This window comes from Lathamus discolor, chromosome 20 (genome assembly GCF_037157495.1).
Source record: "Lathamus discolor isolate bLatDis1 chromosome 20, bLatDis1.hap1, whole genome shotgun sequence".
Lineage (NCBI taxonomy): Eukaryota > Metazoa > Chordata > Aves > Psittaciformes > Psittacidae > Lathamus > Lathamus discolor.
This window is the reverse complement of record NC_088903.1, coordinates 2,946,714-3,152,324: the sequence shown is the minus strand read 5'-3', so window position 1 is coordinate 3,152,324 and position 205,611 is coordinate 2,946,714. Positions and strand designations below refer to the sequence as shown.

Genomic DNA, 205,611 nt, shown 5'->3' with positions numbered 1-205,611 from the left:
AGGGCTGGAGCCGGGCTTAAACTTTCCAAAGTTGATGCTCGCAAAGTCCTGGCCCAGAGCTGCTGCGAGAGGAAGAGGAGGCTGGGGTCAGGCCGCAGGGCTTTGCCCGCACCGGGGAGAGGGGGCTCCACGGGGCGCTCCTCACCCAGGGGCTCCCGGGGGGGCTGCGGTGGGAAGCGCGGCAGAGCCGCCTGCCTGTACCGGGTGCTCTGCACCGAGTCCCCGCTGCACAGCGAGCTGCTCTCCGACTCCGAGGAGCTGCCTTCCTCGCTGCTGCACGAGCTGTCCCCTTCCTCCTCCTCCTCCTCGTCTTCCTCCTCCTCCTCTTCCGACGAGTCGCTGGAGGTGGCGGGGCTGGACCCGCCGAAGTCCAGGCTGGAGTCTGAGTCGCTGGAGTAACCGGCGGAGGTTCCCTGCCGCTTGGAACCGGGGAAAGCGGCGGAGCGGCCTTTCCCGGGGGCTGCGGGACCCCCACCAGCCGGGAAGAGCCGCTCTGCGCAGCAGGGCCCCCGCTTGCGCGGGGCGGGGGGCGCAGGGGGGGGCGCAGAGGTGGGGGGCAGCCGCGCCAGGGCTCGGGGGCAGCTGGGCAGGACCCCGGCAAAGATCCCCCCGGCCCGGCCCGCCAGCCCGCAGCTCCGCCGGCCCCGGGGGGGCTCCTCGCCGGCGGGGAGGGTCCGGTGGAAGGGCTGCGGCAGCAGCGGGGCCGGGGCCGACGGAGCGCAGCAGCCCCCGGCTCTGCAGGGCGGCAGCAGCGGGGGCCGGGGGCAGGGGAAGAGCCCCCCCGGGGCCGGCAGCAGCAGCTGCTCCCTCCTCTTGCTCTTCCTTTTCCTCTTCCTCCTCCGCGGGCCGAGGCTCTTGCAGGAGGTGCAGAGAGCCTCCAGGTCCGCCTTGGAGATGAGCGAGCATTTCACGGCGCGGGTGGGCACGGAGTTGATGGCTTTGAGGGTCCGGAGCTCCTTGAGATCGCAGCGTCGGCTCTTGATCTTTAAGGTTTCCATCTTCTTGCTGATGGTGGTCCTGGGGATATCCTTAAACAGGTCGCTGAGGACCTGGGCCAAAGCAAACATCTGGGTGCCATTGATCTGTAAGTATCCCAAGTTTATCCCTTCGATTTCTTGATAGCCGGCATGAAAATCCCCCGGCCTGGCTTCCCCATTGTAATCCATGGTGGCTGGAACAATTCCGAAGGTCCCTTCGCAGGTCAGGAACATTTTGCAAGGAGCATTTACTTTGTCTCTTTCAAAGGGGGCATTGAAAATAAGGACATATTTGTTTCCACTCCCTGATCACACACATCCCTACCCCTCGCAGAGGTGGGGGCGAGGGGGGTGGTGGAATTAAAAGCCAAAGCAGTCGATCTCCCTTTCAAACGCTCCAGTCAATGGGTTGCAACATCTTCCGAACACCCAGTTCCTCCGCCTGCACCGGGGCTCGACTCCTCGTCTTCCCCCTCCCCAGCCAAAAACAAAAAGGAAGAAAAAGAAAGAAAGAAGTCAAACATTTTGTGTGTGCCCCCCCCCCTCCCCGTCCCGGCTGCCACCCGCGGCCGCGCACCCCACCTTCCGCTGCAGAAATAATTTGGGAAGGGGGGGGGGGGGAAAGAATCAACAAGCGCAGCCCCCCCCTGCGCTGTGCAACCCCCTGAGGTGCTTTAAGCAAACAAAGCTCCCAATGGGGGGGGGGGGGGGGGATATCGAGGTGGGGGGAGCCCCGGGGCTCCGCACGGTTCCCACCTTCCCCGCTCTCCGCACTCGCGGCCCCGCCGCCGGTACCGTATATTCTAAGGGAACACCCCGCCGGGCCGGCCCCGCCACCCGCCACCCGATTGGGCGTTCCGGGCCCGTGATGTCATAAACCCCAACATTTCACACGCACACCCCCCGCGCAAAACCGGCGCAAACCCCGCGCAGCCCCGCTCCCGGCCGTGCCCGCCGATCCCGACCCCGCGCACACAATGGAAGCCGCCTCCTTGGCTTCTTTTTTTTTTTTTTCCCCCCTTTAAAAATATACATATATATATTAAAATTTACTCTTTCCGCCGTATTTCGAGGTGACGCGGGCGCCTCCGCTTTGTTTCCGCGGTTTAGCTGGGGTTTTTTTTTTTCCACGTAGGGTTTTACGAGCCGTTGCTGCGCCTTCCCAAATCTGCCCCGATTCCTCTGGGATGGGTGTGTGTACGTATAGATTTAATAAAGCGTAAAAGATCCGGCTCTAAGCGAGTTGTTCACAACGATTGACTCCGCAACAATTCATCCTTCAACCTTCAATGCTTATTAATTGCCCATTACTGTATTTATTAGCTGGCATGAGCGGGGTATCCACAATAACATCGGTAGCATGTGCGAATAAAAGCAAGGCGAAGATATTTATATTCCTTTTTACTCACACACGTTCTTTATTCACTCCTTATCTTTTTTCTTCCAAACTATTTCCTTAAAAAAATAATAAAAAAAAAAAAAGAAAATTAAGGAAAAATATTATTATTAATAACAATAAAAATTCTTTTGCATAGATGTGCGCTGCTTAACTTTATTTCAAACTTTAAGTCCCAAGATGTCGATTCCTTCGCTGGTTGCTGACTCCCTCCCGCCCTTCAAAACCAGCCGCTGTTTTCCCAAAAGCAGAGCTGCGGATTTCCTTCTCCAAAGTGGGGGGGGGGGAAAAAAGGGGGAAAAGCCACCCCCCCACCCCCCCCCCTCCCCTCCTTTCGCCCTCACCCGGCCCGGAGCTCCATTGTCCCGGCCCCTCGATTCCTTTCTAAACCTGGAGCTCCTTGAGCGCAGGGAGCGGAGCCGCGGAGGCCGGGCCGAGGGGTTTCAGTCGCTGCTCAGGGGGCTAATTTTGGGGAAGCAGTTACCTCGGAAACCTTTCGGGGGGGAGGGAAGGGAAGGGGAAGCTCCGCCGTGCACGCTGCGCCCTTCCTCGCAAAGCCTCCTCTGCCTCCCACATGAGAAGTCGCTTTCAGCCCTCCTCCGCCTTCTCTTTCTTGCGGTTCGGATGGCAAAATCGGAGTAATTTGATAATAATAATTTGTTAAACTCGATGTACAAATCAACCGCAAATGATCCCGATTTAGAAACAATCCCGGAGGAGGAGGAGGAAGCGCATTCCTGAGTATGCCTGTAAAAAAAATTCAAACTCACTCCACCATCGCCTTTAATTCAGAGCCGAGATCACCTGATTCGCTTTTACCTTGGATGGGAGGAGAACCCCCGATGCCAACATGGGTGCTGCTTGGGGGGGGGGGGGGGGGTGGGCGGGGGGAAATCACTGCCAGGGCTCCCTCCTCCCCAACACCCATGGGTGCACCTCCGCTCAAATGCTTGGCCCTGCTGCTGAAAGAGAACCCCCCTTTTTATTTCCCTGCGTTAAACCCACCACATTTCACCCCCGTTTTCCACAGGCGAGAGTTTCCTGTGAGTAAAGGTCTCCCGGCCAACACAAACACCAAATTCCTCTTTGTTTGGGCAGAGGGGAGGGGGAAAACTTCGCTCTGGATGGAAAGTGGCCGGTTAGGGGATACTGCAGCTCCTGCGAGGGACCACAGAAAGTCCTGCCTGCAGCCAGCCTGGAGCTTCCCTTCGCAAATATAGGGAAGATCCTGGGTATTTTTCTTTCCACATAAAGCCAGAGCCATTTTACCTATAGGCTGAGCTTTGCTCCGTGCCAGACTGGAGGAGGGGAGCGAGGGGCCGGACCTGGCCTGGAATATCCCCAGCCGATGGGGCTGATGCAGTTCAGGGATTGGGAAAGGGGGAGCTGGTGGAGAAAATGCAAACCCCAGCAGCACAAGAAGCTCTTCTGATCACTTGTAGGGCTTTGGGGGGGGGGGGGGGGGCTGCAGCCCCCCAAGTGCCGGCTGGGAAACAGGGCTTGGAGGCCACATGCAGGCGAGTGTACGGATACGTCATTTCCCAGGAAAGCGCCAGTAATAGGAGCATAAATCGGCAATATTTTGGCTATGGATGAAGTTCAGCGGAGGGGGTGTGTGCCTTGATGTCTCTATGTGGCCCCAGACAGCCTGACGTGGGCCTAGAGATACTTTACAAACCTGTGTACATATATAAATACACATATACATATATATATATGCACCCATATGTATACATGGGGAGGGTACTTGCAGCTAGGGTGGTGGTTCAGAAGCAAATGCATGTTGGCCACACCAGCAGCCCCCTGTGTTTCTGCTGTCCCTGCTATGTCCCTTGTTGCCCACACCACAGGACCCCCCTTTGCATGGAGCTGGGAACAATATCCCTTTTCCAGCCACTCCATGTGTGTATGGACAAATGAGCTGCTCCGTCTGCAGTGCAAAGGGGCTTTTACACCCCTCATGTCTGTCATTAGGGTGGCTGCAGGCCTGGCTTGGTAATGGCCATGGAACAGGCTACTCCATGGGTCCCACATGTGGGCTGGGGGCTGTGCTGGGGGAGAATAGGGCTGCTCTGGGCCATGGTGGTGCTGCTCTGGGAAATGGGCACCGCCAGGAGAGCTGGCAGCATCCGGATCTGCGTATCTGTTCATCATCTTTACATCTGTGTATCTATACATCTGTGTATCTGTACATCTGTAGATCTGTGTAGCTGTGATTTGAGTACCTGTACACTTGTACATCCATGTATCTGTTTATCCATTTGTGTATCTGCGTATCTATATATATATGTGTCTGTGTACCTATATATCTGCATGTTTGTGTATTTTTATAACTGTATATCTGTGTATTTTAGTATTTATGTATCTATGTATTTGTGTATCTGTGCATTTGTCTATTTGTGTATTTTTATATCTGTGAATCTCTATATGTATCTGTGCATCTGTACGTTTGTATATCTGAGTATCTATCTGTATGTCTGCATATCTGTATATCTGTATATCTATGTATCTGTGTATATGTACATCTGTGTATCTGTGGATCGATCTATCTGTCTATCTATCTACCTATCTATCTACCTATCTATCTATCTATCTATCTATCTATCTATCTATCTATGTATCTATTTGCCCCTCAGCCCAGCTACTCCTCCCAAGGGCACAGAGGGGGTTCCAACCCCTCCAGGTGAGAGGCCAAGAACCATGGGGGGAATCCCCATGGGAGTCTTCACCCATGAGGCACCCCCAGGAGATTGCTCCCTCATACCTGCCCGGGCTGGTTGTTTCTGCAGGAAGCAGTAGAAGTCAGCAGGGTGGAGCTTCCCATGGGATTTCCACCTTGGTTTCTGGGTGCCTTGTTTTGTTTGATGTGGTGCAAGGACCTCAGTGCTTGGGGAGGGGAAAACCACCCCCAGAACACCCCATAGGTTTGGGCTGAGCTATTTGGAGGCAGCTTTTGGGGCCAGGGTCCCCTGTGTGGGCTGTGTTGGGTGTACATGGAGGGGGGTTGCTCTGACAGCCCAAACCCCACAGGCAGCTCTCCACGTCCAACATCCCTGGCAGGGAGCAAGTGAGGGGGGATCCTGCTGGAAAAGCAGGTTCCAGCAGGAAAAGAGGGGAGATGCTGCTGATGGGAGCTTGCGTGAGGGCAGAGAGAGGGCAGGGAATGGGCAGGCAGGGATTCGCAGCAGCACTTTGGAGGATACATCAGATTTCTCATGGAACAAAAGTGATCAGAAATGATTATTGCCCCAAATCCCCCCAAAAATGAGGTGGCGAAAATGATGCCAAGACTCTTCCATGCATCGATCCCTAAAGCAAGGAGCAGAGTAGACCCCACTCAGGAAATGCTCCCACACACCAGTTCCCACCTAGAAACCTTCATGGAGAGGCTGCGATTTCCCACTTTCCTCCTGTTACAGAGCCAGGATGGGTCCAGTGCTCCCACTGGGATGGAAAAGCCAGAGCTGAGGGGTGTTTTCAAGGGAAAATATAGAAATCCTGATTTTTTTCCCTTTAGTTTCAGCAGTTGATAACAGACCTGCAGGGAGCCCAGCACCAGGCACCAGTTACAACCCCGAATATTTGGCTCCGAGGCCGTTCCTCCTGACAGGCACTTAAACTGTCCAGCATGAAAATATTCCTACAAATCACTCAGTGCACTGGATTTTTACACATCCCAGGGACATTTTCCAGGCTGCAGGAGGGAGCTGGAGAAGCAGATCCAAACCCCACCACCCCATCCTGCGGGATGGACAGGCCAGGGGGGAAAATGACCCCTTCTTCATCTTGGGCTGGTGGGTGCCTTTGTGATGCTCGCCCTGCTTCGGGACCCACCTTCCTGCTGCCAGCAGCCCAGGACTGCTAAAATGCTCTCAGAGGCACTCAAAGGCAGAGAAAGTACCTTTCATTTACACAGGATGGGTTATATTCAGGTTTTCTTCCTTGTTTTTCAAGGTATCTTTCTTATTTGTCAAGATTTTGCTCTTATTCTTCAATATTCCTCTCCTATTTTCCTATATTTCCCTCTAATTCTTCAAGACATCTTTATTTTTCAAGATTTCTCTCATTTTCCAAGATTTCTTCCTTATTTTTAAAGATTTTTGTAATTTCCTAAGATTTCCTTCTTATTTTTCATGATTTCCCTCTTATCTTTCAGTATTCATCTCATTTTCTAAGATTTCTTCCTTATTTCTTGCTATTTCTCTCTTATTTTTTCAAGCTCTCTCTCATTTTGGGGGGTTTTATTTCTTATTCTTCAAGTTTTCACTCTTATTTTTCAATATCTCTTTTTTATTTTTCACAATGTCTCTTATATTTTTCAGGGTTTCCTATTTTTAAAGATCTTTCTTATTTCCCAGCATTTCTCTCTTGTATTTCAAGATTTCTTTCTTCTTTTCCAGAGTTTTTTATTCTTCAACATATCTCTCCTATTTTTCTAAATTCCTTTCCTGTTTTCCCAATATTTCTTATTTCCCAGTATTTCTTTCTTATTTTCCAAGATCTCTCTCTTATTTTCCAAGATTTCTCTCTTATTTTTCAAGATTCCGCTATTATTTTCCATGGTTTCCTCTTTTCTTCTCCATCCCCACTTTGTGCGTAAGGCTCAATACAACCCCTGAAAAACCCCCTCTCTGCTCTCAATCTAAACTCCAAGCACACTGAATCACCAATAAACAGGATTTTAATAAATCCCACTGCTCCTAAATGAATATTTGGATCTATGGACTCATTAATTCTCCTATTGAGAGGAGGAAAACCAGGGGCTGAGGACACAGCAGCGAGCGGAGCTGTGCAGGGCCGGGTTGGGATCGTTTGCAGTGGGATGCACTGATATTAGTAGATATTTGATCCTTTTCAGATTCCTTTTTCTTTAGGTGCTCCCCCCCCCCCCCCCCCGTGCAAACAAAAGCAGCATTTACTGACAATTTATAAAGAGGCAAATCCCCCTCCTCTCCCTTTTGTTTCAAAATACAAAGACAGAAAAGTGGGGTTAGTTTGAAAATAGGCTCAGGCAGGGGCCAGCCCTGCTGCCGATCCCTTCTCCCACCGAAACAACACAGGTTTGGGAGGAAAATAACACAAAAACCGGGAATAAACTCCATTGAAACGTGTGCGATCTGATGTAAAATGTGGGGTTAAAATCCCAGAGAGGCCTCAGAAGCTTGCACCTGACCAAATGGCATTGCTTAGACCATATATAAAACACTTCGAGCCTTGCTTGGGATAAAGCGGAGAGGTTTGGGATAAAACTGGGAGATTTGGGATAAACCTGAGTGATTTAAGGCAAAGCCAAAGCAGGTTCTAGGAGGAGATCCTGAAAGGATGGAGAAATGAGCAGCTGTTTGCTTCGGAGCTTCTTTCCCTGTTGTGGGAGGAGGTTCCCAGCTTAGGGAATTTCCTTCCACCGCCTTCAGCATCCCAAGGTCTCTCCGTTCAACTTTCCTCTTTATTTCTATCTTTCTTCCTAAAGAGCCTTTCACCATCCTCTGACAAAGAAACCACATTCTTCCCGGGAGCAGCTGAAGGAAATTATCCAGTAATAAACACTGCCGATGGGGAGGAAAAATAAAGGTTTGTTTGTTTTCCTAAGCAAACGCAGCGAAATCCTTCCAAGAGGGATTCTCCTCCTGGAGAAATCCTTGCGGAAAGGCTTGGGGGAGGCTCCTGCTAACGCCAGGGACTTGGAGGGATGCGATGGGAGGCTGGAAAGGGAGAACCTCCATTTCCCGACGCCTTCAACGAGCCTGGTTTATCCCTGCTTATTTCAAGGCTGATTTTTCCGGCCACTGAGAGAAGGGTTTGTCTTTAAAACAACCCCCAGGAAAAACACAAGGCACTTGGAAGAAGGAGGAAAAATGAGGTTGGAGATGGGAGATTTCATGCCTCAACCTTAAAGCCAGCTGAGAATTTGCATTATTCTTCTGTCGCCTTTTGATGTTTCCCGTATTACATCGGGATTTGGTTGTTTTCCCTCTTCTTGCTTCAGCCAGGCTCGTCCTCCCTTTAAACCACGACTGACGAAACACTGTGCAGATTCGTTAGTGATAAACCCGAAACATCTTCTCTTTCACAAGTCTGATCTGAAGAAATCTTCATTGGGGGTTGGTTTCTTTTCCCCTTTTAGCCCAGCTGAACAGTCTCTGCTTAGGTCCAAGCCATTGATGCGCTAAAGCAGGATTCTGCTCGCTAGTTCAGCTTAGAACTAAAAGAATGCTGGAAAACATTTCTGTGGCTAAGATAAGCTCAAATCAAAACCCTTCCTTGCCATTCACAAAGTGCTGGTATCAGAAATGAAAGGCAACGCAAGAAAGCCACAATCTTTCAGTCTTTGTAAGACAGAGAATGGGCTTGATATCTCCTTTTCCCTCGAGGAGGAGTTTACGTTCTTTGGGCAACATTTATCAATTCTCATTTAAATCGCACTCGTACCTACAAACTCTTATTCCTTCACTTGAAAGTGTTCGATTTAAAGCAGTCCGGGTTTAAAATTCCTCTGCAACAGATAAAACACCCTCAGAGTGTTTTTTAAACTGGCTAAAGTTTCATGTTGGCAAACTTTAAAAGGCAAAAAAAAAAAAAAAAAAACCCTCCCCTTTTTGGGGGTGTTTTTTGTTATTTTTTAATTAATTTTTTTTTTTTACCTTTTACAAAGTATTTCTCCTGCCTGTTATTGATTGACAAGTTTATTATTATTATGAATGGATTCTCCCATTTCCCAGTCCTCTTCAAGGCCTGATGTGGATTGAGAGCCTGACCAGTTGCTTATTGACCCATGATGGCGATACAATGACCCCGCTGCCCCCAGCCTGACCCTGGGACCCCCAAGGACCCAGCCCAGCAGCCCAGGGCTCAGATATGCAAAGTTGGAGCTTTATGAGCTTTGGGGAGGGGAAGGGGGGAGGTTGCAAAGTGGGCGAGGGTTTCATTAACAGAAATGTGTTTATTGTAAATAAAAAAGGCAAAGGGGCTGTTTCCAGGAGCACGTCCTAAAGGGATGCAGCTCCCTCTGGATGGAGAGCGCTGGAAGCCTTTTTATCCCAGCACACGCCTAATTGGTGGCAATAAAAGCCGAGTTTCCTCGCTGCCTGGGTGATATTCCCTAAGTATTGCTCCGTTTGGAAAAGTTGCTGGATTTGTTCCAGTTCGAAGCAGCAACCTCCTTGAAGGGAGGAAAACAGGGATCACCACCTTGGAGCATCCCCCTGTGTGGCATAGGAAGCATCCCCCCTTCTTGTGCTTCTCCTACAACGAGAAGAAGTGAGGCCTTGGTGAATATAACCGGCAGGGATGAGTGAAACGGGGAAGGTTAGAGTGGATATCGATGTCAGTATTCACCCATTGCCTTTCTACCCACCGAGTGGGCAAATGAAGGGGAAAAACATCTCCTCCCAGCCCCAAAACGTGGTTTCTCCACCCTGTTACTCTACAGGGCTTGCAAATAATCCTTTGTGAGGGGTGAGAGGTGGTATGTGGCCCCAAAAGTGTGTGTTCTGTGAAACAGCCCTTCATTGCAGAGAGTAAGGGGATCCGTTCCCCACCCTCCCTCCCTCATTTAATGGAGATACAGTTGTTTAAATGATTTCCCTCTTCCCAAAACAAATGCAGGAGAAAGAGAGCTCATTTTTTATCCTAATTGATGGATCGTTGAAGACAACCCTTTGAAGACAAGGGCTGTCAGCAGTGGGAGATACCCAGAGCATCTGGGTTAGATAGGTAGAAAGCAAAGAGCAACCTGCATTCTTTGCGAGGCTGGATGCTCTCAGATTAGGAATCAGGGCGCTTGCTTTTGATTTCACCATGAAAACCAACAGCAGCAGCAGCAGCTTGTTCTGACACTCTCCAAACATCTGGATTGTAAAGTTTGCTGCTTTTTTGGCAACAGCAACAGTGATAATAAAACCTCTCCCCTTATGGGCAGATCCCCAGGGCTTCGCCAGGGTTTCAGCTCGACCCGGCCAAGGTGGTTGTTCTGCTGCACACCAGAAAATGTGCATTTGTCTGCACATCCCAAACACCTCCCCGTGGTTGGTGGAGGGGAGAACGCGCCAGAGCTCAGCAGATCCAAAGGGAAAAGGCTCCTGCAACTTCGTCTGTGCACCTCAAGGCAAGAAACAGCAGATCTGGGGGGTCCATGCTGTGTGTGCGCTTCAATAGCCTCAGTTTTGAGTGGAATCTTGGGTTGGGAGAGAGATTGGCACCAGACCTGGTGTGGAAGATGCAGCCGTGTCAAATGCTCCAGGGCACAAGGAGTCCAGGAATGGAGTGGCTGCATCCTTGCGTGGCCTGGAGGACCGAGGAATGGTCTTTGCAAACACGGACGCACGGACACATGGACACACAGACCATGGACATGGATGCACAGATACACAGACACACAGGCACAGAGATACACAGACACATGGACACATGGACCACAGACACATGGACATACACACCATGTACATATGGACCCATAGGCACACAGACACATGGACACTGAGATTCACAGACACATGGCCTCATGGACACACAGACACATGGACGCATGGACAGAAGTGTGGGCTCTCCCTACCCAGCACAACCAGGCAGAAGCTGCTGAACCAGCTCCTGAGCTGGGTTAAAAACCCTGGGATTTGTGATGGAGAAGTTCTGGAAGGGCTGAGAGCTGTTCCCAGTTCCTCCTGCGGTCACCCCGGGTGCAGGGCAGGAGGTGGCATCTGTTTGTCTCTATTTGATTTATTGCTTTTGAACACTGTGGTATCTCCAGCGTCTCCATTTCAGGGGTGTTGGGAACTTAAGGGACACGGTAAAATATGAGATACCGGTGTTTAGCTCCAAAATGGACATTTCAGCTCCACTTTGGAGTAAGCTCCTGCAGAAACATCCTGCTCAGTCACCTTTGCGGTGTGTGAGGGAGTTTAATCCGCATGGGGAGATAAGACAACGGGATGCCTTTGGGGACGGCACTGGGTGAGGGCAACACAGGCACCGGGCAAGGGGATGCTGCTTTAAACACAGCGTCGGAAGGGTGTGGGTCCTGTCCCGCCCTCTGCTTGCTGCCGGGATGGAGAGAGGGAAACCGGGATGGAGCAGGGAGAAGCGGGAGCTGGATCCGACAGAGAGGGGACGCGAGCAGAGGACAGATGAGACGGATGGATGGAGGGATGGATGGATGGATGGAGGGATGGAGGGATGGATGGATGGAGGGATGGATGGATGGATGGATGGATGGAGGGAGGGATGGATGGAGGGATGGATGGAGGGATGGCGGGATGGATGGGATGGATGGATGGATGGATGGATGGATGGAGGGATGGATGGGATGGATGGATGGGTGGGTGGATGGATGGAGGGATGGAGGGATGGATGGAGGCGTGGATGGGTGGGAGGAAGTCAAAGAAAGTTCAGTCTCTTGCGGTCATTCCCGTTTCTGAACCGTTTCACCCCCTCTAAATGCCGGCGCTTTCCCCCGCCGTGACCCCCCCCGCCACTTCCTCGCCCCCTCGGTTCCGAGCTCGCCCGGGGCCAGCCCCTGTCCCTGCCCGTTGCCCGGCGGGGAAAGCCGCGGTGCTGGCGCCCTCCGGAGGTCTCCCCCCGCCCTCCCGGCCGCGGGGCACGCGTTTGGGGATAAAAAGGGCATTTTTAGGCTTTGCCCAGCAGAGGTCCCCGGCTGCCTTCCCACGAGCAGCCGGGCGGCTTCCCCCCCCCCCCCCCCCCCAACCCCGGCCGGTGCCGCAAAGCCGTGACCCCCCCACGGGAACTGCTCGGTGCCCAGAGACCCTGGGGACTCGGTGGGGCTGGTACATACCCCCCCCCCCCCCGCCAGCGGTCCTTCCCCTCCATCGGCTTCAGCGGAACGAACGGGAACTCCTGGCATGGGAGGGAGTGAAAGCGCGGGGGGGGAAATCCCATTTTCTGGGCACATTCCAGGCAGAGATGGGCTCCTGCCTCCTGCGTGCCAGGGCACACGGCACAGAGCAACAGGGAACTGACTGAAGAGGGCAGCGAAATCCAGGGACCTAGAAATAACACCCACCGTGTTGGGAAGATGCGGTGAAAGCCATGCAGGAGAAAACGCGCACATCCCAACACCACAGTTCCCTGCAGAAAGTGGCCTGTAGGGAAAAGCACCGCTGAAACCTGCCGCATCGCAGCTCGAACTCAGAGAACCCCATCAGCCTGACTCGTCCTTCATCACGGACTGCAGCGATAGGACAAGGGGTGATGGGTTCAGAGTAAAACAGGGAAAGTTCAGCTTAGATATAAGGAAGTTCTTCCCTGTGAGGGTGCTGAGGCGCTGGCACAGGGTGCCCAGAGAAGCTGTGGCTGCCCCATCCCCGGCAGTGCTCAAGGCCAGGTTGGACACAGGGGCTTGGAGCAAGCTGCTCTATGGAAGGGGTCCCTGCCCGTGGCAGGGGTTGGAGCTGGGTGACCTTAAGCTCCTTTCCAACCCAAACCACTCTATGAGGCCGTGATTCTGCCTCCCCAAGTGGCGCAGTTCTGCAAAGTGAGTCTCATTTTCAATTTCGGGTCTTCTCACTATTTTTGTAACCCCGCTGTCAGCGAGCCAAGGCAGAGCGACAGAAAGAGAACAGAGTGGGTTTGCCTATATTAGGAAATTACCCTAAATATACCACCGCGTTTGTGCAGGCCTCTCATGCAGCCCCACTGCTGCTTCACGCTGTGTTTACGACAGGTTATTTTCATGTAGCAAGTAACCAGATTGAAAAATTGATGCAAGTCTTAATCAGAGCTGGATTTAGCGCGCTTGGGTTTGGCATCTGTGAAATTGGTCAGCGTTGTCCGCTCAGCACCACGCCTTCCATCCATGACTTGCTCCAAGCACCCTCAGAGCATCTGATGCACTGATTTTTGGTGATTTTAGAGATTATTCCCATTCCTGGGACTCTCATGTCAAGGGGAAAATCTTTGAGCATCAAGAGAGACTGACAGGAGTATGGCTGAAGTGATTTAGTCTAAATATTATAGAATCCCAGACTGGTTTGGGTTGGAAGGGACCTTAAAGCTGATCCAGCTCCAACCCTGCCACGGACAGGGACCCCTTCCACTGGAGCAGCTTGCTCCAAGCCCCTGTGTCCAACCTGGCCTTGAGCACTGCCAGGGATGGGGCAGCCACAGCTTCTCTGGGCACCCTGTGCCAGCGCCTCAGCACCCTCATAGGGAAGAGCTTCTGCCTAAGAGCTCAGCTCAGTCTCCCCTCTGTGGATGTAAGCTTTGAGGATGTCAGAATCTGCCCATCTTTCATTTTCCAAAGGACAAGCTGTGACTCACCAGTGACTAAGTAACAGGTTAAGCCTCAGTTTCTGATGAGTAATGGGGTGAGCAAGATCTAACCCATTCTGTAAGTCACTAAAGGAGGCACATGATTACAAAGATCCCAAAGCAGATTGGCAGAGTCCATGGCAAAGCACCAAAATTAGCAGCAAAGGAAACAAGTTGCTTCCTCTGACAAATAATCAGGACATTTATAGTAAAGAGGCATCTCAGACTGGTCCATGCGACTCTCCCAGAGCAGTGACAAAGGGCTAAAGGTTTGATTATGGGTTTTCTCTGTCCTTGCAGCTTGTACTGGTTGGTAACTGTGTAAAAGTGCTGCCTCAGCCCCCACAGCAGGCACCCCTGTCCCCAGGTCCTCTGGCCCTCGGGGCTTCAGGGGGCTCAAAGGGGCTTGAGTATGGAGAGGTGATAGAATCATAGAATGGTTTGTGTTGGAAGGGGTATTTAAAAGCCATCTGGTCCAAGAGGCATCACTCCACTGCAGTGAGCAGGGATATCTCTACTACATCAGGTGAATAAAGGGATGGAGGGCTTCAGAGGGGAGTTCAGGGATGGAGGGATGCAGGAAGGGATGCAGCGATGGATGCAGGAATGGACGCAGGGCCAGATGTAGGGATGGATGCAGGGACAGAGGCAGGGAGAGATACAGAGCTAGATGAAGGGAGGGATGCAGGAAGAGATGCAGGGACAAATGCAGAAAGGGATGCAGGGATGGATGCAGGGATAGAGGCAGGGAGGGATGCAGGGACAGAGGCAGGGAGGGATACAGGGACAGATGCAGGGAGGGATGCAGGAAGAGATGCAGGGAGGGATGTAGGAAGAGATGCAGGGACGGATGCAGGGCCAGACGTGCTCCAGGGCACTGCACGGCCTCCTCCACCTGCAGGGGTGGGGGCACCGGGCCGCCTGCGCTCCGGCCCACCCGGTCCCGGTCCGGGGCCGCTCTCGCCTGCTGCAGCCCCCGCTTTCCTGCCCGGCCCCGGCGCTGCGCGGGGCCAGGATGTCGGTGCCTGAACCTCAGAGCGCTGCAGCTCGCAACCAAAAAAGCCACCGATCGTTTCCTGTCAATATTGACGGGGCTCTCTCAGCCCCACAGCCCCGCTACGGTCGGGGCTGTCTCACCAGCACCGGGGGTCCCGGCAGCCCCATGGCACCCGGGGCTGGGGGTAAAGATGGTTTTGCAGAGATCTTGGGGAACGGGGTGGGGGGTTTGGGTCCCCTTCCGCAGCTCTGGGTGCTGTGCAGGGGAAGGGGCAACAGCAGCAGAGCTTGTGCAGCTCCGTTCCTGCGGAGCTGTGCGATGGATTCTCTTGCACACTGGAAACCAGCTTGAGAAGTCATTATGTATGTATATACAAAAGTATCAGTGATTTGGGAGGAAGGGAGGAGAAAGCCTGGCTTTGAGTTGGTTTAAGCCCCAGCTGCTGCTGGTGGAGAGGGTTCTTGGCCTATCGTCACCTTGCTGTGCTGTGGGGCCCCACGCAGGACACTTCCAGCCCTGGAGAACAGCTTCAGCCTGGAACCGTGACTTGGTTCGGTGCAGTCACTGCATGGCTGTTACCTTCAGGCTTTTACCTCAGGTTTCCTGTCTTAAAGGCAGTTTCCGATAGCGTAGCCAAGAACAGAACATACAACTGCAAGTTAAGCTGATGCAATGCCCTAAGCTGATACAAGGACGTCAGAACCAAGTGTTTAATTAAACTGGGTTGCAAACCAGTTAAATGAGAGCAACCGATGGGTAGAGGCAAAGCTTCAGTTACTGCCAAGTATTTTTTAAAGGTGCTAAAAAAGGCAGGAATGTGAGGGAAAAGTCCCAGGGCACAAAAGGCCACAGGCACCAAACTCCCATTGAACAAAACCTGCTTGTGATTGTCAAGCTCCCCTTCTGCATTGGGACCTCGGACCTGAATCCACGATGTACCGGATGCTCTGCTATGTCAGAGCCCCCCAGGAGAGCTTCAATGCTCCCACAAGCCTTGGTCCTGCTCCGTGCCCATCAGCTGAGGTTTGGGCTCACCAAGAGATGGGAGCAGCTGCAAAGCTTGTTTGGGTTTAAAGCCAGGGTGTCTGCTTAGGTTCCTAAGAATGAACTTGAAATCCTAAGGACAGGCTCCTTCAATATACTCTTGGTTTGTGGACATAGACCACATCATTTACTACTCTGGTAACTGTTGTGCACTTTCACCACCTAATGTAAATAATAACAATACAAAAAATAACATGGCATTAATAAGTCCTCTTTGCTTCCTCCCCATAGGGAATTAGCCTAATTGGTCTCTTGAAGTTCCTTCCAAAGCGATGTTTCTGTGGTTTTATGACTATCCCATTACATTTGTTAAACCGGACTTGTTTTAGGGATGTTCCTCAGCTCCATGGTCTGCAGCACACTCACTCTTTCACAGGAAGAAGGGGATAAACAGCTAAACCACTTCAAATACATGACCCACAGGAATCCCCGTTACCCCAGCAGGAGAGGACAGCGAGGTAAGCAGGTTGGAAAGCCATCATCGAGATGGGAAAGTCACAAAAGCCAGGGAGTCTCAGCTTATAGAGGGAAAAGAGAGCAGTTCCAGCAACCCCTTCAAAGTATTTCCATTCATAAAAAATGAATTTAGTACCAAGAACAAATTTGTCATCTTCCTGTACAATGACCTAGCCCAGAAAGCCACCCAGGGCTGCATCCCCAGAGCGTGAGCAGCAGGTCAAGGGATGGACTTCTCCCCCTCTGCTGTGCTCTGGGGAGCCACCTCTGCAGTCCTGATCCAGCCCTGGGGCAGCAGCACCAGAGGGACGTGGAGCTGTTGGATGAGTCTAGAGGAGGCCACGGGGATGCTGCGAGGGCTGGAGCAGCTCTGCTCTGGAGCCAGGCTGAGAGAGCTGGGCTGGGGCAGCCTGGAGAAGAGAAGGCTCCTGAAGGGGAGACCTGAGAGCAGCTCCAGTGCCTAAAGGGGCTGCAGGGAACCTGGAGAGGGGCTTGGGACAAGGGCCTGTAGGGACAGGCCAAGGGGAATGGCTTGAACCTGCCCGAGGGGAGACTGAGCTGAGCTCTTAGGCAGAAGCTCTTCCCTGTGAGGGTGCTGAGGCGCTGGCACAGGGTGCCCAGAGAAGCTGTGGCTGCCCCATCCCTGGCAGTGCTCAAGGCCAGGTTGGACACAGGGGCTTGGAGCAAGCTGCTCCAGTAGAAGGGGTCCCTGTCCGTGGCAGCGGTTGGAGCTGGATGAGCTTTAAGCTCCCTTCCAACCCAAACAGCTCTGGGATTCTATAAGTAATCAGTTGTACTGTTTTGGATGCTGCAAACCCATGAAGACAAATACAATCCACTGTCCCATTTGATTTAAGCTGCTAGAGCTAAAATATAAAGACAGGCGTAGGAAGATATTTCAATCTCTACTTTTTTTCTTTTAGAAGTCATTAATGGCACTATTTCCTTCCAAAGTTGTTACTGACATCATTGTTTCCTTTCAAAGTCCTTAATGTCATTGTTTAATGAAGAATAACTTGCACTTGTACAGCGCTTTTGCAGACAAACAACCCCAAAGTGCTCGGCAGTAGGGAATTGGTCAGGCAAAGAGGGGAAAATGAGGCACAAAGGGAGGAAGTGACTTGTCCAAGGCCAGAAGGTTCCTGACGAAGCAAAGCAGGGAGCGCGGGTGGCTCTTGGCTTGCTTTACTCTCAGAATCCTTCTGTGGGTGTTTGTACATTAGAAAAGCAGCATTTAACCCATAACGGAGCAAGCACAAAGCAACCCATTTGATAAACCCTATTGGAGTCAGAGCTCAGCAGAGTTGTTCCTTAAGAACGGATGCCTCGATGTAATGCCTTTTGTGAGGATATGAGCAGGGCAGAAGGGGGAGGAAGAGCGTGGGGGGGGTGGAAGGTGTGGTTAATGAAGAGCAGGGGCAAAGGTCTCACTTTCTCTCCCTCGGGAGCAAGGCGCTGCAGCTCCTGTTTAAACAGAGACTTTGCCTCGGCAGGTCCCAGCTCCCGGTCCTGCAGGGTACCAGAAGTCTTTGTAGACCTCAGTGGGATTTTTCCTTATCCTGTGATGGGAAAAGAGAGTTCAGGGGCCTTGATAGACCGGAGGAAAATGTGCACCACGGGGCTGGCTGATGGCGCTGGGAGGCATCTCCCTCATCTGTGGTGTAAATATCCCAGTTCTATGCCTTATCCCTACCAGCCTTTGAATACAGACCTGTTGTTGTTGCTGGGTGATATAAGTGTTGCTGAGTGTGAAGAAAAAAGGACAAAGCCTTTATAAACCCACTGCAAAGGCAGTAAAAGTCCAGAACTATCCCATTATTTGTTGGAGAGGAAAAGAATAAATTGGGTAATGCTTGGTGCATATCACATGTGATCATTCCTTGCTCTGTTACCATCATTCTCATGTTTCTTCCTATTACAGTCACCGTGAATTATGATGCTGGAACAAGCCCATGGCAGGGGGTTGGAACTAGATGCTTTCTAAGGTCCCTTCCAACCCAAACCATTCTGTGATCCTACGGTGCCGAGAGTCTGAGTGCCATCCAGACCCTACTGACCCTGGTGTGGGAAGATGGTATTCCCTTCTCCAAGGTCTAATAAGGCAAATAGAAAAGAAGGAAGAAGCGAAATAACTTACCTGAATCTTGCAGCAGGTCCATGGCATCTCCCCAGCTTTGCAGAAGAATCCTCTGCTATAGATTCTTTACTTCTTCAAGGAGGGATGCTCGTTGGCCTTGAAATTTGACAATTAGCGTATTTCTAATGTTATGGGATCCAAACAAAGGATACAGAGGAAAAGCATCACCAGCGAAGCTTTAAAGAAAGCTGAACTAAATGGTTTTGTCTAAGTAGGGTGTATAAATAATGTGTGTAGCCTTCTCACCGTGCTACTAAGTGTTCGAAGAGAGACGGAGTAGCTCAGGGTGTACACATCAGTGAGAAGGATGGAAAGCTTGGTCTAAAGTGAGAAAACAGCTTTCTAAAAGAGATAGGGTTTGGAGAGTTCTCCCATTCCATGGTGTTCTCCCCGGTGGCTGCTGCTAGCAGAGGATAAGACTTTCCTGCTGCTATCTGTGGAACTGATCCCACAGTTCCAACTGAGAGATTTAGACTTTAAAGTAGCGGTTCTTGCTGGTGACTGGGAGGAATTTGGCTGCCGAGTGAGGATTACTGCTCTTATCTGCACAATTCCCTCTTCCTCCAGCCTGCCCGAGAGGAACAGGATAAAATCTGATGGAACAAACAGGTTCGTGAAGCAGGGGCTCAGATTTGCCTGTCCACAAATAGGCAAGTTTTAGCCCTGCTCAGAGCCAGATAAATTACAGTCCTTACTCATGATAATGTGAAGCCACAGTTTCCCCCTAAATGAAGGAAGAAAGAATCTTCAGTCCCAGGAGAAGCTTGGAAAAGGCTGGGATACTGCACAGAGAGGCAATCTATCACTGCAAGCCATTAAGTGTGCACATCCCAGTGTTTTCCTTGCATCGACCCTTTGTGTAAGCCAGGCCATAAGCACTTCTCTAATGTAGATCAGTCATTACATTTCCTAAGAGCATGCGGAGTTATCATAAGCAAGATAAATGTTCATGTTTGGGGTTTATTTGTTATTCGTTTCTTTAACATAGGATGTATGCATTCTATAGGTAAAATAGGTGACATATGAGTAATCTGGAAGATGCCATGCACCCTGGTAAGAGTGTTTTATTTAACGTATCTCAAGAATTTCCATGTCAGGCACTTAGATGGTAACTAAGTTTGTGCTATTTCTAAACACTAAGCAAGGAAATGCAAAGGATCCCCCTGACAATGGAAGCTCATCTGTAACAAAGACTCTGAGGACAGAGAGAGCAGTTCCGTTCACAACGTACGAGCCTTGGAGAAGCCAGTTCCTTTATCCATAGTTTTATAGATATAGTCATAAATTACTAAGTTTAGTAGCAACTTCTGAAGTTACGGCTGAGATCCTGAGGACAGTGGGTCCCGTAAGTTAGCACGCATCGTTTGACCTTTGCCTGCTCCCTATATATAGCCCCAGTTTAAAACCTGGTGGATAAAATCACAACTGAGCATTGTAAATGAAATCTCTCCACGTCTCCTTTTTCACTAAGTTGTAACTTTCCCCCCCTCAGTTTCTCCCAAGAAACCGCCGTGCCCTTTCCTCCCTGGCCTAGCCTTTCCTCACCATAGGAATTACTTATGTAAATTGGAACTTAATCCCCTGAAGGCAAATTTGCAGTTCAAGTCCAAGTGTCTGCTGGCATGGCCAACTGGAACCAAGATGGTCAGGGGATGGCGGATGTTTAGCATTTTGTCCCGTAGCCGAAGACAATCTCAACCCACAAGGATCTCCTTCAGGTTACAAAGGCACCCAGCCAGATTTTCCCTCTTTTCTTTTAAACACGTTCATAACACAATAGATAAAAGGAAGAAGAAAGCAAAAGAAAAAGAGGGGGAGAGGAGGGGAAACCCTCCCAGAAAAGTGAGCTAAGGCTGAGTGAATTTCCAGCAATGTGGTGACCGTATTGTCTGCCCCTGTGACTCTCAAAGGAATGGAATAAAAGGAAGACAGCAACCCAGCAGGCAGCTTCTCAGGGAGCCGTCTGCCTTCCAGCCCCTTGATGTAATGCTTGAACAGGTGCAGTATAAAGGATGCTAAACTGGTGATTACTGGGGCTGCTGGAATGGGTTTCCTCTCCACTCTCTGCGGAGGTTTTGCTTAAAGAAATGAGATGATGGGCTACATCGATCTCCCAAAGGCTACCTGTCACAAGGGGAATGCTTTGAGCAAGAAGAGGGTCACATATGAGACATGGACCTTGTTTCTGCTCTTATTTACGTTGCTATAACCAGGAGCAGCTCCTGGGGAGCCACTGCAGCGATGCTCTTGCAGCATGAGAGCAGAACTGAGATTGTGTTCCAGGGACCACCCTTCTGCAGAAACATGGATGGTGGTGGAAACTCCTGAATAAGGACATGGCCTTCTGGCTACTCCCATACATGCCAGCATCTGAAAACAGTTTTAAGCCCTACAGGCAGCCCTACTACACAGCAACTGGAGAGGACCCATTTTTCTTTATCGATGCAGGCAATAGGATGTTCACTGTGAGGTTTTTTACCGTTCCTCAGCACACTCTGGCACCAGGCACTGCCTCTTTTCCATGGCGTCAGCATGGTGCCTGGGTAAGGACCCACACAAGACCAGGAGACCTGGCTCTGCTCCCTTGGAGCTGCTCTGGGTCCTCCAGCAGATGATTCCAGGCAGAGCTGGAGCCACAGGAACACGTTACGTGAGTCCTTTGGCTTCCTCCTAGGCCTCTTTTCTAGGAACTAATTTTGTGCTCAGTGTTAGGGTTCTCCTCGCTTTTCCTTGTCTATTCTGGATGGTACCTCCAAGGCAAGAGCTGCTCCTCACAATATACCAGGGTTCTCATGATACTCTGCGGACACCAACACAGGGTGCCCAGATAAAGCTGTGGCTCCCATCCCTGGCAGTGTTCAAGGCCGGGTTGGATGCGGCTTGGAGCAAGCTGCTCTAGTAGAAGGTGTCCTTGCCTGTGGCAGGGCTTAGAGCTGGATGAGCTTTAAGGTCCCTCCCAACACAAACCATTCCATGGTTCTATGATCCCCTGGTTCTGTTTCTAGGATTTATGGGCCCTGCAGGTGCAATCCCGTACAGCACAACTCACTGTACTTCAGCATTATTTCTCTTTACGGGTTTCCAGCGGATTCCTGACGCTTGTCCTGCTGGGCACAAACCTCCAAAGCGGCCCCTTTCCCTCCTTCCACTCAAAGATAACAGAAACAGGTGCCAAAGGGGTTAAAGCCTCCTCCAGAAGGAGCCGCCGGGAGCAGGACAGCCGGTGGCGCTCTCGGAGCCCGGATCTGTCAGGGATTGCGGAGATAATGGGATTTGCGGAGCGGTCCCGGCTCATCCCTCCGGCGCGATCCATGTTGGCTGGCTCGGGCACGCATCCAGCGGTTTGCACACCCGGCTGCACACTCGGATTCCTGCTCGGGAGGGAGGGGAGAACAAAAACATGGAGATGCGGCGTAAAGCGGCCGGAGGGGGGGGGGGGGTGTAAAAATAATCCTAATACCAATAATACAATTAAATCATCGCTCACACACACAGAGGCACGCGGAGAAACGCACCCGCCCCAGCCTGCGTGCAGCACATGAACCTCGGCTTTTACCGGAGCCATGATTGTACGGGGGACGGGGGAAAGGGGGGGGGTTGTGTCTGTCCATAGGCTGGCCCCGGCCCCCCCCCAGCGCTGCCCGGGGGGGGGATCGAACACCCCGCAACCCCCGAGAAGGGCGTCGGGGCTGCGAGCGGGGCGGGGGGAGCGCGGAGGAGGAGGAGGAGGAGAGAGAAGGAGGAGGAGGAGGAGTGTGTGCGTAGAGGGGGGGGGGGGGAAGGAAACCCTCATGGAAGTATGAAGGAGATGGTGGGAGGCTGCTGTGTCTGTTCTGATGAGCGGGGCTGGGCGGAGAACCCGCTGGTGTACTGCGACGGGCACGGCTGCAATGTGGCGGTGCACCAAGGTAAGGCACCGGATCCCGGCCCGGCCCGACCCGACCGGCACCGGGCACCGCGGGGCCGCCGCCGCCGCCGCCTTCCCCCCGCCGGGCGCCCCGGGGAGGCCAAGGGGAAGGCGAGGGGGGGGACACACACAACACACACGGGGGAGGCGAAGGGAGACGGGGGGGGGGGGGGCTTTGTTTTATCCCTATTGTTCCAAATAACGGTGTCGCCGCCGGCCTGGCTCGGCGGAGGAGCCGCGGGGGGAGCGGGGCGGGCATCAGCTGCGCCCCGGTTGCCGGGGATGGCGGGGGGGGGGGACGACACACGACACACACGCACCTCCCGGGGTGCTCGTTACCGGGAGCCATGGGGGGGGTGTGTGTGTATGGTGGTGGTGCCTCCTGGGGCGACGGAGCCGGGTTTCCCCCCCCCCCTCCCCCCGTTCCACTGGGTAGGGCAGGCTGCTGAGCCCCGGGGAACTGGAAGGGGGGGGGGTCCGCTACCGTCCGGTACCCTCCGGTAACCCCCGGGGCGGGCGGTAGGAGGGCAGCCCCCCTGCTCGCAGGGCTGCGGGTGATTTGCATTTTAAATGACTTGGAGCACGCCCCTAACACACGGCACCGGAGTGGAAAGTTTGTCCTCGGGTCTCCCACCCAAACAACAACAAGAAGATTAAAAGGAGATGTATTTGCTTTCGCTCCACGCCAGCAGAAAAGCACCGTGATTACCCCGGCTGCGTTGTTTTGAATAGCACGAAGGTTTCTGGGCTCATCTGGCATGTCTGTTTTTCCATCTATTATTATCCCATCCATCCACCAGCACATCTCCAGCCTCTTCCTGTACAAGCTCTCCCTCGGTGCCTTGATGCACGCTCCTGGTTCCAGCTCCACTGGTGCCTGGGTCCGGAGCTTTCACTTGCTTTTGCTTCCCCTGCGTTTGGTGTGTCCCTGCTCACGGGTTATTGAGAAGTCGCTTACAACCAGGTGACTAGAGGGGAGTTACAATGAGGAAGTGAAGCTTGCAGGGGTTTCTCTTCAGTCCGAGGTGATGCTCGGGTGTCTCCTGGCATCAAGCAGCCCTGAGGACCTGGCAGGACTTCCCTATGGAAAGATGCTTCTTTCTGGTTTAATTTCACTGTTAGAAGTCTAACAATTCTCCTTATTTATCAAACCCCATGCTAGAGAATAGGTTTCTTCATTGCTCTCTTTTGGAGGGAGATGAAGGGCGTTGGCATCCTTCTGCCCAGTCCCAAGATGAACAGAAACACTTTTGCTTACCGGCAAAGGACAGCTTCACATGTGGAAGAAGAGTTTCAAATGCACCATGCTTTTATTCTTTTAGGGTGCCTGTTCCTAGGCCCGCACAGGTCTGGTGGTTGGATGGTTTCGCTCTGCTGTTGCTTTGGTGGAGTTGGAACATGTTAGAAAAGCTTCAGGAAGGGCATCGCTTGCATGCCTGGAAACCCCAACTGTCTGCTTAGATCCTGGATATCCTTCAGGATATAGTAATGCATTTGTTGCTCGGGGAAGCTGTGGCTGCCCCATCCCTGGCAGTGCTCAAGGCCAGGTTGGACACAGAGGCTTGGAGCAAGCTGCTCTATGGAAGGTGTCCTTGCTCTTTGCAGTGGTTGGAACTGGATGAGCTTTAAGGTCCCTCCCAACTCAAACCGTGCTGTGATCCTATGCTATGCAGTGTAGCAGTGTGTAGCGGATGTTTTTCAACCCTCTTTAAAGCCTGCTCATAACCCTCTAGGTACTGTGGTGGTTTGGTTGGCTTTTATTTCTGAAGTAGAAACAAACCACTGGAGGGGATCATCTCTCTCATTCGGTGCAGTCACACCCAGGGTTTGGTGTCTGTGCTGCTTGGATATCCGCAAAACCAAAGTTACCTTTTGATATGATTGTACAGCTAAGTAGCCCTGGACTTAAAAACCCCCTTATGTTACAGCTACACTTTAGGGCTGACTCTTAAAACTACCAGTCCCAGTTCTGTGATGGTGCTTAGAAATCTGCCTACCCAGGAAACAATTCTGAACATTAACAAAACCATCTGATTGAAATGAAGCTCTAATAAGATAGTTAAGAACGCTTATGAATCATATTGTCAGCTCTGCCTTACTCATGGTCTGCTTTCCTCCTTCCTTGTTTCCTTCCTTTTCGAAGCAGCGGGCACAGAAGCTCACACTGGCTCCAGCTGAGTGCTTGCCTTTGGCCCTAAGCCCGCTGCTAAAGATGGACCCAGACTCCTCTGTCATTGCTTTCGTGTCGTTTCTATTTTCTTGTGCGTATGCCTTGGCTCATCTCACAGTCAGCTCTTTCAGTTTAACTCTACAATTGCATTCGTTTTCCTGCCTCATGTGGGAGAAGAGACATTAGAGAGATGGAGAGAACCTATTGCGGGTCGTGTCTGGTCCATCCCCTGGGGAGCATCACAGGATTGCTTCCAGCAGGATATTTTCAGATGCTTTGTCCAACCTAGTTTCAAATGTCTCAAGTGACTGGGATTCCATTCCAACTGCTGGCTCGCATTTGAAGGTGGAATAAGGAAGATATAATTTGTTCTTTCCTAGGAGACTCCCATACCCTTGTCTGAGATGCATAGTCTTCTTACCACTATCTTCACCAGCCTCTTTTGCTTTAAACCCACTTGCGTGATGGCGACGAGCCCTTTCAGGGTCAGAAACGCTTCCTTTGGGACTCACAAAGACCGTCCTTGGAGAGTTAGAGGGAGGAGATCGCGGGAGAAGGTGACCAATCTCCAAGCAGTGTTACCCCATCAGAGAAGGGCTAATTGTAAAGAAGTCGGAGCTGCAGCTTGCAGAGGGGGACCCTGAGAGCATCAGTAGTGATGTAGACAGCAGGAGGGATGTGAGGTATAGCTGGATAAAACCAGACCTGTTGGGTTAGCAGCTGGAGACTTGTATTGACACAGAACCTGCTCATAGGAGCAGTCCTAAACAGGCTGAGCCCACTGGTTTTGGAAGCCTGCTGGGAAAGGCTGGACTCGGGGCGGTTCCGCTTGGTGTCTGTCTGAATTCGCATCGAGATTATTTCCTTCATTATGCTGAGATTTAATCTTAGTCCTATTTATGGTTAAGGGGCTTCATAGCCATCCTTTTCGCAACACTTAGAATGATAGTGACACTTCAGAGGTACGAAATGACTCTGTTTGTGTTCCCTAGGCCAGAGGTAGCCACAGTTTATGAAGCACTCCATTCCTGCTTAGGCCAGGTTTCCATAGGAATTTCTCATCCTGGGCATGAGCTGATTGGAAAGCTTGTGTAAATGGACCTCTTGCAAAATGCCCCCTGTTGCTGGGTATGGAAACTCGAAAGAGGAATAAAACGTGGTGTAGATGTCATTTTTGGATATATCTGAGTGATAACAACTCTGGCAACCTTTTGTATACCCCTGACGTATGAAGTAGGTGATTTAAAGATGATCTAATGAGCGCTCTTTGCTTTTCTTCCAGCTTGCTATGGAATTGTCCAGGTTCCTACCGGACCCTGGTTCTGTCGGAAATGTGAATCTCAAGAGAGAGCCGCCCGGGTGGTGAGTACCGAGCACGCTTGTACTTACACTGAGGAGCAGGTTCATTCAGTGCCCTTCATGGCACTACTGGGAGCCCCTGGCAGAAGCTATAGAGCCTGGAATTCCAGCACTGCTGTGACTGCAGCCCCAGCTCTGCCTGTAACCCGCTGTATCTTGTTTATACCGCAGGAATAGTTGTGTTAAACAACCTGATACAATGCTGTTAGCCATTTTGATGACAATTCTGCAGAATTCTGCTTTTAAGCAAGTTATCAGTGTCAACAGTTTTGAGTCTTGGAGACCTCAGTCTCATTTAGAAAAGAAAATAAATCATGGCATTCTTCTAAAAGGCGCTTTCCCTGCTCTGCAGGAAGCTTTAGAGTGGAGGAAAGTTGGCATCCAGAGATGCTGCTATGCTGTCAAAGTTACTGTGCTGACTGCCAGGCTGGATTGGCACTCAGATCTCCCTTGCAGCAACAGTCTCCTGCATAAAGGCTTCTGAGTGTGTGAAGCAGCGAAGTGACAGCGAGGTGGATCAGGGCTCAGTTTCTGGCTAAAGCAGTGATTCAGCAGCCTAGAACATTTACAAATGTTCTCAATTAATTCTGGCATTTCCCGGTGAGGCAGGGAAGTGGAAACAATCAGGCCCAGGGCTGCCTCTGAGCTCTATGTGGCAAAGTTATTTGGGCAGTAAACCAGGCTGTGAGTTTATGGCATGCCAGCTACTCTGCAGTTACTTCCCACGTGAGCCCTTATCTGATACGGCTGCACCATAGAGCATCTCGAGTTGGAAGGGACCCATAGGGATCATGGAGTTCAACTCCCTGCTCCTCCCATCCAACTGCTGGGGCATTGGGATGTGGTTCTTTAACGTGTTAGCGATGCTGTGGGTGCTGCTTTTGCCATGCAGTAAATCTTCCCCATTTCCTGCCTTTTGAACTGGTTTAGCTGAATCTTTTCTAAAGCACATGCTTAGTAAAGTTGACGTAGGTGAGCTCTGTGGATCTGTGCGGATAGCGTGCTTCATCTCAGCTGGGCTCTGCTCGCCGCGCTACAGAAGCTTAATCTGTTTCACAGATGGGCAAAGAACTTGGCAAAGATGAGTGAATGGGGGAATTAGGTATCTGTACCATGCTTTTGACATTGCATTAACTCATTCCTCATTGGAAGTGGGAGTGTAAACAAGGCCAGACTTTCAGACCTGAGCTCCTTTCCCATTGTAAGATGCTGCTTTTATGTGCGCTGCAGTAAAGAAGATCAAATGTGTCTCTGAGTGGTTTTACATCCTGCAGATAGTTTCATAGCAAAGAAAGGAATTTGGGTTTCCTGGGCCTCCTTCCGCCCGCTCTCCCAAATGTGCAGGTAGAGTGAAGCCATTCAGCATCAGGTACAATGCAGTGTGAGCTGTAGTAACATGTATACACACAACCCTCCTTACCTGTGCTCGTTGCAAGGACTGACTTTTCACGTGCACATTACACACTTCAAGCTGCCTTCAAGGTATCAAGACAACAATAACCCTGCAGGTGGCTCCTTATTTAACTTGCTCTGGGTGAAAGCCCTTAGACAATGCCTGGTGGGCTTCAGTCGTGCCATTCAGTCCCGTGGCATTCAGTCCTGCTACTATAATAACTGAACAGTGATAATCTTCCTTCCTAAGCAGAGCTGGGGGTGATTTCCTATCTAAATCCCTCACCTTTTCAGTTAAACAGCAGCAGTCATAGCAACAGACATGTAGATGGGTAAATCTAGTTCTTTGATGTAGGGAGCAGCATGATCAGAGTATGGGAAATGAGTCAGGTCTTATGAGATCTGTGCATGGCTCTGCTACTAAACCACTTCAGATTTGGGCTCTGTGGTCCAGCGAGGCTGGAGGGGTGACTCTTCCACTGCCCTGGGGTTCCACTGCTTTCTCCAGCTGTAAAGAGGGCATTACCAGCCTGCAGACATTGCCTTGAGGTGCTCACAGGAGAGGTGCTGAGATTTGAGCACGAAATAGCCTGGCGGCAGCAGCAACAAGATGAACTGCTATTCGTGATTCTTTCATAATGAGTGTGTGGCAAGCTCCTTTGAAAAACAACGTTTTTCTTCCCACGTCTGCCTTCACAGAAGCAACTCCGAGCCGTTTACAAGCTTTGTCCATAACAAACAGATTTCTTGGCTAAATATTGATACTTCTGCTTTGAAAATGAGGTACGGAGGCACGGAGAACGTTGCACTCCTTAGCGAGTGCTTTGAAAACATAGCTCTCCTGATTCCTGTATCCGTCCTTTGGAGAGATGGACTCCATCCCCAATTCGGCTTTGGAAAGAGGGTTCAAGAGCTCTAAGTTTCAGGTGTAGTCTGGGGGTAAATCCCGGAGTTAGGAGCCCCAGGGGCTCAGCAGCTCTCATTTTACCCATCACAACCTGGTTTAAATTGACCAAGCTCAGCTCTTTTTCCCAGAGTTGAAATAAAACCCCCCAGAGACCTCCTTGGCCTGTGCAGGTTGAATAAGAGGAAGAGGTACTGCTAATCCCTGCTCATAACCCCTCCTCAGATGCTCAGGTCCCTAAAGGATGCTGTGGATGCTATTGTGCTTACAGTAAGCAACTGAAAGCCCATCCACTTTGTAATCAAATTGCCTAGGAAGCCCGGTGAGCTGAATGGCCAGAGGGCACTCATGTGAGGGATCATGTGAAGGCTTTAGCTGTCATTTGGAGGCAGGGCTATTAAAAGTCTTGTGTGGGGCCGATGGAGCTGTTAACCCCTCTTGTTACAATCAGAGCTTTGCTAATCGCATGGTGGGAGAGCGGCTTTGATCTGAGGGGTGGAGGGGAGAGCGGAGGGGCCTTTTCAAGTGCAAATTTCTTATTACAGTGTCTCAGTTAACCCATTTCTTCTGTCTTGGCTCTGCCGGGCTTTCCATAGTGATTGTGAGAGCAGTTCTGGCAGCCCAGACCTGACCAGGAGCACTGAGAAACCCCTCCTGTATCACCCATCCCTATTTCAAGCCAAGTTGCAGGGCAAATGAAACAGGGTCCAGACAGCAGTGCTGGTCTTTGTCCCCTCATCTCTTCTACGTTATCACAGGGGTTTGGGGCTTGCGAGAGGTGCCTGTTTGACAACCCTCCATGCTTCACTCCCGTGAAAGCACTTGAGGATTGGGTTTAGCCTCCCTTGCTGCCCATTGCGTTACAGTCGTATTTATTGTGCCAGTCTGTCCAAGCAAGCAGAGGAAAGCTTGCTTGAGGAAAACCTTTGTGGAAGCTCCTCGGGGACTACTTGGTAGCAGAGGCTTTTCCTTGTAGCCGGTTATTGCTCACTACGGTGGTGTTCTTTGAGGCATGGAGCATCTGCGCTCTTGTGCTCACCAGAGCTGAGCGATCACAGTGCAGCGCAGGCAGGCGAGAGCACAGGGTCCCACGCACTCATGGTGGCAGAGGTTTCTGTCTCCCTTTGACATCAGGCACCTCATTTAGAAACTTTCTGACAAAACCATTTAGAAACTTTCTGACAAAACCATTTAGAAACTTTCTGACAAAGCACATTTTTCACAGAAAACAAGGGGCTTTGTTTTGGGGTTTTGACAAAGCTGACGTTTTAACTGGGGGAGGAAATGGAGAGGGGCTTTTTTACAAGGGCCTGTAGGGACAGCACAAGGGGAATGGCTTGAACCTGCCAGAGGGGAGACTGAGCTGAGCTCTTAGGCAGAAGCTCTTCCCTGTGAGGGTGCTGAGGCGCTGGCACAAGGTGCCCAGAGAAGTTGTGGCTGCCCCATCCCTGGCAGTGCTCAAGACCAGGTTGGACACAGGGGCTTGGAGCAAGCTGCTCTATGGAAGGGGTCCCTGCCTGTGGCAGGGGTTGGAACTGGGTGAGCTTTAAGCTCCCTTCCAACCCAAACCATTCTATGATTCTGTGAAAAGGTTTGCACCTTTTCATGCCTTTTTTAAAGTCAAAGGAAGCAAAAAGCACAGTGAAATCTCCCCCGACCCATGCCATCAGAAGCCAGTGGCTGTTTTCAGGCATGGTTTTGGGCTGTTTTGGTGTGACAACGCACCCCAAAACCACCCCGCCTTCCACCAAGCCTTCATAAAGGCGTTATGGCAGGGGCCAGAGCCCTCATGGAGTAACAGGCCAATGCGGAGGTTGAAATGAGTGAGGCGCTCATGTCTGGTGCCCCTGTGCCCGCTGGACCCCGATGGAGGAGACAACATGTTCTTCATGGTTCTCCCCCAGAATATCTCAAGAGAAAAGGAAGGAAGGAAAGAGGCAAAGACAGATCGTAGATAATGGTTTCTTTCTGTTTGCCTCCTCTCCGAGTCATGGCTTTCAGTTTTACCCCCAACCACAAAGCCTAAACCCATTTTTGCTTCAAAAAGCCCCATGAAAGTCAAGGTTCACTTGTTGCCCCGCACCTCTTGGGCTGAGGCGTTAAATACATCCCCGTCAGACAGGGCGACATCGAGCTGTGTCAGAGCATCATTGTGCACCCAAACCACCCTCAGCCCTTCTTCCACTTCCTCTCTTTGAAAGCAGCCCCATCTTTCATACCCGTGTTGTAAATGAATCATCTTTTCTGGCCCCGCGTCGCTGGGAGCTCGACTAAACTTGTTGTTTCTGCTTTAATTTCAAGAGATGCGAACTGTGTCCCCACAAAGACGGAGCCCTGAAACGGACCGACAACGGAGGTGAGTACGTCCGTGCGGAGCTGGGTATGTCCACAGAGCACTGGGGCTGGTCCAAAGCACGCAGGAACTCATTTCCAAGCCTGTGTCCCCGGCAAGGGAAAGCTGGAGGCTCCATAGGAATGGAAGCACTGCCTTTTCCTTACAAAACTTCACTTTCTGAGGCCTCTGTGCTGAGAAGACCTTTCCCTGTGCAGAAGCCTCCCAGACCTGTGGCTGGCATTGGAACATGCAGCTTCTTGAGCGTAACCAGTGCATGATCTGGCTTTAAGAGGAATGGGGATGTTGCAGTTATTTGCTTCATGCTTGCACAGCAGCAATGTGATCCTCGACTTACCAGAGCTTCAGCCTGGAGAGCAGGGACCAGGACACAGTAAAGATGTTTTTCTCTGCAGAACTCATCGCCTCTGGTGCTGGGCAGTACCATGGAGTCTGATTTCAGTTGTCAGAGCTTGTAGCTATTGATGCTACTGGCTGTATAGATCACATTTAATTCCTCTCAAACCCCTGTTTTTCAGAAAGGCTTCTGTACCTACCTGCCACTTACCTTAATACTCAAAGAGTTAAATTAGACAAAGAGGTCTTTCTTCTGAGCCCTTCTTTAGAGAAGAAACACCAAGTCCAGGATATTTTGTAGAAGCATCTTCTAGAGATGGTTGTAATGCTAAGAGACTTGGTGCAACAGCACAAGTATTGTGCTGGGGGATTGTTTTATAGTAACATAGCATCTTTTTCCAAACATATTATTACATGGTTTGGTCAGGTCAGGGTAGCACAAGAAGTGCTAGAATCATGTCCCTTTACAGAATTATATAGCTCAAGTGCTTATGCTGCTGTAGGATTCTGTAATCGTGGAGTTTGGTTCTGCCTGCCCAGGTGAATCCATCCTTATTCTAACTAAATCCTTCCAGTGCAGTAGCCATACCAGTATGGATTAGCCCCCTAAGGCTTCTGACCTTCGAACTTGCTCTGTTCTGACGTGACCAGATGGAATTTCACCTTACACATCTGATTTGTGAAGTGGCTTGGTGGATTTAGATTTTAACTTGATTTGACTTGCTGAAAAAGAGCCTTCCTCAGCCGTTGATAACAGCCAATAAAGGGAGCTTTGTTTCCAGTGGTTTGGGGCTACACATCAAACCTGTCCCATCGACATGGACTGCATCTCTTGGATGCTTTTTCTGGGTTTGCTTAGGTCTTAGCTTTGAGTCTCAAGTGCTGGGGGGATGCTTTTCAGAAGAGTGGGTGCTGTACATTTCTGTTCCCAAAGAAACCTCTGTGTTCTGATTGAATGTGGAGGTGGTATCCGTCTATCTTTCACCCACAAAGAATTTGATTCCTAACCAAGTTACAACAAGCAGTATTTCAAATCTAACATCTAACTTCAGTTGGCTCCCTTCCTATACTCCCTTCCCTCCCTCCCATGCTTGTCTGCAGCCCTGTCTGGATTTATGCCTCTCCTGGGTTGCTCCGTGTGAATCTCCTCTCTCTGTCTCATTTGCTTCCCCAGGGTGGGCCCACGTTGTCTGTGCTTTGTACATCCCAGAGGTGCAGTTTGCCAACGTGCTCACCATGGAGCCAATTGTCCTGCAGTATGTGCCCCATGACCGCTTCAACAAGGTAAGGCCACCTCCCTCTCCTGCTGCCCCAAGCGTGTTTGCCCTCCCTGAGCTTTTTGGGGTCATCTTATTCTACCACATCTGTCCAATTCCTTCTGATTTCCAGGCACTCCGATCCCTTTCAGAATAACAAAGTCAATGCCCATTGTTGAAAAGAACTCTTGGGTCCTCCATTTCTCTCTTCCCCTACTCCCTACAACTTGAGCAGTCTCCACTTTGGAGTTGCACTGCACCTTTTGATCTGACACCGTTGTTACTGGGGGAGGAAAAGAGGTGCGAGTTTTGAGCCTGCCACTGGGAAATAACCCAGAGCTGCTGTCCTAGGAGGGAGATGGGTGGACACAGAGTTAGGAGTTCTTGAAGGCTTTGGCGAAGAGCAAGAGCGAAGCACGGATTTTATCTGCCTAAATGAGGCCTTTCCCTTTCCTCTGCAGACCTGCTACATCTGCGAAGAGCAGGGCAGGGAGAGCAAAGCAGCCTCTGGTGCGTGCATGGCCTGTAACCGGCACGGCTGCCGGCAAGCTTTCCACGTCACCTGGTGAGTTCCGCACCGCGGCCGCGCCGCGCATGGGTGGTGCGGGGAGCTGGGCTGATGCTGCGGGGTGTATTTGGGGTGAGGGTATCTCATCCGTGCTGAGCTTGGGAGGGGAAGGCAGAGGGCTCAGCAGTGAGAACGAAGGCTGGGGATTTCCCTCAGCCCATGTGGGATCCAAGAAGAGAAGAGATGAGTCACGAGGCAGGAATGTGCCTTCTGCGGCACAGCACATGCACAAGTATCATTCAGATGATGTGATTGCAAGGGCTGATATTTTCGTGTGCCCTTGCAGCCTGAAAACAACGCTGCCTCTGAGCAGAGCAGGGGGATTCCTTTACATGGATTCCTTGCTCATGAGACGTCTTTTGTTGGAATGGTGACTGGTTTCCCAGGCCTTCCTTAAGCAAAGCAAAAACTGCAAGATAAATCTGGTAGAAAAGTAGTGACACGTTTGAAGATGTTAATATGACTTAAAACTAGTCTGAACTTTTCCCCCCTTCCTCCTTGCATGCCATTCGCCAAGCAGAACAGGAATCTTCAGGACCCTGTCTTGAGTATCCTGAACTGTTCTTTGCCCTTTTCATGGGATCTGTGGTCTGCTTGTACAATTTGCTCTATTCTCCCCCTGCTCTCGTGTATTTCAGTGCCCAGATGGCTGGCCTCTTATGCGAAGAGGAGGTCCTAGAAGTCGACAATGTCAAATATTGTGGCTACTGCAAGTACCACTTCAATAAAATGGTGAGTGTCTTCATGCCTGCCATGGAGATTTTGTCACATGAAAGGCGTTCTCTTCATCCTAGGTAGTATCTCTACTCGGAGCAGTAAGAAATGCCAAGAACACATAAGCAAGGTCTGCAGCCTATTTCCCTTTTCAGCCATTCAGTCAGAGTCACTTGGGAATAAAGATTAGGTTATATTTCACGTTTCTATAGCAGCTTTAAGCCCATTTTCAAAAGTAGGTGTTGAACTCTTCCCATCTGTTTTGGCCTCCCCGACCCGCTCTGTATGGCTGAAAGATAAGGCCCAAGAAAGGAGAGCAGCCACAAGGTTTGATGCTCCAGGGGAGCTTGGGTATAGCTCAGGCACCCTGGGCAGGAGGGTGACACAGAACTTCTGCCTGAGGACACAGCCCAGAAGAGACGTGGAGTCATTCACTACTGGAGGGTTATTTGGGGCAGAGGACTTCCCCCTATTAATTACAGTGCAGGCGGAAAGAGAGGAACCCTTTTCCTCTTCTGCATAATTAGTAGACACCTGCTCTCCCTGCTCCAGCAGAAAGGAAACTCGATGCTCTCACTACAGCTTTATGTCTCAGTGCCGCCTTTGTTGCTGGACTTTCCCACTTCTCCTTCCTGCTTATCAGTGCTGTCACATACAGTGACTGATGTCTTGAGCTTCCCCTGCAAGTCAAGCTGGAGGACACCATTCCTGCCCTTCAGGTCCCCTCAGGATCTGACACAAGTGTAGCTCTGTATCAAGTTTACTGATGCCGAGATAGATAGCAGGACTTCTGCTAGAGAAGGGCATCCTTCCGCACCCCATCATGGCTGAGAGCTGGATGCTGCTGTTCAGGAGGGCTGGCTTGTCTAAGCAGCATTGCTGCTTCCATTGAGTTTGAAGAATGGGTTCTTATCAGCTGCGCCCTTCTTGTACAAGTGTCAGTGTACGTGGGCCACCAAGAAACAGAGATCGGGGGAGTTAGATCTATGTGCTGTTTGTAGCCCACTAGTACAGTGTTTGTTGGGGTTCCCATGTTGGCAACCAGGCTGGGCACTCGGTACGGAAAGAACTTGGTCCTGCATGTCGTAGATAAGCCATTCACTGTAACAGTGAAAGCTGGACTGTGTAACACCGTTTCCTCTCTCTCTTTCTCTGTTTTCCCCCCTTTTCCCATCTCCAACTCCGCTCCCCTTCCCCACTTACCTCAGAAGACCTCGCGTCACTCTGGCGGTAGCTCCTTCATTGCTGGAAGGAGGAGTCGATCCGCATCCCCTGCTCAAGAGAAGCATGTATCCCACCACGAAAGGCCAAAGAAGGTAAGAGCCGCACAGAGTTTGTCATGTGGGATGGAGGGGAGAAGGGGAAGAGCGTGCAGAGAGCACCGATGGCCTCTCAGGTGAGCCTCGACTCTTCACAATGAGTTTCAGTGTCAACGATCTGAGCTGTAGCTGTGATTTCAATGTGTATGCACAGAGAGCAGCACAGCCGTGGGGAACGTGAGGCCAAGTTTCCATGTTCAGATTACGCCAGAGGGGTCCTGGCAGAACGTGCCTGTGGAACGTGCAGCTTTCCCCTCTCTGTCCTCATGGCAAGTCCACTGTGAGACTTGAGTGGTTTCCAGCCACTGAACCCATCTGTGTGGAAGCAGCCCGGGCTGCGATTTCAAATGCAGCAGCTTGAGGACAGAAACTGGAGGTCGTTGGCCTCAGAGCTTGGATTCCAAGTTTTAAAGGGCAAAAAGACAGTGATTAGTAATGTGCGTTGTGGCCAGGAGGTTAATTGTCGGCAAGAGCAGTTAGCGTGAGCTAGGTAGGACTTTGTTAGCCGGGTTAACCAGCCACACGCATGCCAGCTGCTTCAAGCCTCCCTGTGAAAATAGTTTATCTTCATTACACAACTATTTAGGAGGACTTTGTATGCCAGGTCTGATGGGTACAGTAGTTACTGATCCAACTCTGCTGCTTAAGACCTGCTCATCCAAAGTGCTGCAGTGTTCCGGGACGTGTTAACAGCACACCAAGGTTCATCATTAACCAAGCCACTCACGTGACAAATGCTCCTGTTTCAAGGGAAAGCAGCAGGGAACGTGGAAGGCAGAATCCCAGGAGACTCCTGGGCTCTGACAGGGCTGCAGGTTCCAGTATGGAAGGGGATAATTAATATAATATAATATAATGTAATATAATATAATATAATAAATAATATAATATAATATAATATAATATAATATAATATAACATAATATAACATAACATAACATAATATTATATATTATATATATTATTATATATAATATAATATATTAATATAATAAATATATAATATTATATTACATACTATATATTATTTTCTATAATAAGATATTATTATATTAATTAATTATATATTCATTATTATATTATATTCTTATATAATATTATATTATATAATAGAATAGTATCATATAGTATAGTATAATATAATGATGAATAGCCCTAGAGGGCAGGGCATATGGTTTTTGGAGGATTCAGGCTCTAAAGCAAGAGGCAGCAGGATAAGAAGTCCTCCCTACCCCTGGATGGATACACAGCTTTTGCAATATCAAGAATCCACACCACAGTATTGCCACCCTCCTTTGCCACCCCATCTATCCAAAGGGTTGGGGTAGGATCTGATGCAGAAATAGTTAGTACAGGGATACTGTCAGTACAGACGGGTAGGTTTTAATACCTTATGGGCCACATCCTGGCTTTTTTTTAGCTGGAATCCAGAATTCCTTTACCAAGCAACCCCTGGATATATTCCACTATAGTCAAAAGCCAAATTTACCTTGTTGTATAAACGTAGTTGATGTCCCTGTAAACGGCAGCATGATGCTTTTAAGCCCTGCCATATGTGTCTGGCTGTTTACTTCTTTACTTGGTTTTGCCTTGTGGCAGTAGGGGCATCCTCAGAATGTGGAAGTGGTTTGGAATGGTTCATGATAGTGACCCACATCCAGAAACAGCCCAGTGACACTCCGGTGGCTTAAATTACCTAAGTCGGATGGACCTCAGCCCAGTCTCCAGAGGTCAAGGGCATCCAAGCTTTCAAAAGCAGTGTGGCCATCAGTTAATACTGACTGACCCCCCCCCCGGCATGCCCAGCTGAGAGGCCATAAATCCTGTGGGCAGGAAAGACATCTCCTTCTTTATTTACAGAGGTTATCCCGCAATATCCAGCTTGAAACGCTGCCCACCCTGTCCGTGACGTGTTCGGGAAGCTTGCCCAAACCATACCTGATACATGGGCAAACAAGGCAGAAACCTCACTCACAAAGTGCTGCCTCCCCTTGCTGCCCACACCGAGCCAGTAAATTTCCTGCTGCCGACAAGGCTGAAGCCTACGGGGAGTATTTACTCCTCTTGTGTGCTCAGCTGCTGCGAGCAGAGGAGGAGGAGGAGGAGGGAGGGAGGGAGAAAGAGCATCTGTGCCACGGCCAGGGAGCGGGCGCTTGGCACAAGGTGATGGGCTGTACTGGAACGTGCTATTTTTAGGCAAGAAGCAGGCAGAGAGGGTGGGGGAAAGGGCAGGATCGGGGTGATTGATGGCAGCTTTGGAGAGCTCGGCTGTAATCGTAACTGACAGACTGTGCAAGTCGAGGCTGGGGACCGTGTGAGGGGTCCTGTACTTGCGGGGCTGGGAGCACAGTCAGGTAGGAGCAGGGGTGTGAATACCCTGCTTCCCAGCTTCGGTTGGAAAAGCAGGTCAGCGCCAGGGGGAGAGCGAAAACAGAGGAATATGGATTTATTTATAGGCTTCTCAGTGGCGCTTGCCACTATTGTTAGCCTGTGGGATCCTCAGGAACATGCAGAGACTCTGTCTCGCTGCTGCTGCCTCGTCAGCTCTCCTCTTCCTGATGGCTCGTTGGGTTTGTGAGCAGCAGATCCGATGGAGGCCCCTTCCAGGGCTGGGATTGCTTGGCTTTTCCAACGCCTTCCACTTAGAGAGGGGGAGTCAGCAGGGAATGGGGGCCGAGGCGTGCGCAGCAGCTGCGATGGGCAGGGTGAGGAAGGCTCTGCTGGCTCCTGAGGGTGTTGGGTTGTGAAGTGCAGGGAGGAAGGGCTGGGTGTGAGGCAGTGTGGGCACGGAGACCTTCCGAAGGGGTCCCCGCCGAGGGGGCTGAGCCGTTCCTCCCCACATGCAGTACGTGACTCGCGGCGCATGACCTAACCGCACGTGTTGCGAGGGAACTGGGCGTGCTGCTGCGCTGACCCCGAGGGGAACGGCTTCTTCTTGAGCCTGTCCAGCTGTGCAGCAGCTGGTCCCTTCCTGCCGGGGCCGGAGGCTCAGCACGCACCACAGGACCCTGTGCTGCAGGTGCTCCTGGCTCTCGGCTCCAGAAGGAGCTCAGTGCCTGACAGCTCCCTTCCAGAGCAGGGCTGGGGCTGTTGGCTCAGCCTTTATGGAGCAAAACTGGCTGAGGGAGTGGTGAAGTTGAAGGGCACAGGATTTAACCCAATGGCTCCAGTAAGACAGCAAAGACTTGGGATTTAGACTCCTAAGCCCTGCTGTAAAACAGTTCAGCATCTGTGAAGAGTCTTGTTCTCTGAGGAACAAGGGCCAATTGTGATGTGGGGCTGGAAGCCAGCGGCAGCAGCACGAGTGATACCAGCCCAAGCGTTTCCTTCTGGGCAGTCCCGAAAATGGGAAAGCTCCAGGCTCTGGGTTTTCTTCTGCACATACCAGGCCTTAGCAAAACCAGCTCCATTTATGTCTCTGGGGTTGGTATTGCGATGTGTGTGCTCTACCCTGTAGGAGCCTTGTTTGCTTAGAAAAGAAGAAAGAGAGAAGGGAAACAATAGCTAAATACCAAGAAAAGGCCGGATGACGCACAGGAGTTGAATGAAGTACAGATGTTCTGTCACCTATATTGTCTGCTTGAAATGCATAGGGGAAAATCACCACGCTCCGTGGAATGAAACCGGTCACACGAGGAGCGGATGGGAGCATGTGTACCGCAGTGGTTTCAGGTGGATACCCCATGGAGGGAGACACTCGTCCAGTGTTAATTCTTCATGAACACTTGGGACCTATAAGCAAAATCGGGAGGGGGGGGGCTTTAGTTTGGGTTTGGAGGAGAAGAGGAACAGTGTGGGCCCAGTGACACAGGAAAGAGAGGCAGGCACTTGGAGCAAATAAGCCAAACCTGCAGTTGTTCCTCAGGTCTGAGTACAGAGCCAGTTCTCCACAGTCATAACGCACCTTTAGCTCCTGAATGCCTTCCCTAGCCGTGGAAGGGACGGCTTTATTGGGCTACAGGGACTGTGTCTGTCCTGTTCCCTCTCACCCCTTCAGAACCATCTAGGGCAGCGCAGGAGCCCCCATCCCATGGTGGCTGAGCAGATGCAGGGCACCCACCATGTCCTATCTGTCTAGATAGACCTGATGCCAATGGAGGAAGCAAGCCAAGGATCCAGCCTGGCAGCTTTAACTCACTGGGGAGGTTGTACTGGGCTGGAGTCTAAACCCACCGGGTCTGTGAGGGGCTTTGTGTTTACATTTGGGTTGGAGATGGAGGTCTGCTTCTTGGGGTTTCGCATCCACGCAGGCACCAAAGGGCAAAGGGGGCATTTTTATCCAGTGGGATGCAGGTGGCTGCTTGCATAGAGTTTTCAGGGAGTGCTGAACTGAAACCTGTGCCCATCCAGCTGGAGCAGCCTTGTTTCATAGCATCCTTAACCACCTTTCTGTGCCCTCTCGTTATGTGGGTCTCCAACCACCCCCAGCAAATCTTTCCATTAGCAGGGCAGCAGTAATCTGTGAGCACCCAAAGCCCAGCGAGGGCTGTCTGTCTGTGTCTGTCTGTCTGCCCCTCTCTTGCACTCAGAGGGTGTCTCAAGGCAAAACCACAGACTCCAGCTCCACCAGGACGCAGTGGGGTCGCAGGAAAGCGTTTAGTGCCCCTGTGCCCGGTGCTGCTTCCTCCTCGCTGCCGCTGCCATGGCTGCAGCCCAGAGCCGGCCTCCTCCTCCTCCTCCTCCTCCGGGTGAGGGAGTTCAGAGAGCCTGGGAAAGAGGGAGGGAGCAGCAGAGCCCACTTGGCTCTTTGCAGCTCCCGGCTCTTCCCTCCCTCCTTCCCCTCCATCTCCTTGTCATGATCCAATTGCGGGTGTCCGGCAGATCAGAGGCAGGGGCTCGGGGAAGGGGAGCGGGAGGAGCGCTGCACATCCCCTTTTGGCAGCCGCAGCGCCCGTTTGGTCCCTCCTGCGCCGGGGAGCTCCGGGGGAGGCCGTGTCTGCGGCACGCCCCCCCCCATGCCGCCGAGCTCCCCCCGCCGCAGGCCTGCCCTGCTCCGTGCCCGCATGCCAAGCCCCGGCTGCATGGGGAGAGGTTGTGCTGCTGCTCCGTGCCGCTGGGCGCTGGGGGCAGGTTCACGTTCCCTGCAGAGCGCAGCGAGCACCGAGCGAGGTAGGGCTTGGCTTTGGCTTGCGAGGACGGGGTGGGGGGGGTGTTGGAAGGTTTTCTCCTCTCAGTGCATCCCCTTCTCCTTCTTCCCTGGTCCTGCCTCATGGGCACAGCCACGCAGGTCCCTGCTGTTGGCAGTGGCTGTGTTGTCGGTGAAGTTGCCTGGAGGGAGGGTTCGCAGAGCGGCGGTGTGCCGGGAGACGGAAGGGCTGGATGGGGAAGAGCCAGGTAGGGAGGGGACGGGACGGTTCAGAGGCAGCGGCTCGAGTGCTGCTTTGTGCCCTTGTGGCTGTTGCAGGAAGCATTTGGAGCCTTCCGGTTCCTGGAGAGAACCCACACGTTTAAAAACCTCTGGTGCGAGCTGGGGGATGCCCCGGGTTGTCTGAGGACCTGTCGGCACAGGCAGGAGAGCCAGGAGGGACTGAGCATCCGGTGGTCCCTGCAGTGGAGCCTTCCCACCAGTGCCATGGTCTGGGGGCAGCCCAGCCCGTCTGCAAAGTGTGTGTGGGGTACCAGCACTGATCGTCCTGCCTGTTTAACACAGGGCACTGCGTTTGACCGCTGGTGTGGAACAAGATGTCAGGTCCTGACACCTTTCTGAGTACCCAAAAGCATTAGAGGGTCACTGGAGGGTGGGAGGTGCATGCTGCTGGGTGGGCGAAGGCAGAGGATGCTCAGGCTGTGCAGAGCTTAAGGACTGCAGCGCAGAATGATCCAGAGTGGCTGGTGCAGGGGGTTTCTGCTCTGACCAAGCAGAGAGCCTGGAGAAGATGTGGTGGTGTGGGAGAGAAGTGCTTGGTAAGCAGAACAGAGGAGGAAGGTGTGCCTGTGGGCATGGCCCGGGGCTGCGTGCAGGGGCATGGAGCAGAAGTACATTGAGTCTGCGGTGGTTCTGGTTTCAATGCAGCCCTTTGAGCAGAGCACGAAGCCTGGTCTCTGTGGGCCAGATTTTCTAAATAGCTTGAGTGCAGTTGCTCAGCACATGGAGTCAGGGCCAGATCTTCAAAAGAACTCAATAGCCAGCAGTTGGCTTTTTGGAAAACCTGACCATTTATTCAGGCATCTAAATGGGAGCTGAGGCATTCCAGAAATCTGGTCCCTGTTGTGCAGGCTGGGCTCTTGCTGAATGTGGACATATGTACACGCTCCGACGTGGAAGCAGAGGGCTGCTCGGTTTGATGTAGCCTCTGCGCTGCCGACAGCAAAGGGAGATGGTTCAGGACACAGGCAGGATTGTGAAGCCGAAGGATGCGAGTTTGGTGGTTGCCATCGCAGTGAAGCTGTGGGAGGTTTTATGGTTTGCTGTGGTAGCAAGCAGGACATTGCAACCTTTCCCCATGCGTGTGCGCATGCGTCTCTGCGTGTAGGTTCGTTGCGGTTAGCCAAAACAACTTGGCTCTGCCTTGTGTCATCTTGACCATGATATGTGAATTTAAACCATCACAGTGCTGTCCTGCTGCCGTTTGCCTCTTCATGACTGAAATGCATTTGGGATTCGGGGCCTGGAAAGGAGAGAATAAGCTCTGTGGTACTCAAAAAGCTTAAGGACTGGGGTTCGTGCAGTTGTTTGGCAAAATGTATTGCGATGGGGCTCCTGTTTCCCATCTCTGGCTTCCATGAGCGGCACTGGCAGCATCTCCAAGTAGGTGAGCCTGTATCCAGGTGGGATGGGGATCCCTGGTGTTTATGTCTGAGCGTATGGATGACTTTCTGGGAAGTATCAGCGAGTTCCTTCATCCCTGGTTTCCCCATTTGTAAAATGAGATGTAGACGTTAAAATCCTCTCTTCAGCTCCTTGAAACTCTCTCTGCTGAGTGCTATTAAGTGAGTGCAAATTGCTACTACTGCTGGAATAATGAACACTGATCTGCACATGGTCTGTGCTTAACTTAGCTGCTTAACTAACTGGGCTAGTTTCCCCATCCTTCTGTCCTAGAAGGCCCACGAGACACAGAGTTTATAGCACGAGAAGCCCCAAAGTATTTAAACCATGATGAGATTTAGTAAGGATTTAATTTCCATTTGTCTTTCGGCACTTAGGCTGCAGGAATCGCGTTTTCAGGCTTTCCATGTTCACTGCCAAAGCTGGAAATGTGCATTAAAGAAAGGGGGTGGAAGAAAACAGGGATTCTTGTAAAATGCTGTAGCTCTAACAGAGGCTTTCACAGATCCGCTGAATGCCAGGAGTCTGGTGGTAAAATGATGGATACTGGCAGCGTTGGCTGGGCACTCAGCAAATGCACTGAAGCTCGAGGCTGTGTTGGCCTCCTCATCCCAGGGAAAGCTTCCGTGGTGCTTCCCTTGGCTGGGGGCTGCAGCATGGGCTTCCTTTCAAGGGGAATGAAACCTCAGCCAAATTCACACTGGAAGGTGCTGATTTCTGGAGCTCTTTTGCCTCACTTCATGCCTGCGTCCTCCAGCCTTTTCCTCCTGCCCTGTCCTTCCTCCTGTCCCCTTTTTCCCCCCTGTAGTGTACTGTTTCCTAAGCTGATCATTCCACTCTCTTCTCTCCTCCCCAAAACCACGCATTGCAGCTCACGTATTTGCTGCGGTTGCATCTTCCCCTGACAGCATCCCAACTCTGGCATGTGCTGGCAGCTGTAGCCTCAGGGCTTTGCCTGCATGAGGAAGCAATCAGCATCTTTCTGAGAGCCAGTGAATTGTGATACGACTGCTCTGTTCTGAACACACCTTCGGTCCAGACTGAGCACTTCAGCTCCTAGAAGAAAAGGCCCATGCAAGGGAGTTGTACCGGAACAGGCACAGAAAGGTCTCAGACAGGAGGATGGATCTCTCCGAGCCCTGCATCTCCTGCAGGTGTTTATCTGACAGCAGCTCTCTTGGTCCACACACCAGTGACCGCACTGGGAAGTTTGGAACTGAGCACAGAAGGTTCTGTACCTTTAGCAAAGCAAGCCACATCTTCAGCAGTAGCATGAAAAGCTCCTGTAATCAACTCAGTGTGCTCCCATGGGAGCATACAGCTAGGGAAGCAGGGAGGAAGCAGGAGTATGGGGCATGCTGTTCTAGCCATCCATCCTCAAGCCCCACTGACTTGAGGTGACACAGCCGTACCTCTTCAGTCCTTTCACTGAGAGCATCCAGCTAACACTAAGAGTAACCTCCTTGGTTGCAGTATGTTCCCCAGGAGAATATAACATCAGGGCAGGCAGGACCTGGTGTTTCCCAGGCCATGGTTTTCCCTTGGTTTTCCGTTTGAAGAATCCCACGGCTCGGAGATTTTAGTGAGATTAAAAACCAGAATGAAGAAATCAAACTAAATAGACTGGTTCCTGTGAGCAGAGATGGACCCAGACCAGCCGCCTCTGTTGGGAGGGGAGACCTGAGGGATCTCTCTCTAGGTTAAGCCTCCATTGTGAGATCCCCACTGCCTGATCTCTTTACCTGTGCACACCCAATATGGGCTGAAATCCAGCTTCTCCCGTTGGCTACACAGGGTGGATCTGAGAAAGCCTTGAAGAAGGTAGAGAGTGAGGGTAAGGGGCACAGAGCCCCGCTGGGGAGATAGCAAGAGGAAAGCTCAGGTTTCTTGGAATCAGCCAGAGCTTGTTCAGTCCTTCCCTATCATCTTACCATAAACTGATTTGGGGGCTTCTGCTGATGCTGTGCGCTCCAGATGTTGGCTGCAGCTGGGGTAGAGGTAGTGGGATGCTCCCAGCCAGAAGAAGCTGGGATGTGGCAGGGGGATACTGGGCTCATGTGGATGGGTGGAGAAGGAAAGAGGGATGTGAATGTATGGTTGTAAATCCACACCTACAAACCCTCCTTTCTTTTCCCTCACAAGTGCTGTTCTCAGCAGAGGAAAGGTTTGTACTTCCAGCGCTCTCTGGTTTCTTTTGCAGAGTCGGAAGGACAAAGAAAGACCTAAACAGAAGCACAAAAAACGTCCGGAGTCTCCCACCAGCCTTACCCCATCCTTGGTGCCCGTTGCTGCAGAGAAGGTACCAAACCTGCAGGATGTGAGTGTGGGGACGGAGGGCAGGGGGAAACCACTGGCGCTAAGTGGGGAGGGCAGGGCAGGAGAGCAGAGAAAGGGGCTTGTCCCTATGGTTTGATTCCTGATTCCTCACATTCTCCCTCCCTGCCTCGCTCCCCACCTTGGGAATTTAACATGGCAGCTGGCTTGATTCCTGTCAGCGCTGACGATGCCGTCATGGAGCTCAGCTCCCAAGTGATGGAGCTGTAAGTGCCAGCCTGTTCTGCAGCAGATGTTCAGATTGGAAGCTCTCATGGAAAGAGCTAAATATCCATGCTTTGGCCTCTGCTGCTGCCACATCGTCAGCTCGGGCAGGTGGATAAGCAACGCAAGGCTTATGGGAGGAGGTGTTATCCTCCATTAGACAAACTGATGGAGCTGAAGGGAAAAAAACCAGCCCATCTTAGAAGCACAGGAGATCTTCACAGGGCATCACAGAGGTGGCTTTTCTGTGCAAGACAATGGCGGGGGGGGGGGTTGGTTTCTGTTTAGTTCCCTCATTTCAGGAACATTCAGGCAGAGGGGCACAGGGCAGTAGCCTGGGTTGCTCCTGAGGTGCGGAGGCAGGGAAGATGCTGCATGTGTGGGTTTGTCTCCTCGGTGCCCGGGGCTGATGGGACGCAGTCAGGATGTCAGCGTGTTTCTCTGTTCACATCATGCTGCTGGACATGGACTTTTGCACCTGGCTGTAAAACAGGAAAACCCATGAGCCCCGAACTCCCAGTAATGCAGAACAGACACAGCTGAGTATGCAGCAAGGTGAAGGCCAAGTCTGTGGTTGTTCAGGGTCAGGGAACAAGTGAGGTTACTCCAGCACCTGGACCTTTGGAGTTGGCCTCTCCTGTTTGTAGTGGGAATGTAAATTAATGCAGCTCCTTAGCAGGGCTGTTCTGGTATAAGCGAGAGTAGGACCAGGGCCAAGCTCCTGCTACAGCAAATAAACAGCGTGTCCCAGGAATGTCCTTTCGTGCACAAAAATGCTCCTTGGAAAGGCTTGGGTGTCCTTTACGTGGCAGGAATGCCTTGTGGAGATGAAGATTCACAGGCTAGCGGTGTCTGCGTATGTGAGAAGCACTGCAGGGGCAGCCTGGAAGGGAGAAAGCTCCTGCCAGTCAGCACAGGGTCGCTTTGGGTTAGGGCTGAAGCGGATTTGCTGTGTTCTGGGGGGGGCCAAGGGAGCAGATGTAGGTCAGAGCTGAAATGGCAAAGCTGCTCTCGTGGTTCTCAGGCTGGGAGAGGCAGGAAGTTAGAGCAGGACAGAGCAGAGGGAGAGCCTCGGAGCTGCCATCACTCGTGGTGTACCTGGGCTTTTGTTCAGCTCCGCTCTGGCTTTCGGGAGCCGCAGATTCACCCCGTTACCAGAGCTGCCGGGAGCTGATGGCCTAAGGAGATTACTTTCAAGCTGAACTGAAACCCAAGCCCTGACTCCTGGCCAGCTCGAGCGGCTGTGAGACAATTGCCCACTGTCTCCCCCAGAGCCCTGCCAGGCCTTTGTCAACGAGGAGGAAAGGTGCAATTCAGTTTTACAGGCAGCTTTCAACTCTTTGTAAGCTGAAATTCAGGAGATCCTAATTACTGTAGCCCTGCTTGAGCGACAGGGTTTTAGTGTTTCCCTAGGGAGTTACTATTAATCCTCATAACAGTGAGTGTATTTCCCTTGCCTTTTGTGGTGCAGAGATCCCAAAATCCTTTTCCAGCTCTGTTACCAAAGGTACTCCAGATGGAATTTAAGAGCTGCTCAGCAGCCTGCTACAGCCCTGCACAAACACCTCCGAGGGTGGTTATAGGAGGCTTTCTGCATAGTTGCACTGGTGTAACATTGCCTAATGGAAAACCTTGAGCCACATCAACGTAGCACATCCAAATAGGTTACCTCTTGGAAGCCAAAACTCTCTTGGACCTTTCTGGGTCATAGATTAATGCAACTCATCGCAGTAGAGTGTACTACAAACCAAAAGCTGATGCGCATGGGAGAGCACTGCTAGTCCCTGCTGTGCCATGGTTAGAGTCTGGAAAGAGCTGGGGTCTCTTCCTCTCCTTACCACTTGCATGATCTTGGGTAAGTCTTTTATCACCTCCATGGTCTTCTCCATGTTCCCAGTGAACCAGAGCACAAGCTCCCCATGGATAACCCCTGTAGGTGATGCAGCACCCCGTCTTTCATGGGGAGCGGCTGGATGAGAGCACATCTTAACATCATGCAGCAGCAAGGGCAGATGCTCATGTCCAGGCTCCTGGGAGCAGGACACTGGCCCAGCGAGCAGAGCCACAGGAGGCTGGTGCAGCCTTTGATGTCCACACCAGACCCATGCTGACGGCACTTTGTGATGCTCACACTGTAGCCAGAGGAGCACCACACTTGGTGAGGCTCCTGTCCTGGTGCGCAGGAGCAGGGGTCGAACTGATGGCACTGAGCATCACTGGTGTTCTGGAGCCAGCAATGAGGAGAGGAGCCAGACAATCAGCAGATTCAGGCCTTGGCACTGTTTGCTCCTTGGACATCAGGACTGCGGGCAGACTGTAGTGTGGCACCAGCCATGGAGAGGTGTGACTGGGACCTGAAGCCATGCTCCAGTCTACTCCCAGTTCACTTAGCCTAGAAGGAGCCTGGAGCAACGGGCATCTGAGCCCCAGCATCTGATGTCGCTGCCAAAGCCCTCTGAAACTGTCAGCAACCCTTTAATAACCTATTTTCAGAGCTAGACTCCTGCGTAGCAGGACTCTTCAGGCTCCTCCAGCAGGCGAGGCTGGCAGCAGCAGCACTATGGCATTGCTATGGAGGAACCGTGGCATATTCCTGTTGCCTCTGGCAGCCTGGCCTCTGCCTTCACATTTTGCTTTAGTTTTGCAGTCCAGATTTCTCTTTCAGGTCCAATTTTCACCTAATCCATCGCCCCCCCCCGTGCTCCCCTCTTGAACCATTTAGTTACGAAGATCCTTTGATGTGGTTTCAGTCTTCCTCTCGCAATCAATAGCAGCAGACCTCTGGCTCTGCCAGGGTTTTGAGCATCTCCCCAAGTGCTTCCCGGTGTCTTCGAGGAACCTAAATACCATCAATACCTGACACTGGGACTCTCCCAGGCCTCCGTGTCCTGTCTGTGCGGGGACAAGCTCTCAGTGCCTCGCTCAGGTTTTGGCAGATAAACACCCTGAGCACACGGCCTGGCCTCAGCTCTCATCTGCACCGGAAAGTGAAACCAGGGTGTGAATTCACAGCATGCAAATGCCTCTTCCTAACAGCTCGTTTCGGCTCTCCTCCTGCCTCTGCAAAGTGGCTCTGGGTGATGAGATGTCCCGGAGGGGCAGGAGACCTTGCTGGTGGGGCACAGGAGCGTCCCTTTTGGAGAGCACACAGAGCTGTGAGCTGCAAACCCCCCAGGGGTGGTTTTGGGGGGATTTGGGGGGATTTGGAGAGTGGGTTTGTGCTGGGGAGAGGCTCTCTTTCACTGGCACGTTGGCTGCTTGGAGCTCACACAGGCTGGGGAGTGGGAGGGAAGCAGAGAACATCCCCTCTGGGTAAGAGTTTCTGCTTGTTCCACGTGGTCCATCCAGAAGTGATGCCAAAAAGGATGCTTCTGAGCAGCCTGTTGGAAAGATGGCATCTGTGGGGGGGGGTCTGGGGCAGAGGAGGGTTTCTCACCGCGGCAGGAGCAATGAGCCTCACCCGTAAGCGTTGGCAGCCAGCGCTGCTCTAGCTCGATAGTCACTGCCAAAGCCAAGAGGCAGTTTCTGTGCTCAGGATCTCTCCATGGAGCTGGTGCCTGGTGCTGGGATGGGGTTAGTGAGCAGCAGCACAGCAAACCTGCGCCTTCCCTCCTGCTGCGAGCGCCCCTGGGGAGCCATCCTGCTGCTCCCTGCTGCAGTAAATCTGCAGGATTGCGACCCCCCCCATCTGCCTCCTCCTGCCAGCTGCAGACATCAGGAGCACTTGTTGACACACTCACACATGCTCCGTTTTGGGCTGCAACATCTGGCTCGCTCTGGGTTTTGTAAGCGAAGCTGGGGATGCCAAGGCCTCTCTCCGCATCCATCCTTCTCCAGTCGGGTGCTGGAGGATGAACAGCTCCTGATTGCAGACACCATGGAAAGCAGGGAGGCTTTCCAGGTTTTCCACTGTTAACTGGAGCTCTCGGTGTCTTCCCAGAGCGGGCCTGGAGCTGACAGATCCTGGGAATCTCTGCACTGCGCCTGGCTCAGGCAAATGCACAGTGATGGGGTAGGAGGTTGTGGGGGGAGGCTGGTGATTATTCCTGCTAATCACAGCATGTCCCAGCATGGATATTTACCATAAGAATTCCTTTAGCATCCCTTGTCCTGACATGAGTGGGAATGTGCCAGTGACATCAGGGTCTTAAAAATAAGGTCTTCATACAATCCCAGCCTGGTTTGGGTTGGAAGGGACCTTAAAGTTCATCCAGTCCCACGGGCAGGGACCCCTTCCACTGGAGCAGCTTGCTCCAAGCCCCTGTGTCCAACCTGGCCTTGAGCACTGCCAGGGATGGGGCAGCCACAGCTTCTCTGGGCACCCTGTGCCAGCGCCTCAGCACCCTCACAGGGAAGAGCTTATGCCTAAGGGCTCATCTCAGTCTCCCCTCGGGCAGGTTAAAGCCATTCCCCTTGGCCTATCACCACATTCCCTTGTCAGAAGTCCCTCAGCCCATCTGTATCTCCTATTTCCCCCTACAAACAGCAGCACAGTGCTGCCTGATCTCGAGATGGAGGGAAGGGACATGGTAAATACTGCGAGTGGCTCAGACACAGAGGAGCTGCAAGATGCTGATGGAGACTCGTCTGATCTAGTGATCCAGCGTGGAAAGGCAGCTGATGCTTACCCTGCCTGGGTGGCTGCTTCTGCACATCACCCTGCAGTGCATGGCTGGAGGAGCCCTTGCTCTCATCGCATTGTTCCTCCTTGGCATCCTCCCTGCTTCCCCTGCCAGTAGTTTAATCCAGGGCAAAGCCGCTCTGCGCGGCTGACGCGCGGCACCAGCCTCCCCCTTTTCCTTCTGGATCCTCTCAGTGGTTCCCTCTAGGAGCTCGCCTCGCCAATCAGGAGGCAAAGAGATGCTCTTCTGATTGCCCATCAATAAATTCATGAATGAAGAGCTTGGGTGCTGCACAGTGTCCCAGGGAGGCCGGGAACGAGGTACAGCCCCTCGGGGGACAGGAGGTACGTGCATCCCGGCGCGACTTCATCTCACTGCGGGCTCCTGGGTTGAGGCAGGAGTTTCCCCCATCAGGCTGGCACCTCCAGCTGGTTTATGCTGGTGACATTTTCCACTTGGTTGCTTTAAATAAACCTTCAAAACGTAGCTCCTGGCTCGTTTTGAAAGAGAGCTCTCACTTCCTCAGCGCTTCCCTGCTTTATTCCCCCCATCTGCAGCATGTCATCCCCCCCCCAACCTGTTTGCAGCACATGAAACAGTGGTGTTTCTGCACACACACGGATTTCCATGCTGGAGAATAGCTGATGATCCAGGGATTGAGACCTGTGGTTGTGCCCGAGGCGAGCAGCAGGCAGGCATGCAGCTTGCTCCAGCCCTGCATCAGGAAGGCGATGGGACTGCAGCCCTCGTCACTGTTATTACTATTGGCATGATGATAGCAGACCCCCCCCCCCCTTCAGATCAAGGCCGTGTTGTGCTTGGCAGCCCACGTGTGTCTCCTGGAAGGCTCCACTGCCACACAGAGCCTGCAGGTCCCGAAGTGGGAAAGAAATAGAGGCGCAGAGAGGGGACGTGATTCAGCGCGGCTTCGGTTTCCCTCTCTTTGCTCCTCAGCTGCATTGCTTGGGCCCTTGCCCCACATTCGGGCTCTCTGAGAGAAGGGCCCTTGGTGGGGAGGAGGGTGGCAGTTTCCACGTGGATTTGTCTGCCATGACCTGCGTGGCAAACACTACCTAGGACAGCATTGGGCAGGAGGTAGGAAAATCCTGCCCCTGGAATCCTTGGCAGTCTCTCAGGGATGCTGTGAGGTGGGATCAGCCCTCCAGGTGAGTGTCCCTTCACCACCACCTGCGGCTGAGCCAGCTCAGCCTCCTTTCCCCTCTTTTAATTCCATTTTCCCTTTAGTTTTGCAATTCAGATCTAATCCCCAGCTCCGATTTCCCCCTCCCATCATCACCTGCCCTGCACTCCCTTCCCGACACTGGGGATCAAGAACCTGTCTTCTCATGTGCTTTCCCCCCTGCCCTTCTGTGGCCTCGTGCACCTCGCGCGGGGAGCTCCAGGGAGGTGAATTTACAGGAGGAAAACCCAGGGCTTTGCGTTGGGCTCAGACGTGAGCCATCTCCTTCCTGCCGCTCCGGACTTCCCATAGCCGCCCAGCCGCTGCTGCCCTTTCCCTCCCCAGGCAGATGTGGAAAGTCAGGAAGATTTTCATGGTCCCTGGGAGCTCGTAAATCAAGGAGGTTTAATCTCCTGCATCCAGGAGCCTGTGAGGAGAAAATACAAGACATCCCCCCCCCTTAATTTCCACCACTCCCTTCCTCCTGTCTTTCATATTGCCGGCACATCTGGTGCGTGTTAGGCTGCCAGCTGTTGCATTGTGCGGAGTGATTAAACCATGGGGGGGGAATGGGGAAAGATTCTTATCTGGCCACTCAGGAGTCTGCATTACAAGCCCTTTTCTTCCTTGAGCTCTCCCCAAGAAGAGGTCATCTGGAGTCAGGGATAATGGGATGTGGGAAAGGGATCGGGCTTCTTCCTTCTATCTGCTCAGTAAGAAAGGAAAGGAGTTTGCGCTGATGTACAGGTGTTACGGTCTGGGCTTGGAGCCATCCCGTTAGGGCTCTGTCTATGCTATTGATCGGTTGCAGTAATACCTTGCAAGAAGTCATCTTTGAACGCTGCTGGTTTGGCTTTGAAGTGCCTTGAAGGTGGAGGTTTCACATCCCAGGGTGGGTGCCCCGGGGGATCTGGTTTTTGGTTCATTCCGCTCTCCCCCTGCTGAACTCCCACACTCCTTCCCACTCTCATCCCAAGCTCCTGGATTTCCTAGCATCTGGCCAGCCTCTTCATCCCCCCCTTGCTTCCCTGTCTCCTGCAGGCTTAGATGGGGTTTGGAGAGCATCTGTTGCTGCGTGGTCAGATGCTGCTCTAACAGTGTCACTATGAAATACCGCAGTAGATCTTGGAAAGCCCTGGCTGGCCCCAGTGGATGCTTTAGGGAATCCAGGGAAACTCCTGTCACAGCACAAAGACAAGTGAATTCCCCCAGTTGGAATGACCTTGATGAGAACAGCACACCTGAGGGATGCAGCTGAGATACATGCTTGAATCCCAGCCAAATTCAGGTTGGATGCGGGCTGGATAACCCTCTGAGGTACTCCCCTCTGCTGACAGTGCAGGGAATCTCTGATGTCTGTGCCCGGATCGTCAGTTCCCTGTTTAATTTCCTGCAGTTCGATGGGATGGGAAGCAGCAAGAGAGGGAAATGGGGCTTTTTTCTGCTGAGCAACATGACCTGAGCATCACTTTGTGGGCAGAGGGGGCAATTACTTCTGTAAAGGGGAAATTGGTCAAAAGAGCCCCTGCTGTGGCCACATCTGGCCTGGGTGAGTGACCTTTGTGTTTGCTGCTGCCAGGGCTCTACCAGCCACCATGAGGGGAGCAAAGAGACCTCGGAGGTCAGCCGGTCGGAGGTGAAAGGCAGGAAGTCCTCAAGCCATGGAAGCAGCCACAAGGGGAAAAAGACTGGAAGTGGGAAAAGCTCGGTTGGCTTCAGCTCAGCTTCATCCAGCGGGACCTTCCAGCCTGCAGGTAAGGGCTGAAGGAGAGGCAAGAGAGGAGGGGAGAGGGGATGTTTTGCTTTGCCCCTCTTTGAGATGTAGCTGTAGATACACCAGCGAGTGCTCATGGCTGTTCCTTTAAACCCTGCAAGAGAAAGGGGAAAGCCTTGCTGCTGCTAAGTCCGTGCACAGAGGGAAGAATGGAGTCCGATGGGTGTTACAGCTCCCCTCCTGCACTGCAAGGGAAAACAGCCCCAGACGTGTGAGCGGACGGAGGAGGGAAGGGATGCAGGCAATATGGGCAGCACCTGCCTTCTCCTGCCTAGGTGGTACTGTCTGCAGCAGTGTTTTAAGGAGTATTAGCGGAGAGATCTGAGCCAAACTCTGGTATCCAGGCTCCCCTGAGCTCTGAGTCAAAGGCTCCCGTTGCTCTTACCCTGCTCTTTCCTGAGCTGTTGCCATAATGGCCAATGTCTTTCGTCTCCTGGTACCCTAATGGGGCTGGAGGGACGGACGGGGGTGATGCAGGGCCTGGGGGAGCAGACATGGGCATGTTTGGGTGGGGTGAAGATGCTGGTGTGCACCTCTTGTGTTTGCCAGAGAGCATCAAAGGCACGGGCTTGGAGGAGACAGGGATGGCTTTTGATAACCAGCCTGTGTTAGAGGAGCTAGGCCAGGATGGATGGGGCTTGGAGCAACCTGGGGTAGTGCAGGGTGTCCCTGCCCTTGGCAGGGGGTTGGAATTCAGCTTTAAGGTTGCTTCCAACCCCAAACATTCCATGGTGCTGTGATTCTATGACCTGTGTCGTGACCGTGCTCCTCTTGCCAGCCTCCTGTTACGGACTGGGGTACTGCCATCGTGAGCCTTCCTATCCCTGCTTCCTTCCCCCAGGTACCTCCTGCAGCAGCTTGCAGTGCTCCCAGGACTTTGTGACATTCCCCAAGCTCGAGCAGGACGACGAGAAGTACCGGAAGCCTGTCTCTTCCTCCTCTTCCTCCCACTGCTCCCCTCTGTATGAAGGCCAGAAGGGGGACATCTTTGAGCAGAAGGTCATCTTCTCCGGCTTCGGGTCCATCATGCGCTTCTCCACCTCTGCCGTGAGCCAGCAGAGAGGCCGGGATGCTTCCCCCGTGGACTATAAAGCCTCCAACACCATCAGTGGCCCTTCGGTGGGGAGCAGTGGGACCAGCAGCAGCAGCAGCAGCCACAAGCGCATGCCGTCCCTCAGCATGGAGGAAGGAGAGGTGCTGAAGGAGAAGAAGCACAAAGGGAGCAAGAAGAACAAGCATGGGCCTGGCAGGCCAAAAGGGGGCAAAAGCAAAGAGATTTTGGGTGCCCAGCTGGCTGGGTCCACGTCGACGTCCTCGTCGCCCTTCTCCGGGGGCTCTCTTGTCAGCTCCAGCATCGGCAGCTCCTCCCGGCCCTTCAGCCACACGGGGAACCTGCCCAGCCTCAGCATGGAGTCCCCGCTGCTGGGCTCAGGTATGTTCCCCCTTAGGGCTCCAGGTGTGCACGGCTCCTCCCTCCCTTCCCATCCCATGGGGCTGGTGTCTGGACCTGTCTGCACCGGGTCCAGTGCCTTTCGTTCAGTCCCTGGAGCTGTAAAAACCCACATCTGGTTCTCCCATTTCCATGTTGGCTTTCGTGCTAGGATCAGGCTTAGGTCAGCATCCCTGTCGTTAGAGCTGTGGAGCATTTCAAACCCTTTTTTGCTGGAGAACCTCAGCAAGAGCTGAATTTCCAAAGGGATAGGGTGGGATATCCACAGCCCAAACCAGAACAACCACAGCCTGACCCCAAGTGAGGCTCTCTTGTAAGTGGTTCCAGTTTAACCCCTCTTTCTAAAAGCAAAACCTCCCATCCTGGTCTTAGCACATCCACACAGGGTTGGGAGACCGGCTCACCATTAACTCTGCTGAGAGGCTTCCAGCCATTCCCAGCCTGAGCTCACTGCCCCGGCAGGGATGGGGCAGGCAGGACAGGCGGCAGGAAGGGGTTAAGGCAGCAGGCAGAGGAGGAGCCTGCTGCTCAGGGCTGAGGTTTGACACTGCTCTGGCAGCAGAACTTGTCATGGGTCTATTGTGGGTTGTTTGCAGATGTTCCAATTTAGGTCAGATTGCACGGGGCGGAGGGGGGGGAGTGGGTATGGGTTTGTTGTGTGTGCCTGGGAGCCCTGCCCTGTTTGTCTGAGAGAGGAGAGGAGCTGCAGGAACTGATGCAACTCCCATAATCATAACCTGGGGCCAATGGTTTTCTGCCTTCTCCCTGGAACAACAAAGGGATGTTTCAGAGAGGAGGTTGCTGCCAGGCCCTGCGCTCCTGCCTGCTTGTTCTCCCATTCTTCTGCTGCAGAGATGTTGGCAGGGCTCAGAAGTACCTGGCTTTGGGCCCCTGCTGCGAGCATGAGCCAAGGGGAAGTCAAACGGGTCCCATTCCTCAGCAGCAGCTCCTTCCTCTCCCTTTCTTCCTCATTTATCTGTCCTGCCCCATTGTGGTCCCTGGGCATCACGCAGGGGGACAGGTCAGCTCAGCAAGAGTGTGGTCCCTTGGCTAGCACAGGCAGCAGAGAGTGGGACTCTGAGTCCACGACCCCCTCCTGCCACTGACTTGTGCCTTTGGTGGGTCACTGTGGTGTGATTTCTGTGTATCAGGGGGCTGGAAAACACCTTGGATATCATTATGGGATATTGAATATACCTTTGGATACCCAAAGGCTGTGATACGTTGGGATAGAAGGACTGCAAGCTGTGACCACCCTCACCGCACGCCAGGCCATGGGATGCTCAAGCATCTCGTGCATTGACGCTGCCCTCCCTTTCTGACATGGAGCCCTGCAGGCACCCAGCTGCTTGCAGGCTGTGGAGGGGAGCGTGGCTCTCTAACCATGCCCTCCCCTTGCAGGGATCTACACCAGTAACAAGGACCCCATCTCCCACGGCGGGGGAGTGCTCCGCGCTGTGTGCAGCACCCCGCTCTCCTCCAGCCTCCTGGCACACCAGGGCACGGCGTCCCTCCCGCAGCTCAACCGCTCTCCCTTTGCCAGCACCATTCCAGCTTCCTCCTCCTCGGTGTCCACCACGCAGGTAAGAACATGGGGAGCAGGATGGGGGCTGTAGCTTGGGAAAGAGCTGGGCACAGAGGAGCTGCTTTTTGCACTTGGGAACAGCTCCTCTTCCTTCACTGTGCCGACTGCAGCATCCCATAGAGTGGGTGGGAGGATGCAGGAGGTTTGGCATCACAGCCCGTTTGAGGCTGGGAGGAATTGCAACCTAAAAGGACGCATTGCTGACCACTGTTAGAGGAAGCACTGGCAGTGCCCAGGTCGCAGAGGCTTGGCTGTCCATGTGCTGTGTCCCCTGCTTCCCAGTGGATCCTGCCACTGGCGCTCACCCTGCAGCACAGATAACTTGGTGGGAGGGCTGGCACATCCCCGCTGGGTGGGATCTGTGTGTGCCAGGAGACAGAGCCTGGTCCTTTGTCGGGAGCTCGCCGTGGGAGGTGTTTTACTGCGAGGAGAGAGTTGGGTTTACAGCTTCAGTGTTAACACGGCTCATTCAGACCTCTTGGCTCCGAGAAGGGCTTGGGAAGATTTCAAGTGTCTAGCGAGACTTCCAAGGAGGTATTTTTAACGTTGTCTCATGAGCAAGCCGGGATCAAGAGTCAGGAGGAGATGGAATAATGAAGCTATTTTCCTCCTGCCCCTTTGAGAAGTCATTCCTCTGTCTCTCCCTCCTTGTTTCGCCATGTAGGTGTTCTCCCTGGCAGGTTCCACCTTCAGCCTCCCTTCCTCGCATATCTTTGGGAGCCCCCTCACATCTGGGCTATCGATCAACCCGCTTTTAAACCAGTCGGAAAGCAGCCGGGCAGGTACGTGAATCAGAAGGTATGTGAGCTTGGACTTCCCAAGGGCTCTCCCTGGAAGAGCTGGGACAACCGCATCCATAGCTCTCCAGCTGCCCTCCCTGCTTGCTCCCGTCCTGTGCCTGTGCGAGCCAGGGGCTAGGAGAGGGGGACAGTGGCTTTTTCCCCAAGGCGGGGGGTGCTTGTGTTTGCCTTACTGCAGTGCTGGCTTGCAGCCCTGTAGAAGCACATCTGCCGGTGTGCCCCTCGGCTAATGTGTGGCCCTGCACTTGTGCTAGAAAGGCACAAGAATGCGAAGTCCTTCCCTGCGGAAATTCATTGTCTTTTCACCCAATGAAGCTGTCCAAAATGAAGGAAACCTATGGCGAGCTTCTCCTTGCTAGGAAGAAGTTAACGGTTGTCTGTTGGGGCTTTGGTTTCTGGGTTTCTTGTGGGATGAGGGGTGTCTCACACTCCTCATTCCCATCTTCCATTCCTGAGTTACTTCCAGCCCTTCCCCTTTGGCTTTGTTGTGAGCGCAGCAAACCCCACTGGTTGAGGCTTCCAAACACGAGCGTGCCAACACTGCATTACTTACAACTGCTCAGACTTTCCCACCGAGGCAGATTCATTTTTCTTGGAAAAGTGCCTATTTAATAAGCAGGAAACTTGAAGCATCATGAGATTTTTATTTTATTATTGGGTTTTTTCCCCCCAAAACAGAGTGGGCCTCGTCTTTGGCTGGCACCAGTAGTTAAACAAAAGCACCCTCCTCCTTTTCAGATGGCTGCAGTTTGTGCTGCAACTGTCTCGCGTTCCCCTAGCCCGGCGATGCTGGCGGCTCAGCATGCTGGGTGCTGAACTCCGGGGGGGGCAAAACCCTGCCCAGTGTGTCCCATCGGGTGACGAGCACTCAAAAGCACACATTAGAGGTGATTCTGGGTTCTCTGGCTCATCAAAGAAGTGCTCCCTTATTTGCCTTCACAAGTGTGCATGCCTGCATGTAAAGCATGAATGAACACGTGTGCTTGCTCCTGGCCTTTGCAAGCCCTGGGAGGTGCCTGCCTGTCCCTGTGTCCGTCACTGGCAGCATTTTGTCTGTGTGTCCCCACCAGAAGCTTGGGTTGAAGTTGAAGGGGAAGACACAGCAGAGCTGACCTTAGTGGGAGCCAGGGCCACGGCATGCGAGCTCTGAGTCAGGAGTGATTCACTCACCTGGAATTAAGGGAAGAATGGGATGATTCAAGGGGTTACTCTGCCCTCCCAGCACTCAACAAGAGGGAGATGACCCGCTGCTGCTTCCCCTTGGCTGGGATTTTGGCAAGGTGCTGACAGCAGAAGGAAGCGAGTCAACTGTCAGGAATAGCCCTGTGGCTCCGGCACAACACGGCCTCAGCAGTCTGGGTTCTGTTCCAGCCCTGCAGCTACTGCTGAATGAGTCATGGAGGCAAAACCCTACACACAAAGTGCTCAAACAGACACCCTCCCCACCACCCCCCCATCCCCTCCTGGTCCTTAGTTTCCATTTCCAAACCTGCTCCTTTGGTTTGGGATTTTCTAAGCTTCGGGACATGTTTTTTCCAGTTCAGGCAGCATTTAGACCAGCTCCTGGCTTTTGTCACATTTAAGGTTTGCCCATCCCTATCTCCTGCTGCTGGAGCTGGTGGCCCAGAAGGTGTTAAGTCCAATTCCCTTTTGTTTTATTCCAAGGGGATTCATTAACATGCATTAAACCTCCTGGGTGGGGCCATTTTCACTTACAACCGTGGTGACCGCTTTAATCCCAGCTTGTTAACAGGGGGGTTGTGAAGTTTCAAGTAATCCTCCCTTGTCTTTAGTTCTGATCACCTTCCCTGAGCATATCTGTGCAGCCAGATGCCATGGAGACATCGCTTTCATGGCAGCAATATTTGAGCTTTCCATCGTTTGAATGTGATGGAGGGGAAATGGTGTCACCCTGTCTTACAGATGGGGGAACTGAAACTGTTCTCACTGATGGAGGTTGATACCAGGGTGCCTTTGGCAGTACAAAAAGTCTGATTCTTATCTTCCCACTCCCTTAGCTACTGTCTAGTCCTTCCTCCCACGGCTTGTCCTGGATCCTTCCTCATTATGATGATGGGCTGAATGTATTTATCTTCTCTAGTTGTCTTCAAACCTCTCTTTCATACTTGGTGCCTTGGAAAGGGCTGTCTCGGTGTGATAACTCAGTCATCTCCCCTTTCGGTAGACAACAGGCTGGTGTTGGCCAGGAGATAATTGAACGTGGAGCCTGGTACTGTGTCAGAAACCCAGCATCGTGTATGTATGTGCGCACCCTTTTTGCTGCCAGCGAACGTGACAGTAACAAGCAGGCATCAAAGCTTAGCTGCATTGAATTGTTGGGTTGCCAGTTGCAGTGAAGCTGCGCACAGTGGGCTCTGAGCATCTTCCAAAGGGTTTAAGTGGTCCTTGGATGCAAACAGCCCTGCGAAGCCCTGCTGTGGGCTGAGTGTTCCCAGCCTTCTGGTGGTTGATCCTGGCTGGAGAACTTAGGAAGTTTTCATGCCTTGTGGTGGCCCTGAAATCAAGACTTGTCTCCAAGTGGTGCCTTATACTGGGAAACTATTGCTGACTGGCAGCTGCTGGTCACCCTTAGGAAGCAGTGGCTTCTCCCCAGAAGGGCGGCCCAGCTATAACTGATGGTCAGAAGGGCATTCCCATAGGGATGAAGGAGTGAGGAGCCCACTTGTACCTGTCTGTAAGAGCTGCTGAGCAACAGCTGCGTTTGCTTGTTCTCAGCAGTCGAAAATACCCCGCTCGGGGCATTACACTGTAAATCACAGTGTTCCCTGCAGGAGACTTCCTGGATTCTTGTACATAAGAAACGTCTCTTATTGTGTGAAGAGGAGGAGCAAGCCAGCCAGCTGGTGCAGGCTGTAGTCACAACATCTGACACGTCCCAGAGCGAGGGGAACGGGTGTTTACAGGCTGGCAGGCTCCGGGGATGGAAAGCAAATGGCAGATAAATATACTTCACTTCTTGAGTGCTCTTTGGCTGGGAGATACCTTGCCTGCAAGCACATGCACAGCAGCTCTGTCCCTAGCACTGCAGCTCCCTGGGACAGATGGCTGTGAGGGTCACTTCTGGACACTCAAGCACTTATTTAAGCTCTTTAGAAAGGAGCTGGGGATCTGAAAACCTTGGAGGGCTTCCAGATGGGTTTTGGGAAAGGATCCTGGGTGCACAGGGCTGCTAAAATCATAGAATCCCAGCCTGGTTTGGGTTGGAAGGAAGCTTAAAGCTCATCCAGCTCCACGGGCAGGGACCCCTTCCACTGGAGCAGCTTGCTCCAAGCCCCTGTGTCCAACCTGGCCTTGAGCACTGCCAGGGATGGGGCAGCCACAGCTTCTCTGGGCACCCTGTGCCAGCGCCTCAGCACCCTCACAGGGAAGAGCTTCTGCCTAAGAGCTCAGCTCAGTCTCCCCTCGGGCAGGTTCAAGCCATTCCCCTTGGCCTGTCCCTACAGGCCCTTGTCCCAAGCCCCTCTCCAGGTTCCCTGCAGCCCCTTTAGGCCCTGGAGCTGCTCTCAGGTCTCTCCAGGCTGCTCCATCACAGTGAAGGAAATAGCAAAACTCATGGAAGTTGAGCCCCAAAAAGCCGCTTTTTGCTCTGTTTCCGCGGCGCGGGAGGGAGCCGGGGTTGGGGCAGGGGCCGGTTCCTCCGCGGTTCCCCAAGGAAAAGGGGGGGTCGGGGGTGACCTTCCCGGGGTGACCCCCCCGTCCCGGCCGGGCGGCGGTGACAGCCGCCCCGCCCCGGGGCGGAGCCGTGCCGCAGTGCCGCTGCCTGCGCTGCTCGGTGCTCCCATCTAGCGGGGCCCGGCGCCCCCGGGTGCCGGAGCGGGCCCTTGCTCGGGGCCGGGCGCCTATGAACCCCGTCCCTCTGTGTCCCTCTCCCCACGCAGAGCCCGACCTGGAGGACTGCAGTTTCGGCTGCCGAGGGACATCGCCCCAGGAGAGTCTCTCGTCCATGTGAGTGTCCTTGAGGAGAGGGCAGGCACCGGGGGGGGCATCTGCATCCCAACCTGCATCCGCATCCCAACCTGCATCCGCATCCCAACCCGCATCCTCATCCCAACCTGCATCCGCATCCCAACCTGCATCCGCATCTGCACGGTGGTACCCCGGGAAGCGGGGGATGACACAGCAAGGAAGGGGAGAGAGGCTGTGGGAAGTAGAGGCAGCTCCTTCCCTGCTCGTTGAGGCTGGGGATGGGATGGGATGGGATAGGATGGGAAGAGGCAGGTTTGCTTTACTCATACGAGCCGGGGCTGGCAGGAATGGGGGGTTCTCCACTTCAGGCTGGCAGGAATGGAGGGTTCTCCATTCTCTGCTTCACTTCAGGCTGGCAGGAATGGGGGGTTCTCCATTCTCTGCTTCACTTCAGGCTGGAAGGAATGGAGGGTTCTCCTCCACTCCACTTGAGGCTGGGGGGATGCAGCCGCTCCTCGCGTGAGGCAGAAGAGATGTGGGGAGAAGGTGCAGATGAGGGAAGCATCTCTGACATCTCGCCACCCCTTCCGCAGGTCCCCCATCAGCAGCCTGCCCACCCTCTTCGACCAGACAGTGTCCTGTAGCAGCAGTGGGCAGCTGGAGAATGTTCCCCAGGCCACCCCAAACATCGAGCAGCTCCTGGAGAAGCAGGGCAACGGGGAAGCCGGTGTGAACAGTGAGTCACTTGTGGCATGGGCTGTGGGAGGAGAGGGCCCGGTGCACGGTGTTGTGTGGGAGCCAGCTGGGATTTTGCCTACAGGCAAAGGAGCCTTGTGGGGGACAAAGCACCAGGCTGTGCCATGGGGGAGTAGCTGGGATCTGGTGCCGGTCTCCTCCCCCAGTGTGGACTAACTGCGGTACCTCCTGTGGATCCTCTTCCCTCTTTCCTCCCCTGACCCTGTCCCTCTTCCCCCCTCCCATCCCTGCAGTTGTAGAGATGCTCAAAGCCCTGCACTCGCTGCAGAAGGAGAACCAGCGGCTCCAGGAGCAGATCATGACGCTGACAGCCAAGAAGGAGCGTTTGCAGCTCCTCAATGTCCAGCTCTCCGTCCCTTTCCCCGTGGTGACCACCAGCAATGGCCCAGGCAGCCAGGCCCAGTACATCCTGCCTCCCAACGGTGAGGGGACCAGTGGGGTGCATCAGCCTGTGCCCTTCCATCACAGTGCCCTGGGCTGGGCAGGAGGGGTGGCGGTGGGGTGGTTGTGACCCATTTCTTTCTCTGTAGCCACTGTCCCTTGGTATTGCTGTGGCAACCTCAGGCTCCTCCCCTGACTCAGCATCCTCACTTCTTTCCTCCTTACAGTGTGCAACAACGACTCCCTGAGCATCAGCAAGAGCCCCCCCTGCAAGAACAGCTTTGGGATTGAGAACTCGCTCTCCACTTCCTCTGAGGTACACTGGCCACCGCATCCCCCAGGCAGCTGGGGAAGGGGCCTGGGGAGGGAGCAGAGCAGTGCAGTGCCAGTGCTCTCATTTGATAGCCAGCAAATAAAGCCTCATAGTCCAGGCCCAGCAGTCAGGTTTCTTCCTCTGGAGTGCCCGTCCTTCAGTTCATCTCAGTGCTGAGGGTCTGTGTTGAGTAGCTGAGACTGGGAGCGCGAGGTGAGGATGCTTCTGGGTTATTCTGGCTGCACTTCTAGAGCTCCAGCAAAGCATATCTGAGTTCTGGGACGCCTCCGAGCATACACCTGCGCTTGCACTCACAGCCCCCCCCCCTTTGCCACCTCCAGCTCCTGCCCTTTGGAGCTGAGCTGACCTTTCACAAGCTGCCCCAGTCCGATGCTCTTGTGTCCGTTTCTCCCCCAGGACCCTCATTCAGGTTGCCCCAGCAGGAGCAGCTCTTCCCTGTCCTTCCACAGCACTCCTCCACCCCTGCCCATGCTGCAGCAGAGTCCTGCCTCGCTACCCCTGCCCGGGGTGCAGCAGGTGAATGGCCTGGCCAGGGTGGCAGGCAGCGGGCTGGGGGGTGGCCCCACTGCCAGCCACAGCCTCTCCACGGTGCCCATGGTGGACGGCCTGATGGGGACCCTGGCAGGAGGTCAGCAGATGCCCATCAACGGGATCCTGGGGAACCTGAACGGAGCTCAGGCTGCCCAGCCTCCGAGCGCGCTGCCGCAGGCCAGCGGGCCGCCGACCCTGCAGCTCTCCACCAGCCTGAGCAGGTGAGGATGGAGCCCGCGGGGACAGCCCTGCCCTCTCCAGCACACGCTTAGCACCGGGAGGGAGGGAATCCCTATGGATGCAGGACCAAGACGGGCGGCACTGACCTTCCCTGCCCTGCTCCCCTTGCAGCATGAGTCCCCTGACCGAGCAGCAGCGGCACGTCCTGCACCAACACGAGCAGCAGCTCCAGCAGCTTCAGCAGCTCCTGACTTCCCAGCCGCTTAATCCGGTAAGTGTGCCTTGCCGGCACCTTCCGTCTGATGAGCTGGTTAATGGGAAAGCCTCGGAGCAGAGAGCATGAACCCCCTGCCCACGGGGCTGCAGCATCGGGTGTGCCTTTCCCAACCCCAGCTCCGGGCTGTGGGAGAAGGGAGGAGAGAAGCTTTAGGCAGGAAGGTGCGGCACCTCCTGGAGGAGGGGGATGAGCGTTCGAACTGGCTTTGTACCGAGGAAAAGCTCCAATCTGGGTTTCCCAGGTCCCAAGGCGGTGAGCACACGGTAACCCCAAGCCACCATAAAACCAAGAGCGCTGTTGGCTCCTCCAGCACCTTTGAATGCAAATCGTGCCTGTCCCTGTGCCGCCAGCACGCAGGTCTCTGGGCTTGCAGATGTGCTGGGGCCCACAGGAGAAGAAGAGCTCGCTTGAGGACACTCCTTGAGGTTCAAACGAGATAAGCACCAAATTGCTCAGTCCTGAGGCAGGTGAGCTCTGTCTGGGCACATTGACGTGGGGAGCTGGAGATGCCAAGGGGAATGTGTAGGTGGCTGAACACTGGGGTCACAACAAGGATCAAGGCGGCTGTTCTGAGGATCTCGGCTCTCTGCCTGCATCCTCTTGGGTGGAACAGCAGCCCCATCCCTGGCTGTTGAGGGAATGGCTGTGTGGATCGGTGGTAAACAAGGCCCTGAGTGTGTAAACCCCACATTCACTTGGCCTGCAGAAGCCTCTGTGTTGTCCTTGCCCTGTGGTGGAGCTGCCTGGGAGTGCTGACAGCTCCTGTCAGTGAAGCAGTGCTCATTCAGATGTCCCATCAACTTGGCCCGTTGCTTTGGATAGGTTTCTGGGTCAGGCTATTTATAACCCAGGCAAAGCGGATTTGAAAGGGCTTCTCTTTAGAGCAGCTGATGTCACCGTGTCATCAGCTGCATCCCTGTGGGTACAGGAACAATGTCAGCTCTCAGCCCGCAGCATCGGTCGATGGTTGCTATGGTGATCACACAGTTGGGTTGGATTCGAGGGCATCCCTCTGGGTGCAGGTGAGCCGCGGCCCTTGTCCCCCCCGCCCCGAGCCCAGCTCAACTACACTGACCCTGTGTGTCAGGGCTGAGCCATGCAGCAGGACAGGCTGGGGAAGGAGACTGAGGACAGTGAATGCCACAATCCGTGGGCTGATTGACTGGAAGGAGGGAGCAGATCTGTGTGCCTGCAGGTGTCCCAGTGAGGGTCAGCTAATCCTACGCTTCAGGAAGTAACGGGGTTGGAAGGGTCATGAGCACAGGCTGTTAATGAACACAAGACACTGTTCCTCTCTCTACCTAGAAAGATGTGATCAAGGGGACTTCCTCCCTGTCCTCAGTAGCATCACCTAGGATGGAGCGTGCCCTATGTGGCTCCTGGCTCCTTTGTGTTAGGCGTCACCTCTCTCCCTGAGCCCTTTGTCGCTCCCATTGACTTCTCTTCCTCACCCTTCCCCGCAGGAGCAGCAGGCCCTGGTGTTCCAGATGATGCAGCAAATCCAGCAGAAGAGGGAGCTGCAGCGGCTGCAGATGAGCAGCTCATCCCAGCTGTCCATGACCAGCCTCCTGGCAGCCACCTCTGCCCCCCTGCACTCCAGCACCAGCGCCCTGATGACCTCGGCCCCACAGCCACCCCACAGCAGCTCCCTCATGGCCTCCCTCTCCCCACAGCAGCTCAACCCTAGCAATGCCCTCCTGGCTCCCCAGGCCACCCCACCGCTCAGCACTCCTGGGAGCAGCCTCCTGGCTTCGGGAACGGGCATCCCACCGGTCCTTACAGCACAGACTAACCCGTTTCTCAACCTGCAGGCTGACGGCAACACCCCGAAAGGAACGGTGCGTATGCTGCTAGCACTACCCTAACCCCACTGAGCTCATGGTGCTGGGCGCTGTACAGGCCCGGGGAGAGCCAGTCTGCACTTGGGGGAGCAAGGGCATCACGTAGGCACAGAGCCAGGATGCTCCACTGGCTTTGCTGCAGCCCTGCCTAGCCGGTGTCACGTCCTGATCCTACCTCCGAGGACTTTTGTAGGGCCCAGGCAGGGTCATGGGTAGGCACAGAGGCTCCCGAGGTGCCTTTCCATGTGTGTGTGTGCAGACGCACACCAGACGTGCCGCGGGGATGGGACAGATGTGCCATCTGACACAGGGATGGGACAGATGTGCCGTAAGACCTGGATGGGACAATGTGCCCCTGGCAGTGCTGGCCCTATCGGCGCCTCGTGATGAAAGACGAAGGTGACTGCATGTTGAAAGCCAGGGCTTAGGAGGAATCTTGCAACCCAAGAGGAGAGGTGGTGAAGAGGTTTACAGCCTCTCTGTAAAGCAGCCTTGTACTGGAACACCAGTGCCTAGGGACTGATGGCGTGATGCTGTCATCTCCATCCCTCCCCTGGCCCCTGCCTGTACCCAGAAGGTCCAGCCCTGGTTGGAGACATTTAGGAGCCAAAGGCCAGGGTTAAGGGGCCGGTTCGGTCTGAACTGGGCAGAGGGGGAACCCACGTCTCCATTGGTGTCAGAGGAGCCCGAGAGGTCGCGGTGAGCAGGGCCAGGGCCAGGGTTGCTGCCCCTCCGGTACTGATACCTGTCTCCTCTGCGTCTCTTTTCTGTTTGTTTTTAAAGAGCATGAATGAAAAGGGAGCTCCTCTTACCCAGGACAAGGGCTAAGCTCCCCCCTCACCCCGAACAAACCAGCAGCCAACTCCTCTCAGCCAGGGGAATGTGGCTTTCCACAGTCAACCTTGATACTGTTAGAGCAATGAGCACAAGGCTTCCAAGAAGCGTTTCCTGCCGCTGGGCAATGCCAAGAGGTGCTTTGGAAGACAGAACATCTCTGACCGAGCCCTGGCGTCACGAGGAGGGAAGGTCCCTGGGGCCGTGCCGCACGTGCTCAAGGTGAAGCTGTGTTCCCGTGCAGAGTGGAGGAGGGAGTTAACACCAGATCCCTGCCGAGCACGAGCGTGTGTTCACGTGTGTACCCCCCCCCTCCATGGAGCATCCTTGGCCAAAGCCCATGGTGGAAGGAGGCTCCTTTCTGCAATGCCCTCGGAAGCAGCACTGGAGGTGACACCGCTGGGGACGTGGTGGCAGTGCCCACGTGCTCTGCTTCACCCCAATGGGGATGTTAAGGAATCCTCTAGCTGAGATTTCCCACTTGCTTTTCATCTGCTGGGCTCTGAAGATGCTCTTCTCTCTGTAGCCATCATGTGAAGCCCCAACACCTCAGCTGGATCCAAACGCAGCCTGCAAAGACACGAGTGGTGGAGCGATGGGGAAGGACCAGTGCTTGGGGAGGTGAAAGCCGCCTACTTCCTTAAAGGATGCTGCCACATCTGCTCTGCCAGCTGCTCTGGGTTCCGTGCTGTTCCGTAGCATGTGAAAAGCACACTCCTGCTCCTCGTGCTGGCTCTCGCTCTTCCAACATGTCCAAAGGCAAAAATCCCAGCTGGCAGAGGGGCTCGTAGCCAGTGTTAGGCCTCTCATAGCCAACTTCAGGAGGTGCATTTGAACCCGGTGGTTGTTTCCTAGCCTGAAGCTAGGAGGTAGAAATGTGTGCGGAGAAGAGAGAGTCCCCAGTCCGGTACCTGCTCTTTCTTGCCCACCACAAACCATTCCAGGCTGGCAAACCCACGTTCTTCCACTGGTCCTGGGCACTTGAAGAGGGATCTCCAAGGAACAGGACAGGTCCCAGTCTCCTGAGCTGGGCCAGCAGAGCCTTCGTTGTTCTCCACCTTTTGACCTTAATTCCATCTTGCAGCCTGGAACCTCAGCAAAGAAATGGGCTCCCTCTGAGCTTGGATGCGATGGATTCATGGAAGGACGAGTGGGGCGGCTCTGGAGGAAGGGGACCATCGGCGTCAAACGTACAAGCGCCCCTTCTCCTCCTCCTCATCCCCTGGTTCCATCCAGAGCTCCTGGGGGCAGGCAGGAAGATTCCAGCTCATCGGAACTCCCGAGGGTCTTAACAGCAAGTTGTCAGTCCTTAATGGGTATTTCTCAGCACATTCCCACTGCCTCTTCACTTAGTTTGCACTATTCACACTTGTCAGCAGTGGGGCTGTGCTGATAGGACAGGAAAAGCTTGTTATAGGCAAAAAAAACCCCCCATCTGTTGAATAGCTTTCTTTTACTCCTTCTTTTGTGTTTCCTTGGAAGATTGTCACCGCCATGGTTGGATAAGGCTTAGAGGAGAGCAAATCCCTTTCTGATCTCAGCCTCCAGTTCTGTGAACTGGGCAGAACGCTGCTGTCTGCTCAGAAATATATATATATTATATATATATATCTCCTTTTTTTTATATCTATAAAGAAAAGCTAATGTTTTAACAAGGTTAAGAAGCTATTGGAAAGATGGAGATGGCAGCTAAAAGTGGAAATGCCCAGCACTGAGAAACCACCATCTTTCAGCTGCAAATGGTTCAACTCTTTGGCTCCTTGTCCCTGTAATTGCTCAGGCACAACTGTGTCCTTGCACTTATATTCTCTCTTTATCTCCCCTCACTGTGTTGTTCCCCATCCCCTCTGCAAGCAGAGGTGCCCCCAAACCCCCCCAACACAAGGACCCTGTGCTCCATGTGGGATCTCTCCCATCTTGGGGCTCTTTCCATGCTGCCCTCTCCATGTGGGGAGTCTTGGGCTTGAAAGCAACACCCAGAGCATCCCTGGTTGTGTGCGGGATGGCTGCATCCATGTGAAGGCTGCACCAGGCAACCTTTGGCAAGCAACAGGTCCTTGGGATTTGGGAACAGACATTCCTTAATGCTGATTGGGGTCAGCAAGGTGATGGATTCCTCACCCTGGAATCGGTACCAGGAACAGAGGGGATGGGAAGGCGAGAAGGCTGAGGAGCATCCATCCCTTGTGGAGCGTGTCATGGTACAACGTATGTTGCCTCCCAGGATGAGCAAAACCCATGTTGGGATCAGTGCTTTGGTGCCCAAATCCCTGGGGGACAAGAGAAAACTCAATGGCAGGTCCTTAGCAGTGAGTTTGGGGTCAGGAAACCTGCTGCACAGGGAAAATAATGGAGGAGGTTGGGAATCAAGGGCTGAATTCCAGGAATTTCCCTGTAGGCAGGAGCGCTGTTAAAGGCAGGGAGGGCTGAGCTGCCTCGTGTCCCACATCCCTGCTTTGAGCTCCCTGTGCCAGGGATGTGCTGGTGGTGGCAGGAGTTTGAGGACGAAGCCACTCGTGGAGCAGGGAGGGATGAGGATGGAGAGGAAGAGGCATCCAGACATAGAGCACTTATTCCCTGACAGCTTCCAAAGGCGCCCGATCCCTTTGGCACTTCCTCCTCATCTCAGCCCCTCAACCTGCGCCAATCCCTTTGGCAGACGGAGGGAGGAGGAGGTCAACATCAACCATTATCTCTGTGAAAAAGAGGGCGAGCAGGGGAAAGAGAAACTAAAAGCTAAAGATTATCTGTGTTTCAGTTGCACTGGGGTATGTTTCTTTACCCGTTTTGATGCTAATGTCTCATTTAGTATGTTGCATGTGTCCTTTTTGTTTTGATTTGGGTTTTTTTATTGAATAAAAGAGAAAAAATGTGTATATTTTTGGCAATTTAAGGTAATGTAGCTAAGATATATTTTTTTCACGCTGCTTGACTGTTCTTTATTATAATAAATAATATTAATATTAACGCCAAAGACTCTTTGAATACAGCTGAGGTTTCAAAACGGAAATGCGATGGGGTCTGTGTGGTTTGAGGTCCTGTGGCAGGGCTGAGGTCCTGCTGCCTGCAGTGATGGGATGCTCAGGGAGGCTGCCTGGCTCCTGCATGGATTTGCCCGTGGGGAGGGGAATGGAGACACGAACAAGGTGGTTGTTCACTAGCAAAAAGTACCCCCCCCCCCCCCCAATACCAGCTTCTTGTGCTCATCAACTGAGATGCCCCAAACACTGGCCCAGAGAAGCTGTGGCTGCCCCATCCCTGGCAGTGCTCAGGGCTGGGTTGGACACAGGGGCTTGGAGCAAGCTGCTCCAGTGGAAGGGGTCCCTGCAGCTGGATTGGAGCTGGATGAGCTTTAAGGTCCCTTCAACCCAAACCAGGCTGGGATTCTGTGATGATCTGGAAGGGTTTCTGGGGCAAGTGGTGCTGGCTGTGGCTGTGCTCTACTCCAGAGGGGGTCTGGGGACAGGCAGGACACTGGGGCCCAAGGGATGGACTCGCACTGACCGGAGCAGCCCCCAGGCACATCCCCTTCCCCAGCTCTCCACAGCAGCAGGAAAGCTCCTGTGTCCCAGTGCAAATCCACTGGTCATGGCCAACAACTGCTGCCTGTTCCGAGCTCCCAAGGGACCGTGGCTGCATCCAGCTGTGTCCATCACCTCTCCCCCTGCCAACCAGCCTGGACACTGCACCCCAAGGAGAATGACACCATCTGCTCAGTATCTATATCGGTATCTATATGATATATATGATATCTATATTGGTATCTATATATGTGTCTACAGATTAATGTATCTATAGATATATATGATGTCTATATATTGGCATCTATATCTATATGCTATATGATATGTCTATATATTGGTATCTATATATGATGTCTATATATTGGTATCTATATATGTGTCTATAGATAAATGTATCTATAGATATATATGATGTCTATATCTATATTGGTATCTATATTTATATGATATATGATATATGATGTCTATATCTATATTGGTATCTATATCTATTGATATCTGTATCTATATCAGTATCTATATCTGCTCGGTAACTATTCTATGATTCTATGTCTCCCCTGGAGTCTGCTCCTGAGCACAGGAGACCTTGTTTATGTCCACATTGTCTTTGGTGCAGAGCCAAGGGGCTCAAGCCATCTCCATCCACGGTGCCAGAGCCTGAACCAGCCCCATCCCACTGGGGCCACTACCCCATGGCCAGAGCGTGTGGGGAAGCAGAGAACTGGATGCAGACAGAGTCCATCCAGGCCTGAGGGAGCCCCCACTCATACAGGGGACACCGGTGACCGGCTGGGGGAGACCTGGAGTGGGACATGCAGGATCTGAGGCCTGGGAAGGGCTCTGCGCAGGACTGCTCCAACAGCCACGTTTCCTGTACCTGCTATGGGTGTTTCTGCCATTATCCTGGTCCAAGGGGATGCTCCTCAGACACAACACCAGCACCTTCCTCTCATGTCTCTCCAATCTCCATCCATGCAAAGCAGGAACAGAAACGCCTCCAGGAGCCAAGCAGTGGGAAGAGGAGAATCGTGCCAGGAACAAGCCACGGTACCTGGGGAAACGGGAATCTTCTTGTCTGTATTGCAGAGCTCCAAGGAGCAGCTCCGAGGTGCTGACAGGTTGAGTGAAGGGAGTGATGCTGCACAGAGGATTTACAACCTCCTCGGTTAAAGCAGGGCTTTGGATGTCCCTGAGGGATGCTGCCAGCATTCCCATTGCACCGGAACGGTGCGAGCTGGCACTGTGAGACCCCCACACGGGTGGGACCCTGCCATGGGGCCGGCTGCCCCTGGGGTGCTCCCCCCCAACTCATTCCCACTGTCAAATACACTGCATCTCCCAATACTTCGATGTCTAAAACAGGGGTGGGGGGACCCCAAACCTTCGGGGCTGGAAAGATGAACTTCTAGGGGAGCAGCGGGACCCCCCCACCGCCTGCAGCTCCACCGGGCCGGGGGCCGGGGAGACACCCCCCCCACCACCACCCGTGGAAGGGGATAGGGGGGAAATGGGGGGGACACCAACGGGCCGGGAACTTGTGCCCCGAGGGGGGACCCGGATGTGACAAGCACATAAATGCATTGGCTTTGGCAAGTGGTAGCTGTGGTTGTGTGGATGTAAGTGCAGGGGTTTACAGTAATAGAAACAAAGCTCGCTAAAGACACAAGATTAGAGAACAAGTTAAAAAGGGTCAGAACTGAGCAAAACGGGGTCACAGAGCAAAAGGATTTGTAAAGGTAAAAGAAAGAAGAGGGGGGCTTGATATAAGAAAAGCTAGTGCCTGCGAAACATAAAGTTCTTTTTAGCTTGACTTAGGTCGTAGATAGAGAATAACGTTTATGCTGTAAGTCTGTGGAATATAGCAGCCCCACTAAACATGAGTCAATTGTTTCACCCCAGTCTTCTAAAGTAGCTTTAGCTTTAAAGAACAGTGCTCGTGTTGTAAGTCTGTGGTGAGATAACGGGATTTAGTGGCCCCACTAAACAGGAATGAGTTACTTCACACCATCCCTCTACTTAGCAGGTAGTTTAGAGACAGAGCCTCCCAAACATCCGCTAGCTTGGGGTACTCCTTGTCTGCCCACTGTCCTGGGCTTAAACCACGACACCATCCTGCAATAAATTTGGCAGGAAGGTCACACTGGTTTAAATCTTCGCTAGGTACCAAAAGAATGATAGATACGGCTGGTTTCAGCTAGTTGCGTGGTTACTGCGCCAAAGGTGAAAAGCACACTGTGAGGAAGACTGCTTACTTCATCTTGAAGACCCCTACTCACAAGAGGAAGACTGCTTCCTTCCTCCTCAAGATCCCTGCCCACAAACACCGCAGAGCAGCGCGCAGACGCCGAGAGGAGGAGACTTATGATGACAAGTTCTTGGAGCTAGTTATAATATTCCCTGCCTATACACGGGAATTATGAATATGGGACTACTGCAACAGCGAGAGTATATAAACCTGTAGCAAACGCTAACCACTCGCACCTCTGCCATGCGCCCAGCGCTGTTGCTTTTGCTCTATCGACTTTGTCCCTCCATCAGACCTTGCTCTCTCGTTTAGAGGAGCGAGCTCGCATCTCGCACGGGGCTGCGGCATCCACCGGGACCCGGGGGACCCTTCCGCCGAGCGCACCCCGGCTCTTCCGGCGGCGCCGGGAGGAGGAGCCGCTGCCGGTGGAGGTGACCGGGCCCATGCGGCTGGAGACGCTGGTGAGAGCGGCGGTGGAGGCCGGGGTCCGCCGGTACCGGGACCCCCGGGCCGGGTCTCGCATCCCCGCGGTGCGGCGGAGCTCGGGCTCGCCGCAGGCGGTGATCGCCGCTAAGGAGCCGTTCGCGGTGGAGCTGAAGGCGGGCAGGACGTACGCGTGGTGCTCCTGCGGGCACAGCAAGCGCCAGGTCCGGGATGGGGACACGGGGAGGCGGTTTTGGAGGGGGGGGGTCCTTTGGGTAAAGCCCCCTCCTCTGACGCCCCCCCCCCGCTTCGCTTTGCAGCCTTTCTGCGACGGCGCCCACAAGACGGCGGCGCCGGGGCTGTCCCCGCTGCGCTTCAGCCCGGAGGAGGACGCGCGGGTCTGGCTCTGCGGCTGCAAACGCACCCGGACCCCCCCGTACTGCGACGGCACCCACAAGGGGGAAGCGGTGCAGGGGGCCCCGCTGCCCCCCCGGCCCTGACCCCCTGCGCCGGGCTCGGCTCGGGGCCGCCGGGATGCTCAGTGTGGATGAGGAGATGCTGAGCTCCCACCGCAACCAACGGCGGAGAGGGGGCAGCAGCTCTGCCTTCAGCCCCACTGAGGATAACGGGACTTCCCGGAGTGGTTTGCATTGAATCAGCCAGGTTGGAAAAGACCTTTAAAACCATCACATCCAGCCCAACACTGAGCCTTATTGGACCTCGTACAGTCAGCCCCATTGATCCAGATCCCTGCACAGAGCCGTCCTCCCCTCCAGCACGTCAGCGCTCCCACCCAACTGAGTGTGCACTTGATCCCCTCACGCAGCTCATCATTCAACGAGCCTGGCCCCAGCACCAAGCGCTGGGGTTGCAGGATGCAGGACAGAGGAAGCGGGTGGCTGCAGTCGTGCAGGCAGATGGAGGGAACGACAGTTCTGCAGCATTTATTACATTTACAAAGCTGTTTAGTTATACAAATGTTTAACCAATAACAATATATGAATATCCGAATATATTACAGGACATTAAAACGTCGTACAGGACGCAGACATACAGAGCAGTTTGGTTTGTACCATATAGGAAAGAACGGAAAACAAAACACCCCCCGCCCCGAGCCCCCCACAGACCCCGACCGAGGCACCTCAGCTGCCTCCCTCGGCCCATTCTGACCTATTTACAAGGAGAAAAGGGGTGTCAAAGTCGAGACAAACAGAGCCCCCCAACACGCTTCGAGCCCCTCATCCAGCCCCAGCTTGGGGATGGGGGAGAGGAACAGAAGAGGCCCCACCGGGGACCCTTCCCAAGCGCATTCCCAGTGCCCGGAGCCCGGGGCTGGGCTGCAGCAATGGTGCTGCTGTCCCACCCGTGCTGGGGGTTCAGTGCTTCCAACAAATGAATTAAAGGGTAACAATAAGTAAGAAACACGCTGACGACATCCCACGTTTCCTGACCTTTGGAATCGGGCTGTTCAGACAATTCCCGTGCCGCTTTGCCTTTGGTCCTCACTGTGCCGCTGTGGGGGTGCTGGCTGGGTGCTGCAGGCACTTGCTTGGTTTATGTCCCCCTCCCCAGCAAGGGCAGGAATAACCCCCCCCACCCACCCCGGCCTGGCTCTGTGCTCCTGGGGCTCATGTGCTTTATATGGTCCATATAGAACGTTGGTCCATCCCCTGGTGCCGCTCGGCTGCCATCCAATGCACGGCAGCACCTTCCCACCATCGCCCCTCACCGAAGCCTCCTGGCTAAAGGCACTGTACTCTATAGTTTCTCTATTTAAAAACCCAATGCTGGGGGGGGGGCAGGAGGAGAGGGTGGGAAGGACGGGGGGAGAACACAAAAGAAAAGCTTTGAAATGCAGCGTTGAAGCGATGGGGAGCCAGTTGTGGGGGTGCTTTGAAGCCCCTGGGTCCCCAAAACTGCCCCCAATGGTTTAGACCAGAATCAGTGCTGGCACCAAGCGCTGTCCCAAGGAGGAGACACCAGGACCTAGTGGGCCTTGTGCTCCTGCCCTTCATGGTTGGCCCTTCACCACCCACCCTACTTACTGTGCATGAAGGGGAGCGTCTGCACGAGGCTTCACGAGGGCAGAGCCTGAACCTCCATCCAGGGACCACATGGGAAGAGCAGATAAAGGCACAGGGAGGCGCTGGCCAAGGCAAAGCCGGGGGGGTGGCAACGCCGGCAAGCGATGCTCGATGCCAACCAATGGACCCAGGGCACCCCGTTATCAAACCTGGGGCTAAAAACAGAAATCAACACAAACGCAGCAATAAACCACAGGGCACGGGGGGGGGGCTGGAGGGGCAGTTTTTGGCTTCTGTGCTTGGCCTTTACCTGTGCTTCACCCTTACCTGTGCAGCTGCGAGTCCCCCTCCTGCCCCATTGAGGGGAGAGGGATGGGGAGGAGAGGGAAAGGTGGTAGAGAAACTGAGCAAGGAAGGCAGCAGCGGCTCCCAGCTCTGGCATGCAGCTACATCAGTTAAACCCAAAGGAAAACGAAAGGGAAAAAGGGGGGGGGGGAAATCATTTAAAAATATTCAACCACCTTTATGGGTCTTCTTTGCACTTTAAATTAATCTGGTCGATCGATAGAAAATAAGTATGTATAATTTGTCTTGTTTTGCTTTCGTTCTTTGTTCTCCCTATGTACACATATATACGTATATATATAATATATAGAGGTCTAGAAAAGCCAGCCAGGAGTCCCCGGTCCGCCCCGCTGCTTTAGGTCAAGGCTGAGGCCGTGCTGCCGTTGACAGTCGCTTTGCGGCACCGGGCGGCGGGCAGCGGGTGGCAGTTCGAGGAGCCATTGAGCGCGGTGCCGGTGCCGGTGGAGCTGGGTGAGCCGTGGGACGGGGTGCCCGGGCTGGGCAGGGAGGACGAGGTGGCCGGCAGCGTGGCCGGGCTGTGCGCTTTGTCGCTGACCGACTCGCACTCGGAGGCACCGCTGGTGTTGGTACCCTCGGGGGTGATGGGTTGGGACAGCTTGAGCCGCTTGCAGGCCGGTTGGACGCGGTACTTCAGGGGCAAGGGCCCGTTCTGCAGGGGGGGAAAGGAGGAGAGATGTGGTACCCGGCAGCCTGCGGCACTGCGGATGGGCACCGGCCCTCCAGCCTGCGCTGGGGATACAGGGAGAGAAGCACGAGCAGCCCCCATCCCAGCCTCCTAAAAAGCCCATCAGGAGCAAGCACCTTTGCAAGGCAAAGCTCGTGGGGTTTATCCATGGAAGTGCCCCAACTTTTAAGCTCTGATTCTTAAGCTTTTCAATTCCGAAGTTCTTCAATTTTAAAGCTCTTTAATGTTGAAGTTCTTCAATTTTAAAGCTCTTTAATGTTGAAGTTCTTCAATTTTAAAGCTCTTTAATGTTGAAATTCTTCAATTTTTTAAGCTCTTCAATTTTAAAAGTCTTCAATTTTAAAATTCTTCAATTTTGAAGCTTTTCCATTTTGAAGTCCTTCAGTTTCCAACTTCTTCCATTTTGACGCTTCCCAATGCCCTCAGCCTTCCCTCAAGGACTGCTTTTCCAAGCTTCCCTCCAAGACAAGCCCCCCAGTGCCCATACCCATAGCAGGGAAAGAGGCAACTGCGCTTACCCTCCTCCAGGGATAGATGTAGGCGATGTCCATCAGGGTGTAATACTCCTTCAGGGGCTCATCTTCATAGAGGACTTCAACCTGGTGCAGGGGACAGGGTCAATCCTTCAGCATGGGGACAGAGGCACCACCAGCTCCCCCCTACCAGAGCAGCTCATTGGGATTTGCCAGCCCCAAGGATGCTGCTGGAGCTCCAGCACTGCTTTTGCTGGAGCAACATCCCCATTGAGATGGATGGATCCATCTGGGATGCAGGGATGCAAAGCCCGGGCTGCGCAAAGCAGAGCACGCGAAGGGCGGTGAATGTGCAGCAGAGGATGCAGCCAAATGGCATCCCCATCCTCCGAGCCCACCGGAGCGCATCCCAAGCCCAAGCTCACCTTGTACTTGCTGGGAACATCCATCTTGTTGCGGAGGAACTTGGCCAAGTGCATGACAGTCATGGCAGCCGGGCAGCGCAGGAACCGCAGCCCGTTCTTCTGGGGAGCGAGAGGCATTGCTGAGTCCACGTGCAAGTAAATGGGCAGCTCCCACCTCCTGCACTGGATTTGGGCCCCCTCACCCTGTTCAATCCCCACCCCAAAAGCCCCGGAGGCAGCCGGACACAGAGCTCTCCGTGCCGTGGTCCCCACCACGCTCACCTTCTCCTTCTCCAGGTCCCCGTTCTCAACGCTCCCTTTCTTCTCTTCTCTGGGTGGGGGGGGGAGAGGAAAGAAAACTCGGGATGAAGTTTATGGAGGAATTAAAAGGCAGGGAGAAACAACAACCCATCAGAAGGGCTGTCCATGGAGGGGGAACATCCAGTGACCTTCAGCCAAGCTCTGGCTTCCCCCATGCAGTTGCTGCAGTTCCATCCCTGTGCGCTGCAACCGCTGCCCGGGCACCCCCATTCCCTGAATCCCTCCGAACCACTGCCCTTGGATGCTGCTGACATCCTTGGTGGCCACTGCCGGAACTGGGATGTGGCAGCCCTTGGGCTCTGCTGCCTGGGGATGCAGGGATGCCGCTGCCACAGAAAGCAGCCACAGAGGATGCAGGATGAGGGACCAGGGCAGATGGGGTTTGGGTGCTCCTCTGGCCACTCAAGCATCCTGGGGTACTCGGCCCCAAGCAGGGCCGTGTCAGCCACCACCAGGTCACCTCTCAGAGGTGCCCAGAGAAGCTGTGGCTGCCCCATCCCAAGTTCAAGGCCAGGTTGGACACAGGGACTTGGAGCACCCAAACCATTCTGTGATTCTATGATCCCAGCTCCATCTCCGGAGCAGGAAGAAAAGGTGCGAGCTCATTGACAACCCCAAACCCAAGGCAGCATCTTGGGAGTAACAAGAAAACGGTACCTTGACCCTTCATAGAACTCTATGGACAGGCTGACGATCTCATCATCTGTCAGGTTCCCTTTGTCCTGCTCGGAGACTTCCCCGCGGTCCTCATTGGACCCATTGGGAACTGCAGGAGGCAGAGGGAGGGAGAGGCTGAGCTATGGCGGGGTGGGGGGCACAGCCAGGGTGCTGGGGGTCCCTGGGGCTGACACTCACCCTCTGCCACGGGGTAGGCTGCATAGAAGTCGCGCCTCCTCTTCATCTCATCTGCGGGAGAAGGGAGGAGGAAGGCGATGGGGAAACCATCACACCAAGGGGCGATGGGTGCTGAGTGCCTGCTCCCGACCAGCAGCCCCAGCACAAGCTGCCCATAGGACCCTATAGGAGGGCAGTGGCACACAGCATGGCTTCGTGTGGCCCCCCCCAGCAGCGGGTGGGCGCTATCCGCATGGAGCCATCCCGGTCTGCTCACACCAAGCATTATCCTCCTGTCCCAGCCCCAAGGATAGGGGGGGTGCGTGGGGAGCAGCCTCACCGGTGGGTGGGAGCGAGTCCCAACCAACCCCAAACCCACACAGTGATAACCGTGCGTGGCGGTACCTTTGAAAAGCCCCGGGACCAGTTTGTACACGATGTCCTGAAGGGTTTTGTCCGACCTGAGGTGGGCAAAGAAACAGGAAAAGAGGGGGAAATCAGCTGGAACAGGGAGCAGTTTGCTTCCAGGGCCAGCCCGGATGCCATTTCCCCCCATCTCCCAGCACAAAGCCCCAGCTCCCCAGCCCATGGTGATCCCAGAGCAAACCCATCCAGCCTCATGCTCACTGCAAAGGGTTAAATCTGGGAACAGAGACAAAACCAGCTCCAAACTCCTTGCAATTGCTGGGAATTAGGAGTGTGGGATTCGGGGGCCGGGATCCGTTTCAGCAGTCAAAACAATCACACCACCGCACGGAGAACTTAACGGGAATTACATCCCTGAGATCACCAAATGCTCCTGCACGTCCGAATTTGCATCCCATTGTACTTCTAGAGGCGGCTGCGGTTCAGGCTCAGGCTTTGATTTCCCTCTGTTGTAAGGATGATGCAGGGCAGCACCCAAAGGCAGGGAGAGCAAAGCGGGCTCTAAAACGCAACCGTCTCAAGGCAGGAGCTTGCAAAGCACTCGAGGAACAGTGGAACTCAAGGCATGAAGATGGGATTGGGGCTTTACTCAAGGCTTGAGCTCAGGCTGCTGCAGGAAGAGGATGCGGCACAATTGAACCCCAGCAGCTCAGCCAAAGCAGAAAGGAAATCACCTTCTGCCCCGAGCAGGAGCAGTGGGGATGGTGGAAGGTAAATGACATCTGCAATTACTCCCATTGGAATAGGGAGGCCTTTAAAGGAAACCAAATGACCAGACCCCGTAGTGTTTTTAGCCCAGCCACGTCTTTCATCCCTCATTGCTGGGTGATGCCAATGCGGTGCACGAGGCCCCTGCTGTGATTTGAGTTCCAGCACACACCCAGGGCATTCACTTTATGATTTACAGCCAGCTGATGGAAGAGCAGCCTCGGATGCTTGACTGGCAGCAAAATCACCAGCAAGAGCCTGCCCGCGGGGGAGTCAAACCCATTCAGCATCAATGTGGGGCTGGAGGACACGGGGGAAATGGGGGACAGCATCCACAGCACCGGTTTGGGAAGGAAAGGGGAAAGCAAGGCCCTGATGGGCACAGAGACTTCTCTCTGGCATCGCATCTGGATCAGGCCCACATGTGCCCCACATTGCCCCCCACCAGGACACGGCGCGGCGCCACGGTGGGGTCCATCTCTGCATGCAGACAGGGATGTTTCCATGAGGGAGCAGTGGGAGCCAGAGTGTAAATATTTCATAGTGAAGCAGGAAAAAATAGAAAGGAAAAGGCAGAAAAAGTGTTACTACAGGAACGGATTTACATGGAAAAGGCTCAGAAAAACAGAGGCTAAAAAAACCACCCCCGTGATGCACTGCAGCCTTTCGTGGTTTCTATGCCAACCACCTGCAGAGCCAATTCCACAACTGAGGCAGGATGTGTCCGGCTTTTCCCAGCCAGGGCCAATTGGTGTGAAGGCACCTGCACTGCTGCACTGCCAGCCTGGTACCCCCCCGAGGGACACAGCACCCACAGGGGACAGAGCAGGGAGTTAGAAAGCACAGGCAGGTCCCAGGTTAAACTATGCATGGTTAAACTATTCCATCCAGCTGGCCCTGGACATTGCTGAACGAGGTTTGTGGTTGGGTTTAAACCACGACAGACTGTGGGATGGCTGGAGGATGATGGATGGAGGGATGGAGGAAGGGAGGGATGGATGGATGGAGAGATGGAGGGAGGGATGGATGGATGGATGGATGGATGGATGGATGGATGGATGGATGGATGGATGGATGGAGAGATGGAGGGATGGATGGATGGATGGATGGATGAAGGGAGCGATGGATGGATGGATGGATGGAGAGATGGAGGGATGGATGGATGGATGGATGGATGGATGGATGGATGGATGGATGGATGGATGGATGGATGAAGGGAGGGATGGATGGATGGATGGATGGAGAGATGGAGGGATGGATGGATGGAGGGATGGATGGATGGATGTGGTCCAGGATGTGCAGGCATGGGCACAGGGCAACCACCTGGCTCCTGCCCCAGCCACCTCCTGCTGCCACAGAGCTGTCCCTGAGTCCTATCCCCTCCATGGTGCCACTTCCCACCATCCCCATTCCCCTTCCACCTGGAAAGCACCCGGAATCCCCACCGCTGCCGGGCACACAGCCAGGAGCAGAGAGCTTTCACACCATGAGAGATGCAACTGGTCCCTGCTCGGCTGCACCACCGTGCCCCCGGGTTGGCTGCTGAGCCCGCAGAGCTCACCGGATGCTGAGGAGGGGTCTGGTTTTGTGCACTTGGACATCACACATGGGGCAGTACTTGTTGGTCTCCAGGTAGCGAACGATGCAGGTTTTACAGACTGCAGGGAGAGACTCGGTGTGAGCGGATGGACAAACAGACAGAGCCCCCGTGCACCACCCCCCCCCCAGCCCCGCTCCGGCCCTATCCATGACCCCACAGCTCCATGCAGCATCAGGATGGGTTTGGGCACTGTCTCGCACCCTTCCTGGGGCTTGGGGCACCCCTGGGTGCAGCGTGGCCCCCGGGGCACTCACAGGAGTGCAGACACTCCACGATGGTGGTGGCGTCTATGAAGTAGCCGCCGCACAAGGCGCACATCAGGTGTGGGTTGAGCTCGGTGATCTTTATCCTGGTGGTCCTGTGCATTTTGGAGCAGCTCCGTGACGGATCCTCCCTGCAGGGAAAGAGCCGGGGACCCCCGTAATGGTCAGGATGGGATGAGTGGGACCCACCCTGTGCAGCCCAGCTCCCTCTGCCCCAAGCCTCCGCCTCCCTGCGGGTCCCCAGGTGGGTCCCCCTCTTGCTAAGACACCTCCGAGTGGGGACAAGTCACCTGTTAGCCAGCGCCTTGCCTGTGCGCACACACACACGTGCGCACACACACGTGCACATACACACGTGCACACACACACACACATGCACACACACGTGTACATACACACACATGTGTGCACACACACATGCACACACACACGTGCACATACACACACACATGCACACACACACATGTGCACACACACACATGCACACACACGTGTACATACACACACACGTGTGCACACACACATGCACACACACACGTGCACATACACACACACATGCACACACACACATGTGCACACACACACATGCACACACACGTGTACATACACACACACGTGTGCACACACACACATGCACACACACACGTGCACATACACACACACATGCACACGCACACATGTGCACACACACATGTGCACACACACACATGTGCACACACATGTGTGCACACACACACGTGCACATACACACACACACATGCACACACACACATGTACATACACACACACGTGTGCACACACACACATGCACGCACACACGTGCACATACACACACACATGCACACACACGTGTACATACACACACACGTGTGCACACACACACATGCACACACACATGTGCACATACACACACACATGCACACGCACACATGTGCACACACACATGTGCACACACACACATGTGCACACACATGTGTGCACACACACACGTGCACACACACACGTGCACACACACGTGCACACACACACATGTGCATGCACACACACACGTGCACACACACACATGTGCACACACACACGCGCACACACACATGCACACACACATGTGCACGCACACACACACGTGCACACACACACACATGTGCACACACACACGTGCACGCACACACACACACACACACACATGCACACACACACACAGTGTAGTCCCGTTTTGCTGCCTGTGCTCGCCGGCACTTCCATGTTTACAACGGGAGACAGCGGAGCCGGAGCCTCAAATCACTGCAGTTTTATTGTTTCCATGGCAACCCTGACACTCGGCGAGGGGCCAGGGTACCATTGCAACCACGCGAGGCGAGGGGGAGAGGGGAAAAGAGCCCCCAGGTTTGTGTATGGGTGCGATGGCAGAGCCGGGGTGCGCTGACAGCAACACCCCACGCACCCACAGCGTGTGGCGTGTGTACACACGTGTTGTATGTGCCCACACACACACACACACACACGCAGAGGTGTACATGTACACCCGCACACAGGCGCTCGCGCGGGGTCTGCTGTGGAGCAGGGTCACCGGCCGCTTGACACGTGTGTGTGTGTGTGTGTGTAAGGGTGTGCAGGGGTGTGCGAGGCTGTGGGTTCGGGGGTTGTGCTCAGGGCTGTGCATGGAGTGGTGTGCACAGGTCCATGCCGGGCTGAGGAAGCTGCCCTGTGCTCCTGGTGCTTCTCCAGGGCTTCGGTCTGGGTCTCTCATCTCATTTGGCCACCATGAAGTGCCCAGAGGCAGCTGGGCAGGGATGGGGACCCCAGCGACCAGGATGGAGATTCCACAGGGACCAGGATGGAGATGATGCAGGGATGGGGAAGATGCAGGGATGGGATGCCATGGGGACCGGGATGGAGATGCTGCAGGGACGGGATGCCATGGGGATCAGGATGGAGAGGCTGCAGGGATGGGATGCCATGGGGATCAGGATGGAGAGGCTGCAGGGATGGGATGCCATGGGGATCAGGATGGAGAGGCTGCAGGGATAGGATGCCATGGGGATCAGGATGGAGAGGCTGTAGGGACGGGATGCCATGGGGATCAGGATGGAGAGGCTGCAGGGACGGGATGCCATGGGGATCAGGATGGAGAGGCTGCAGGGACGGGATGCCATGGGGATCAGGATGAAGAGACTGCAGGGATGGGATGCCATGGGGATCAGGATGGAGAGGCTGCAGGGATGGGATGCCATGGGGATCAGGATGGAGAGGCTGTAGGGACGGGATGCCATGGGGATCAGGATGGAGAGGCTGCAGGGATGGGATGCCATGGGGATCAGGATGGAGAGGCTGCAGGGATGGGATGCCATGGGGATCAGGATGGAGAGGCTGCAGGGACGGGATGCAATGGGGACCGGGATGGAGAATCCACAGGGTCCCCTGTGCTGAGGGACAGGGAACAAGCCAAGCCCCATGGTCCCCTTGCAGAGAGGGGCCCATGACCCGCAGGGTGTCTGGGAAGCTCCAGCCCCCCCCCGGCTCAGCTCCCTTCAGGCAGCCCAATGCTGGGGGGGGGGGGCGGCGGTGCCCGGCTTCACACCGACCCCAACAGGGGACCGGGCACCGGCTGCGTTTTGGGTGGATTGTGCCGCTCTCGGTACCCGCAATGGCCGCCCGGGTCTCGGCGGTGCGGGGTGTGTGTGGGGGGGAGCCCGAGCCACCGGCGCAAACCGGTTCTAATGAACCGGGCGATGACAACCGCGATTTCCTGCCGCGGGGGTGAACAAAGCCCCGGTTCCCCCCCCCTCCACAACTCCAGGCACCGGGACCGGCCGCAGCACCGGAGCCCTCGGGGCTGCCCCGTCCCGGCACCGGAGCGGGTCCCCCTCGGTCCCGGCTTTCGGGGTCTTTTGTCTCCGTGGGCGGTGGCACGGGTGGGGAAGGACGTTCCAAAGTCACCGGTAACTTGGACCCCACCGGCCGCCCCCTCCCCGCGGGACCCACCGGCGGCGGCGAGCACGGGAAATGAACCGGGGCCGTCCCACCCGGCACTGCCCGCACCGGGAACGCGATGCAAAGGCTCCGGAGCGTGAACCGGAGCCCCCCGACGGCGCCCGCGCCCCACCGGGACCTCCCCCCCCCCAAACCCCAACCCCGGGGCACCGAGGAGCGGGATGAGGGGGGAGCCCCGCAAGGACTCCCCCCCCCCCCCCCGCCCCAAACCCGGGCCCGACGGCGGGACCCGCTCCGTGCGTGACACCCGCCGGGCACGGACACGCGTGGCCACGGAGGTCCCCGCTTGCAGCCCGGTCCTCCCCGGTACCGCGGCTCCGCTTTACCGGGGGGGGGGGGAACGGGGACAGGGGGGGACACAGGCGCAGACACCGCGGTTTGGGACCGGGGATGGGGCGTTCCCGGTGCCCCGCAGCCCTTTGTACCCCGGGGCCGCCTGACAGCCCGCCCCGGGACACGGCCCGGCCCCTCCGCCCGCCCCGGGGGGGGTCCCGCCGCTGCCACCCGCCCCCCCCACCCCCCCCCTCCGACCGGACCGCACCGGGCCCGGCGTTGGGGGGGTGGGTGTGGGGGGGGGGGCAGCGGCGGGCGCCGGGGCTGTCAGGTCCCCGCAGCCCCTCACCGGTGCCCGCCGCGGGGTGGGGGGGTCCCGGTGCCCCCCCCATGGGTAGCGGCGGGGCCGCGGCACAAAGCGGGGGGCGGCGGCGGCCATCGGCCATCTTGAACGCGGAGAGAAAAGGACACGGGGGGGGGGGGGGGGGGGGGGAACCCGGCGGCGGTGGGGGGGGGACCGGGGCCGTGTCCCTACCTGGTGGCGGCGGCAGCGGCGGCCCCGCGGCCGCCCCCCCGCTCCCGGCTCGGTTCGGCTCCGCGCTGCGGACGGGGCCTTTTTTTTTTTTGGTTTTTTTTTTCTCGCTCGTTTTCTTTTTTTTTTTTTCTTTTTTTTTTCCCTTTTTTTTTTTCCCTCCTTCCTCCTCCTTTTTTTTTTTTTAATTTTTTTTTTCCTCTTTTTTTATTTTTTTTATTTTATTTTTTCCCTCCTCCAGCCGCCGCCAGGCCCCGCCCCGCCCCACGTGACCTCATTCCTTCGGGGTGTTGCGGAGGAAGCGAGTGAGGGGCCGAGATTGGGGCTCCCCCCCCCCCCCCCACCGCTCCGCCTCCCCCCCATCCCTTCACCGCCCCCCCCCCCCAAGCCCTTGCGCTCTAAAAGCCGCTGGAACGGGCCCAAGGCCGAGCTGGGGCGGGGGGGGGGGGGGGGGGGGCGCGGCGGCAGCTCCGGTCCCCGGTCCCCGCGTTCGCTGTCACCCCAGCACCCAACACCCCCTCCCCGGGGCGGTTTTGTCCCACGGGAGCGGGCCGGTGCTCGGTAGGGCCCGGGGCAGGCGGGGAAGCAAAGGGAAAGGGGAAAAGGGATGGAAGGAAAAAATAGAGGGAAATGAGAGAAAAAAAAGGGGAAAAAATAAGGGTAAAAGTGGGAAGGGGCGGGGGGAATAAGAGGGGGTAAAAAAGGAAGGAAAACAAAAAGGAAAGGATGGAGGAGCGGGAAGCGCCACAGTGTCCGCCGCTCCCGTGGGGCCGTGCCCGCTCTCGGTGCGACCGAGGGGGTTCCGTGCACCCGCTGTCCCGGCTGCTCTGCGGGGCCCAGCGCCCACGGGTGTCTCCCCCGGTCGGGATCAATTCCCCCTGCCCTGGTGCCGCTACCGGTAGCCAGTTCCCGATGCCGGTGGCCGCAGCCCGGCGCCGGTGGGGCTGACTGCAGCGGTAGCGGTATAGGTGCATAGCGCGGTCTCTGTGGCGCAATCGGTTAGCGCGTTCGGCTGTTAACCGAAAGGTTGGTGGTTCGAGCCCACCCAGGGACGAGGCCACCTCTTTTCTCCCACTCCCTTTTTACCGGGCCGGTCCAAGAACGGACACGGAGTAGCGGAGGTGCCCGGTGGCGGACACCGGCAGGATGTGGCCCTGGTGCTCCTGGTGGGCTCCTGGCTTCCTTCAAGGTGCGAGGAAACCAGCACTTATGTGTGAGCAAAGCCACTGATGCTCAGCCTGAGGTCACCTCTGTACCAGAGCATCGCCCATCAGCAAAAGGAGATGTTGGGGCATCAAAACTGGAGCGGATTTGGAAACCCGTTTCAACCCAGCCTCTGGTTTTGCCTTAAAAATAAGCTGAAAGGGGTCCAGAAGCTGCAGTGCTGAGCTCCCCCTCTCTTCCAAAGTCTTGTAACATTTATTTATGTTCCCTGCTTGCCCTGATTTTATTTTCATACCAGAAATCATGAAGTTAGTGGTTTAATCCAGGGAATAAAGCCATGCCAGCAAGATCCCTGTTGTTCCAAATTGCTCCTGTAGCAGCACTGAGCCTCTAAGGGCCAGGGATTGCTGCTGCCTTCCTGATCCAAGAGCATGAGCCTACTGGGGAAGGGAAGAGAGAAGATGGGATCACCTCCCCACTGTCAGGGCTGCAGAGGGACCAGGCACTGGGTCCCCATCAGGATCAGCTCCTTCTCCCCACAGCACAAACGTGGTCTCTGGCTTCATCCCTGCTGGAAACCTTTGACAATGGAAAACTCTTTAAGGATACAAGTGCCGTGGGACTGGTTGTGCCTCCGGGCTCGGTCCGGCGTGGATAAACAGCCCCTGCACAGACTGGGATGTTCATTGGAACCAGGCAGCCTCCTCTGTTGTGCATTTGGGAGCGTTTCCAAACACATGGATCTCTTTCTCTTTGGCACAACATCACTCCCATAAATTAAACGTTTAATCCGGTCTTCCTCCCGGAGAGGGGGGAGCTGCCGAGTGGGGACGGGGAAGGAAATCCAATCCTCCACAGGGCGCAAATCCCCCTTTCAATTGATCTTGGAGTAAAAAATACCCCGCAGCCACTTGCCAGGCTCCTTCCCCTCCCCGGGATGTGGCCAGGACTCCCTGCTTCACAGAGCCAGCACTTTCCAAAGAGGGTTTTGCTCCCTCAGAGGAGCCCCACTGCCCCTGGCTGCTGTGCAGGGGTGTGCCAGAGGTGCAGAAGTGGGTGCTGGGTGTGCAGGGCTGGACACGCAGCAGGGCTCAGTGCGGTGGCGCGGTGCAGGATGGGCTTCCTCAAGTTCCTGCCTCAATTCAGCTGGGTTTGGCCAACTTTTCCCCGTGCCCAGCAGAAGGTGCCAGGGCTGTGTAGGGCTGAGCTGGTGGGAGATGCCACCAAGACACCCTGCAGCGATCCCAGCTTTGCCACAGGCATATGGGGAACGGGCATGGGGGTGCTCTAGCCTCGGGAACCCCCCAGCACCACCCTGTAATGCGCTGGTCACAACCACAGGCCACCTTTACAGTGCGCATCCAGCTGTGCCATGCCCCCATGGGCACATCCAGCCGTGTCACAACCTGGAATGCACATCCAACTGCTGCATGTCCCTGTGTGCACATGCAGCTGTTGTCCTTGGGTGTACATCCAGCTGTTGCATGACCCCTGAGCTCCCATCCAGCTGTACCACACCACTGCATGCCCGTCCAGCTGTGCCCTGCACCTTTATGCGCATCCAGCTGTGCCATGCCCCTGTATGCACATCCAGCACCTGCACGACCCTTGTGTGCATACCCAGCTGTTGTCCCTATATGCACACCCAGCTGTTGTCCCTATATGCACACCCAGCTGTTACCCCTGTATGCACATCCAGCTGTTGCCCCTATATGCGCACCCAGCTGTTGTTCCTATATGCACACCCAGCTGTTGCCCCTCTATGCATACCCAGCTGTTGCCCCTATATGCACACCCAGCTGTTGTCCCTATATGCACATCCAGCTGTTGCCCCTGTATGCAGACCCAGCTGTTGCCCCTGTATGCACATCCAGCTGTTGCCCCTATATGCACACCCAGCTGTTGCCCCTATATGCACATCCAGCTGTTGCCCCTATATGCACATCCAGCTGTTATCCCTATACGCACACCCAGCTGTTGCCCCTATATGCACACCCAGCTGTTGTCCCTATATGCACATCCAGCTGTTGTCCCTATATTCACACCCAGCTGTTGCCCCTATATGCACATCCAGCTGTTGTCCCTGTATGCACACCCAGCTGTTGCCCCTATATGCACACCCAGCTGTAGCCCCTATATGCACATCCAGCTGTTGCCCCTCTATGCACACCCAGCTGTTGCCCCTATATGCACATCCAGCTGTTGTCCCTATATGCACACCCAGCTGTTGTCACTATATGCACATCCAGCTGTTGCCCCTATATGCACATCCAGCTGTTGCCCCTATATGCACATCCAGCTGTTGTCACTATATGCACATCCAGCTGTTGCCCCTATATGCACACCCAGCTGTAGCCCCTATATGCACATCCAGCTGTTGCCCCTCTATGCACACCCAGCTGTTGTCCCTATATGCACACCCAGCTGTTGTCACTATATGCACATCCAGCTGTTGCCCCTGTATGCACATCCAGCTGTTGCCCCTCTATGCACACCCAGCTGTTGTCACTATATGCACATCCAGCTGTTGCCCCTCTATGCACACCCAGCTGTTGCCCCTATATGCACACCCAGCTGTTGCCCCTATATGCACATCCAGCTGCGGCTTCAGCTGTGCGCCCCGCCTCCAGCGCCCCCCCCCCCGCCCCGCCCAGTCCTCCACCGTCCCGGCATGCCCCGCTCACAATGACTCCTCATTTTTCTCCCCCTCCCTCACCGCAGCCGCACCCAACCAATCAGCTGCGCCTCAGGGCAGGACGAATTACCAATAGCGAGGGGCGCTTCGCCAGGAAGCCGCGGCGGCAGCCAATGGGAAGGAGCGGGAGGCGGGAGCAGCGGCGCGGTGAGCGGAGCGGGGCCTGGCGGTGTCTCTGGAGCCGGCACCATGGTGAGCACCGGGACCGGGGGCCGAGGTGCAGGGGCCCCGGGGCGAGGCGGGTGGGATGGGGCCGTCCCCGCCGTGGGCAATCCCCGTGGGCTTCCCTCAGGCCGGGCAGCAGCGGCCCGGTGCGGGCTTAAAGAGAGCGGTGCCCCCCCGGGGGCGAGGGCCGGGCCGGGTGGCCCCGAGGCCTCCGCAGGGCCCCGGCCGTACCTGCCCGTGCTGCTCTCTTCCAGTCTATTATGTCCTATAACGGCGGGGCCGTGATGGCCATGAAGGGGAAGAACTGCGTGGCCATCGCCGCGGACCGGCGGTTCGGGATTCAGGCGCAGATGGTGACCACAGACTTCCAGAAGATTTTCCCTATGGGAGAAAGACTGTACATTGGATTGGCAGGGCTGGCCACGGACGTGCAGACGGTGTAAGTGAGGCTGCCGCACGTCCCCGTCCCCAGCCCCCAAGAGGCATGCGGACAAGAAGTCCTAAGTGGCTTGAGCAGAAATGGCTTTGGTTATTCGTGGGGGAGGTACCGTAGGTGGGGTCAGTTCTGCACTGCCTGGTCTCCCTTCAGTGGGGGTTACTGTACGTGATTTAAGATCCCATCCCTATGAGAACATAACCAGTAAAGGGGCTGCAGGAAACCTGGAGAGGGGCTTTGGGCAAGGGCCTGCAGGGACAGGCCAAGGGGAATGGCTTGAACCTGCCCGAGGGGAGACTGAGCTGAGCTCTTAGGCAGAAGCTCTTCCCTGTGAGGGTGCCCAGAGAAGCTGTGGCTGCCCCATCCCTGGCAGTGCTCAAGGCCAGGTTGGACACCAGGGGCTTGGAGCAAGCTGCTCCAGTGGAAGGGGTCCCTTCCTGTGGAGCTGGATGAGCTTTAAGGTCCCTTCCAACCCAAACCACTATGAAATACGTACTGGTCTCAGGCAGGTGTCAGGAGCTGGCATCCATCAGTGTGCAGCAGAACAGTTCATGCCTGGGTGAAGGCAGAAGAAAAGGAATCTGCTTCTGCTGTAATGCTGATTCTCATCTCTCGCAGTGCCCAGAGACTGAAGTTCAGGCTGAATCTCTACGAGCTGAAGGAGGGCAGGCAGATCAAACCTCAGACTTTTATGAGCATGGTTTCCAATCTGCTCTACGAGAGACGGTAAGTGTCAAACAACAGCCGCTGTTTACGTGTCAGTGAAGGCCTTGGTGGCTGTAGCTGATGTGATTCTAGAGAGGGAGGAGGCTGAGGAGCGCCCCTGCAATGACTGCTCGTGGTACAGCAAAAGGAGACTTCAATCTAGTGACAATGTCATCTTCAATTTCCTTCCAAGATAACACCCTATAGCAGTACCAGTTTGTTCTCCTTGCTGTGCTGAAGCCATGGTACAGTGCTTCAAGGTTCCCCTCACCAGAAGCACCTGTGGGATGTTTTCCTTGCCTGGATATTCACACGGGATGCGGAGCTGGAGCTGTATCAAGGTGGTTTCACTGCTCTGTTTGTCCTTCCCAGGTTTGGGCCGTACTACACAGAACCGGTCATTGCGGGGCTGGACCCTATAACACATGAACCCTTTATCTGCTCCCTGGACCTCATCGGCTGCCCCATGATCACCGATGACTTCGTGGTTAGCGGGACCTGCTCGGAGCAGATGTATGGCATGTGCGAGTCCCTCTGGGAGCCCGACATGGTGAGTGGGGCTCCTCTTCTTGGATTCAGGCTCCTGCTGTTCACTGGAGAACTGGGGATCCATGCACTGGATGAAAAGCTCTGTCCATTGGTGCTTCCCAAGGAGCATGGGAGAACAAAGAGGCTGGAGCTTGTAACTGCAGGAACAATCTTACAGCATCCTGGATGATACTTTGGGGTTTGAACAAAATCCAGTGCACCAGAACTGTTGGACGGGGCTTGGAGCAACCTGCTCTAGTGGGAGATGTCCCTGCCCATGGCAGGGGGTTGGAACTGGATGAGCTTTAAGGTCTCTTCCAACCCACATCATTCTGTGATTCCATTTTTACACTGACTAAAAGAGCTTCTGTTCCTCAGGAGCCCGACCACCTCTTCGAAACAATCTCACAGGCCATGCTGAATGCAGTGGACAGAGATGCCATTTCTGGAATGGGAGTGGTGGTGCACATCATGTAAGTGCTGCTCTCCTTCCCCTGCAGAACAGAGGTAGAATTCAATAAGCTGTGTGTTAAAGGAATTTGGTGCCAGGGTATTCCTATCCTGCTCCTTCCAGCAGTATCATTAACAACATTCTGTCCATTCTACGTGGTTTATTTCACTGCTGCAGCTTGTGGCTGTGGCTCCAACTGCAGGAGCTACACTGGAAATCAGTCCTGGACACAGGGATTCCCTGGCTCCATTCCTGGTGGTGTTTAGGAGTGCAGCTCCTCAGGCAAGTAGCCCTGCCCAGAGGGATGCTCTTTGCCACAGCCTGCAGTGTTACCTCCCCAAGTCTGCAGTCAGGCTTCTGAAGCAGTTCATTTTGCTGATGGGGCTCATTCCCTGGAGCATCCCTGGCACTGCTCTTGCTGGAGCTCCCTTGGGGCAAAGCAGGACGAGGATGAGCTTCACTTGGCTGGAACAGGCACCTTCAAGCCCAGATGATCCTGCCCGTGCCAGCAAACCCAACTACCTGTGTACACCGCAGAGGGGACAATCTGTATGTAGGTATTAAATGTGGGTTTACTAATAAGTGCTTTCTCTTTTCCCCTCTAGTGAAAAGGACAAGATCACCACCAGGACCCTGAAGGCTCGCATGGACTAACCCAGCACCAATCCTGTGCTTCACAGCCCACTCTGCTTGGAACTTTTTTAAATAAAACCCTCTGTTGTAGTGAGCTTTCCTTTTCTTGAGTCTCAACGCTAGGATTAAGTTCTCTAAAGCTGTCAGGAGGAGCTGGGTTTTACAGAGCAGCAGCACTTACCTTTGAGCCACCCATCATCCCCCTACATGTGGTGCTCCTAGGAGTTAACCCCATCTCCTTGAGACAGCACAGCACCATTGGCTTTCCCTACCAAACTCATTTGTTCTCCTATCCAGGACTTGGTTAAACCAGTTCTTACTTAGACCCCTCATTGTACAGACACATATCAAATGACTTTTCCAGTTCATGGAGGACTAAAACCAACCACATACCTCGTGGAGGCACGGTGAGGACACTTGAAAGAGGAGGGCAGGAAGGAGCAGACATACACAAAGTTTTACTTTTATTTTTCTCTGGTTGGAGACTCATCTTGTAACATGCATGCATTTCAAAACAGTAACAGTGTCTCAAACTGCTCCTAGCAAACAGACAAGCACAGAGGACTTCAACTTCCTAGTTAAAAAACAGCAGTGAAAAAACCCTAGAATGCTTTTGTTGTTGTTGTTTTCTTGACTTTTAGATTTAACTTCCATTTATTCACATTGTTTTCAGTGGCACTGATCAGCCCTGCCCACCCTTACAACCTGCGTGTAACACACTGGGGTGCAGCTGAACAAAGACCAGTACAGTGTCCCGAGTAGGGAAAAAACCCAAACCACTAAACCCGATGGATGCCCAGCGGCTGGTTCTGAGCTTTGCCAGCACTGTTACACGTGATACTCACACCAAAGAGCAAGGAAAATCAGTAGTGGCTAATCTGGATACTGGAGAATGGCTCTGCAGGAGTAGGGAAGCCAACAGGCATTAGGACACATGGGGAGAAGAGAGGTGTTTCGTTTTGGAGCTATTGGAACCCTGATCTGTCTCAGATCGGTTCCTCAGTATCACAAACCAAGTTGAGGACACACACACACTGACTTCAGAAAGGTCTGGACCACCTCAAGGTTCAACACTTTGCAGCTGGGAGGGAGGTGGCTGTAAAGACTCTGTAGGGCAGCACACAACCCCTACACCAAGCACAGCCCGTAACTACAACACAACCCCGCTCCATGCCTTTCCTGGGCTAAGAGGCTACTGAAGGTGACTGTGGTGGTGCTCCCAAGGGGAGAACAGGATAATAAGACTCCAATGTGTTCTTCCTGGTTACGATAATCGGATTTAAAATTAGGATTCTTGGAGCTGAAGAGTACAGCCTCATTCCCGCAGGAATCTGGAGTTCTGAAGTTCTCCCTGTGATGAACTGCATGGCTCTTAGAATTAAAAGCAGGTCAATCAGAGGCATGTACCAGACCAGAGGAAGGAACCCTTGCTGTGAGAACTCCTACTGACATTCCCTTTCCATACAGCAAACCCAGGCCCTCTTCCTGGTACTGAAGCTGCCCCACAGGGTGGGTGCTGCCTGGGACCTCCAGAACATGGTGCTCTATCACAGGGTGACCCAACACGTCCTCGAGTGGGTTTTATTGCACTATTGGAGCAGAACAGCACCCACAGTCACAACCTGTGACTCTGCACTCAGCCTTCCCTCTCCTGCTATCTCAGACAGGGAAGATGTCAAGTTCTAGGTTAAAAACACCTTTTAGGTCTTCAAATTTGACAGATCCCTGTTCAGAACGAGACCCTCAGCACAGGCAGGACTGTGGACCTGGCAGCTTCCCACACAAGCTCCCCCTGCCTTCAGGCATGGCGACACACACTAACCCTTTCTGAACCTCCAGCTGCCCAAAGAATTGCACCGTAATTCCTGGCAGCATCCTTCCCTCTGAGCAGGCTCGGAGGGATGTGCTACCTACTGCGACTCTTTCAGCCAGGGGTGGTTTGCAGTCAAATGCACTTCAGTGTAAAGTGTTCCGCAGGGTACATGCTACAGACAGAAATATCTACATTCAGCAACCTAGAACTAAATTCACACCAGAAACAGACAACAAACTAGCACAAGCAGTTGGTAAAACCAAGAATTGAAAGGGCTGGGTTTTTGCTTTTAAATACTTCGAGTTAAAAAAGTGACCTAAAACAAGATTAAAAAAAAAAAAAAAAACCCAAAAAAAAACAACCAACCCAAAACAACCAAAAAAAAAAAAAACCAAGAAAAAAAAAAGTCCCTTTTAAAAAGAAATCAAATATTTGCAGCTTCACTTCTTATTCTGGTAAGAAAAATACTGTCTAGAACCAAAACTGAGCATTTTTTCAACGCAATGCTACCTCTCAAAATGTAAACAATATACAAAATGCTTCTGTTAAACAAAGTTCCATACCTGGGTAATACATCAGGAAGTGAGGAAATCGCATGTCTTTACTTTAATACACAAATATGGCAACTTGACAGAAGTGGCAGAATTGGGGAAGTGCTGAAGTGAATGGAGTTCATGGGGCTTTTGGTGTCACTTGAGCCAGCGACAGCCAATTTGATCCTCAAAGGTTGGTTGGAGTGGAATAAGAAAATACAATTAACTGCTCTTAAACCCTTTAGCATCAGCCTTCCAGAAAGATTGCTGCAGGAACTAACTGCCATTTTCATGTCAGCCCTGGTGATGAATGAGACTCTTGCTCCGAGCTATGCAAGCTTCACCTGCTGACTTTCTTTGGGTTGTTTGCTTTGTAGGATGTCTGCAGTTCACTCGTTCCCTTCTCTCTTCCTCCCCCCATTTCTCTCTTCTGTTTTTCCTTTATAAATGCATGATTTCAAGCCTTTCAGAGGTCCCACCTAGTTTCCCCAAAGGAGAATACAAACTTACCAGGCCAAAGTTGCAGATTCAATGCAGAGTTTTATAACTGTCAAGAATAAAAAGTGATTGGTATTTAATTTCCGATAGTAAACTTAAGTGCTTATTGTTTTAAGAGAAAAGCAACCAATATAATGCCCACAAAACCAAGCTGCTGATACCCTCCAAGTCCTCCCTTTTTCAGAGTATTCTCATAGCTGCATTTGTTTTGTGGCTTTTCCAGCTACACACCTTAAGACATGAGACTCTCAGGCCTCCCAGACAATGGTGTGTTAACCCCACATCACACGGAACAAGGACCGGACTCCAGTGGAGAAGAGATTTGTCCCGTGTCAAAGGGAATGACCCATGAATGAAGGAAAAGATTCATATCCCGTTATGACCCCTAATGTTAATTCTTGTTTTCTTAAAGACTATTTACAGTGCACTCTCGTGGGCTGAGACTTCAGCCCCTTTTTGTCCCCTTCAAAGTTGAGACCTGTGGGATTCACATCACAAACGTGGGTGCGAACATCTACGAGAACCCCAAGCCCACATTCAGAATCCAGACCAGAGCTAGGTTAGTCTAGGGAAATTACCAGGATGTGATGAGCACCAGTTATCTCTCAAAAGGACCAAATTCCACACAGCAAACTGTAGCACGTGTTACAGCACAGGACAGACATTCGAAACAGCTTATTCCCGAAACAAAGGCATATGTGAAAACAGTTTCAAGGCAGAGAAGCAACATGTTTCAACTGCAAGAGGTTTGTTCAAAACACTAAATCCTGCTTCAAAAAGAGAAAGACAATTAAAAAAGGAACCAAGAGATCTGTAAGTGGTGTGCCGCAGAGCTAACGAAACCCAAAGCAAGTCTGACAAGCTTGGCTGTGAGAAATAGTACAAGCATTCTGGAGACAAAACAGGACGTTATTCAGTCACTCCAATCAGTTCCGATTCCTTAAAGGGGAGGTGGGGGGGAGTAATCTGGTGCAAGTGTTCGAACATTTCCACTCCTTGACTGTTGCTCTAGAGGGGGGTATGGAGCAGAGAAGAGTAAAACCAACCATAGCTCAAGTCCTGAGTCCTTTGGAGCTGGGAGACTCGCTCCACAGTCCCAGCTCCCAGCACTCCCCACCGGTAGCGAAGTCCAATTCCTTCGTGTGCAAGTCACATTGCCATGTGAAAAATGAACCACCTAAGCAAAGAACCTCTGTCAGGAAACAAATTCAAGTACCTGTTGCAGATCGGGCTAGTAAGGAAGACTGAACATTAGCTAGATTAACACTGGCGGAAGTGCGATGTTAAGCTGTCACCTAAGAGACGGGGTAATTCCTGACAGAGGTGCGACAGGGAAACACTCCGGATACTCAAATATATCCCATATCTACAGGTACAAAATGCTTTTTTTCTTTTTCCTTTTATGAAATCATCATAGCTGGCCAATTTAAAGCACAATGGGTCCGAGCACATTATTATCTGAGGTCATTCAATGCCTCTACTACTTCTCATACCTGTTTCTTTACGTTCTAGGAGTTAACACCTCTTTAAGTGATCATCTTTGGTAGATGTTCATTTCCCTCATCTTTCTTGGAAACCAAGTGCAGTTACAAAAGTTTGTCTTACTTAAATTAACCCAAAAGCATAAAGTGTCCCAGTCTGAATTTACCTAAAGTTCAGCGACTCCTCCTTATCAGAGTAGTATTTTCTGTCCTTGAAATGGAGAGCTAGTTTCCTTCCAATTCCTACCAAGAGGGAAATAAAAGGGTTTGTATGCCTTTCTGGTAAAGACAGTCCAATAATAAAAAACCCCCAAAATAGTAGTTTGTGGAACCAGGCACTGCTTCACTCCCACTGAACGTGATCTAGAGCGATCCCTTCTAGACAGTGCCACGTATCATATCCCTATGGGCTTCTCTTGATCGGAGAGGAGAAAATGTCATTAGAAAGAGCAGTGCTGAAACAATGCACTTTGCTTGTTTTAAAAAGCCCTCAAATCTGTGTCTGGGCACTTCTGTAACATAAAACCCCACTTTTCCACCTGGGTCAAGTGGACTGTTGGAGGGTGCACCTAGAATTAGTTTTCTCTTAAGTCACACAGTGCCACACACTCGCTCTTGCACACTCACACGCGCACACACACGCACACCCCACATGCTGCTACAGTGTCTGTTTTAGTGTCACAGGCTGCGTTCTCTGTTTGGAAGTAGCCCCCTCTTCCTCTTCATGTCTCGCTGAAGGCTGAAGACGACTATGTCAGGATATTGGAGATAAATTCGTTGAAGCGCTTAGAGTACTGCTCTGGATTCACGGTGGAGATCTCTGCCCCAGCCTGCAAGGCAGAGAGGAGACAGGAGTCACAACACCCTCCTCCAAGGGCAGCAGTGCCAAGGGGAGAGGAGGGAGGACAGAAGGGAGGGATCATGTCAGCACAGCCTGGGACAGACCCATAAGAAACTGCAAGTTCTAGTGGGGAAAAAAAACCCATCAAGAGCTCGAGAGACATCCCCAAGGAACTGATTTTAGGTCCAGTTGGATCTTCTGCAGAACACAGAGTCAAAGCACTGGATTTGTTCTCATATGCTTTACAAGGGATTTGGAAGGAGCATGAAAAACTCCACGTCCTCCTAAACCAGGCTCTTTTCAAGCCCTTTTGGGAAGCTTGGGATTGCTACTGGGGAGCAGGACTGGCCCCAGGAGGGGGATAGGGTATCACGCCTCCCTGTAAGCCAGTCTGCTCTGCTCTGTGGGGCAATTTGGTGCCACACCAGGGAAATTAAGCACCTCCCAAACTGGGAAAACCTTTGCAAGACAGTCCGAGAAGATGCTAAATGAGGGAAGAGCTGTTCTTGGCCATGGAATCACTGAAGAACTTCCACACTGATAGAAAAATCAGAGTCAGGAGGCATCACCCATGCGCACGCAGGCAAAGCAGAAGCCCCAAAGCCCATCGTCCCTGCAGTGGGTGGCTGCTTACCCCATGTTTCACTGTTTTGGCAGCATGTGCAGCTTTCTTCTTTGCATCATATGGTGTAAGAATGTCTATAATGGCCATGAAGTACACTTCCTTCTTGGGGGCACCTAGCAAGGCAAGAGAGTCGCTAGCACACCCTGAGCTGTGAGCAAAGCCCCCCCTCCTCTAGAAATACATGGCTGGTTTGCTGCATACAGCAGAGAAAGCAAGGAGCTGGAGGCTGTGAAGGGGTAGAGAAGAAGGACTGGAAACAGCACACTAGAGGCCCACATGCTCTCTGACCATGCCACTACTCTCCAAGCATCATTTCTACCCATTCCAACTCTCACCATCCGCAACCAGGCACTGCACAGCAAAGGAGAGACACTTGGCAGAATCCCTCTCTCTGTGTGCACGGTCCTCCCCTTCCATTCAGCCCACCCAGACCACAGGACACCCCCTCTGCCCTCCAGAGCTTCCCAGCATCCCAGAATACTCACTTTCGTGGCTTTTCATGGCGTATACGTCGACAGAGGGATCGAACTCCCCAGGCCCAAAGAAACGTGGGTAGTTGAGGAGGTTGCCAGGGCTGTCGGGGGGGGTGCCATAGGAGGAGATGGGGTTGCCTCCCAGCCCATCGTTCTCACACTCCTCATCCTCTGCCCGATCCTCCACTTCCATCTCTTCCTGCTCTGCTCGGTCAACATCGTGGATCCCAACCAGCAAGCTGTAGTCCATAATCTTCAGCTGAGCTAAAAACTGGGAGAAAGAGATGAGTGAGAACAGCAGCATCCATTGGGATCAGAGATTATCAGTCCTACCCTGCCAGTATCCCCCTAAGGATGGGCTGTAGCAAGAGCTAAACCCTTATTAGACTCCAGAGAATTTAATCAGATTCCCTGGCATCAGCATATCCTTGATTGTATTTGCTTGACTGATCCAGGAATGGCATCCTTTGCAGCTACTACTGAGGCCACAGAGAGGACCCAGTTATGGGAGACAGTTACAAGCCACCTTCCCCCCCCTAGTAAACTCTACCTCCACATCCCTCTTCAGCTTCTCCAGGAAGTTCTTTTTACTCTCTTCTCCAACGTGCAGCTTCTGGCCCTCATTCAAGAAGTCGTTGTCCTTGAATGTCGGTAGATCCTTGGCCTGCAACAAGAAGCCTGTATCAGACTCTCCAAAGCCCTGCTTCCTGGGGGAGGGCTGGTACATGGAGTGCACAGGGACTCTGATCAAGTGTGGCCTTGCACCAGGGTGTTTTGGCTGTTTATAAGGTGAAGTGGCTCATCCTGTCCACTAAGTATGAAAAAGGCATTAGGCAGAGCACACTATTTGTCAGTGAATCCATGTGCTGAGCTGGACCCAAGGGGAAACTGAAGGGAGACACAGAGAACGACCCAACTTCAAAGACTGCTGCCGGCTGAAAGCTCCAAAGCTGGGCTCCAGCCAGAGGTGGCCCAACCAGCTCCCAGAATAGAAAAGAAATCCGTTCTGTTGGCTTCTGGCTGGGGGAAGGCTTGGGAAAAACATACTTCTCTTCCAGAAGACTTGAGGAAAGGATTAAACCCACTGCTCTGGTGAGGAACACGCTTGCAGCAAGCCCTGAGCACTTCACAGGGCTACGGAAGAACATGAAACCCCTTTGTACAACGGGGAATTCAATGATTTTGTTCTTAGAATGACATATAAGCGTCTGGTGGCTTTATACAGATCTAGTATGAATGGTCTGAGACAAAGTGCAGCAGCAGCAAAGGCTGGGGGGTAAACAGCCAGCAAGCTGGGTCGCTTGTGCACGATGGAGCTGGGCTTTGACATCAGAGCATTCAGTGTAAATGGGAGCTCCTTGTCTCACACCAGAGATCTATTTTTAGGCCAGGCTGGAGTAGACTCACTCTGTGGTCCCAAACCTGAAAATCCCATGTGCAAAACATGTAGTACTGTGAGTTACTACTGTGATTTCAACAGGACTTTTCCCAGGAGCATCATAGCCAAAGTTTTGCAGAGGCAGATTCTTAGTCACAAGTTCCCCTAATGGCACCAGAAACCAAACTGAAAAACACACTGAGATACGGCAAGAATCTGAGAGAGCTGCTCTGGTTTATAAAGCATCTGCTGCGAAAGCTAACTGCTGACCTGACTCAGTTTGGTACTCAGGGAGTGCTATGAAGAAACCCTTCCCTAAAGACACCATTGCACTAATGCGGGCTTTGGTACATGGGGGATTGTCCCCCAGTAAGTTCCCCCCACTCCTGATAATGTCAATACAACAGAGTAGGGCAGGGCAGCATCAGATCTGCACCATCTCTTCCTGAGCAGTTACTGGGCACAGCCTGAAAGGTGGGACAGAAACAGGTTATCACTCAGGGCCCATTTAATACCCCGTGCTCAATACCCCTTTGGAAAAGGGAAGTCAGTTGGATCCATCTGCTTCCAGCCACCTGGAGGAAGGAAAGGCTGGCCAGGGATGGTCCATACCTTCTCTTTGTCGCTTGCTTCCCTGGATACTGTTGAGCCCTGATAAAAGAATAAAGAAAAGAGCATTGCTGCACTATGTGTCATATTCCCAAAGAATTCCTCAACACCATTTAATTCTTCCATGCAGAAAAATAACAGCAGTAGCGTTAACATCAGTTCTCAGCCCCTTTTTCATGCCCAGGGTACACTTATGGGTCTCCCTGCTGTAGCAAAGGCCACTTGTATTGTGGGAATGGAACAACATTTGAGCTCCAGGAGAAGCTCCATCCACAGCCCGCAAAACCTGATTCCAGTGAACAAAACCCAAAGCCCAGGACCTGGTCAAATGGGTGTCACAAAGGCCAACTCCCACCCCTCTGGAAAAGGAGCTCAGCTCCATGACTTGCCCTCCAAACCCTCACCTTCAGGTCGTATTTCCTGTGCACAGTCAGCCTGTGACTAAACACGTTTCTGGTCACCACCATGTAGGTTTCCACTCCATCCACGGTGAGCCGGTACATGCCAAGGAACTGAGGCAGGAGGGTGTTCCCATGACACTCCACTATGAACTGGAGGAGGGTGGGGAAGGGAAGGGCAGAGGAAGACAGCACTGTCACACAAACCCATCTCTGACAGCTCAGCAAGACGCTGACAGTGAAGCCTCCAGTTCCAGCCATCTGATACCAATGGGAAAGGAAAGAGGCTTGCAAATGGCTCCAACGGTCACAAGAAGAGCAAGTTAGGGCATTGTAAGAACCTTCCAGCCCTGAGCTGAGACAGAGCATCCCACTGTGAGTGCTTGTCTGCTGCGGCAGGCTAGGTGTGCATGACCCACAGCAGAGCGAGTGTGTTGTTGGCACTGGCTAAACTTCCCTTCTTGTGGTTGTGGGAGTGAAGAGAAAGCGAAGAGAAGGTCCACTGGCAGATAATGTGGACAAGGGTAGAACATTTCCAGCTGCCCCAGTTTGCCCTTCCTTCCCTGCTGCATGCAACTGTCTCCTCCCTGGCTCCTCTAGAAAGTCTAATTCAAAGGATGGAATTAGGAGCACGTTTACAGATCTCGGGTACCAGTGATCCATCATTCATTGATACAAGGAACAGAGTGAGCTGGGAAGGGGCTCAGCACTGAGAAGAAACAGGCAGCTGTGCCGTAACTGGCTCTCCAATGCTAAGGGACACCATTTTCTCCTGCAAAAGCTCGTTGCAAGCTCTGCCAGGTTGCACACTGCAGATCCAAGCTCCAACTCCCCATCACCAGATGCTCCCCAAGGTGTTTGCCACCTCCCCACCAGGCTTCCAGACTCACCGTACCTGATGGTACTTCTTTAAGATGTTGTGCATCTCTGCTACATCCTCGCTCGACACCGCCTTGATGACGAACCTCCTGTCGTAGGTGGTGAGGAAGCGGGCCCCGCACCGGCCCTGGCTGTCACTGTTCACCGGCGCGCTGCGTGTCACCGAGTTCTGAGGGAACCAGAACAGAGCAAAGTGGGGAGGAGAAGCCGAAGCTGCCACCTCCCTGGAGAAGAAACAAAAGCAGATGAGACCTGGGTGATCCGGGCCAGCTCCACAACCTGGCTCTGGAACAACAGACATCCCAGGGACCTTGTGGTCCACTGGAAGCATGACGGTGGCCAAGCTTCAGAGAACATTTCGCTCATGGCCATTGGAAGCATCCTTGAGTGCTCAGGTTAATGCAGCTATTGATTTACCTGGTTCACTCCACCACCTGGCATGTATTTTTGATGAGGTTTTTTACTAGGAGCTTTTTATGCACAGGCCAAGACTCCTTTTCCTCCTGGAAGCTTAAGAACAGCCAGGATCTTTCTAAAGTCTTAAAGAAAACCAGAACACAATGAAGGAAATGGCCTTCTTTTCCCTCAAGCAGCCTAAACTGGTGAAAACCTCATTGTTTGGGAATTCTTTACAGGTCCCCCTGAAAGCAAAAGCCACCCTCAGCTTCTGCTCTTCCTACAATGGGATGAAAAAGATTGGGAGTATAAATAGCTTGGTTGTTCTTCCGACAACCAGCAGCATCTGTCTTTATATCCCTGTCTCCACCCTTAGCAACGAACCATTGCAGCTTCTTTTCCTACTTGCAGCATGACTGGAAAATCCCAGGCAGACTGCAGAGTATCCACAACATTCCCTGAGCCCCAACGTGTTCTGAAGCCTCCCCCCAGGTAAGGAGCCTCATCCCACTGCTGGAGCCGCTGCTCTTCACACCTTCCAGACCAAGTCAAACAGATCCCCGGTCTCCTGCTTGTTTCCTGTATCACTCCTCAGCACCTGCCTTCCAGCTCCATGAGCCCAGTCACCAGTGCTGGTTTAGAAGCCATTCTGTCAGCCAACAGTGGTGGCTCTCACTGCTATTTCCTTGCCACTGGTGCAGGCAGACGGGGAGAGTTGAGTTGTGCTCTGAAACAGTGATACTTGGTAGTGGTCTTCAGTGTCTTTCAGGATCTCAGGGCTGGACAATGCATTTCATGCTGTGTATTTTAGCTGCTGGTTACTGTTCTCTCCTCCTCTCAGCTGTCTGAGGAGCAGGCAGCAGAGGGAGCCTGCTCTTCTGCAGACAGACACAGGCGAGCAGAGCCTGCTGTGAAAGAGGGATTTACCATGTCACGCTGCAAGTGAGCTCAGAGGTTTCCTTTCAGAATGAAGCATTTAAAGCTTTTAAAACTTTAATGAAGCAGGGGAAAAACTCGGCTCCTGCCAATGGCTTTAGAAACCATCAGGAAAAGAAAGGCAAACAAAAAAAAAAAGCCCCTTTGCTTCTTACTGACATTTGCAAATGAGTCCGTGCTCCACAATTTAATCACCCCTCACCTCAAAACCACAGAGCTTTTCTTGTAGAAGAGCTGGGAAGCAGAAATCATGACCACATATGGACATGACCAAATTTACAGCCCTTCGGTTTACTTCGTTCCCTTCCTGTCACTCCCACCTCTTCCCCACTTGAGGTGTTATATTTAGCATTCTGGCTCCATTCCCACTGAAGCCATCACATTTTACCCACCTGCACTTAGCTCACTAAATGTTTTCTGCTTTCTGTTCTAGCTGCTGGCTTCTAAAGAGCCAAAGATGGGAGAAGTAATCCTTCAGACCAACAGCTAAAGTGGCAATGAGAAACCAGGCAGTGAGAACCAACAACCACCCCAGGGGCAGGGTGCTGCTGGCAAAGCAGCCCCCTCAAGAGCCACACACAGCCACTGTCAACAGCCCAGAAGGTGCTGGTGCTGCTTCTCTCTGGCACCATCGGTGCCCTGAGAACAAGCCTGAGGGGAGGAGGGAATAAATGAAACCAATAATCTCAGAGGCATGTGCTCAAGAAAAGCATGGGCTGAGCAGCCGTGTCCTGAAAATAGAAGAGCTCTTCCATCACAAGCAGGAGAGATCTGTGTGCACAGCTTGCAGGTAAGGACAGGCACAAAGAACCTGGGCGCAGCTCTGTCTCTGTCAGCACACGGGCACTCATGCAGCCCAGAGCTGCAGCAGGCAATGTTTACCATTCCTCCTGGGGATGGCTGGCCCCTTGCAGAAGGAAAGCAAAGCTGACTGTCAGTTCCGCTTGAAAAACATGTCTCTGAGCAAACAGGCTCCGAGTGCCCAGCACGCCTGAGAACAGGCAGCAGAGTGGGAAGAGCCCTGGCAGGCAGGAGAGAGGCAGCTGAGACAGTGAAACTAAGCAGCTAAAAGCCCCAGCATCGAGCCTGGTACCCTCAGAGGTCACTCCTCCTCATAGAGACTGGTGTGCGCCCCTCTTGGTCTGGATCAGGAGGCAGAGGATGGGATGCAGGTGCTACACAGCTGCTCTTTGCCCCATACATGAGACTGCATCGAGTAGGTGAAGCATCTTCCCAATGCAGCAAGCCATGGGCTAAGAAAACAGATCTCTTCATGATATTAACCTTGAAACCTTCATGATATTAACCGTGAGATCAGGCATAATCTAGATAGAATCTGGGAGAATTCTGACATGCTTGGGGAGGGTATATGGAGATGTATGTGAACATGGGGGTGGACACACACACACACTCCCAGAAGGAAGCACTGTGGTGGGGTCAGCAGGAACAGCCCTGCTCCTATCTCCTCTCCTCACAACACAGGCAGCAGTGAAGCAAAGAAGGGAGAGAGCAAGCAGCTTGTGCCACTCACCCACTGCTCCAGTGCTGTGGTGCCTCTCTGGGCTGGTGGATTCCAGGGAGGATTTTAGTTGAAGCCCTCAAGCAGCGAGTGCTGGGACTCTGCCAGCCCTTATCAACTGCAGCCATGCCAAAGACACCGGGTTTAATTACCTAACCCCAGCCTGCTAAAGGCCATGCAGCTATCAAAGCCACCCTCTTCTTCTGCACTGGCTTTTCCCCCAGTTAAGAGGTCTCCAAGCAGCCTGCTACTACGCAGCTCCTGCTGTGTGCGGAAGGAAGCCCTGCTGCAAGCAGCAAGAGTTGTGCCATCTCTTTCACTGGATTTAAGCTCAGTGGTATTAATACAAGAAAAATCTCCCCTTCAAGGCAAGTCTGAGCCTTTGGCCTTGGGGGTCAAAGCAGCAGCCACCTTGATAAACCCAATTCAACAGCACCAATCCTTGGCCCACACTTAGTTAAAGCAGCACCCAAACCTGTGAAGCCACGACAGACTCATTTTCCTTGCAGATGTTCTGCACTAGATCATTGCTATCCTCCAGCTCCTGCCTGTCTGCAGCCATCTGCTGCCTCTTCTTTTCTGCCTAGGCTGCATGCTCTCTGCAGCAGGGACCATCTTTTCATCCTGCAATTGCCCAGTGCTTGGCACAGCAAGATCTACTCCACTGCTGTGAGCCCTTAGGGTTACGGGAAACCCATTCCAACTGTAATAATAAACCCCTAAAAACTGGCCCCACAAGAATGTTGTATCACAGTTTCTCTGCCAGTTTGGTTCTTGTATCCCAGGCAAAGGTGTTTGGGTGGCAGGGAGAGAAGAGACTGTACCTGGTAGTCTTGATCATCAATCCCAAATCTCTCCCGGAGGTTTCGGAACACCAGTGGACAATATTCCTTAAATTTAAAGCGACTTGGCAGGTTTTCCCTAGGGCAAAGCAGAAAAGAGATTCTTGTGCAATGATCACTCAATTCTTCTGCCACCTCACTGCTAACCCCCCGGGATATCAAAGCCCCCTCCTACCTACGAGGGCCCTATTCTGCACATATTTACCCTCATGAGGGTAGCTTGTTTCTTTGGATGCCTACAAGAGTCATCTCCTCGCAGAAACATTTGCAGGCCTAAAAGGCTTTTGCATGAGGATGTCTGTCTGAACAGAACAATCTCCCCTGTCACAAGCACAGATTTGACAGAACCATTTCTCTCTTTCCCCTTCCTTTGTTGCTTTGTTCCCTTCAGTAACACAGCTGCCCCCTGCAACACACTGCTACTGTTCAAGAGGAAAAGCTGCAGGAAAGGAAGGGGGGAGCTCTGATTTCAGATCAGATCACATCACTGGTGCATCAAAAGAAAGGTCAACATGCGACAAACCGTCTGACCCAGAACCCAAAGGAGAGGACAGGGATCAGCTCCAGCCAGGCGCGTTCCAGACCCCAGCATTCCAGAGCCAGCTCTGCTGCCAGGCCTCCCCAGAGCGGAGTGGACACCACACAGCATTCCCCATGGCTGAGGGATGCTGCATCTCCTCCCTAGCAGAGCTCTTCTTCTGCCCAGTGGGGAGAAGCAGAGAGGATGGTCCTGCTTGGACACAGTGGGAGATGCTGTCAGCTCATTCTCAATGAGAATCCTTTGCATTAATATGTGGGAAACTAAACTCTCTGTAGGAGAGATACTGCAAATTGTAAGTGCCAGGGAAGACAAACTTTTGAATCACACTCCCACTCCTAAACGCTGATCCCTGTAAAATTGAGTGAAACTGAAGCATTAATCAGGGAGCACCACACACACACAGAGCCAGGGTGGAGAACACGGCGCCCAGCACTAGTCACAACCATGGCTTCCCCAGGGATTCCAAACCTTCATCTTTAGGAAAAGGAATAGGGGGTAACTCCATACAAAACCCCTGGGCCAGAGGTAAAACACAGCCCCACAGCTCTCTCCTGTGAACAGTCACAAACAGACAGGGAACTTGGGAGGCTACAGAGAGAAAACTCCTGCCCTCTGCTCCGTGGTCCATGGGATTTGGGGAATACCCAGATAGGACACTGCCAGAGTCACTGTCCTCCATCGGTTTTGTGCATAATCAAGATGCCAAGTCCCTAGGGCTGGAGTCTGCCGCACAAGTTACACCTTCTGAACTCTGAACCGCCCAGTCCAGTTATCCACATGTAACTTGCTTTGTAGTGGTGCCACTTCTAAGCCCGGCCTTAACAGACTTCTTATCCCTCAAAGGCTATAAACCAAACCATGAGACAGCATCTCAGTGACAGACTGACCCTCACCATGTCCTCTTGAGGGGTCTGGGCAGGGGCACGTGTGCAGCCATGCCACATCCTCTTGCCATTGCAACAGGGAACAGACCAAAAGGCCTTCACTGTGCCACAGCAAAGAACTTTTAAGTCCAGAGACACACAAGTTGGGAAGCACCTACTTACTTGTTGAATAGATGATTGTCCACCTTAATCTTACTGTAGGCTTTAAAGTCATCTGGCATTAACATGACGGGGACAGGAACATTGCTGAGCTCGTTGATCTAAAAGAGAAAGGAAACAGAGACTCAAACCCCAAGTTCCACTGCTCTGCAGTTACTGTCAATGGACTTTAGGGATGCCAAACATCCCAGAAGCTGGTTTGGAAGCAATAAAACCCATTAGACTTTTAGAGCAACTTGCTGTGCTGAAGCAACCTGGAGAACACTGTGGTTACAAGTGGTAGAAGCATCTCATTCAGTCATGTGCTGAGTACTCTTGAGCCAGCCTCGGCTCTTCCATCTCTTCACCTTCCACTGATCATCCAAGACACAGCTTAGAACTGAGACAAACCGACAGAAATAGCAGATCTCCTGTTTTAACTAAATCCCCTCTGCTTTTATTTAGGGAATGTTGCATCAGCCAATCTCTTAACCAGTTCTCACCGCCACAAATCATGGATGACCAAAGCCTTCAACGTGGCCAGAGCAGACTGGGGGTGGCAACACAGCACAGGTCCCCGGTGGCTGCTATTTCTATGCTTTTGCTGTCTCTTGTTGCTCTTATCCCACCTTCTCGAAAGGGATGAGTCACTCCACTAGATTGTTTTTGCTCCTTAGTCATGTGTATGGCAAGCACAGGAATAGAGGGAAGCAAAAGAATGAACCTGCAGCTACTATTGTACAGCCAGGCTCATGCTACAGCACCCGGCAGTGAAACAGCACTAGTAAAAACCTAATGCAAAAGAACAGAATCTACCTCTGGGCTGGATGTTGCCACCCTGCTCCAGCCAAGCCCAGGCACTGACAAGGCTGTGCCAGATTCAAGAGCAGGTCAAGAGGCAGCACTGTCTGAGGACAGCCCCAGTGTCATCCATTCACATGGACTTCACAGGAATCACACAGGTCCCACCTCTCTGAACTGATATTAACCCACTGGATTGAGGAAGTCATTCCATCCCAGCTCCAGTCCCATAATTCTCGTGCCAAGCAGGTAATGCTGGAGAGGAGCAGCCAACACTGGCAACAGCGGGGTTTGGACAGGCGTCAGGCCTGGAGTCTGTTCCCAACACCAGCACCTTGGGCAGGTCAAGTGACTTCCAATAGGCTTGGAAACCACCAGCACTTCCCTGCTGCCTGGGAACAGGGTCCAAGATATCAGCCTAAGGACATGGACTCCAGCTCCGGAATTCCCTGCTCCCTGCATGCACAATACTGTCCAAAGAGCTGCTGCCACAGCACCTGTGGAGGGAAACAAAAGGAGGTGCAAGGGAGCTGGTCTGCAGCAACACAGAATCACAGTTTGGGTTGAAGGGACCTTAAAGCCCATCCGGTTCCAACCCCTATCACAGGCAGGGACCCCTTCCACTGGAGCAGCTTGCTCCAAGCCCCTGTGTCCAACCTGGCCTTGAGCACTGCCAGGGATGGGGCAGCCACAGCTTCTCTGGGCACCCTGTGCCAGCGCCTCAGCACCCTCACAGCAAAGAGCCTCTTTAATGTCTAATCTGAACCTAAGGAGGCCAAAGGAGGCCCCAGCTCCGGAGATGTGCAATGAGCTGTCTGATGCTATGAGCAAGCCTTTGACAGGGTATGGATTTGTCCCATCCTCTCTCCATCATTCCCAATGATAAAACCAGAGCAGATTTAACAAATGTCAGACTGGAGAGAACGACACACACACGCTGCAATGAGAAAAGATGACTATTTTCAGAGCCTGCCATCCCACACAACAGATAAGCGGGAAGTAAACCGGGAACGGCTCCGTGAAGAGCAGAGATGGTGCTCATTAAAGCTCTGCCTTGGATTTACTTTACAGCAGCACCAAGGAGCATTAAGCACTCCCATAAAGTGCTTTGGGATGTACGGAGAATGCTGCACAAATGAATGAATAATGCCACAGGCTTCCCATCATTTGTAATCACAATGGAGCAGGGAGGAAAATACCCCCTGATTTAAGCTAAAGGCTCAATCCTGCCCAGGGCTGCTCCTTGAGCCGCAGGTAGGAGAAAGGGAAGGCAAAAGGGATGTCCTAGATGCTGATGCCCAGCTCCCAGCTCCTGCCGGGAGCTGCATCAGGCAGCCCCATGCACTGATTTTCCCCTCAGGGAACCAGCTCATTCTGTAGCAAGAAAGAGGTGCTGCCTCCAGCCACTATTTCTTGCTGTCTAACAGGAGGGGAAGCTCCTTCCACACTGCCTGTTCTCAGCCTCTTCCCAGCTATTAGCAGCTTGTTCCCGAGCGGAGGAAGGGAGCTGAGAGGGAACAGCCATTTGGAGATTGTCTCCTCCCTGCCAGGAACTGAGACACAAACGTTAGCAAAGTGAGATGTCAAGACGTCTCTGGATGTCCTCATTTCTGCCAAAGCACAAACCTCAAAGCAAATGTTGTACCTGTTGCAACCCTCCTGACTGGCAGAAATGGTGCGCCAGGATTCCTCGGCTCATTTAGAAGATGCCCCCACTCTTCCCAAGAGAAAACAGCCTGACAACAGTGCAAAAATCCCCCCCTGAGGAAGCCTCTCCCCCCTTTCAGCTGCATTCAGCAGAGCTTTCTGGACGCTTTGGGATTCCTGGAGGAGACAGGGAGGAGGAAGAAGGGGTCTGTGCCAGGATCAGCATCACTGACTGGTCACTGACGGTCTGTTCTCCACCACACAAGGCAGCTCCTGGTCACTGCACCTTTGCTCCTGACACCAGTCTGAAAGCAAACATGAATGGTTGGGGGTGGTTTTGTCCCAGCCAAAGGACACGCACTGTGCGCTCCCACAGTATCTCCCCTGCTTGATGCTTTCCTCAGGATGTCAAAGGGATTGGAATGAGAAGCCCCCACACTGCCATGGAAAAGGGATATCCCAACCCCTCCCTCCTCACAGTACAAGGCTCAGCACCCAGATCCCCTTCCTAAGGCTTATCAGGCCAGGCCCTGCAGCACGGTGCCAAGTGAAACCCTAGGAGAGCAGCAGCAGACAGGACAGGGATCCTCTCCTGTGGCTCATCATCACATCATGCTGGAATGTGAGCAGCCTCCGAGCGCAACGTGACTAACGCCTGGCACATGTTTGCTCTCTCGCCTTCTCCCCAGGGAGAGGCGTGGAGCAGGGATTATATATAGCAGAGTCTGTGTCTCGGAGTATTTCTGCTACAGAAGGCAAGGTCACAGCAAGGTGCATAGTGATGAGGTGCCCAGCAAGCCCCTGCCTCCTGGGGAGCCCTGCCCCACAGGTCTGACCCACCTGGTGCCCACAAAGAGATGACACCGTCGCCAAGCTGCAGGAGGTCTGCCCCTGCCAGGACCTGGGGAGAGCTCTGGGTACAAACTGCCCAGGGAGGTCTTGGACCTGGGTCTTCGGAAGAGGCAGCAGCCGACAGCAGAGATGCAGCAGACACGGACAGGCAGCAGAGCCAGACAGACAGCAGAGGTGCAGCAGACACAGACAGCACCACATCACACACCTCCGTCCCTCACCACATGGGTTGCTGTAGGAAGCACAGTGGCTGCAAGGAGCAGGTCCTGCTGCACCACAGCCTGGGGCGGGGGGGTTTCCACACCTCCCCATCAAATGCTTTAGAGGTCCCCAGGGGACCAGAATTAAGACCAGCTGATGTAGAGCAGGAGCTCTTCAGCCCTGAGCCCTGTCTCCAGCCTCTGCAGGTTTCCTGTAACATATCCAGCTTTTCAGACCTCATCATCTACCTTTGAATCCTCTGGAAAATAAGCCCCTGGTTTTGCACAGTCCTCTTACAGCAGTTTTCTATTCCCCTGGGTAGGAAACACACACACAACCTGACAGGGACCAATCCAGGCTGAAAGCACCACGAAGAAGAGCATGTTGCCACTGCTGCCCTTCCTCAGGAGGGACAGTGTGAATGGCACATGCTCCTCACAAAAGGCTCAGACACGCCAGGCTCCGAGGCTCTCAGTGGAGCTCAGAGGCTTTAAAACCAAGACACATTTTAGCCAAACCAACTGACATCTTCCCAAGGCACCAGCAGGGGAGGGAAGAAAGAGATGCTTCACATTTCTCTGCTGGTTTCCCCCTATTGGGAGAACAAAGGAGCCACTTCCCAAGCAAGGCAAGGAGTCCGCTGCATCCCGAGGTCAGCCCGGCCAGGAGAGAGGTGAGGCAGCCCATTGCCTGCTGTGTCCAACAGCCACTGGAGAGGGAAAGGCAGCCAGAGGCCAGACCAGGGCCTGGGACAACAGTGGGCTGGAAAATGCCCCCTCCCCTCTGTCTGATCAGCTTTTACTCCCTGGTCGCTGGAACTGCAGAGCAAGAGCAGTCAGCAGGATGCTGGGTTTATCTATAGCTGATAATTTGTCTTCCCCACCAAAGCCAAGTCCTTTTTCACTCCGAGACACATCAATAGCGTGTGTCATTCAGGGACAAATGGGCCAGGCAGGATTTGGTTTCAAAACCTGACTGTAGCCTCAGAGTAGCAATTACCATTAGTAAATTGATGGGAAAATGCGAGCTGTTTACTAACAAGAGCCAGATGATGGAGTGTGTGAGTCTCCTCTCCAGGATTCTTTACACCAGGAATTTGCTCAGGGAAGGAAAAATACTTTGCTCCTCTCAAAGTCTTACAAGCAGACATTCCAAGTGCTTTGTGAGGATTAGTTAAACTTCAGAATACTCCGGGGAAGTAGGTAAAAGACACATAGAAAAATGACTTTAGCATGGAGACAAACTCACATCTGCAGCAAAACTTTGCCTCTGCTGGGCTCTCTGTGCAGGAGCTTGAGGAAAAAGTAGTTTTCCATGAATTAAAGCATGATTAAGCAGTATCCAAGTTAACAACCCCCCCCATGCAGTGCTATGGAAGCATGAATCTTGATTTCTCTCAGTGCTCTGGGGACACTTTAGGCTTTAAGAGGGAAAAGAAGCATCGCCCAGTGACAGCAAACCCACCTCTGCCCCAACAAAGTACTTTGAAGCCTGCTGCAAAGGATTCCTGCATCCTGATGGAGCTGCAGCACAGGCTGAATTGGTCAGTGCTGCCCTGCTGATGTGGGGCAGGCTGTGCCCCAGCACCTCAGCAGGGCCTCAGGACCACTGGAGAGCATCCATCCTCCCCATCCATGCACAGGCAGACAGCTAGTGCTTCCCTTGCTTCAATCACCCTCAGCCACACGAGTCAGGGGCAGAGCAGGAAACTGAGCCCCATTTTCCTTATTGAACTACCCAGGAAAACCTTTTCTCTCCATGGCCCAAGAAGGAAAAAGGCTCCTGGAATCTCTATTTTAACAGGAGGTCCCTGGATAAGAAGGTTCAGAGCAAGGGCCTTGATCATCCATCACCATATGCTGCACTCTCCAGAGGTCAATCAGAGCCACAGCAGACAGCAAGTGCTGGAAAGCACAAATCCACACTCTTTACCCTGTGCCAGCACCAACTGATGGGACTTAAACACTTGCTATATGGCAGATGCTGCTCTGGCAACACCAAACCCAGTGCTGCAGAGAAGGGAGAAGCGTGCTGCAAATCCCAGTTCTTCCACTGGAATACTCGATAGCTGCGTTCTGCACCAGCACCACTCCGAAGGGTCCCAGATGTGCTGGTGCCTCAGCCAGTGATCCAGGGAGAGCAGGAGCCTGCCCCGGGCAAGATCCATAGAGCAACAGGAAGAGATCTACCCATTTCCACAAACGTGGGGTCTGTTTATACCCACCTTTCCCTACCAACACCCACAGAGCTCCGGGGGCTGTCACCAAACAGATCCAAGAGTCACCTCTCCAACAAGTCCCTGGGATCCCAGTGCCTGGTAGAATCAGCACCTTACAACCGTTTCTATGGTTTCCAGAGCATCACACAACGCTGCTGTGTTCATCTCGCTCTTCTTGCGAGATGGCTTCTCCCTTCCAGAACCATCCCAACGTTCCCCCCGCGCACATCCAGCCAGGGCATGGATGGAGAATACAGGCGGAAGCCATCCCCAGGAGCTGCGTCTCCTCTTGCAATGCCATGACAACAGCAGAGCTTCCCCAGGAACCGTCGCCACGGCTGCTGGATTCCACAGCGCCTGACAGCAAACTCGGACATCAAGAGTGAGCCTCTGGGACTCCACTTTTCCCTCCTATCTGCACAAGTTCTCCTCTCTCTCGTTTTCTAGCCCCAAACTGAGCTCTTGGACTAATCCCACCCACATTTGGCATTGCTTAAACCAGCCCCAGTCCCACCCCAATCCCAATCCAGGCAGTTCAAACACCGGCTGGGGACCACCAGGACAGCCAAGACCCAGAAAGGCTCCAAATTGGTGCTCCAGAAACCAGTTCCTGCTCTTGGTGTGCCAGCATCCCTGCTCCTGATCCTCTCCAGAGCCAGCACTGTCTGCATGCACACCAGCTGCTCACAGGCTTGTTTAAACACAAGGCAGGGCCGAGCTGTTGCCAGACTCGGTTAATGGACCCAAGGGAACGTCTTCAGTCAACAGAAATGGTGGATTGGAGAAAATGGGTGTTCTGTTTGCTTTGTCCATGAAAAGGCTCATCCCAAATGAACACGATCTCCCTGGCACAGCCTCGTGGTTGTGCCAATAGCCATGCATCTCCTCCTGCTATATAAGACCCCAAGGGAGGGCTCCACAGGCACAGCCAAGAGATTCACCTCTCCTTGTAAAGCTGTGGCCCAGGAGGCAAACACTAAAGAAGCCCCCAAGAAAAGAGGTTTCGAATGAAGTTCAATGGTATCCCTGAGAACAGGTCCTGCCCAGACCCATCTGCTGGTAGCACAGCAGCAATTCCACTCCCCATAAAGCACCCACATCATCTCCCAGCCGCACACTGGGATGAGCAGCAGCTCAAGTGCAGCCAAAGCCACCTCAACAGCTCTCGGGCACTCACAGGACTTACCCAAACCCAGACCGAGACCGGCAGCAGAGAGATGGAGGAAAACCAACAGGAATTTGTTGGGGAATCCTGGATTTCCAGGAGGTCACAGCTGAAACGTTCTCACCCCCTTCCCAGCCCCTCGGGTCCTCCTTTCTGGCAGCAGCTTCTTCAGAACACACACTGGAGACAGCCTCACTGCTAACTCTGTGCTCACCACCACTGCAGCTTCCTCCCCTTTCCCTAAGCATCGCATAGCCAAGTGCTCCAGAAATCCCATTGCCCTGATCCAGTGCCTAAAAAAGTTGCCAGATCCCTCCTGCTACAAGAACATCACCCCAGAAAGGGTAATTGCCACCAAGCAACAACTGTCCCTAAGGGGCCACAGATGAAACTCCAAAGAATCCCACCAATTTCCATTGCTTCAGGGCTCCACTGATCAAAGCCTCATTAAACTCATTACCCTGCTTCCTGCGAAGGCTCTGAGCAAGCAAGCGCTGGAACATCCTTTGACTCAGAAAGGCAGCTGCGTTGAACTACATTTGGAAGCTTCACTCCAGCATCAGGCAGGCTGGAAATGCAATTCTCATCATTGTGTGTGTGTGCTACTGGTATCTGCAAAAATTAAAGCCTAAATCCCTTTCACTCTCTAGGAAACAGCCACCAATCCGCTAAAGGAATAGGTGTCTTTGAGCCCTAGGAGCATATTAACTTAGGAAGGGATGAGGTTTCTGGGTTCTTTGACCACCTGAATGCACAGCATCCATTACCCGCATCCCGGAGAGAGCAGGGGTAAATCAATCCTCCTTCCCAGCACGAGATCTGTGCCTGGCATCAGAGACGAGGGAGAAGTTTCCAGAGACAAAACATGAAAGCTGGCTTTGGGAACCTCCAAAGGAGACGGATGAAAGCACTGAGCCATCGCAGGCATTCCCAAGGGACCCCCCCCCTCTCCCAGCTCCCTCCTGAGTTAGACCTGGACCAAGCATCACCCAGAGAAACCAAGAGTCCAGCAGTGAAAGCCTGAAGTCAAAGGGACACGATGCTGGGCAGAATGGAGCCCAAAAGACCCTTTTGCCTTTTGGGATGGAGATGAGAGACATCACTGCGAGGAACCGGACTGTCACTGCGCACGTGGGACCTCGACCCCGCACTGTGACAGGGCCGTAGGGACGGGACGGGGGACAGCGGGTGTCAAAGGGATGCACTCAGGGCCCCCAGCGCAGAGCAGGGCACCAGCACCGCGCACAAAGGGGCATTAACCAAAAGGGCATCGCTTCCCCCCCCACACACACACCCCTTCCCCAATCCCGGGATAAAGACACAGGAGCGGTGGGGAAGAGGGGATGGAAAAGGTGTTGGGAAGAGGCCGCAGGCAGACGGGTGGGAGTGCGGGGGCTGCGTGCTCCGGCACAGAGACGTGTCTGGCAGCAGCGCCGTGAGGAACACAGGGACACCCCGATCCATAGGGAGAGGGAACACACCCTGATCCCGGGGGGGGGGGGGGGGGGGGGGTACCCCCCCACCTTTATCCATAGGGATTCCCAAACCGCCTGCACACTGAGGAAGGAGCACAAGAAAGGCACCACAGGGACACAGGGAAGCAGCGGAGCCCTCACAGGGCTCCGTGGGGCGGGCACCCAGCAGGCCGGGGAAGGGGGGAGCGGTCCTGAGCCGGGAGCAGGGATCCAGGGAGGGATCAGGATGAGGGATCGGCGGCCGGGGGGTGGGAAGGCTGCGATAAAGGGGGGGGGGGGGGGGTTGGGGGGGGGAAAAGGCCCTGCCTGAGGGAGGGGGCGAGGGATGAGGGGGATGAAGGCTCCGTCCCTTGGGTCTGGGGGTCCCGGGATGAGGGGCCCCGCGCTCACCGTGTGGTTGGCCCCCCACATGAGGACGCTGAGCAGCGGCTCCGAGGCCCGGAACAGCTTCACCTTCTGGCACACGAAGTGCTTCTTCTTGGTCTTGGTTTTACTGGCGCTGAGCACGGCTCCCAGCGCCGCCGCCCCGCCGCCGCCGCCGCCGCCGCCCCCCGCCGCCGAGCCCCCCGCGCAGTTCGAGGCCATGGCAGCGGCACCGGGAACCGGACCGAGCCCCCTCCCCCGGGCTCCCCCCTACCAGCGCCTCCGCATGGTTCCGCCCGGGCCGGCACACGCCCCCCGCCCCTACCCCGGTGGTACCGCCCGCTCCTGTCAGCCCCTGCCCGTTGGTCCGAGCCGACCCGTTAGCTTGCCCCCCCCCCGGGCGTCCCCGCAGTGGTTCCGTCCCCGCCTCCCCCTGTCTCCCCCCCCCCCCCCCCGCCCCCGCGGTGGTTCGCTCCACCGCTGAGGCCGGCCGAGCCCGCTCCGGCCCCGCGCTGAGGAGGCGCCAAGATGGCGGCGGGCTGAGGAGGTGGGGAGCGGGAGGCACCATGTCCTCCCCGAGGAGGGGGAGTCCGGGATGCTCAGGGACGGGAGCGCTGCGCTGGCCGCTGGCGCGCTCCGCCTCGAGCTGCGGCAGAAACGGGGAGAACCGCTGCGCGGCTTGGGCTGGGACAGAGAGCAACGGAAAAGGTTGGACATTGGGAGAGGGAAAGGGGAAAGAAAACGCCCTTCCCTCCTCCTCTTCCCGGCCATGGTCTCGCCCAGTTGGCGTGACGACCCCGCCCAGGCCACGCCCCGCTATGCACGGACCAATAAGCAGCGAGGCGCCTGGAATTATGAATGGACTGCTGCACACGTCACACGCCGCCGTTCCCAGCGTGAGGACGGGATCGGCGCTGCGCGGGGTCCCCCCCGAGGGTCGTCTGCGCCCAGGTCCCGCAGCACCGGGGCCGGGAGCTCAGATAAAGCCGAGAAGGGGCCACCCCTGCCGGTTAGAGCCCTCACAAAGGCTTCCCCGTCCCTTCTGCCCCCAAACACCACAAAGAGCATTTAAATACGAGAGGGAAGTTTCTTATGTTTCCAAAAAGGGAAGGGCAGATGTACAGCGCTGTACATATACACACTACTTACAAAACCCCAGAGAACCGTCCGTGTGCCAGCTCTGCTCCTTGCCTTGCCCTCCGGAGCAATGACTCCTTTTGGGTCAAACATCATTCAAATCTGCGAGCAACCAAATAACGGCTACAGGGCTTTTGGAGATGTTACATTCCAAACCCACACCCCACACAGCCGCAGGACTGAATGGGGTTTTGTCCGTTACTCACATAGCTTCATCAGATTCCATCAAATTAACTCACATGTGAATGGGTACCAGTTTGGGGTTTAAGGACTAACAAAACCAGGGCTTTTGCTCTGTCAGGTGGAGAGCCTGGACCATCTGCCCCAAGCAGTCACCACCCAGCAGGATTTGGTAATAACAATATACAAAAGTGATCCCGGCCAAGGTGGGGAGAGAAGGAAAAGACGTGGCCATAGGTTAAAAACGGGATACAAAAGCTCACGAGTTCTCCGGCAGAGGTTTTCCTGCAAGGTCACATCATTACAAACATGTTCACAATGTCCTGAGCACGCAGCAATCCAGCACCTCTTGGGGAGATGGGAAGTGGTCCTGTAGAGAGCAGGGATCAGTGCTGGAGGCCTCTCACCTTTGGGAGCAAGTGTCCGTTTCAATTCTGCACAGTGGCAGAGGGAGAAGTTGTTTCATCTCTGCATAAAGTTCCTTTCCAAGGCGGCAGGAGTCCTCTGGAGGGAGTGGATATTGCGCTTCACGCGATCTTCCAGGCTGGAAGTGGATGCACTCTCCAGTTTTAAGCGACTGCAGGGAATTGAGCCAAAAGACAGAACTCAGGATTGAGCCAAGAGAGAGAAATCTCTTTTAAACACGACACGATTTCCAGCAGGACTCCTCATCCCGAGTCATCTACCTCACTAACAGAGAAACCAGTGAATGAGTTCCTATTAAAGTCTGCACTAAACTGAATACCTTTTAGTCTGGCTTGTAACAGCTCCAAGGCCTAATTTAAGGACAGGAATACATCTGCAGCAGCTCTCCAGCCTCCTCCATTTAATTACAAGCATATCCAGCACTGGGGACTCGGTTGCTTTCTGTGAAGCAAGTGAGGGAAAAGCAACGTGTTCCTGAAGGGAGGGCAGTGTTCCTCAGGGACCAGAGCTCGTGTTGTACATGACTATGTCAGTAACAGGAGAGAGGAGGGTTCCTTGTGACCACTCGACTTTCCTACTTCGGATCCCAGTGCTGTGCTTTGATGAAAGATCCCTTCCTGCCCATCTCTCTTAATGTGCAATAAACACCAAGTTTGTCAGCTCATCCCCTTGCTGCTGCACAAGGAACCACACAAAACTCATACAATCCCAGCCTGGTTTGGGTTGAAGGGACCTTAAAGTTCATCCAGCTCCAACCCTGCCACGGACAGGGACCCCTTCCACTGGAGCAGCTTGCTCCAAGCCCCTGTGTCCAACCTGGCCTTGAGCACTGCCAGGGATGGGGCAGCCACAGCTTCTCTGGGCACCCTGTGCCAGCGCCTCAGCACCCTCACAGGGAAGAGCTTCTGCCTAAGAGCTCATCTCAGTCTCCCCTTGGGCAGGTTCAAGCCATTCCCCTTGGCCTGTCCCTACAGGCCGTGGTAAAAAGTTCCTCTCCATGACAGCTGTGATTAAGCCACCCTTATGTGATCCAGCTCTGGGCAGCTTTGGAAATCAGAGTTCTCCTCTGATTAATTTATAGAGCCTGAAAAACACTACTCCAACATATCTAACACTGCCCTGGGACCTTTGTTACACACCACTGCCTGTTCTGGAAGGCAATTTCCTTCGCTTACCAGGTGCACAAAGGACTGTAAGTTATCACCCGTGTTTAGAAATGGCCTTATTTCTCGTGGGTCTGAAAGCTGTACTCAACAAGCTCTCGGCACACAGTGGGTTTGCAGGCCGGAAACTGCTGAAAGCTCCTAAAAGCAGAGAACTTTCTAATATCTATGTATTAAATATGTAAAGCACTACTAGATATTTCCAGAGGTTGGCAAAAAAAATACCTGATCGCTGGTTTCCATGCCTGACTGCCAAAGCTATCACAGAAATGACTATCTTTTGGGTTCAGAAGAGAGTTTGGCAACAGCAGATGTTAAGTTCTACTGCAAAACACAGTAGAGATGGATCTTACACCATTATCTGAAGCACCTCAAACGCTGAGGCCATCACTCTCTCCTCAGACGCTATGGCTTGTATTTCCCTTGAGTGCAAAAGCAGATCCTAAAAGACACTCACTTGAAGAACTTCCCATCTCTGGAGTCGAGCTTCTCCAGCTCCCGCTCCTGCTCCTCCTCCTTTTGGTGCTTCCTGAGGTTGGTTGCCCTCTCCTCTTCCCGCCACTTGGCATTTTCCATCATTTCTTGGCGTTTACGCTCTAGTTCCTCCGGCGAGATCTTTCTGTTGCGTTGAAGACATCGCTGCTGTGAATCAACAGCACGCTGGGCACCACCCCCCTTTGCTTTCCATTCTTCATCATTTACAACCCCCAAACCCAAGGTGTTTAACATGGTTTTTCCTTTGGTAGCCTGTCTGTCAGTACAGCTCTAAGTGTTCTGCTTTACCACACCCCTAAACCAACAAGAGTCTGGTTTCTCCCTCTTTTCAGCATTCTTGGTTTTAAGATGATGCTGTCAAGGTCGTATTTTCCTGTTGGCAGTGAAACAGAACCTTTCTAATTAACAATCCATGGCACTTAAGACTGACTTCGTGTCACTGCCTTGCATAGTGATATGAGACACATGGAGAACCAACAACCACATGCATTGGTTCAGGAAGCTGGCTGAGATGGCAACCAACAGTCAAGCTCCAGAGCACAAAACAGGGCACTTTAGGACTCCCTATCTGACTTTCTGGACATTCAATCCAATCTATTTTAGTTAACAGAGGAAAACTTGGTTCACAGATTACACCTGCAATCACCAGAACAACTTCCATCCAAAAGCACAAGGACAAGACCTCACCTTGTGTAACCCTGAGTCTGCTGTCGTCGGTAGCTCTTTTTAGGGGAAGGGCTTCTGGCTCTCCCTTTCTCCTCCCGATTGCTGTGCCTGTAACCCAGAACTACCCTTAGCAGGACAGACAAACACACACAATCACACCTCTAAGCTTGCCCTGGATTGTTTCTATACATTTGGAAACCGAGATCTCTCTCACAACCGCAGGACTGTTACCTGTCCACTTTCAAACTCAATTCTAGTGAGTATACTGTGAATTCCCATCTATTTTACTCAGTTTTAATTACTTTAGCAAACTATAAATACCATTTAGCATTTAGTCAAGATAATTCAACAATTCTAAATACCTTTGAAAAGGTACCAGTAGCTCAAATGCAGCACAGCCACAGGCAATACCTAAAGCGTGTTCCTAGACAGAGGCTGTCCCAAATGAAGAGTGCAAAGAGAGTATGTCCTCACTGGAGACTGCCCTGTGTGCTTCTGCTCCCTTCAACAGCAGCACAGCTCTGGCCTTTACACCCTGAACCCAGCAATAACATGGACAGAAGTGGTAGGAGACTTGAGTAAGAGGGATTTTGACTCTGGAGAACTCTCCCCCCACAAGCAGCCTGTGGTTTACAGCACCCAGCTCAGCCACACTCACTGTTTGTGTCTAAGAGGAGATCTTGAGCTCTTGCACCCAGACTGCTCTGAATTCTTCTTGCTTGAGCGGGACCGGCTCCTGGACCTGGAGCGATCCCGGTGCCTGTGGGACCCCCTCTCCTGGCTGGCAACTGGAGAGCTCCGAGACCTGTGGCTCTGCTCAGAGTCTCTACCCTGGAATTGAAAAGTGTTTTCAGGTCAAGATGTCCTGTAAGAGCACAACAACAATAGAAGGCCACAGAGGAGACCTCTGCCAAGACAGCAGAGCAGAGGATTTGAACAGATAGGTAGTGATGTGAAGAGAAACTAAATCAAGCTTAACTCGAATTCGGAGCAGACACAAGTCCTACCAGGATCTGAACAACTTAAGCTTCAAGGTCTAAATGGCTCCAAAATGAATCTAAACTTTATTATACCATGTCCCCCTCGTAATCCTCTTGCAGTTGGTGAAGGAGCCTCACAACAAACTGCCAAAACTCCTTTTCTTCCCTAACTCAGGGCTGCTGCTACTGAAAGAGCTGTGCAAAACACATGGACTTACTTGTAAGCCATATCCTGGGACTCTGGGAGGAGCAGGTTTCCAGGAGGAACTGTTCACCCTCTTCTGAGACCTAAACAGAAAACAGAACAGGGCTTCTGAAGCAGAGGAAATTCAAGAATACCATCGGGTTTTTTTCCACATTAAAATGTCATAAGAATAATGTAATGATGCAAACCCAGTGAAGTAACAACACAGAAACACTGAGGCAAACAAAGATCATTCATTAGAAGGATAAGACTCAAAGAGAAGATGCATGAAAAACAAGCAACCAGCAAACAAGGTACTTTTAGTATCAAGCCTCCAAACATACTTGGTTTTGCTTCGCTCCTCCTCACTGCTGTCACTTCCACTGCTGGAGCTGCGATGTCGATGTTTCTTGTGCTTCTTCTTCTTCTCTTTCTTCTTCTTTTTCTCCTTTTTATCTAAACTGCTTTGCAGCTACAAAGCAAGAGACCGGTTCCTTAGTCAGAACTACTGGAACCACACTTAGCATCACAAGGTAAGGAACAGAGCTCTCTGTGGAAAGGCGCCTGAAACGAAACCTAAAGCATTAAACAAGGTCCTCTCTCAGAACTAAGGAGCTTAAGGGAGTCTTCCCTAGTGACAGTCTGGTATCAGTGCTTGTCACACCCTGTGCCTGCAATCACCCTGTAGTACTAAAGCATTAATCACCAGCTAACAAAACACAATGCACATCAGAAGAGTAAAATAAAACTGAACTTGAAAGGAGGAGAAACTGATTCCCGCAGACACAAGATTGAGACTCTTGTCCTATGCTACGATGATTACAGGAGGCTGAATTTATTCTGGGGTTTTTATCCTAAAAGGAGACTGATTTTGACCTATGATCGTCTCCTTGGTTCAGTGCCTTCTGTGCTTTGAGTCTGTAAGAGGGCACCGAGATACACCTACCAGGGCCTTGATTTTCTTCATTTTCACAGGATTATTTAACACTTCTCTCTTCTTTTCCTCCTCCTTCTTCCTAAAAAAGAACAAAAATAACCAGGATTTCCAAACAATTGAAAGTATCAGCTTTTCATAAAGGATACCAATCAAGCGCAAGCTCTACAAACATATAAAGCAGGAAAGTTGTGTTCATCCAAAGCAGATCTGGCTAAGGAGGTGTCTGCCCTTTCCTCTTCCAGTTAAGAGGGCAACCAGTCGGGAAAACAAAAAGCTCTTCTGTTACCATCAATGTGCTCACAACACTAAGAAAAGCCTAATAATCACAGCAGAGCACATACATTCATACACATACAAGGGTGAGCTAAGCTGGGAGAGGGGAATCAACGTGGAGTAATAATCTTTGCATTTCTCTGCATGTACCAACTTACAGCTCGACGATCATCGGCTCATTCAGGTCACAAAGCCTTAGATTTGAAACCGAGCCAGCAAAGTTACCCCAAAGCAGCAAATTGCCTCAAATACGTGATTTTCTGTCGCATTGCTGTGTCTGGAACACACAACAACCAAAACCCTACAAGGCATGAAGAGGGGCTGTGACCTCTTCCCAGCCAGGACTGCCACCTCCAGCCTAGAGCTCACGAACAGGCAGCTGTAGCTTTGAGAAACACGCACCACAGCAGCCTTTACAAGGGCAAATAAGACATTTCTTCGGGGGTTGCTACTCCTGGTGCTTTGCCTGAGCTATGGCTTCTTTCGAGGCTTCATTTAGTACCTTATCATGAAAAGCGGATCCTCCCGGATCTTGTTTGCCATATCCAGGACAGAATTGGCACCTGACTTGGCAAAAATGGAGCCTGGGAGAAGTCCTGTCTCACTGGAACAGCCTGCCTCCTTGTCTTCTATCTTCTCAAAGATGTATTTGTCCACAGGGCGCCCCATAAGGTACTCCTCTCTGTTCACCATGCCGCCAGGACCCTGGTACATCCACTCCAGCTTCTCTTCTTTTTTCCTGTTGCAAACAAGACCACCTCATTTCCCTTCTCAAGCTTCTGAAGTTACATGTTAAGGCAGCGGCTTATGGAGGAGAGTGGAAACATCTTTTCAACCTAAAGAACCCTCTCATCACAGAATGGTTGGGGCTGGAAAGGGCCATAAGATCCGGTTCGAACCCCCAAACATCATCAGAGGCACTGAACCCATCGCCAGGGGCACAAGGCAGCAGCTCATCAGGCAGCCCCGGCTCCAGGGCGCAAGCAGGGCTGCTTCCCCGCGGCCCCTCACCTCACGGTGCCCATGTCCTCCGCGTATCGCTGCATCTCCTCCCGCGCCCGCTCCTCCTGCAGCTCCCGCTGCAGCTCCTCGATCTTCTTCCTCTCGGCCTCATGCTTCTGCTCGGCTTTCCACACCTTCTCCACATTGCGCAGGGTCTGCGGGTGCCAGCTCTTCTTCAGGTTCTGCGGGAGGGGAGACACCGCACTGCCACGTTAACGACGAGCCGCCTGCCCTCACGGGTGACAAGGGCCCGCTCCGAGCCCTCCAGCCGCGGACAACGGTAACCGCGTCCTCCCATCACCCCGCTGCCAAGGCCGGGGAAGGCCCCAGGCCCACGCCGGTGCCTTCCCCCCCCACCACCTCCGGTGCCCGGAGCCCCCTCCGGTGCCTTCCCCCCCCCCCCCCCGGTGCCCGGTGCCTCCTCCGGTGCCCCCCCCCCCCCTCACCAGGTCGCCTCCCCCCATGGCAGCGGCCGCTCGGGCGGTCTCGTCTCCGCGGATACCGGGCCGGGATGTGCGTCACCAGCACTCGCCGCCGGCGCGGCTGCTGTGCGCGGCTCAGGCTCGAAGTCGTCACTTCCGGCCGCGGCTCTGAGGGGAGGCGGGGACATGGCGGTGAAGCGGAGCTCGGTCGGCTCCCGGTAGGGAACAAACACCCTAAACCCCAGCGAAACAACCCGCGATAGAAACACCGAGCAGCGGAGAAAGCCCTCGTTGAGCTCCCCAGGTACAGGAGCTCAAACCCGGCTGCCCCCGAGCCGGAGCTCCTCACGTTGCCACGTACAAAGACGGTTTCGGGGTCACTTGCGGCAGCGGCCCTGGGGGGGTTAGAACCGGCGACCTCCGGCTTGCCGGCCCGGCGCGTTCCCCCCTGCGCCACCTCACCCCGGCAGAGCCCCCCCCGCCCCGCGAGCCCTGCGGCGGGGGCGCGGCGCAGGGGCAGGGCGTCGGGCTGCGGGGCGGAAGGAGCCGAGTTCGAGCCCCGCGAGGGGCGCAGGCAGGGATTCCTGGTCAGTTCAGCACCCAGGAACCCGCTGAGCCGCACAGCACTGCCCCGGTGCCCCTTGAGCAGAGATCCTGCTTCTAGAAAAGGGTTAAACACGGTGGTGAGTGGTTGAATTAATGGCAATTACTCGAACAGGAAAAACTGGAGCTGTAGCACCTCTGTTAGCCAGCGTGTATACATGTACCTGCAGAACTCAGGAGAGGTTGAAACGTGGCAAACTGATTTCACGCTCAGCAAAAAAAGATCAAGTGATTTCCAAAAGCGCACAAGGGTAAGAAAGTCTCTGTACTGTCTGTGAGCAGACTCTGGAAGAGAAGAGGGACTAAAAGCAGCTAAAGAGGGGGCACCTGGAGTTGAACCAGGGACCTCTTGATCTGCAGTCAAATGCTCTACCACTGAGCTATACCCCCATGGCAATACACCTTCAAACAGAGACATTTGAAACATTCATATAGAGACAAGTTTTTCTGCCTGCTTTGGGGATTCCTTTACTTGACAACCCCCCTTTGCCTCTTCATGCACCTGACAGAACCTCTACAGGCAGTTAAATGTGATGCATTATCATAAACATCATTACTGCAGAGAATTAAGACAGGAGTACCCACGCAGACAGGGAGCAGTTACACAGTGCACTCTGGTTTCCTAAGTCAGGGCCTCAGCTCCTTGAGCACTGGAGCTCAGAAACCAACGTTCAGTGCACAGCACATCCTCGCAAGGCCCACGGAAAGCTCTCAGTCTCCTTTCTGGATCATGTTTTGGCAAAAGGCAGGCTGAAGGAGGAGGAAAAGAGGGGGCACCTGGAGTTGAACCAGGGACCTCTTGATCTGCAGTCAAATGCTCTACCACTGAGCTATACCCCCTGACAACACACATAAACAGGGTTTCACAGACAGCCAAGCTTTTCTGTCCATGGTTAGACTCTGACCCAACACCCCATGCCTCCTGATGTGCCCACCAAGGGCCATACAGAGAATACTACTGAGAATCAAAACCAGGGAGAAGTCTATAGACAGGGAGCAGTTACTCACACAGTGCACCGAAGAGTGGACTTTAGAGTCAGAGCCTCAGATCCTTGAACAATGGAGCACAGAAAGCAGTGAAGAGCACGAGTCACAAAATCCAAGGGGAGCTCTCCATTGTCTTTGGGATCAATTTTGGCAAGAAGGCTGAAGGAAGAGAAAAAGAGGGGGCACCTGGAGTTGAACCAGGGACCTCTTGATCTGCAGTCAAATGCTCTACCACTGAGCTATACCCCCTTGGTGATGGTTCCTACAAGGAACAGTACAAAACTTCATCTAGAGTTCTATGTCCACTGGTTAGGTCATGCTATAGAACTACAGAATGGTTTGGCCTGGAAAGAACCTTAAAAACATCCACTTCCAACCCCCTGCCATTGGCAGGGACACGTTCCACTAGGACAGCACCCTTGTCTGCATGCTAATGTACAGGCAAAATTGTCTCTGTAACATTCTCTGCACAATCTGGAGCCAAACACACACAGGGCCTAATTACACACACAAACTGCATCCCCAGCAGGTTCCTCTTCTGGCAAAACAACCTTTATGTCTTTGCTTCGTCACTGACACCATTCCCATAGGAAGTGTTCAGCTAAGTGCTCAGCTGAGTATCTTCAATCCTGGCCTTTGCAGATGCCTTCCTGGGCAGGACAAGGACAGCAGAGCTGAAAGGGAGGAATGCTCAGTTCTTCCTGAAGAAAAAGGACAACCCAAAGGGGGCACCTGGAGTTGAACCAGGGACCTCTTGATCTGCAGTCAAATGCTCTACCACTGAGCTATACCCCCTTGGCAATGCACCTTCAAGAAGAGACATCTGAAGCATTCATATAGAGACAAGTTTTTCTGTCTGCTTAAGGGATTCCTTTACTTGACAACCCCGTCTGCCTCTTCATGTGCCTCACAGAGGCTCTACAGGCAGTTAAATATGATGCATTATCATAAATGTCATTACTGCAGAGAATTAAGGACAAAAATACACGCAGAGACAGGGAGTAGTTACTCAGTGCACAACCCCTGCAGTTTCCCTATTCGGGGCTTCAGCTCCTTGAACAACAGAGCTCAGAAACCACTGTTCAGCACAAAGCACATCCTCGTAGGGTCCAAGGAAAGCTCTCGGGTCTTCTTTCTGTGACCACTTTTGGCAAAAAGGTGGCTAAAGGAGAAGAAAAAGAGGGGGCACCTGGAGTTGAACCAGGGACCTCTTGATCTGCAGTCACATGCTCTACCACTGAGCTATACCCCCATAGCAACACACCTTCACAGAGAGGTTCTAAAAGCATTTCTATAGGGAGCCAACCTTTTCTCTTCACTGGTTACTCTTTTACCTGACAGCCCCCTCTGCCTCTTAATGTTCCTCCCAAAAGGCTGTACAGAGAATTGCAACAGAGGATCAAGAACAGAGAGACGTACATAAGACAGGGAATAATTACACAGCGCACAATCCCTCCAGCTTCCTTAGAGTCAGAGCGTCAGCTCCTTAAGCACTGGAGCTCAGAAACCAACGTTCAGTGCACAGCACATCCTCGCAAGGCCCACGGAAAGCTCTCAGTCTCCTTTCTGGATCATATTTTGGCAAAAGGAAGGCTGAAGGAAGAAAAAAAGAGGGGGCACCTGGAGTTGAACCAGGGACCTCTTGATCTGCAGTCAAATGCTCTACCACTGAGCTATACCCCCACTGTACACACTGTCCACCAACGATACAGCATGTCAAGGATGTTCTTTGCCTAGTCTCTGACCTCTCTGTTCCAGAGGAATCAAATCCTGATGCAGAAATTGCAAGGCTGAAGCACAACAGCAGCACAAGATATCGAGTCACCACATTCCAGCACAGGAGACTGACACTCCATTCCTCAAACAGCCTTGGCCCAGTTCCTCCCAGCTCAGTCTGCTCTCTTTGAGTAGACGCTACCATGACATGGCCTTAAGAGTCTTGGACAGGACTGGGCACAGTCTCCCCGCACTGCTGAGCTCCAGCTCTAATTTGCAAAAGAATGCACAGGAGAGGAAGCCGAGCTGATGGTATCAGGCTTCCAGTGAACAAACACCCCAAAATCCTAAGGAAAAAGTGACTCCTGAGGGGGCACCTGGAGTTGAACCAGGGACCTCTTGATCTGCAGTCAAATGCTCTACCACTGAGCTATACCCCCTGAGCATCACACCTTCAAAAAGAGACATGTGAAACATTCATACAGTGACAGGGTTTTGTCTGCTTAGGGGATTCCTTTAATTGACAACCCCCCCCTCTGCCTCTTCAGGTGCCTCACAGAACCTCTACAGGCAGTTAAATGTGATGCATTATCATAAATGTCATTACTGCAGAGAATTAAGAACAGAGAAGAGTACACACACGGACAGGGAGCAGTTACACAGTGCACTCTGGTTTCCTAAGTCAGGGCCTCAGCTCCTTGAGCACTGGAGCTCAGAAACCAACATCCAGTGCATAGCACATCCTCACAAGGCCCACGGAAAGCTCTCAGTCTCCTTTCTGGATCATATTTTGGCAAAAGGAAGGCTGAAGGAGGAGAAAAAGAGGGGGCACCTGGAGTTGAACCAGGGACCTCTTGATCTGCAGTCAAATGCTCTACCACTGAGCTATACCCCCCTGCACAACTGCTCCCCACAAATCTCCCCATAAATAACCAGCCCAATAAAGTCCCTACAAATTAATCCCAGGCCAAAAACCAGCTTCTCAAGAAATGCTCATCTCTCCCCTCACAAACATCCCACTGCTACTCTTTGGGAATCAACTTCACTTCTGGCCAGCACCCTGTCAAGCCCAGGATGGAGCCTGCAAACAGTTATGGGGAAACACATTGCCATGACGAGCCCCAACCCAACTTTTTCTGGATAAAAAGCAGGAAAAGGGGAGGGGGCACCCGGATTTGAACCGGGGACCTCTTGATCTGCAGTCAAATGCTCTACCCCTGAGCTATACCCCCACTGTGCAGTAAGGGCAGGAACAGTTCCTTGTGTGCAGGGATGAGGCAGCTCTGCAGCATTCCACTGCCTCACTCCCTGCACCTGCGGCACTGCCTCTTCTACACTGCAGCCCTCTCATTACCCTTCATTTTATCCTAAACCCCACCTCTCAGCATGCTTCCAACCAGGCTCCTGGCACACAACCTAACGAATTCCCTATTAACTTTCTCTAGAAACCTCATCAGAGAGAAAAAACCCAAAGAACACTTCCAAACACCAGCTCCAAACTATGGCTGAAGCCATTCAACTGCCCCTCTGCTTGGTCTTGGGGTGGGTCATTCCTCAGCCGCAGAGAGGAATGACCTGCCACAACACCCCCCATGCTGCCCACAGCCTCTGTCCTCCCCAGACTGCTGCCCAGGAGCAGGGACAATCACCCACCCAAAGCATTTCATCCAGGGCCAGTCACCCAAAGCATTTCAGCCTTGTGCCCTGCCTCACAAAGTCTTCAGAGATCAGAAATGCAGCACAAGCTATTAAAATCCATCAAGGGAGAACACGTTTATTTTAGTGATGGTTCCTTACTCAGCAGCAGGTCTCTGTGTCTCTCCCCAGGGCTGAGAAACAGCTCCTCCATCACCAGCACAGCGGAAGGATGGCACCGCTCAAAGAGACTGACTTGAGCCACAGGTTAGTGCAGTGCAGTGACAGCCAGAGCACCCCTTGTGCCCTCCTGGCACTCCAGCTCTCCTGGGAATGACCTGCAGAAAAGAGAGCAGCCCTCAGTCTGGGTAAGTCCTTTCCCAAGTTTCCCTCCCCAGATCCCAGTTGTCCAATGGGAATATCTGAGTAAGACTTTCTAGGCCACATTATTTTGTGCATTCTTGGTCTTTTGGTCAAACAGCTGTGTCAAAACAAGGGCTTACAAAGCACTGCTTCTGTTCATCACTTATCTTTTTTGCTACATAACCTCTGAGGTTTTGGTGCCTGTAACCACTTCATCCACTGCAACGTCTCTGCACTGAAAGCATCAGGAATGTCAGGAATCTCTCACAAAGCAAAGCACGCAGTGGGCTGTCCAAGGAAGGGTTGCAGCTCCTGTGGGTCACAACGTGAGGTGTACTGAGGCCAAGCCAGGCATTACAGGGCCACAGCATCCAGGGCAGTATCACCCCTATTTTACCTTGCTCAGGAGAGCCAAAAAACCAGCTGACCTCTGGTTCACATCCAAACATCCCCTTCTCTGCTTCCACCTGAGAGGAACATCAGGAAAACCACTTCACACAAGCGTTTGTGTAGACGTACCTCCAGCTCTGCTCCTGAAGCCTTTCAGCTCAGACCTTCCACTCACAACTGCCCATCGCTGACCTCGGGGCTGGAGGGCTTCACACACGACCTCCACCAGCAGTCATGAAGCTCTGTGTCCGTACACGTCTTCAGCAAGGACCAAGAAACGTTCCTCAGAGCATGATGCTCATAGTACAGCTCACGTCCAGGTGCTGCTTCCCACCCTCCTGCACCATCAGCCCAGTGTTCCTAAGCACTTCAACTGCCTGTTCTAGGAGAAAATTCCAGACCTACAATCCCTCCAGCCCCTGGGTGCAGGCATCTCGCAGCAGAGCTTCCACAAACCCACCCCACTTCTATTCATGCGGACATCCAGTGGTCAAGTCAATCCTGCTAAAGCCATTCCAGCGCAAGCCCCTTCCAGGAGTTTTCCAGAGGTAGAATCTGCCTACAAAAAGAGACTTATCACTGGGTATTAAACCTCCAAACCCCTCATCCCTGCTCCATGCAGACAAGGAGCTCCATAAATTGGCTTCCCAGAACTACCTCCCTTGTGAGGATATGGTCCTGCTCCGCAGAGAAAGGCACTTTGGCAAGAAAGACACCACTTGTTTGGTACAAGGACTTTTATTGTGTGTATGGAATGCCGCGGCTACGCGATGCTTCCCGCGTTGGAGGCTATCCTGGGCCACAGATCCGCACACTCCTTCGCCACAGGGCCTGTGATGGCAGAGCCTGGGAAAAGGAGAGGAGGACAACAGTGCCTTAGAGCCCAGCATGGCTACGGAGAGGGGTCAAGGCAGCACTTTGCTCCCCTACAAGGAGCATCAGGGTCCTTCCACCCTCTAAGCAGCAACACCAATCTCTGTGCTCCCCCTTCACCCGGGGTTCCCATCCATACCTTTCATTTCTCCTTTATTATTTACTATCACTCCTGCGTTATCTTCAAAATAGAGGAATACTCCGTCTTTTCTCCTGTAGGACTTCCGCTGCCGAATTACCACTGCCGGGTGGACTGCAGAGAGACAGGAGCAGTTCAGTGTCACAGCCAGCATCTCATCTGCAGGGCTTTGCTATGTGAAATTGCAGTTTATAGGCAACAGGCTACTTAAACTGATGGTGTGATGCTCACAGCTACGTCTCCCCTTGGAGAACTTGATGCTTTCCCATCCTTATCTCTAAATCCACCCTCAATCCACAGGTTCCTCCTCACCCTGAGCAGCACCAAACCATGGTACCACAGCACCGTGTCCCACCACTGATTGAAACGAACAGCACAAGCTGCCACTTCACCCAAAAGCAGTGCCTTTGCTCTGCCCTTCCACGACAACTCACCGGGCCACTGCCACAGACCCAGCAAGTGCTTTTCGAAGGGTGGAGGCGATGCTCCAGAGATCCAGTGCCCAACTTCAGCACCAGTTTGGGGGCAGAACTATTCCCAACTTCTACACTCAAAGAGGGGACCCCCCCCCTCCCCAGCACAGCCATTCCACACTCACCCTTCTTCCGCAGCTCTGGCTTGCCCTTCTTGACTGTGGCCATCACCATGTCACCCACACCGGCCGCTGGCAGCCTGTTCAGGCGGCCCTTGATGCCCTTCACGGAGATGATGTACAGGTTCTTGGCACCTATGGAGAGACTTAAGTCAACGGGGCTGGCCAGGACGCTTCCCATGTCACATCAGAGTGAAGCCAACAGCACAAGCAGCCTCTTCACACAAAGTGCTGCTGTTGCTGTCTCCTTCCATGAGCACAGACCCAGCAACTTAAACAGAGGGGGTTTAGGTTGGATATAAGGAAGTTCTTTCCTGTGAGGGTGCTGAGGCACTGGAATGGGTTGCCCAGGGAGGCTGTGGATGCTCCATCCCTGGCGGTGCTCAAAGCCACGTTGGACAGAGCCTTGGGTGCCATGGGTTAGTGGGAGGTGTCCCTGCCCATGGGGCAGGGGGTTGGAGCTGGATGCTCGGAAGCTCCTTTCCAACCCGAACCATTCCACGGCTCTAGGAACTTCCCAGGAAGAAGACGGGGGTTTTGGAGCCTCACCTGTGTTATCGGCGCAATTGATCACAGCTCCCACCGGGAGACCGAGGGAGATGCGGAACTTGGCACCCGAGGAACCACCGCGTCCTGCAGGGCGAGAAGCGGGTTAGGATCCCGGCCATGGCGCACGGCGAGGAGCCGGCCTAGCGCCTCCCGGAGGGGAGATTCCCGGCACCATCCGCGGGCTCCGCGCTCCCCAGACCCGGCCCTCGCCATTCCCGGCCGGAGCGGCGATGGAGGCACCGCGGGGAGCGCGGATGGAGCCGGATGCCACCGCTCCCCCCGCATCGGGGCCCGTCTCACCTCGCTTCGACATCTTGGCGCCGGAAGAGGGGGACAGGCGCGGGGCACGCCGGGATATGGGTTTGCCCCGCCTCCTTTCCGCTCCGCCGGACGTCACATGGCCAGGCCGGCAAGGCTCACGTGGCGTTAGCGGGGAGGGCCGGAGGTACCGGGAGCTGCCCGGTGGGCCCCGCTCCCCACGTGTGGCTCGCACCGGACCCTGCGGTGCACCCGGTCCGTACCGGGAATGATTCGAGGTAGAAAAACCTTGGAAAGAGGAGGAAAAAAAAGGTGGAAAACGCAAAAGAGGGGGCACCCGGATTTGAACCGGGGACCTCTTGATCTGCAGTCAAATGCTCTACCACTGAGCTATACCCCCGATGCGCCGAATTCCGCTCCGTGCCGCCTTCCACCGCCGCCACCGGGCACCGAGCTCGGGCTGGGCGCTGGTGGCTCCTCCCGGTGCGCGCTTCCAGGACCGGCGGAGCCTGGGGGACCAAGAAGCGAGCACCGGAAGGGAGGCAAAAGCTCAGCAGTTCGGTGCTTCTCAGGCACCGCGAGTGCGGCGGCAGCGCCGTGCTGCTCACCCGACCCCGAGGAGGGGATGTGTCTGTTATCAGAGCCACTCACCCTTGCCTCCATGTGCATTTGTCAGCCCTAATGATGCTGTAAATCGCGGTGTAATTTAACTACGAAGTGAAAGGGTTTTGCCTGTTGGCAATAAATGATTTTGTGGTTCCCCGGGGAAAGCTTAAATCTAATTTCAGGAGGAAAACACAAGTGATGCTACTCCATCAGCCTGGTCCTCTAAGTGCTCCGTGTAGAGCTTGCAAGCAAATAATCATAGAATCCCAGACTGGTTTGTGTTGGAAGGGACCTTAAAGCTCACCCAGTTCCAACCCCTGCCACGGGCAAGGACAACTTCCACTAGAGCAGGTTGCCGCAAGCCCCATCCAACCTGGCCAGCTGGACACGATGCAGGTGGTAAAGGGAATAAAAGAAAAACCACAGCCCTGCGGTCGTTTTGCACCCAAAACATCTGTGTGACGAAGAGCCTCGCACACTCATCAGCGTCTCCTCAGCCAAGAGAGGAAAATCCACCCACAACATCCCAAATTGCTGGATAAACTGTAAAGCTCGCTTTATTTTAAGCTGAGATGGGCCGGGAAAAGGTGGGAGGCTGTTTCAGGCGAGCTGGGAAGTGCTGGGTGAGGTGATCAGCGAGGGAAGGAGTGGGCTGTGTGACAAGATCAGAAAAGCTGCATTTAAACTGAAGGAAACCAATTTAAAGCTGCATCCTGAAATAAAAAAGGAGGAAAAGAGTCGAGCACAGCCTTTTTTAGTGTGGGTGTGCTTCATTAAAGCCCACCTGCAAGCAGTGATTGCAGAGGGTCCTTTTTTTCACATTGGGTTCGTGGAAAGGGGGATTAAGGTGCTGTTATCCGTGACAGAGATTTAGTTAACGTTCTTATAGAGGGTTTGGGAATGAAAGAACCCAAATTGGGTCGCTGCTGCCTATCGCATTGCTTGTGCAGGAAGAACCTACACGGTTCTGCCGGCCTTGCAGATGTCGGGGACCTTCTCCTCACGTACTTTTAAGGAGGAATCATGCGTAGGGGTGAAAATAAAAGAGAAAGAAAGAAGGAAAACACGCAGAAAGAACAACCAAAAGCTCAACCCCCAGGGGGCACCCGGATTTGAACCAGGGACCTCTTGATCTGCAGTCAAATGCTCTACCACTGAGCTATACCCCCAGCTGCCGTTGCGGCCGCGCGAGCGCTGTGTTAGAGCATCCCAACGCGTGTGCGCAGCGCTCCATGTAACGCACACGCGTGTGATCGGGGGAGGAAGAGGAAGGGGGCGGGTGTACGTGTGCGTGCACGCGTGGGTGCGCGCCCGCCCCCCCCATGCTCCTCCCACTCTCCCCCTTACCCCCCCCCATCACTATTTAGGGTCGCGGGAGCGCGGGCGGCGGCCCCAGAAGCGGCGGCGGCAGAGGCAGTGCTTGGAGTTCCGGGTCCGTGTAGCCATGAACCCCAATTGCGCCCGCTGCGGCAAGATCGTGTACCCCACGGAGAAGGTGAACTGCTTGGATAAGGTGAGTGCGGCGTCTGGGGGGGGGGGCCCGGTGGGGTGGAGGGGGGCAGATATGGGGGGTTGTGACATCTTCTCTGGGGCTGGTTCTTTCTTGCCCCCCCCCCATCCCATGTAGGATATTTCACATGTCCCCTTGTAGGGTATTTAAGTCTTTTCCGCTTACTGTGGGGTATCCCCAAACTGCCCACCCCTATATAAACCCTATGGCGGTCCCCACACTGTAGGACCCACACTTCTTTCAGCCCCGGGGTACCCCGGGGCATCTTCTCATACCCCCCCCCCCCCCCACCAGAGGACACGGGCAGTAGCCCTTTGCCTGGGGGTCACCAGCGATGCCTGGAGCTTTTTCCTTATGTATAATCAAACAGCAGGAGAGGCCGGTGGAAAGCAACAGTTAATGCTCCCCCCGAAGCCGGGAGCCTCATCTGGTTTGCATTAGCCAAGCTTCTCTTCCCCCCCCCCCTTCTTTTCCTTCCATCCCAATTGATACTTCTGTGTTCCAGAATTCCATCTTTATAGCCCGTTCTGCCTGCCATAGCATGGGGGGGGAGTGCTTTGAGTGTCTCTTTCTGAGTGCTTTCCCATCAAAACCCATCCTTGCCGGTGCCGAGGTCCGGTGAGGAAGGCGATGGCGGTGTCTCCATCCCCTCCGCCGCACGGCTCCCGTGGGATTCGCTTGGGAGCTCGCCCCTCCTGGAGAGCCGAGCCGCTCTCCTCCTCCCCCTCCTCTTCCAGGCTTCTGGGACGACCAGTTTAAGGACTAAAAAAAGTAACTTGAAGAATGCGCAGCTCTCCAGCGGCATTCCTGAGCTCCGGCAGACCCTGTTGCTCGCATTTTTAACAGATGATGTTTCTTCCTTAAGCTGGGAATGGCTCGAAGCTGAACTATCGGCCCTGTGTTCCCTGCCTGTTGGGAGCAGGGAAGTGGCTCTGTTTTAAGGAGTCTGTGCTGGTCTCGAGTAGCTGCGGGGCATCCGAGTTGTGGATAACTGGAAAGGAAGGCGAGGAATGACCCATCCCTTCCTCCTGCGCAGCCACTGTCTGGGGTTTGGCTCCTCTGAGCTGGCAGTTGTGCACTGCCGTGAGGACATGCCCGGTGTGCATCCCAACACCACGTATTCTGGCTGTTTGGAAGCAGGCAGGAGGCTGCAGTCACCATCTTGTCCTTGTAGGGGTCTTGTTAACCTAAGAATCATTCCATGGTCAGCCTTGCCATACAGTGCAGCCCTAACCAAAGAGCTACACCCCACCAACTCCCCTCGCTTTCATTTGTCCTGGTGTTTCTGGCTGGACAAGCCTTCCCATGAAAGCACAGTGGTATTGGAGAGGCTGCTCCCCTTGTTTTCCTTCTACCTGGAGCAAAGTCGAAAGGGCACCTCTGGTGTTGTTTGCACAAGCGCTGAAGTTGAACCCCGGGCAGCAATAAGGAAGGGCTCCGGGAGGGGAAGTGTACACGTAGCTGCGTTTAAGCTTTCAGCTCTGGTGTGCTGACAAGCAGATGGGCTTGGTTCTCCTGGGAGTGAAGTCAGGAAGGTCCATTTCCCTGCTGAGATTTACAGCCAAGGAGGGAAACGTGCAGCTTTGTGGGGCTCCAGCACGGTGCAGCAGCCGGGCAAGTGAAACCATGGTGCAGTGCTGCCTGCGAGTTCTGCCTCTTGACTCTGCCCATCAGCACCTTGCGAAAGGCAAAAGGGGTTCAGGGAAATGGGTGTCGTTGCCTCCCCGCTGCTCTCCATATAAGGTGCTGTACCCAGCTTCTGTTTGTGGAAGTGACATCTTGTCACAGGGCTTGGTGGTTGCAGCGGCTGAACCCACGTAGAGCTGATGTCAGATGACTTTCCTGAGATGAGTAGAAGTTAGAATCGGCTGTTGCACAGCATCAAATCCGCTCAAGGCTTTGCCTCCAGCCCAAGGAGTCTCCTTTATGTCCTTTAACCCTTGAGTCTCAAGTGAGGCTCGCTCCCAGGTGTGGAGCAGAGCCAGGCTGAGAGAGCTGGGCTGGGGCAGCCTGGACAAGAGCAGGCTCCTGAAGGGGAGACCTGAGAGCAGCTCCAGTGCCTAAAGGGACTGCAGGAAACCGGGAGAGGGGCTTGGGACAAGGGCCTGTAGGGCCAGGCCAAGGGGAATGGCTTGAACCTGCCCCAGGGGAGACTGAGCTGAGCTCTTAGGCAACAGCTCTTCCCTGTGAGGGTGCTGAGGCGCTGGCACAGGGTGCCCAGAGAAGCTGTGGCTGCCCCATCCCTGGCAGTGCTCAAGGGCAGGTTGGACACAGGGGCTTGGAGCAAGCTGCTCCAGTGGAAGGGGTCCCTGCCCAGGGCAGGGGTTGGAACTGGATCAGCTTTAGGCTCCCTTCCAACCCAAACCAGGCTGGGATTCTGTGATTTGCTTCATGGAGGGATGCCGTGTGGCTGTAGCATGAGCTATAAATGGACACAGCCCACCATGTACTGTGGCTGCGAGTCCCCAGGTCTAATCTATTGCCGCGACAAGGTTGGCCAAAGGGCTCTATCTCCCCAGGAGCAGCATGCCTGGACCACAGCCGGTGTGCTTCTCATCGAGTCCAGCCTGCTGGGACATGGGGCTGTGCTGTGCAGCTGTACCTGGGATCACCTCCAGATGTTCAGAGCGCTTCAAACTTGGGATCAGAAAGCACAGGCGCTAATGCTCCTCTGAAAACCTATTTGGAACTTGTCCTCTTTCTCTGCTGGAGGCTCAGCGGCTGCATTACTGGAAGCCTATGTAATTGCTGTTCCCCTGTGTCCGTTTTTGCAGCCCTCGCTTTAGTGCTGGTTTAGATTGCTGGAGCCAGCATTGATACTGGCAGTGGTAGGATAAAGCTTAGTGGCGGTGAGACTTGGAGACAAGGGGTAGTGCCCTTTGTGTAGCTCTCCTCAGGCTGTAGAGAGTCCTCTGTAAGAGGTACAGGACAGAAACACCTCTGTTGAAAGATGCCTGGTGCAAGAAGATGTGTTAATGCTTCTCTGGGGGTAAGGGCTGGCTAAATCACTGCCGCTGTGCTTATTGTGGAGCCTACCTTGGGCAAGGGCAGTGCTGGCCTTGCCTTGGCTCTTGGGAGCTTGGAGGAAGAGGCTCTGAAGTAGCGTTGGCAATCAGTTCATCTCCACAGTATTTACAGTGCCACCTCTGGTACTTATCCGCAGCTATTGCAGCACAGACAGGCCCGGGGAGGTCTGTTAACTACCTCTAATGTGGCAGGAGCTCACCCAAACGGCTTCAATGCCTGAAGAACCCGGGGCTCAGCCCGTCCTTATAGATGCTGAAAGCTGGGATAGAGGGGAAAGCATCCTGTGCAGGCTGGATGTGGATGAGGGTGTTGGTAGGGAGCAGAGAGAAGCCTCCTCTCGCTGTTTGCAGCAGGCTGGCTCCGGAGGAACTTGTATAACTGGAGGAAAAGAACAAATACGTTGCCCTGAGCAACTGAAAGGAGGCAAATTGTCCTCCTGGGCTGAGTCATCGTCTCCCAGTGTTTGTGCACTGGGGTGTGGTACCTGTGGGTAGGTGGCACAAGGGCTTGGCTCTCACCACCTCCTTGCAGGAACGCAGCAGTGGTGGAAATGACTTTTTGAAGGCTTAAGGGTGGAAGGAAATCACAGCGACAACCTCCAGCTGCTCTCCAGGGCTCTGCTTGCCGCACGTTCAGTGCGTGCTGGGTGCCACGCTGCAGGCTTGTTGACTGTAATCTGCTTGGTGCGATGAGCTTTGGGCTGGTTCTTTCCCTGCTTCTGCAGGGTGATGCTGGGTGGCTTGGGTGCTCTGAAGAAGGGAGGACAACCCTGGGGCAGGGCTGACTTGCTCTGGGGGAGCAAAGGCACTGCTCCAGCTCTGCTCCTTTCTCCTGTGCCTGATCTGGGCCATGGGATGTTGCACCAAGACCCTCAAACATTGCCAGAGGAAGCGCCAGGTCTGGTCACTTGGGGACTGGCATTGGCTTTGGTCTGCATAGGCTTGAACAGAATTGCTTGGTAGCTGTTGTCATTGGGCTCCATCCAGCCACTCAGGCCAGTTAAATGCCAAGTGGAAATCATTTCATGAAGAGTAGCCCTAAAAAAACCTTTAAACCACCTCTTTATAGGGTTCATCAGGTGTTACAGCCCTGGTATAAGGTCATGGCTTGAGTTTCAGGGGCTGTGTCTTTAGCCTTGAGTCTGAGTGTGCCTCGCTTAAAGGAGAGCTGTGGTCAGGCAACAGACCTCATCTGGGGTCAACCTGAGGCTGCTGCTGCGAGCTGTGGGTGAGAGGATGCCAGAATGACACCCGGATGTCAGGGCAGCAGCTCCTCTTCCCTGTTGTTGCCTGCCAAGAGCAGTCATCGGTCTGGACAGCCGCACTGTGAGAAGAGGGGGATGAGGAGTGCCTGGAGTGATCCTGCATCCTCTGGGGATGCAGAGCTTGGGATCAGCCACCTAAAAGGCAGGCAGAAGGGTGGCATCTGTGGTGAGGACCTTTGAGCTGCCTGCGTCGCGCTGTCTGCTTCTCATGAGAACCTTTTGGTCTCTGCCTTGGCTCGGTGTCTGTGTGCAGCCTTACCTGACCTGCTCTTCTGGCTATCTCTTGGCTAACATCAGCAAAAAAAAACCCTAAAGCAGCATCTTTGAAGCCTGCAAACCACAGCTGGTAACTGCTGACAGCTCCCTGCTCGCAGGGGTTTGTGTTGTGCTCCTTTCCGAGTAGGAGGCATTGCCTGTCCTGTGAATTCCTGCTCTGGAGATAAGGAAGCAAGATGCTGCTCTAATGCAACTCCAGTGTTGTGCCCTGTGGAGATGTGTTGGGGAGGGTCTGTGGGGGTTTACGTGTGTCCTAAACCAGCCAGAACATTGGGCTGTGGGTTCTGCAGGGGTCATGCTGGCATCGCTGGCCTGGAGGAGCTGCTGAGTTGGAGTTGTGTGAATCTAGTGGGCCGTGGCCCTGTTTTGCAAGCCACTGGTGCTAATGATTCTCTTGTCTCTGTTTGCAGTTCTGGCACAAAGCATGTTTCCACTGCGAGACCTGCAAGATGACCCTAAACATGAAAAACTACAAGGGCTACGAGAAGAAGCCGTATTGCAACGCGTAAGTGTCTGCTGCCTGCTCTCGTGGGCACTGGGAGAGTGATGGGGCTGGGAAATGAGGGGTGCAGGGACCCCGGGCCTGCAGAAACTCTTCCCCTGCTGCTCTGCTTTGGTTCAGGGGAGTGCATGTGTGAAGCCCTGGCTGGAAGGGGTCACCCAGGCCAGTTAATGCTGGTATTAAAACAAGGGTTTCCAGGCTTAAATGCCGTCTATGGCTGCTCTCCAGTTCCAGCTTGGGCAGCCAAAAGGTGAATGAAATCCAAAATACAGGCAGGTGTTTATATGGAGTTGACTTTGAGATGTGTCCCCTTAAAGAAGGGGAAATAAAAGGGTGTTTATTCCACCCCAACTCAATGCAGGTGTTTGGGGAGAGGAAAAAATGCCTTTTAGTGCAGGGGAAAAGGGTGTGTGAAGCAGTGAGGGGCATGGGTGGCACTGCAGCCTGGGCTCTGCTGGTGGCCAAGTGCATTCACCCTCAGCTACTGGCACTTGCCCTTGAGGTTGGGAAGGTAAATGCATCTGAAGGTAAATGGAGCTTAAATGCAGAATCCTTCTCTCCTGAGCAGCATGGGGGAGATGGAGGCAGATGCCAGCATCTCCAGCATCACACCTCAATTCACTTTCCTGCCTCTCTCAGGCTGCTGCTGAGTGATGCATGTTCACTGCCCCCCATGTCTTTTCCTATCAAGAAGGACCCTTACTTGTGCCCAGCTTTCTGGGCTCTTCCAAATGATGAACACGAGTCCCTGCTCAGCCCATAGTGAAGCTCTCGGTACCTGACATGTTTCTTAATATCTATAAAGCAGCTTTGCAGTAAGATTTTTGTAGCTGCTGCTTATACATTAAGTGTTCTTAGAAAGAAAAGTAGATAATGTAATACTGCTTGGCATGTGTATAGCTTGGTCCATTCACAGACTACTTTAAAAGCGTTAATCCTGACAGCATCCTTGTAAGATGGGTATTAATGTGTAAGATAAGCAGAAAGAAGCTGGAAGACTTTCAGCCATATGGTGCCTTAGCACAACCCTCACTCTTATGTAGCCCTTATAGGTTGGTTATTGCTGACTGAAGGTGTTGATGGTGGTTGTGACCTGCCCAAAGTCCAAAACCCCTGTTTAATTGGGATGAGACTTGGAGCACTATTAAAGCTCCAGCTTGTGAGGTGAAACTGGGAACTTCCTGGAGTAGTGGGGTAGCATGAGGGTGAACTGTTGATTTAGAGGGCTGTGCATGTGTCTCAGCCTACCATGGTGGTCCAAGCAGCCTGGGATCTGTGGGGCTGAGACCTCGATCTGTGGAAAGCAGCAGGAGATCAGACCCCTGAGCTCTTTTTAATGTCCTGAACCAAAGCTTCCTTTGCTGGATTGTGGGCATCATCCACATCCCAGCCTTGCCTGGTCCCATGTGCCAGGGCATGCTCATCCTTGGTGCTTCTGCCCCTGGCCTGGCCATAGGGATGGGCCTGAGGTCCTGTTCTTGTGCTTTCTCCCTCCAGGCTGCTGGAAGGGAAGTGGGATAATAATGGGAAATTCCTGAGATTCCAAGGAGTCTGCGCAACCCATCTCAGTTTCTCAACCCCCTCTGCTTGAGAGCTGCCTTTGATGCTGGCTTGCTGTCTTAACCCTTTGCAGCCTCCCTGCAGAAGAGGCAGCTTAGGGGTCTGTCCTGCCTCTAGCCCAGGGATGTTCAAAGCTGTGCACAGAGACCTGCATTAAATGCTTTGCTCTTCCTTCTTTGCCTGATCTTGCTTTAAAGGGAAGTGAGAGCAGGCAAAAACTGCTGGCGCACGAGGCTGTGCCCTTTGCTTGCTGGGGTGGAGGCTGTAGGGTGCCCATCCATGCCGTGATGTGGGGTGAAGGGAACCTCCAGCCAGAGGACATGGGTTTGGTTCCTTGCCAGCCGCTGCCCCCCTGCAGTGTCCTGGGCTAGGAGCAGTGTCCAGGGAAGGTGAGTGACAGCCGAGGAAGAGCCCACCCATTCCAAATGGCTTTTGCTCACGTTGGAGTTGAGGAGCGACATCTTTTCTCCCCCGAGAAGGGGGTGGAAAAGCAACGTTTATCCTGGCAGGGAAGAGGCTGCTTTTTGAACATGCCTTAGCACAGGGTCTCCTCTGTTTGAGCCGTGGCTTTCTGCCAAATTCCTGAGTTTCTTTCTTCAAGAGAGCAGGAGGAAGAGGGCCGGGCTTCCTCCCTATCTGTGACATTACCCCAGCAATAAATCTGTGTGAAGCCTTTCAAGGAGGTGGCTGCTTAACTCTGCCTTCCCCGCGCCCAGCAGCGTAGGGAACTGGCTTGGTGGCAGATGTGATGCTCTCCACCCTCCTCATCACTCCTCTTTTGACTTCAGCTGGGTACCGGGGTGACTGGTTGTTCACTGGAGGCAGCGTTCAAGGCTGGGCTCATCTATTTGCATGAGCACTTTGAACTAAAAGAGGTAACTTTGAACTAAAGGTAGAAGTGGAGGGAGGGCAATATCCAGGTGAGGTCTGAGGCTTCTGCTAATGAAGGGTGGAGGAAAGCCTGGCTGCAAAGGACAGGCAGGATTGTGTGTTCAAGGGCACCAGCTGCTCCCAAATACACGTTATATAGAGGCTTTAATGTCTTCTTGTGCTGTAGGGATAACAGAGCCCTGTGCCTCAGTGGTGGCTCAGAAATGACTCTCACCCAGCTGAAACCAAGGCGCTGTGTGCAGCACAAACCTGGGGCCTTGACAGTCCTATCCAAGAGTCCAAAGCTGTGTATTTGGTCTGGGGAGCTGGATCTTCAGAGATGGAAGCACTGCCCAGTGATGCTCTAAGTGCAGAGAGGAGCTTGCTTATGCCTGGGTGTGGAGTGGGGAGAAGGAGCAGTGTCCCAGGCAAGAAGCTCCTTCTGTGCCTGTCTTGGCTATAAGGAGGCTCTGCTCCTCTCCCTTGAGGAGCAAGGATGAGACCCAAGGCTTCATCTCTGAGCTGTAGGCTTGGCCAAGTTCGTGCTGATGAACAAGCGATTGCCCTGTTGGATGCATCTGGTTGGAAAGCCCTGCTCTGGCTGCATGCACCAGTCCCTGTGCTGGCAACCCCGCTGCTCAGAGGGGCTGTCCCTGCTGCTGCACACCCCACAGGGCTGCAGTTCGACTTCCTTACTGCTGCAGACGAGCTGGCAGGAAGTTAATGGTCTACTTGCTGACAGTCCCTCCTCCCCCAGCACCGAGAGGCAGCCTGGCCCGGCTGCAGCATCCTTTGTTTGAGCCTCCAAGGGAAGATGCTGCTGCCAGCAGAGACCTTTGCTATGGTCCCACCAGCACAGAGACGAGGCAATAGTGGTGCTGCTGCCTTCCACATCCCCCTTGCTAAACCCCTCCAAAAAGGGCTCAAGGCAAAGCAAGGCTGCCAGGAATATCCTGTGTAGGTGTATTGGCAGGGTCGCTCCATCTGCCATGCTGGGGTGACTGCAGTGTTCTATAAGGAGCTGATTGCATCGCATAGAAACCACACTGAGCTATCCCGGGGGATTCGCATCTCAGGGCTGACATTCCTCATTGCTGAGTCAGGGCAAGCAGCTCAGCCCTGTTCTCCTTACCCAAACCTAGCACCGGTGTTAGTTTGGCACAGTGAGTGCGGGCTCTAAGCCCTCCAATTCATTGTGATGACCCAAAGAACCTCCCTGACACATGTCTCCCACTCATGTCCTTGCCTTTCCATGCAGAGCAAGCAGCCCGGTACCTCTGGGCTAACTCTTTCCTTGGAAAAAGTTAGTGAGTGCCTCCAAGCTTCTCAAGGAGCCAGGGATCTGTTCTTGGCATTCCTCTGCGCTCCATCTGGTAGCAGCCTACTCCATCAATAAAGTGATCTTCCAAGTTTGGGGGGAGGCAGGAAGAGAAAGAGGAACAACTGTGTTGCTGGGCTGGAGTCCAGGTGTTTATCCCATGCTTTATTTGTGCCGAGTTTCTGGATGAGAGGAGCTGCTTCCTCTCTCGGTGGGCACACTTTGCATGCCGTGGAGCTCAGAGCAGACTCTGCTGTTGGTGTAAATGAAAGCTGGTCTGCCCGTATGCTGCTGTGGAGTGTGGGGGGGCATACAGGGTCCTGCTGCTTCCCCTCTGCTGTGCTGGGGGAAGGATTCCCTGGCAGCAGCCATGGAGCATCCTCGGAGCCAGGTTTGGGCTGAGCCCGCAGCAAGGGCTGCCCAGCATTGACCTCTGTGCAGGCTGCAGATGGATGTTGACTTTGCTAAACTTATCCATGCCCTGGGACTGGAAAAACCCAGCTCTGTTGGGATGCCCACCCTGTTCCCATAAACAGCCCTGGGGGAGGTTGGGACAGGCACTGCTCTGTTCTGGGGGCTCAGGGATGGGAGAGGGGAGCAGTGGGATGAGCAGAGCCCTTTCCAGAAGTGACTTCTCGCTTCACAGCTTGGCAGCCCCTCTTCTGCATTCACCTGGAATCTTTCCATTATGGACTAGAGCAGGTTTATGGAAACAGGCTGGTTTTTCCTTAGGCTGCTCTGCAACACCCTCAGCAACTGCTGGCAGAGCCTTTGGGGATGGAGGCGAGATGGATGCTGCCTGGCCTCACAGACAGCAAAACCTTGCTCCCTGCTGTCATCCCACACTGGAGCTGGTTGGCGATGGGTTTGGCTTCTCCTGCCTCCTCTGGCCCTCTGCTAGCCTGGTACCATGGCAGGGGCTTTGAGACACCCCCAAAGGCAGAAGCTCTTCCCTGTGAGGGTGCTGAGGCGCTGGCACAGGGTGCCCAGAGGAGCTGTGGCTGCCCCATCCCTGGCAGTGCCCAAGGCCAGGTTGGACACAGGGGCTTGGAGCAAGCTGCTCCAGTGGAAGGGGTCCCTGCCCAGGGCAGGGGTTGGAGCTGGATGAGCTTTAAGCTCCCTTCTAACCCAGACCATTCCATGAAGCTGTGCTCTGGTTTATGTTATACCAAGCCAATCCTGATGCGGGCTGGGAGCAGATGATGGGAGCAGCAGCTGGACACGTGGAGGGCTGGACCAGCCATTTTGGCAGCTTCTCCTTGGAAGCACTGGGAGGAACCGGAGCCTTTCCCTGCAGCCTGCTCTGTTACAGAAGGATGTTTGCAAGCCGGGTGCTGCCTTTAGGACTAGCAAAAGACCAGCTTATTTCTTTAAGCTCGTCCCCAAGAATCAACAGCTCTTTGATAGGCAGGATGTGAACTGGGGAGCCTCCTGGCAGAGCAGCCCTTATTGCTTCCTTTGTTTAACTCTTCTTTCCCAAAACCCTGATACAACAGCCCAAATGACCGTCCCCTCCTGGAGCTGCAGGTCTGTGGGTGGTGGTTTTCCATCCCTTTAGGATGCTGTTGCTGAGCAAGCCTGCCAGAAACACTTGTTTTAAAGCAGCTTGCACTGAATACAAGCAACACTTTGAGCTAGAAGAGGCTCTTCTAAACACTCAGTCATCTCGTACGTGGTGTAAACCAGCATTGCTGGAGGTTTGAGTCATGCAGAGTCTGGGTCCCGTTGCTAACAGAGCTGCTGTGCTGCGCTTCAGTGGGGTTTATACAGCTGTGCCCACCCGTCTCTCATTGGGGAAGCTTAACTCCATTTCCAGCTTGTGAGAAGCTCCAAAGGCAGAAGTTCAAGTGCTGCCCTTCTTGGGAAGGCAGCTCCTGGGAGCAGATGCTGCTTTCAGGGCAGGACTGGGATGTGATGGATTGCAAGTGCTTGGAGACTCCCACTGAGCTGGAAGTGAGATCTTTACACTGTTTCTCTGTGTGAAAATACTGCCTAGATGTCATTGACATATGGGTCACAAGGAAACTGGGACCAAGGTGCTGGAATGGGGCTGTTTCTGCTTGCTGTGTGGGGAGGAAAGGGCTGTGTTTGCTTTCTAATGTCCCTGCTTTAGTTGGGCAGCTACTGCTCGTGGCTCCTCGGATGAAGCAGTGAGCTCTGCCTGCCATCGCTGTGCTCCTCTGCTCCTTAGGTACATGTGGAACCTGGGGTGGCTTTTCCTCGCGTCCCTCTGGATGGGTGTAATGGCTCTGTGGAGCTGCAGATTAAAGGGGGTGTTTTCCAGCCCTTGCTCCATCACGTGTCCCTCTGCCCCACATATTCCTCTGCTGCTTCACTTAATCTGACAGCAGCAGGGGTCGGGCTGGGGGAGGGATCCCACGTGTCCCATTTGTTCCACTCTAAGCAGGCAGAGGATGGATGCGAGGAGAGACCCCCAAGGGCAAGGCCAATCTGGTGTCTCTGGCCCCGAGACCAGCAGCCTCCTCTCCATCAGCTGTTAAAGTAATCCACGTCTGATGGAGCAGCCGGGGGGATGCTGAGGGCTCATCCTGCCTGCGCTCTGCACCCCTCCTCCTTCACAGCCACTGCTGCAGAGCACCAGAAAGTCCCCAGGACCCACTGAAACCTGGCTCCTTTCCTCCTCCACCCTCCTGCATCCCTGTCCCCTGCGGCAGGGAAACCACCGGGATGCTCCTGCCCAAACTGGAGCCAAGTGTTTGGAACCTGTTATGTACCAGCCAGGCGCAGGACCCACAGCACCTCGACGAGCAGCTTGCACGGGTGCGTTTCACCCTGGCTCCTGTTTGTTCTCGAGAGGTTGCTGCTCTTGCCTGAGCAGCTCTTACTTAGCAGCAGACTTTACCCAAGCGCCTCATCCGAGGCTGCGTGGGACTCACTATTTCCTTACGGTTTGTCAGAAGAGGGATGGTTGGAAGCGGCTTCCCCCTCTTTGTCTTCTCGGGCAGCTTGTGCCTGAAGCCTGTGGAGCCTGGGGGGTTTTAACGATGCTCCAGGGCTCCATCATCCCTGTTTGACTCCTGTTCCCTGCATGGTTCTCTACCTGTTGCGCTCACTTAGGAAACAAGCGTTCCTGCAGCAGAGGGCGGGAGTGAAGGGCATCAGGGCAGGTACGCGCGTATGAGGGGAGTATAAATGAGTGATGCTGGCAGAAGACCTCTTCCTGCGCTGCCTTTGGGCTCAGTGCATGGAAGCTGCTGTGGTGGGCACCAAACCCCCCTGCTGGTTCCAGCTGTGGAAGCCTCCATCTCTATAACCCGTGCTGGTGAGCGTGGCTGATAACCACAGAGGGTGGCTTCGGGGTGCATTGCTCCTGCTGCTTCTGACAGAGCGAAGCAGGTTGAGCAATAAACACCCTCCCCCTTCCCTGCTTCCCCAGCCAAGCCCTATTTATGGTGCTGGCTGGGGGAGCCCCCACAGCTCTGCTCCTGCCTTGGTTTTGGCCACAAGAAGAGGGAGAACCGGGTCTGCTCCCCTACGAGACCACCCCACGCGAGGAGGGGTGAGCCCGTTTGCTGCAACTCCCCCGCCTGCTCCCAACCCAAAGCGATTCACTCCCTGCCTGCTCACGGAGGTTTGATTCATTGCTGACTGTTCCTGAGGCTCATTCTCATGCACGGGAGATGGGTTTCCCCTCGCTGCTGCGTGTGGCAGGGATGCAGGTGTCTGTGTTTGCATGGCTGGGCGGTGTGGGGCTCTCACCGCTCCTGCAGCAGGATCCCTTCCATTCCCTAATTTAAGGTTCCTAATTTAAGGAACAGCCTTAAGTTCCCTGGGGACTAAAATGCCTTTTCTTTATCAGGCAGATCTCAGGAGCTGGGGAGAAATGAGATGCCTCCGCTTAGGGGAAGATGCTCAGCTCGTGTGTCTCATCCTACTCCTAATGCAGACGAACAGATTACTCCTGCCTGCTAACAGCAGGCTGGAGGGGCTCAGGGATGTGTAAAAACCCATCTCAAATCCTTGGGAGGTTTCCTCAATACCTATCAGAAGCAGAAACCAATTGTAGCTCAGTCTGTGTGGCCTCTGGCTGTCTCGTCCCGGCCCTCAGCAGGCTGTGGGTGCAGCAGGGCACAGCTCACTGTGGATCCGTAATGCAAGCAGCAGGGATGCTCTTTCAGGTTATCCCTGTTTTCTCCCCCTCCTACCACAGCTTCTCAGTCTCTGAGCCTCGCAGGGGTGAATTTCTCCATTTCCAGCCCTCACAGTGGCTGGGGCTTCCCTCCTCCTTGCATCCGGAGGCTGCTGCTGGGGACTCGGCTTCTCCCAAGCGTTATTAGCATGCCCAGGGCATGGGATGCAGTTGCCATGGCAATGGGATGATTTCTGCTGGCAGCATCAGCAGATAGTACCGGAGCTCCTGGGCCGTGGCTGAGCTGTAAACGCAGCTCTGGCTGGTGGTGCATACAACTTACCCATTGCCTTTGCCCTTCCCGGAGCCCTGCCTGTGGCTTTTCTGTGTGCAGCCCTTGAGCATCAGGGGATGGGGCTGTTAGAATTGGGCATCTCTGTAAGACTCCTGCCTTTGCAAAGACCCCAGCGGCAGGGATGCCTCTTGGCTCTCCCCATAGGACCAGGATGAAGCTCCATCCCTGTTCCCAGGGCAGGTCTGGGGCTGGTCTGCCTGGGCTGTTGACTTCCAGCGCTCATCTGTAAATGGAGGATGAGGGAATGTAGAATTAGAGACTGGAGGGTTTGGGCTTTGTTTTCTTTGACCTTGGTGAGAGTCAGGACGGGGACTTCCAAGAAACTTGGGAAAGGGCTCAAGGATGCAAGGGGTAACTGGGCTGAAACAATAGCCAAGTCCCAGGACTGCCCTCCCCTGCCCCTGTGAGCTGGGTTAGTGCAGTTACTGGGTTAGCACTGCTGTGAAGAAAGCCCCAACTCCCCCAGCAGCTCTTTAATGGCACCTGCGTTTGGAACTAAAACTGATGCTGCTGGTGTTTGCCCAGTGGGTACCAGCATCCCCATAGCCCTAATGGAGGAGTCACCCTGAGTGCAGCTGAGGGGCAGAACCCCTTGAGCAAGGCTGTGCAGCGCAAACTCCTTTGACATGTGCTGCCTTGGTCCCTGCAGCTTCACTCTTAGAGGGGTTTTTGTCATCTCCACAATGACAAAAGGGCACACTTCCCTTTGTGCTGTCTCTTCAAGGTAGGAATGCATTAACCCAGCCCCTACTGTGGCAAACTGTGCTAGCCATAGGCCAGACTGGGCCAACGCCATTTCTCCTTTGCACCCCTCCAAGCTGTTCATCTCTGCTCCAGCAGACAGCAGCTGGGGTGGATTTGGTTCTAAGATGTCTTACGCTGTTTTGCTGCATCTAAAATGTCCCTCCCCATTGCTAAGCCTTTGCTCCCACCCAGCCATCCCCGCTCCAGTGGGTGCCAGTTGCTGGGAGAGCAGGAACTGTGGCCAGGATGTCAAGAGCAGGTAAACAGCAAAGCCTGTGCCCTGTTCCGTGCCCACCCAGTGCCTGTAGCTCCTGCAGGACCCTCGTGGAGAAGCAGGGTTTCTCCCTATTGGGGTGTTAATGCAGGAACCTCTGCGGCGAGCTCTGCCTCGACGTATCCCGGTGTGAAGCTGCGACACAGCCGTGCCTGCAGGCAGCCTGAACGCGGTATTACATCCCCTCTAATCAGGTTAATCTAAACAGGGATTAAACTCTATCCTCCAAGCAGTCGCTGAGCTGTTGTTTGTGTAAAACTGATTCTTGTCCTTTCCATTCTCGCTCCTGCTTGGTTTGGGGCTTCGCTTGGGCTTATTTTATGCCTCACGCAGCAGGGATGGGGCCGATGGGACGTGGCAGCGGGTGATGTCCAGCAGGCCAAGGGCTGGAGCAGGCTGTTGGATGGAGCAGGGTGGGGTGTCCCGGAGGCTGGGCTCCCCTGCTGCTTGCTGAGTTCTTTTCCTCTTTCTGCAAACCACATCAGCCCCATTTGGTTTCTCTCTGTGTGGGGGGGGGGGGGGGGGGGGGGGTTCTCTTTATTCTTTCAGTGGGGCTGGGCAGCTGTTTTTACTGCTGGGTTTCCTGCATTGCTCCTCTTGCAGGTCTGTGGTTGCCTCGTCTGTCTCACAGGGAGCAGCTCTCAACCAAACTCCTCCACATGCAGCTGCGTTTCTGCTTGTTTCCCCTCATTTGACCACACTTTCTTTGGCCTTGGGCAGAGGTGTTAATGCTGCTTGTATATAGAGATAATTGCTCCTGCTTGGAGCACACAAGCTCCCAAAGCAGAGCCCAGCATCTTATTGAGACCCATTTCATGTGGTCTGGGATGGGACAGGGGCTGCGGCATTCCCATAGTGTGCTGCATAGCCCTCAGGTGAGAGCCACCAGCACCAGCTGGGTTGCATGGATGGAGCTGTGGAGGCTGCACAGGCTGAGTTTCAGCCCTGAACCTGGAAGCAAAGCTTTGACATCCTCAGGAGTGAATGGGACCTCTCCGTTATCCTCTGCAAGGAGCTGCTGTTTCCAGTGCATTGCTGAGCCCTGCTCAGCTCTTCCAAACCAGTTGCACTGCCTTGGATAAAAGAGGATTTATCCAAGCTCTTGGGGTAAAGGTTGGATTTGATGATCTGATGTTGGAAAAGTCTTTTCCAACCTGGTTAATTCTATGTATGGGAGGGAACCCGAGCTGCAGCGCGATGCCCTGCCCTGGTACCACGGGTGTGATGCGGGGATGGGGCTGGTGCTGTCTCTGTGCCTCCCACCCCTCTCCTGCACCATTAACCTGCCTAAACCCCTGCGCTCTGTTCCTGCCACCCACTTGGAGTCCTGCTTTAACTCATGAAAGAGAAACCTCTGACCCTGACCCTTTCAAAAGGCAGCTTCCCCCCTCCTTGCATTATAAACCTGAAGCGCTGCCGGGGATGTCTTTGGTTTCTTTGCTGTCCCATGAGAGCAGCCACCATCTGGTCAGTGTCAGATGTCTTATCCTGGGGTGGGCTTTGCATCCATGGCAGCTACAGAGCAAGCTGCTCCAGTGGAAGGTGTCCCTACCCATGGCAGGGGGTTGGAACTGGATGAGCTTTAAGGTCCCTTCCAACCCAAACCACTGCATGATTCTATGATCTGGCCACAGGCAAGAGCATCCCCATAACACGAGGCTCGTGCGGCTGAAGCTTTGAGTGCAACAAGCAAATAAAGCCACCCTGCTCCCCCCCTGCCCCTTCACAGCTGAAGCAGTGGAGCAGGCACAGTCACTGTAAAGCAGAGCGGAGGCAGCGCTTACTCAGGCTAATGTTACCCTGAGGAGTGTTTAAGGAGAGATTGAAGATGTGTTTAAGGTCTCTCCAGAAATCAGCCAGGCACGATGGAATGGCTCCATCCCTTGGGAAGAAAACCGCCCCTTCCCCTTCTGTGATGAACCTGAAGTTAATATATTGAGGGTGGGAGAGAATCAGTGCCTCGGCTGGGGAAGGCGTCAGGCACAGGGAGAAATCCCAACACCCCCAATGGCTCCTGCTCACCCTGCAGCGCGTGGATGTGCTGCTGCTTGCCATGGGGCTGGGACACTGGGATGGGATGGGGGCTGCCGGTGGTGGGGTGGTTGGGATGGGATGGGGAGCGTGGCCATGGGCCCGCTGTGACTGATGACCTCCGTTCTCCCCGCAGACACTACCCGAAGCAGTCCTTCACCATGGTGGCAGACACCCCGGAGAACCTGCGCCTAAAGTACCAGACTGAGCTGCAGAGCCCGGTGAGTGCCCCAGCACCCCACGTTCTCCCTATGCCCTTGCATAGGAAGAGGCAGGTCTGGGCTCTGAGTCATTTCTCCTGCATCTCTGAGTCCTTTCTCTTGCATCTCCGAGTCCTTTCTCTTGCATCTCTGAGTCCTTTCTCCTGCATCTCCGAGTCCTTTCTCCTGCATCTCCGAGTCCTTTCTCTTGCATCTCTGAGTCCTTTCTCCTGCATCTCCGAGTCCTTTCTCCTGCATCTCTGAGTCCTTTCTCTTACATCTCCGAGTCCTTTCTCCTGCATCTCCGAGTCCTTTCTCCTGCATCTCACCCATCTCAGCTGCGTTTGCTGTTCCCTTTATCCAGGGCTGCTTGGAGCTGCTGTAGGTGGGAATGGTCCAGGAGGCAGTTATAGAACAGAGAATGGTTTGGGTGGGAAGGGACCTTAAAGCTCATCCAGTTCCAAACCCCTGCCACAATCAAATGGCTTCATGTGGACAGGCCTTGACTCTCTAGGCAAGTATTTCAGGTCAACCCAAACCCTGTAGGGCTTGAAAGCTCTGGCAAGCAGAAATCAACAGATAAACAGGATAAGGACTGGCACGGGGAAAGGCTTTCTTTCTCCAGAGCCTGTTTGAGAAGGGTGTTGTCCAGACATGTCCTGTTTCATACCCTGAAGGTGTCCCTGCATCAGCAAAAGTCCCCAGCCTTGACGCATGGGCGATAACTCCTGATGGAGCAGTGGGAGCTGGTCCCTTGGGTGGCCCCGGGGCGATCCCTGGTTTCCTTTTCTTACTCCGAGATGCTGGGAGCAGAAAGATGAGGATCAATTTTACAGAGAAAGCCTTGGAAGGGCCGGGTCGGCCCTGGAATGGGCAGCTTTGGGGGGTGCCCCTTCCTCATGGCACTCGGCTCTGCTGAGGGGCTGTGCGGAAGCATCCGAGATGATGCCCTGAGCCCTTGTGTCACCCATCTGCAGACGTGGGCTCGGAGGATGCTGTGCTGGAAGGAACCGCATCCAGCGCCGCTTTTGGCTTGAGTCAGCGTCTGAGCAGAGCACAGGATGTTGCAACCGTTGTGGGAATCTGTTCAATGTCTGTTTTCCTTTGAAAAGGGGCAAAAAGCCTGCCCGGAGGCTTGTCCGGAGGGGACACAGCGCCTCGGCTCAGTGCAGGAGCAGCGGGGCACAGCACGGGGTTTGCTGGGGTGTTTTCATGGTGAACAATCCCTTCTCTGGATCAGTGCGCTCCTCTGCCTGCTGCGCTGTGAAGGGTGCAGTGACCTTCCTCCCTTCTTGCCCATTAGCCTGAGAGCGTCAGGAGCTGAAAGGCTGGGAATGCATCCCAATGGAGGAGGAGGAGGAGGGAGAACCTCAGGACCTCACCTGATAGAAGCCGCTGGTGCTGAGTTTTGAAACCTCTGCTTTTGCAAGGTCCCTTCCTCCCAGCAGGTTGCCCAACAGCTCCCTGGCTTGCACAAGGGCAGCTTGGCTCCAGCTTAGAGCCAGAGCTCAGCCCGGGGCTGGCTTTGTGCTTGATGCGCTGAGGAAGGGGACACGGCTGCTTTTCCATGGTAACGGGCGAGATGCTGCTGCGCCGAGCGCTCCGGAGACTCCAGCGCTGCTTTTCCAGTGAATCCGGGCTCTTTGGTAGTTGTTGGTTTTTAAAGCAAGCCCTGGGGAGGGAGGCAGGGATGTGCTCTGAGCCCTGGGCCTTGCCCCCAGGGGCTGGAGCTGGGGTAGCACAGGGCTCTCGGAGCCTTCTGCAGGCTGGGTTAGGTGTCAGGAGAGGGGCTGGGGTGCAGGCAGCATCCTCCAGCACCCCCCTTTGCAGTGCTGGTTTCGCACCAGCATGGACTCGTTGGAATGGGAGGGAATAGGAGCTGCTGGGGGGTGCTGGTGGTTTGGGTGCTGCACCCAAAGGGGCTGGGGAGGGATGAGGAGCAGTGGGAGGAGGTGGCAAAGCTGAACCTGCCAAGAGCCCTGGGGAAGATGGATCCTGAACGCTCCAGATAAGATCTTGATTCCTCCCTGCCTTTGTTGTGCCTACCAAGGGGAGTCTCCTCCTTTCCAAACGCCTCACGTTTGTATTCCTTGAAGCACCAGCAGCAGCTCTGCTTTATTGCCCATCCCTTCTGTACTGATTGCAGGAGCTGGGCACAGGAACGGGTCCCTTCAACCCTTCCAGAGCAGGCAGTGGGGTTCATTCTTGCAGACGAGCTGGACGTTGAACTGGAGCTGTTGGAAAAGGCTTAAGGAGAAGCTGTGCAGTGATGACAGCCCTGCAGGTTCAAGTGCCACGTCCTGGCCGATGCTTTGCCCATGGGGCTGGGAGTAAGGGCAGGGTTATGTGAGCAGTTACATCCTGCACACGCTTACAGCCAGACTCAGGTCCTTGGTTTCCATGAGGCTCCTCCTAAGGAGAAGGGAGATCACTGGGTCGGTGCCTTCCGCAAGGGTCATTCCCTGGCTGTGAGTGATGCTCCCGTTCCTCTGGGTGTCTGTGGGGCCGGGGAGCCGCTGCCTATGGATGAGCCTGAGGATGCTCATCCTCTGCCTGCCCCCACCACAACCACCCAGCCCGAGCACGTCCCTCCCGATGCCGCTGCTATTTGTGTGTGCTGAGGAGGCGTCTCCTGTTCCGGTCACTGGTAACAACCGTGCCTTGTGCCACGAAAGGAGTCTCCAAAGGGGCAGCTTTGGCACCTGCGGCCTCCTCGCACAGCCCACGTGTGGTGAGAAGATTGCAGGTTCCTGTTCCTTGGGTCCTGTTTTGAGCTGCACACGGGGGGGGTTTGGGTGCAGCCCTTCCTGCCCTGGCTGTGGGAGGCAGGAGCCAGCCCCTGGCCCTCCTCAGGGTCACCTCCGGGACCTGCTGGGGGTGACATCGAGGACGTGGGCACAAGGAGGGTTCGATGCTCTCAAGCTGAGACCTGCGAGGGGTTATAACCCCAACTGTAACGGTGCAGGGGTTGTAACATGTGAGTTATAACAGTGAGCGGGTTATAATGTGAATTATAGCAGTGAGGGGGCTATAACCTGAATTGTAACAGTGAAGGGGCTATAATGTGAATTATAGCAGTGAGGGGGTTATAATATGAATTATAGCAGTGAAGGGGTTATAATGTGAATTATAACAGTGAGGGGGTTATAATGTGAATTATAGCAGTGAAGGGGTTATAATGTGTGAATTATAACAGTGAGGGGGTTATAATATGAATTATAGCAGTGAAGGGGTTATAATGTGAATTATAACAGTGAGGGGGTTATAATATGAATTATAGCAGTGAAGGGGTTATAATCTGAATTATAACAGTGAGGGGGCTATAACATGAATTACAACATGTGAGGGGGTTATAGCGTGAAGAACCATTCTCCAGCTCCCTTTGGCTGAATGTGTTTTATTTTCCTTCTTATGATGGAGGGAAGAACTCCTGGAGAAGGGAATTGTGGCTCCTGTTACCGCTGCTCTGGGGTTAGGTGTGGATACTGCCTGCATCGCTCCGCTCTAACACAGCATGTGGACGGAGGCAGCGATGGGTTGGCAGGAGTGATGGCTCTGCAGCCCCTTGCCCCGTGCCCAGCAGTGCTCACGTGTCCCATGGAAGCACAGCACGCCGTGCCCATGGAGCCTCTTGGATCCCAGTTCCCCAGTGCTGAGCACGGGGACACGGCCCTTGCTTCCTCCCAGCATTGCCCCCATGCTCATGCTGGGAGCCCCAGGCTGGGATGTGGGGTTTGGGTTAGACCTGGCCCAAGGACCAGCATCTTCACCCACGGCTCAGAGCTCAGGTCCGTCCTGCAGCCAGGCGGGTTTCAGGGCTGAGTTCCTGCATCCTGGAAGTCAGAGGGGTAAAAAACCCCAAGGAAGGTGGGATTTGGGAGGGTAAAACTACAGCAGCTCTAAGGGAACCACTCAGCCTCGCGATGAGCAGCAGCTTGGGGACTCCTTCCCTTTCTAGCCTGGGTTTCCTATGGCTTCTCCACTGCTGTGTTTGCAGCAGGATGGGGCTCAGTGAACAGGAGCCTGTGGGTAAAGCCTCTCCTGAGCAGCATCCCACAGCCTGAGGCTCTGCAGGGAACCAGCCTGGGTTGGAAGCGGAGCAGAGCGAGGACAAACGCAGCCCCTCTGCCCTCCTGTCCCTGCGGGGCAGGTCCTGGCGCTGGGGCAGAGGTTCAGTGTCCCAGCTCCGTAACCTTTGGTTCCTCCAGGCTGCTCCCTCCTCACCAGTGCTGCTCATGGGCTTCATCCCAGCTGGAACCACTTCTCCTTTTGCTTGCAGCACCGAGGGGCGCAGAGAGCTCTGCCTTGAAATGGGTCTCGTGTTCCTCTGTGCTTTGCCTTCGTGCTTGTATTGACATCCTCCCAGGGTGGATGCTGCAGCCTGCTTCCTTAACCCTTTGCTTTCTAACATCTACATGTGATACGGCCCAGAGATGACTGCATCTCCCTAAGGGTTTCTGTGATACCGGATGCGGGGGGGGGGGGGCTCCGATGTTCTTCCAAAGCTTGGATTTCCCCTGCCTTGCAGGTTAGGAAGAGGGAACGGGTTCGCAATAGAGCTCCTGCTGGTGCCCATCACACACAAGTGCAGCGCCCAGGGCGAGCTCCAGGGCCACTTTCCCTGCACGCGTGGAGGCTGCCTCTGCACAGAGCCCCTTTAAAGGCTCTTTCCACCCCACATGGGCAGAGGCAGCTCCCGATCCCGGCGCAAGGGCCAGATCCCTGCAGAGAGGATGGAGGAGGTCAGGGGGTCTCTGTGCACATCTGCTTCCCCCTGGCCATGGGGGAAGAGCTGCTCTATGGGGGCAGCCAGGCCCTGGCTCCTTTCCTGCCGGAGCTGTTGAGTTCCAGCCTCTGCTGAGTGACCTGGGTGTGAGCAGAGCTCCTGTGCAGAGCGGGGCCAGGGCCGGGGCTGGGAGCTGCAGTCTTTGAGCTGTGTAGATTGATATTGATGCACAAAGGCACAGAGAACCGGGCCCTTTCAGCTGCTGGGTGTGCTGGGAAGCGATGCTGAGGTCAATGTGTTGCCAAGAGCAATAAGGATGCTTGTGTGTTGCCAGCCTCCACGCTCCGGTTTCCCTATGGTCAGTTGGGTGTATTCCTTCCTGGGGTGCCTAAAGGTCCCCTGATGTGGAAATGCTTTTGTCTGGCTCATAAACCCCCAGGGCTGTGGGGCAGGCAGTTTGCCATGGGTCAGCTGCTCCCTGGGATGTGACTTAACAGAAAGTAAATGGGAGTTATCCCAACCCTTGCAATAGAGAAGGCAGCTCAGCAGATGCAGAGGGAGCTGTTGGTGTGCTCCAACTCTTGGCAATCCCCTATTTGACCCATGCTGGATACACTGAGGCTGGGGGGGGGGGGGGTCTCTTTAGCAAGGCAGAGGCTGGGTTAGAAGCTGCTGCAGTGCTCCCTACCGTTGCCCTGCGTTTAAACCTCTGTCTTCTTGGTTGCATCCAGATCCGCTACAAGGAGGAGTTTGAGAAGAACAAGGGGAAAGGTTTCTGCGTGGTGACTGACACCCCGGAGCTGCAGAGGATCAAAAAGATCCAGGATCAGATCAGCGACGTGAGTAACTCCCCATCCCTGTAGGTGATGCTGCCTGAAGAAGGCAGGGGTGGGGGGGGGGGGTTCTGCTGGCAGAGCCACGCTGATGGATGTGAATGGACACATGAGGAAAGCCAACCTGGATGCGCCTCCGGAGCCATCGGCCGGCACAGAGGGGCCCCTCTGTGCCGGCCGATGGCTCCGGAGGCGCATCGTGGTCCTCATCCCGAGGCACTCAAGGTCCCATTGTTGCGAGCAGCGAGCAAGGGAGGAGCAGGGGGGTATTTGACTGGAACAGAGCAAGGGCAGCACCTGCATGGTCCAGGTCCCCCCCTCTCTGCTCCCTCCCTGTGTGTAGCATCCCCAGCCAAAGGCACCTTCTCCTCCTGTCCCTGGGCAGGCTCCGCTTGCCTGGACCCCTCCTGGCTCCAGCAAAGCCCAGGAGCTGCTGCTGTTGGTTTGTCCCCAGGGTCCCCCCCCAGTCTGCTCTCACCAGCCCCAAGGGGAGGACAGGGATTTTCACCCCTTTTCCTAACAACATCCCACATCTTGCAGTGCTGCTGCACCTGAAGAGCCTTGCAGGGAGCTCCTCAGTGTCCCTCCTACCTCTGCTGGCGTGGAGGTGATCCTGGAGGCTGCTCCCATCTCCATCCTGCCTTGTCCTTTGGGAAGGGGGGCTCTGACCTGTGCCTGCCGGAGACCCAGCTCTTCCGTTTGGGAACATGGGGTTAAACCCATGCCCAGTGGATTGGCAGCTTCACCCTGCGGCCTCTGGCTGTTGGTACCCAGGCGCCGTGCGGGGCTGTCTGCGTGTTGCCGTGGTGATCGGGAGGATGCTCACACATAGAGCTGCGGCGCACGTGGGCTTTATCCATCCGCTGCCCAAAGGGGACCCGGTGCTCCTGCAGCAGAGCACAGGGAGTTAATTAACCTTTGCCTAATGAAACTCCCGGGTGCTCCTCATCCAACAGCGGGAGGTGGTGCAGAGCCCTGGCAGAAGGCTGGGGTCTCCCTGCCCGGTAAACCTGGGGCACAGCTTGGCACAGCAGCCTCTGCTGGGAGCTGCTCTCCCCCATGGAATTCCACCGTGCCCTGAGCTGCTCCCGCTTTTCCATCCCTCAGCATCCCTGTCCGGGGTGGGAGCTGCTCTCTGCTGTGCCCAGGGGTGCAGGGAGAGGGAGGATGGTGCAAGCGCAAGCTTGAGCCCCCCCAGGAGCTCACACGCATACACAAACAAGGGGATGCCCTGGTTTATTCCCTCCTCTTCCGATCCCATTGTGGACTCCGGCAAGTCCTGCTCTCTCCCTGGGGAGCTGCAGGCTGTTACCCGTGCTCCAAGGGCTGGAGAAGGTTTTCCCCTTGGGGAACAGCTCTGGCTGCAAGGTATTCCCTAGGGACAGGTTCCCGGTGGGGGCTGATCCAGCAGGAGACGGGGGCAGCGAGGAGCAGGGCTCCGTGTTCGGTTCCAGAGATGCTGTGGAGGTTTGGGGGCACTGAATCACACAGCAGAGAGCTGACACCACCACCCCCCCGCAACCACGGCAGCAGCTTCCCTGTGGGCATCTGGCTGCCAGCCTGGGCTTGCAGTGACCCACTTAGTGCAGACACAGGCAGGAACCCGCTCCCTGCGCAAAGCCCGGCTCAGCCTGCGGGGTTTCGCTGCCACAGGGGCTGCAAAGGGGCTCAGTGGGGCAGGAGCCTGGCACCGCACAGGGATTTAACCAGCAAATGGGCTCCGGGGGGTCCCCCATTCGTTAATACAAGTGGCTGTTGGCTCTCGCACCCAGGCAGGTGGGTGACCCCTTCCCTCTGTGCTGGCTGCGGGCAGCCTTGTTCTGATGCAGTCGGGGTGGTTGGAGATGCCTGCGCTGAGAGCGGTCCAGAGGAGGCCACGGGGATGCTGCGAGGGCTGGAGCAGCTCTGCTCTGGAGCCAGGCTGAGAGAGCTGGGCTGGGGCAGCCTGGAGAAGAGAAGGCTCCTGAAGGGGAGACCTGAGAGCAGCTCCAGTGCCTAAAGGGGCTGCAGGGAACCTGGAGAGGGGCTTGGGACAAGGGCCTGTAGGGACAGGCCAAGGGGAATGGCTTGAACCTGCCCGAGGGGAGACTGAGATGAGCTCTTAGGCAGAAGCTCTTCCCTGTGAGGGTGCTGAGGCGCTGGCACAGGGTGCCCAGAGAAGCTGTGGCTGCCCCATCCCTGGCAGTGCTCAAGGCCAGGTTGGACACAGGGGCTTGGAGCAAGCTGCTTCAGTGGAAGGGGTCCCTGCCCGTGGCAGGGGTTGAGGCTGGATGAGCTTTAAGCTCCCTTCCAACCCAAACCAGGCTGTGGGTCTATGATCCTCCTTCAACACCCCCTCTCATGGCTCAGTTAAGAGCAATCTGGGGTTCGATGTTGGAGTGGTTCCTCCCCAGTGCTCCTGCAGACTGGGAGCCTCACCTCGCATCTCACCCCCATGGCCCATCCCACCCATGGGACGCTCAAACCTCCTCCTTCCTGTGCCCCAAACGGGCCTGAGCAGACTTCCCCATGGCCTGGGGAGATGTGGGGGAAGAACCCCCTTGGTCCTGCTGGGGACAGCAAGAGAGGAGCTGAAGGATGCTGCTGGTGCTGCAGCGCTGACCCTGCCCTCTCCATCCCGTCCTGTCGCTGTAGATCAAATACCACGAGGAGTTCGAGAAGAGCCGGATGAGGCTGAGCCCCGGCGAGGGCGCGGAGCTGGAGCACCGGAACTCCCAGGAGAGCACCAATTACCAGAGACCCACGGAGCAGCAGCAGCAGCAGCAGCAGCCTCCGGCGCATCACGTCCAGCCCAGCAACTCAGGTACCGGGGGGCTGCCTGGGCACGGCCCTGGCTTTGCTGCAGCAGCAGCCTCCTCCTTGTGCGGGGGGCTTTTCTGCACCCCCACATCAGACCCATCTTCCCCCCCCCACCTCCCAGTCTACCAGCAGCCGATGTCTCAGTCCTATGGCTACAAGGAGCCCGCGGCGCCAGCTTCCAGCCAGCGCAATGCTCCTGCTGGAGGGTGGGTGAGTACAGCCCTGAGCGCACCCCGGCGGGGCAGCCTTTGCTCTGCTTGCTCCCCGTGCAGAGGAGCACTTGTGATGGGGTTGGAGGGTGCTGGTTGTGGGGCTCCTCACCCACCGTGCACCCGGGGGGCTCCGTGCCCACTGACCCCTCTCTCCCCGCAGAAGCGTTTCCGCGCTGTCTATGACTACAACGCAGCCGATGAGGATGAGGTCTCCTTCCAGGACGGTGACACCATCATCAACGTGCAGCAGATCGATGACGGGTGGATGTACGGCACGGTGGAGCGCACGGGGGACACGGGGATGCTCCCCGCCAACTACGTGGAGGCCATTTGAGCCACGGGAGGGGAGGGGGCGAGGGGCTCATCCCCACAGCAGAGCCCCCAGCCCCAGCGGCCTCTCCGGGTGTGTGCGTGCGTCTCTCAGCCCCAGCATCCCTTCTCCATGGGCTCGGGTGTTGCTCACCGGAGCCGCATCCTGACGTCCCGGTTACTCCGTGTTTCTCTCTCGCCGATTCAGCTTTGCTCTGGCTCTGTTGGGACCGAGGGACCATCTGCAAAGGGATGCTGGGGGCTTGAGAGACCAAATGCCGCAGTTTTCCTTCTTCGGGCTCCCTCCTCTCTCGCCATCCCGGTGTTTCCTGGCAGGGGGAAGCAGCTGGGATCTGGCAAAGGGAGGAGGAGACCATCCATTAGGACCAAATTCCCTGGTTGTGGCGGGTTTGGGCAGGGGGGCAGCCGTGTCCGCATGGGTGAGGTGAGGGATGCTCATCCCAAGGGATGGGGTGGCTGCCTCCACCCTGCGCTGCTCTGGCTCACCGCGTTGCTTCTCCCGGCTCCTCTGTGCTGCGTTCCCATTCACTCCTTGCTTCCTGCAGTCCTGAAAACAGGAAGAACATTCCCAGTTAAATCTTAACCACAACCTCGGGATTCAGAGCGGCTGCTCTGGATGCTCTGGAAGCTGCCTCATCCCAACCCCGCATCCCTCCGGGAGCACTGCGACACTGAGACCTCACGTCCCCCCCTGCAGCTCTGGGGTTCTCTCTCTGGGCCGGGGTCTGGGGGTCCCCTGGACCCCCCTGGTGCTGGGGCAGCCTCTTCCTCTCTGCAGTGCTCCCAAATCCACCCCCAGGCTTCCCGCTTGCCTCTTGCTGCTGCCGGGCCCCTGGGCCCCTCCTGAGCCCTCCCTGTGCTGGGTGGGTGATCCGGGGTCCCTGTGCCTCTGTGCGGGAGATCCTCCCCCTCTGCCACCTCGCGCTGGTCCCCAGCTATGGTGGCTTTTGGGGCCACCACTGGCTTGGGGGCACGTCGGGGACCAAAACCTCAAAGCACATCCCCATCCCCGTCCCCTTCCCCTTCTCTTCCGGGCTCCGAAGATGCTGGGACAGGGGCAGGTGTAACTGGAAGCCTGTGCAGGGAGGGCAGGAGCCGGATGCTCTTCTGGGTTACCGGAGTTGGATATCAGGGCCGTGATGATGCCCCATTCCCAGCCCTGGCTTAGCCGGACACTGGGGACCAGGCAGCCGGAGGACACCATCCCCAGGCTGTGCTGCAGGGGCTGGGATGCTTCCAGGGGGAAGCTGCCACCTTTGCTATTCCCAAAGGAAAAGAGGGGACTCTAGGGACCAAAGCAGCTGAGTTGGGACATTCCTTGGCTCTGTTTGGGGCTGGAAGGGAATGGGGCGCAGTTGTCCCCTCGGGATGACAGTGGGACCCCAGAGGAGGCCGGGATGGGCTTCCCGGGATGGGAATCCCGGTTGGTGCTAACCCGAGCGAGCACAAGAGCAGGGGAAAGGGGAGGTCGCATCCTGCTCATCCCCTCCTGAATCACGTTCTTGCCTGGGAGCCGGGCAGTGTCAATGTGAACCCATTTTGTAGTGGACCAAATGCCACAGCAGCCGTTTGGGAATAGGGACCTTTTTAATGCTACCTTGGATCCATTGTCCTACTTGTCCCCTCCTGTCCCCTGCAGTGGGAAATGAACCTCTGACTGCTTGATTTCTGCCTTTTCTCTCAACTTATGCACTTTTTTGCCTTTCTTCATAGCTGGAAAGCACCTAAACCTGTATTTAAAGTAAATAAAGACAGAAAAGAGTAAGGAAAAACCAACCCTGAAAAGCTGAATTGCTCCTTATCCCGTGTAAAATAACCCTCGTCCATCCCAGCTGCCCTGGTTGCGTCTTGGTGCTGAGCTTAGAACGTGTTTTCTTCTGGATCCGTCGCTTGAGCGGGGTTTGTCCGCGTGTTCCCCTTCCCGACAGGGCTAAAATCCATCCTTTGGCCTTTTTAACTGAACCTTGGAATGGAACAAACCCAATGAATCTCTGCCCCGTTTACTCCAATGAACAATAAAAGTCTAATTTTTACCTGATGCTTGTGCTGGGTGTGTTCGGGATCACTTTTCCTGCTCCCTTGGGACACGGGGTGGGGGGGATCTCGGCTCTTGGGAATGCTGCTGTGGATCTCGAGCAACTCCAGTGTTGGGGGGTGGGGGGTATCAACAGGCAAAAGCACGATAACCAAAGGTGTTGCTGCTCGCTTCAAACCGTGTGGCACTGCACTGCGGTGGGTGGGTGACGGTGGCAGCGAAGGATGCTGCTGTATCCTGGGAATACCATATGGAACAGTGGGAGTTTGGCACGGTCCTGCCCTACACATAGGGCTCTGTGATGACCAATTCGTTTTGCTGGGGAGGGGGTCACATCCCCATGAGCACCTCCATAAACCGGGCAGCAGTGGGGGGGGAAAAGTGGGGACAAAGCCCCTCAGGAGCCCCCAACATCGCCCTGCCCGTGCCGGGCTGGAGCCCAGTCTGACCCCATCCTTTATCCCTTTATTTCCTGCCTGCCCGCTGCAAAGCGGCTCCGTCAGCTCCGGCATCATCTCTGCATCCTGAGCGGAGTGAGGAGGGGAGGACGCAGCGGCTGGCGGAGCGGCAGCTCTGCCGAGCATCCCTTATCCCTGCCGAGCATCCCTTATCCCTGCCGAGCATCCCTTGTCCCTGCCGAGCATCCCTTGTCCCTGCCGAGCATCCCTTGTCCCCGTAGCAGCATCCCTTGTCCCCGCAGTGGGGAGCCCCCGCCCCCGGCTCCTCAGCACCATGCTGGATATCTTCATCCTGATGTTTTTTGCCATCATCGGCCTGGTGATTCTCTCCTACATCATTTACATGCTGTAGAGCGGCGCTGGGGAGGATGCGGCTCAGCCATCGGGGTGTTTGCCGGGTGAGTGGTTGCTCCTTGTCCCATCAAGCTTGGATTTCGGGGATGGAACAGGACCTGGGAGGGAGGAGAAGGGGGGTTTGGGGTTAATGCTGTTCAAGGCAGCTGAGCTGTTCCTGCTCAGGGCTGGAAGGAGGGCACCAGGCTTTGTTGCAGAGCTCAGGCCACCTCACCCCAGCTGCCTGCGGCTGCTGCTTCCTCCCCACCGGCTCCAGCAGCCCCTTCCCGGTTGGAAAAGCTGCTTTACCAGCGCTGCAGCACGAGCTGGTGGCTTTTGTTCCTGAGAGGGAGAGAAATGAACCGGCTCCAGGGAGAAGCAAGAAGGGATCCTGGTGCCTCATTCTAAAGGAGGCAAAGGGGGGGTTCCATGGCTCTGCTGGCAACGGGGGGCTGCAGCCGCCGCCATTGCCCCCATCCCTGCAGCTCTTGGGCCTGGCTCTGACCAGCATCTCCTTTCTCTTCCACAGCCACCACCGCTGCCTGCTCCATCTCCCACAGAAGCTTCTGGAACAGCATAACCCCTCTGCGAGGAAACAGAGAGCTGAAGGAGGGGAATGGGGTGGTGGGAGCGAGGGGACATCCTGCTGCTGAGACACGGGATGCTCCCGGTGATGGACGCAGCATCCCAGGGGATGTGGGTCCTGCTCCCCCTCCCTGCGTGGCTTCCCTTGGGATGAGCGCTTCCGAGGGTTTAGTTTTAGAAAACCCCTTCTATTTTAAAACGAGAGATGTAAAATGTAGAAGGAAATGAAATAAAGAGGAATGAGACGAGGGAGAGAACGCGGCCGATGCCAAACGTGTCCCCCTGCATGGACTGGAGCATCCCTGAGCCGGGCACTGCCTGTCCCCCCCTCAGCTCCTCTCTTAGATAATCTCACCATAGCAAAAAGGAACATTTTTAATAGGATGGAAATTCCTGTGGGATGGAAAGAACATTTCAGAGCTGCAGTTCCCCCCGCGAGGAGAGGTCTGGGAAGGTGTTTTGGGGCATCAGGAGGAATTTTCCTGTCGTTTTATGAGCTTTTTCCTGTCCTTTTGCAACCCCCCACATCCATCCCTGCTCCTCCAGGCAGTCCCACGCTATCCTGTTCTCAGACTGGAAGTCTCATCCTCCTCAAAGACAAAATAATCCCTGGTCTCCCCTGGGATTATTTTGTTGTTAAGCCATAAACACCTGAAATGCCCATGATGGGAAAAGCTGCTCCTGGTTAACCATTAGTTAACCACTGCACCAGGGGTGCAAGCAAGTGGGATCCGCATAGAACAGGGACCAAAGCGGTCGATGGGACCTTCAGAAGATGCTGTTTGCAGGAAGCAGGGGGATTTCAGAGCCTGGGAATGCTGGATGTGGTCGGTGCTGCCAGCTGAGTGCTTGACACGGCAATTTCCTGTTAGTGAAGCTCCGGAGAGAAAGCCCAAGTTGGTGACTCTGGTCCCAGGCGTGTCCTTGGGGTGCAGAGAGCCGAGGCCTGGAGATGGGGAAAAGCTTGTCCTCGCTCCGCCACCAAATATAGTTGAAAATGAGAAGCTGGAAGTATTCTGGGAGGAATTTCTTCAAGTATAAGTCATGTTCTCACCAACCTCCCCTCCGTGAGCCTGTGTCTGATGTCAACATCTGCAGTGATTAAGAGAGAGTGAGTAAGGAGGAATGCATGGAATGGAAACTCAGCTGAGTGTGAGACCAGGAACAGTCATCTTCTCTTACTCCAAGTTCTCCTCTGCCCTCCACGGGCCTTCCACACCCAGCAGCAGGGTGCAATAATCCCTTCCTCCCTGTCCCGAACCAGCCAGCTCCTTGCTGGAGGGTGAAGAGCAGGAGGATGGAGACCACCAGGCAGGAGAAGTGGCTCCAGCAGATGGGATCCAGGGCTCCACACTGGCACAGAGGGAATTTTGCTTCTCACCGTGGGAGGGTTTCAGCTCCTCGTGGCAGCAGTTCAGATTTGGCAGCTTTTTCTTCTCCAAGCTCCTCTGGATCCAGGGTTTGTGCTAGCCCAGAGGTGTTCAGTCACCAGAGCAGATCAGAGGGGGATGCTGGTGATACTGGCTTCAAGTCTGGTGCATTCCCAGTTCAAGCACAAGTGGTTTGGGGAGTCCCACTGGAGGGTGGGGGCTGAGCTTTGGTCCTCATCTGGTGACAGTGCTGGTGTACGCATGAACGCTGAGCTGGGGTGTGTGCAAGGAAAAGAGCAGTTAATAATAATTAATAACACCATCAATAACTCACAGTTGGCAGCTTTAGCACAGCTGGGCCTTCAGCCTGGGGCTGCTGCCAGTGAATCAAAGAACTCCTCCTGGGCTGCTGTGCTGGCACAAGGGCATCCTTTGGGCCAGGCTATTGCCACCGTGTCCTTGTCCCAGGAGACGAGCCAGGCGCTGGTGGGGGAGCTCCTCCAGCCTGGGGGTGCTTTGTGTCAGAGCAGTGACACACTGGAAACCCAGTGGAGCAGGAAGGTGCAGGATGCTGTTATTAATCCATTATTCTGGATTCCATCAACTAAGATGATTTATTAATGGCGATCCCTGTATCTAGAGCAGCGGGACAGCGATTGATCCAGGCTGTAGCTTTCCAACGCAGCGGCTCCTTGGCTGTATCTCCCTGTCCTTGTATGTGCCGCATGTGTTTGCTCCTGGTAGTTTGAGTTCCTTTGGGATCAGTTTGGAGGCACTCAGTTCACTGACGAAGTCTTGGACAAAGAGTCTTGCTTTTGGCTTACTTCAGAACCAGCTACACGTAGTTGCAGCGCAGTCGTAGGAATGCAGCATGGTTTTGCTAAGCTTCCAAGAGCAAGGAAAAAGGGATGTTGGAAGCGATTCTGCAGACACTCCTCTCCAAGAATGGTTTCACCTCTGCCATCTACCGGCACGCTGCAAGGATCCTCAGCAAACACATATGCCATCCTCATTCCTTAATGGAATCAGATCCTGTCTGTAATAGTGTATTCAACACGTTGAAGGATCTTTAACGCGCAGGCTGTTGTCACTGATGAAATCAAGTGGGGGCAGCTGCCATCAGTCGGCTGTCGCCTGCAGCTGAAGCACTTCCGAAGCTAAACGTGGGTCCCTGCAGCTAAAATCTGGTCCTGGAGGAACACAGAAACGTTTGGGTGGAGAAGAGGCTCTTTAATCATTGCAAGAAAAACAGCCACGTTGTAAACAACACAGCATAAAGCAAGTGCTCTTTATTATGCATCACATAGGCTTGAAGGCAATATAGGAGAGAACCAAAACCTTTCCTAAGGAGCAAACATTTATGTACCTTAATGAAACAGTGATCTTAGCCTACATGGGTTTAATGTGTATCTTCAACTCAGCTAAGGCCTACAACAACCTTCAACAGCTTGGTTCTCACACAAGGCAGGGAGGGGGATCTGAAGTTTCTTGGTTTATGGTTAGAAGGTGCCTGTGGTCTGAGGGGGAATTGCCTTGCTTCATCAAAGGCTTTCAGGAATCACCTCTTTCTGCTAAAGTGGGATGTGGAATATACAGAGTGCTTCTGTCCCAGGGTTAAGAGTTAGTGCGAGAGACCTCTTCAGTGTAGCTGCACTTCTCTACTTACATCTGCCTCTTTCTCCTCCCATTCCCAAGGGAAAGCAAAATGGAAGGATCCAAATATTTTTGGGTCTGAACTAAGATAACATTCTTCAATTTGTGTGTGCCCCTCAAACGTGGAAACCGTGTCATTTTTATTGTGTGTGCAAACAGCCACAGTGGGAAAAGAATGCAGGGTATGTTCCCAAAGGAGAGGCCCCCACTGCCTTCCTCAGTGCTGCCACAGAGCAGCCAAAGGCCCAGAACTCCACTGCGAGGTCCCAGCAGCTCCATGAGCTCATTCCACAGGGCTGATGTGTCCCTAGCTCCTCCCGCTGCCACTCCAGTTCCTGCTGGAATGGAAGTTTAAGAAATAATTGGACACTGCTTTGAAAAATGCTTAGGAAAAAAAACTGCTTTGGAAAACCCCAGCGGGATTTGAGCAGAGTCCGGCACACCCGGAGCATCAGGCGGTGCTGCTGCTGGGGCTGACCATGCTCAGGTACAGGATTTCCTTATGGAAGTTCGCTTGTGCGTTTACAAGGTGAAACAAGTTCAAGAAGCTGCTGTCCTCTTCATCACGATCCCCTGCCAGAGCAAAGCAAAGCAGTTACGAATGATCAGTGAAACGAAATTACTTCTTGAAGCTAAGTCCTACTCCCTGTGTGTTTTCAGCAGCCTCTGCTTAGATGCATGAGGCGTCAGTTACTGCACCTGAGGGCAGCACAGCTGAGGAAGCACACTGGAGACTCTCCAACATTCCCTCACCAGCTTGTCCAAAGATGGACAAGAGCAATTGTGCATTAAGACACAGGAGCAGGGTGTTCATCTCTCCAGCAGCAGTCTGGAGGCTTTATGGAGGCGGACAAGCTGTGGTACAGGGAGCAACTGCTCAGAGTCTGGGTTTAGGCTCAGCCCAGAAGGATCTTGGGCCTAAGGCTTGGTGGGACCTGTTTTAGAAGAGTGTTGCTTCCACTGTCCATGGCACTGGGAATCTCTTAGGCAAGAGGGACTCGTTAAAATAAATGTCTCTCCCAATTATCGTAGGATCCCAGCCTGGTTTGTGTTGGAAGGGACCTTAAAGCTCATCCAGTTCCAACCCTTCCCATGTGCAGGGACACCTTCCACTAGAGCCCCTGTGTCCAACCTGGCCTTGAGCACTGCCAGGGATGGGGCAGCCACAGCTTCTCTGGGCACCCTGTGCCAGCGCCTCAGCACCCTCACAGGGAAGAGCTTCTGCCTAAGAGCTCAGCTCAGTCTCCCCTCGGGCAGGTTCAAGCCATTCCCCTTGGCCTGTCCCTACAAGCCCTTGTCCCAAGCTCCTCTCCAGGTTTCTTGTCAGCCTTTCTAGGTATTGACACTTACGATTGCTTCTGACATTGATTTTATGATATCAAAGCACTTGAGGCAGCTCCATATTGCTCTGGTGGTGAGGGAAGAAGGAGGCTGGGATGTGGTACCATGCTGACCGTGTTGCTCCCTGCCCTGGTCAGTGCTTACCAGACAGCACTGCCTGAAGCATGTCCATGATGAGGTGAGCAAAGGTGTTCTCCAGACACTGCAGAAAGTAGTTTCTCTCCCCTGGAGTGCTGAAAACTTTGCAGACCTTCTGCATCATTTTTACTGCCCAGTCCATGCAGTACAGGTCCTTCTCACAGACCTGATGGACGTGGGGAACATTAGAAACACACCTTTTATGGTGGGAACAAAACCACAGATGGCAAGGTTAAATCTTAGAATTAAGTGTTGATTCTAATGCATGGCTGTAGCCATGGCCTGGAAAATGAGGGGCTGTTATCAGGACATAGAGGTGGTTGTTGTGGTTGGCATGCTAACGGAGGAACTGCTCCACTTTCTGCTAGTGGTACTTCTCCTCGAGGCCAGGCTTTGCAGTGGCTGCACAGGGACCTGAGGTTGAAAGGGTTCCCAAGCCTCTGCCAGGAGTTACTCCTGGTACATAGGAATAGATGGGGCAACAGTTTTCAAGTGTGGGAAAGCAAATCTGGGGGTAAAGAGACAAAAAGCCTGAGCATGCTCTGTTCAGGGGCACTCACCAAGGCCAGGAACACCGTGAGCCTGGCTACCTCAGCCACTCGCCCGTTCACAGCTTTACTGGCCATGAACGTGAAGCAGATGTTGTTTCCACTCAGAATGAGCAGCCGAGCATTGTTCTCCATGAGCCACTCCCTGGGAAGCACTGCAGGAACCAGAGAGAGTTACAGCCAGCTTTGAACGAAAGAAAGGAGTGCCACAAGAACTGCTCTGGGTGACATGAATCTGTGAATCATTGGCTTTGATAGTTAACCAGGCTGTGGAGGGGATACCCTCTGGAATGCAGTTGCAGCAATGAAGTCACAGAAACAATTCCTACCAGCAGTGCAGTTAGAGCTCTTCACAATAGCTTTCATGACACAACCTCACCCCAAACTAACTTTCAGTGTAGCTGTTAACATTGTTCAGTACATGTTGGCTGGAACAACCATTATGTTTTCAGCTTACACAGCCTGGACAATGTTTCCTCACTAATGGCTAGACAAGACTTGAATTTTAAAAGGTCTGCATGGGTTCTTAAAATACTTCACAATGGGGAAAGACAGCCTGGATTTGTCAGAAGTGCTGGGTTTCTCTCCTCCCCAGCTACTGCCTGGCTTCCACGTGTAATGCCTTTTCCAGTTATGCTGCAGCTACTGTAAGGAATATCACAATCAGCTTCCCAAGGCACCCGTGTGCTGGAAATGCGCTCACTGCCAGATTTTAGGCCATGAGTGTATAATCCTATGGATTAATGATAAAGGCGAAACCACACCTGACAGCTCATCCACAAGACTGATGACATCGTCTGCCGTCCATTCTCTAGCTTCTGCATCATACAGCAGTTTAATGGCCTCTGCTAGACCTTTCAGGCTGGTTTCATCTGTTGGTCCTTGTATCATTTTCTGCCAAACCACGTGTCCTGAGCAATATATGAACCACAACTGCTGGTAAGTGACCAAGTAATTAAACAAACTCTGTAAATGACCCCACCCCCGCCAAGACTACTCGCCATCAAGAGAGGACACTGGCCCAAAGATGATGTACAGCAGGCGAGCTTGGTTAACCATGGGCCATGGCTTCAAAATCCGGGTCAGCCAGAACGCAGAGTCGCTGCGATGAATCCAGTGGTTCAACAAGACGCTGCGACAGTACAACCTGATCCTCAGCTCCAGTTTCTGGGCACTTCCTGGGGCAAAAGAAGGTGGATATTATCAATCCAGTAAGCCTAGTGTGATACAGATGTTGTCTTCCTTAACAGGAAGAAAAAGAAGGATTTTCTTAAAGCTGCCCCAGAGCATCTAGGGGGATTGAAGCAAATTCTGGCTCTTTTAGTTACGTTGCACTAATTCAGGCCATAGAATCTAATGATGCAGCCTGTGGTACCTTTCTGCAGCAACTCATGTATGGTTCAAGGGCTCTCAGCTGGTTTTTGGTTTCTGGGGTTTGGCATCAATCAGTGGAAATAGGAGGAAGGTGCGTACGTGGCTGCGGATAGTGTCCCACAGAAATAGCCAGTCCTCTGCTGCGTAACATGAGAATTCCTTGAGAGGTGTGTGCCACGTCATTGCTGTGTTTTAGAAACATTAAACCTGACTTTTTACTGATTCCCTTTAGTCCTGTATTGGTTCCTTTCCTGCTGATTTCACGGGCACTGGTGTACAGTCAGAAAGGTTCAAGTCCATGTTACTATACGCATAAATACATAACTTATGCATTGGTTTGATAACGGAATGATTCAAAACACCCAAATGCCTCTCAGGACAACTCTCTTCACTTTAGGATAGGTGTGAAAGACAAAAGCATTTATCTTTGATGTTGGTGAGCGAAAAATAGCTCTATTCATCTACGTGAAGTATTTGCCTTCAAATGCCCATTTTCTGCCTAACATTGGAGCCAACAGAACACGCGTGAGAGTCTGGAAAGGATTGGTGCTACAAAGCTTAGGAGAGTTAAAGCAGTCTCAATTCTAGACACGTTTTGTTTGCAGTAATGGAGCTCCATTTTCTGCCTTTTCTTTGATAGTATGTTTCGATCTGGTAGGGCTTTTGTCTGCTTTGATGATTACCTGGTTTGCTGCTCACAACTGTCTGTACTTTACGGGCTAAATTGCTCAGCTCCCAGAGGAAGTTAAAAACCCGGTGACACTCCAGTTCATCCCAGCCTGCTGTTAGGATCTGAAGGTTACAAAAGAGAGGGGGTGAAAATGAAGAGATTGAGCCCTAGATGTCGATCACAATGCCATTTCTCCTATTAGATCAATACAATCTGTCCTGCCGTTTCTCAGAAGAACAGGGAGGGACGGTGCCATACCTGGAGTGTGGTGCCTGCACAGCACCTTCCTTATGAACAAAGGGAAACCATTGTCTGCTATAGAGGAGCTGCGCATTATGGCAGAGGTTGTGCTTAAGCTTAGTGCAGCCCAGAATCAAAAGCTGCCAATGGTGTCCCACATTCAGGGCCAAGATCTTAGTTTGGAACCTTATGTGGAGAAGTACAGAAAGGGATTTGCTACAAAGACAAATGTCCCAGCACAAATAATTATCTGTAGCTCCTAACCACAGAAAGATAAGACAGGTTTTGGTATCATCAAATCCTTTCGTGCTGCATATGTATAGAACACGTGTAACACAAGTTTCTAAGACTTAAATGCTTTTTAAATGAGCTCAGGGTGCCTGTTCTTTTAAGAGAGAACTTCTTTCTGTGTTTTATTTTACAGTTACTCTCCAGTAAAGCCTCCACTATGGCAATTCCAGCACTTCACTATCAAACATCTCAAGCAGTGTTAAAAAGTCCAACCCGGAGTGTTTTACTGCATCTTTGCAATCACAGTAGTCATTACAGTAAATAAGCCTCTTGAGTTGTGAATTTGAAGCTGTGTAATCAAATGCTCCCCTTCTCCCATGTCATCTTAGATAATAAATAGCTAATCAAGATCCAGACTGGTTGGCAGTGAAATCCAAACCAAGGAATTCTCAAGTCAAATCAGCAACTTTAACAACCAGAAAGGAAATTCAGGGAACTGGGTGAATAAATACCTTCCCCCTACATCCCAAGGCTCAAAACCATCTTAAACGTCTAAATAACTTCCAAAACCACAGATTAATTTAGAAAACTGCCTTATTTTTCTTTTCTATTTGGGATACTTGCCTTGTCTCCATAGATACTGTACCTGTAAAAATACCCCATAGCACTGTAATCCCAAACAATGCAGAGGACTTGGACAACCATTAAGTTTGAAACAGGAAACCTGGAAGTGTAAAACGTTTGTGATTTATCTGGCTAGAAGCTAATGCTTGTGACTGAAAATTCTCTGTGCTACCTATGGACATCAATACTGATTCAAAAGACTTACAGGACTCCCTTATTGTATAAGGAAACTAATTATAGTCCCTATGTCAAGGCTGAGCATCAAGTCCAAAACTGTGGTCAAAAGGGTGTGCAAATGGTCTCTAAGATGAGCAACCCTGTCTCCTCCAGGAGAGTAACATGCCTGGAAGAGCTGTGCTCTTCCACTGCAACGTTTCTAGTAGTCCACAAAGTGAAGAGAAGCTGAAACCCACTGCTCTTGGAATATGAAATCTCTGCAGAACAGCCTTGGTCTAGGCTGGCTTAGGCTTTTCTCTTGTTAAAGAGAGGCTGATTTCAAATCAATAAATTCATTACATAGTAGTAATAAACGCCAGCAAAGGGACAGTAAAAGGCATCATTCAACAGTAAGCACTTTATAGAAATGGTGTTGTAAGTGCAAGGGGCAATTAGAAACAGTAGTGAAAGGACCATGAACTTACTCTTGACAGAACCTTGTGTATGTACCTCAGCCTCTCTTTAGTAGGTAGGAGAAGCGTGCATCTTTTAAGCAACAATCCTGTGAGCAGAACAAACACGTACATGTTGTCAGTACAGCCACAGAGCAGAGGTGCTCCTGACTGAGCAAAAGTGCTCCCATCACACGTATCCACACAGCATCCAGAAAAACTGCTGTGAGGCAACAAGAGCAGCACGAAGAGTAATCTGTGCTTTGGAGAAGAGGTGCACACTCTTGCAGCAGTGAGGTCTTTTACTAGAGAAATGTTGTCAGGCTTCCTAGGCCATAACTTGTTTATTGTGTTGTTGTAAAATCCCCGTTAGCCACAGTTGGAGCCCTATAAAAATGACTCTATTGGTTTTAGAATTACAGCAGTTAAAAATACTGGAAAGAAATGTTAGTCGTTGCTCCTCTTCTAACAGTTCCCTGGGGAATGCTGTTTTCCCCTTCTATCACGGAAAGACGAGCTTCCCCAATTGTTTTCAAGATAGCCACATGCTCTAAAAGGAAAAGATCCTAAACTGTGTGAATGTAAAACATAGCTAAGGGGTAGAATTCTTTTTCCTCTACAGGGCTGAAATGGTCCGTTTAGGACGTCCAAGTCTGGAGTTCATTATAGTGTGGAACAACTACCCTACTGATAGAAAAGGGGTTAACAGCTTGCTCTTCAAAACCTTTTGCCAGAATTATATATAAGTATATATATATAGTTAATTAATCAAGAAATTCACAGAAGAGCATGCACTTTGTACTTTTCTGGGGGAGGAAAAAAAGAGGAAGCCTTTTTTGTCTGAATTGTCAGTCTCCCAAATAACACACAGCTTCTCCAATGTCAAAAAGTACCTTCTGCATTCACTGTCGTTGTAAAGTGACTCTTTCTTTCTTTAGCAGGGTGCAAGCATTCCTGTGTCACAGGCATCATTTATTCATCAGCCCATGACAGCGTCCGAAGCTCAACCAAGTCAATTTGCTATGGACTATAATAGGCTTTAGAGAGATGTCCCAGGCAGGCATCAGCAGGGGGAATTCTGGTGGGTGAAGGGGTTGAGCAGAAGGTGCTGCTCCTGGGTTTGCTCAGCAGAATCCCCCCTGTGCAGAAGGACAGGGCCATGATCCTTTAGAACTCAAGTCCATTTTAAACCATGGCTGGGATTCTGACCCCATTATAAGCACTGGAAGATTTTACTGTGCACTTGAGTGGAACCAGACCCCTGTGAGTTTAAGTGACATTTATGTACAGCTCCTGCTCAGGCTCTCTGAATGGCAATGAGTTTTTCCCATTGTATCCAGTCTTTCCTGCTGTAAAGTGAATATTGATTTTGCAACTGACCTCTGAACAAAAACATACTCTTGAGCCTTCCACTGATGACACAGATGTTGCCAATGATCTTTATATTTTGAGCATGGCATTGGTTTACTACTAGGCCTACTACAGCGTTCACACCTACGTTCAAATCACAAGTTGCCATTTTTTGTGTGTGAAACTAATTTTGACATTTATTTTTAGGGGTTTTTTAAAGAATTGTAGGTTTTCAGGCTTCATTTTAAAATAAACCACTAAGATTAATTTAAGATACCTCAAAACCTACAAGGATTGTTTACAATAGGAGGTCTTTGGTCTAAATTACTTTAACAGTGTTCCGTTGCCTTTATGTAATGTCTGAAGTTCAAACTGTACTTATAATTCCACATCTAACCATGGCATCATTTCATTTCTCTGTCAGCTATCAGGGAGGCAACAGTAAATAGCCGTGGATCAAATCTTGTTTTAATTTCGTTTGCTTCCCTGATAGAATGCCTTAGAATGAGTTAGAATAAGTGTGTTTTAAACATTAGCAGAAAAGTTAAAAAGCAAATGGGTCTGGATTTGAGGCTGCACAATGCTCCTCCTTACCACAGAACCCAGTTCATTCTGATCTAGGTTTCTATTAGCCATGCCACAAGAGGTCTGAGCAGCTGGAACAAAGAACATGTGAATCTTTTCACCCAGAAAGAGCTTGATTAGCACACAGGACACCATGACAGCCAAAGCACAGACATTTTCACATTGCCCTTAAGCTAAGAGTGAGAGGAAAATGTGTTCTCCATGCCTTTTTGTCTCTGAACTCTGAGCCAGAGCTGCCAAAGAGAATTGTAATCGCTGACGAGTGAGAGAACATTTTTGTGACGAGCATACTTCTTTCCTAAGAAGCGGAATGTGCTCTGCAATCCATCTCAAGGAGACTGTCAAGCAGTCTTCCCGATGGCAACTGTCCTTGGTCACTTTAGAGTTAGGCTGGGTTTAAGTGCTGCGGCTGCATTTCCCACACTGAGGAATGTGAGCTACTCCAGAGTGCTCCAGGAAGGCAGCCTGAGCAGCCACATTCCTTCCTTCAGGCAGCGTGGGGCCTGGGAGCCTGGGTTCCTGCTGCAGTTTCCAGTGCTGGTGGCCAAACAATCTATATTTGGAAACACCTACTACTGAGAGCTGATCCTCTGCCCAGCCCCTGCTTGCCATTTAATAGGGGGGGAAATAAAACCCGACATAGAGGAGGCAGAATATACATTATTTTTTCCATAACTAAGAGGCTCTGGAATCATTTCAGGTAATTCCTCCCACCTCCCCTGGCCAGCTAATGGAGCAGGCTATTTGGCACTGAGAGGAACTTCACTTTCAGAGGGAGCTGCACAAATGATTTGGGCCGTATCTTCAGCATTTTACTGATCAATGCAGAAAACAGAAGAAACCTTTTAACCGAGCTCAGTTCTCTAATCGTTACCATTTGCATTAAAGGATCACCTAGAGATTTGTAGTGCTCTAAAATATAGGATCCTTCTCCCTTGCCAGGTAGCTCAAGGTTATGGAAGTCTCGCAGTAAGAGCCTTTGGTTTCCTGCTGAGGTTGAGATGTAATTCATAAGGTGGTTGCTGATGGTTTTCGACACCATGCTCAGCATGCTGATATCCTTCACTGAAAAGGCAAAACCCAGTATACTTGTAATTCTTCACAGCAAGCAAAAGGTTAGTCAATAACTTTATCTTCCTCAAAAATAGGCCAAGATATAAGATTTATCTCGCATATACCAAAATTTAATTAGTTTATCTCTTTTGCCAACAAACTGTAGTCATCAGAAATGGAGAGATCTAAGGAATACTTTTCACACATAATAGGCGAAACCCACTTCAAATAATTTTTCAGTATCATTTACATTTTTGGTCATTTGGTTCTGCATACATAAAAGCTGAAAATTCAGAGAATAACTCGCATCAAATGGCTTCACCCAGGTAAAAGCTAAACCACTTTAACGAAGAATGGCTTTTTCTAAATGGGAAACTTTTGTGGTAATCTTCAGACACTGGAAGTGAGACTTTTCTTATCAGATTCTCACCTGAAAGATAATTCAATACCATTTGAAAGATCTCTAGTGGAAGTGTTTGAAAATATCCAAGTGTTGACAGAGATTGGGAGTCTGTGTCCGAAGGGTTGCAGCGCTGTCTGGAGCGACGGGTGCTGCGTCTGTATTTCTGATTAGGAATCGAGGTGTAGCTGGTCCCTGGGGTGGAGGTCATTGTCCTGTCAGTCCCATCAATTGAACCTGGAGAGAAAACACGGAAGTCTGTTAACAGAGGAAGAAAATACCATCCCCAAACCTAGGAGGAAATGGCCGTATTGTAGACACGGCGATGGAGCATGAAAATCTGGTCATATGCATAGGATAAGGATTTGGTTTAGTTTAGTGCAATGACATTTAATTTACTAAACGATGTTCTCATTCCATGCCTCGGAGAACAGAGTATTCAGCTGATTTTAAAGGAGGAAAAGATAAAAGCATGGGGGTCATCATTTGAGTGTGACATCAGGAAGATAGGAAAATAGTTCTAAAAGGAAACTCTTGAAGTACATGTGATGGTACAAGCCGCAGTGGTTAACAAAGTTCTCTTACCTTGGTACACCAACTATTCAACAGAATAAGATGAAGTTCTAGGGGTGTTATTGAAAGGATTGTCATGTTACTTGATTCCTCTAGTGATAGCTGTTTATACACAGTTATACTACTTATACAAAAAAAGGGATTAAAAGTAACAAAGTGATGCTTCAAATCATTTTTCCTGCAGCATTTAAGTTGACACGTGGCTTGATTTCATGTAATCATAAGTTTCATATAATGACATGTATTTCATATAATGACATATGTATTTCATATAATGACATATATTTCATATATGTGTGATATACAAATGTGAACAAAGAAAACCAGTGAGCCAGGCTCTCCCAAAACCCTGAGGGCCTGAAAGGAATGAGCCTTAAAAGATCAATACCTAAGCTCTTTTGCTTTGCTTTCCGGTTTCTGAGTCTCTAGAACAGGCTCACCTCACCTTGTCAGGCACCAGTGAGAGTTAGCGCCTCGCTACCTTGAGTCTTATTCTTTTTAACAGAGATTTTTCACACTGTTTCTTGATCCCAGCAGCTGAGGCTCCAGGGAAATTGCCACGGAGAATGAGTGCTGCAGTGTAATTACAAGAGCTGGCAGCGCTGGTAGCAACAGAACTGGACCCCATCCAAGCTGCAGTGCAACATCCCAGTTACCATCAGTGGGAAACACACTCGGAGAATAGGCCCCATTGTTTGGAAGATTAAAAATTGACAAAAATTACAGCAAACAAGTTCCAAACATCCTTCATATTTCTTACGAAAGCCTGCAGAGCCAGACCTCTCTAATGTGCCACTGAGCAAAATTACCACATCCACAATGGAAGCACTGTTTGCCCTGACAACTGCAAGAATACAGGCCATTTCATTGGAAGTGTTACAAATGGGTTTGGCTGACTTGGGCCTGTGTGCTGGATAGAGTTTGCATTGTGCATTTCAGGAGGTTATACTTCACTGGAAGCATTTTTCATTTTGGTATGGTTTAATTCTAGCTTCTAAGCTCCAAGCTTAAACTTTCACAAGGCTCGTGAGTCAAAATAACTGCTCCGAAAATTAGTGTTTCATTAAGCTTTTGCACTGCCTGAGACAGAAAACTGCTGTAACACCTTTAGGAACAATCAAGAAACCACTTATAGATAAACATAGGTGTATATGGATAAATGTTTACCTTCTAAAAGCAAGGGCTAAAGTCAGTTGGAAATGTCTACGCTCAAGTGTGGACTGAAGATAGCTTGAATTCCTTGTGCACAATGCACAAAGCAGCTCCACTCCTGTTTATAACCACTAAAATGCGTTCAAGACGGGCTAAACCTGATACATATTTCAGATTCATACTTTAGACATAAAGTTGCAGCCCTACGCTACTTTCTTGTCCACCCCAATCCCCTTCCTGTCCTCAGCAGGACTGTACTGGGAGGATTTATGGCATCTTACCTTGGGTCTGCAATTGGGTTATAGGGAAGGATAAAACCACTTTGCCACAAGGGAGGTTTTCAGCAGAATTCAGCCAATTCCGGTCTGTTCCCGTTCAATCTGACTGAAGTTGAATTGACTCCCACTATTGGAATCTAGAGAGGAGCTAGATAAAAACAATGTAAATAAAACCGACTACCACAGTGAGTTTCAAAGCCAAAAGCTTAGAGACTTTTACTGAAAGCTCCCATATGCTTCCTCTTTGACTTAACGTGGGGTTTTCTTTCTTAGGGAGTTCAGCCAGAGCAGGGCTGTGGTCTGCGCATCCCCATCTGCTGCCGGGATATGGCTTGTTTAGAGAACTGCTTAATCCAGGCTGGAAATTGAAAGGTAAACGTTAAATATTTAACAAACTAAGGGCAGAACATTAGCCAGGAAGGGTCATCCTATTTGTTGCTATAAGCTAATTTGTTTCTGGAGCAGAAAGCAGCAACTCCCAATGCAGAAAGCATCAACTCCCAATGTTTCTTGTCCCGAAGCAGTCGCTAAACTCCCGCTAATGGATGCACTGTTGTCCTGGTATTTCCCTATGTTAGGGTTTGGCAAACATTTATTGTTTACTTTGGAGATGGGTTTGGAACATTTCCTCACAAAGAGCACGGAACCATTTGCTTCCAATATTAGCTCCAAAGGGGAATTTTTTCCCCCCTTGTTTCTTTAGTTTTTTCCTTGTCAGCACAAATAAAAAGGCCCAGGTTCAAGCGAGGGAGGACAAACCTCGAGGGCCCTGCTTGTACTTGTGGCCCCCCGGCCCACACACAACGCACAACCCCCATCATTTTACTTACGCTAAAGGTATAATTGCATCTTAAACACTTTACTACGTCCTTAAATTACTCACATCGTGCTGCTAGTGCCGACTAAAAGCACCTCGGTGGGGGATAGCCATGAGCGCAACGCATTGCTTTGGGAGCCCTGCCCCTGCTCATGGCGGCTGGCATGAGGGAGGACCCTTCCCTCCGGGGTCTGCATGGAGGGGGAGCGCTGGCCCCTGCTTGCTTCTCCCCTCCCGCAGGGTTTGCTCTCAGGCTGCGCTCTTGGATGGATGGAGTCGGTTATATTTGTCCTTCGGGTTGGATTTAGCCACGCCATGACACACCTTTAGGCCGAAGGACCAGCTAGGCCGCGCTCCCCTCCACCCCCCCCCCCTCAGCCCCCCAAAAAGGGGCACCTGCACCCCCAAACCCTACCCCGGGCACTAAAGACGGTCTCAAGTTGATGCTTGCTTACAGAGAGCACGACGGGAGCTGTGTTTTACCTCAGCGATGGGCCCTGGCCTCAACAGCCCCCGGCCGGGGCGCCTGCGTCTGAGGGGAGCCACAGGGGTGTGGGGTGAGGAGACCCTGGGGTGGGGGGGGGGAATGGGAAAGACTATTATTATTGTCAGTATTATATTATTATTATTCACAATTAATTATTTAAAGCATGATTTCAGCCACCCATCGCTCCCTCAGGGGCTGAAGGGGGGCTGCGAGCGTTACCGGGGAGCAGAGAACACTGACATAAAGCAACGCGGCTCAGCTTCAGGGCGCTGGGTGTCAATGGAGCTGGAGGGCAGCGGGGACCGCGGGCAGCCGAGGGGTGCTGCTGCGGCGCTGCGCCATTACCGTGCTTTAATAAGCCCTTAATGATTTAATTGCATGCTAATGAGTTCGTAATGATGAGGGTCCCGCCTTTTCGCCCGCTGCCGCTCTCAATGCGGGGTGGGTGGGCAGGGAGAGCCTCGCCTTCCTACTGAATAATTAATGACGTTTCCACCAATCCGCAGCCGGAGAGCGCGGCGTGGCCACGCCCCTCGTGAATAATTAATACCTTTAGGCCGCCATGTCTGCAGCGGCGGGCGGTACTGCTGGGGCTGAGGGTTCGAGGCTGGCCCCTGCTCCTTGTGGGGCGAACGGGCTCCCTGCCGCGGTTCGGTGTCCGCGGGCCTCCCATCGGGATGAGTGGTTGGGGACGGCGTCTGAAGTGCAATGGGGTTTGTGTGTGGGCACGTCCTGCTGTGGGGTACCACGAGGAGCATCTCTGCGAGTTACGGGTGTTAGGACACCTATGGAATCATGCAATGAATCCCAGAGCGGTTTGCATTGAAGGGACCTTAAAGCTCATCCAGTTCCAACCCCTGCCGTGTCAGTCTCCCTTCTGGCAGGTCAAAGCCATTCCCCTTGGCCTGTCCCTACAGGCCCTTGTCCAAAGCCCCTCTCCAGGTTCCCTGCAGCCCCTTTAGGCACTGGAGCTGCTCTAAGGTAGCGTATGTCTTGGAGCAAAGCTGTAGTGTTATAAATCAAACCCATGGCACAACATCAGTTAGCAGAGGCTGTGCTGCGTGCACCAAGTAGTTCGGAATCGCTGTGCAGCGGGGAGATGCTCGTGCTGTGAAGCAGCATTATCCCGTGGTGCTGCGATGCGAACACCGTGGCAAGCCGCCGCGCTTTGTTAGGGCAGCAAACAGTTGGTATTCACTAAAAAGCTCGTTTAAAATAACGATTTCCTTTCACAAACCCTGCCTCCGAAGTAGCTGCCTGTAAATAACTGCTTCTGTCGGGGATAAGTGAGTGAAACCCTCGGGAGAGGTTTTCCTGCTGCTCCAAAGGCAGCTCCCATACGATGGCAGCAGAGGGCTGCAGCTCGATTAAAGGGCTGCTCCCTGTAGGGTTTTCTCTCCCCCCAAAGGCAGTTTGGGTTGGTTGGTTTGCGCTCTGGAACTTCATTGAAGGAAGAGCTTTCCTTAGCGAAACTGGAACAGAAACGAAGGAAAGGTCACCCCAAACCGAACGAGGAATGGTACGGCATCATTTGGTGTTATGATAAATGATAATGCTGCTTAAAGGAGCGGCGTCGAGAGTGGGAATTACGAGGGTGGAACCACGACGGCAGGATTTTTGCTGAGGAGGTGAATTAGACAACGTGCCTCCAAGGCATCATCACAGCCTGAGCAGACAGCGGGGCAGCACCAGCTATGTTCAGCCTTTCAGTATCCCTATACCCTTTGCCATCTGGGAGACAGCCAGCAGTATCCCTGCCGACTATCCCTTCCTGCAGCTGGATTGTGCCTCTGTTAACCCTTCACTCCTCCTCCTCATCCCCATCCCTGTTTCCTGGTCTGTGCCTCTGTTCCATCACGAGAGAGTTACACTCCAGGAATGCCGGGATAAGGGATTTCAGACGTGTTCATTTATGCCCGGACCAATGTTTCGAGTGGTTCCCCCACTGCTTGGGGAAAGAATATGATAAAATGGGGCACGTATGGAATATCCTGCTACAGCTTTCTGGAGCCTGACAGCAGTTTAAGGGTTTCCTGTGTCCAAAACCACATCCGAACATGTTTGATGTGCATTGATGGACCTACATTTAACTCCAGAGTGATGGGCATAATGAAGGACCACAGCAACACCACTGCGTTCTGCAGTTTAATTACATTCCAGGGTAAAAGTATTATCTCCTGTTTGGTTTAAATTGGTTGAATGAGTCACAGTTGATTTCTTCTCCCATTTGAGGCTCTAATCTCGTCGTCGCTGTTTGTAAACTGGTTTGAGCTGACAGGATGAAAGCTAATAAGGGAAATGTACAATTGAGTTGTTCTAAACTCGGGCGATGGTTTTGCTAGAGCGCTAACGGCTTATTCTATGCAGGAGGGGCTTTGCCTTGTGTACCTAATTTATCCTTGCCCTGCCTACACCGAACGTGTGAGCATCATGATGTAACTGGTAAAAATACCAGCTCTGTCTCTGGTGCTCTGCTACTGCCGGGGGCAGAAACAGTGGCAGTGAGCACTGTTGGGCCCCTAAAACCTGTAGGAGGTTCGGAGGTAAATGTGCTGTGTGTGAGCATGTCATTAAACCATAGACCCACAGAGTGCTTTGGGCTGAAGGGACTTCAAGGTCATTCAGTTCTAAGCCTCTGCCACCAGCAGGGACCCCTTCCATAGAGCAGCTTGCTCCAAGCCCCTGTGTCCAACCTGGCCTTGAGCACTGCCAGGGATGGGGCAGCCACAGCTTCTCTGGGCACCCTGTGCCAGCGCCTCAGCACCCTCACAGGGAAGAGCTTCTGCCTAAGATTTTGATGTTGTTTTAGTGTGTGTAAGAGATGGAAACCACCAGCTGCAGAGATGGATGTGCCTGATACTTGCAGTCACCTTAGCAAGTGGTTCCAGCCTCCACTGAGCACCCCTTTCCCCCCAAGCCTCTGCGAGTATCTCACAAATCCCAGCCCATTTACAATTTGTTTGTGAGAAAGGAAGTTATTCCCATCCTTCCTTCCCAAGCGAAGCAACACGAAGACATTTAATGTACAACCAGGCTTGGACTTGAGGAGCCCTCATTCCCTGCTCCCAATCGCAACCAAAGCTTCATTCCCCAGCACTTGTAAAATGCAGCTTCAAAGCTGTGCATCTATTTGAGGTTTGATTCCACCACCCACAGGCCCTTTTGTAGAGCAATCTGCTCCCTGCTTCTTCACTGTGCTCTTCATTCCGGGTCTGCATCCTGTTGGAGCTGAGGTTACTTGGACAGGGCACAAACCCGTGTTCATTTGTGTAATGGATCAGGTATCTCCCCCTTTTCCCTGTTTCTGGAAGAGGGTATGAAACCCATTTAGGATAAAACCTATTTGCTGAGAGCTGGCTATTTATATTTCTGCTTATTTATGTATTATGGGGTATTTGCTTATATATGTGTGTGTATATATAAATGGAATATATATATATATATATATACACACTTCCTAATTATGTATCTTCCACTTCTCTGCTGGAAAAAATAGACCAAGGCATTGGGACACTTGAATTCTGTTCTTAGGTTGGAATTAGCTCTTAGCTGTCCCTATTGTGGTTGTTTCCAGCCTGGAAAAGGCTTCTGGGGAAGAGGGGATGGGCAGGGTGTGAGGGGCTTGGGAAGTTCAGCAGGGAAATGGGAAGAAGCAGATATATTGCCCCTTTTTCCAATACTGCAACACAGCTGTAGCCAGCAGAGACAGAGTTCTGCTTCGAAAAGGAAGGATTTAGCTCCTTGAGCAGAATCAAGGCCAAGCACAGGAGCTATAGATGCTACGAAACAGCCCCAGGCTGGGGAGTGGAAACAGCCCCAGGCGAAACATGGTGTGTTCCTGTTCACACATCACAGCCAAGCAGCTGGGATGCCAGGAGCTGCTTTTATGACAGCTCTGTCCCCTGTGCGCATCATCCTCTCTCAGTGTGTCTCTGATGATCTTTTCTCTTGCAGGGGGTGTGAAGCAGGACCCAGTTGCTCCAGTTTTGGTGCCAGCTTGGCTGTTTCTACGTGACACAGCATTTTGCAGGGGAAGAGCATGGAATATGGGTAAGCCCTTGTTCTGGCTGTGCCCTTAGCAGCTACTCAAGGTGTAACACACACAGGAGCAGTGCTGTCAAAGCTCCCACAGAAATCAATCTATCGATGGCACAAGAGCCTTTCCCTGCAGTTCATCATCTCCTTTGAGTCACTGCATCGTGCCAATTTGTTCACACTCTTCATGTACAGCAGCAAAGGAAGCCCAAATGCAGAGGTGTTCCCCAGAGCTTCCAGGTAATGACCCTGAAAGTGATTCAGGGCTTTAACTACTGCCAAAACCAGGCCAAGCAAATTATAGCCTTGATTCAAACCCCAATTACATTCGTTTTTATCCCAGCTATGTCCTGGGAACACCTCCTGATAATGATGTCTTATTGCTAAGGCAGCAGAGGACATCTTCAAAAATCCTTGTATTCTTACAGCATCCATTAAGAGAATACAAGAGGAAAATCACTCCTGGAAGTTCACATAACAGCAGAAGTCACCTTTTGCATGTTTTATTTTGAAAACAAAGCAGTCCAAAAGGAAGATTGTTCTTGTTTAATATTAAGACTGTATTCCATGCAGCTACTCCATAGTGAATGCCTTGCATTAAAGGGCAGCTAAAGTGCCTTTAGTCCCTCGAAATAGTCCAGCTGTGCTGTAAATTCAAGTATGTGGAAAATAGGCCTTTAGTTATGAAGAGAATACGTTTTGATCGGGGTCCTGCTCCCACTGATGTCAGAAATGGGGGGGGGTTTAGCCTCCATTCCATAGGAGCAGACCCCACCTCGCGCTGGTCTCTGACAACCCCTGTGCTGTGTTTGCCCACTTGCTGAGTGGCCAAGGGGCAGCTTCTTGATGGCATTTTCTGCCTGCTGACCGGCAGCTGCTTTATGCCCAATGACACACTCAGCACTTGCACAGTGCTCGGAGAGGCAAAGGAGGAGCCACAGCACTTGGTTGTGGTTTGCATCTTTAACCAGCTGAGCACCGGGCTGAGCACAGCCAACAGCCCATATTAGAGCTCTAACTTACACGGGTCAATATACACACGGCTGTTACGCAGGCTGAAGCAAGCCCAAACCCAATCCAGAGGGAAACCCCAGGATGTGGCTAGAGAAGCCCCAAGATTCAAAGCAAAATCCAGCTCTTTTCATGTCATAGTCCCCATCATCCTGTTCTTGCCCCAGTACTCCAGACTAACAAGATTAACCTGCATCTTGAAGTCAGAGTCTGACAGACAGGACAGGGATATCAGTCCTGATGCTTTTGATTTGGTGCAGCCAGCATTGTACTTGCACCCAGCCTCTTCTCTTCCACACTAGAGGAGCACTTCTTGATGGCAAAGGCATTTTTCTCTTTCTTCTAGGCACTGGTAACGTTACCATTGGGTTTTCCTGAATTTAATAGACAACCTCTTCTCTTCCACTCTTCCAGATGTGAACTTCAAGTGCCCAGAGCTAGACCTCACATCAAAAGGTAGGACAGAGGATGTTACCCTCCTTGAGACACAGCATGTAAGTGCCTTGCTTCTCCAGGCTGAGCACTGAGAGATGCTGGTTGGCTCCAAACCTTCAGCTCAGAGCATGACTATGGGCACAAACGTCTCCATCTACTCTACCCCAGGATCTTAGAGATGATGAATTGGAGCTGTTAATGTCTACTTGACAATACCCCAGACCATATTCCTCAGTGGAAGAGAGAGCAAACATCTGGTGCATGGCTGCAGAACAGCCTGGTTTGGTTTCTTTCTTTCCTTAAAGGAAAAGGAACCCTTTGAAACAGCCTTTTTCCCTCGAGGCACTCAGAACTTGGCCTCTCCCCTCAATGTAGGTGTTTCCCATATCTCAACCATCGCTGTGCGAGGCACTTGGATGTTGTTCTCCACCTGAACACCTGATCCTCTTCTGAATCCTTCCCAGACCCTGGCTGCAATAATGCCCCCGTGGTTTACACAGCTTTATACATTATTTAAAGTCTGTTTTCTTTTAAATTCACGGCATTTCAGAAGCCTTGGATGTTACCCAGCATTCCTAGGGCTTGTGGATGAGGAAGGGTACCCAAAATCTTCCTGTTCCTGTGTGTGCCTGGTCAGAAAAACAGGCAAACCAAGGCCATTATTTGAAAAGAGTTAAATCCAGAGCAAATTCCTTACCAGCTCATAACTATTTCAGAGGAGATCAGATCCTGGGCATAAACTAGATGAAAGCATCCCTTTGAATTCTTTCTCCTTCAAGGATACATGGGGAAAAGCAACCTTCCAGCTGAAAGCGTTATTTGGGCATAAAGTTTCTCTTCAAACTATGTCTAAAGAGAGACTTTGTCTGGGCTGGAACAACTCGGCACGGGTCTGACTTAGCCAGTTCGAGCATGTTGGTGCCTTTATGCCATAAGACGCATCCATATCTCCCTAGTGGCTATGTAGGAGATAGTAGAATCGAGGTGTAAATGCCACAAAGCAGCCGTATTTGTCCTGAATGGCTATAGGAGTCAGCAGATGAGAAGGAAAACATGAATTAGACAGCCCCTGCCTTTGGCAGCATCCCCCACCAGTGGCAGCTGAACCAGGCAGGGGAGGAAATCTTCACCAAAGCCATGATTGTCGGAATAAATAACTGAGGATCAAGAGAAAATGAATTAAAAAAAGGGGAAAAAAAGGCCCCATACACCCAACACCTTTGTTGGGGGGAGGAAACTTTTACCTTCCACTGGACTTTGGTCTCCTTTGTTTTTAACAGGAGCTTTCCTCAGTTTAGAGCCCAAGCTCTGTCTGTGGAAGCAGGGGGGAGTACGTATAGCCTTAGTATGGAATAGTCTTAGTATAGCCTTAGTGTGGAATTCAATGGCACAGAAGGAGTAGGAAACCCTGAGAGGTCTCATGTCAAAGCCCTTAGCTAGGGTCAGAGGCTGGAATCATTGTTCTATGCACCAGGGACCTATCGCAGGCAAAATAAACCAGTAGAAGCAATCCACTGCCTCCAGAAGGCTCTAAACCCAGGATATTCGATGTTGTGAAGCCACCAGCGGGTGCCTTCACTCCTTATTTATGTGCCGTGCCCACGGAGGAGTTTGGATTCACTGCAGGATTGAGCCTGGGGGAGGACACTGTTTCACTCGTGCGCTGTCCCCATCCTCCTCCACCACATCCCACTCCGTTCCTGCCGGATCGGTGGCCACAGCACCGGGATGTGTTCTGAAGGAATCCAAGCTGTCTGGAATCACACTGTCTGCTTTAGGGCAAGGGTTATCATTAGGGATACAGCAAACTAATGAGATGCCAAGAAGTGCTTCAAAGCCATTGGCTCACAAGCATCCTGAAGGGGAATCCTCTGCAGGGTTATGCCATTAAGATAGAGCTGGTTTCTCTTTCTCCCAGGCAAGGGGTAGAAGCTGTTGCTTTGAAAGGAGGGGAGGGCAGGGAGTTGAAGGCTGCAGGCTTCTCAGCTGCAAAGACAAAGCTAAATGTTGCCTGCCACAAAAGGAGATGGGAGAGAGGAGAAAGGGATGGAGAGGGGAGAGAAGAGGAAGGGATGGAGAGGGGAGAGAAGAGGAAGGGATGGAGAGGGGAGAGAAGAGGAAGGGATGGAGAGGGGAGAGAAGAGGAAGGGATGGAGAGGGGAAAGAGGAAGGGATGGAGAGGGGAAAGAGGAAGGGATGGAGAGGGGAAAGAGGAAGGGATGGAGAGGGGAGAGAAGAGGAAGGGATGGAGGGGGGAGAGAAGAGAAAGGGATGGAGATGGGGGAGAAGAGGAAGGGATGGAGAGGGGAGAGAAGAGGAAGGGATGGAGAGGGGAGAGAAGAGAAAGGAATGGAGATGGGGGAGAAGAGAAAGGGGTGGAGAGGGGAGAGAGGAGAAAAGGATGGAGATGGGAGAGGGGTGGTGAGCCCTGGGAGCCAGCCTTAACCTCTCCTGGGCCACCACCAGCACCTCCCCAGCCTCTCCATGGAGACGAGTGAATCAGCCCAGCTTTCCTGAGTGCAGGCAGCAAAAAGCATCGGGTTTGCTGACTCCAAGAGCTTCCTGCTTGAGGCAACCCCCTGTTTTGCCCATAACAAGATTTCTCCCCCTTTGCTGCCCCTGTAAGGCTCCCGGTGGAGGAGGGAAGAGGTCAGCCAACACAGTGGGGAAAAACCCAACCGCGAACCATAAACCCCACTGGGAGCTGAAGAACTGACTGCACTTCTTTCTACCGCACATCCAGGGCTACAGCCAGTCCAGCATCCACAGCCAACTGCCACCACTGCAGGCTCTGCTATCCCGTGAGGAATCCAGGTAAATCCAGCCCCGCATCACCCCGCCTCGCTCTTCAAATGCTCCACTGGGTCTTTTTTGCCTCTACTCGCTCTTTTCTTTTCCAAGAGGGGAAAGACTTTGCAATAGGATAACAGAAGACTCCAACACTTGAGACATGGGAGGTTTGAGGCGCAGGGGGAGAAGCGCTCAGCACTGTTCTGCTTCCACAAAGCCCTCCTTCTCCTGGCTGGTCGGTTCCACCTCGGAGTACGTTGCGTGGTTGCTGTGATTTCGGAACTTCATGGCAGGCCAGTGATGTGGCCTTCGCTGCGGATAGAAACAAAGAGCCATCAGAAGCTATGGCAGAGCCCTTCACGCCAAGCCTGCAGGGAAGTCAGAGTCTCGGTCCTGAAACAAGAACAGTCTTTGTGGAAGTAATAAATGCTAACAAATACCTTCGTGCTTAACCCAGTTCATTCCAACGCATCCATCTCGCTGAGCTGACCCACTGCTAAGGTTAAAATGGGGGAGGAAATGGAAGCTTGAAGTGAAATCTCACATCAGCCTCAGAACAAGGATGCTCTGTGCCCGGGGTGGCAGCCGAGGATGGCCACCACACACAAGTCAGCTTTGTGTGTCCTCTATCAGCAGAACAGGGACAACCGCATTGCCCTGTCCCAGCCGGGTGCAGGTGAATGCATCCAACACTGCCAAGTGCTGCTAGACTGCTAGAGGCCACGTAGCACAATTCCCTGCTTCCTGCCCTTGCAAACAGGGCAGATGGAGCAAAGCCAAGTGCTCAAGGAAAAAGCCAGGGAGCGATAAGGAAAGGCTGAGGGCTCGGTGTTGCTCACTCCCTCCGCAGCAGCTCCTACGCCAAGATTCAGCCCACTTCTGCCTGCCTTGGGATCCTACAGCAAGCGGTCTGCTGGCTTTGAGCAGCAGATGGAGATGGTTGGACCCCCATCATTCTGTGAATTAAAACCTTCCCTTTAGAGCCTTCACACCACCGCTTACACTGTCGCTGATGGCGTGACACCTAGCAGTAAAACCTGACCATTTTAGTGCTCAGAATCCAGCTGGGTAACTCAAAAGGCAGCGAGCTCAAGTATGCCGTGGCTCCAAGCGAGCCCTCCAGCTCCGTGTTGACGGCTCCTGCAAGCAGGTGGAAGAGCGGAATGTCGCATGGGGGAAAAGGCAATGTGTGAAAGAGAGCATGTGAAAGGGAGCAAAATAACACCGTGTGGGAGGGGAGAGCCTCAGTTTAAAACATCATCAGCTGGAGGCTGGGAGATTGGCTGTGACTGTAGGACCACGAAAAGAAACTCAGTCTGGACTCCATCAACGCTGCTCTTTGCTCTCCTGTAGAAGGTTGGGATTTGGGGTGATAGCAGAAAGGAACCGGGCGAGGGATCGTGTTCTCCACTCACCTCAATGAAGAAGAGGGCAGCGGTGGACGTGGGGTGGCTGTTGATGTAAATGCCAGCGAGGATGATGACTGCGATGAGCAGCACGGCCAGGACGATGCCCACGATCGTGCCGGTGTGGATCGGGGCGCTGGCTTGCTTGGAAGGGAGGCTGCTTCCCAGCCCTGCAAGAAAGGGTTCACTTCAGTCTGGAACTGTGCCGGGACCTCAGGAAAAAGGAAAGGAAAAGCAAGGGAAGAGCTTTCAGAGCTCTGCACGTAAGACTGAGCACCTCAACCGGCTACCGCCTGGCTCAGCGAGAGGGGAGGAGGCACCAAAGGGCTGTCCGGGCTCCAGCATCCCTTCCAGATGATACGAGGAGCTGGTTTGAAGGCAGATTAAACCAGCTCCATGCAGAACCCCATCTCCAATCTGTATTCTTTATAGATTGGCTGCTCACTCTGGTGGAAAGCCATTAGCCATATGCTGAGCTGGGGCCTCCGTGTGCCTCCCTTGCCCTCGGTCCTCAGCTATGGATATACAAAAGAGCTACAGAGGGTGGAGGTGGCACTTCTGAACAGTGACATTACCACCATCTGGGGAGCAGTTTGGCTGGAATTGGGAAGTTGAAGCACTCCAAAGGCCCCGTGCCTGCAAAGGAGCTGATCCCGCGCCCAGTTTAACTTCCCGGAGCTGCTTCCAGGTGAGCGGAATGGGCTCGTGGTTTGCACAGACCACGGTGCTTGCAAACCTGACATCAGGTGAAGAGGGCTCAGATCCTTCCCATACTCTGGAATCAGAGCCTTACGGCAACAGTTTGGCTCCCAGCCCTTGGGGCCGATGAGCAGACTTTGAGTGAGAAAGGATTCATTGGAACAGGGTGAAAAAGGCAGAGGTGGGTTTAAGGACGCTTCATATTTGGATTTCACGCTGCTCTTTGGCACAGCTGAGGAAACTCAAAAGGAAAAAGGACTTTGTCTGTGCAAAAACTGCAGAGAAAGGGAATTACATGGAAAGAGAAAACTCATCAGCTTCGTTTGCACAGCAGGGCTAAGTGGGAGAAGCAGACAAACAGCAGCGGGGTAAAAGAGATTTGGCCTGACTCTCACTTTCCACTCTCTACAATGGTACTAATCAGGGTAAGGACAAGAGGAGCCTTATCTTGATTCCATCCTTTCTGCTCCAGCTGCCCACCCTTTCCACGCTGCAGCTCCCGGTGGATTTGGTTTCACTCGGAATGCCTGTGAGCAGGCAGGGGGAGGATGAAGGGCTTACCTTCACTGCCTGCGTGCTGCGTGAGCTTCGTGTCGTCTGGAAGAACAAAACAAAGGCAAATAAAGTTAGGAGGCCCCGAGGATGTTCTGCAGCTTCCCACCCGCTCCCATTGTGGCGTTAGCAGCAATGAGTTGCTAATCATAGAATAGAATCATAGAATAGTTCGGGTTGGAAAGGAGCTCAAGATCATCCAGTTCCAACCCCGCTGCCACAGGCAGGGACACCTCACACTAAACCATCCCACCCAAGGCTTCATCCAACCTGGCCTTGAACACCGCCAGGGATGGAGCACTCACAACCTCCCTGGGCAACCCATTCCAGTGCCTCAGCACCCTCACAGGAAAGAATTTCCTCCTTAGATCCAATCTAAACTTCCCCTGTTTAAGTTTTAACCCGTTACCCCTTGTCCTGTCACTGCAGTCCCTGATGAAGAGTCCCTCCCCAGCATCCCTATAGGCCCCCTTCAGACACTGGAAGCTGCTCTGAGGTCTCCACGCAGTTTCTCTTCTCCAGGCTGAACAGCCCCAACTTCCTCAGCCTGTCTTCATACGGGAGGTGCTCCAGTCCCTCATCATCCTCGTGGCCTCCTCTGGACTTGTTCCAGCAGTTCCGTGTCCTTTTTATGTTGAGGACACCAGAACTGCACACAATGCTCCAGGCGAGGTCTCACAAGAGCAGAGCAGAGGGGCAGGATCCCCTCCTTCGCCCTGCTGGTCACGCTCCTTTTGATGCAGCCCAGGATATGGTTGGCTTTCTGGGCTGCGAGCGCACACTGAGTACAGAATCTAGTACAGAATCCCAGCCTGGTTTGGGTTGGAAAGGACCTTAAAGCTCATCCAGCTCCAACCCCTGCCCCGGGCAGGGACCCCTTCCACTGGAGCAGCTTGCTCCAAGCCCCTGTGTCCAACCTGGCCTTGAGCACTGCCAGGGATGGGGCAGCCACAGCTTCTCTGGGCACCCTGTGCCAGCGCCTCAGCACCCTCACAGGGAATTTAAGGCTTCTTTATAGCAGGTTCTCAGTCATGGTGCCCATACATCCCGAATAAATCACTGGGATGTTGTCACGCTATAGGCGTCTTCCGTGGGGGCCCAAAATCCAGTCCCATTTTCAGTCTCATTCTGGAAGAGCTGGGATATTCCGCCCAAGGCTTCACATCTTGATGGGCTCCACATCAGCACCCTCACGCGTCCAGCTGGAACCTCACTGCTTGGCTTCCACGCCGACACATGACCCATCCACAAACATCCCCATGAGCGAGATGAGGAGGAGGACGCAGGGGGTGGGTCCGTCCTCTGCTTCTCTTGTTCCTTGGCTGTGCGTCTCCAGATGAAGCCCGCTGCCTGATGCAGCTGGATGAGTGTTTGCTTCCAAGAGCACAAATGAGCCCCATGCCTGGCTCTGTCACAGAAAAGCCTCTTGTTCTTCTTCCAAGAACCGGCGATGAGTTGCAAAATCATCTCAGCGCTGGTGTCGTGCTCCCCCCTTCCCTTTAATTGCTCCTTTCAAAGTCAGCTCTGTCAGCACGGGCTCCGTTCATCCGCCCAGCTCCTTCCCATTGCTGAAGGACAATTAGGAGTGTTCCTTTCTATTTATTCTAATTAGCAGTTTGCTTTAGGGACTATTAAGCAGGCGAATGGAAGCGATACCTGCCGCTAGGATCCGAGGAGCCAGCCCTGTGTTAATAGGATTATCAAGCTTTAGAACATGGGTGTCTCGAGGGAGACTCAGGGCTTTATGTGGAGCTTTCCTGCCCTGGAATCAACACCATTCCCGAGCAGAGGGCAATCACAACCCTGTGCTGTGTTATTGCCACTCTGACTGTCCTGGCAGCCCTGAGCCACCAGCTAAGACCAAGCACATTAAAAGCATGAGCCCTATATACTGTATTAACCCCTGCTATGATGCTGGGGTTCTCCCCACCAGGTACCAGCTGCTTGTGGACCTTCTCAAACACCGAAACCGGCTGTGATGCAACTGTAAATCTCCCCCCACTGATGGGTTTCCTCTCCTCCTTTGCCACGTCACCCCTCTCATCTTCCCCTTCCCATTGCCTCCTGTACTCTCCCCAACCCTTGTGCTTCAAAACCCGCTTGTTCTTGGATTTAACTGGGTAAGAATGGGCTCTGGAGTGAAAGACTTCTGCAGGGATAAGCATCAGGGAGGCGGTACCCACGCGCTGGCCCCTACCTTCTGTAGTGAGGCTGTCAATGAAGAGCGAGGACGTGGAGGTGGTGATGTCCTCATCCAGCGGGGAGGAAGAGCTCTCGGGAGGTGCTGAGTAGTGCTCACCGGCCGCTAAATCCTCACAGGTCTTCTCGTCAGCCTGGCAAGGAAGCAGACAGGACCCACTTTGCCCTTGCTCTCCTCCAGCAGGAGCACCAGTGGGGACCGGACTCTGCTTCCTAGGCTTGGGGCTACCGAGCCCGAAGGCTTCCGACACTGGAGTGGAAGCAGGGGATGTGGTCCACAAGTATGGAGGGGGCTGACCTAGGGGTTAGAGGAGGAAAAGGTTGGGAACCACTTAAGCGGGACAAGATCTGACCTTCTTGCATCACTGGGTGACCTTACATAGGCCCTGTGACCCCCTTTCCCCTCGCTCAACCCTCTCGGTTAAGAGGGAACAAAGCTGAGTTTTCAGAGGGAGGAAAAAGAAAGAAAACCAACCCAAAGCAGAACCAGATGTTTCCTTAGAGCTGATCTTTCCGAGACAAAGAAACTGGTTCATCCAGCGCGGAGATAATTGGAGAGCAAAGAAAGTCACAAGGATTCATTCCTTCATGCTTGAGAGTGAGTAAGAGTCATGCTTCAGAAGGTGAAGAAAAACACATCCCAGAGCACTCCGACTGCACCACTCGGTAACTTAAGGAGGTCTCTGCACCTCTGCTGAATACCCAGCACCAGGGAAACAAGGCAGCAGCAAAGCAAACCCTGCGTGAGATGGCCCGGCTCTTAACCATTCCCATACAGACATCCAAGTGGATCGGTGGCCCCGCTCTAACCGGACAGGGCTACCTAAAGGGATGCTCAGCCTGTTCCAGGTGTGGGTGAAGTGGAGCTGAGAGTGACTTTTAGGGGATGTGGCCATTGGTTTTGCTGCAGATCAGCTTCATCCTTAGCGGAGGACCTAAAAGTGACTCTTGCCCCTGCCTCACCTTCTGCCCGCAGCCATAGGACAGCCACTCCTCACGGTACCGGTCGAAGCCACTGGAACATCTGGGGACAAGAGCAGAATTAACCTGTGCCAGAGGAATTTGAGGGACATGGCAATGCTCAAGCTCCTTTGCCTACTGCGGGGGCACTGGTAGGGATTCCCAAGCCGCCCAAGAGTCCCAAATGCTGCCCCGATGGGTGCTCGGACAAAGAGCCGAGGGCTGGAAAGAGGGGATAGAGGTTGACATGGGGATGCTCTATCTCCTAATACAGCTGGGCTGGAAGGACCCAAACGTTCCTCTTCATGGAGGAGGAAAAGGGTCAACACCGCTTCTCCAAGGGGAACAGAGAAGCAGAGCAATGGGAAAAATATATGGCCTGACTTGGACTTTCCATTCCCTGGACCCTGCCGTGATCTCCACGAGGGTTTTGTGGGCTTTTTCCAGCAACATCTGCACAGGAAAAACACATTAAAGGAATTACAACCGAGCTCCGGGAAACACCAGCTCGAGAAATCCCTCCAGAAGGAAAGGCAATGGAGGAGCCCTCTGACCTTTGCGAGGTCTCCGGGGACACCAAGCCGTGAGTCAGGGGTTCACAGCTCACACAAGCACTCATTTACCCAACGAGCAAGCAGGAGAAGGAGGAGAAAGCACAAAACCCCACTCCAGGTCCTGCTGAGCCGCTGGGATCTTTGCTTAAGGTGCTGTGCCGGTGACAAGGCTGGGCTCAGCAAACGCACAAACCCCACAGTCCAGAGGTGAGTTCCGAGGTTAACCCCGGGGTTAAATCACTGCGTTCACTCCCTGGAAGCCACCGGACCCATTTCCTTGGGAAAGATCGTGTTGGCTTTGCAAAGCCGACCTGGTTGAAAGCCAGCAAGGCAGCAGCAGGCTTGCTCCAGCTCGCCATGTGTCCTGTCCGTGTGTAACCTCAGCTCCTCGGGACGGAGCTGCCAGCGCGCAGTTACGGCTCTGGGAAGCGTGGCCTTTAGCCAGCACAGGCAAGCATCTGGAGAGGGGCTTGGGACAAGGGCCTGTAGGGACAGGCCAAGGGGAATGGCTTGAACCTGCCCGAGGGGAGACTGAGCTGAGCTCTTAGGCAGAAGCTCTTCCCTGTGAGGGCACTGAGGCGCTGGCACAGGGTGCCCAGAGAAGCTGTGGCTGCCCCATCCCTGGCAGTGCTCAAGGCCAGGTTGGACACAGGGGCTTGGAGCAAGCTGCTCTATGGAAGGGGTCCCTGCCCGTGGAGCTGGATGAGCTGTAAGGTCCCTTCCAACCCAAACCAGGCTGGGGCTCTATGAAACATGAGCAACAGTGACTTTGGTTTTGGAAGCTGGGGTTTGCAAACACCATGAGTTTGGAATAAGCAGGATAGCAAAGCTCTGGAACCCTGAGGTTTCGGCCCAAACAAGACCCAGACCGAGCCACTGACCAAACCCAGGTTTGGTTTTGCTACAAAGCCACATCTGGTTTCAGGCATCTCAGCTGCAAGAGCATCCCCTTCTCTGACCTGAAGGGCTGCAGCCCGGGGGGAGCCACACTGAACCACGCTGCCCTTGCAGGAGGCGGCTGGGGAAGGGGCCCAGCCACTGAGCCCCCCTGGGAGATCCGAGCTGGGCCGCCTGTGAGGATCTGTGTTACTGGGTCCCCTCCCCTGCCACGAGCTCCAAATACAGATTTCAGCAGAATCTCATTAATCTCCTGCTCCCCATCGCGCTGAAGGAGAGCAGGGAGCAGGGATGCTGCATGGCAGGGCCAGCCTCACCCCCCGCATCCTCTGTGCACCCCTAAAGCAGCAGCAATAGCCCTCCCCTTGCTACGTCTCATCCCCAACAAGGAGAACATGATAAGCATCCCTCTCTCTGTGACCTGCCTGAGGCTGGAGCCCGTCCCAGCCTCCCTGCCCTGCACTTCAGGCTCAAATCACAGCCTAAAGCAGGACAAGTTTCCCCCCATTTAAGCTCGCTGATTCACATAAGAAATGTGAATCTTGCTTCTGGTCCCAGCTTGTTCCAGCTGCTGCACTGAGACATCAGGACCGAAAGCCCCAGGGTTGGGAAATGTCTCCTTTCAATGGCTTGTAACCGGAGACCAGCTCACAGCATCACCAGGGCTGCGAGCCTGAGAGCAGCACCAGAAAGCACCAGAGAAAGGAAAAGAGTAATAAAAGCCCATGAGCACTGATACAGGCACCAAACCTGGAGCTGTGCTTGCACTCCCAGCTATAGGAATGCGAGCAAGAGAAGAGGTGGGGAGGAAACCCATCGCTGGTACCTCTGCAGGACGTGGCACCAGCTGCAGTTGAAGGTCAGCTCCGAGCTCACGCACATTTCACAGCTCTGATGCTGGAGGCAGGCTGTAAAAGAGAGAGGAGACACAGTGATACAGCAGCATCTGCATGGGCACCATCCAGTGTCACAGCTGCATCTGCATGGGTACCATCCAGTGGCACAGCTGCATCTGCATGGGCACCATCCAGTGTCACAGCTGCATCTGCATGGGCACCATCCAGTGTCACAGCAGCATCTGCATGGGTACCATCCAGTGACACAGCAGCATCTGCATGGGCACCATCCAGTGACACAGCAGCATCTGCATGGGTACCATCCAGTGGCACAGCAGCATCTGTATGGGCACCATCCAGTGGCACAGCAGGATCTGCCTGGGTACCATCCAGTGACACAGCAGCATCTGCATGGGCACCATCCAGTGACACAGCAGCATCTGCATGGGTACCATCCAGTGACACAGCAGCATCTGCACAGGAGCATCCACAGTACGCGCTGGTGGTGTGGGCAGAAGGACAGCATCAGCAGGTGAGTCTCTAACCCAGCCTCTCTGCTATGGGCCTGCGGACACCTCTCTAGCAGGATGTGATCCCAGTCCACCTCTAAACCTCTTCCCATCCTGTTTAACTGGGAGGTAAAACACATCTGAGACTTACAGCACTTCTGTTGCACAGAGGGTGTTGAGCAGAAGGAAGGGAGCGATACAAACAGCTTAACCCTCTTTTGCTGTGTGCACAGTAAGTAGCTCTGCAAGAACACCTCCATCTGCAGAGGCTGACCTGCTTGGAGAGTCCAACCCTGGCTGGAAAAGGTGGTCTGTCAAGAAAAGCACAGAAACTGGTGGTTTCCATGCCCCAGACCTGCCCTCCTGACCTGAATGAGCCTAAACATGAAGCCCCCAGAAGAAGAAGCGGCCTCCAGCTCCCCCCCAGCCCTGTGGCTCCTCTGGAGATGCTGCTCTCAGCATCCCTGCTTGCTGGGGAAGACGAAAGAGCAGGGTTGAAGGAGAAGAAATGGAGTTATTGCTGGGTGCTTATTTATGATGCGCTCTGCGGTGACCCTGCTGCTGCTGACACTGTCACCCAGTGCCCCAGGGAGGCCGTTTCTATCCATAGCCCCGGTATCTCCGGACACGTTCCCTCCCTGCTCTGTATCCATGGGCTTCGTGATGACTCGCACGTGTCCTTGGATCCCAGCACTAAAAATGGGGCTGCTGAACAGCATCCCGAGATATTCCATCTGAGTGTGGAGGCGTCCAAAACAGCTCATAGGCAGACCTGAAGTGAACCGGTGTCCAGCGGGATTAGCTGCAGCTTGTGGAGCAAAGAGAAGGAGCTCTGCAGGATGGGCAGGTGGGAAGAGCAGGGCAAGAGCCATCAACCCAACATGAGGAATGGTGCCGGCAGTGGCGTGGAGCGTGGCTTGGGACCATGTGGGGACATGGTGCTTGGCATCACGGCTCTCATCGCTTAGCTGGGGAGTGCTGAGCAGCAGGGAAGGAAAACTGCCTGCAGACCCCTGCTTTTCCAGTGCCCGCTGGGCTTTGCTGCATCCCAGGCTCCCATCCTGGCTCCAGAGCAGGCAGCCTGGCACATGCATGGGATTTGGCTGAGGTTGTGTCTGAGCTGATCAACCCAAACAGGGCTGTAGGCACGAGATGGCAGGGGTTGGAACTGGATGATCTCAAGGTCCTTTCCAGCCCAAACCATTCTCTGATTCTGTGTTCAGTGACGGCCGTTCAGAGACCTTCAGGATAAGCGGGGGACCCTGATTGATGCTCATCCTCCCTCCATGGCTCCCAGCCATCGGCTGATGGGTGACAGCCACACACCCCCGGTACCCACTGAACCTGCCTTCTCCAGCCCTTGGCTCCGCATAGGAGGCTGCTGTAGCCGCTGGGTGAAACCATGGGAGGAAAACACCCTTCAGGGCACCACCCCAGCCGCATCGTCCCATCACTGCGGTCCCCAAGTGTCCCCAGGGCCCTGTTGCCCCATCACTGTGGTCCCCAAGTGTTCCTAGGGTCCCATTGCCCCATCACTGCAGTCCCCAAGTGTTCCTAGGGCCCCGTTGCCCCATCACTATGGTACCCAAGTGTTCCTAGGGCCAATTGCCCCATCACTGCGGTCCCCAAGTGTTCCTAGGGCCCCATTGCCCCATCACTGTGGTACCCAAGTGTTCCTAGGGCCCCGTTGCCCCATCACTGTGGTACCCAAGTGTTCTTAGAGCCCTGTTTCCCCATCACTGTGGTACCCAAGTGTTCTTAGAGCCCTGTTTCCCCATCACTATGGTACCCAAGTGTTCCTAGGGCCCCGTTGCCCCATCACTGTGGTACCCAAGCATTCCTAGGGCCCCATTGGCCCATCACTGCCATACCCAAGTGTTCTTAGGGCCCTGTTTCCCCATCACTGCGGTCCCCAAGTGTTCCTAGGGCCCCATTGCCCCATCACTGTGGTACCCAAGTGTTCCTAGGGCCCCGTTGCCCCATCACTGTGGTACCCAAGTGTCCCCAGGGCCCCGTTGCCCCATCACTGTGGTACCCAAGTGTTCCTAGGGCCCCGTTGCCCCATCGCTGCAGTCCCCAAGCGTGTCCGACTCACTGGGCAGGGGGGTGAACTCCACGGCTGACAGGTTGCTGATCTTGCTGGTGTCCAGCTCCACGCGATGGTACTCGTAGATGGTCCGGCGCCGGGACTCTGAAACACGGAGCCTCGGCTATAGACAGGGCACAAACCCACCTTCAGCACCCTTCTCCATCCTGCAAAGGGGGTTACCCCGCTGCTGCTGCCTCCCAGTTGGAAGGCAAAGGTGGCCCCGGGTCTTGGGGTTGTTCCTGTGGGAGAGGAGAGTGTATGGAGGCTGCAGGGAATCATGGAATAGTTTGGGTTGGAAGAGACCTTCAGCGTCATCTCCTCCATCCCCTCTGCAATGAGCAGGGACTTTTCCAACCAGGAAGCGATGCAGGATGCGCTGCGGGGCAGAGGGATGTCGGGACACAGATCTCCCCATCCCTGCTTGCTGGGAGGAGCTTGGAGCTCGCTGTGCCCCTGTCCCTGAGCAGAGGTGGACGTGGTCCAGGCCAGCATCGCTCTAAACAAACACATTTCTCATCAGTGACTCATGGGGCTGTGAACCTCCCCCTGCGCAGCGCCGGCCGCAGCCGCTTCCCCACGGCCTCCTCCTTCCCCATTTCCTTCTCTTTCCCCATCATCCCGGGCCGGGAAGGGTCTCCCACATTTGGCTTCTCCCTGCTCTTCTGCCAGCATCCACCATGGATTCAGGTGGTGACACCAGCCAAGATGCTTCTCTGGCATCACGCTTCCATGGGAGGGGAATGAAAAGAGCCCAAGGGATGAGCAGGACAGAGCATTCGCCCCTCCTCTCCTTCCCTTCAAGCCTCGTTTCTTCACCTCATGAGCTGGTTTTGACCCCAGTTCTTGCACTTCTTCTCCCCTCACCCCTTAGGGCAGGCAGGAGGCACCACAGGCCACGGGGATGGAGGCATATCCATCCCGGCCGATGTTCAGTGTTGTTTGGGAGTGATACACGAGGAGCACACGGAGCTCCATAAATAACAGGGGAAAACCACAGCAGCAGGAGGTTGGGCTCCTCGTGACGGGCAGGGAGGAGAGAGGCTGGAAGAGCCTTTTTGGGGAGCTCAGCTCATGCCTGCAGCTCATGTGTGGAATAAGCACGTGCATGAAGCCCTCTTGCCTGCAGCACCTGGCCAAAGCTGGCGGTGCTCATGGACCACGGTGGTCTTGGCCATGGAGAGATGGACCCAGAGAGAGATGGACCCCAAAGAGAAATGGACCCCAAAGAGAGATGGACCCGAAGAGAAATGGACCCCAAAGAGAGATGGATCCAAAGAGAAATGGACCCCAAAGAGAGATGGACCCGAAGAGAAATGGACCCCAAAGAGAGATGGATCCAAAGAGAGATGGACCCAAAGAGAGATGGACCCCAAAGAGAGATGGACCCAAGGAGAGATGGACCCCAAAGAGAGATGGACCCCAAAGAGAGATGGACCCAAAGAGTGATGGACCCCAAAGAGAGATGGACCCCAAAGAGAGATGGACCCAAAGGGTGATGGACCCCAAAGAGAGATGGACCCCAAAGAGAGATGGACCCCAAAGAGAGATGGACCCAAAGAGTGATGGACCCCGAAGAGAGATGGACTCCAAAGAGCAATGCACCAGGGGATGTGGGACATGAGGGGTGTCCATGCAGCCGAGCCCCACACTTCTCCTCACACTCCTTGCTCCCCGCCATGAATCCAAGCAGTGCATCCTCCTGAAGTGCCCCAAGGTGAGGACATCCCATCTCTCCTTCCCCAGCTGTGATCCCTGCGGGATCTGCTGCTTCCCTGCCCCAACCTCCCCCAGTTCCTCCAGCACAGCGACCCACCAGGCACGTCAGGAGATGGGTTGAGGACCATGAAGGCATCAGAGAGGCCGGCTTTCACAGGGTGCTGGGTGGCACTGATCTGCAGGACCGGCACAGGGATCTGCAGCCAGGGAGAGAGGACGTGATGGAGGTGATGGATGTGATGGATGTAATGGGGGTGATGGAGGTGATGGACATGATGGAGGTGATGGACGTGATGGACCTAATGGGAGTGGTGGATGTGACGGAGGTGATGGAGGTGATGGAGGTGATGGACGTGATGGGCTTTATGGAGGTGATGGATGTGATGGACGTGATGGGCATTATGGGGGTGATGGAGGTGATGGAGGTGATGGACGCGATGGACGTGATGAGCTTTATGGAGGTGATGGATGTGATGGACGTGATGGGCATTATGGAGGTGATGGAGGTGATGGAGGTGATGGACGTGATGAAGGTGATGGACGTGATGATGGAGGTGATGGAGGTGATGGACACCGCTCCCAGTGCTGCTGCAGATGTCTCCGGTGCTTTGGTGGCACCGCGAATGCCCTGACGCGGTGTGTGAATGGTTACAACAGGGCCCCTCCTGCCGTGCCTTCCCCAGCAGAAGCATCTCTCACCTCCTTGTACCCGAAGACGATCCTGCCGGTGCTGTGCAGCGCTGCCTGGAAGGTGAAGCTGCCCATCTCCTCCTTCCCCTGAAGATAGACCTTGTCCCACTGCACCACAAACGCCGTCCCTGCAGGAGACACCAGAGCGCATCAACCCCTCTGTTTGATCCCGTTCCATGAGGACGGAGCGGGAAGCCGGGATGCTCCAGCAGCCGCTCCGGTGCGCGCTGGGGTGGCCGGGGCCGGACTCACCATTATCCATGTACTGGACGGTGGAATTGCGGGAGAAGCTGGGGTTGAAGTTGGCCATGAGGGGAGCCACGTACTGCGTGGCCGTGAGCATCCGGTGGATGACATCCCCCATGAAGATGAAGCCTGAGCGGGCAGAGGAGGGTGAAGAGCGCCCGTCCCCTCCTTCCTTCCCTCCGCTGAGTCCCACCTCCCTACCCTGCCTCCCGCAGCATCTCCCCACTGCCTGTGTGACCCCTGCATCCCCATAGCCGCTGGTACCAGCAGCAGGGCTGGGGTTACACTTGGGGTACAGGGAGAGAGCTCAAAGGGCTCTCGGGGGCTCAGGGTTGGACTGGATGATCTCCAGAGGTCCCTTCCAGCCCTATCGATTGTGCAAGGTTGGAGGTAGCCCCAGAGGCACATCCTCCCACTATGGGAATAACAACAGAGCATGGACACCCCATCGCATCCCATCCCATCCCATTGACCCCATCGCATCCCACCCCATCCCACTGACCCCATCGCATCCCACCCCATCCCATTCATCCCATTGCATCCCACCCCATCCCATTCACCCCATCGCATCCCACCCCATCCCACTGACCCCATCGCATCCGACCCCATCGCATCCCACCCCATCCCATTCACCCCATCGCATCCCACCCCATCCCATTCATCCCATTGCATCCCATCCCATCCCACCCCATCCCATTCACCCCATCGCAACCCACCCCATCCTATTCATTGCATCCCACCCCATCCTATTCACCCCATCCCACCCCATCCCACTGACCCCATCGCATCCCACCCCATCCCATTCACCCCATCGCATCCCACCCCATCCCATTCACCTCATCACATCCCACCCCATCCCATTCACTCCACCCCATCCCAACTCACCACCCGTCGCTATCGTGACCTGCCGCAGGAGGTGGCCATAGAAGGGGAAGTCGAAGGAGAGGACGATTCTCTATGGGAGGGAGATGGGGTGAGAGCCCATCCTGCAGGACATGGGCTGGGGTGCAGTGGGATGGGTTGGGGCTCACCGATGCCTGTCGGTGCGTGTTGGAGAGGATCCCATGGATCTTCACTTGGCTCCTGTTGGCTGCTGCCAAGTCGACCCACAGCCCCCTCAGACGAGCATCACCCGGCCCATAGACCCGCGACACGTAGTAGCTGTGGTTGTCCTCCTGCGGTGACAAGGGACGGTGGTACCCAGCTGGCTCCATGGAGACCCCCAGGCAGGGTTTAGGGACCCCATCGCAGCACAAAGCAGCCATAAAGCAGCACCCAAAGCCCGGTGTGAAGCCTGCAAAGGGCTCTGAGCAGTAGGAGAAGGTGCAGAGCGCAGCCAAGAGCAGAGGCCGGTTGGCAGGAGGGAGCCGTGACTCAGAGAGACCTCGGCGGAGCAGAGGCAGCCTTCCCGGGAGGAAAACATCCTGCTCGCGAGCCAGGGCTGGGAATTACACACGGGAAGTGAAGCCAACAAGTGGGGATGGGGAAACCCAGAGGAAATGATCGCCCTTGGAACGGGCAGCGCAGGGAGAGCAGCGGAGCGGGAGTGAGGGGCTGAGCATGGGGACGCGGGGCTGCATCCCCGGAGCAGGGGATGGGACACGGCTCCATGTGAGTGCTCAGACCCCTCCTTGCTATTCCTGGGCTCTCAGACCCCCTTCCCAAGCAGACCAGAGCAGGGAGCACGCAGCAAGAGCCGTCTCCAACCCGCCAGGTTGCACATCCCCAGCATCTCTCCCTAGGGACCTGGTCCCCATGTGAGCCCATGCCAGAGGCAGGGAATGACCCATCAGCCCAGGATTCAGTGGGTAACAATGAGGCAGCAAAGCCCTGTGTTATTCCCAAGAAAGCAACTACAGCCCTTTCCTGCTCCCAGGCCTTCCCAATGTATTCCAAAGAACAGAGGAGGGATACAAGCAGGGCCGGGATTGTGGAGGAGCTGACTCACTTGGATGTCCTCATCCATCACCTTGCTTTGGATACAGGAGGAATGAAGAGAGGACAGGGTTTGGATGCTCCAGTGAGCGGGGCAGTGCTTTGGGCAGGACCTGGGGACGCCCAGTAGCACATCCCCCTTCACCCCTCATCATCCCGACATTCCAAACCTGGAATACTTTGGGAAACCCCTCTGGGCTGGCACCCTCCTTCCATGGGCTGGACACAGTGAGATGCAGCAATGCCCCTGACCTGGCCCATGGCCCTGAGGCAGAGGCTCCGGGTGCCCCAACAGGGAATTGCTGCCTTTTCCTCCGGGAAGCACAAGTGCCATCGCTCCCACCCTGCGGCTCCAGTGCTGGGTTTGGGCTGCTGGGGTTTTGCCTTTAAATGCTTCCACGTCAGGGACTTTGCTGGTTTCTGGCCCATCTCCATCCCTGATGCTCCCAAACTGGGGCTCCAGCCAGGCAGGACCAGCCCCAGCCCTTTCTCCCCTTCACACCAGGCCACGGAGGCACCAATCCCACTGAATCCATGAGTGGCAAAACCACCAGGACAAGTCCATGAGGCACCAGCCTCAGCCACGCATCCAGAGCCACGTACCCTGTGATCCCGCAACCCCATGAGCCCATCCCATAGGGATCAGCGGCAGGCAAACCCCCTCGGTTTCAAGGGACACAAATAACCAGGAGCTAATTGAGAGCGGGTAATTAGGCAGGGCTGGGATGGGGGAGCCAGGGCTGATATCCCAGGAGGGGCCGGTGCAGCAGCACAGGCTCCTGCATCCCAAACCCATCAGCTTCCAGCAGCCCCCGAGCCCCATCGCAGCATCCCCCCTGCACATGTGGCAAGTGGAGCATCTCCAGCTCCTCAGGGAAGCGATGAGCACAGGGCTCGGGGTGATGCCCAGGGCACCTCCTCACTGGGCTGTAATTACCCTCCTTGGATCCAGCCCCATGCATTAAATCCAAGCCAACATCTCCCTGCCCAGCCTGGAAATAGCTCCCAGCGGTCAGGCACCGGCTGGATCCTGCCTTAAGGGGGACCAGATTCCCCCTTCCCAAGGGTGGATCCTGCTGTGGGGGGGGGGGGGTCCCCCACTCACCATGATCCGTGTCTCGTTGGCCGGCAGCGTGTCGATGGCCAAGCTGCCCCCCACCAGGTCCTGGCTGATGTGGGTCCCCTCGCTCCCTGGGCCTTCACCCATCACTGGGCTCCCAGGGGGGTGTCCTGGAGGAGGGGGGGGCACAGGGATGGGTTATCAGGGTCCTACAATGGGATCAATACCCCCCAGTAAGGCAGATTCTGCTTGGGTGACACGAGTTTTGGGGGGGGGGGTGTCTCAGCCCCCCATCGCTGCAATGATGGAGGCAAAGAGAAGGGCTCCCCAGGTGAGGGAGGGGTGCAGGGATGGGTGATGGACACCCGTGGCCGTGGGAGGAGAGCTGCCATGGGGGGGTGTAAGGACACCCCACAGCTCATTCACACCCACACAAGGTGCTGGGGATGGGGAAGATGCAGCTTCAACCACCAGCACCAGTGGTCGTGGTCCAGAGCCATCCATCCCCAAATCCGGGCTGGAATGGGGTCTCCGGACCCCCGGAGCATCCATCTCCAAGAGAAACACATCCCTTGTCCCCCCCCTGCCCGGCTCCAGCCCCAGAGAGATGGAAAACATGGAATTGGGGGGGGGGGGGGCGGTTGAACAAGCCATTTGGGACCAAACCTGCAGAGATCCATGGCACTTCCCTGCGGCTCCCGGCGGAGCCAGGACACCCGTCCCCAGCGACCGGGACAGCAAAGACACCCGGGGGGGGCTGCTCCATCACCCGTAGGACAGGGTCCCCCCCTTCTCCCCATAGGGAGCTCGTTGCTGCCTGTGGAGCTCGGAGCCATCCCATGGGGCTGAGTTCTATTCCCAGCTCCTCTGGGAGGGGAAACTGAGGCAGGGGGGAGCCGGGTGGGGAAAGGGGGCTCAGTGCTTGGGGGTCCCCATGGGGGCCCTGAGGGGGACCCAGACCTCGCCGATGCTGGGGGCTCAGTGGGACCCCACAGAGGCTCCAGTGTCGTCCCCCCCCCACCCTGCACCCACAGCCACGGGCGGGGGTGGGGGCTCCCCAGCAATGGGGCTGCAGCCCCCCCCCCCCCTCCCCTCACCAGCCCCACCGCTGCGCCCCCCCCTTCGGGTCCCTCGCCCCCTCCGCAGCCCCCTACCTGCGCCCAGCGCCGCGCGGAGCAGGCAGAGCAGGATCAGGCCCCCCCAGCGCATGGTGCTGGGGGGCGGCGGGGCCCCCCCTCGGGCCCGGCGCTGGCGGGGGGGGGGGGGGGGTCAGCGCCCCTCCATCGACCGGTACCCGCGGGAGCCGCGCACCCGCCGGGAGGGAGCGGAGCGGGGCGGGAGCCGGGGGTGGGGCCGGGGGTGGGGCCGGGGGTGGGGCTGGGGCGGGGCTTGGGGGGGTTGGGGGGATCCCGGGGTGTGAGGGGGGGGCCCCGAGGTTGGGATCCCGGGGATGGGGAGCCCCGGAGCGGGGCCGGGATCCAAGGAGCGAAGCGGGGATCCCGGAGCGGGGACCCCGGCCCCGGGCAGGGCTGCGGCCGCCCCCGGCCCCGTCTCCATCCCCTCCCTTTTTGGGGGGGGGGGGGGGGGCAGCAGCGCAGCCGGGGGTCCCGCAGCCCCGTCCCCAATGCGGGCAGCCCCGGCCGGAGCCGCGGTGCCCCGGGGTTTGAGGGGGGGGGGTCCCAAAGTGGGGGTCGCAGGGTGGAGGCGGCCCGGGGGGGGATGGGGCCGAAGGTGGGGGGATCCTGGGGGGGGGGGGGGGGCGCGGACACTGTGGGGGTCGCTGCCGGAGTTGGCTCCGTCCTCCTGCACGAGGAAGCGACCCCCCCGGTGGGGTCACCCGGGGCTGCGGGGAGCAGGACGCGACCCCCCCCCCCCGTTGCGGCGGGTGCTGGGGAACAAATAAAGGGGACGGGGTAAAAGGAGCCCCCCCCCCGATAGTAAAAGAGGGGGCACCCGGATTTGAACCGGGGACCTCTTGATCTGCAGTCAAATGCTCTACCACTGAGCTATACCCCCGCTGCAAGCGGAGCGCGCTGACTCGTGCTGCAGCAGCGCTGCATCCAACGGCACCCATCGCGCACCCCCGGCTTATGGACACCCCCTTGTGCACCCCATTGAGCACCCATGACCCACAGCCTCCCCCATGCACACCCCCCCCGTCTCACCTGCCCACACAAACGGGGGGGGGGGTGCATAGCAGGGGTTGGAGGATGCAGCCCCCAGACTCAGCCCCAGCGGTTCGGGGGCTGGGGGGGGACGACGTGGCATCGTCACCCCCCAAACCCATCCGCACAGAGCAGGATGGAGCCAGCGCAGCGCCTGCCTGTGCGTGCACTGCAGGGACTTGGGGGGTGCTGCGGGACCCCCGAGGGTTGGGGGGGGGGGGGGGGGGGGCAGCGGCACCATGCGGGGCTTCCGTGGGGCTGGGGTGGGGGGGATTAGAGCCGGAGGCAGCAGCGTTGGGGGGAGCACCCAGCGGGGGGCGGATGAGGGCAGCGATTGTCCCCATGGAGCGGGGTCAATATTTGCTCCCGGAGCCGCTGAGCAAACACGGAGCGAGCGGCAGCAGCGCCCGGGGCTCGATGCGGGGGGGACAAAGGAGGTTCGGGCCCCCCCCACAGTGCGAGCGGCCGCGGTGGTTCCCCAGCCCCAGGGTGTCCCCCTCGGCCCCCTTGTCCCATCGGCCTCCCCCCCTTCCTCTTTACATGGGGAAACTGAGGCAGGAAGCAAGGCCCAAGGGGGGGTCATCTCCATCCCCACATCCCTGCAAGCGCCAAGGAGGGGACACCGCGGTGCAGGGGACAAACCAGGGCAGCGATGGCAGCGCTGCGGGAGCCAGCCCCGGGCTGCCCTTCCCCGCTTCAAAGTGTATTGGAGAGGTCTGCGGGTGCCCCCCCCGCCCCTGCCTGCTTGGGACCACACTGTCTGGGGGGGATGCTCGGGGCGGGGGGGGGCATTAGCGGGTTTGCCCAGCGCCGGCGCTGCTCAGCCGGGTGATAAGGGCCCGGCCACGCAAACACCTCGTTAGTGAACCCATTAGGGAAGGTGCAAAGCCCGTCACCCCCCCGGGAGTTGTGTGTGCACAGGGAGGGGGCACACGGGACATGCATGGAGGAGGGGGGGGCACAAAGCAAACACCGCTCAGATGCCAACTGCGTGCCCAGCGCTGCGCTTCCTGCGTTTGCCCCCTGCTTTCTCCTCCCTCCTTCCCACTGCGCCCCTCTGAAACGGGGGGGACAAACCCCAAAGCTGCTGCTGCTTGGAGCTGCTCGATTCCAGCAGCCCAAACCATGGCGGGGGGGGGGACACACGCACACAGGGGCACCCCAAGCTGCACCCACCCGGCGCCGGAGCCAGACTGCACCGAGGGGGTTGTTTGCTTTGGGGCTGTTGCCCGCAGCGAGGGGAAGGCTGCAATTATGTTAATCCCTTAACCCCTGATTGCCTCCTCCTTCCCCATTAGGTGGGCAAACAGTTTTAGCAGCAGGGCTCATGATAGGCTCCGGGCTACAAATACCCCTTGTGCCCCCGGCCCGGGGCACCCAGCGCCACCGCCAGCAAGCACCATGCCCATGTCCCCGGCCATCCTCATCCTCATCGCCTCGCTCCTGCCCGCGGCCTCCGGGTACCTCTGGGCCTGGATGTACTCGCTGCCCCATCAGCCCCCCGAGGAAGCGGCGCTGGGGAGAAGCGCCAGCCCCGGGGACAAGGCGGAGGAGGTGAGGGATGGGTGCGCGGTGCGATGGGTGCCGCACGGGGAGGGGGGGGGGGGGGTCCTGGGGGGGCAGGAGGAAGCGGGGTAGGGCTGCGGCAGGGTGGGAGCTGGGTTTAGAGCCAGGTGGGAGCAGAGGTGGGTGCAGGAGCAGGAGGTGGCTTTGCCCCTGCGGAGGGAGCAGAGCTGGGTTTGTGTCAGGGTGGGAGCGGGGTCTGCGGCGGGGCTGGAGCTGAGATGGGTGCAGGATCGGGGTTTAAAGGCAGGGTGCGAGCCGGGTGTGCCCGGGATGGGAGCTGGGGCTGGGGGGCTCGGGGGGGGGCAGGAGCAGGAGCTGGGGCTGGGGGGGCTCAGGGGGGGGCACAGGGCAGGAGCCGGGGGGGCTCGGGGAGCACAGGAGCAGGAGCTGGGGCTGGGGGCCTCGGGGGGGGGGGGGCAGGAGCAGGAGCTGGGGGGGCTCGGGGGGGGGCAGGAGCCGGGATTGCAGCGAGGGGGGAGCCGCGTTCCCAACCGGGGCGGGGCCGGCAGGGGGCGCGGGCGCGGCGGGCGGCGCCGGGCGCTCCAGTGGCGCAATCGGTCAGCGCGCGGTACTTATAGGGCAGTACGCGGAGCAATGCCGAGGTTGTGAGTTCGAGCCTCACCTGGAGCAGGACTTTTACGTGCCCCGACAGCCGCCCCCCAACGCCCCCCCCCCAACCCCAACCTCGCTCCTTGCTGCCCGCTCTCGCTTCCATCCCCGCTTTGCTTCGCGATGCGAGAGCAGCTTTTGCCCTGCGCTGCTGCTCCCGGCCTGTCCCGGAGGCAGGGATGAGGATGCGCTATGTGTGTGTGTCCCCACCATAGGCAACAACCTGCGGCCCGGCCACCCCCTGCACCCACGGCCACTTCTGCGACGAGCACTTCGGGCTGTGCCTGCCCGAGCGGCCCGAGGGGCAGTACTGCCGCCGGGACACGCACTGCGCCCGCGGGCTCCTCTGCATGTTCGGCAAGTGCCAGCAGCCCGTGCCCGACGGGCAGGAGGGTGAGCGGGGACCGGGCTTGGACGCGGCCGGGTGTGTGCGTTGGGGGGGACCGGACACGAACATCGCAGCATCACCGCTGCGAGCAGCCGGAGCGGGGCACCCCCTGGTCCAGCTCCATCGCTGTCCGGGACCGGGCCGGGTTCTCCCCTCACCGTGACGCCGTTTCCCCGTCCCCGCAGGAGCGCGGTGCGTGCGGGACGAGGAGTGCGGGGCCGGCGGGTGCTGTGCGCGGGTGCACGGCGAGAGCGTTTGCCAGCGGCGGCTGGAGCGGGGCCGGAGCTGCCACGTCCCCCCCGGGGGGCTCGCCTTCAGCATCAACCAGCTCTGCCCCTGCCAGGAGGGGCTCGTGTGCAGGGCGAGCGCGCCCGTCCGAGAGTGAGTGCGGGGCTACCGGGGAGAGGGGGGACACAAACGGGCAAACGGGGCCGGGAGCGCGGCGCTACCGGTTTGTGCTCCATCTCCGCAGGAAAGCGTTCGAGTACCGGCCGGAGAAGAGCGAGTGGAGGTGCCGGCAGCCCTGAGCCGACGGCTCCCTATTTATTGCCTGTAAATAGCGCCCATCACCGCGGCTTCGGGTCCTCTCACCCCTTGCCCACCCATCCATCCCCCCAGCGTGGAGCCGGGCGGGTCCCAGCTCCATCCGCAGCGGTTCTGGGCACTGCAGAGTTGAGTTGTGTCCGGTCTCAGCTCTGTGTCTGTGTCCCCCGTCCCCCCCCCCCGGCACCAGGCACAGCCATGGGGCAGGTCTCACCGAACTGTTTATTACAAAGAACCAAGCGAGCGGGGCGAGTCCCCCCCCCCCCCAAAAAAAAAACCCCAAACCCCAACAGAATAAATAAATAAAATACACTTTTTTGGGTCTTTTAAATAACGGTTGTGGAGTGACATAAATAGGGGGCATCCACTGCCCATGGGGGGGGCCGGGGGGGGCCCCGCTGCCTGGCGAGCACCAGGGCAGGCAGGTCTCAAAGCACTTGGCAGCAGTGACACTGTGTGACCCCCCCCCAAAAGGGAAACTGAGGCACACATGGGCAGAGGCGGCAGAGTGGGGTGTCGTCCCCCTCCCACCTTGACCCATCCAAAGCTGGAGGGGGGGTCTGGGTAAGGCAGCGACCCCCATAAATGGGGCAAGCCCGGCCCCACGGTGAGGGCTGGAT

The 205,611-nt window shown here is 53.9% G+C and overlaps 11 protein-coding genes, 1 long non-coding RNA gene and 15 other non-coding genes across 35 annotated transcripts; 7 read left to right on the top strand and 20 right to left on the bottom strand.

The window, feature by feature from the left end:
• Positions 1-9,293: 9,293 nt before the first annotated feature.
• Positions 9,294-12,548, bottom strand: LOC136024092 (uncharacterized). The gene is made up of 2 exons (XR_010616740.1): positions 12,389-12,548; positions 9,294-9,615 (listed from the first exon to the last, which is right to left on the bottom strand). It is a non-coding gene; the product is annotated as an uncharacterized LOC136024092 (long non-coding RNA).
• Positions 12,549-22,054: 9,506 nt separating this feature from the next.
• On the top strand, positions 22,055-67,293 carry MLLT6 (MLLT6, PHD finger containing). Of its 3 annotated transcripts, none has more exons than XM_065699173.1 (20): positions 22,055-22,177; positions 25,629-25,708; positions 30,303-30,357; positions 31,865-31,974; positions 32,408-32,511; positions 33,153-33,246; positions 34,440-34,544; positions 43,517-43,633; positions 51,236-51,410; positions 52,272-52,862; positions 54,282-54,463; positions 55,130-55,247; positions 59,165-59,231; positions 59,786-59,928; positions 60,182-60,370; positions 60,557-60,645; positions 61,060-61,415; positions 61,546-61,645; positions 63,115-63,489; positions 64,276-67,293. In XM_065699173.1, the coding sequence occupies exons 1-20, from the start codon at positions 22,069-22,071 to the stop codon at positions 64,318-64,320; spliced, it is 3,204 nt and encodes a 1,067-aa protein (XP_065555245.1). In that variant the 5' UTR covers positions 22,055-22,068; the 3' UTR covers positions 64,321-67,293. The 3 variants fall into 3 exon arrangements, with proteins under 3 accessions (XP_065555245.1, XP_065555246.1, XP_065555244.1); XM_065699174.1 differs by having other exon boundaries at positions 34,437-34,544; positions 43,517-43,615; XM_065699172.1 differs by having other exon boundaries at positions 34,437-34,544.
• Positions 67,294-70,336: 3,043 nt separating this feature from the next.
• On the top strand, positions 70,337-71,567 carry CISD3 (CDGSH iron sulfur domain 3). The gene is made up of 2 exons (XM_065699237.1): positions 70,337-70,742; positions 70,839-71,567. The coding sequence occupies exons 1-2, from the start codon at positions 70,539-70,541 to the stop codon at positions 71,016-71,018; spliced, it is 384 nt and encodes a 127-aa protein (XP_065555309.1). The 5' UTR covers positions 70,337-70,538; the 3' UTR covers positions 71,019-71,567.
• Positions 71,568-71,657: 90 nt separating this feature from the next.
• Positions 71,658-82,504, bottom strand: PCGF2 (polycomb group ring finger 2). 3 transcript variants are annotated; one of them, XR_010616757.1, is made up of 11 exons: positions 82,422-82,504; positions 78,614-78,753; positions 78,321-78,417; positions 76,031-76,086; positions 75,647-75,697; positions 75,449-75,557; positions 74,753-74,801; positions 74,492-74,590; positions 74,112-74,192; positions 72,564-73,557; positions 72,036-72,053 (listed from the first exon to the last, which is right to left on the bottom strand). XR_010616757.1 is itself a non-coding variant. In XM_065699235.1 (10 exons), the coding sequence occupies exons 2-10, from the start codon at positions 78,723-78,725 to the stop codon at positions 73,243-73,245; spliced, it is 969 nt and encodes a 322-aa protein (XP_065555307.1). In that variant the 5' UTR covers positions 78,726-78,753; positions 82,422-82,504; the 3' UTR covers positions 71,658-73,242. The 3 variants fall into 3 exon arrangements, 2 of the variants coding, with proteins under 2 accessions (XP_065555307.1, XP_065555308.1); XM_065699235.1 differs by having other exon boundaries at positions 71,658-73,557; XM_065699236.1 differs by having other exon boundaries at positions 71,658-73,557; positions 74,492-74,587.
• An 894-nt stretch (positions 82,505-83,398) lies between these two features.
• TRNAN-GUU (transfer RNA asparagine (anticodon GUU)) lies at positions 83,399-83,472 on the top strand. The gene has a single exon. It is a non-coding gene; the product is annotated as a tRNA-Asn (tRNA).
• A 2,871-nt stretch (positions 83,473-86,343) lies between these two features.
• On the top strand, positions 86,344-89,285 carry PSMB3 (proteasome 20S subunit beta 3). Its single transcript, XM_065699376.1, has 6 exons — positions 86,344-86,469; positions 86,697-86,881; positions 87,497-87,604; positions 87,956-88,133; positions 88,490-88,584; positions 89,168-89,285. The coding sequence occupies exons 1-6, from the start codon at positions 86,467-86,469 to the stop codon at positions 89,214-89,216; spliced, it is 618 nt and encodes a 205-aa protein (XP_065555448.1). The 5' UTR covers positions 86,344-86,466; the 3' UTR covers positions 89,217-89,285.
• Positions 89,286-89,642: 357 nt separating this feature from the next.
• On the bottom strand, positions 89,643-112,938 carry PIP4K2B (phosphatidylinositol-5-phosphate 4-kinase type 2 beta). 4 transcript variants are annotated; one of them, XR_010616783.1, is made up of 11 exons: positions 112,729-112,938; positions 104,004-104,101; positions 102,399-102,495; positions 98,740-98,892; positions 97,851-97,997; positions 97,450-97,488; positions 96,010-96,123; positions 95,472-95,730; positions 94,996-95,099; positions 93,688-94,350; positions 89,643-93,216 (listed from the first exon to the last, which is right to left on the bottom strand). XR_010616783.1 is itself a non-coding variant. In XM_065699373.1 (10 exons), exons 1-10 carry the CDS (start codon positions 112,921-112,923, stop codon positions 94,270-94,272), a joined length of 1,287 nt encoding a protein of 428 aa, XP_065555445.1. In that variant the 5' UTR covers positions 112,924-112,938; the 3' UTR covers positions 89,643-94,269. The 4 variants fall into 4 exon arrangements, 2 of the variants coding, with proteins under 2 accessions (XP_065555445.1, XP_065555446.1); XR_010616784.1 differs by having other exon boundaries at positions 89,643-92,088; XM_065699373.1 differs by having other exon boundaries at positions 89,643-94,350.
• Positions 112,939-113,768: 830 nt separating this feature from the next.
• CWC25 (CWC25 spliceosome associated protein homolog) lies at positions 113,769-120,710 on the bottom strand. Its single transcript, XM_065699375.1, has 10 exons — positions 120,591-120,710; positions 120,154-120,326; positions 119,645-119,881; positions 118,879-118,948; positions 118,277-118,404; positions 117,967-118,036; positions 117,427-117,599; positions 116,790-116,876; positions 116,065-116,226; positions 113,769-114,595 (listed from the first exon to the last, which is right to left on the bottom strand). The coding sequence occupies exons 1-10, from the start codon at positions 120,606-120,608 to the stop codon at positions 114,481-114,483; spliced, it is 1,233 nt and encodes a 410-aa protein (XP_065555447.1). The 5' UTR covers positions 120,609-120,710; the 3' UTR covers positions 113,769-114,480.
• A 777-nt stretch (positions 120,711-121,487) lies between these two features.
• Positions 121,488-121,559, bottom strand: TRNAC-GCA (transfer RNA cysteine (anticodon GCA)). The gene has a single exon. It is a non-coding gene; the product is annotated as a tRNA-Cys (tRNA).
• A 378-nt stretch (positions 121,560-121,937) lies between these two features.
• Positions 121,938-122,009, bottom strand: TRNAC-GCA (transfer RNA cysteine (anticodon GCA)). The gene has a single exon. It is a non-coding gene; the product is annotated as a tRNA-Cys (tRNA).
• Positions 122,010-122,333: 324 nt separating this feature from the next.
• On the bottom strand, positions 122,334-122,405 carry TRNAC-GCA (transfer RNA cysteine (anticodon GCA)). The gene has a single exon. It is a non-coding gene; the product is annotated as a tRNA-Cys (tRNA).
• Positions 122,406-122,879: 474 nt separating this feature from the next.
• TRNAC-GCA (transfer RNA cysteine (anticodon GCA)) lies at positions 122,880-122,951 on the bottom strand. The gene has a single exon. It is a non-coding gene; the product is annotated as a tRNA-Cys (tRNA).
• Positions 122,952-123,336: 385 nt separating this feature from the next.
• TRNAC-GCA (transfer RNA cysteine (anticodon GCA)) lies at positions 123,337-123,408 on the bottom strand. The gene has a single exon. It is a non-coding gene; the product is annotated as a tRNA-Cys (tRNA).
• A 359-nt stretch (positions 123,409-123,767) lies between these two features.
• Positions 123,768-123,839, bottom strand: TRNAC-GCA (transfer RNA cysteine (anticodon GCA)). The gene has a single exon. It is a non-coding gene; the product is annotated as a tRNA-Cys (tRNA).
• A 401-nt stretch (positions 123,840-124,240) lies between these two features.
• On the bottom strand, positions 124,241-124,312 carry TRNAC-GCA (transfer RNA cysteine (anticodon GCA)). The gene has a single exon. It is a non-coding gene; the product is annotated as a tRNA-Cys (tRNA).
• A 383-nt stretch (positions 124,313-124,695) lies between these two features.
• On the bottom strand, positions 124,696-124,767 carry TRNAC-GCA (transfer RNA cysteine (anticodon GCA)). Its single transcript has one exon. It is a non-coding gene; the product is annotated as a tRNA-Cys (tRNA).
• Positions 124,768-125,032: 265 nt separating this feature from the next.
• Positions 125,033-125,104, bottom strand: TRNAC-GCA (transfer RNA cysteine (anticodon GCA)). Its single transcript has one exon. It is a non-coding gene; the product is annotated as a tRNA-Cys (tRNA).
• A 1,875-nt stretch (positions 125,105-126,979) lies between these two features.
• RPL23 (ribosomal protein L23) lies at positions 126,980-128,817 on the bottom strand. Its single transcript, XM_065699377.1, has 5 exons — positions 128,714-128,817; positions 128,414-128,497; positions 127,871-127,999; positions 127,273-127,386; positions 126,980-127,106 (listed from the first exon to the last, which is right to left on the bottom strand). Exons 1-5 carry the CDS (start codon positions 128,724-128,726, stop codon positions 127,024-127,026), a joined length of 423 nt encoding a protein of 140 aa, XP_065555449.1. The 5' UTR covers positions 128,727-128,817; the 3' UTR covers positions 126,980-127,023.
• LOC136024316 (small nucleolar RNA SNORA21) lies at positions 127,617-127,747 on the bottom strand. Its single transcript, XR_010616802.1, has one exon. It is a non-coding gene; the product is annotated as a small nucleolar RNA SNORA21 (small nucleolar RNA).
• Positions 128,818-128,999: 182 nt separating the features above from the next.
• TRNAC-GCA (transfer RNA cysteine (anticodon GCA)) lies at positions 129,000-129,071 on the bottom strand. The gene has a single exon. It is a non-coding gene; the product is annotated as a tRNA-Cys (tRNA).
• Positions 129,072-130,374: 1,303 nt separating this feature from the next.
• Positions 130,375-130,446, bottom strand: TRNAC-GCA (transfer RNA cysteine (anticodon GCA)). Its single transcript has one exon. It is a non-coding gene; the product is annotated as a tRNA-Cys (tRNA).
• Positions 130,447-130,644: 198 nt separating this feature from the next.
• On the top strand, positions 130,645-158,236 carry LASP1 (LIM and SH3 protein 1). 2 transcript variants are annotated; one of them, XM_065699079.1, is made up of 7 exons: positions 130,645-130,790; positions 135,765-135,859; positions 147,235-147,319; positions 152,756-152,863; positions 155,492-155,660; positions 155,778-155,862; positions 156,029-158,236. In XM_065699079.1, the coding sequence occupies exons 1-7, from the start codon at positions 130,722-130,724 to the stop codon at positions 156,345-156,347; spliced, it is 930 nt and encodes a 309-aa protein (XP_065555151.1). In that variant the 5' UTR covers positions 130,645-130,721; the 3' UTR covers positions 156,348-158,236. The 2 variants fall into 2 exon arrangements, with proteins under 2 accessions (XP_065555151.1, XP_065555152.1); XM_065699080.1 differs by having other exon boundaries at positions 130,647-130,790; positions 155,778-155,866; positions 156,029-156,297.
• A 4,034-nt stretch (positions 158,237-162,270) lies between these two features.
• Positions 162,271-175,420, bottom strand: FBXO47 (F-box protein 47). The gene is made up of 13 exons (XM_065699090.1): positions 175,342-175,420; positions 175,098-175,182; positions 173,801-173,945; positions 171,825-172,031; positions 171,236-171,406; positions 168,440-168,516; positions 167,821-167,898; positions 166,717-166,825; positions 165,661-165,837; positions 165,424-165,570; positions 164,672-164,814; positions 164,118-164,277; positions 162,271-163,205 (listed from the first exon to the last, which is right to left on the bottom strand). The coding sequence occupies exons 4-13, from the start codon at positions 172,003-172,005 to the stop codon at positions 163,084-163,086; spliced, it is 1,365 nt and encodes a 454-aa protein (XP_065555162.1). The 5' UTR covers positions 172,006-172,031; positions 173,801-173,945; positions 175,098-175,182; positions 175,342-175,420; the 3' UTR covers positions 162,271-163,083.
• A 4,203-nt stretch (positions 175,421-179,623) lies between these two features.
• Positions 179,624-200,944, bottom strand: PLXDC1 (plexin domain containing 1). Its single transcript, XM_065699183.1, has 14 exons — positions 200,875-200,944; positions 199,766-199,890; positions 197,757-197,900; positions 197,611-197,680; positions 196,732-196,854; positions 196,489-196,607; positions 195,887-195,986; positions 194,080-194,175; positions 191,466-191,547; positions 189,192-189,252; positions 188,227-188,362; positions 186,039-186,074; positions 184,788-184,948; positions 179,624-183,684 (listed from the first exon to the last, which is right to left on the bottom strand). The coding sequence occupies exons 1-14, from the start codon at positions 200,927-200,929 to the stop codon at positions 183,565-183,567; spliced, it is 1,428 nt and encodes a 475-aa protein (XP_065555255.1). The 5' UTR covers positions 200,930-200,944; the 3' UTR covers positions 179,624-183,564.
• A 720-nt stretch (positions 200,945-201,664) lies between these two features.
• TRNAC-GCA (transfer RNA cysteine (anticodon GCA)) lies at positions 201,665-201,736 on the bottom strand. The gene has a single exon. It is a non-coding gene; the product is annotated as a tRNA-Cys (tRNA).
• A 1,459-nt stretch (positions 201,737-203,195) lies between these two features.
• Positions 203,196-205,283, top strand: LOC136024103 (dickkopf-related protein 3-like). The gene is made up of 4 exons (XM_065699189.1): positions 203,196-203,439; positions 204,276-204,453; positions 204,634-204,829; positions 204,921-205,283. The coding sequence occupies exons 1-4, from the start codon at positions 203,287-203,289 to the stop codon at positions 204,973-204,975; spliced, it is 582 nt and encodes a 193-aa protein (XP_065555261.1). The 5' UTR covers positions 203,196-203,286; the 3' UTR covers positions 204,976-205,283.
• TRNAI-UAU (transfer RNA isoleucine (anticodon UAU)) lies at positions 203,991-204,081 on the top strand. The gene is given in 2 exon segments: positions 203,991-204,028; positions 204,046-204,081. It is a non-coding gene; the product is annotated as a tRNA-Ile (tRNA).
• Positions 205,284-205,611: the final 328 nt, after the last annotated feature.

What these genes read in the sequence shown, in the direction of transcription:
- MLLT6 (XM_065699172.1), top strand. Translation starts at nt 22,069, where the DNA reads ATGAAGGAGATGGTGGGAGGCTGCTGTGTCTGTTCTGATGAGCGGGGC. An exon ending in CGGGACCTTCCAGCCTGCAG is followed by an intron (nt 51,411 to 52,271) that starts GTAAGGGCTGAA and finishes TCCTTCCCCCAG; the next exon opens with GTACCTCCTGCAGCAGCTTG. An exon ending in CCTCGGTGTCCACCACGCAG is followed by an intron (nt 54,464 to 55,129) that starts GTAAGAACATGG and finishes TTCGCCATGTAG; the next exon opens with GTGTTCTCCCTGGCAGGTTC.
- CISD3 (XM_065699237.1), top strand. Translation starts at nt 70,539, where the DNA reads ATGCGGCTGGAGACGCTGGTGAGAGCGGCGGTGGAGGCCGGGGTCCGC. An exon ending in GCGGGCACAGCAAGCGCCAG is followed by an intron (nt 70,743 to 70,838) that starts GTCCGGGATGGG and finishes TTCGCTTTGCAG; the next exon opens with CCTTTCTGCGACGGCGCCCA.
- PCGF2 (XM_065699235.1), bottom strand. Translation starts at nt 78,725, where the DNA reads ATGCACAGGACCACCAGGATAAAGATCACCGAGCTCAACCCACACCTG. An exon ending in GAGTTCTATGAAGGGTCAAG is followed by an intron (nt 74,802 to 75,448) that starts GTACCGTTTTCT and finishes CCCCCCACCCAG; the next exon opens with AGAAGAGAAGAAAGGGAGCG. An exon ending in GGGACCTGGAGAAGGAGAAG is followed by an intron (nt 74,591 to 74,752) that starts GTGAGCGTGGTG and finishes CTCGCTCCCCAG; the next exon opens with AAGAACGGGCTGCGGTTCCT.
- PSMB3 (XM_065699376.1), top strand. An exon ending in AATCTGCTCTACGAGAGACG is followed by an intron (nt 87,605 to 87,955) that starts GTAAGTGTCAAA and finishes TGTCCTTCCCAG; the next exon opens with GTTTGGGCCGTACTACACAG. An exon ending in GGAGTGGTGGTGCACATCAT is followed by an intron (nt 88,585 to 89,167) that starts GTAAGTGCTGCT and finishes TTTCCCCTCTAG; the next exon opens with TGAAAAGGACAAGATCACCA.
- PIP4K2B (XM_065699373.1), bottom strand. Translation starts at nt 112,923, where the DNA reads ATGGCCTCGAACTGCGCGGGGGGCTCGGCGGCGGGGGGCGGCGGCGGC. An exon ending in TCTTAAAGAAGTACCATCAG is followed by an intron (nt 97,998 to 98,739) that starts GTACGGTGAGTC and finishes ACCCTCCTCCAG; the next exon opens with TTCATAGTGGAGTGTCATGG. An exon ending in CCAAAACAGTGAAACATGGG is followed by an intron (nt 94,351 to 94,995) that starts GTAAGCAGCCAC and finishes TCTGCCTTGCAG; the next exon opens with GCTGGGGCAGAGATCTCCAC.
- CWC25 (XM_065699375.1), bottom strand. An exon ending in TGAAGAAAATCAAGGCCCTG is followed by an intron (nt 118,405 to 118,878) that starts GTAGGTGTATCT and finishes CTTGCTTTGTAG; the next exon opens with CTGCAAAGCAGTTTAGATAA. An exon ending in AGAGATGGGAAGTTCTTCAA is followed by an intron (nt 114,596 to 116,064) that starts GTGAGTGTCTTT and finishes AATTCCCTGCAG; the next exon opens with TCGCTTAAAACTGGAGAGTG.
- RPL23 (XM_065699377.1), bottom strand. An exon ending in GCCAGAGCTGCGGAAGAAGG is followed by an intron (nt 127,387 to 127,870) that starts GTGAGTGTGGAA and finishes GTCTCTCTGCAG; the next exon opens with TCCACCCGGCAGTGGTAATT. An exon ending in TAATAAAGGAGAAATGAAAG is followed by an intron (nt 127,107 to 127,272) that starts GTATGGATGGGA and finishes TCCTTTTCCCAG; the next exon opens with GCTCTGCCATCACAGGCCCT.
- LASP1 (XM_065699079.1), top strand. Translation starts at nt 130,722, where the DNA reads ATGAACCCCAATTGCGCCCGCTGCGGCAAGATCGTGTACCCCACGGAG. An exon ending in AAGAAGCCGTATTGCAACGC is followed by an intron (nt 135,860 to 147,234) that starts GTAAGTGTCTGC and finishes TTCTCCCCGCAG; the next exon opens with ACACTACCCGAAGCAGTCCT. An exon ending in TCCAGGATCAGATCAGCGAC is followed by an intron (nt 152,864 to 155,491) that starts GTGAGTAACTCC and finishes CTGTCGCTGTAG; the next exon opens with ATCAAATACCACGAGGAGTT.
- FBXO47 (XM_065699090.1), bottom strand. Translation starts at nt 172,005, where the DNA reads ATGACCTCCACCCCAGGGACCAGCTACACCTCGATTCCTAATCAGAAA. An exon ending in AGAGCACTACAAATCTCTAG is followed by an intron (nt 168,517 to 171,235) that starts GTGATCCTTTAA and finishes TTCTGCTCACAG; the next exon opens with GATTGTTGCTTAAAAGATGC. An exon ending in TCACGGTGTTCCTGGCCTTG is followed by an intron (nt 164,278 to 164,671) that starts GTGAGTGCCCCT and finishes CACGTCCATCAG; the next exon opens with GTCTGTGAGAAGGACCTGTA.
- PLXDC1 (XM_065699183.1), bottom strand. Translation starts at nt 200,929, where the DNA reads ATGCGCTGGGGGGGCCTGATCCTGCTCTGCCTGCTCCGCGCGGCGCTG. An exon ending in TGACAGCCTCACTACAGAAG is followed by an intron (nt 186,075 to 188,226) that starts GTAGGGGCCAGC and finishes TTGTTCTTCCAG; the next exon opens with ACGACACGAAGCTCACGCAG. An exon ending in CTGCCCTCTTCTTCATTGAG is followed by an intron (nt 183,685 to 184,787) that starts GTGAGTGGAGAA and finishes TTCTATCCGCAG; the next exon opens with CGAAGGCCACATCACTGGCC.
- LOC136024103 (XM_065699189.1), top strand. Translation starts at nt 203,287, where the DNA reads ATGCCCATGTCCCCGGCCATCCTCATCCTCATCGCCTCGCTCCTGCCC. An exon ending in CCGGGGACAAGGCGGAGGAG is followed by an intron (nt 203,440 to 204,275) that starts GTGAGGGATGGG and finishes TCCCCACCATAG; the next exon opens with GCAACAACCTGCGGCCCGGC. An exon ending in GCGAGCGCGCCCGTCCGAGA is followed by an intron (nt 204,830 to 204,920) that starts GTGAGTGCGGGG and finishes CCATCTCCGCAG; the next exon opens with GAAAGCGTTCGAGTACCGGC.